The 204,835-nt window shown below is 36.0% G+C and overlaps 1 protein-coding gene, 1 long non-coding RNA gene and 1 pseudogene across 7 annotated transcripts; 2 read left to right on the forward strand and 1 right to left on the reverse strand.

The window, feature by feature from the left end:
* Positions 1-7,038: 7,038 nt before the first annotated feature.
* Positions 7,039-179,365, forward strand: TMEM241 (transmembrane protein 241). Of its 6 annotated transcripts, none has more exons than XM_051970343.1 (15): positions 7,039-7,266; positions 15,269-15,315; positions 18,572-18,649; positions 40,863-40,944; positions 54,207-54,284; positions 56,610-56,635; positions 64,512-64,563; positions 71,662-71,710; positions 72,638-72,683; positions 77,531-77,566; positions 83,967-84,001; positions 90,284-90,353; positions 94,405-94,498; positions 165,001-165,065; positions 176,144-179,365. In XM_051970343.1, the coding sequence occupies exons 1-15, from the start codon at positions 7,195-7,197 to the stop codon at positions 176,202-176,204; spliced, it is 891 nt and encodes a 296-aa protein (XP_051826303.1). In that variant the 5' UTR covers positions 7,039-7,194; the 3' UTR covers positions 176,205-179,365. The 6 variants fall into 6 exon arrangements, with proteins under 6 accessions (XP_051826303.1, XP_051826306.1, XP_051826305.1 ...); XM_051970346.1 differs by lacking the exons at positions 72,638-72,683; positions 77,531-77,566 and adding exons at positions 78,701-78,746; positions 79,829-79,864; XM_051970345.1 differs by lacking the exons at positions 71,662-71,710; positions 72,638-72,683; positions 77,531-77,566 and adding exons at positions 75,427-75,475; positions 78,701-78,746; positions 79,829-79,864.
* On the forward strand, positions 42,502-44,903 carry LOC127543954 (uncharacterized). Its single transcript, XR_007949345.1, has 2 exons — positions 42,502-42,689; positions 44,681-44,903. It is a non-coding gene; the product is annotated as an uncharacterized LOC127543954 (long non-coding RNA).
* On the reverse strand, positions 43,989-44,057 carry LOC127546168 (uncharacterized; annotated as a pseudogene).
* Positions 179,366-204,835: the final 25,470 nt, after the last annotated feature.

Raw genomic sequence — 204,835 nt, forward strand, 5'->3', positions numbered from 1 at the left:
ATTGGGATTAAGTTATTTTCCCAGAGTCACACAGCCAGGAAGTGATAAGTACTCAGGTCCTCCTGACTTCAGGGTTGGTGCTCTATCCAATGCGCCACCTAGCTGCCCTGATTCAAGGCAATTTCAATAAAGTTGGGATGGAAAATGCCAGTCTCAGGGAACCATGGAGGCTGAATATAGATTGAAGCATACTATTTTCACCTTTTGGTTTTATTTTTCTTTGTTATGGTTTTTCCCCCTTCTTTTGGTCTAATTTTTCTTGTATAAGATGACTAATATGGAAATATATTTTAAAGGATAGCACATATTTAACTTATATCAGATTGTTTGCTCTTTTGGGGAGGGGGAGAAGTGAGGGGAGGGAGAAAAATTTGGACCACAAAGTTTTACAAAAATGAGTGTTGAAAATTATCTTTACACGTATTTGGAAAAATAAAATACTATTGAGAAAAAATTATCTTATTTGATTCTCACAAACCTTTGAGGTAAAGGAAATTTTTTGAAGAAAAGTTCATCTAATCATAAAATATTTCATTTTGAGCCTCATAAAAACTCTGAGAGATAGGTGCTATTATCACTCCCATTTTGAAGGTGAAGAAACTGAGGTAAAATGACTTTTTAAGGATCACATAACTGGATTTTAACTTAGATTTTTTTGTAGGAGTTAGGGGCTATTATTATCTCCACTGGCTGCCCCTTGTCCCCTTCTTTATCCTTTTAAAAATACTATTTTTATGTAAAATTTATAATGTGAATACATATAATTTATAAATAACTGTATGTATTTATACATACATACATATTTATACAATTTGCACTATATTTTGATGGGGATACACAATCAAAAAAAGTTTGCAGACCACTATTAGAGAGGCAATAGAGAGCCACTGAAGATTTTTTTTTTAATGAGGGAGTGATAAGCCAGATTTCATAGGTAAAAAAAGATTATTTTGGAACCTTCTAGCCAAGAGTGGTATTGTGATCAATGTCCAGTCATGTTTTGAAGTCAGGACTCTGGGATTATGGGTACTTAGCCCAACACCAGAGGGCAGACTCTTTCCTGTGTGCCTCTCTTAGGTATTCATTTACCTGCTATTCTCTCTGTTACCTATATGAATGTGGTTGCCTTCAAGGTTAGGGCAATCTCATCAATTTATCTGGAGGTACTTACATTCTAATAAAAGAAGAAAACATCTAAAAAAGAGTTTAAAAGGAGTAGGGTGGAGTGATCCACATGAGGAAAAGGCAATACCTTCAGAACAATCTGCCAGGTCACAAGGGATTTTCCAATCAAGAGAAGCTTGTGACCATGAGAGGTTTGTTACTGACAAAAGGCAGTAGACAGAATAATATTAATGATTCTTCAATCTAGTACTGATAATGAAGGCCCTTGGGAAGTATCTAAAAGAGAGCTAGGTGGCCCACTGGATAGAGTCTCCTGGAGTCAGAAAATCTGAGTTCAAATTTGGCCTCAGACACTAGCTGTGCAACATTGGACAAGTAATGACATCTGTCTGCCTCAGTCTGTAAAATGGGAATAATAATAGCACCTATCATGAGGTACTACTTGTAAAACACTTAAGCTTAGTGACTAACACATAGTAAGTACTATATAAATGATATTATTATATTTATTATTACTGGTGTTCCCTTTTTCCCCCACCTAAATGGATTGTAAAAAGCTAAGCTTCATTATTCCAATCAAGCTGAGCCTCAACTTCCTGGACTGTTTCTCACCTATAGTCCAAATGTCCTTCTCATGCTAAGCTAATATTATAATTAACAAAGGACAAAGGGCACAGGTGTGCTAATGTTTAACAACTTGTTCTCAAAAAAAAAAAAAAATAGTTGGATGACATACTATATGTTTAATTGACATTATTAACATAACTCTATTCTCTTCCTCTGATTGGTAAGTTCTTCCATGTTAGGTGTATCTATCCAGTCACCCATCCTCACTTTCAACCAACTCACTCTGAATCAAGGACTATTTCTCTATCTTGTACCACACAAGTTACTTCCCTTACCCTCTTTGGACTCCTTTTTAGATTCTTTCTTTATTAGAATGTAATTCTGAGGTTAGGAATTGTCTTGTTTTTTGCCTGCATTTATATTTCTGGTGTTAGTGTACAGCACCTAGTACAGAGAAAGAGTTTAATAAATGCTTTAACTGAACTAATCTCTCTGTGGTTGAATTCTTGGATGATAAGAGAGAGTCGAACACTTAGCACAGTGCCTAGCACACAGTAGCTGCTCAATAAATATTTACTGTTTGAGAACTATTAATTTGGTTTCCAAGTAGGGGTCTTGAGGGAAAAGCAATATGATAAACCACTGAAATCTATGAGACAAGGAATATAGGGATTTCAGCAACTGCTTCCAAAGCTAATTGCAAGTATTCTGGGAGTCATTAACTAGGGAGTTTGTGGTCTAATCAGGAAAGCTTGCGTGGACAAGTCCCTCTACTTCTGTGCTGCAGCAATAAGCAGTCTACACTCATGTACTGCAGAGCAAGATTGGTAGCTGTTGTTTTCTTGCAAGATGTTCCCTATGCTGGTGAACACTGAGCTCTGCTCCAAACCATTTCCTACCCCGCAAACCTACTGCAAACAAAGCAAAACAAAACAGGTTTTGGCAAAGATTGGATTTGGGAGCTGAGAAAGTGAGGCGTCAAGGATAACACACAGGTTGCAAGCTAGTGCCTAGGAGGATGATGTTGTCTCCCTCTCCTATAATAAGGGAAATTTGGGAGAGGAGGATTTAAGGGGAAAGATAATGAGTACTGTTTGGAACATGTTGAATTTAAGAATTCTATAGGACACCCAGCATAATTATGATGATCAATAAGTAGTTGGAGATGAGGGCCTGGAAGTCAGCAAAGAGATTAAGCAGATTTGAGACTCATCATTATAGGCAAGCTGGTAAGATCACTGAGTGAAATAGCATAAAGGGAGAAGAGAAGAGGGATAAGAATAGATCAGATAGCTTTAGTTTGAGTGGACATGTCCTAGGTGAAGATCCAGCAAAGGAGATTGAGAAGGATCTATCAGACAGGTAAGAGGAAAACCAGGAGAAAGGAAACTTGTATAGAAGAGAGTCAAAGGCAGAGAGAAGGAGAGTAAAGATTGAGGAAAAACCATTAGACTTGCAATGAATTGTTAGAACCTTTGGAGAAAGTGCTTTGGGTGGAATGAGTTTGGAAGCCAGATTGTAAAGTTAAAAGGTTATTGTTCATCCTTTATTCTCAGAGGATCAAAAGTTAAGAAGAGAGTAAAAAGAAAGGAAGAGAAGATAACTGTTGAAGATTGACTTTTCAAGTAACTTAGCCATAAAAAAAGGAGATATTAATAGAGAGCATTGATGGATCAAGTTTTTTTTTTTTTTTTTTTTTTTTTTTTTTTTTTTTTTTTTTTGAGGAGATAACAGGCATGTTTGTAGGTGGTATGGAAGCAAGCATAGAGATTGAAGATAGAAATGAGTATGGGTGATGGAAGAGGCAATCTTCTGGAGAAGAGGAGATAGAATGTCCTAGTGTAGAGGAGTTTGCCTTGGCAAAGAGAAGGGCCATTTCAATATAGGAGATGGGAGTGAAGTTGGAGGTGGTGGCAGAGGGTATTTGGGATACATGAACAGAGGAGGAGGGAAGACAGGGGAGCTCTCTGAATGGCTTGTTTTTCAGTGAAATATGAATCAAGTTCTTATTTGAGAGAATGGTAGAGGGGGAGCTGTGGGAGATTAAAGGGGGAAATAAAGGATTTGGAAGAGTGACTATGGAGAGTAAAATAGAAAGTCAATTAGGGCAGTATTGCTTTATTCCTGTAGGATTTTAATCAAGATTATATAAACATAAATAACACAATTAGAATCCTTTCCCCTTTTTCTGAATTTCCTTATTACTGTTGAGTCATTCCCCCATCCAGGCTCACAAGCTTGATGTCCTCCTCTATCCCTCACTTTCACTCACTCCTAGCCTATCTGTTGTTAGGTTTTGTCATTTCTATCACTAAGATGTTTCTCGGATAAGATCCCCATTCTCAACCCATAGAACAGTAACCATAGTTTAAGAGTTCATCCATTCTAGCTTGGACTCTTACAATAACTTTCTAACATATTTCCTTGCCTAAAGCCTCTCTCCACTTCAATTTATTCCCCATTCAACTCTCAAGAATATTTTTTCCAAAGTGTAGGTCTGACCATGTAATTTTTCCCCATCTCCAATGAGCACTAATGACTCCTTTAGCATAAAGATCAAATAAAATTCATCTTTGACAACCTGGCCCCATTAATCTTTCTAATCTCCCTAACATTACTTCCCTTGCTACACTCTATAATTCAGCTACATTGATATTCAAAGCTTTTTATAACCTGGCTTCTTTAATCTTTCCAGTTCCCTTAACTTTTACTGTACTTATCATATTCCATAATTCAGTTACATTAACTTAGGTGCATGTTTTTGCTGTGGCTGTCCCCTGGATCTACAATGTTCTGCCTTTTCACACATTTTGGTTTTCATGACTTTCTTCAACTCAAATCCTTTTATGTTGGGAGTTCAAATGTTGGCGTTCTTGTTCTCAAAACTCAACGGGTTTAGCTTAGAGCCCTCCAAATATCTCCAAATCCAAAGATTCTGTCCTTTAGCCTCTGCCTCTGCTTTCTTCAGCCTCCAACCAGCACAGAGAAGGAATGAATCTCTTGTCTCCTTCACTTGGGGCTCGACTAGCTGAGTCTTTCAGACCAGCTTGGTCTCAGTGGGGGAAGTGCAGGAGCCCAGCCACCAACTACAGTGGTGTGAGATGAAGATAAATCTGGTTGTCCACTGAACTCTCCACTCGTAGCTTCTTCCTCTGAAAACTCTTCTTCTGCCACCAGCCAGCCAAGTGGAAAATATTCTCCTTGCCTTGGAGAGAGGGCTTCTGGCGTAATTCCGCTGAATTCTCCCAAAGTGCTCTGTGTCTGCACCAGAGTGCTCCTCTCCAATGCAGCTGAACTCTCTTCTGCGACCAGCCAGCCAAGTGGAAAATATATTCTCGAATAGCTCTCTTTTCACTGGCCTTATATCTGAGTCTTCTGAGAGAATGGGATTATGGGTTTTCTCCCTGGTGCTCTCTGGCCCAAAGAGCTTCCAGGGAGGTGTGAACTCACAAAGTTACAAAGTTTACTTTGTGAAGCTGGCATACTTGTGAACTCCGATGAGTAAAGATGCAAACACAAGCATTGTACTAATTAGTTCTACTTAGTACCTTGTTTCAGGTTCTGACCCAAAACATCTTCTTGTAAGATTAGATCAACAATCTATCAACTCTAATGAGTTAGCAGTTTGTAAGGATTCCAACACTTTTACTTATTTATTTTAAAGGAGACCACTATTTGTTGCAAGATTTAATCAATCATACTGAACTTAGAGAACTATTAAGCACCATGCTAAACTGGATAACCATCGTCTCATCAATTCTACATACCTTGTAAGAATCCTTGTTTGAAGTTCTGGCCAATAACAGGGAATGGCTCTAATTATTATAAATTTGATTCAGTTACCTATATAATTTGAGATTTGAGTCCTTTATCAGAGAAACATGCTGTAAAACATTTTTTCCATTTTCCTGTTTTCCTTCTAATTTTGGTTGCATTTAGTTTTGTGTACGTTTTAAAAATTTCATGTAATCAAAACTATTTATTTTACTTCCCATTCTCTCTTACTTTGTTATAAACTCTTCCTTTGGCCAAACATCTGACATATATACACATGCACATTTGTATGTTGCCAAACAGTTGCCAGATTTTGTTTCTCCAAATATCTCTGAATATGTCTACTTAAACAACAACAACAGTCCAGGCTTTCACTACTTCTCATCTGGACTATTGAAGTAATTTTTCACATGGATTTCTTGATGTGTCATTGGCATGTTGAATTTCTAATATGATTTTCTTGACACACCATTGGTATATCGATTTTCACCGTTATTTTCTTGTAATGTCACTGGTGTGTAACTGGCATGTTGAACATTTATAGAACCACCAGTTTCTCTCTGTGTCACTGGAATGTTGAATTTTTGACATGGATTTCTTGTCATGTTATTGATATGTCAGATTTTTGCCATGATTTTCTTGGTGTGTCATTGGCGTGTTAATTTTTCATCATGATTTTCTTGGTGTGTCATTGGCATGTTGAATTTTTGACATATTCTTGGCATATTTAATTTTTCATTGTGCTTTTCTCGGGTGTCATCGAAGTGCTAAATTTTCATCATGGTTTTCTTGGTGTATAATTATTGGCATGTTGAATTTCTCTGGGGTTTTATTGGCATGTTGGATATTGACAAATTTTCTTAACATGTCACCAATGGGCTGAATTGGGCTTTTGAAATTCATTATACCAATGACACATCAAGAAAATCCACGGTGGAAATTCAACACGCCAATGACCAACACTCAGAAAACCTCATAAAAAATTCATCACGCCAAAAACACATCAAGAACACTGTGGTGAAAAATTCAACACGCCAATGACACCACAAGAAAACCATAGTTAAAATTCAATACGCCACTGACACGCCAAGAAAACAACATCAAAAATTCAACACACCAATAGCATGCCAAGAAAACCACATAAAAATTCGACATTAAGAAAATCACGTCAAAAGTTCAATCACCTCAAAAAAATCTCATCAACCATACGCCAATGACGAGCCGAGAAAATCACGGCGAAAAACCAAGCCGCCAGTAACACGCCAAGAAAACCGTTGAACTGAATTAAACTGCAGGGACTTAGTGACAATTACACAAACTGCGGGTTCAGATGGAGAGGATGGGGGTACGATTAGTTCTCTCCCCCGCCCAGCCCCGGTTTTTCTACAGCTCGGGTTAATTTGGCTTCCTCTAGGAGAGCTGAGAAAGTCCTCCCCTTTTCCGGCTCTCGGAGCCCGAGAGTTCCTCAGGTAAGCAACCCAGAGCGCTTTCTGGGCGGCTCCGGAGCCGGTAACTCATTCCCGGACCTCTACGGGGAGGGAGCAGGGCCCCTTTAAGAGGGCAGAGCCCGGGGAGGGCTGTCCCTTTTGCTTATTGGAGCCCCGGCGGAGCAACGTGTGTCTGTCGTGGCAGCTCGTCCGCAGATTTCAGCGCCCTGGCTTTAGCGGAGCCCAGTAGGAAGCGATCCCTGCTCTCTTCCTCGTCAGCGCCGAGAGGATGCTTTGACAGATGCTTACTAAGAGACCATTCCCGGGTCTCACTTTTTGTGCCTTCTACCTGGCCACCTACCTCACGAACAAGGTGAGAGAGAAGGGCGAGGCTGTGGGCGCGGGATGGCACTTGCCGGTGTCGCTTTGGATCCTCGCAGCCCTGCCGGGATTGCTTCTGTTGCCGCTCCCTGGAGAACTGTTATTCTCCTGTTATTTTTAGTTAGAAGGGACAGTTCGCTGATCTCCAAGGTCCTTTCCTGCTCCAAAAATCATGCTTCTGTGATCCTAAGAATTTTTGTTTAAAAATACATTCCTTCGGGTGGCAAGTATTGATCCCTAGAGAAAATAAGGGCGTTTATGTAGTGTAGGTATTACATACCACAATATTTCTGCTGTTCTTATACCCATTGTACAGATTTGGTGATGCTCAAAAAGGTTTAAATGACTTGCCAGGGTCAAGCAACTAATATGATCGGAATTCAAATTCGGGTGTTCCTAATAAGTTTCACCTTCTAGGCACTGTATACACCTAGTGGTCAGGGTTGAGGTGAAAATGAAGAATCCTCTCTTTTTGGAAACGTGACAAAACAGATTAATTACAGGTCGCCCCAAGAGCAGCCTGCCATAGTGAAGAGAGGACTGGACAAATCTAATTTCGAGTTCAAATCCTACCACCTAGCAATGGAACCCTGGCCAAACTACAAATTTTTTTCTGCCTCAGTTTTCTCAACAGTAAAATGAGATCAGATTTGATAATTCCTTTGCTTTCTCCATCTTTTTCTTCCTCAAACTCATCACCTAAGTATGCCACTGAATCCCTTTTGGTAAATTAATCTTTAAGAAGTAATAAAAGTGTATATTGTTTCCATCCCCATTCCTCAAAATAAAAAACAAAAGAGAGACTCGACCTTTATTATATGTCTGCTCTTTAGTAGTCTGGCGCAGCCTATAAATGCTTTCTCAGAATAATATTTTTAAATGCACAAAATGAAACATAGGATATAAAGGAAACCAACCTGATTGAAATACAGGTGCTAGTAATAGCATCTACTTCCTAGGGTTGTGAGTTTCTGTAATGCACTTAATTGCAGTGCCTGCCACATTCAATTGTTGGGATTCTTCATGATCCCTTTTGAGGTTTTCATGCTATGTGGAGTGGTTAAAAAAACATTTCCTTCTCCAGCCTGTATTACAGAGGAGTAAACTGAGGCAAACTGGATTAAATGATTTGCCCAGGATCACACAATTAGGAAGTATCAGAGTCTGGATTTGAACTCGGATCTTCCTGACACAGTTGCTTTATCCATTGGATGGTCTTGCTGCTGTGCTTGCCAAATAGTAAGCACTCTACAAGTTTTGCTGTACAAACATCAAAAAATACAATTTTTTCAAAAGCTTATGGACCCCACATAAGGAATTCTCTTCTAAATAGACTTTTTCAGCTTCGTCTACCCTGTATCGAAGAAAATGTACTTACTCTATGGCAGGGGAATCCCTAATTTCTAACTTATTTTTGGCACCCCACTGCCTCTTCCCTTCTCCAGGTGTTTTAAATTATAAATGATATCAAATTTTACACATGAATTCTGACTTAAAAACAATTAAGTATTGTCACATGGCAAAGTTTGGGACACATTAGGAAATAAGAATAAGGTGTCAGTTGGATAAAGTTTGTAAATTATTATTCTGTACAAGCTTTTAAGGGGCAGATCAAAACTAGGATATTTTTCTTGGCTGCAAGAAGATCGTAGACTACAGGTGGTTTGGGGACAAGTAAAGGGAAAAATTTGTGGTCTTGTGGACACCCAATGAGGAGTCTGCCTTCAGCAAGAATATTTAATAAGATGGCAGCTTGGCGTGGCCTGAAGTTAGGTGGAAAACTAGGGATTAAATATAGCCATCCACTTTTACAAGAGTAACATGTTCCTGGACAGGTTAAGAGGCTTGACTAAAGTTACATAGGCCTTTGGCGGAGATCTAGCTCCTGCTTCTCTCTTTAAATCCAAGACCCTTTTCACTTACACCTGGCTGCCTTGGTCTCTTGGACCCTTTCCCTTTTTTTTGCCCCCTTCTCTCTTCAGATTTCTAGTGTGGACCCTTCTTTCTCCTTTATATATGTTCCTTCTTTATTGTTACTCCTCTGCCCCAATTCTCAGCTCCTTTTAAGTCATTGGTTATTTGCTTTTGTGTTTTATTGGAAAATGGACATCTAAAGATGTCCTTTTCTTATTTTTGGTATGGTCCTAAACATGGTGGCAAGTGTCTCAGTAATTGTTTTTTGAATACACAAATAAGCAAAAATCTCATATTTCCTTACCACAATCCTGTGAGGTAGGTATGACTAATGTTTTATTGCCCCATTTTGAGATAAAGGAAAATAAAAGGAAAAACTTAGATATTAAGTCATTAGTAATTAGCTTTTGAGTTTTATTGGAAAGTAGATATCTAGAGATGTTCTTTTCTTATTTTTGTTATTATTCTAAGCATTGTGGCAAGTGTCTCAGTAAATGTTTATTGAATACACAAGTGAGCAAAAATCTCATATTTCTTATCAGAGTCATTTTGGGATAAAGGAAAATAAAGGAAAAAACTTGAGTGATAAAGTGATTTTCACATATTTACACAGCTGGGAACTCTTTTTTTTTTTTTTTTTTAATAACTTTTTATTGACAGAACCCATGCCAGGGTAATTTTTTACAGCATTATCTACCTTGAACTCACTTCTGTTCCGATTTTTCCCCTCCACCCCCTCTGCCAGATGGCAAGCAGTCCTTTACATGTTAAATAGGATACAGTATATCCTAGATACAATATATGTGTGCAGAACCGAACAGTTTTCTTGTTGCACAGGGAGAATTGGATTCAGAAGGTAGAAATAACCCGGGAAGAAAAACAAAAATGCAAGCAGTTTATATTCATTTCCCAGTGTTCTTTCTTTGGGTGTAGCTGCTTCTGTCCATCCTTGATCAGTTGAAACTGAATTAGCTCTCTTTATTGAAGAGATCCACTTCCATCAGAATACATCCTCAAACAGGATCGTTGTTGAGGTATATAATGATTTCCTGGTTCTGCTCATTTCACTCAGCATCAGTTCATGTAAGTCTTGCCAATCCTCTCTGTATTCATCCTGCTGGTCATTTCTTACAGAACAATAATATTCAGCTTAACTGAAACTAAAATCAGGTTTGCTGTCTCCAAATCTTATGTTCTTTTAAAAAAATTCTAAATGTAAATATAAATTTAAAATATTTCCATATTGATTGCAGAACCTCAAAAAAAGGATTTCCTATGAAATAATGAATCTCATTCTCTTTGTATTTGGAAATGGGATAAACATTTATTAAGGTAAAAAATATATTTCTTGTTATTATCTTCATTTATTTGAGGAAACTGAAGCAGAAAACAGGTTATGACTTATACAAGATCACTCTGTTAGTGAGCACTTGGGGCTAGATTTGAATACAAAGTCAGACAAGGTAGAGTTGAACTCAAATTATCTTGACTTCGGACCTCAAATTCCATCCCACAGTGCTGCCAGATTGCCTCCACTAAGTTAGTTTCTAGCAGACCTTTATACTTTAGTGGAAATCAAAGCCATGGAGTTCTCTTCCAAAAATACTTACATTTTAATTTAAATTTCAGGATATAAAGTTTTGTTTTACATTTGGGGATTTAAGGCATGGTGGTGAGAGAGGTATTTTTTAGATAAAAGAATTTTCCTAGATGACATGTTGGCTCTTCTGGAAAGGCTGATGAAAATTCAACATTTCCATTATAGCGATAGTAGACATTTATGTGGTTTTATACTTTTGGGAGGCTATCACCTTCATAATCTCACTTAATTAAAGGAAATTTGAAGTACAGAATCAAATTGCTTGTCACTCACTATCACTGGACAGGTTAATGGCAGTGACTTCTGATGCCATTAAAATTCTCTTGCCAGATGCAGCTGGCGATGAAGTGATTTAGAGTACTAGACTGGGAATCAAGAAGACCTCAGTTCAGATGTGGCCTCTGTTACTAGTCGTATGTCCATGGGGAAGTCACTTAATCTCTTGTCAGTTTCTTCAGTTATAAAAAGGAGATTATAAAACACTTGCCTCCCATAGTTATAGGAATCAAATGAGATATTTCCTGGAATATAATAAATGCCTATTTCTTTCTTTTCTTTTTTCCTTCCTTTTAGTAGTTCTAATGGATATTCCAACTTAGATATCACTTAGTATGAAATTAAATATTTTTTACTTGTAAGAAATGATATTCTCCACTCTTTTCCTGTTTCTTACTTCTCACAAATTAAAACTATTTTTTTTTTGTTGGAGAAAAATTTGTGTGTGATAAATAATCTTAATGAATAGAAGGATCTTTGCTTATTAAAAAACCCCACTAAATTTTTTTCTCTTAAATAGTCCTAATTCTCATTTCTTAGATGAAAGCTTTGTTCATATTCTCCATCTGAGAGCATTATTTTCAATGACTTTCATTTTATAATTGTAAAAGTATTTTAATAAAATATTTTAATATATTTAGGTTGAGGAGTTATGGAAAGATGTGAATTCAATGGAAATTTCTAAAATAACAAATTAGAGAGATTCCGTTACTTTGCTAGTCAATTGTTCTCTAGATAATTTTCTCTTTTTTTCCTCCTTCCCACCTCAAATGTTATAAATAAAAAAACACAGAACTTTTATGTTTCATGTACAAGTTTAATGATTCTTTAACATGTAAAATAAGGATCTAAAATTATATTGAAAGCTGTAGAAAGGAAAGATTAGCCAACTGTGTCACTTAAAGCAGTATAATGATGAGACTACACTCTATGGGCTAATATGTAAATCAAACCTTTTTGTTTTTTTTTGCTGAGGCAATTGAGGTTAAGTGATTTGCCCAGGGTCACACAGCCAGGAAGTGTTAAGTGTCTTGAGGTCAAATTTGAACTCAAGTCCTCTTGACTTCAGGGCTAGTGCTCTATCCACTGCATCACCTCGCTGCCTCTTAAATCAATCCATTTCTCAGTACCTCAAGGGATGTTGTAAGACTAAATCTGCACAGCTGCAAGTCTGTCTTTGTAGGGAGAGTCCCTCATTCCTTATACCAATCAAAGAAAGAAAAGAACATAAGCATTATTTAGCTTCTTTTTGTTTGTGAAGTCTTTTTCTTTTCTTTTCTTTTTTAAATTATGTTAGACTCTTTGTGACCCCTTTTAGAGTGTTCTTGGCAAAGATACTGGAGTGGTCTGCCATTTTCTTCTCCAACTTATTTTATAGACGAGTGACTTGTCCAAAGTCACACAGTAAGTTTCTGAGGTGGGATTTGAACTTATCAAGATGAGTCTTCTTGCCTCCAGGCCCAGGAGTCTTGTAGCTGCCCCTATATAATTCCTGTTATTATATGCCAGGCACTGTGCTAAACCCTTTTACCAATACTATTTCGTTGACTGGTTGTTGTCCTTTCCTCTCTAAGAGGACCAAAATGACATCACTATGTTAGAGTTGGGATGCGTCTGCAGGTTGGACACAAATAGTCCTATGTTCATGGGACTGTGTATCAAATTTCATTTGATAAATTAGCTACCCTGCCCCCTCCCCCACCACGTACCTTTTATTTCAATACAATATGTACTTGTTCCAGAGTAATAAACACTTCCTTGAAATCTATAACCAATGACACCGGTTAGAGTGATGGATCCTTAGACAGAGAATTCAATAGGCTGTGACTAGCTGTTTCTGTTCACTATAATTCATATCATATTGTCTAAGAATTTCATTTGTACCAATAGTATTTTTTTTAATGAAAAATGGCCCATCCTAATGTTTTTATGACATAGAAAGATTGGAATTTCTGTTTGCTTTTTCCCTATTATATTTCTCTTTTAAACCAGCATTTCTTGTGTCCAGTAGGGTCAATAAAGGGTTTAATTAAAAAAAGGATCAATCACGGGGCACTGATTGGGAGATGTCTGTGGGAAGACCAAATCCTCACTACTCTGTTTAATGCTGAAGCATGGATTACATGGCTAGTACATGGCTAAACCTTGGGGAGAAATTATGGCAAGGAATTAGGGCCAAGACAAAAACCAGGTCTGCCTTTCTCTAGGCCAGCAGTTCTTGATCTAAAGTCTATAAACTTCTTTTTTAAAAAACCTTATTTTTAATACACACTATTTTATGAATTGTGCTGAGAGAGAAAAATCAGAATAAATGAGTAACCATGGGAGAGATTAAAAAAAAATAAAACAGCAGAAAAAAGAAGTGAACATAGCATGGGTTGATTTACATCCAGTCTCCTTGGTTCTTTTTTCTGAATGCAGATGGCATTTTCTGTCCAAAGTCTATTGAGATTCCTTTGGATCACTGAACTATTGAGAAAAATCAAGCCTTTCATAGTTAATCATTGCTTATTCTTGCTGTTGTTGTATACAATGTATTCCTGGTTCTGCTTATTTCACTTAGCATCAGTTCATGTAAATCTTTTCAGGCCTTTCTATAATCAGCTTGTTCATCATTTTTTTTATAGAATAATAATATTCCATTACCTTCATGTACCACAACTTGTTCTATCATTCCCAATTTTTGGGCATCCACTCCTTTTTCAATTCTTTGCTACCACAGAAAGAGCTGCTATAAACATTTTTGCACATATGGGTCCTTTTCCCTTCTTTATGATTTCCTTGGGGTACAATTTATTATTTTTTATTTTTAAAATTTTAATTTTTTTTTAGTTTTTATTTTTAAAATTTTAAAAATAAATTAATTTCAATTTAACTTAATTAATAAATTTTTTAAAAATTAATTTAGAGTAATTTAAATTAAAAAAAATCATTATCTTTTACTTTGTCAACTGCATTTCCAGGTATATCCTTGACTCTTCCCTTTCCCTAAGAATGGTTCCTTTTTACAAAGAATGAAAAGGAGGGGAAAAAAAGCAGTTCATCAAAGCTAAGCAACACCATTAATCAAATGTAGCAGGACATACTCTGTTCTACCCATAGTCTTTCACCTCTATAAAGAAGGGTAAGATGCATTTTTGCATTTTCTCTTCCAGTTGGTTCTTATATTTATGTAGCTGTTACATAGTTATTGTTTTGCTTTGTCCAGAGGTAGGTAGGGGCCACAGTGGACAAACCATGGGCCTGAAGTGAAGAAGACCTGAGTTCAAATGTGACCCTGACACACACTGGCTGTGTGACCCTGGACAAGTCACTTAACCCTGTTTGTCTGTTTCTTCATTTATAAAAGAAACTAGAGGACATTGCAAACTTTCAGTATTTTTGCCAAAAACAAAACAAACAAAAACTCAGATAAAATCAAGAAGAGTTGGACACAACTAAAAAGAGCTCAATAACAGTTTGTGGAGGAAGATCCATTTCCTTGATTTTTACCCTGCTTTTTTCTGGGAGTATTTGAATGTGTCTAAATGAAGGGGACTGATTATTTGAACTTTTGGGTTTTTGTATGAGGTTCAACAATAGGATAGAAATGTTGTAAGAGGAATATGCTATAGAAGATAGAGCTGGACTTTGCAGGAATAAAGACCTGAGTTCAACTTCTACCTCTGACATATACTAACTGGGTTATTTTGGTCAAGCAATTTAGAGGTTCAGTGCTCTAGACAATGCTTTTAAGATTGTAAGTTATAGGGAGGATACCAGCCTATGTTAGTAGAGGAAGTTTCTTTCTTTCTTTTTCTTTTTTAAGTAATAAATTAATTATTAAAACTTTTTATTTACAAAACATATGCATGGATAATTTTTCAGCATTGACCCTTGCAAAGCCTTGTGTTCCAATTTTTCCCTAATCCAATACATGTTCAATATGTTAAAATATATGTTAAATCCAATATATGTATACATATTTATACAATTATCTTGATGCTCAAGAAAAATCAGATCAGAAAGGGAAAAAAAAAACTGAGAAAGAAAAGAAAATGCAAACAAACAACAACAGAGAGCGAAAATGCTATGTTGTGGTGCGGACTCAGTTCCCACAGTCTAGAGGATGTTTCTTCATTAGGGCAGAAATCACAGATCAAAGGATTTCCATATAGCATGTGAGAGGTTTATAATATTTGCGAACTTTGTTTTTGTTTTTCAGTATGTCCTGTCTGTCTTGAAATTCACCTACCCCACCTTATTCCAAGGGTAAGTACCCCTTAAATACATTTGTATGAAACATGTCAGTCAGGTGGCGCCATAGTGCAGTAGAGCATATGGCTTGGAATCAGGAAGACTTTATTTTACTAAATGTAAATCTGGCTTCAGATACTTAATAACAAGTGACCCTGGACAAGTCACTCAACCCTGTTTATCTCAGTTTCCTCATCTGTAAAATTAGTAGAAGTAGGAAATAAAAAGTAGAAGTAGAAACTGAAAAAACATGACCAAAAAAAAAAAAAAAAAGACTCAGTAACAGTAAATTCAATGAATGATGATGATATCTGATGGTGCTACAAGAAAGACTAAAACTGGAGAATAAAACTCATCCCTCAGTTATTCACTGGGCCAGATAAAAAAAGTCATTCAGTTTTCATAATGGACCTTGCCAACACCAAAGATGCTGCCCACAACATTTTTTGGTAAGAATATTCTGTATTTGTGAATAAACTGTGGGACTGAGACGAATGCTACAGATAGCATGTGCTTTGTAAATAGTCATGAGACAAAAACTCAGGTCCATCTTTCTGTGTGAGACCTGATCTCTCTCTCCCCAACAAATACTTCTACTCTACTTCAGTGACTTTATTTTGTGTGGCCATGATATTTCCTCTTTTTAAAAAAAGCCCCTGGGGGCAGGGACTGCTTCATTTTTATTTTTGTCTTCTTAATAAGAGACACAGTGTAATTTAGAGGAGAGAGCTGGTCTTGAAGGTAAGAAGATTTAGATTTAAATCATACCGTTGATATAAAATGACTTGGTGATCCTGGGCAAGTTACCTCAAGTAACTCTCACATTGCAGAGTAAGTTTTTATCTGCCCTCGTCAAGGAGGCTTCTTGCTAGGAGTTAACTTCCCTGGTTAAATCACATTTTCAGTTCATGGGCTATTATATAAATGGCTATTGATTGACATAGGTGTGAGTTATTATTTGTTGATTGGAGGTTAGGTAATTGATATCAGATGGACAAATTAAGCCCAGTGGAAAATGCTAATCTTTAATACTTTTTTCCAATGCAATTCTTGGCATAGTAATAATACTCTAGAATTTTAAGTGGTTCTTAGAACTTAGTGCTAAAATCTTAAGCACTATCCCACTAGGTTCTAGAGGTCATACCCTAAATCTCCAAGTTGCCCTGGAGCTTCTGCATTTAGCCTTGACATTTTATATCAAGTTCTCATTCCAGGAACCTTGGGGAGGATTCTGGGTTCCTCCAGGATTTCCTTGGGTAGCCAGATGTTTGAATGTTGTGTCCCTCAAATTATAGGCTCTGTGAGGACAGAAACTTTCCTTTGCCTCATTTTGTATTCTCAGAGTTTAGAATAGTAGCATGGATAGGAGCTTAATGGGTGTTTATTGATTGATTGAAAAGAATAAGTAAAGAGTTTGCACAATTGAGAATTAAGAATATGGATCCTTCAAAAGAAGTCTAATATTATGGATTTAACAATATTTCAGGAGATCCATGGTTTCATCTTGTAAGTAATCCCTCCACCTATATGTCACTGCATCCTTGTTAATGGGTCTTCACAAGTTATTGTGGTGAATATTTTGAAGACCTTAGAATTTAATTCAATTAGACCTCAGGTGATAAACAGTGCAAAGCTAGGCCCCCATTCAAAGCCTTTTTAATCTGTTCTTCAGATTAATCTTCTGTTCTTCAGAAACCTAAGGGCACTTTCATGCCATAATGAAGCAAAAGAATCACTGATGTAGGACTATCTTATGGAGCTGTAGTCTTATGTAGAATGGAATATTTCTGTGGTGAGGAAGTCATTTAGTTTTTAGGGACCCACAAATCTGTAGGCATATGGCAGTAAAAACAAAACAAAACCCCACAATAATTGACTTTTTAGGTCCCTAGTCCTTAAGTCCAGTATGTAACAATTAGCAATCAGCTAACCAATGCATATTTATTAAGCATTTACTACTTAAGTTATTACAAGGAGAACTATTTATGTTTTTACTAGAGGAGATCCACATTAAATATGATTTGTATTTGAACATAGCCCAGTGACCAAAAATTGTAATGTTCTGTTGAGTTTTGGTGCACAGAACATGATTTACTAAACTTTGAAGCTTTGGCTTTAAACTATTTGCACCAGCTCAGTTTGGAGGAATAAGCAAAAGGCAAAACTCAGATGCCAATTTGTGTCCTTTTTTGCCCTTTTATGTTCCCTGACATTTGCTTTTACTCCTGAAAATTAGCTTGCAGAATGCTGTGGGTTTAGAGATTGTAGAAGGATCTCTTAAATTTTGTTTTGAAATTTGAAAGAATTGGGTTCTTCAAAAGTAGACGTATTCTAAAAACCTGAATATTTTTTATTCCATGTGATGGTTTAAAAAAAAAAAAGGAATATGTTACCTATGCTTATCGAAAAAATCTACTAGGGGAAAACACTCTAATATACTTGGAAAATGTGGCATTAGGAACTTTGTTAAGTTCCAGATATTAAGTAGCGTGTAAAAAATGACTACCATAAATGCAATAGATTTCTAGTCTTGTGCTTGACAGAACTGATGATCATGAAAATTTTCTGTGTGGTGACTTCAAATATAAAATGGGGGCAGAAGAGAATAAGCATTTATTGTCTACTATGTGCCAGGTATTGTGCTAAGTGTTTTCAATAATACTTTGTTATTATTGTTTCCAACAAATAATATCTTACTTAATCCTCACAACAATCTTGTGAGGTAGATGCTAGTATTGTTTTGATTTTATAGTTGAGGAAACTGAGGAAGGGTCAAAATAGCTAGTAAGTGTCTGAGGCCAAATTTGAACTCCTAACTCAGTGTTCTAGCTACAGTACCACCAACAGCCTCTTTTAAAAAACTTAAACTATGCCTAAAATTATGAATTACATAGGAAACTATTCTTTTTCTGGCTATGCATTCCTTTGAAAGAGTCATTGGATTCTTTCAAGGAAGGAAATTCATTTTTGTAAAATAATTCAATGTGTTTGCATTTGATGCTAGTCTGTGAATGTTTTTGGATTGTAGACAGTATGTTTTATAAAATATGCTTAAAATTATAAATTACATAGGAAACTATTCTCTTTTTGGCTGTGCATTCCCTTAAAAGAGGCATTGGACTCTTTCAAGGAAGGAAATTCATATTTGTAAAATAATTCAATGTGTTTGCATTGATACTTGTCTGTAAATGTTCTTGGAGTGTAGTCAGCATGTTTTATAATAGTAATCTTATCCTCTGTGATATTTCTATTGATAACTGTATTATTTCAGGTGGCAGACATTAATTGGTGGACTTTTGCTTCACATTTCTTGGAAGCTGGGATGGGTGGAGATCAACAGCAATTCCAGGTACAGTGAATTCTATCCTTGCATAATTCATAAGTTTTTAATTTTTTTAATTAATTTTTATTTAATAATTACTTTATATTGACACTCGTTTCTGTTCCAATTTTTTTTTTCCCTTCCTCCCTCCACCCCCTCCCCTAGATGGCAAGCAGTCCTTTATATGTTGGATATGTTGCAGTATATCCTAGATACAATATATGTTTGCAGAACTGAACAGTTCTCTTGTTGCATAGGGAGAATTGGATTCAGAAGGTATAAATAACCCGGGAAAAAAACCAAAAATGCAGATAGTTCACATTCGTTTCCCAGTGTTCTTTCTTTGGGTGTAGCTGCTTTTGTCCGTCATTTATCAATTGAAACTCAGGTCTCTTTGTCAAAGGAATCCCCTTCCATCAAAATATGTCCTCATACAATATCGTTGTCGAAGTGTATAATGATCTCCTGGTTCTGCTCATCTCACTTAGCATCAGTTCATGTAAGTCTCGCCAGTCCTCTCTGTATTCATCCTGCTGGTCATTTCTTACAGAACAATAATATTCCATAACATTCATATACCACAATTTACCCAGCCATTCTCCAATTGATGGGCATCCATTCATAAGTTTTTAATTTTTAAAAACATATTTCATTCTTAGATTTTTCATTTGACTTTGATTTTTTAAAAATATAATGGTTTGAGTTTTTTCTGACATATAGGATAACTCATAACTGAAATATGCTGAAGAACAGGACCTCTTAAAGCTTTTTGCCTGAGAAATTTTTAGGTGATTCCAGGTATATAAGTATATGAAATAGATAAACAAATCACACACTTACTGATAATTAATCATAATTTTGGGGTTGTGAATCACAGTTTAAGATGATGTATAACATACTGATGCAATGATTATAACCTGTTTTTAAAACTTATTTGTTAAAATATCTTAGGATTCATAATATTTTTCACTAACTAGAAAATCTCCTTTAAGTTCTTTCACTTTTCCCCATTCTAGCAAAACCCATTCTTTTATTAGTATCCACATAACTAGGGTAAAGCTATGAAAATAATGCCCAGTAACAAAAAATAGTCCTTGTTTTCAAGGACTCACAGTCTAATGGAGAAGATAGCATGCAGAGAAATATAGACAGAATAAACTGGATATAATCTCAGGGGGAAAGCACTAATGTTAAAGAAAATTGATGAACAGAAGTCAAGCACAGGGCTTTCACATGAAGTTATTTGCCCTCTAAAAGAACACTATCATAGCATTACATTTTTACTATTGTCTTTCAGGGAGCTTCATATGTCACAATAAACATTCAGAATTCCTTGGAAAATAAAATCTTGTGGAACAAATTGCTATAGAGAAAACACTTAATTACAGAGAGAAAACTGGTTCCAACCTATAAAAATCAGTGTTAATTCTCCCTAGAAATTTGTGGTCATATCCCAATAGGTTTTAAAGGTGTAATCAAGGAAACTACAGCTAAGTTTGATTCTAAGGTTGATGTTTTTTTATTTTAAAATCAGTTTTCTCTTTTTGAATGGTCCAATTATTAATATGTTGAAAATATGTAAGATTTGCAAATATGAGTCAGCCTCTGGCCACATATAATCCTGATTCCATAAAAGTGACTCTTGTCTGAATCATTTTCCTTTCAGGCTTATTTGCCAAGGCTGTTGGTCATTAGCACCTAATCCTGGATATATCACAGAGCCTTCTGTTTTAGGAAAGATACCGCTGTTTCTTTGGCCACATTTGTTGTTGTTGTTGTATAGCAGCTGCTGTGGTTGCCAAATCCTTGGAGAACTTTTAACGTGATTTTTCTAACATATGTTCAATTCCTTGCAGAAATAGTTATGCACTTTTGAGCTGATCATACTGTGACCTATTGTGACTTAAATGGATGTAGTCAACAATATTTTAAAGTTATAATGATGTTGAGATTTATTTGACAATTTGTCCTGAATGAAAATGGAAGAATTAGTCCTATAGAACCTGTATTCTCAACCCACTTGAAATTTACATATAATTCTTTAAAAATAATTTGCTATAATTACTCAGAACTCAAAAATTGCTTTTAGTCTCTTTCCACTAAAAAAAAAAAGTTTTAGTACTTTTCAACCATTCTAATGAGAAAGAAAATTATTTCAAAGTGAGAGAAATTGTATTGACTTAACACAAATGCTAATAGAGTTGAAGCTGTGATTTTAGCTAAGTTTCTCTTCTCCACTTTGTGAAAGAAGTTTGCCAACTGATCAAACAGAAGCTTCTGTAATTTTCTATCAGGGGACCTTGCTAAAAAACCATCAACATATGTCTTGACTAAAAATCCCAAACTAATAGCTAAAATACTAATAGGCAAGAACAATTAGCCAGTTAGTTAATTGGAGGCCTGCTTATACTCCTAGAATAAAAAGTAATCAGTTGTTTACTTTATAGCTAAAATCTACTTTCCTTAAAAACTATACAATCATCATACAAACAACAGATTTTTATTAGGCATCTACTATGTTCCAGGTACCATGTAATATGTTAGGAATCCAAACTCAAAAATGAAACTTTCTGCATGTAAGAAATTTACATTCTAAGCAAGGAAGTCAACACATAACAAAATGAATTTATGCAAGAGATACAAGATATTTTGAAGGAACAATTAGGACAAAAATATGGAGATTAAATAACAGAGTATATGACAAATAGTCAAAAAGCCAATTTGGTTGGGCTGCACAGTATGCAATGGAAAGTAACTTGTAAATAAGTCTAGAAAATTGTTAAGGTTAGATTATGAAGGGCTTTAAATACCAAATACAGAAGTTTATATTTGATTCTAGAGTTTATTGGGTGCTTATTGAGTGATGTGGTCAGACTTGTAGTTTTATATCTCTTTGACAAACTGTTTGAGGTGTCCACTAGATAATGATGGTGTAAATAAGTTTGAATTTTATTAGTATTTCATAGAAATAATCCTGCCTGTTTTGGTGGCATAGGTCTTATGATTGTGTGATTATCTTTTTTTTAACATTCATTTTTAAACTTTGAATTTCAAATTCACCCTCTCCTTTCGGTTCCTCATTCATTGGGAAGGCAAGCAATTTGATTCTTATTATACATGCAAAATAAAGCAAAACATACTTTGATGTTAGCCATGTTGTAAAAAAGAAAGCCAAAAAAAAAAAAAAAAAAAAAGAAAAAGAAAAAGAAAAGAAAAAATGCTTCAATTTGCACTCGGAGTTCATCTCTCTCTGGAGGTGGATAACTTTTATCCTCATGAATCCTTTGTAATTGTCATGGATCATTGTATTGATCAGAGTAGATAAATCTTTCATAGTTGAACAACGTACCTGTTATAGTGTATATAGTAGTCTCCAGGTTTTAATCAATTCATTTGCATCAGTTCATACAAATCTTCCCGGATTTTGATTATTATTATTAATATTATTAACAAAGGCCAACAGAACAGAGATGCATGAATTTGGTATAAGTTTTTGTGTTGCCCATGTCTTTTGGAGAAATGTTTTAACATAATGTGTCTCATTTGTCATGGGGGACTCATGATGCTTTTGTTGGTCTCTTTATACTAAATAGTGCTACAGTGATTTCCACTCAATCTAGGGGGACAGTATCTGTAACATATCCCCTGATGATTGGGAACAAAATGCAGTTACTCCTTCCATATCACAGGAGTGAGGGAAATGGCACTCCTTGATTTGGAAAATCTGTGTAAAACTTTTTGGCCCTTCCTCTGTACCAGGGAATCTGAATTATTATGGTATTAAAAGATAAAATATGTTGAAATTCTATGATACTATGCATATATTTTGTGCATTTCTGAGTTTCTAAACTTTTACTGCATCATCTGCTAGCCTTTGAGTATAGTTTGTGGCTTCCTCAAAACTCCCCAAAATTCCCATTTAATTTCTTGCCCAGATATATCAAAACAGTTTGGGGAAAATTACAATATGAATATGGAAAAGCTAACTGTACTTCTTCCCCTTCCAGTGTCTGATACCCGGATCTGAGTAAAGACTAGGCTGGGCTCACCTGAGCAAGAGCATCTCCAGTTTTCAACATCTGGGGCCCCAGTGGGAGCTATAGCACCAATGTTGCCCCAGTGGCTCTAGTCTCTGGCTCCTGAATCCATATTCTGACATGACATTTTTACAACTGAGGTCCGGGTACTTTTGTGAAAGGAAAGAAGTTACTGGGATACATATCCTTATCATTTCACCCTCAACCTTTTCACATTATAGGAATTCATGTTTTGTTTTATTTTTTGTTTGTTTTTTTCCTCTTTATTTCTATTTTCCCAAGTGGATTTCCATTACTCTTGTTTTCCTTTACTGATTCCCAAGACCCCATTTTCTCTCCCTTTTCCTTCTTTTCTCTGATATTCCTTCATCACTTTGTTTATTTGTTCAACTTTCCCTTTTGCTCAGCTCTTCCCCATTGTCTAATAAGGGGCCCCCTTCTAGAAGTGGGGAAGGCATTTCCTAAATTCTCCTTATTTTCAGCCATCGTTAGATGTTTCCTGCAATGGAAAAATATGACATCATTCTCCTGCTCAAATCGAAAACTTCAGTCTTCTCCCTATCGTGTCTAGTATAATAACAATTATTATAATACCTGACATACAGTATTGTAAGGGTAATCAAATCCTTTTTATTTCACAAGCTATTTATTTGTTAAAACACAAACTCCTTCATTTAGTATTTAAAGCCTTTAACAACTTTCCTACCTACCTTTCCAGATTTTTTTCATATTACTTCTTTTTTCAAACTCTGTATTCCTGTCACTGCTTCCCAAGTTTGAAATTCCTTCTCTTGTCTCTTGCCTTTTCACAGACTGACCTCCTTCCTTAATTTTCACTCCTCTTGTCTGTAATGCAGAGTATTACTAGTATTCTACTAGGCTAGGGTACTTACTACCCCTATACCATAGGAATTCTTCCCTGTGTCCTTTCTGGTTTGTACTTTCTCCTGTTTCATCTTGTACTTGCTTGGTGGACCTGGTGTACACTATTCCCACCCTATTCCCCTTGACTTTGTGTCGAGAGACTATTTTATGTCTAGGATAATAGCCCCTAGAATTTAGAGGGGCAGCTAGGTAGGACAGTGGATAAAGTGACTGCTGGCCCTGTAGTCAGGAGGATTCATCTCCCTGAGTTGAAATCCAACCTCAGACATTAACTGTATGTTTGGAGCAAGTTACTTAAGCCTGTTTGCCTCAGTTTCTTTGTCTATGAAATGAGTTGGAAAAAGAAATGACAAATCACTCCAATATCTTTACCAATCATTTACCAAATGGGGTCATGAAGAGTCGGATATGACCGAAATGAGTGAATAACAACAAATTCCTATAACTCAGCACTGTATGTAGCAATCAATAAGAGCTCAGATTTATATAGAACTTTATAAAATTTCACAAAGTTTTACATCCATTATCTCAATATTATTATTGCTATTATTGTCCCCATTTTTCATATGAGGAAATGGAATGTGAAAGTGGTTGTTCATAGTCCCTTAGCAAGTAAGTACTGAGGCAGAATTTGAACCCAGGGCCTTCTGACTTCAAGAAAAGCACTCTTTCATTTATACCATTATATGTAGTACTTGCTGAATTGCAGTGGAGGATCCAAAGCATGGTTTTAGCACTTCAGTGGCCTTATCATTAGTGGATTAGGCACAATGTCATTTTATTTATGAGACTATTGGACCTATTATTAGAGTCCATATTCTGAATGACTGTTTTATCTTGTCCCACCTTCTTGTTAGGTGAGAGAAACTTCTATTTTAACCTAAAAAATTTTTTTTCTTCAAGAAACTTTAACAAAACTAATATCAAAAGTCACTCTGTCCTAAGAGTATTACAGATATTATATGTTACTTCATTGATGATATCATTTTTGTGTGTGAGTGTATATATGTATATATAAAAGAACTCTTATTTGCCAATATTCTCTTTATGTTTCTCTTTATATTAATAAAGAGTTGCACCTTCCTTTCTTAATTATTCTGTTTCATCCATTTTAGTAACTAGTGAACTTAGATTTCTTAATATCACATTTTCATTTACCCTTTGGCAGGACTGTTAGGCTCAAGTGATATACATTTTTTATATTTTGGAAACTTTAGAGCTCTATAAAAACACCAGTTACTGTGGATAGAATTTGGAGGGAATGAAGGCAAAGAAGGCTCCTTCAGGATTTCTCCCAGGTATTTGGAAGAAGTTCTTAGGAGCAGAATTCTCCTCTAAGATGGAAATTTTTCTTAGCCCAAGACTAACCAAGCTTCTTTTTTTTTTGGTGCTTAATTGTTATGTCTGTTCCCATCCTCTACCTTGGGTGGATTACAAGATGATTTGGGCTCCGTAGTAATATTTTAACTCTTTTCTAATTTAAGTAGGTTGTTATCAAGGAAATATGGTTCTGAGTGAAGAAAATGAAATGAGGAGCCAAGAAGCAAGAAATGAGAAAAGAAATGAGAAAAGAAATGAGATTGAGGGATAAAATGTGCCAGATATTATTGGGAGACGTAAAAAAGGAGAGGGCTGTTTCCTTTATACAAATTGACCCTGATTGTAGTCTTAGTATAGTCTTGTTATTTTTCTTGTTTAGAAAGAACTGTCAAAATCCACTAGGTGTCAGTAGAATATGAGGAATTTATTAAAATTTCAGACCCCCGAGCCTGGCAAGAAAAGAAGGGATAAATTTCGGCGTGTTTTCAAGGAGCAGATGTTCACTCAATAATGCATGCTCTATTTGAAAAACAAGTGATTTAATTTAATTAGTTCTCATCTCAATTACAACAGTTTTATTATTCATGCCAACTAACTTATTCTAGCTCCCTGGTTTAAAACACACTTGGTTTTCCTGCAGCTCACCTGTAAAAACTTAGAAGGCCACAATGCAAGTATTTGCAGCACTAAAAATGTGTTTATGTGCACATAAATCCAAAGTGGTAATAACGTCCAAACAGTGCCCTATAAGGAACAATTAGGATTTGAGGTAATCAAGAAAGCTATAAAATATGCTAGGGCCCCTTAAACTTTCTGAATCTCTCTTTGGGTCATTTTATAATTAATCTCTTTGGGTCAGCCTGCCTTTGGAGCTTGGGGGCCAGAATCTCCTAGATATTTAACCCTGGGATATTTAACCCAAACTATTCTAGTTTGGATCAGGCAGCAGATATCTTATCTGAGGAAGAAACGAACACTGAGTCTCCCTTGGGTATGAGAGTAGACAGATATTATGTTTTCTTGGAGATAAACATACATTTAAAGGGGATTAAAGTGGAAGATATGAGATTAGTGTATGTGCCTGGCTGTGTCTTGTTCCTGCTAGATGAGACCTCTCTAAATATTTGCTTTATTTCAGATTTGAAAGCAATTGGTAGAGTAATTGAGTAGTTTTTTAAAAAATATATATTGTTTTGGGTATTTTGCATAGTATGCTAAATACCTTGGAGTTGAAGAAATTTGGGTTCAATACTTACCTGTGACCTATAGTGGCGATGTGACTTCAGATAAGTGACTTCTCTGAATAAAAAAAAAATTAAATAAAAAAATAAAAGTAGGGGTAAATTAGCATTGGTAAGCATTTTCTCATCCAGAGCTTCTCTATACTGATCCTGGCCCTATCACTGTCCTTTATATAAATATTAGATAAACCCATACACTAAAGTTTTACTTTCAGGACAACTTTCTATGAATTTCTGAAAAATGGGAATAAAAATAATAAATACTTGCTCTGTCTTTTTCATGTTGGTTATGAGGATAAATCATAAAACAGTATAGCTAAAGCCCATTGAAAACTGTGACATGGTATGTAAACTCTAGTTATTGGGACAGCCAGCTGGTGCAGTGGATAGAGGGCTGGTCCTGGAATTAGGAAAAGTCTCTTCCAGTTCAGATCTGGCCTACCATTTTTTAGCAGGTGATCCTCGGCAAGACACTTAATCCTGCTTGCCTCAGTTTCCTCATCTGTAAAATGAGCTGGAGAAGACAATGGCAAGGCACTTTAGTATCTTTTCCAAGAAAACCTCAGATGGGATCACAAGGAGTCAGATAGGACTGAAGTGACTGAACAAAACAGAAATATTAGAAATTAAAACAGATAAAAAATTTAAAATATTAACTGATGGGGGAGAAGAGGGAGCGAGAAAAATGTAGAACTCAAAATTTTGTAAAAATGAATGCTAAGTTAGGATTCCAACCAACAATCATCTACCAAAGCAAAAGTTAAGTATAAAGTTTCAGGAGAAAAAAATAGATATTCAATGAAATAGAGGACTTTCAAACATTCTTGATGAAAAAACCTGTAAGGAATGACCAGCAGGATGAATACAGAGAGGCTTGGAGAGACCTACATAGACTGATGATAAATGAGATGAGCAGAACCAGGAGATCATTATACACTTCGACAACGATATTGTATGAGGATGTATTTTGATGGAAGTTGAATTCTATGACAAAGAGACCTAACTGAGTTTCAATGGATAAATGATGGACAGAAGCAGCTACACCCAAAGAAGGAACACTGGGAAACAAATGTGAACTATTTGCATTTTTGATTTTCTTCCCGAGTTATTTTTATCTTCTGAATCCAATTCTCCCTGTGCAACAAGAGAACTGTTCGGTTCTGCAAACATGTATTGTATCTAGGATATACTGCAACATATCTTAAATATATAGGACTGCTTGCCATCTTGGGGAGGGGGTGAAGGGAGGGAGGGGAAAAATCGAAACATAAGCGAGTGCAAGGGATAATGTTGTAAAAAATTACCCTGGCATGGATTCTGTCAATATAAAGTTATTATTAAATAAAATAAAATTTAAATTTAAAATAAATAAATAAATACATACATATTGATACACCGAAAAAACCAGAGTTGAATAGAAAATTTGACTTTCAGATACACGGGGCAAAAGAAACATACAAAGAAAAGAGGAATCATAAAGGATTCAGTGAGGTTAAATTGTTTATATATTCCTAAAGGGAAAAATGATATTTTTAACAGCTAAAAACTTTCTTATTAGGGCAATTAGAAGAAGTATATACATAGACAAAAACAGAACTGTGAGTAGAATGTGATGTCATGATTATCTGAAAAAATAAAATTAAGGGATGAGAAGGAAGAATGAACTGAGAGAAGGGAAAGAGGAAAGGTAAAATGGGAAAACTTATCTGATATAAAAGAGGCTTGAAGAGATTTTCCAGTGGAGGAAACAATGGGGTAAAGAGGAGCCCATGAACCTTACTTTAATCAGAATTGGCTCAAAGATGATATAATGTACACACTCAGTTGGGTGTTGATATCTGTTTTACTATAGAGGAAAGTAGGAGGCGAAGGGGATCAGAGAAGAAGTTGGAGAAGTAATAGAAAGGGAGGGAGTTTGGGAGAGGTAAAAGTCAAAAGCAAAACACTTTTGAGAATGAATAAAAGAAGAAGGAACAGGATAAATGGGGAAAATAGGATGGAAGGAAATAACATAGTTAATAATCAATTTTTATAGTGAGTTTCCCTGATACAGACATTTCTCAAAATATAGAAAACGGAATCAGATTTATAAAAACAAGAGCCATTTTTTAATTGATAAATGGTCAGAAGATAAAAACAGGCAGTGTTTAGAGAAAGTAATCAAAGCTATCTGTAATTATATAACAATGCTCTAAATTGCCTTTGATGAGAAAATATAAATTAAAACAAATTTGAGTTATATCTCATACCTGTAAGATTGGCTAATATGACAGAAAAGGAAAATGACAAACATTGTCCTAATATGAATAATTTAGCTATTCTTAGAAATAGAATGATACAGGACAATTCTATAGGACTTATGCTAAAAGGTCCATCTCCCGAAAAGAGAGCTGGTAGAACCTGAATACAGATCAAAGATGTTTTTCTTTGCTTTCTCTATTTTTCTTAGTTTTTTTTTTGTCTGTTCTATTTTTATAGAATGACATGAAAATGTTTTGCATGACTACACATGTATAACTTTATCAAATTGCCTTCTAAATAAGGGAGGTGTGGGGAGAGAAAGAGAGCATTTGAAACTCAAAATTTGAAAAAAGTTAGTTATTTTTATATGTAATTGGGAAAAATATTAAATAAGAAAAAAACAAAAAATGCTAAAATTGTCTTTACAAATAATTGGGAAAATACTACTAAAGATGACTAAAAATAATTCATTTAAAGTAACAATAATAAACTCACTATATGTTAACATAGATGACACATTTTATGAAAAAAACTATTTTACAAAACAAAAAAAATCATTGAGAAGAGTAGCATTGTTTTATGTATTAATAATTGTGATAATAGCTACTATTAATATAGTACTTTAAAGTTTACAAAACACTAAAAACATTATCTCCTTGAATCCTGGACAATTTTCGGAGATAGGTGCTATTATTTCCATTTTACTCATGAGGACACTAAGGCACAAAGAGATTAAGTGATTTACTCAATCACACATCTAATAAGTGTCTGAGGTTAGAATTCAGATCATCCTTATTCCAGAGCCAATATGCTATTTGTTGTGCCACCTTGCTGTCTATTTTAACAAATGTCTTCAGTATCTGGAATAATAGAAGGTAGTTGGATTCTCAAGTTGACTTCTGAATTTAATCTTTTGGGATATAGTGTTTTGGTTGAACTCTATGAAGAAAATCCCGTTTTAACACAGAAATAGCTCCTTTCCTACCTCCCTTCCCTATCTCCTTCCCATTTTTCCCTCCTTCCCCCCTCCCTCTCTTCTCCTCCTTCCTCTCTTTTGTTCTCTTCTTCCTTCCCCCATCCCTTTTTTCTCTCTCCCTCCTTTCTATCCATCCATCTATCCTCTATATATCTTAGATATAAAATTCAACAATATACTTAAGGTAAAGACTTTCCCCCTTTCTCTACAATTTCTTTTATCTTTATTGTTTTTTGCAAAAGCTTTTTTTATTTTATTTAATGAAGTTGTTCATTTTGTTCTTTTATGGTCAACTTTATTTTGTGCTCAATTAAGAATTCTTCTATTCATAGAATTGAAAGATATTTCCATTCTCTAATGACTTTTATATTTTAGTATATTTATTTGGCTCTTATTGTAGCAGATGGGGTTAGATGCTGGTCTGAATCAATTTTTTGCCAAATTGTTTGCTGATTTTCTTTGAAGGTCCTGTTGAATTGGGAAACCTTTCCTCAGTAGTTTGTATTTATGCATTTATAAAACAATGAGCTATTACATTCAGTTTCTTCTGGGTCTTGCTTATTTTATTTTATTTTATTTTTTATTTTTTTTTAACTAGTTTACTTTTCTACTTGTTAAACAATGCAAAGTTTTGGGGCAACTAGGTGGTACAGTAGATAGAGCACCAGCCCTGAAGTCAGAATGACCTGAGTTCAAATGTGGTCTCAGACACTTAACACTTTCCTGGCTGTGTGACCCTGGGAAAATCATTTAACCCAATTGCCTCAAAAAAAAAGTTTTGATTACTGTTTTATATCTGAAAATCTATGCCCTACCCACTGCTTTTTCCCCCCATTATTTTCCTTGAGATTTAAGATCTTTGATTCCTATGATAATTTTTGTTGTTGTTCCTTCCAATAAATATACAAATGACAAGCTGGATTTTATTTGGGGAAAATGTGCATAGAATAGTAGAATTAATGAGATTTGTTAGCAGTAATAAATATTAGTTTTACTAGTTTACCAACTAAATGCTGAAAGGATCCTTGATGACTGGCAGAGGTAATTATAATTTCAAAATATGTATGCAATTATAACAGGATTATCTGTGGGTTAGCCCAACACCTTGTCTATAGTCTTTAACTCCCTAGTAACCAAACTCAGAGTTATATGAAAGACCATTAAATTTTTTTCAAAAATATTTCCACTTCTATAGGAATTACTTTAAAAATTTCTTTTAAACAGCATGAAGAGTGTGTACAAAGTCATACTTTGCTTTTTTCCTTCTGAGTCCCAGAAAAATATGATCATTACTTCAGTAATTTTTGTGAAAACTCACTAACACCATCAGAAGGAAAAGAGGGAGAGAGAGAGAGAGAGAAAGGGAGAGGGAGAAGGAAGAGAGAAAGTAGGGGGAGAGAAGGATTGATTGAGAGACTGTGAGAGATTGAGAGAGGGAGAAAGAGAGAGAGGAAGAAAGAGAAGGAAGGAGGGAGGAAAGGAGAGAAAGAGAGAGATGAGAACACTTTTTATTCTTCCAAATGGTTGGAACCTTCTGGATAATATAAATAGGAAATCACAGCCAGAACCAGTTACATAAAACATTAGGTGTTACCACCTTAAGGTAGGGTTTTTGGTGTTGCCAAGTCTTTGGAGGTTCACTTGCTATTGACAGTGGCAATCTGCCAAGGGGAAATTTTACAGAGGAAAATAAATCTTGCATTTTTTTCCTCAAGATTTTTGGGGTAAGGAAATACAGGGCACCTTTTCAAATAGCAATAATACTAGTGCTTACTGAGTATGAGGAGATAGATTGTGACAGGGTATGTTAAGGATAGACCTTTCTATATCTATTAGGAATACCCAGAAGTAGAGTCATGGATAAAGATTTGGAGCCATAGTTAATGTTTGTAAAAACACTTGCACAGGCCCAACATATCAAGAACGAGCACCTAATTTATACTTAGAAAAAGATGACATTTCTAGATCTTAAATCATCACCATCCTAGGACTTGAGAAATCCAAGAAAATGAAACAAAAATCTATTTATTTTCCCAAGATCTCCCACCTGTTGGCATCGATCCTTAGGTTTTTGTCTCAATTATAAGGGATGGCTCCTTTCTCTCTGTAAAACAGCTATGATTACTTACACATTCAGGTATTGTGGCTTGCCTCCTTAGAGAAAATATAAACAATCCTCTAATAAACAATACTATTTAAAATTTGAATAATACTTGATTTTTCCTCCTAGTGTTTTTCCTGCTGTTCACAGTATCCATGACAGCAGTACTGTCTATTTCAATCTTGGATTTATACGAAAAGGTTTCAGAAGACACTCCTGTCCTGTGCTGACTACAAAATAAGCAGAATTCCATTGAAGATGGAGTATCTCTTTTCTTTATTGATTTTTCTGAGCAGTCTTTGCACCCATGGTGTGGCAGCCAAAGATAATAATCCTCAGCTTAATTACAAATGACTTTTGTTTATCATAGTGCAGGAAATATGTAAGGCTTTTCCCGAATAGTGTTCTAGTTTTCTCCCAGGATATTGTTTATTGCATACCTTCAGAAACGTTGACCCCATCTTTTGTCATTCTGAACTGTCTGTTTTCATACAAGTTCAGAATGAGTCTGTCTTACAGCTTATGATGGAACAGTCCTAGGCTTCTGCCTCCAAAAGAGATCACAAAAGCAGAGAAAGGACTCATAAGTGCAAAAATACTTATGGCAGCTCTTTTTGTGGTGGTAAAGAACTAAACAAAGTAGTTGCCTATCACTAGGGGACAACTGAACACCTTTTATAAATGTAATGCAATATTATTATTATTGATATGTATATATTTTAAGATGAAGAAAAAGTCTCTTTTTTTAAAAAAAAATATTTATTGGAGAGGCAATTAGGGTTAATTGATTTGACACAACTAATAAGTGTCTTAGGCCAAATTTGAACTTGGGGCTTCCTCACTCCAGGGCCAGTTCTCTATCACTGTACCAGTTAGCTGCTCCAGGGGAGTGTTATTGTATCATAGCTTGACGAAGGGAGAGTTTCAGAGAAACCTTAGATGATCTGTATTAACTGAAACAGTGAAATGAGCTGAATCAGGATAACAGTTTATATGATAGCACCAATATTTTAAAGGCAAACGACTGTGAGAGACGTAAGAATTTTGGTCAATAAAATGACCAAATATAATTCCAGAGGATTCAAGATGAATGCTGCTTCTGGGGCAGCTAAGTGGTGTAGTGGATAGAGCACCGGCCCTGAAGTCAGGAGGACCTGAGTTCAAATTTGACCTCAGACATTTACTTCCTAGCTATGTGACCCTGATTGCCTTAGGGAAAAAAAATAAAAATGAGTGCTGCTTCCCACCTTTCAGCAGAATAGTGATGTTCTAGGGGTACATGTCATGTACATACATGGCCATTTTGTGGATTTGTTTTGCATGGCTATTTTTTTTAAAAATTAATTAATTTTAATACACATGTCTTTGTGAATCATGGGAGAGAAAAATCAGAAGAGTAGGGAAAAACCAATGAAGAGGGGAAAAAAAACAGAAAAAAAAATAAATGAACATAGCTTGTGTTGATTTAAACTGAGTCTTCTTAGATCTTTTTTTGGGTGCAGATGGTATTTTCTGTCCAAAGTCTGTTGGGATTGCTTTGGATCACTGAACCACTGAAAAGAACCAAGTTTTTCATAGTTGATCCTTGCACATTCTTGCTGTTATCCACACAATGTATTCCTGGTTCTATTTGTTTCCCTCAGCATCAGTTCATGTAAATCCTTTCAAGTCTTTCTAAAAATTAGCTTGTTCATCATTTTTTATAGAACAATAATATTCCATTATCTTCATGTACCACAACTTGCTCAGTCATTACTCAACTGATAGGCATTTACTCCTTTTCAAATTCTTTGCTATCACAAAAAGGGCTGCTACAAACATTTCTGCACATGTGGGTCCTTTTCCCTCTTTTATGATTTCTTTGGGATACAGGCTCAGTAGAGACACTGCTGGATCAAAGGGTATGTATAGTTTGATAGCCCTTTGGATATAGTTCCATATTGCTCTCCAGAATGGCTGGACCATTTCACAACTCCAACAATGTATTAGTGTCCCAGTTTTCCCACATCTCCTTCAACATTTATAGTTCTTTTTCTGTCACCGTAGCCAATCTGGGAGGTGTGTAATATCTGCCTCCATTTCTTAATTGACAAACTGGGGGAAATAATTTTCTCATGCATGATACTAGGGTTGAGATTACTGATTTATTTATGCCTTTGTTGAGACATTGTTGGTGAGGGGGAAAATTATTTGTTGTTCAGTTGTTTTTCAGTCATGTCCAACTCTTCACAACTCCACTTGGGGTTTTCTTGGCAAAGATAATGAAGCGAATTGCAATTTTCTTCTTCAGCTCATTTTACAAATGAGGAAACTCATCTGTAAACAGGGTTAAGTGACTTGCCAAGGTCACACAGAGAGTAAGCATCTGGGACCAGATTTAAGCTCAAGAAAATAAGTGTTGCTGACTACAGGCCCTGACTCCATTCCCTGTACTACTTAGATGACTAGAGGAATATTATATTTTCTCTAAAATTCATAAGGGAGATACCTCTGATTTTTGGAGGCTACTTGATAACCATCATCCTGAATTATGTTTAGTAGAAGAGAGATTGTGGCTACAAATCCTAAGACTGAAAGAAGTTCTCTTTCAACTACAATTTATATAGAAAACTAACAAATTAAATTTGTAATATTTAGGAACAAACACTTTTGCACAAATGTTAGGTGTAACCATTAGCTTGAACTAGTTTTTTAAAAGGTATATTTAATCCATTTAAGACATGTAGAGTTTGAAGAATACAATACTATTAAAAATGAAAAAAAAATTCTTGGATAATGCAATGGAAGTCGATTAGAAATGGGACTGACAAGTGTATTGAACTGTGTACTGAATTATTGACTATGGACTGAACTGAACATATGGTAGGTTTTTCTTTTTCCTTTTTTATTATGAACACCTTAAATATCAACAAACATGAATATTTCAATAGATAAAGAAAAAACAAAGGGGATTGGATGAGGAAATTCTGTTTTGTTCATTTTTTCCATTACATACATATTTTTGTTGTTGTTATTCAGTCATTTTGGCCATGTCTGATACTCTATGATCTCGATTGGTATTTTCGTAGTGAAGATACTAAAATAGTTTGCCGCTTCCTTCTCTAACTCATTTTACAGATAAAGAGACTGAGGCACACCAGGTTAAAAGTCTCACTCAGGGTCACACAGCTAGTGTCTAAGTTTGGATTTGAACTTGGGAAGATGATTCTTCCTGATTACAGGCAGACACTATATCTATTGAATATTCCAGCTACTCACATAGTGTCTCTACTAGATGTGTATCCCAAAAAGATCATAAAAAAGAAAAAGGACCCACATGTGCAAAAATGTTTGTGGCAGCCCTTTATGTAGTGGCAAGAAACTGGAAACTGAGTGGATGCTCATCAATTGGAGAATGGCTGAATAAGTCATGCTATATGAATGTTATGGAATATTATTGTTCTAAAAGAAATGATTAGAAGGATGATTTTAGAGAGGCCTAGAGAGACTTACATGAACTAATATTAAATGAAGTGAGTATATCCAAGAGATCGTTGTATATGGTAGCAACAAAATTATATGATGATCAACACTGTTGGACTTGACTTTTTTTTTTTTTTTAATAAAACAATGAGGTTATTCAGGCCAGTTCCAATGGTCTTGTGATGGAGAGAGCCATCTGCATCCAGAGAATGTGGATCACAACATAGCGTTTTCACCTTTTGTTGTTGTTGTTTGCTTTCTTTCTTTTTTTTTTTTTTTTTTTTTTTTACCTTTCTCATTTTTTCCCCTTTTTGATCTGATTTTTCTTGTGCAAAATGATAATTGTGGAAATATGTATTAAAAAAGAAATGGAGGCAAAAAGTACTCAGGTGATTTACCTTAACTCTCACAGATTATTATTGTTCTAGAGTATATTTAGTTATTTTTTGTTCATGTCTGAATCTTCATGATCCGTTTTGGGGTTTTCTTGGCAAAAGTACTAGGATGATTTGCCATTTTCTTTTCCAGAAACATTTTACAAGTATGGAAACTGAGGCAAGTAAGGCTCAGTGACTTGCCACAGCTAACAAATCTCCAAGACCCAGATCTTCTTGGCTCCAGGGCCAGGTCTCTATCCTCTCTATAGCATCCAGCTGCTCTGTAGATCTAGAAGTGGAAGGAATTTCAAAGGTCATCTAGTCCAAACCTCTTCCCCCCCTCTTACTGTGGAGGAAATTAAGAATGAAGAAATTAAATGTCTAAAGGCGTGCAGGTAGTAAGTGGCAAAGATAGCCCTTAAATGCATGTCTTCTGACTTCAGAATCAGTATTTTTCTCTTTATACCATTTAGTGACAAAGCCAGGAATAGCATCTGTTTCTCCTGATTCTCAAATATAGGCCTTTTCCAATGAACCACATCACTCCTTGGCTGATCCAGTGTTATTTGCATAGAACTCAATGGCCAAAGTCTGGAGGGTGATTTATTTCTCTGCCTAGGCCATTTTTTTTTTTTTTTTGCTCAGAGATACTTCTTAGCCTGTTGACATTTCAGCATGATACTGTAGAGGCATGAATTTGGATTCAGGAAACTGGCTTCCAATTTGTGGAGGTGGTAGGATATACTTGACCATTTGACCATCTGTTGGGTGAATATCTTCAGCTCTCAAAAATTTAGTTTCATTATCTTTAAAATTAGGAGAATCTAATCTGGGTTGTTTAGTTATTGTTCTTTCCATTTACATTGTTATATAATCATTATATTTTCTGTCCTTTTTGAATTAGTTCATATCAGTATTTTTTTGCTTCTCTGTATTTTTCATACTCATCATTTTTGCAACATATATTCTATTATATTCATTTGCCACAATTTGATAAGCCATTCTTCAATTGATGGGCAACTACTTTCCCCCAGCTTTTTGCCACTATAAAAAAGTATTGCTATAAATAATTTGGTGTACAGGGACTTTTTTTTTGCCATTGACCTCCTTGAAACCTTTGCCTGGCATATTGGCTCTTAAGAAGAGGCGATCTTGGGGGGAGACAGAGCCAAGATAGCAGAGTAGCAGGAAGTGGTACAGCAAGCTCTTTCACAAAAACTCCTCCAAATGGAATCGGAAAACACTCCAGCTAAAATCTTTTTGGGGAGATCCAGCAAGAGCCACAGTGAGTCATTTGTCCAGACTAGCTTAGACAGAGATCTGGGTCATGCTGTGTTTGGAGTGCTCCAGTGCCTGGGAAGAAATTATGAACTAAGGAGAGAGGAGCTCCTAGAACCATACCAGGACATCACCTACTCATTGTGGGACAGGTGACAAGTGGTAGCTTTGTTGTCCCTTTCTCAGTTCTGAGTAACAGATCCAGCGTGGATTGATAACGTACATGTACCAAAGGATGGCATTCCTGGGTAAGGAAGCCCTGGGGAATATGCTGGGAAAGGACGAATTGCAGAAGAAAACAGCTGTATGATTCAAACCCTGAGCCAGGACTAAGTTCCAGCATCTAGTCCTGAGAAGGAGTAACTAGAATAGGAATCTCAGATCAAAGGAGAACCCACAATTCTGTCACTTTGAATGGGCAAAGCTTTTTACTGGTTGATAGAGGCTGTTTACTATCTACTGTTACTCTCTATTGTTGACCAGTGGCAGTCTAATATCATTCAGATCCAAACCTAGGTCAGGGGATTGCTGAGCTCAGAATAGGAAAACAACAAGCCTTATTTGCCAACAGACCACCTTGGGAGCATTGAAAGCTTGCAAATCCCCCAGCTTGTACTGAGATCCTGGAATAACCTAACCCTCAATACACCGAGAAAGCACCAGGGCAAGTTCAGATCTTCCCTCCAGAAGTGCTAATGCAACCTTAACATCAACCCAAGTCAAGAAATCAGCTGGAAGAATGGCAAAAAAAAAAGAGAGAAAGAACCCCACCATGAAAGTTATTTGGGTAGCAGGGATAGTCAAGAAACAAACACAGAAAAGAAAATAAAATATTTAAAGGCAAAATTCAATATAAGGGTGACAGATTTTTTTTCTCAAGTTCATATGAAAAAGGTTTGGGATTTTTAACAGATTTTAAACTCATATGAATGAACCATTGGAACATGGTAGTCTAAGAAGCTTTCTTAGGCTACATTAACTGAAGCATGATATTCAGACTGAGAGTGGAAATAGTTGGGTTTCTGGTACTATGCCATAGATCATTTGTGGGCACTGCATTTTAGGAAAATATCTATAAGCTGGAGTGGGATAATCAAAATGATGAAAGGCTTGAATATTATGCCATAAGAAGGAAATGGAATGTTTAGCCTGGAGGAGGGAAATCATCAACTGCCTTCAAGTATTTGAAGGGCTGTTATATAGAAAAGACTTGATATTTTTTCTGCTCGACCCCAGTGGGTGACACTAGGAGAAAAAGGATGAAAGTTTCAGAGAAGTAAATTAAATATATTGGATGTAAGGGAAACATTTCCCTCCCCATTAGAGCTGTCTCAGTGTAGAGTAGAGTGGGTGGCCTGAGAAAGTAGCAGCTTCCTTTTCATTGAAGAAAGTGTTCAAGTAGAGACCGGATGACCACTTGCTGAGGTTGTTAAAAATAAGTACTTTTTGGATGAAACTTTTGACTTTCAACTCAGAATATCTGCTTCTAAAAAGGACTTTTAAGTTATATTGGGGATAGTCAATTTATGGTTGTCTTTCTGGCAATCCAGGTCCTAGAACTCAGTGTCTGTATAGCCAATGGCACATTCAGAGATAAATAATGTTTCCTCCTTTAGGGAAGTTGTGTGTATCTAATGCAAGGCAACAGATATTTCATCAATTTGACAAAAATCTTTTTGGTTTAAGCCATGATTTTCGTTTTTTAATTTGATTTTGTTTTGTTTCTTTTCTCAAGTTTTTAAAATTGCTTTTTTTGGAGATAGTGTTTTCTTTTCCTTCAATTCTACTGACTTTTCAAAACCTTATTGGTGTCTCTTGGAGTATCTAAGCCAGCAGGAGTTTGCTTTGTTTATTTCACAAAAGAGAATCAAGAACAAATATTTGCGATTTCATTGACCTTACATACCAAGGACCTGTGCCTCCAGCTGTGCCAGTTGTTGTTTTGCCCAAAGCACAGTTTCCTTTCCTAAAGGAGCTGATCCATTCTTGGTGTTGACATCTATGCTGTATCCTTCCTGCCACAACAACACACTTGGCTGTTTGTGTTTCCAACTTGTATCTTATCTGCAGCAACCCATGTCAGCTAGAACCAGACACTTAATGCTGAAGCCTTTTCCTGGAAGAAATTTAGCAACAGGCTGACCCTTCTTGAAACATTAGAGAAAGTTTTGGCCCCAAAGCAGGATTCTCCCCCCCCCCCCCCCCCCACTTGTTTCCTTTTGAGTTTAGATTTTAGACATCTCTTTATTCCAGTGTTTCTAGGAGCCAGGGAATCTCTCACAGATGATTTGTGTTTTAATTTTGCCTTGTAACAGGCGAGGAAATTTCTGCCTTTCAAGGTTCAGCAACTTGAACAAAGGCAGGTATGATCCTGTATGGGGGCGTGAAAGGATGATGTGTCTACACATGCAATCCAGACCTTCATGTTGGGCAATTTCCGATAACTGACACTCAGTGTTTAATTACCTGAAATTAATGCCTTTTTCTGGAATAGCTTCATTTGTTTGCATCGGTTATGAAAATGACTCTAGGAGTTTTAATCACCAGATGGAAACCCATTTGTAAGTGACAGATGATGAGATGTAGCATCAGTAACCTATATCCTGGACTGTTGGGGGACAGAATGAGGGAAAATGCTTTTCTTGTTTGGGATGAAGATTATAGCATGTTACAAGCTGTAAATCACACAGAAAAGGCGTTTCCTAGTAGTGCCATCATTGAATCAAAGAAAATTTCTTCTTAGTCCTTGAAGATTCCTGGAAACTGGGTGTACAGGAAATGTCAGATTAATGGTTTAAGCAGCCATTGTGAGGCTGGAGAGATGACTTTTCATCACTCTTCATTGGGCTTCTGTCCTGTGAGACTACCATTTCTTCTGCTTTGGTTGGGCGAAGCTGTTGGATACATTTGTCAAAAGAAGCTTTCTTGGTCAAACCGAAGGAACAGCACTTGGTCATTAAAAAAAAAAATCATTTGGCACTAGATTATGGCTTTTATTTTTAACCTATTTGAGAGATAAAGAATAGTCCACTTATTTAAAGACATTTTTGCTCCCAGAAAAATCACAGATTTATAGCTGGAAGAGCTCTGAGTCCTTCCATTCATTTTACAGCTAAAAAAAATTGAAGCTTGGGGAATTCAGAGGCTACTGGTATTATTAAGATTCAGAGGTGAGATTGGAGACTACGGTCTCTGATTCCTGAACCACTGAGTGCTCTTTCTATTGTACTACATTGTCTTCCCAAAGTCTGCCTAGAGATAGCTGCGTGATAGAGTGAATTGAACACTTGGCCTGGAGTGAGGAAGACATAGCAGATATTTACTAACTGTGTGAGTCTGGACAAGCAAGTCACTTCCCTTATCTATAGAATGAGGAAAATAATAGTATCCACTTCCTAGAGTTTTTGTGAGTATCAAATGAGATACTATTTGGGAAGAATTTAGTACAGTTTCTGGCACGTAGTAAGTGCTATATGCATGTGTGTTAACTTTTTTTATAAAATATCATACCTATTCCTGGAGCAGATGGTATGGAAAGTGCCCTCACTTAAAATCAAGGAATATGGAATACTGCTTTGTAGGATATAGGTAGGGTCCTGGGAAGCCTGGCATTAGGTTACGGGGAATCATGCTAAGGTTCCCAATACAAAAGAAGCAGAGTTGGAGCAAGGTGGGAGCTCTCCCCTCCCCATTTCATCTAATTCTTGCTATTTTAATTACTTATCTCTACCAACTTAGTGCTAAACTCTTGTTTCTACACTGGACTGCAAGTTTTGCCAGCACCTTTGAAATTCAATACCTTGCATGGAATTTTGCTGCGCCTTCCTCCCAAATTTAACTCTGGTTAACATTCAAAATCTCTTCTTTCTTGTGACTTGGAATACTGTCAGTTTTCATCTCTTATCATTCTCCCCTATGGAAGCAGTGGTGCTAAGAGCATCAGTCAGAAATCTAAAAGAAAATTAAACAGGAGTCTAGTGTAGTTTTCTTTTTCTCTTCTTCTCTCCTTCTTTCCCTCCTTGTCTCTTTTCCTCCTTCCCTCTTTCCCTCCCTTTCTCTTTCCCTCTTTCCCTTCCTCCTTCTTTCCTTCCCTCTCTTCTTTCTTTCCTCCTTCCCCTCCCTTCCTGAAAAGAGTGAGGTAGGTCCTTGCCTGACTTCTTTTTCTTTGGATGCAAAAACACATCTCTCATAACCTGTCAATTACTGTCAAATCATCACTCTTAATTTCTGTGGTCTCTCTCTGCAGGCTCTGCTGGTAATTAGTCATGCCTCTTATGATTGACATGCTTCTTAGTAATGAATTGTGAATTTTTTCCCCCCAGGGCCAAGGTTCTGGCATGGCTTCCTGCTTCAATGCTGTTTGTGGGGATAATCTACGCAGGTTCTAGGGCATTATCTAGATTGGTAAGTAATGAAAAAATAAGACCCATTGGACCAATGTATTATTCTCCCTTAAAAATAACTTGTTTTTTTAAAAACTTTATTTCAAGTGTGTGAGATAATACTCAAATAGTTTTTGTTAATCATGATGTTTCACATGTAGATATAAGTATATATCTAATTTTCTTAGATTATTCCTTTGAGGGCTTTTAGTTTTAGAAGACAATATTTTTGATGTTTTGTAGTTTTGAAACTTAAATTTGGTACATAAAAAGAGAGGTTTAATTCTTTAAAATAACATTAAATAAGATCAGCTAAATTTTTAATTGAATAGCTGTTTCATGGGAAGAAGCTTAGAGTAGGAGGCTATGCCATCATGAATTTGGAGAAGTCATTCTATTTTAGCTTTCTCACATGGAAAATGAAAATGAAAGATTAGGTCATCTTTAAGTTTCCTTCTGATTCTGATTATATACGGTTAAAGTTCCTTTCCAGTGACCATATATATGGTCATTTAAGTGAATAAAATGAATAGACTAATCACTTTTGAATGTACATCTGTGATGCTTGGCTCAAAGTCGTATTTTCTATTATGTGTACTTTTTTTGCATAGTTTGCTAGAGATCCCCATAGTAATGAGTTTTCTACTGGTTTATCTGGTTTTAATAATAATAGTGATAACAATAATAATGTGATAATATCTCATCTAGGAGGTGATCATAGGAGGGTTAGGCATTCCAATAAGTAAATTTTTAGCTATTTAAAGCTTACATATTTTAATTTCCAGGCTTACTATTGAAATAATTTTGAATTTAGAAATCCTACTAAAATAGTACATATTGCTTAGCTCTCTTCAACGAGTCAGAAAATGTAGTGAATAGAGAGCTGGGCTTGAAAGCCAAGAAGACCTGGGATCTGAACTGTGTCTGATGATGAGGATTAGTCAGGATCAGTCCGGTCTTGGGAAAAGAATTTCAGGGAGAAGGGTGGTTCTCAGGCAAGGCAGATTTTACTGCAAGCAGTAATAAGGGCCTAGTCCTTAATGAATCAGCAGCAAGCTAGAGAGAGTCTCATATTTATACACATTTCTGGACCAGGTATTACCAGCTGAATTAGTTCTTATGGGACAGTTTGCCACAAAGAACAAAGAAACAGGTTGCTGTTGCCCATCCAACCCAAAGCAGGAGGCTTGGATTGTGCTATGTGTTTCAAAGATCTCAGTAAACAAGGTCAGTCACATTGCCCTGTGTTGAAAGGCAAAAGTATAAGGCAAGGGCTAAAGCCAATGTCATTATCTGACACATACTGGCTATGTGACCCCCAACTCTTAACCTCTCGGTGTCCTAGGCAACTCTCATAAAGTTTTAAGCTATAGAGAAGATGCTGACTGACATAGGAAGGATTTCCTCATCTGGGAGTTCTCTGTATCAATAAAATTACAGGTCCACTCCCTATCTCTTAAGCAGACAATACTAAACCTAATTTAATCTTTTCTTGATGATGCAGAACCTTCCTTATGAAGTGGTTGTTGCAGTGGTTCTCAAGCTTTTTTCCTCAGTATCTTTATACTATTAAAATTATTGAGGATCTGTCCAAAGAGTTTTTGTTTATGAGGCATGTTTATATATATTTATTATATTTGAAATAAAAACTAATTTTGAATTTGCAGACCCTCTGAAAGGGTTGCAGGATTTTCTGGTTGCAGAATTCATTTGAGAATGAGTTATTGAACCATGTTACATCACTGTGAAGCCCTCTGGAATTATTGGGTAATGTCACTAAATGGCCTCAGGCTGCCATGTTTTATATTAGTAGTTCTTTTTTCTCTTTTCCACCACCCAAACTGAATTCAAGAATAATGAGTGGAGGAAGCCATATGCTTCCCTGTGCTGAGGATTCAGTGGGACCACCCCAGGCTGGGACCCTAAGGCAATGAGGAAGAAATGTGGCTCATGTTTGATATATTTATGGAAGATAATGTAGACAAAATACCTGGTGTGAAGTTTGCAAACCAACTGTATAGAATAATCAACATTTTAAACAATGAGTTGCCTCTTTCTCTTAAGAGAAAAAGAACTTACAAGTTTTGCATGTAGCTAAAGCTCAAACTTCTAATTGGAGAAACTCACAGAGGGATTTAAACTTCCCAGTGTGATGTGCTTTCTCAACTTCAAATTACAAAATTCTTTGTGCACAGATAAGGGACAGAGTATTGTTTAACTTGGGATGTTAATTTTGCAAGAAAATTTGGAGGCTTTAACATTAGTAATATATTTGTCCTGATAGCCATGAGATGAACAGGAAAAAAACAGAGAAAGGGTTAGTGCCACTAAAAAGGTGAGGAACATTTTTCATCAATCTCTACCAAAGAAGATTAAAACTAGAAGTTATAGAGAAGGTGTTAGAGTTTCCTGGAGGAAACTTTGAGGAGTTAAATATGTGTTAGGTGAGGGACTCAAACACAGGGTTTGATTCTTAAGGCCTGTTCTCCAGCCATTATTTTGTACTTGTGACAATAGAAACATATATTGTAAATGTATAGTAAATTTTCTCTCAAATGTTAAAATTTTCCAAAAAGAAAAGTAAAGTGAAGAAATTTGTAAGCATTTAAATTTAATAATATTTAAAAATATATTTTAAAAATTTAAAAATAATTAAACATATTTTATTATTAATTATTATTATAATTATTATATATAATTAAACATAAATTTAAATTAAAAAATATATATCTATATAAATATATAAATAAAAAATTTAAAATATTGAAGGGGAAAAGTACCTGAAGAAATATATGCTTAAAGAGTAGGAAGAAAATGCAAGAAATCATGAGAAATGCCTAAGTGGATAACTGTCAGAAAACCAAAGTATATGCGAGGTATTTAGGAGTTTTCTTAAACACTTAGACATTAGACTATGAAGTACCTACCTAGATAATCTGTCCATGAAGTGAAGATGTTTCTTAGTTTAACATGATAGAAATATGGGTCTTTGGTCATTGTGCTCAGGGCAGCTAAGAGAATATAGGAAACTTCAACTAATTGACTGGCTAAAGGTTAGACACACAGCTTTTCAATTAGCAATAATCGCGCCTCCGATAAACCTCATTGGCTACGATACTGCCACTGCGCAAAGCTAGACACACAGCTTTTAAAAAGCAAGTCAGCTCTGGGGAGAAAGCATTCCATCTCTGTCTGTCATTATCATTATTACTATTATTTATTATTAATTGTCTCCTTTTTTGCCTTTTGGTGAGTACAGCAAGGATACTTCTTTACAAAAGGAAAAATAAAAATTATTACATTATGAAAGGGATGAGAGGAACTGAAGAAAGAGCAGCCAAGAAATTATGGGAAGCGATAATAGCAAAACTCACCAAAATATCAGGGGGGATTTGGAAATGTTAATGTTGTAACCAAAAACAGAATCAATACAGTGCAATACAAAGTGGGCAGTAATATGATCTTGGAGTTATTCACCTGAAGAAAAGACCAGGAAATAATCCATTAGAAAATGATGGTCTTGGAGAATGGATCAGGATCCCCAAACTTCAGATTTGTTGGGACACGGGAAAACATTGACAAAATGATAATTTCATAGTTGAAATGAATTGAGGCAAATTGAGAAATTATTAGCTGCTTTGCTTTAGTCAGAAAGAGAGAGAGCTCCCGCAGAAATCCTCCATCACTACTATAGTATGCCTTTGTGTCAAGTTTGTGATCTGTTTTCTGAACTCTCATTTGTTTCTTTTTTCTATCAGGGTGGTGTATCTGTTCAGATGACAATATTACATCTGTTTTTGCCTCTGTTGATCTTTGCCCATTTGCTGTCCACTGTACTTCTTCCATCTGGTTTCTGGATTTCCTCACATGAATATAACTCCATCTGCTGTTCTATTTTATTCCTCCTTATCTCATTCCATTAAAAAAAAAAAACAACTATCCTATTTCTCTTGAATAAAATGTACCTATTCTGAGTTATAATCTGTTTTCCAATTTATTCATTTTCAAAATCCAGGCTTGTGGTTTAAACTAATTGAGTATTCTGTCAAAAAATGTTTTGTTTTGTTTTGTTTTTTACTTATCTCCTTTGAAGACAGATAAAAAGTAGTGCAGTGAATTGAACTATTTATAAGATGTTCTGTTGGTCTGTTAGAAAAAACAACTAAAAAAGCTAAGCATTGAATAAATAATACAATCTAGATAGTATATTATAGACAATCCTGGGCTTTTAAACACTTGATATACCAGTGACTCATTATGTGTACAGACACATCCCATCCTACCTTATACCTTACTCACACTGACCTTTGACACTGCAGCTTTCATGAAAAAAATGTGGGTTTTGGAGACACTGTGAGAATTTTTAAGTCGAAGCCAGGAGTAAGCTGTTTCTGGGGAAAGCAAATGTGGCATAATGTAGCTGATGTCAGAGCCTAGATTCCCAGGCAAGGCCAGGATGGGGAAGAGCGCGGTCCAAAGTATCTTCTCACAAAGCAACATCTTCCCCGGTAACTACCTGAATTCTTCACTTTTCTCCCTTACTAAATCCAAATTTCTACCTATTAGATATTCTTGTAGTTGATAAGTATCCTCTTTTAAAAATAAAAAATCTTAGCTATAAATCAATTCTAGATATGGGTTTAGGGGATTCCTGATGAGACAATTCCCTCTAATAATGCAAATTGGTGCCCTCTTTGCCACAGTGGTCTTAGAGAAGAGTGAGGACATTGAGAAGTTAAAGGGACTCACCAAACTCACCCAGCAATTACTTACCTAAAGAGAGACTTGAACCAACCTACTACCCTGTCTTATAGATGTTGTCAAGCAAATCAATTCACAGAGCTGTCTTAGTTTAATGTATAAAGGGGCTATCCTGGAGTAACAAATCCTGCTTCTGACATATCCATAACTGGGAAAGTCTTTTACCTTGGTAAAACTCCCCTTCCCCAGTCACCTTTCTAAAACTTTAAATCTCAGAAGGATTCCTTACTTGAAGCAGAAGACCTCTTTGTATCTGTGAAATCATAACTGAGTCCTCCTCGCCCTTAGTTTTTTTTCCCCAAGAGGGAAATAAAATAGATCATTTTGATATGTATAACACTTTAGTGCTTTTCAAATCTTAAAACAACATATATTATTATGATGATATGAAGTCTTATTTACATGTAATTGTCCTGGCCTGACAATGGCTACCTAGTAAACTTTATTACAACAATCTATATGTTCAGAGACTTTTTTCTTCCTTTTTTGATTCTACAATTGTTTTGTGGATGGAGATACCATGGCAGAATGAATTCATGTCAGACTGTTGAGGGAAGAAGTCCCGGGTCCACATTCTGCTTCAGACAGTTCAATGGGCAATCTCATTTGTCGAATGGAGGTAATAATTCCCATTGTGCTTCTCTGCAGTTTTGTTTGGAAGTTCATTTGAGTATGTGTAATAAAGCACTTTGCACATTTTTCAAATGTCAGCAATGATGGTGATGATGGTAAGCAGAATGTTATAGTACTGTAGATTTTCCCAATATTTTAAATGTATTTTTTTCAAAACACTGTGTCATTTAATCCTTGAAACAAGTGATAAGGTTGATCATATTATAAGTATTCTCTTTCCTGATTTGACAGATGATGATTGAAGTGCACAGAAGTACAAAGAAATTAAGCAGCTTATCTAAGGTGACAAATGATTAGCATGGACTAAATCCCAGATCTCCTAACTCTTAGACTCACACTCATTCAGATCTTACTCATTAGAACTGCAAGCAGTCACACAGAATCGGCTCTTTGAGGGTAGCACCCCAAAGAGGCAAAGCTGAGCTATGTCGGTTCAATCTCTTTCTGGACTGTTGTAGTTCACTCTACAGAAAGATACCCTTATTTTTTTCATTGTTTTTTTTTTTTTTTAAACAAACAAAATCGTTGTTTGTTTACTACACAGATACCACAATCTTGCATCTTTTTGGATTTTTCTGATTCTTTTTAAGGCAATTAAAATGAATAGATATCATCAGGCATGGGACTTTAGTTGGCTTGAAAATGGCTGTTCGCATGATTGGTCAGTTCATTCGAGGAATTAGGTAGAGATCATGGAAGAAGTACTCTGTACCTGTGGTGTGTCAGTCTGTGTTTGACAGGTACCCAACAGGATACAGTCATTTCACAATTTACATAATAGTGCTTAAAAATAAATGGTTATTGATAGGGCCTTGAAACATTGCTCTGATATCTTGACACCAGAACAAAAACCCATGGAGCAGAATTGAATTAATAAGTTTACAAGTGCATTTTTTCCAGTGGTATTTACCAACTTTTCTCTCTTTAAAATCCACACCTGACTTACCTGCAACATTAGTTAAAGGAATCATTATTCTAGCGATGTCACTGGTTGTTGGAATGTCTGAGTTTATGGAATAAAGAGAGGAGCGCTAACTTGCTCCTTTGTCTAGACCTCTGGCTCCTGAAGCCAGGTCTGATTCATGCTAATAATTTGTCTCTTTATCCCTGAAGTCCCTCTGCTGCTATAAACCACAGCTGACTGATGCAACAGTTAGGATTGCTGAAGAGAGAAAAGATTTCTCTCCAGGTACTTCTCCCTCACCCTCCTGCACTTAACAGGCTTACAGAGACGAACATCATCCCGAGACAGCTGGCAGGACGTGCAGGAAGCACTACTTTTATGGGGACGGATTTCCCAGAGTTATTGTTTATCCGAATCCAAGTGACATTTTCCAGCAACTTTGAGTCTTCTGATGGTTTTCCTTCAAGGATTTAGCTTGGGGGATCATATTCCTTCTGTGGCTATTCTGAAATTTGAGCAGGTTGATAATAAGAACCCAGACTCCCATTGTATAAGTATCAGGTGATGTCGTTGTAACTTTGGATCTTCACAGCAGAGGACTTTCCTGCTCCAGGAAGATAAGGTCAGGACTTAGCAGGGTATTGCAAGTCTGACTGGAAGGTTGGCTGTTCCACTTATCCTTTGATTTTGCTCTCCTAGCTTCAGAATCTAACTTTCTTCTCTCTCTTCCTTCTCTCTCCTCCTTCTCTTCATTTTTCTTCCCTCTCCCTCCCTCTCCTTTCCTCTTCCCCTATTTCTTTCTCTCCCTCCTTCTCCTCTTTCCCCCCTCCCTCCCTTTTCCCTCTCCGCCTCTTTTCTTCCCATTCTCCCTCTTTTCCCCTCTCCCTCCCTCCCCCTCTCTTTCCTCCCCTTTCCCCCCTCCATCCCTCTTCCCTCTCCCCCTCTTTTCCTTCTACCTCCCTCCTTTCCCTTCTCTTCCTCCCTCCCCCTCTCTTTCCTTCCTTTTCCCCTTTCCCTCCCTCTTCCCTTTCCCCCTCTTTTCCTCCTACCTCCCTCCTTTCCCCTCTCCCTCTCTCTCTCTTTCCTCCCCTTTTCTCCTTCTCTCCCTCCCCTCCTCTCTTTCTTAATTTCTCTCACACTCTCCAGCACCAAACTCATTCAACAAATGAAGCAGGGCGGTGTGTGTGAGAATCCACAGAAAGGATGAAACCCATGTGGAGTTAGTTAACTTAGCTGGGCAAACTGGAGCCTGGCTCCAGGGCACTTAAAAAATGGCTCCTAAAACTAATGCTGCATAATGCAGGTTGGCTCCACTAAGGACAAGTATGTAAATTTTGGTGTCAAATTCTCTTGAATATTATTTTCCATTGTGTTTCTCCTGTGGAGGTGGTGTGGTGCAGGGCTCAAGATACTCATAACAGAAAGTCCTAGTTGAAGTTGTAGGGTGGGGATGGGGGTGGGAGGCTCAGTCAGAGTCCAGATGGGGAATTAAGCCTGTTTTTACATAGTCAGCTAGTCTTTCCTTTTCAGAGAAGTACTCAAGAAAGCAGTTGGCTTTTAAGCTATCTTCTTACATTATATAAAAATGTTGAATATTTAATACAACCCTTATAAAATGATGGCAGTTATTAAAAATAGATTTGTGTTGAATTTTATTAAGGACTAGAAGAAGGAAAAGATAGTTGAGACCAAAGTTACAGAATCTCAGACTTGGAAAGGACCTGAGAAAGCATCTGATCCAACCCATATTTGACTAATAATGGCTTTTGTAACAAAATCCCCAATAACTGGAATGTACAGAGGAGGTGAAATTAGAAGGCCTGATTTTGAAAGTCCTAACTCACAAACTTCCTAAGAATGTGACTTTGGATAAATAAGTTATAGCTCAATGGACCTCAGTTTCTTCATCTGTAAAATGAGGATAATAAAATGGGAATAATTATAAAATTAAAAAATCATGGAAACCAGGAATTAGAGATGATGAAATATGATAGAGATTATTTGGGTAAAAGTCAAAGAAGGCAGAAGCAGAAGTGATTTAGTCATTGGGTTATACTTAATGTTTACTTGGACCGAAAGAGGAAATAGATGAGTTTGGAAAACATTATAGGCTTAGCACCGATATTATAGAGTAGTGATGAGGACTTCAATTATCCGGACATTTGTTAGAACTCTTTCTTCCAAATGTAGAATGACCAGTATCTTCTTTACTTGCTTTGTTGATAATTTTATACTTCAAGGGGGGAAAGATCCAGTAAGAGATAATTTTGATGGGTGTGAAAATGATAGGTACTGTAGGGGTGGTGGTGGGAGTATAGGGGTAGGAGAATGTAACCACTCCATCCTAGAACTTATGATTATAAATCTGCATATAGTCTGATGTGCAGGTTAGATTTGGGGAAAGCAGATTTCGGAGTTCAGAAGAAAGATAGGATCCCATGAAATAAAATGCTTTAGATGAAGTTAGCTAAAGAAGCAGGACACACACACACACACACACACACACACACACACACACACACACACACACAAATGTAAGACCTTTTTTTTCCCCCTTGAAAATATAAAAAGAAACAATTCCATTGAGGAAGGAAAATCAGGTTTGTTTCAAGAGATCAATTTGGATACATGGGAAAGTAATCATATAATTTACATTTGAAAAAGAAATGGACACAAATAGAAATGTCTAGATAATAGACAATGAATATGAATGGTAATGTCATGTAAAAATAATGTCAGGAATGGTAAAACTCAGAATGAGCTAAGACTGGCAAAGGAAGTTAAGGACCACAAAAGGGTGTTTTGGTTTTTTTTAGACAAATTAGAAGGAAGAAGAACATCTAAAAGGACTAGATGTAGGTGGGATTTTTGCTTAGAGTAAATAGAAGGAGAGCTGCTCAGTTAGTTGACTTTTCATTTTTATATTTGGTTATTGAATTTTTTCATTTGTTAGGCATTTATATTTTTTAGCTCACTTTTCCCTACTTCCCACTGAAAAAGGAAAAAAAGGGAAAAAACTCTCCTATAGCAAAAATGTGTAGTCAAGTAAAACTAATTTGGATATTAACATAGTCAAACTGTAAATTTCCTTTGGTATCCTGAGTACCTTACCTCTATGAGGAGATAGGTAGCATTATTCATTATCAGTCCTGTGGAATCATTGCTGTCCATTAAAAGTCTTTCAAAATGGCTCTTTTTTTATAACATTGATATTCTAGTTTAAATTGTTCTGCTTTTGCTTATTTTATTTTGTATCAGTTCATACAAGCCTTTCTATGTTTGTCTGAAAATGTCTTTCTTTTAGCATAACGATATTGTATTATATTCATATGTTAGTCTGTTGAGTATTTCCTACCACCTAGTTTTGAGATCATTGATGAGAGAGAGAAAGATATAGAAAGAGAAACAGAGACAGAGAAAGGAGAGAGGGAAGGGGAGAGGGACAGATGAAGGGAAGGAAGGGAGGGAAAGAAGGGGAGGGAGTGAAGAAATACTCAAATCTCATTGAGATTTGTTGCACTTGTATCTGCTGAGGAGAAGTAACAATCTTTAAATAATGGAACAAAATCGACTAATAGGGAAGTGAAACTCAAGACAGAAAAGGAGAGATAGATAGTAAGCTTCCATTTATAAATGCAGATCCCTTATCCCTAAAAAACTACATCATCAGATTCTGAGATAAGTAGATGTGATTATTTAAGCCACTGTGCATGATATTTGAAAGATCATTGAAAACTGAAGAAAACAGAAAGTTTAGGATTGAAGAAAGGAAAATGTTCTCTCTTTAAAAGTGAGAATGAAATCTGAAAACTGTAGACCAATGAGCTTAAATTTAATTTCTGGGGAAATTCTAGAACAGGACAGTAAAGAGATTGCTGATACAAAGAGCCAGCATAGATTGATCAAGAATAGGTCATACCAGTCTAACCTTTTTTCTTTTTTTGATGGGATTATTAAAGTGGTAGATGAAGGGAATGCTTTGAATATAGTTCACCTAGATTTTAGCAAAACTTTTTTAAAAATAGGTTTCTATCTAGTTTTATAATATTTTTGCTTTAACATCACCTAGATTTCTCCCTGTATAGCCTCCTCTTCCCAGGGCATAGTTCCTATTAACAAAGAAAGTTTTTTTTTTTAAAGAAAAAGAGGAAGATTAAAAAAAATCATTAAACAGATTGATCAATACATTAAAAAAAAACCTTATTCCATGTTCTATATCTGTAGACTGCAAAGGAGTAAAAGTAAGTATCTTCTCATATCTTTTCTTTGGGGCTAACCTTGTTCTTTTCAATTTTGCAGTGTTCATTTTTTTAGTCATATTTTTTTTGTTAAGTGATCCTATAAATACTAAGTATGTATGATGTATTTGATCCTTTTCTTTTTGTCAATAGGATATATATCTAACAGTGACATTTTTGGGTCAAGATACAGACATTTATAATTCCAAGTTAGCAAAGCTTTTGATAAAGTATGTTATACTGTTCCAGTAAAAGATAGGGATCTGTGGATTAGACACCATCCACTACCACCTGCTGAGAAATCAAACAATGATATCAATTATACATGTGAAATCACATAAAACATTTCCATATTAGCCAGATCACAAAATAAAAAGTAAAACAAATAAAGTAAGAAAATGATACTTCAATTTGCATTCAAACTACTTTAATTCTTTCTCTGGATGTAGATAGCATTTTTTGTCCCCAGTCTTTTGGAATCATTTTGGATCATTGATTAGGGTAGCATTGTCTTTCACAGTTGATCAGTTGCAATATTGCTGTTATAATGTGTACAATAATCTCTTGGTTCTTCTCACTTCACCTTGCATCAATTCATAAAGATCTTTCCGTGATTTTCTGAAACTATCCCTCTTGTCATTTCTTATAGCCCTATTGTAATTCATCACAACTACTTACCCCAATTTGTTCAGTTACTAATTCATTGGCATCCTCTCAATCTGTAATATTTTGCCAGCACAAAAATACTTTTGCACATGTAGATTCTTTTCCTTTTTCTTTGATATATTTGGGATACATGCCTAGTGCTTGTATTGCTGGGTAACTCTTTGGGCAGAATCTCAAATTACTCTCTAGAATGATTAGACTAGTTCACAACTCCACCAACAGTTGATTAGTGTAACTATTTCCCCTCATCTCTTTTAGCATTTATTATTTCTGATAGGTGTGAGTTGGTAACTCCCAATTGCTTCAATTTATCCTTCTCTAATTAGTAATGATTTAGAGCATTTTTTCATATAAGTATTAGATATCTTTGATTTCTTTTCTGATTTACAATTTATCAATTGGAGAATGGTTTTTATTTTTTAAAAATTTGACTCAGTTCCACATATATTTGAGGGAAAAAAGCCTTTATCGGGGAAACTTAATGTAAATTTTTAATATCACTTGTTATTGTTTATCTGTCATGTCTTATGACTTATATCACTTTCATCCTTAGGGACTATTCCCAGTTTAAATTTCTGGCAAATAGAAGACACTTAATAAATGTTTATTAATTATTTTATTTGTTCTTATCAGAGTAGCAGAAATAGTATGAGACATCATTTCGATTTGTTTTTAGAAGTAGAACTGGAGGGTGGGAGGAGGCAAGCAAAGTGATGAAATGGATAGAGCACTGGCTTTGGAGTCAGAAGGACCTGAATTCAAATTTCAGTTCAGACACTTGACATTTATTAGAGGTGTGATCCTAGGTAAGTCACCTAACCCCCATTATCTTGGGGGGAAAAAAAGCAGGTCAGGAGACTGACTCTAATCCTTCTATTATCTGTTCATCACCTTCCTTGAGGCAGACTTTCTCTCTTTGATAGGGGACAGGAATGGATTCTTTCTCTATCCCAATGCTGACAAATTATATAACCAGAATTTCTCTTACCTCCCAGCCAAACTGTCTAGTAGATTTCTATCATAAACATTGGGATGAGATCTCTGGTCACATAGCCAGTAAATTGAAGTATAGGAGTATTAGAGTGCTTAAAATTACTGGAAGATATTTAGGAATGTGTTGGGATTCCTAAATTTAGGTTATTCCTTAACCTGGATTGTAGACTGAATACTTTTCTAACATGTTTTCTGTAAGAATTTCATCTGATAAGAGCTAGAATTGTATTTTAACTTTCTTTTTCTTCAAGTGATTTTTCTGTTTAGTGCTACCTTTAATAAGTTGAAATCTTTGACTTGAAACTGTACACACTGTGTAGCTGATTTTGAGATCGATAAACCAAAGAAATAAAGATTTAATTTTATTTATTATTAATCAAAGCTCAGAAGAGAGATATAACACGGGGGACAGAAAGATGTTTTATTGTTAGGAGTTGCATTCTCCCTTTGACAGATACTGACTATGTCACTGGGGGTAAATTAGTTAAATTCTTAGTGTCTCGGGCATAAATTACAAATGAGTTATTGATCTGCTTTGGTGGAGGCAATTTCCATTCTGGAAGTTTCACATACCAATGACATCACAGGTCTGGATAAAAAAAGGGGTGGGTGCTTAATAAGTAAAGTGACTTGCTTAAAGAGTTAGCACTTAAATCTAGGAATTATTCTGACATTGATTCCAGTATCCTTTCCTGCCTGAAATGGTTTAGCAAAATTTACATTAGTGGTAATGGCTACATAGTCTTTATAGGATTTTGAATTTCAGAGTGGCTGGAAATAATAATCTCCACAAATTACTTTAGAAGGAAGAGCAAATGAACTTGGGAGCTTCTGGTGACTTGAATTTACAGAGTAACATAGGACTCCGGTCTTTTCTTTACTAGTTGGTGAGAAAGAAAGCCTCCAATATAAATAAAAGCTTATGATGTCTTGTCATAAACAAGGGTATATGAGTGTTGTGCTAGAAGATCCTCCATTTCTGTTAAACTTACTGACTTTTTCTTAAGAATAAAAATCAAATGCCTTATACTAGGAACATTGCTGGAAAATGTACTGATTTCTGATGGTCACTTTCTTTTTTCCCCCCAGTCCATTCCTGTGTTCTTTACCTTACACAATGCTTCGGAAGTTATTGTCTTTCTGTATCAGAAGTGCATTTCAAAAGAAGTAAGTAATTATGCAAATGGGTTCTGTTTAGACAGAAAAGAGGTTTATAAATGCAATCAAGAATGCAGTTGTAGTCCATGCTTTGTGTTACCTGTCTATAGTCACCAGTTTCAAGGATCAAGTTTTTACTCTTTTGGGAAACGAGAGTTTCATTGGAATGAAATGTTTTATTTACAGAGAGGGTTCGGCTCGGCCCCTCCTCTCCTTCCCACCATTCTTGTTTAGGCTTAGGTTTTTATTCCTTCTTTTTATACATTTAACTTCATTACAAAAGTTCATACTAATTTAAAAGAGAATACGATGTTTATATACGCCTTGTTGTGGGATCAGTCTCTTTACACACGACATAGCTTGAGGACTGAGGTATTGTGATGATCATAGTGTCTCCAGCATGTGTCATTCCTTCATGGCTAGAAGACATGTATTCCTTTTTCCCCCATAGGATTCTGAAGTACAGAATTTAGCTTGAAGGGATTAATTGATCTACTTACCTGCCTAACTTGCTATCTGCACAAAGAGAAGTGGGTAATTAATGTTATTTCTTGCGTAGCAACATAGTTAATTCCTTTGCTCATTCCTTGTTCTATTTCTGAAGTCATTTGATTGAAAGTTTATCTAAAAGCAAAGAGTTCCCTTCTGGAAATTAAAAGAATTTTTAGTCATTGGGTTGATTTTATTGTCTTAAAAGATGAAATTTACCAACTCATGCCCTGAAAAAGCAGACCTATTACCTATAGGTGAATTGTAACTCAGGAATATTTTAAATTCACAGCCAAAATGAACATCAGAGCTCTGCTTCTTTCCCCTTTTAGCCAAACTTTTGTGTTGTTGGGTGTATTTATTGAGATATTGTGGTTCTATTGGTATGTTATACTCAAGGGACAGTTATATAGATAATTATAGAATAACAAATAGCTTTACCTTAATAGCATATATTTTAGATTCCCTCTCCCCATGTGATATAAATTTCTCATTTCCCATTAATAGGTTTGTATCTTTGTCACAAAAACCTGTCCCTGCAATTTGGATATACTGCCACCAGGTGGCAGTGACAAGTAATAATAAGTGTTCTTGGTCTGATCAGCAGACATAGGATCACATTAATGAAGGGAATTCCTTACAATGATAAAATCAAAATTGTTGTTATTGTAGTTGTTTTTTGTTTTAAATGGGATAGTGAAATTTATAAGATTCTCCTTCTATAACCCCACAACAACCATTAAAACCTTTTTTTTAGTTTCATGTGAAATCTTAAGTTAACCATTACAACCAACAAAAGATTCATGTTATATTACTCTAATCAACTAAATTTTTAAAAGATTTTTTTCGATAAAAATAAATTTATTTGGATAGGGAGTTGAACATATTTTAATTTGTTTTCTTACATAAGTGTGTTTGTGTGTTTAGGATTCTGAAATATTGGTTCCATTTTTCATTGTATATCCATTCTCTTTTAGCTATTAAAGGGATCTTTTTAAAACTCAGTTTGTCCACATCATTTCTCCTCCCCTCCTTGCCCCTGTCATTTATTCTGCAGTGGTTTCTTGTTTCCTTCAGGGATCAAATACAAAATCTTATGTTTGGATTTTAAAGACCTTCATAAATTGACCACCTCTTACCTTTCTAGTCTTCTTCTATCTTATTTTCTTCTATACACTTTGATCCAGTGGCACTGGCCTCCTGGCAGTTCTTTGCACAGGACACTCTATCTTGGCTTTCAGCAGTTTCTCTGTCTCCCATTCGTGGAATGCTTGCCTTTTTTATCTCCATCTCCTGGCTTCCTTGTCTTCTTCCAAGTCCCAGCTAAAATCCCACCTTCTACAAGAAGCCTTTTCTGATCATCCTTAAATTCCAGTGCCTTCCCTCTTTTGATTTCTCTGATTTATCCTGTTTATAGGTGGTTTGTACATACTGGTTTACATGTTATTTCTGGGCTCCTTCTGGGCAGGAAATGGAGCTTTCCCCTCTTTCTTTTCTTTGTATTTCCAGCACTCAGCACAGTGCCTGATACTCTTAATTAATAATTAATAGATGCTTGTTGACTGAATGGGTAAGTGCTTTACATGGGTAGAAACAGTGATAGAAATGCTATGTGAGTATCATAATTAATAGTAAAAACAAAACAAATCAGAAAAATCTTGATTTGTAAACACAGAAAGGTTATGTTGACGTGGCTTATCCCCAAACATCTGACTCATTCTTCTGCCCATTCAAAAGCTTCACTAAATTTCATTGTATAATATTATTTCAAACCTCCTTTATTAATGCCTTCTTTCATTACAATTTTGAATTCATTTATTTTGAGTCTTCTCTCTTTTCTTCCAGCTTACATCTCCTGCAAAAATCTGGAGGTAAGTCAAGAAGTTACTGATTCTAAAACTGAACAGTCATGTTAACTTTGATCCAGAATAAATATTTGTATTTGTCACACTAGAACAGAGCAGTTAATGAATTATGGATGCTAGCATTTTATATGTGGAAATCTTATTATCTTTCATACTGTTCATGTAATTTTATCATTTTATTATTTTTTTCTCCAAAGATTTATTAGATAATTCTTCTTGGGAGTGAGATAAAGGGGATACCTGAGTCACATTTTTGCTCTTGTCGAATGGGGGGTAGTAGCTAGGTGTTGCAGTGATAGAGGGAGTCAGGAAGACCCGAGTTCAAATCCAGTCTCAGATACTTATTAGCTATATGACCATGGATAAGTCATTTAACACTGTTTGCCTCAGTTTCCTCATGCGTAAAATGAGCTGGAGAAGGAAATGGCAAACTAATCCAGTATTTTTGCCAAGAAAATCCCATATAGGGCCACAAAAAGTCAGATATGAGGGAACAACAGCAATTGTGGTATAGTGATGTAGAGGTAAAATACAAATAAAAGGAACATCTTTAGAATGTAGTAAAATTTAGTAAAAAAAATTTGGTTAATTACCACTTTGTAAATAACCAGTGTGACCATATGGAAAGAGTGCTGGAAATATAGCCAGGGGACAGGAAACCAGGACACAAGCTAGGAATCTAAACCTTTTGCCTCTGGTTCCTTGTCTCTAAAATAAGAGGTTGGACCAATTGATCCCCAAAGTCCTTTCTGGTTTTGCCATTTTGTTGTTCCAACCCAGGAAGGACTTCATTTAACCAGCTCCCATGCACTTGTTCTTCAATGAACTCTGCAAGGAAACTGAAGTTTTCTTCCAGATTCAGGGATTTAAAATCGGTGGTTTCAGACATTGCATTGCCTACTGTTCCCTAGTCCAGGTCCAGCATGAACCTCTCCTTCTCCCTCCCTCCCCATTGTTACTAAGGCAGGGAGGTATAGAATTCCCAGAATTCCAGGCACACCCTTCTTATTAAAAGAGATTAATAGGAATTACAGAGAGGCGTTAAAGACCTGTAACATCTAATTGTTGCTACGTTCTTCCAGATGTAGTGAAAAGATTTAGCTGAGGACTGCCAAAGAACAATGAGAAGAAAAGTGGGCAGCTGACTAAAGCATTTTATGCCATGTTTGGATGATCCCATGATCATTAGACTGGGCGCTTCTTCTGCTACCGATCAAAACCCTTCCTTGCCTTCTATTCTTATGTCCTTCTCTTCTTTATACTTCCATCGATCTTCTATAGAGGATTCCCCCCATGAGCTACAGGCATTTCTCCCATTCTTTTACTGTATTAAAAGACAGAAATGTAGAAATCAAGTCAGCAATCCAATTTGACCTATCTGCTTCCTTTTCTGGTTATCTTTCCCCTTTCAATCCACCACTCAGACTTCAAAGCAAAGCTTAAAAATATCCATTTAAGATTTTGGTGGAGGAAACATTTTATATGTTGACTTTCATCCATGGGAATTTATCACCTAGGAACAAGGAGGGCATATACTATATTTTATAGAAGTAGTATTTTTTTTGCATATGCACAAAATCAAGTAGCTATTATCATTTTTGTCAATGCTACTATTATTACTAAACTTACTAATAAATTTTCCCCTTTCTATCTAGCCTATACTTAAGTCAATTTTTTCTTCTTTCAACAATTCACATTTTAAATAGTTCTTTAAGGTTTATAAAGCACTTCTTTCCCAACGATGGCAAGTGTCCAAGTATTATTTCCATTTTTCAGATAAGGAAACTGAATCTCTGGGAAATTGTGTTTGGCGTTGGATTCAAAGCCTGTTTTTAGATTTCAAGTCCAATGCTCTAGATTAATGTTTAGCATTTGTAAAGCCTTCCATGACAACTCCGGCCCCATTTGACCTTATTTATTGACTATATTGACTGCCTGACTGTATTATCATACACTTATTGACATATTTTTAATTATTCTCTTGCTCTTTCACATGCATGGCCATTCTAGTACCCTTTAAGAGATGAAGCCCATTCTTTTTTATTTTAAATATATTTCTATATTAGTTACGTTCTGTAATTCAGAAAAATCAGAACAAAAAGGGAAAAACTATGAGAGAAAAAAACAAACAAAAAAAGTGAAAATAACATGCTTTGATCTGTGCAGTCTCCATAGTTCTTTGTAGAAAGCAGATGATATTTTCCATCTTAAGTAAAGACCATTCTTCAAAGCCTGTTTTTTAAGAGAACTGATCTGGAGTCAGTTAAACCCTGGATTCAAATCTAGATTCTAACATTTACTAGTAAGTGTCAGCTCACATGCTGGAAATCAAAGAAAGGATCCCCAAAGATCTCAACAGACTGGAGCAATGGGCCAAACGATTGTGCTGAAATTTAATGCAAGAGGGTGAGAATTCCTACAGTACTGAAAAAGATCCATTGCACAAGCCTCAAGCACTTTTTGTTTGGAAAAAAAATCTAGTGACCACTGATGAGTGCCTTAAACTCTCTGAGCAGGCCCTTCTGTTCCTATTGCAAAGTGAGTAGTGTCGATTTCTAATGAGGATCAAAGGAGATCATATTTAGGGATTGCCTTGACATCCACAAGGGGGTGCTCTTTCTCTTTGAAGGATGATTACTTGAAGGCATCTTGGGGTCATTTGGTCCAACCCCCTCGTTTTACAGATGAGGAAATTGAGACTCCCCCCAAGATTAGTTGCCTAGTCCAGGGTCACACAAATAAAGTCAAAATTCAAACTGAGTTCTTCTGACTCCAAAGCTATCCTTCTTTCCCTCGTTTCCTCCCTAGCCTTGAATTGAGAGCACTCTATTAGGATGGCAACGGTTCTTTGAGATGATAGACTGCTGAGTAGGTCCAGACGGTTCTATATAATTGGGTTTAAAAACAACACTGAAAGTCTTATAGAGATATCACGTCTTTCATCCTATTGTTGTTGTTTAGTTGTTTTAAGTTGTATCCGGTTCTTTGGGACCTCACACCATAAACCTAAGCAAACTTCCTGGTAATTTCTTATTAGGTTTTTGGAGAAGGAAAATTCCTACCTATTTAGATTTAGACTTGAATTATAGGCTTGAATTATAGGTTGAAATTACAATGCTCAAAATTTTTTTTTTAGTAACTCCTGTATTTAGGAGAATTTAGACTATTTTTTTTTTCTTCTTCCAGAATTCAAGATTCTCTATTGTCCCCACTTTGCCATTCCAATCTCATTTCATATTACTCACGTCCAAGAATGCTCTACCGGAAACAAACTGAACTACTTTGTCCCCTAAACCTTCCCATGTTTTCCAAGTGCTTTAATTTGCTTTAAGTGTCATCTCTGTCTTCATCTGAATTCCTGCACATACATTAAGATCCATGTCAGTTATAACCCTTCTCTCTGCTAATCTCTTAAACCTTATCACAGATCTTTCAATGTGCTTATGTATAATCTTTTTATTATAGTTTATGATAAAATGTAATTCTATAACACAACATACATACATGATTCATTACATTATAGTATTAGGTATTATACAACCACGTCTGACTCTTCTCGACAAAGATACTGAAGAGGTTTGCCATTTTCTTCTCCAGCTCATGTTACAGAAAAGGAAACTGAGGCAAATAGAATTAAGCGAGTTTTCTAGGGTCACACAGCTAGTAAGAGTCTGAAACTAGATTTGAACCCAGTTCTTCTGACTCCATGCCTGATGCTGTACCACCTAGCTACCCTGTAGTGTCATAGACTACTGTTCCTAGACTCTAAGTTCCACTAAGTCTTTAGTATTAAACTTCTTATCTTTTCCAAACCTTACTGTGTTCTACATGCAGTTACCATTTTGTTGAGTGAACGAATGTGATCCAGATCTCTGACTTCTGACTGTTTTGACTCAGAGTAATTTACGTTCTATTTACAACGTGTATTTTTGTCAGCTTGGAAGGAATAATGTGTCCTTGGTCCTTTCTGCTTATCAGCGATTTAGATGAAGGCCTAGATGACCTGCTTATCAATTTTTCTTGCCAGTTTTAAAAATCTTTATCACTTTGTTGTTTGACCCAACAGACACTCTCATAGCTGGCACAATCCAACAAAAATGCAGGAATTGCAGGATAAATAAAAGTACATCATAAGCAAGCTGAAGCCCTCATCATGAGACTAAGGGGGAGCTCCTTCCTCTCATAGTGAGGCTGAGAAGAGACTCAGACACAATCCCTTTGACTTGGGATATCTTTTGACCGACAAATCTTATATAATAGGAAATAGTTACTATGGATTCATGGTGCTGAGAGGAACAGGTCAATTAACTCTAAGCCCAAGCTGTACTATAGGACCAAAGCATATTTGGGGAGGAGCATTCACCTAACAAGGAAACATAACATTAGTTGATTGAAAAATTGCTCCTCCCAACTCTCATTCAAAATCTTCAGGAAGCTTAGCCAGGATCTTCAACAGTGCAAGGAAGGCTTTGCTATTTACTGTGCAACCCAGCCCGTGGCTCCTCTAGTTTATGCAGCCAGGTTTTTTGTGTTATTTGTTCAGGGAAAGAAACAACTTGATGTTCCCTGTAGGAGAATGAACAGAAGCTCAAATATGCAGTTAAGAGTGAGTCACCCTCTTGGGCTCCTAAAAGCAGCCTGAGAGATGCCCATTCCCTCTTGGATGCCAGAGCATGAGCAGGACCCCCTCCAGCGGGACAGCTGCCTCATTAGCAGAGTCACAGCTGCTTATCAAATTTGCTGATAACATGAACCTGGAAAAATAGTTTATATGCTGGAAATCAAAGACAGGATCCCCAAGTATCTCAACAGGCTGGAGCAATGGCCCATACCAGAAAACTGAAATTTAATACAAGGAAATATAAATTCCTATAGCATTGAAAAAGATCTACTGCATGAGCATCAAGCACTTTGTATGAAAATAAAAACCCTGGATTTTATTGGATTGCAAATTTGATATATACCAACAACGCAATATAGCAGCTAAAAATTTACTCACCACTATCACATTATAACAGTATTATATTATTATTTTCATATATAACATTATAACAATATCATATATAACATTAAATGGGTCCTAGTGTCCAAAACAAGGTGAAAGTCTTTCTGCCTTCTGCCCTGGTCAGGTCACAATGGGAATGTTGTGTTTAATGCTAAATACAACATTTTAGGTAAAAGACACTGATGGTGTTACTGTGATTGAATGACTTGCCCAGGCTCACACAGTATTTCCTTGGATTTGAACTTCTGTTGTCTTGATTCTTGTTGCACCACCTAGCTGAAATACGTCCAGAGAAGAGCAATCAGGATAGTGAGGAATCTAGAAACTGTGACATATAAAATATCAGTGAAGGAACTGGAACTTAGAAGAGCAGAAATTTGGGGGTGGGACATGGTAGTAGTCTTCATGTGTTTGAAGGGATGTCCTTTGGAAGGTCTCAGTTTTAAAGCTGAAAGAGACCTTCGAAGATATTAAGTCTATTAGAATCTGAGGAAATGGTTGGGACTTACAGAGAGGCAGATTTTACTTGGAACACTTCCTAACAATGAAAGCTATCCAATTCAATTTAAAAAAAAATGTATTGAGTGTGGATAAGCCCTGTGGATACAAGGACAGGGGATACAAAAACTAAAACAGATATCTTGCTCTTGAAGACTTAGACATCTCAGGGGTGGATTCCTCAACACTGGAGGGCCTTCTCATTCAAAGGCTGAATGTTATCCCAGGACCTTCCTTTTCATGTTTAAGGATTTTTGCAATTCTAGATGGTACAGTGAATAAACTTACTTCATCTGAAGTCAGGAAAACCTGAGTTCAAATCCTACCTCAGATATTAACAAGCCATTAGGGGCTAATGCCTCAGTTTACTCAATTATTAAATGGGAATGATAACACCTCTCAGGCCTGTTATGAAGAACAAATTAGATAATATTTGCAAAGCATTTAGCACAGTGCCTGGCACATAGCAGGTGCTGTTATTATTATTATGATGATGTTATATGATAATCTTGGTTATTCTCCTCTGTATCTTCTCTAAACCAAGATTGTATATCAAGAGAGATTTTGGGAAATTAAGGAAGTTTGGATAAAGAAAACATGGAGGAAATGAAATAAGAACCAAAGGGAAGTCAAAATTGAAACAATTTAGATCATTTGTGGAATATCAACTTTCTGTAAAACAAAGAACATTTTCTTTCCAAAATATAAATTGAGAACATTATCATTTTGAGGGGAGATTCTTAATATGCATTCCTTCAGTAACTATAACTAACAATTAACTTAGTCTTTACTGATTTAAAATGACTACACCTTTACAGCTTTTCACTGCTGGTCAAAATCTCCTTTTATAACATGCTTGGGATATTTAATTTGCTTGATTAAATCAGGGTTTGTAGATGTAGTGCAAAAGCCTTTTTCCTGGCTAGTTAGTAGTTCAAAAATTCAGTTACAAGTAAACATTTACAAGACACCTACTTTGTGCACAAACACAGTAGTGTTAGGCTTTTGAAAGTGGGTTTATGAAGTTTAAGGAAGTTGAAGTTACCTGTGATTGTAAAGCTTACAGTCTAGAACAAGCATTTCCCCCACTTTAATATTTTATTTTCCCACCATTTCATGTAAAATAATTTTTAACATTTATTAAAAAAAATTTGAGTTCTAAATTCTCTCTCTCCTTTTCCCTTTCTCTCTCTCTGGTAATAAACAATTTGAAATAGCTTATGAATGTGCAATCACAGAACAAGGGTTCTTAACTCTTTTTTTTTGAATCATGTACCTTTCTGACAGTCTCGTCACAGTAATAGAGACCTCCTCAGAATAATCTTTTTAAAAAATTCATAATTGAGGGAAATGATAATTTTCTTTTAAAAATGTTTTTATTTATTTCATTAAATATTTCTCAATTACATATAAAAACTTTTAACATTCATTTTGAAAAATTTCAAGTTCCCATTTCTCTTCTTCTCATCATGACCTCCCCCACTTCTTGAGAAGGGAAATAATATATCAATTTTACATGTAAAGTTATGTAAAACATATACAGGTAAAGTTATGCAAAATATATTTCCATGTTAGCCATGTTGCAAAAGGAAACACAGACAAAAAAGCCTACAAGAAAAAGAAAGTATGTTTCAGTATGCACTCCAAGTTCATCAGTTCTCTCTCTGGAGATGGCTAGCATTTTTCATCATAGATCCTTTGGAATTGTCTCAGATAACAATCTTGATCAGAGTAGCTAAGTCTTTCATTTGTTAAGCCATTCATCATTACAATATTGCTATTACTGTGTACAATGTTTTCCTGGTTCTGCTCATTTCACTTTGAATCAATTTGTTTAAGTCTTCCCAGTTTTTTCTGAAGTCATCCTCCCTGTTGAAATAATTCTTTTCAATTGGAGATTAGTGTTGGTTTATTTTGTTTTTTTAATCATAGCTCACAAGCCTCCTAAAATCTGGCCATTTATATCCCTGGTTAAAAACCCCTAGTCTAATAAAACAATTATTTAAAATCAGTAAAGGATTGAAAGATATAGCATTTGGTGATGGGTTATGCAAAAAATGCTCTGAAAAAATGAAGACGCAGCCAGCCCCATCTTCTTGGGTTTGTTTGGGTTTGTTTTTTTTTTTTTGGTCTCCAATCATTTGTTTTCCTGAGGATCTGCTAGTAGGCGATAGATCTTTAGGTGTTCAGCTCCCTCTTGTCAAATTTATCATTGCAACTTTCCATCCCCAGACAGAAAAGCTGCCCAAGTAATGTGGATTGAGACCAGAACTTGGAAAGATTGATGAGGGGTGGTCTTTGGTGCCCTCTCCCTCACCATAACTAGGGAGGGTGTGAAATACTTCACCGTGTTTCTAATCATTATCTTTCTCTCCACAGTGCTGTCTTCCTCCTGATAGCTGCTGGAAGTCTTCCCTTTAACGATTTACAAGTAAGTACAGATCTGTCTGTTAGTTTTGTCCTTCCTGTTATTCATGCTCTGAAATATAAATAATAACAATACCTAGTAGTTATACAGTGCTTTTATGTCTGCAGAATGCTTTATTCCTATTAAATAATTTGATCTTCACATCACTCCTATGAGGTACATTCTGTAATTATCCCCATCTTATAGACGAGGAAACTCATCAGAATTGAAGGATCATACCAGCAATGTCTGAAGTTGGATTTGAATTCAGGTCTTTCAGTACACTGTAGCTACCTGCAAGCTCCCTGAACAATATATAGAATTTCACTTTTTACTATATGCTCCATGTATGTAGGGATTATTTCATTCTTTGTATTATATTTACATCCCTGGGAAAAGAAATGGCAAATCACTCCAATCTCTTCACCAAGAAAACCCCAAATGAGGTCATGAAAAGTCAGAAATGACTGAAATGATAAACGACACAAACTTATCTCCAGTGCCTAGCATATTTGGTATAGCAGGCACTTAATTAATGCCAATTAATTGATTGATTATTGATTACTTAGGATGGATTTAGCTTGTAGAGTTTTGACAAATATTGTGGAAACAACAGTAGACTTAGATGGCCTGTTTTTGAGTCCCAGAGATTTTACTTACTAGATACAGGAAATCATTCTTCTCTCTATATTTGAGTTTGCTCATTTGTAAAATGAGAATAATAAAATCGCATTACAATCCTTGTCGGCTTATAATATGGAAAACACTTTGTAAGCCTTCTATACTACATATGTGCTATGTACCTATCAGTTATTATTGTTGCATTAAAAAACATCAGGTTTGCACTTAAAAAAAAACAAAACCTCTAAATGTCTCACATTTTCCCGTCTGTTTCCTGTCTTCTAATGTGGCAATCTGATAACAAGAAGCTTGATTGCTACTTATTGTATTTGTAGGCACTGAGGAAAACAGAGGAGTGAATGAATAAGAAGGTTGTAAATGGAGATCTTGGAGGGACCTTTAACTCTGAGGTTTTTTTCCCTTTCTTTTTACACATGAAAAGATGGAGGCCCAGTGTGCTTAAGCAAAGGCTAAAATTAACATAGGTAGCCAATTCCCCAGCTGGGATTTGGCCATAGGCTTTCTGCTTCCATGTCCAGTGTTGCTTCCTTGGCAGCACAGTGAGTCTTAAAATGAAACGGCCTGAGATTGGATCAGCTGGTTTTCCCCCAACCCCCATCTCCCTCCCAACCATGTATGTGTACTTTGCATGGCTCCAGTGACCTCGGTTGACTTTTGGAAGCATTTTCACTTTATCTGCTACCCTGCTACCCTGACAGAAAAGCTGCCCAAGTAATGTGGATTGAGACCAGAACTTGGAAAGATTGATGAGGGGTGGTCTTTGGTGCACTTCACCTTGTCTCTAATCATTGTCTTTCTCTCCACAGTGCTGTCTTCCTCCTGATAGCTGCTGGAAGTCTTCCCTTTAACGATTTACAAGTAAATACAGATCTGTCTGTTAGTTTTGTCCTTCCTGTTATTCATGCTCTGAAATATAAATAATAACAATACCTAGTAGTTATACAGTGCTTTTATGTCTGCAGAATGCTTTATTCCTATTAAATAATTTGATCTTCACATCACTCCTATGAGGTACATTCTGTAATTATCCCCATCTTATAGACGAGGAAACTCATCAGAATTGAAGGATCATACCAGCAGATGTCTGAAGTTGGATTTGAATTCAGGTCTTTCAGTACACTGTAGCTACCTGCAAGCTCCCTGAACAATATATAGAACTTCACTTTTTACTATATGCTCCATGTATGTAGGGATTATTTCATTCTTTGTATTATATTTACATCCCTGGGAAAAGAAATGGCAAACCACTCCAATCTCTTCACCAAGAAAACCCCAAATGAGGTCATGAAAAGTCAGAAATGACTGAAATGATAAACGACACAAACTTATCTCCAGTGCCTAGCATATTTGGTATAGCAGGCACTTAATTAATGCCAATTAATTGATTGATTATTGATTACTTAGGATGGATTTAGCTTGTAGAGTTTTGACAAATATTGTGGAAACAACAGTAGACTTAGATGGCCTGTTTTTGAGTCCCAGAGATTTTACTTACTAGATACAGGAAATCATTTCTTCTCTCTATATTTGAGTTTGCTCATTTGTAAAATGAGAATAATAAAATCGCATTACAATCCTTGTCGGCTTATAATATGGAAAACACTTTGTAAGCCTTCTATACTACATATGTGCTATGTACCTATCAGTTATTATTGTTGCATTAAAAAACATCAGGTTTGCACTTAAAAAAAAACAAAACCTCTAAACGTCTCACATTTTCCCCTGTCCGTTTCCTGTCTTCTAATGTGGCAATCTGATAACAAGAAGCTTGATTGCTACTTATTGTATTTGTAGGCACTGAGGAAAACAGAGGAGTGAATGAATAAGAAGGTTGTAAATGGAGATCTTGGAGAGACCTTTAACTCTGAGGTTTTTTTCCCTTTCTTTTTACACATGAAAAGATGGAGGCCCAGTGTGCTTAAGCAAAGACTAAAATTAACATAGGTAGCCAATTCCCCAGCTGGGATTTGGCCATAGGCTTTCTGCTTCCATGTCCAGTGTTGCTTCCTTGGCAGCACAGTGAGTCTTAAAATGAAACGGCCTGAGATTGGATCAGCTGGTTTTCCCCCAACCCCCATCTCCCTCCCAACCATGTATGTGTACTTTGCATGGCTCCAGTGACCTCGGTTGACTTTTGGAAGCATTTTCACTTTATCTGCTACCCTGCTACCCTGACAGCAAAAGCAGTGAAGAAACCCAGGAGAGGGGCTCACTTGTTAGATAGAGCTCCGGGTCTGGAGTTAGGGAGTTGTTCAATTGCTCAGCTTTTTGTGACCCCATGGACCATAACTCATCAGTACTGTCCATGGGGGTTTCTTGGCAAAGATACTGGAGTGGTTCGCCATTTTCTTCTCCAACTGTCCTGGGTTACATAGCTGGTAAATATGAGGCCAGAATTGAACTCAGATCTTCCTGACTCCAGATCCAATGCTCTATTCACTGAGCCAGATAGCTGCCTCCAGTTAGGAAATCTGAGTTCAAATCTAGCCTCCAATTTACTAGCTGCATGAACCAGGACAAATCATTTCATCTTTGTTTGCCTTAGTTTCTTTATCTTTAAAATGGGAAACATAATAGCACCCATCTCAAAGGATTGTTTTGAGGATCAAATGAAATTATAATTTACAAAGCACTGGTATATACTTAGTGCTATACAAATGTTAGTCATCATCATCATCATCATCATCATTATTATTATTATTATTATTATTATTATTATTATTATTTGTAGTAGATATAGTGCTGGATCTGGAGCCAGGAAAACTTGAGTTCAAATCTCCCATAAAGAATAAGTCAAGTCACTTAACCATTGTTTGCCTCAGTTTTTTCAACTATAAAATGGGGATGATTGCACCCATCTAGAGTTGTCAGGATTAAAAGAGACCATATTTGTAAAAGGTGTGGTATACAGTAGGCACTACATATGTGCTATTTTTATTAATTACTATATCTCACTGTTGAGTTTTATTTTTGATACTCAGTGGTTTTTGATTGGTTTTGATATATACTGTAGATATAAAATGAAATGGTTCCTCATATATAAGATAGTGTTTGACTTACTGGTTATCCCCAAATCCCCTCTTTGAGCAGTGTTGTGACCACCTTAAAAGTTTGTCTCATGAAGCCTGAGGCAATAATTGTAGGGTGCAGGACTCTGAAGCTGATCTCCTGAGAGAAGAAAGCAGCATATTTCTATCTTTCTCCAAATCCCATATAAAGTAAAAGCCCTAAATCAAACTCTTTTTGAAAACTAGACTATTTCCCCTTTTTCTCTTTCTCATTTTCTCTTCCTGGGGTGGGGAATTCTGTAGGCTCCCTGACTCCTAAGTAGCTCATTAAGCTCACTGCTTAAGTTTGGTCCAAAAAAACATCAAGAAGGCACAAACCTGGGAGGGAGAGCTAATGGATGACAGGAAGAATCCAAAAAGCTTTTGATGGGCTAGAAGACTGGACTGAATCTAAGGAGGGTGCCTTGGGTAGAGTACTGGATCAAAAGTCAGGAAGACATGAGTTCAAATCTGGATGTCTGTGACCCTGGGCAATTCACCTCATCTCTGTTTCTTCAATTTCTTTATCTGTAAAATAGGGATAATAATAGCACCTACCTTCCAGAGTTGCTGGGAGGATCAAATAAGGTAATAATTGTAAAATGCTACATATAGTTCTTGCTACTACATAAAATAGTTATTTTTATTAAATTCAATGGAGATAAATGTAAAATTTTATACTTGGGGTTCAAAAATCCCAACTTCATAGGAGTAACAGAGAGGAGGCCTGGTTGGTAAAGTTGATCTAAAAAAGAAATGAGAATTTCAGTGAAGTATCTGGTCAGTCAGCATGGAATATGGCAAACACAAAAAGCTAATGTGATCTTGGTCTTGAGAGGTAAATCATCCAGAAATAAGAAGTGCTAATCCCTCTGTTCTCTGCCCTGATCAGACCTCTTGGGGATTTTTGTTTTCAGTTATGAGTGTCAGAGTTTAAGATTGTTAAATTAATTTAAGTAAGTTTAAATTAAGATTGGTAAAACAGCAAAGAGTTTGGAGGACAAAGAAGATGGTAAAAGTCTTTGAGCCCATATTACATAAAGATAAATTGAAGAATATTTATCCTGGAGAAGAGAAAAATAGGGAGGTGGGCATGATGCTTATATTCAGATATATTCAGATATTTGAAGAGCTGTCACATAGAAAAATTTCTTTTTGGATTCCAAGGATAAAACCAGAAAAAATTCATAGAAATTACAAATGGATTATTCTAGGTTTAATGTCAGAAAAAAAGTTTCTTGATAATTAGAGCTATCCAAAAATAAAACAGGCTGCAATGGGAAGTGATGAGTTCCCTCTTTTTTTGAGTTTTTTAAGCAGTAGCTGTAGGGCCTCTTCTTAAGTATATTAACATGAGTATTTCCCCAAAATCTATTTTTCCTTGCAAAAGGTGAGATTTTTTTTACTACTAAGATTTTAAGTTTTTAAAAATTAAAAGTATTTTATTTTTTCCAAATACATGCAAAGATACTTCTCAACATTCACTTTTGCAAAAGCTTGTGTTCCAAAATTTTTTCCTTCTATCCACCCTTTCTCCTTTCTTTAGATAGCACGCAGTACAATATAGATTAAACATGTGCAATTCTTCCAAACATTTCTGTATTCATATTGCACAAGAAAAATCAGCTCAAACGGGAAAAAAAACATGAGAAAAAAAGAAAAAAAACAAACAAGAAGAACAAAGGTGAAAATACCAAGTCTCCATAGTTCTCTCTGAATGTGGATGGCTCTTTCCATCAAAAGTCTATTTATCCTCAAAATCTTAATGATTCCCCCAGGTTGAAAATATTTTAGGATGGAAATATGCTTAACATTATCGTACACGTATAACATATTGGCTTGCTTGCTGTCTTGAAGAAGAAGAAGGGATAGGAGGGAGAAAGAAAAATTTGGAACTCGAAATCTTATAAAAATGAATCTTGGGATCAGTAGGATGATTTCAGAAAGTCTCTCCAGGACTTGCATGAACTGATGTCAAGTGAAATGAGTAGAACCAAAAGAACATTGTACATAGCAAGAGCAACAAGATTATGCGATGATCAACTCTGATGGACATGGGTCTTTTCAACAATGAAATGATTCAGGCCATTTCCAATAGTCTTGTAATGGAAAAAGCATTTTATCTTCTTTCTCATTTTTTCTTTTATTTGATCTGATTTTTCTTGTGCAGCAAGGTAATTGTATAAATATGTATGGAAATATTATACATGTTTGGCATATATTGGATTGCTTGCTGTCTAGGGCAGGGGGTGGGAAGAATAGAGGGAGAAACATTTTGGAATACAGGGTTTTCCAAGGGTGAATATTGGAAACTATTTTGCATGTATTTTGAAAATAAATAGCTATTATTAAAAAAAGAATAAAATAAGTTTAAAATGAATGTTGAAAATGATCTTTATATGTAATTGAAAAAAATAAAATACTATTAAGTGAAAAAAAACCCAAATGCATTAGGACAGAGGGGACACTCTGTATAAGATGGACTAGATCAGAGGTAGCAAATATGTGGCCAGGTGGAATCAGATTAAAATGTAATTGGGAAATGTTTAATAAAATAAATATAATACAATATAGAAAATGATAATATGTAGTTTTCTAAGTCAATCTGTAGCTGCTGGTATCCTGATGTCTTGTTTAGCAGATCCTCCATTTCTATTAGAATTTGACACCCTTGAAATAGAAAACGGCTGAAGAAGTCCTGTGCAGCACACATTCTTCTGTGATTCATGGAGAAGTTATGATAGCCTTTCAACCAGCTACTTTGAAAGGCATCTATGTGACTTAGTGATTAGAGTGATGGGACCTGGAATCAGGAAGACCAGAGTTCAAAATCAGCCCCAGACATTTATTTACTAGCTTTTTGACCCCAACTACTTGGTGTCTGTTGGCCTTAGTTTCTATAACTATAAAACAGAAATAATAGCAGCACATACTTCAAAGATAATTATGAGAATCAAATGAGAACATAATGCATTCAAATAAGATAAGTTTTCATGTAAAGAAGGAGAAACTTAGGCAGGGGGGAACTATAGAGATTATATAAAAGAGCATTTTAAAAAAAATTTCCTGGGTATATGGCCCCAAGAGTGACTCATGGGAGCCATCCAACTGCATTTAATACAGTGCCTACTTAGCACCTATTAGGTACCTATTCCATTCCCCCTTCTCTTCAGCTAGGGTTAGAGAGTGACAACTGAAATGTTTAACTTTGAAGTATGTTTTAAAATATAGTGACCGAAAGATTTCCCTTAGGGACCACCCTACAGAAAGTGGAGAGGGTCTCTAAGGATTTATCTGCTCTGGCCGCCTTTACTTCTGGCACATGTCAATTAGTGACTTCTAGTCACCACTGTGCTTGTTGCCTTGGGGCTTCAATATATGGTATATGTTTTTTTCTGCTTAAAATAATTTGTTTATTTGTCATTTGTCACAGTTTGATCCGGTTGGATATTTCTGGGCTGCCATTCACTTGTTGTGTGTAGGTAAGTTTAAAACGCATGCAGGAAAAAATAATGAAAATGTTGATAATAGGAAGGTATTTAAGATTTGGAATAGAAGAGGAAAGAAGGAAGAAAGATCTTTGAGGAAGGAGTCAGATCAGAAAGCAGGACATACCTATTTGTAAGAGGAGCTGTGGACAAAAGAAGGATATCAGACTCCAGATATTGAAGTAGAGTTGTATTGGATCGGACTCCAGACACCAAAATATTGGGTCAAAATTCACTGGTGGTTTTCTGAATTGCTTTGGCTTCTTTGGAATTTTCCCTCAATTATATCAGTCTCGACTGCCTCTTCCTGTCATTCATGGAAAACTTTAATTAAGATATTGTGACTTAAGATTTACTTCCCCAGACCAACTTATGGAATGTTGGCAAGTCTTTCCTTAAAATCCTGGGAATATGCACAGAGGTTTATGTCAAGGTCATTTTCTTTCAATTATCATACCAGAAAATTCCAGAGTGGGTTAAATAAAGGTCTCATTTAATTTTTTTTTGCTTATGTCATGTTTTGAGACCCATTGTATTGTGAGAAAACTTGCTCCTCTGATTTAGCTGTCCTCTGTCCAGAATCTGAATGGTGCTGTATGTTTCTGTTTACCATGGCAAACATGTAAGGGAAGTTCAGCTTTTGTTGGCCATTGTATTAGTGAATGACTAACCTTCCCTGTTTAGTATTCTCTGTGAGTTAGTTTATAAGCTGGAATGAGGTAGCATAGATTGTGACATCTCTTGAAGACCTTGAGAAACAGGATAGGTACCCATCTGTCTGGCCATAGTACATACAGTCCCTTTTAGATCTCATTCTGACCTTGAGAGTCCTTCCAAACCTTTTGCCTATTCCATGACGATGAGCTTAGTTTATTTACCAGAATGAACATGTAGTAGTGGCATGTTTTATTTTATTTACAGGGTCTTACAAAATATTTCACAAGGCCCAAAAATCCAGTGTGTTAAGGTAAATTTTGGAATTTTTTTGTTTTTTATATTTTTTGGGGGGAGGGTAAAGTTGATCTAAAAAAGAAATGAGAATTTCAGTGAAGTATCTGGTCAGTCAGCATGGAATATGGCAAACACAAAAAGCTAATGTGATCTTGGTCTTGAGAGGTAAATCATCCAGAAATAAGAAGTGCTAATCCCTCTGTTCTCTGCCCTGATCAGACCTCTTGGGGATTTTTGTTTTCAGTTATGAGTGTCAGAGTTTAAGATTGTTAAATTAATTTAAGTAAGTTTAAATTAAGATTGGTAAAACAGCAAAGAGTTTGGAGGACAAAGAAGATGGTAAAAGTCTTTGAGCCCATATTACATAAAGATAAATTGAAGAATATTTATCCTGGAGAAGAGAAAAATAAGGAGGTGGGCATGATGCTTATATTCAGATATATTCAGATATTTGAAGAGCTGTCACATAGAAAAATTTCTTTTTGGATTCCAAGGATAAAACCAGAAAAAATTCATAGAAATTACAAATGGATTATTCTAGGTTTAATGTCAGAAAAAAAGTTTCTTGATAATTAGAGCTATCCAAAAGTAAAACAGGCTGCAATGGGAAGTGATGAGTTCCCTCTTTTTTTGAGTTTTTTTAAGCAGTAGCTGTAGGGCCTCTTCTTAAGTATATTAACATGAGTATTTCCCCAAAATCTATTTTTCCTTGCAAAAGGTGAGATTTTTTTTACTACTAAGATTTTAAGTTTTTAAAAATTAAAAGTATTTTATTTTTTTCCAAATACATGCAAAGATACTTCTCAACATTCACTTTTGCAAAAGCTTGTGTTCCAAAATTTTTTCCTTCTATCCACCCTTTCTCCTTTCTTTAGATAGCACGCAGTACAATATAGATTAAACATGTGCAATTCTTCCAAACATTTCTGTATTCATATTGCACAAGAAAAATCAGCTCAAAAGGGAAAAAAACATGAGAAAAAAAGAAAAAAACAAACAAGAAGAACAAAGGTGAAAATACCAAGTCTCCATAGTTCTCTCTGAATGTGGATGGCTCTTTCCATCAAAAGTCTATTTATCCTCAAAATCTTAATGATTCCCCCAGGTTGAAAATATTTTAGGATGGAAATATGCTTAACATTATCGTACACGTATAACATATTGGCTTGCTTGCTGTCTTGAAGAAGAAGAAGGGATAGGAGGGAGAAAGAAAAATTTGGAACTCAAAATCTTATAAAAATGAATCTTGGGATCAGTAGGATGATTTCAGAAAGTCTCTCCAGGACTTGCATGAACTGATGTCAAGTGAAATGAGTAGAACCAAAAGAACATTGTACATAGCAAGAGCAACAAGATTATGCGATGATCAACTCTGATGGACATGGGTCTTTTCAACAATGAAATGATTCAGGCCATTTCCAATAGTCTTGTAATGGAAAAAGCATTTTATCTTCTTTCTCATTTTTTCTTTTATTTGATCTGATTTTTCTTGTGCAGCAAGGTAATTGTATAAATATGTATGGAAATATTATACATGTTTGGCATATATTGGATTGCTTGCTGTCTAGGGCAGGGGGTGGGAAGAATAGAGGGAGAAACATTTTGGAATACAGGGTTTTCCAAGGGTGAATATTGGAAACTATTTTGCATGTATTTTGAAAATAAATAGCTATTATTAAAAAAAGAATAAAATAAGTTTAAAATGAATGTTGAAAATGATCTTTATATGTAATTGAAAAAAATAAAATACTATTAAGTGAAAAAAAACCCAAATGCATTAGGACAGAGGGGACACTCTGTATAAGATGGACTAGATCAGAGGTAGCAAATATGTGGCCAGGTGAATCAGATTAAAATGTAATTGGGAAATGTTTAATAAAATAAATATAATACAATATAGAAAATGATAATATGTAGTTTTCTAAGTCAATCTGTAGCTGCTGGTATCCTGATGTCTTGTTTAGCAGATCCTCCATTTCTATTAGAATTTGACATCCTTGAAATAGAAAACGGCTGAAGAAGTCCTGTGCAGCACACATTCTTCTGTGATTCATGGAGAAGTTATGATAGCCTTTCAACCAGCTACTTTGAAAGGCATCTATGTGACTTAGTGATTAGAGTGATGGGACCTGGAATCAGGAAGACCAGAGTTCAAAATCAGCCCCAGACATTTATTTACTAGCTTTTTGACCCCAACTACTTGGTGTCTGTTGGCCTTAGTTTCTATAACTATAAAACAGAAATAATAGCAGCACATACTTCAAAGATAATTATGAGAATCAAATGAGAACATAATGCATTCAAATAAGATAAGTTTTCATGTAAAGAAGGAGAAACTTAGGCAGGGGGGAACTATAGAGATTATATAAAAGAACATTTTAAAAAAAATTTCCTGGGTATATGGCCCCAAGAGTGACTCATGGGAGCCATCCAACTGCATTTAATACAGTGCCTACTTAGCACCTATTAGGTACCTATTCCATTCCCCCTTCTCTTCAGCTAGGGTTAGAGAGTGACAACTGAAATGTTTAACTTTGAAGTATGTTTTAAAATATAGTGACCGAAAGATTTCCCTTAGGGACCACCCTACAGAAAGTGGAGAGGGTCTCTAAGGATTTATCTGTTCTGGCCGCCCTTACTTCTGGCACATGTCAATTAGTGACTTCTAGTCACCACTGTGCTTGTTGCCTTAGGGCTTCAATATATGGTATATGTTTTTTTCTGCTTAAAATAATTTGTTTATTTGTCATTTGTCACAGTTTGATCCGGTTGGATATTTCTGGGCTGCCATTCACTTGTTGTGTGTAGGTAAGTTTAAAACGCATGCAGGAAAAAATAATGAAAATGTTGATAATAGGAAGGTATTTAAGATTTGGAATAGAAGAGGAAAGAAGGAAGAAAGATCTTTGAGGAAGGAGTCAGATCAGAAAGCAGGACATACCTATTTGTAAGAGGAGCTGTGGACAAAAGAAGGATATCAGACTCCAGATATTGAAGTAGAGTTGTATTGGATCGGACTCCAGACACCAAAATATTGGGTCAAAATTCACTGGTGGTTTTCTGAATTGCTTTGGCTTCTTTGGAATTTTCCCTCAATTATATCAGTCTCGACTGCCTCTTCCTGTCATTCATGGAAAACTTTAATTAAGATATTGTGACTTAAGATTTACTTCCCCAGACCAACTTATGGAATGTTGGCAAGTCTTTCCTTAAAATCCTGGGAATATGCACAGAGGTTTATGTCAAGGTCATTTTCTTTCAATTATCATACCAGAAAATTCCAGAGTGGGTTAAATAAAGGTCTCATTTAATTTTTTTTTGCTTATGTCATGTTTTGAGACACATTGTATTGTGAGAAAACATGCTCCTCTGATTTAGCTGTCCTCTGTCCAGAATCTGAATGGTGCTGTATGTTTCTGTTTACCATGGCAAACATGTAAGGGAAGTTCAGCTTTTGTTGGCCATTGTATTAGTGAATGACTAACCTTCCCTGTTTAGTATTCTCTGTGAGTTAGTTTATAAGCTGGAATGAGGTAGCATAGATTGTGACATCTCTTGAAGACCTTGAGAAACAGGATAGGTACCCATCTGTCTGGCCATAGTACATACAGTCCCTTTTGGATCTCATTCTGACCTTGAAAGTCCTTCCAAACCTTTTGCCTATTCCATGACGATGAGCTTAGTTTATTTACCAGAATGAACATGTAGTAGTGGCATGTTTTATTTTATTTACAGGGTCTTACAAAATATTTCACAAGGCCCAAAAATCCAGTGTGTTAAGGTAAATTTTGGAATTTTTTTGTTTTTTATATTTTTTGGGGGGAGGGTAAAGAAAAAGAATGATTTACTGAAAAAGTTCATTCCAATAACTACAAACCTATAAACCTGAGGACTCAAAGCTCCGCTGCATAGAATTGTGGGAGAGTGACAGATTTAGATACCAAAGGTTATTCTCCTTTTTCTCCTTGCTGTCTGAACACCTATAGTCCTATCACATATCCATTATAATTTTCAGCTGTCAGATGAACTTAACCTCTAGTTTATAGAGGCTGTAATTACTCTCCATGTTTTTTATTTTGAATTCAGCCACAACTAAAAAAGAAACCTCCATCAGCTATATTCGCTGGATCTAATGAAACCTTTAGTATATGTGGTGGGGTTATTCTAACTAGTCACTTTTTTGTCAGTTTAGTTAGATGAGAGAATCGAGTTTTGTTGAGAGGTGCCTTGGATGATTATTCCTGGGTTAATCTAAAGAAACATGCTCCTTCCAGATTTTCTTTTAAATTAACCTCTCCCAGTACAAGATAACGTCTATATCTCAACTGTTGGTGTTCCCACTAGGTTTGCACACTCTCTGGGTCTTATTCCCGGGAGACTACATATACACACAAAACAGTATCTCTTTTATATAATATCCATGGCACCCTCTGTCCTTTCCCCCTTCTTCATGTGAAAGTATATCTGATTTGATTGAAACAAACAAAAAATAGTTGAAAATCCAGGTGAAAGAAAGTGTTACATAATAGAGAGTCAGTCTCAGAGTTAGGATGTTCTTTATCTTGTCACCCACTTCTGAAACATATTGGTTTGGTGATATCAATTAAGTTATTCAGTCTCTCAGTGCTCAGAGAGCATATGGTAATCTGCATTGATGAGCATAGAACTTCTTCACTGGGAATTTACTATACTGATATAAAAAATCCAGGTGCTAGTTTGCATTGAAAGTCCTCTTATTACTCTTATTGCTCATTTATAACAATGTGCTGTTAAATAATGCCTTAGTGGAGAAGTATGGCTATTTTATATTGGCAAACATATTGACCATTATGTTTTCCTTTTTTCTTCCCTTCCAATGTCTAGTGATATTGACCAGCAATATCTAAACTACATATTCAGGTAAAATTACTAACTCTATTATCTTTTTGTAATATTTTCTTTTTATTTTTTTAGCTTTTTATTTCCTTTTTTTTTTTTTTTTTTTTTGGCTGAGGCAATTGGGGTTAAGTGACTTGCCCAGGGTCACACAGCTAAGAAGTGTTAAATGGCTGAGGCCAGATTAGCTTTTTATTTTCAAAATATATGCATAATTTTCAGCATTCACCCTTGCAAAACCTTTTGTTCCAAATTTTTCTCCTTTTCCCCCATCCCCTCTCCTAGACAGTAAGTAATCCAAAATATGTTAAACATATGCAATTCTTCTATACATATTTCCACATTTATTATGCTGTGCAAGAAAAATCCAATCAAAAAGGAAAGAAAATGAGAAAGAAAACAAAAAGCAAGCAAATAACAACAAAAAGATGAAAATACTATGTTGTGATCCACATTCAGTCCTGTTTTCTTTTTCTTCAATTCATTGGTTTCAAAAACATTTTCCAGTCACATTTTGAACAGAATACTCTTTGAGTCACTGTTCTTTTTCACTAGATTAGTTCAAAGAAATTAATCAATTAGGAGCAGGACAGAAATTAAAATTATATAGTAGAATAGATTAACATGTATGGCTTTTTTGTAGATAGAAGATCATGTCTCCCACTGTCCACTGTGGGTGCCAGCATAAGAAGCCAAGTTAACTTGGTTTGGAAATCCAGAAAGGTTTCATTTAATTTTTTTTTGCTTATGTCATGTTTTGAGACACATTGTATTGTGAGAAAACATGCTCCTCTGATTTAGCTGTCCTCTGTCCAGAATCTGAATGGTGCTGTATGTTTCTGTTTACCATGGCAAACATGTAAGGGAAGTTCAGCTTTTGTTGGCCATTGTATTAGTGAATGACTAACCTTCCCTGTTTAGTATTCTCTGTGAGTTAGTTTATAAGCTGGAATGAGGTAGCATAGATTGTGACATCTCTTGAAGACCTTGAGAAACAGGATAGGTACCCATCTGTCTGGCCATAGTACATACAGTCCCTTTTGGATCTCATTCTGACCTTGAAAGTCCTTCCAAACCTTTTGCCTATTCCATGACGATGAGCTTAGTTTATTTACCAGAATGAACATGTAGTAGTGGCGTGTTTTATTTTATTTACAGGGTCTTACAAAATATTTCACAAGACCCAAAAATCCAGTGTGTTAAGGTAAATTTTGGAATTTTTTTGTTTTTTATATTTTTTGGGGGGAGGGTAAAGAAAAAGAATGATTTACTGAAAAAGTTCATTCCAATAACTACAAACCTATAAACCTGAGGACTCAAAGCTCCGCTGCATAGAATTGTGGGAGAGTGACAGATTTAGATACCAAAGGTTATTCTCCTTTTTCTCCTTGCTGTCTGAAAACCTATAGTCCTATCACATATCCATTATAATTTCCAGCTGTCAGATGAACTTAACCTCTAGTTTATAGAGGCTGTAATTACTCTCCATGTTTTTTATTTTGAATTCGGCCACAACTAAAAAAGAAACCTCCATCAGCTATATTCGCTGGATCTAATGAAACCTTTAGTATATGTTGTGGGGTTATTCTAACTAGTCACTTTTTTGTCAGTTTAGTTAGATGAGAGAATCGAGTTTTGTTGAGAGGTGCCTTGGATGATTATTCCTAGATTAATCTAAAGAAACATGCTCCTTCCAGATTTTCTTTTAAATTAACCTCTCCCAGTACAAGATAACGTCTATATCTCAACTGTTGGTGTTCCCACTAGGTTTGCACACTCTCTGGGTCTTATTCCCGGGAGACTACATATACACACAAAACAGTATCTCTTTTATATAATATCCATGGCACCCTCTGTCCTTTCCCCCTTCTTCATGTGAAAGTATATCTGATTTGATTGAAACAAACAAAAAATAGTTGAAAATCCAGGTGAAAGAAAGTGTTACATAATAGAGAGTCAGTCTCAGAGTTAGGATGTTCTTTATCTTGTCACCCACTTCTGAAACATATTGGTTTGGTGATATCAATTAAGTTATTCAGTCTCTCAGTGCTCAGAGAGCATATGGTAATCTGCATTGATGAGCATAGAACTTCTTCACTGGGAATTTACTATACTGATATAAAAAATCCAGGTGCTAGTTTGCATTGAAAGTCCTCTTATTACTCTTGTTGCTCATTTATAACAATGTGCTGTTAAATAATGCCTTAGTGGAGAAGTATGACTATTTTATATTGGCAAACATATTGACCATTATGTTTTCCTTTTTTCTTCTCTTCCAATGTCTAGTGATATTGACCAGCAATATCTAAACTACATATTCAGGTAAAATTACTAACTCCATTATCTTTTTGTAATATTTTCTTTTTATTTTTTTAGCTTTTTATTTCCTTTTTTTTTTTTTTTTTTTTTTTTTGGCTGAGGCAATTGGGGTTGTGACTTGCCCAGGGTCACACAGCTAGGAAGTGTTAAATGGCTGAGGCCAGATTAGCTTTTTATTTTCAAAATATATGCATAATTTTCAGCATTCACCCTTGCAAAACCTTTTGTTCCAAATTTTTCTCCTTTTCCCCCATCCCCTCTCCTAGACAGTAAGTAATCCAAAATATGTTAAACATATGCAATTCTTCTATACATATTTCCACATTTATTATGCTGTGCAAGAAAAATCCAATCAAAAAGGAAAGAAAATGAGAAAGAAAACAAAAAGCAAGCAAATAACAACAAAAAGATGAAAATACTATGTTGTGATCCACATTCAGTCCTGTTTTCTTTTTCTTCAATTCATTGGTTTCAAAAACATTTTCCAGTCACATTTTGAACAGAATACTCTTTGAGTCACTGTTCTTTTTCACAAGATTAGTTCAAAGAAATTAATCAATTAGGAGCAGGACAGAAATTAAAATTATATAGTAGAATAGATTAACATGTATGGCTTTTTTGTAGATAGAAGATCATGTCTCCCACTGTCCACTGTGGGTGCCAGCATAAGAAGCCAAGTTAACTTGGTTTGGGGAAATCCAGAAAGGTTTACAGTCACACTGAGGTAATAACAGAGTCAAGTTGGAGATGAACCTTTTGCCCATTTGATCACTCATTATTTCTGGAGTGAGCAGCCTTGCTTTCTGCATCCAAAGAGAACTGTTTTTCTCATTTTGTGGTAAACTTAATATTCAATTAAATATTTATATTGAAAAATGCATTTTAAACATCAGGCCTTGTTACAAGCATGGATAAGAGCTTCCACTGTACCAAATAGAAGACTTGCATATGGTCCACCTTGATCAGATGTTGTAGTGAAAGCCTTTTCATGGGACTTTTATAAAAACTCAGGATTTTTAATAATTTTGTTTTTAAAATGCTTCCATGACATTGTACCATTTCAGGCAAAACTTCTAGCCAAATCAAACATCAAAGGAATGAGGGATGTGGAAAAGTGAAGATTTAAAGCCTTTTTTTGACCCACAGCTAATTTCCCTGTGCTCTCTTCCCACTTCCTACCCATCCCTTTATTTTATCATGTATATATTTATTGCCTGTGAGCCTGATCCTTGCAGCTTCCTGGCTAAGACTAAGGGGTCAGCCAGCTCAAGCCAAAATCCTATTGCCAAGTCTTTTCTTTCGGCACAAGTGATGAAAATGTATGAATCAATACTAGGGGTACTGCTTGGCTTCTTGCTGGCATTGAAAGCACAGAAGGAATGAGCATCCAGAGTTTTCCATTATGCTTGGATTTATGGGTCATCTGTGCTTCTGCCTTGCCAACTCAAGGCAATTCTTGCCAAGGCAGAGAAGTTGGTTTGAATTCCCAATTTTTTTTTAGCGAGAGACAAGTGGTGAGAAGTTTCTGAAATTTTAGTCCAGTGATGCCCCCCCCCCCTCCCTTTTTGAGGGAATATTTATTCCTTAAATCTTTCTGTTTAATGATTCTGAGCTAGCTGCTAAAGTGAGTGTTGATCAGTTATTAGGGTCATGAAAAAGATGTAGAGAAGATAGAGTGAAGGGAAGAAAGAAGAGTAGAGCGTGCATACAGGAAGAAATTAATATATAACTATGAGAAGGGAGTTGTTTTGGCCTCTCTCCTCCCCCCCCCCCCCTGGATTCACAGTTATGTTATATGGTAGAAATAATATGGGGAAGCAGCATAGAGTAGTGGCCGATGGTCTGGCCTTGGAGCCAGGAAGACCTGACTTTGATTCATATTATCTATATGACTAAGGATAAGTCTTAATGTTTTAGGCAATTCTCTTAGACTATAAGGTATACATTTATATTAATGGAAGGATTTTTATTCTTAGGAGTTTCCCAAATCAGTGAAATCATAGGTCTGTCTCGTACCTAAACCAAAATAAAACAAAATTAAAAAAAAAAAGCTGACCTTGGTTTTAGGAACTTTTAATTAATTGGCAGTTAATAATGAGCATGGGAAATTTTAGTGTTCTGGTTATTTAAAGACTAATACTTAGTCTGGGTTTTTCCAGGATATTCTGGCCTTACTCAGTCTATAACTGTTTTAAATGGGAGAATAATTTTCCAGGGACTCAGAATCAGAGAATTTTAGAATTTAATGACTGTCCAGCCCAAATCCTTTATTTTATAGATGAGTTTCTTTGAAATGGTGGTGTTTTAAAGCCCCAAAGGAAACATAGGAATTTTCTTCTGGGTATGACAAAAAAACTTGGATATATCTTAAGGAAGATTTATTGGGTATTAGCATAAGTTTATTGTTTACTTTGCAGAGAAGAAATGGGTTCCATATTCTGGTGTGTTCTTTTTTTCCAAATTAACACATTATTTAATCCTATCATTCCATGGCTATAGCTGTTGTGTATAATTTCAAATTATAGACTTCAGAGAGATTTCTGCCAAGAATGTACATACCAGCAATGACTAGAATAACCATAAATTTAGTTCTCGTAAAATTCCAGTGGTGGCTAGAGAACTAGCTCTCTCATCAAACTCTTTCTCCTGACTTTGGGCTTCTGGCTCAATAATCCTAGTTTCTAAGGCTACTTACTCCTTAAAGTTTATTTTTTTTCACCTTTCTTGCCTTTTTTTCTCCAACTATCCTACAATGAGAATAATAGCATTATAAATATCCCCATTGACCTTATCTTCTCTGTCTCAAAAGCTGTAAGGCAAAGTTGGGCTGGTATGATGTTGTGTATCCCTCTGTCTCTCCCCTTTAATTTTGCCTTTTCTTCATCTAGTTTGGTAGAAATAGTACTTTCATGTCGCCTCTGCCTCTACCGGGATACCTTAGCCAGATCTGATCCTCTCTTTCCCTGCCCCCACCTCCAAGGAGAGAAATTTTTACTTGGGACTTTTCATACCTTTGGTTCAGTTCAATCCATATTATTGTGGTAGGTGCTGAGAACATGCTGTCCATGTTTTACTTATCCAGTGTTTCAGTTCCTTTGAGTCATGATGGATAATGGCTGCTTCATTTTCTAAAGTAATCTATGCTCATAATTTACCTTTCTGACTAAACATTTTTACATATGAAGGAACACAATTCTATAAGCCAAATAACTACTTATAATGATGAGAATTTCCTCCACCTATTGGTCTTCTGAAGCCAGGACCTAGAACTCAGGCTAGGATGATTAAAAATGCAGTTAATTATAATATGTGGACAGATTTGGTTACTTAACTACTCCATGTAAAATTGTTTCTCTGAAATAGTGTATTCCAAGTTTTAACTAAGGAACTTTAATAGAAACTTTCAGAAAAATAATATAAAAACCAAGTTGTCCAGAATGAAAAAGATTTATGGCATCATGCGTTCATTTTAAAAATTTTCTTTGTACTTGGACTTGTTCATGCTTATTGATGTTGATCAAGTTCATAATTTAAAAAAAAATTGAAACATGACTAACCAGTAAATTGGAGACTGCCTATGTTTAGATTTTTAACAACTGGATTGGACTACCTTGCTTTTTCCAGTTCTATAGTTCAGCAGTAATTGTCATTGTGATGTTGGTCTCTTGGTTACAGCATGTATTGGTGATGGGTTATTTGGGTATTTTATTAAGAGGAACTGAGAAAAAAAAGCACTGAACCCAGCCAGGAAACTTAGGAATAGAGAGTAGAACTCAAGATGTAGGGCCAGTGGTAATTGAATTTGTACATCAAAACAAGATTGTTTAATTTTTTTCATCTCTTTCAGTAAATGGGAAGGAAGATAAAGCATGTTTAGGCAAAGTGATGATATATCAAGGCAAGTTAAAAAGCAGTTAATAAGCTCATACTATGGACTAATCACTGTGCTAAGCTATAGAATGTAATATACGGTTAATAAAAATTTGTTGCCTTGGAGAATTTGCTTTGAGGAAAACTTTGCTGCCTCATAAAATAGGTTAAAGATTTCATTCATTTACTGAATTTATATATAACACTTTGTTGTTTGTATGTTTGTTTTTTTTAGCATGGTTCTGTTGGCCTTTGCATCTCATCCCACAGGTAAAGTTAACACTACAAATTTCTTGATGTACCTTTACGTATTTCTTTATGGATAGATATCCTGCACTGGAGCAGACTTTTGATCCTAAGTCCTGGACTGGAGATTTGGCTCTACCGCTAAATGCCTATGGGATTTGATATGTATCATGGATTTATTGGATCCTCATTTCCTTATCTGTAAAATCCTCAAAGTGTTGGAGTCTATGACTTTTTCTAGCTCTACAGCTGAGCCGTGTTTTTGGTTTCTTGGTTACAGCAAAATATTGGGCTGATGATGGCATTGGGAAATGGCTCAGCAATATGATCCCTTTCCTGGACTTCCCAGAATGCCCACGGTGGTTGAGAACTGGAGTAGCATCGGAGCCAGAAATTACACCGTTATTTGTTGTGACCAGTGCTTTAGAGCTCATTAAGACAATACTCGTTATTTCCTTGGGGGTGATTGCTATGCATTTTCTATTCCTGATGCTGAAATTACAGCTGGGCACGGGGTAGAGAGAGTACCTCACAGCTTGGACACCAGCTTGAATGTGACCACGGCATGCTCCATCCTGCCGACCTGTAGCTGTAGCTCTCACAAAATAAAGGTGATCTCACCCTGCTGATCAGCCTTGGACACAGGCCTGCAGGTGCTCAGTCAACGGCCATGTCTTCAGCGTAATACAGTACGTTGACTGCCAAAAAAAATTCATGTAAATTATTAAATCTAATAACCTTTACTAAAATGATGTACATCTCTACGTCATGATGCTAGTCTGTGCCTTTCTGAGCAATTTTTTTTTTTTTTTCTGGAAGAAGGGATAGCGCTTTACTCTGGGACCCTAACATGTTTGGAGAGCACTATTCTCAAATATCCTCAAGGGTATTTGCAGTTCAGAGATATTTTGACTCCTGCCTTTGAGGTTGATTTGTTTGATGCTTTTGAATGTTTAACTGTAAGAAGAAAGTCAAGGGAGCCATAGGGATCCTAGGTGAAGAGGTTTTTCTAGTGTGAAACTGAGTACAAACCCAGCCAATTCAAAACAATGTGGAACTTCCTGACCCAGGAAAACAGGAAGTGGTTAGATTTTTCTCCATTCTTACTTGCTTATGAAGCCAGCTCTCTGCTGGGTTCTTCACCCCTTCTCAGCCCACCCTCTGGACAGTTTACTGTCCTTGAGTATTTCCTTCCAAGTTCAGCTAAAAGCTAAACTAGTTCATTTTGTAATTTGTTGGCATTTCTAGTAAAAGCATTAGGGCAGGGAGGAATTTTTTATGATTAGGTTTTTTTTTAAAAATCACCTTTGTATTTAATTTATTTACACTGTTTCTGTTCCCTTTTACTATGTATAATCTGAAATGAAAGGAAATTCTCTCCAAAGACATGTGAAATAGGTAAGGCAGGTGGCAGTGCTCCCATTTTATAGATGGGTAAACTTATACAGATGCTAACTTCCAATTTAGGTCATTTATCTTCCTTAAAGACCTTTCACAGAGGGGCAGCTCTGTGGATCTTGGAGTTCAATCATAGATTCATGGAGTTGAAACCACTTCACAGGTCATTTAGTCAACTCACTGGAAGGGGAAGTCATGGTTCAAGAGTCCATGAAAACGGTTATGGAATGAGAGAAAAGTAGAAGCTGCAAATACAGGGATAAGGACACTTCTCAGTCTCTCACATCCTCAGGGGGATCTGATACTGTTTATCTGGGCTTGTGCCTCTGCACCTAAAGTTGGAAAAGTGAATAAAAATCATGGCTGCAGAAGATGTAGCTCTCTGTCCCAGTGGACTTCCAACTCTCCCTTCTCTGATCTAGATGGGAAGAACAGGACACTTTTTTTTAAATAGCCTTTTATTTACAGGTTATATGTATAGGTAACTTTACAGCATTGACAATTGCCAAACCTCTTGTTCCAATTAAAACAGGACACTTAAAAGGGAATCAGAGAAACCATTGTGTAGAAGGTGTATTTATTTAATTAAGGTCTGAAGGAATAATGAAATTTTGAGAAACAAAAATAATAGTATTTATTCCATCATAATTATATTCTAAAACTTATTGAATCATTCCCCAATTTACCGTGTAATGAGAAATGATGAGCTCAATCTTAGAAAAACATGAAAACATTTGCAACAAATAATGAAAGCGAAATGAGCAGAATCAAGAAAACATTGCATATAGTAACAACAATATTGTTTTAAGAATGACTTTGAGTAACTAAATTGTAAATAACCAAATTAAATACAAAGGACACATGAAGAAAGAGGCTATCTGTATTGAGAGAAAGAACTGATAAATAGAAGCATATATAGAATAATTTTACACGTACACACACACATACATACTTGTGTTTAATGGTAGCCCTCTCTTAGGTGGGGAAAGAAGAAAAAAAAGAAAAAAGAAAATTATTATATATGTAAATGTAAGTTGTATATAATAAAATTTCAGTTTTGTGTGCAGTCTTTTTAAAACTTATACTACATTATGGGAATTCTTATTTTATCTTATAACTTAAAAATAAAATAGATTTTTATAAAAAGACAAAGATTGGAGGATAGGAAGTCATTCCAGATAGAAGAATTAGGTTGGGAAAAGGTACAAAACTAGGAAATCATGTTATATCTTTGTCTAAACAATGATTAGACTATATGGGTTATAGTTAATAGTGTTCATCTTGGGAAACAATAAGTGAATGGGATTGGAAGGTGGACCTCATATACTGCAAAGGTCTTGAGTTCTAGGAAAAAATGTGTTTGGATTTAATTTGGTAGCATAATCTGTTGAATAATTTAGATGCAGAGTGGTAATTTAACATGGATATTTAGGATTGATTAGATGGATGGAGAAGTTTAGAAGTAAGAAAGTTTTTGCATTTGCCTAGGAATATAGTTAATAGCAATGAATAGAATTGAGTGGAAATAAGATAGATACCAGAAATCCTCCCAAAAGTCATATGAAACAATTAAATAAAGTGATATTATTCCCATACTAAAAATGAATAAACTTATGCAGAGGCCAGGACTAGCAGTCATATCTTTCAAATGCCCAGTATTCTATTTTTACATAAGGAATTCTTATATTTGTAATGCTAATGTTTTTCCTGTTTTCTTAATTCTAAAAATTATTTCTTGATCATATTTTCATATCATTTCTGTAGTGTCTAAAGGTACTATTTCATGCCATTAGGTATATATCTTTTTTTGGGAGAGGTAATATATGATATTGTTTCTTAAATTAATTTTTATACTTTATTTTTTATTTCATATAACATTTAAAATTTTTAGAACAATTATCATGCCATTTGAGTTTTATCAATTAATTGATTTTTTTCATGTACCTCCATGATGTAATTGAAAAGATTAATAACAGAATATATTAAAATCTAGATAGGGATATTATTATCTACCTATTTGAAGAATTACATCAATTAAAAACTCTATTCTGTTATCTCACAATGAAGTCACTTAAGTTTTCAAAAGCCAGAGAAATATGATCCTGGCTAGTCCTGCTAACCCAGGTGAGCCTTTGCTGATACATGTCCAGCAGTGGACTTTGTATGTTTTTGTCATCCACAGACCTACTGAGATAAGTTCCACAAGGGACATCATTAGAAAGTTGGACAATAGAAGCTATATTTGTTCAGTCTTAACAACTTAAATTGTTAAGTATAAGTAGCTTATGCTACTGAAGTCATAGATCTTATCAATTACAAATCACTTTCATTGATTGGGGAATGAATGGCTAAACAAAATGTCCATGAAAGCTGTGAGAGGCAATGGATATGATGAATACAGAATAACCTGGAAAGACTTACATGAATCAATATGGAATGAAGTAAGGAAAGTGAAGAAAAAGATATATAATGACTATCACAATATAAATACAATGAACAGATACCACAATGTAATCAAAACTAAGTGACCCCATTTGGGGTTTTCTTGGCAAATATATTGGGGTGTTTTGCCATTTCTGCAGCTCATTTTACAGATGAGGTAACTGAGGCAAATAGGGGTAAGTGACTTGCCCAAAGTCCCACAGTTAATAAATATCTGAGGCTGGATTTGAACTCAGGAAGATGAATATTCTTGACTTGAGGCCTAGTAATCTATCCACTGCACTACTTTGCTTCCTCAAGTGAATGTTACAGAATTACAAAGAACAAGAATGGCTCTAAAGAAGAGATAGGAGAAAATATTTTTTTCTTACTCCTTTGCAAAGATGGAAGGTCCTGCCAGTGTGAGACACTGCATTTTTTTTTCTAATTTTTTGTTGACATATTGATTGGTTTTGCTGATTTTCCCTCTACTTTCCCCCCTCTCTTTTCCTATAAAGCATTTTTTTGGTCACAAGGGATGGCTATTTAGAAGAGGAGGGAAGAGAATAGATACAGAAAGAAATTCGGGTAATGGAAAACAAGATATCGATATATTATTATTTGTAAATAAGTCATTTTCCAGAATTAGGATAATTACTAGTATTTTAACTACCTTAAAACTGTCCAAGAACAGGTGTAAGTCCTTGAGAAGGCACCAGTATCAGATGTGTGTAAATGCTCATATCATTAGCCTAGGGAAAAAAAAAAGACAAAAAAAACCCCATTATAGTTGTCTTCAAGTACTTGAAAGGATATCATTTGGAAGAGAGTCTGAATTCATTTGGTCTCAGAGAGCAGAACTGGGACCAATGAGTGGGAGTTGCAAAAAGACAAATTAGGTTTTATATATGGAAATACTAACAATTAGGACTTTCCCAAAGTGTAATGGACTGCCCTTTTGGAATATAAGGGGCTCATCTTCACTATGAATTTTCAGACCAAGGCTGGCTTTGTCACATGTATTGCATGTGTTATAGTAGGGATTCTTTTCTCCAATGTGACTTTTTCTAGATGGCTGCCAATAACTCTCCCAACTCAGAAATTCTGTGGTTCTTTAATCTTAAGAAAATTGCCTTAATTTTTTTTTGTTCTGCTTTCTGAGCCCTAAACATCACTAAGAATATCAATGAACTTAGCTGTGATTTATGCTGTTTTACAGCTACATTTACAGGTTTGATCAGGTTGTTAAAGGATTACTGTGTACACATTACAACAAATATCTAATCCAGATTTATCAGTGGAACACTTGTAAACTTGTGAATTTTACTTAAGAAGCAATACTTTATGATTATTCAGAAAATATATTCATCCATCAGTGAGAGACTCAGATTTTCTGAGGTCTGAAGGTCTGAAGGCAAGACCCTTCAGAGACAGAAAAATTCCAGATTTGGAAGGAAATACTCAGTTCTTTTTCTCTGTACATATTTGGAAGGGCTTAAAACATTTTTTTAAACCTCTTGACTTATTGTCTGTGACCGAGTTCAAATTCCATAGAGGGACACAGCCAATACGTGTGAGTATTTCCTATTCCACTAAGTGGAACTAAAAGAATGAACTTACTTCAGTAGAAATAAATGTAGTCTTTGGACCTTGAAGTAAAATGAACACAACATTGTTTGCCTGTAACTTATTCCTTCTTTGCACTCTTGGTTAAATGTGAAGACTTTGAAGGATGCCTGTGGAATTTATTCCTCACAGAAAAGGCAACTCCATTCACCTCATAAAAGGCTCTTTTGAAAAATGTTCTCTTCTCTCTTCTCCTCTCCTCCTCAGCTCTCTTCTGCTTTCTTTATCTTTCTTCCTCTCTTTCTCTCCCTCCCTCTCTCATTCTCTCTTTCTCTCTCCTCTTCTCTTCTCTCTCTTTGTCCCCTCCCCCCATTTCTGTACTAGGTAAGCATCAATTAAACCAGTAGATATAATTATAATAAACATAATAAAAGGACCAATGACTGGTCAATAGTGTTTTACTGGTAACAGCTTCAGAGCAAGTTTGTTAATTATCTTTTTTTAAATTAATTTATCTAATTAATTTATCTACTGTTATTTATTTGTTCATTCATTCATCTATTTTTCTATTCATTTAATTATATATTTATTCATCTATCCATTTATTTATTCACTCACTCATTCATCTACCTATCTGCCTTGTTCTTTCCCTCCTATCTTCTCTCTCTTTTCTTTCTCCTCCCTGCCTTCTTTCCTTCTTCCTTTCCTTCCTTTCTCCCCTCCTTCCTTCCTTCCTTTCTTTCTTCCCTCCTTTCTTTATTTCTTTCTTCCCTCCTTCCCTCTCTCCCTCCCCCTCTCTCTTTCTTTCTTCCCTCATTCCGTTTCCCTCCTTCCATCCTTCTTTCCCTTTCCCTTCTTTTTTTTTTCCTTCTTGTTTATTTGTTGTCAGTCTTTTACAATTTGCATTGCTTTATTCCTCAGGTGATCTCTTCAAGGCCCTGGAGTTTCCATTCCTATATTTTTACAGATTCCACACCAGCTGCTGTGCCAGGTAATCTTTGGGAAAAGAATCTAACACCCCCCACCCCACCCTGAAAAAATCCTACAACTACTCCTTCTGTAAAAACTAACATTTCAATTGCACTTTAAATTTAGAGAAATACTTTATATCCATTATTTCATTTGAGCCTTATTTTCTAGATGAATAAATGGAATCTTGGAAAAATTAAGTGATTTGCTCATGGACACATAGTTGCTAAGTGTTTGAGTTGGTCTTTGAACCCCTAGACTTCCAGACTCTGATCTAGCACTCTATCCTCCTGTGTTACCTGGAGTTCACAGGTGACTCTGAGTCTCTGTTGGGAAAAGCCCAATTCAGTCTATTAACTTCATGAATTACAGAGGCTGTGTTGAGTATGAGAAAGAAGCATAGATCATTCAGTCATACAACAGGTATTTATGATGTTTCTCCTCTATGATCAGCACTATGCGAGGTGCTTTAAAGGGTTAAAGGTACGGGGAGACAGAAGATGCATCAGATACAATCTTCATTCTTGAGAATTTTACAGTGTGGTGAGTAATACAGAACAATAGATAAACTCCAAAATCATTTATTCTTTAACTTTGGAATGAAGTCAGAGACTATAATTAGTGTATTACAGTTTATAGACCCTTTTTGTTCACTACCCAGCACCCGACCTTGACTCATGGGATCCTAGAATTAGTGAGTTAGAAGTTTACCTAATCCAACTGCTTCATTTTATAGGTGAAAACATTAAGCCCCAGAGAATTGAAAGGGCACATTAAAGTTATCCAACTGGTTAATTACTGGAACCCAAATTTGCTAGGTTCTAGTTTGTTGTTGTTTGATTATACCTAACTCCTTGATCTCATTTGGGGTTTTCTTGGCAAATATACCAGAATGGTTTGCTATTTCCTTCTCCAGCTCATTTTACAGATGAGGAAACTGAGGCAGACAGGATGATGTGACTTGCCCAGGGTCACCCAGCCAGATTTTTATTCAGTCCTTCCATTCTATTTACCGTACCACCTAGCTGCCCCAGCTTATAGTTTACTTTTTAGCTATTAGGTTATAGGATTTAGAACCAGAAGGGACTTGATATATCATAAACCCTCTTGTTGTAAGGAAGAACATATTGATGTCTAGAGTGTTTTTAAGTGGTTTGCCCAAGGTCACATAGTTTGAGATTTGAACCCAAGTTATAGACTTAGAATTGGGGATTTAAGAAATCAGCCTCAAATTACTTCATTTACAGGTGAGGAAACTGAGACCAGAGAGGTTAAGAGATTTGTCCAGATACACTGAGTTTAAATCTTGTTTTTTCTCCAGTGCACCTCTGACTATAAATTGATGTTTTTTACTCCCTAATATACTATATCTTTCCTCTACACTATACTTCCTTCAAAGAATATATGTCTTATTATTGGCAGATTCCTTAGGCTAAAAAAAGGCTCCCATCACTGTAGGTACTCTGGGGGGGAAATCGTGACAAAAAAGTCCCAGTTAATAACGTAATGGGACAACTGAAAGAGTCCCTGAGTATCTGAGAACCAATTGCTAGCCATATGACTTTGGACAAAGTCATTTTTCTTTTCTGAGACTTATTTATATCATCTGTAAAATAAGGAAGTTGCCCTCTAAGGTCAGATGCCCTTTAAGGTATCTTCCCATCTGGGTGATTGCACTTTGTCCTGTTTGTCTCAGTTTCCTCATTTGTAAAATGAGCTGGAGAAGAAAATGGCAACCCACTCCGGTATCTTTGCCAAGAAAGCTCAAGTGGGGTCACAAAGAGTTAGACATGACTGAAATGACTGAAAAAGAACAAGGCCTTTTCTAGATCTAACTTGATAATATCATGAGTTTAAAAATTCATCTTTTTTTAAGCCAATAAGTCATAAATAGCTCCCAGATAAAAATGTCATTCAAGCAAAGACTTAAATGTATCTTGTTGAGGTTCTATTGTGTACTTGAGCCTTTAGCTCACTCTAAAATCCCTAGTTACAGATTTTTAGAAAAACTCATTAGAATATTTCTTCCAGTGCTACCAGCATGGATTATTTCTTATTCAGTTTATTCTTAGCTATGATTATAAAACATAATGCTTTAGTGCCACCCTTGTACATATGATTTTGTTTTCCTGGAGGGATTATTATTTGGCAGAATTACTAACAATACAAAGAAGGGAATGTCAAGTTGATATTTCATTATTTTGAGCAAAGACACAATTTGTAGCCCATTAGTGTTATCTTGCTCTGTGGAATGACATATTTTTTGTTTTGGTTCTCTTTAATCTATTATTCCCCACAACCTTACATGCAAACTAATGTTTTAAATTTTAACAGCAAGGGAAGTTTGTCTTCTTCCTTTACCCCCCTGTAAGAGCATAGTTTTTCTGTATAAAAAAGGATTCCATTATCAGAGCCATGATTATAAGATAAATCCTTGGAGAGGATGCATCCTATATCATTTAGATTCCATCTCAGGTGAATCCCAAAGGAGTTCAGAGAGGGCCCTAGAAATTCCCCTTGCTCTGGTCTTCTCCCATGTTTTAAAATCTCCTACCACTACAAGAGGAAGAAAACTGTAGGGGAAGGGAACGGGTGTTTGTAAAGAATGAATTTGGTATTGATCCATAAAGAATTCAGAAATGTTTCACCCAAGTATGATGGTAACCCGAAGTAGTGAGTGCACCTTCTATAAATGTCTCAGCTTAGTAGGAGCACCTTTAACAGCTTGCTGGTGCAGTGAATAGAGTGCAGGGTCTGAAGCCAGGAAGACCCATCCACCTGAGTTGAAATCTGGCCTCAGATACCTACCAGCTGTGTGATCCTGAGCAAGTCACTTAATTCTGTTTACCTCAGTTTCTCATCTGTAAAATGAGCTGGAGAAGAAACTAGCAAACCATTTTAGTATCCTTGCCAAGAAAACTCCAAATGCGGTCACAGTCAGAAATGAGCCAGTAGTAGCTTAAGCACAGAGATAAGCTTAGTGAGTGTGAATGTGTAATTGAAATAGTTGATATGTCTTTTTTATTGCCCTGATTTAACCATATTTTCCTCTCTTTCTGTCTCTTTTCCCTAAATATTCTAATGTTTTAAAATGTGAGAGGTCAGATAATGCAAAAGGGAAGAGGGGAGAAAGTAATGGAACAGTAAGAGAAGACCCTTAGGAGTTTCTTTTCACTGTATTACAAATGGATATAAACCATGGATTCTCCATTCAGAGGATGGCAGTCATAACCCTGGTCTAGGTGCTGATGACTTCACATTTGGACTATTGCAATAAATTGCTAGGTTGCCTCCCTGATTTATCTTTCCCCATTCCAATCTATCTTATACTCTGCTCTCAGAGTGATCTTCTGAAAGCATGGGTCTGACCATATCACCCTTTATTTATCTCCTTCCTGAAACCTTTTTCAATTTACCAGTTAGTCATGATTTTTTCTTTCCTATAATGAGATTCGTGTGTATTAGTTATTTATGTCAGAGATAACGTGGTATTTTTGGATAAAGAGCAAGCTTCTTCTGAGTCAGGAAGAAGACCTGGGTTCAAATGAAAAATAGTGGCTGGGTGACTTGAGATATCTTGCTTCAGGTAACTTTCTAAAACAAGGTAACAATTTATATTTTCAGTACTTTCTTAGTACAGGGGAAAACTCCCAGATTTGAGAAGCTCAGGTTCTCATCTGAAAAATGAATTCTATTCCAACTTAAATCTTTGTTCCTGTATATTCTCCATAAGAGATTTATTTTTGGATTTTTTGAAGATCCAAACTCCATTTCCATAGTTATCTATGTGTAAGATATCCTGTAAGCTCCAAATCAAGGTCAGACTCTGTTATCTAAATTTCATATTCCTCCAGTGCCTAACAGTGCTTTGCACCATAGTAGTTGCTAAATATTGCTTGAAAAATTGAATCAAATAATTCTAATAATGTTGGAAAACAAAAGTGTAGATGAACATTGTTTCTGTGAAATCATAGCAAATATAAAAGAAATCTAAAAAAAATTGTAAGAGAACTAACTGCCTTAAAAAATCTTGCTGTCATTAATAAAACATTTTTTCTCTTTTCTCCATCCAGTGGATTCTTGGGATTCTTTTTGATGTTAAGTTCAGTGAAGCTAAAAAACAACATGGCTCCAGGACAGCACACAGCCTGGATTTTCTTTGCCAAGGTAAGAGAGAGAGGTTAAGGTGGAAACATATGGTTGATTACTTTGCCTGGTCCATAGCAAGTGCTTATTAATGTTTGTTGCCATTAGCTATCTCAGGTACCTCTGGGTCTTCATGTTGTCCCATTGTCTATCTGATCTTTCTGCCAGTATCTCTTTTATGTCTCTTATTTCTATTATTATGTCTATTATTTTTGCCAAATAATAATGGAGTGGTCTTTGAACCCCTGGTCTTCCAGACTGTGATCCAGCACTCCAACTATGTTACCTGGAGTTCACCAGGTAACTCTGAGTCTCTGATGAAAAAAGCCCATTCAGTCTCTTAATTTCATAAATTGCAGAGGCTTTGTTGGGTATGAGGAAGAAGTATAGAATCATACAACAAGGCATTTCCTCTATTATCAGTTAGGCGCTTTGGGGTTGATGGTAGGGGGAAAAAGGAAAGGTAGGTTTTAGCCAGAATCCCTGAGGGGCTTCCCCTCTCAGGCCAATTTTTTTAGACTAGATAAAAGAGACCATTCTTTGACTCATATCTTACCTAGCTTTAATCACTGAATAGGTATAGCCTCAGTCAAGGTGGGAAAAATCTTAATTTAAAGAGACCAAGATCTCCCACTGTATCCAGTTCCAATTCCAGTCACTCTGATCTGTGTCTATCTATCTAGCCACACCATTGAATCTTTTTCCTCTCTGGAGGAGAAAGGGAGGTTGCTGACCTTGCACAGCCTTTCCTCACTTAAATTCAATTCACTTGCATGTCATAGCATCTTTTCCCTAATGTCTTTGAAAATGAAGGACAGACAACATAAAGAAAATACAATAAATAACATAGACTCAATGACCATGAACCCAATCCAACAATTCTGATTACATAAACTCAAAGATATTCAACCCGTGTCTTATTATCATTACATAAAGAATCCTTATTCCATTCAGGGAGGTAGACCAAAGATAGATATTATTCTTGCCTTCCATATTAGTATTATAAAGGAAGAACTAACCTTATCTGATCTCATTAAGTAGACTCAAAAAGTCTTTGGTAACTGGAGAAGGACAAGGTTATAGAATATTAAAAAAATAGCCTGAATGGGGAATAGATTAGTGATAGGAAGAGACTTAAAAAACTGTTTCTAAAATCCATAGTTAAAGAATCAAGATAAAAAGTAATTTAGGAAGAAAGAAAATTATCACATGTTAGAGCACTGGGTATGGAGTTAGAGGACCCAAACCTGCTCACTTACTTTGTGATCTTGGGTAGATCACTTAATCTCTGGGCTTCAGGCTCCTAATTTTTATAATGAAGGAGTTGGACCAGATAATCTTTGATGCCTCCAAGCTCTAAATCATGTGTTGTCAAGTTGTTTTTAGTCATATCTGACTCCTACTGACCCTATTTAGGGTTTTCTTGGCAAAAATACTGAAGCATTTTGCTGTTTCCTTCTCCAGCTCATTTTTGCAGATGAGGGAGCTGAGGCAAACAGGGATCTGCTCATAGTCACATAGCTAGTGCATGAGGCTGGCTTCCAGATTCCTGTACCATCTAGCTGTCCTAAATCATATACAAAAAGAAAGTACCATATCACACAAAGTGGAGAGAGCATCTTTGGAATTTACTTATTTAGCCCAAGATCATTACATTCTAAATTCCTCCTCCCCAAAAGATTAAGTTATTCCTCTTTTCTTTACATCCTTTGAATAGAAACTCCACAGGGATATTTTTGGTTCAAGTTCTTCACTCATAATGTTATTTTAATGATGTTGTTCCAATGACTACCTAAGGCAGAGTCATAGTAATTAGATCTTATATTTCAGGATTAGGAAGGGCAGTTTTTCTTTTTTCTTTCTTTTTTTTTTTCAAGGCAACATTTTTAGAACTGTCCAAGATTTTCAAACCAAATACTGTTTCATAGATTGGCTATAGAATTAACTTCGGATGTGTGGTGTTCTCCCAAGTAAATTGTTTCTTAGTTTCTTGATGTGCTGGTTGCTTAAATTATTTCTTAGTTATTTACTTTCTTTATTTCTTAGTTTTAATAATCTTTCAAACATAGAGATACATTAATTTGGGGTATATGTTAATATGTATACATCTAATATATATACATATATACATTTATCAGTTGTTAACATAATCACTTTAACATTCAATAGAATATGTTGTTTATAAGTAAGGGTAGTTTTTCTTATACGTTAAGATTTGTCTAGCAAGACAGATATGCTAAGAGTCTTTGTTCTCTTTGTTAAATTCTGGAATGGAGTTACCGAAGGAAGTCTGAGAGTTTCTTCTTCCTTAACTAATTACACCTAGTGTAGATTTTTAATTGGCTTGATGGTTTGAGTTGTGATTTTTCCTGGAAAGAGAGAGTCTAAGCAAATAAACTACTCCCCAGCTTTAGTATTTTATGAATTTGGCTACATCAAAGTGAAGAATTAAGAAGTCTCTTGATGAGGGTGAAAAAGAAAAGTGTCAAAACTGTCTTGAAACTTAACATCAAAAAAACCTAAAATCATAGCAGCTAGTCCCATTACTTTATGGCAAATAGAGGGAGAAGAAATGAAAAGTGTCAGATTTTATATTCTTGGGCCCAAAGATCCTTTTACCTTTAACTTTCCCTACATCAAAATCTTTTCCAATGAGTCTTTGTTTGGTCGTGTCCAAACATGTATGTTAATTTATACCTTGAGTCTTCTTCATCTTTGTTAATGTGGAACATGATTCAAGATTAATTCTCTGGATGCATTACCCTTTATTGATTGTAGTTCTTCTATTTTTGAAATTTGTTTTTCTTTATAATGCTGCTTATTGTGTAAATTATTCTTCTAGTTCTATTTCCCTTCACTCTGTATCAGTTCATCTTAAGTCATTCTGCATCTCAGAATTCATTCTGTATCATTTCTTATGATATAATAATATTTAGTTGTAGCATAATTTGTTTACCCATTCTTCATGGGCACTGATTTTGCTTGTGGTATAGCTGGGTGAAACTGTTGGACAATTTTTCCTCTTAGACACTCTTTCTTCTCTGGGTTGCTATAACAGTGTTCTCTCTTGGATCTTCTACCTTATTTCCTTAATGTGTCTTCATCCATTTCACATCTCCTTTGTATATACCTCAAAGCTCCGTCTTTGACTTTTCTCTATTCTCTCTGTAAACTCCCTCGATATTTAATTAACTTCTATGGATTTAATATAGTGTCTATGTGGATGATCACCAGAGGAATAGATCAAGTCTTACTCTGTCTTCTGAGCTCCAATCCCAGATTATGATCTATATTTTAGACATTTTATTTTCCTTTAGGCATCTTAACTCAGCATGTCAAAACCAGAACTCATTGCCTTTCCCATACCCCATAAAAACTTGCCGTCTTCTAAACATTTCAATTATTGTCAAGGGCACCATTGGCCTTCCAAGCACCCAGATTGGCAACCTTGGAGTCATCCTCAATTCTTCAGTCTAACCCACTTTTTAAAAAACTCTCCCTGTCCATTGGATCTTTTTCTGCTGTTCACAAAAACGTCTGTATTTCCCCCATCCTCAAAAAAGCCTCATTTGATCCTTCCTTTTATTTTGTTATTCTCTGTCTCTTCTGTCCTCTGTCAATAAGCTCCTTAGGTAAGCCCATGTATAATTAATCTACAATACAATTTGTCTACTCCTCTCACTTTTTTCTTAATTCTATATAACATGGCTTCCCATTTCATCATTTAACCCAAAGTGCTCTCTCCAGAAGTACCTGGGATCTCTTAGTTGCCAAATCCAATGGTCTTTTCTCCACTTTAATTCCCTTTGATCTCTCCACAGCCTTTGCCACTGATAATCTCTTCTCTCTAGGTTTTGGGGACATTCCTTTGTCTTGGTTCTATCACTCCTTTGCAGTTTTTGTTTGCTTTTGTCTTAATCCAGATTATATCCACTTACTATGGGTATCCCAGACACTTTTCCTTATGATACTTCACTTGGTAATTTCATTAATTCCCACGGACTTAATTATGTTCTTTTTTCTGATGATTCTCAAATCTTTTTATCTAGTCTTAATTTCTCTGCTGACCTCCAATCTTGCATCTCCTGCTGCTTTTCAGATATCTTATCTGTCTACAGAACATCCAGTTTATCTTAGACTCAATATATCCAAAACTGAATTCCTTATGTTTCTTTTCCAAATTTTCACCCCTTCCAAACTTCCATGTTATTCTTGAGAATACTGCCGTACTCTTTGCACCCAGTTCAAAATCTAAGTGTCATCCCGACTCCTCAATAACACTTGCCTTTCTCTCCCTCCCCTATCCAATCCATTTTCAATACTTATTAATTTCACTTTTGCAATAGGTCTTGAATATGCCCTCTTCTCTCTTCTGATAGTACTACCAGGCCCTAATCATTTCACATTTGAACTGTTGAGATAATTATTGTCTTTTGATTGTTCTGTCTGCCACAGTTCTCTCTCTTATCCAGTCCATCCTTCATTTAATCGCTAAAGTCTTTTTCCTAAAGCACCTCCAATTAAATAAACTCAAGTGGTTCCCTATCACTTTGAGGATCAAATATAGAATTCTCTTTATTTGTTCAAAGCCATTCATAACCAAGGCCCTCCTACTGTTTCTTATCTTATCTCTTACACCCCTCCTCCCATATTCTTTGGTCCAGTGACACTGCCCTTCTTGGATGTCCTTGAACAAGATACTCCATCTCTTAGTTCTGGACATTTTCTCCAGCTGTGTCCCATATCTGTGCCACGGATGTGTGCATCTCTCTGAGCCTCAGGTACTCATCTATGACATAAGGAGATTGAGTTAGAGCCCTGCTCCTTAAACTGTGCTTTGTGATCCCATGAGGGATCCTGTAACTGAATGTGGGGGCTGTGAAATTATGATTTACTATGAGCAAATGTTTGATTCCTATACCTTTTGTATATATCAATATACCTGGAATCACATAAAAATTTCTTGGGCAAAAAAGGATCAAAAGTGAGAAAAGTTTGAGAAGTTCTGAGTTAGATCATCTATGGTCTTTTTCAGATTGAAATTCCATTATCCTGTGACCTATCAGTCCCAGGCTGCACTAGGTTAAAAAAAAATTGTATATAAGTGTATTTAATTATTCTCCAAGAGACTCGATTAGGATGTTTTTGCACCTTCACATTTTCTTGATATCCAACCCTGCAAGTTGATTTCAGGTATAGGCAAATGCCAGCACATGAAATACAATTGTAGTTCTCCTTTATAATGTTATTGTAAAGGCTTTGATTTCCCTCTATTTGTAAGGTTAATCCTAGAGATAGAAAGAAATGAGCGAGGTTTAAGATCAAAATAACAAAATGTATAGAAAAAACACGACAAATGAGGGAAATGTGGTCCAAGTTAGAGGGTTATTATGCTCTGGAGGGGCTCTCCAGCTGATTTAAATTCTCACATGAGCATTTTTCCGGGATTGAGTAGTGCCTCGTGTCATCCCCATAAAGCGTCAGACTGACGAGTTCTCAGCAGCAGTCAGAAAGCAGCAGCAGCTGAGGCCGGACTGTGTTTGTGTTGAGAGGGAGCCAATCTAGGAAAGCGAGCAGTCTTCAGGCAGCAGCCTGGGCCTTGGGGGAGGTTCAGAAAATCAAGAATCTGTTTTCCATTTACTTGCTTTATATCTATGTAACTAAGGAGCAAACGCTGTGCAGGCTGCCATCATCTGTGCCTTGGGAGACAGCAACAGGCCCCAAACCCTAAAGTTTGGGAGCAGTGGGGGCCTTTGGAGACTAATTCTTCCTTTGCAGGTTGCAGAATGTGTTTCTTGGATTGTTTATTGAAGCTTTTTGTTGTTGTTTTTGTTATTGTTGTTTTTGAAGGGGAGAAGGGGTTGTTAGAACTTTACCTGCAATGTTTTATTTAACTCCCAAACCTGTAATGTTTTATTCAACTCCTAATTGGCCTGAAGTTGCTTTTCCACTGAAGGGGATTTTAAGGTTCATTGAATTTGTGATGTTGACAGGGTGTTTGAAATAGTTTATTTCTATGGAGAAACTCCTTCTTTGAGAATCCCTTTGTTCTAAGGTTTTTCTGAAACTATCCCCACTCCCTTAGGAAACAATGGTAGAATTAACTGATGTTCAGTCATGTCTGACTCTTTGTGACCTTATTTGAGGTTTTCTTGGCAAAGATACTGGAGTGGTTTGACATTTCCTTCTTCAGCTCGTTTTACAGATGAAGAAACAGAGGCAAGCGGGGTTAAGTGACTTGCAAATAATAGAATGCAATTTTCCCAAACACAAAATATATAGGCCTGCAACTAAAGGGGAAAGGCAAGAGAATAGCATTTTTATAACACTTATTATATATCAAATAGAATCACAGGCTGTGAGTATTTTTGCCAAGCTTTCCAAATGCTCAGGTACTGAGGGGATCTCAGATGTTTATTAATAACAATAATAGCTAGTATTTATAGGGCACTTTAAAGGTTGCAAGGTACTTTGCAAATATTCTTGCATTTTATAAGATGTGGTACCTATATTGTTGGAAGAAAGCTTAAAAAGGAGGAAAAAACCACATTTTTAAAGTACTTACTATTTGCCAGACACTGTGCTTAGGCACATTATAAATATCATCTCATTTAATTGCCACAATGACCTTAGGAAATAGGTGCCATTATTATCTCCACTTTACTGATGAGGAAACTGAGGCAGCCAGAGGTTAAGTGTAGGAGGACTTGGATTTAGCAGGGGAGTTAGGTGGTACAGTGGATAGAGCCTTGGCTTTGAAGTCAAGAAGACCCGAGTTCAAGTTCAGCCTCAGACACTCACCAACTGTGTGATCTTTGGCAAGTCACTTAATTTCTGTCTCCTTCATTATCCACAGTTGTTTTAGTTTTGTAGAAATCATTGATACTTTATTCTCAAGGAAAAGGTAGTGACTGGAAGTCACTATCTATGTAATATTGGCATGGGTTGCTACTGCTAATGTTTTGTTTTATTTTGTTTTTACTTTATTTTATAAAATTCCAATAGTATTTTTATTTTTGTAATTATATATAGATATTTTTCAACATTCATTTTTGTAAGATTTTGAATTGCAAAATTTTTTCCCTTTCTCCTTTATCTCCCCTTTTCCCAAAATAGCAAGCCATCTGATAATGATATATATATATATATATATACACACACACACACACACACACACATACATATACACACACACACAATCATTTAAAACATATTTCCATATTAGTTGTGTTGTGAAAGAAAAATAAGAAAAGAGAAAAACCACAAGAAAAAAGCAAGCAAACAAAAAAGGTGAAAATAGGATGCTTTTATTTACATTCAGTCTAAATAGTTCTCTTTCTGGAGTATCCACAATTGTTTGTTGTTTTTTTTTTTTAAACAATATTTTATTTTTCCAAATACATGCAAAGGTAGTTTTCAACATTCACGTTTGCGAAATCTTGAGTTCCAAATTATAGTTGTTAAATGGGAATGATAATAGCACCTAACTTTCAGGGTTCTTGTTAAGATTAAATCTGTAAAAAGTAAAATGTACTTAGTATAGCATCGATATGTATAAATGCTATTCTCTTGCCTTTCCTCTTTAGTTACAGGCCTATATATTTTGTGTTTTAGAATATTGTATTCTACTATTTGGAAGTCACTTAACCTTGATTTTCTCTGTTTCCTCATCTATAAAATGAGCTGAAGAAGAAAATGGCAAATTACTCCCAGTATCTTTGCTAAAAAAATCTCAAGGAAGGTCATGAAAAGTCAGACATGACTGAACAACAGTTAATTCTACCATTGTTTCTTAAAGCCGATAGTTTCAGGAAAAACCTTAAAACACCTATATGACGTGATGCAAAGTGAACTGAGAATAACCAGGAGATCATTGTGTACAGTTACATCAATATTGTAATGATAATCAATTATGAAAGTCTTAGCTACTCTGATCACTGCAATAATCCAGACAGTTCTGAAGATCTCATAAAAAATACTGTTCACTTCCAAAACGTGAATTAATGAATCTTGAGTGCAAATTGATGTATAATTTTCTCACTTTATTTTTCTTGCTTTTCATGGTGATATAGCTAATGTGGAAACATATTTTGCATGATTTCACAGGTATAATTTATATTACATTGCTTGTATTATCAATAAGGAGGGGAAGGAGAGAATTTAGAATTAAAAAATTTTTTAAAATGTTAAAAATACTCTTTTAAAAATATCGTATTTCAAGATATCTCCTCTGCCATTTAGTAATAGATCTGCTAGGTCTTATGTAAATCTGATTGTAGATCTTTGGTAATTGAACTGCTGTGAGAGTGATGATGTTCCTAGAACTTATTTAATTTGAGATTTCTTTCAGTAGGTGATCAGTGGATTATTTCTCTTTACTTTGCTTTCTGCACAATTTTCTCTTGAACTGATTTCTTGAAATAGATCTATACAATTTTCACTTGAATTGATTTCTTGAAATAATGTTTCTTTTTTTAAATCATGGTTTTTAGCAAGTGAAGTGATTCTTAAATCATCTCTCCCTGATGTATTTTGTAGATGTTTGTTTTTGATATCAGATATTTTAAATCTTCTTTTATTTTTTTCAATCTTTTGTTTCATTATTTCTTTTTTCTTCATGGGGATATTGATTTCCATTTAGTGTATTCTAATTTTCAAAGATTCTAATTCTTGGATAATTTTTTACCACTTTCTCCTCTAAGCTACTTTTTCTCCTTTCTCATTTCCTCCCAGTTACTTTTATTTAATTTTTTAATCTCTTCATTTCTTCTAAGTATTCAAGTAGTCCTTATGGAGAATCTATTTTTTCCTTTGAGTCCTTGTTTTCAATTGTTACAATTTGTAATAATTTTTGTTACTTGTAGGAGCTTTTTTGATTTATCCATCTTTACATCTTTAAGTTCTGAATTGAAACTTTGTGCCATTGCCAAATCAGGCTCTGTTCTCTGCTCTCAGGTCAGTCCTCTTTGGTCTTACCCTGAGTGTCTTAGAACCTTTCACTTCCCAGGGGGTTAGCCCTTCTAGATCCTTGGGTTGCTGGATCTTTTGGGTCCTGCTTGGTGTTTCAGAACAGAAAGCTAGGTACTTTACAGTTTGTAGACCTGGGCTTTTTGGGATGGAACATTATGGCACCACCTTGATTAACAACTGTGGTTTGCAGCTCCTTCCCTTCCCTTTCTCCTTTGCAATATTCCCAGCCTGAGGTTTTCTGACCTATCCTGGAGCTCTCAGAGCATCCCTCCTTTCTTTCTGACCCTGACACAGAACCTTGCAAGTTACCTTTCTAGTCAAACCAGGATATACTAATGTTGACTTTGCAGAATGGGGGCAAAGAACCCTTGCGTCTTGCCCATGGGTTTAGTCTTTGGATAGTTCTGGGAATGGAAGAAGTCACTTTTTATAGTTCTTCGTTAAATTTATTGATCATTATTTGGTTTGGTATGAGACTTTTTTTTTGTTGGAGTAGGTATGTGTGATCAGGGCAGCCTGCTTCCCCAGCAAGTGACCATTTTGGATGGAATTTTTATTTTGGTCATTGTATCCCAAGCATTGAATACACAGTGCTTGGGTATAAATTAGACATTCTATAGTTATTATCAGGCGAATAAATAAATTCCATGAAGGGGAGACAGCAGGAGCAGATTTTGTTGCTTCAGGGATAATTACAAAATTAGTAATATGAAGGACAATGAAGAAATTGATTTGACTGAAAGGGAGCAGTAGGAACAAAATTGAATGAATAGGGAGGGAACAAATTACAAAAAGCCTTGAAAATTTAGATAACCATTGTAGATCTTGCAGATCTTAAAGTAGAGACTTATATGATGAAAGTGATATATTAGAAAAACCATCTTGTTTTCAGAGGAATTGGAGTTAGTGAAATCAGTTGCTAAGATGTAAGTGAATTGGTGGCAAAGGAAATAGAGGAGAAAATATGAACTGAGAAACATTTTGAATTAAGAAATAATGGGATTTTGTGACGTATTGCATATAGGGAATAAGAGAGGGGTAAGAGTCATAAGTAATACTACTACCTGTAGCCAGGGTACTGTCATTATGGTCTAACACTAAGAGAAAAGGTTTTTGGAGGGGAAAAGATCCTAGTGCTGTAAGGTTTGTCCATGACCCTATTCTATTCAATGTTTTTATCAGCAACTTGGATAAAAACATAGCTCAGATTTCCAGATGCCACAAAGTTGAGAGGGATATATAAGGAAAGTAGTAGATAAAAAAATGGAATCTTAAAAATTTATGACAAATCTATTGCATTATATTAGCTACCATCCTACCCCATAAATTGATAAATCAGCCCTTGGGCCCAGCAAAACTGAGCCCAGCTAAGGCTGGGAGCTGATTGCCAGATATTATTGAATCTTCACAACAACTCTAGGTGGTAGGTGCTATTGTTATCTCCATTTATGGTTGAGGAAATGGAGGCAGATAGAAATAAGTGATTTGCTCCACTCTAGTGCAGTCTTTCATCAATACATTCCTGGACTATTGCTGGCGGGTCTACCTGCTTCAAATTTCTCCCTATTGCCATTCATTCTCCATTCAGCTACTGAAGTGATTTTTCCCAAAGCACAGGTCTGCCCATGTCATCTCCCTACTCAGTAAATCCTAGTGGTTCCCGATTGCTTCCAGGATCAAATACAAAAGGCTTTGCTTGGCATTCAGAGTCCTTCCAGAAAACTTTCCAGTCTTCTTCATTCTCCACGATGTGCCCCCATGCTTTTTGATCCAGTGATATTCCTTGTTTTTCCATGAACAAGTGTTTCTCTCTCTTGGCTCCAGGAATTCTGTGTGTCCCCCATTCCTGGAATGCTCTCCTTCCTCAACTCTACCTACTAACTTCCCCAACTTCCATTAGCTCCAACTAAAATCCCGTCTTTTTCTTTCTTTCTTTCTTTTTTCCCCCTGAGGCAATTGGGGGTTAAGTGACTTGCCCAGGATCACTCAGCTAGGAAGTGTTAAGTGTCTGAGGTCAGATTTGAACTCATGTCCTCCTGACTTCAGGGCTGGTGCTCTATCCACTTTGCCAGCTAGCTGCTTCTGAAATGGCTCAGATTGTGTGTAAGCCTAAAGTGTCGGGGTGTTTGAGAGCAAGTGGATGTCTGCTGTAAGGAATTGATGAGGAAGAGACTGAGAGACGAATAGAAGCATTAGCAAACAGAGTAGGAGGCTTGGTGGTTGTTGAAGAATATGACCATCAGGGGAGGTATCTCTATCATTCTGTGTCTTCATCTGGCTGGAGAGGGTGGGGACAAGGAAAATGCTGGCTTGGAACTTCTTCATCTTTAATAGGCAGACTGAGCTTCCCTCTCTACCCCCTCCCTCCGGAGTTTAGCTTGTTGCCATGGACTTTCTTTCCAAGCCACTAACATCTCTGTTTAGAAGAAAAAAGGTGTCCCAGGGATATGGAAGAGCTCAGGATCTGGCTATCTGTATAGGCTATAGATTAAAATACTAGTTAGCACATAGCTTAATTAGCCCTTTGTGAATTCATTGTGGTCCCTGGAAAATGTACTGCACAGTACATTTAGTCTCATTGCAAAAAAGTGGATCTGTAATTATTTGAGGGATGTTCTTCAAATATGAGGAGGATCATGGGATTGTGCACTAAAAGGGATTCTTCTTCCCTTCTCTCTCCCATGCACTATGATATCGATTACACATGTGAAGACATGTAAAAATATATCCAAATTATCTGTGTTGTTTCTCAGCAGTTTGTATATCAAGTAGAGAGTTCTTTCTTAGGAAGGTTTTTTTTTGGGTTTTTGAACATTGAGCTTGTTACATTATTCTGCTTTGCTTTAAAATCATGGGTTGATGACTTTCATTATTACTTTCTAAGATAATATAAATTGAGGCCTGGAAGTGCTGTTTTTTCTTTGTTACTACATTTTTTCATCATTTCAATAAATCAGTAATCATTAAACATTTATTAATGTTGTAGCTTGTGCCAGGTACCAAACTAAACCTTTAACATTCTCCATCTTTTTTTTCCCTCCAAATGAATTTTGCTATTATTTTGATTGAAAATATTTTGTCTTCTTGATAGAAAAAATTTTTCTACTATGCCCTTTTGTTTTCTATTTAGTAAACAGAAGAGTTAGGATTTGATCTTAAAGCTTACAAATACAGGCTTTTTCTTTTTTTCATCTTGTTGTTTCTAAAGGGAATAGATGTGTTCTGCATTGCTCTAAAGAGAAAGACTAGGAGCAGTGGGTAAAAATTTCAGAGAGGCAAATTTCATTTCGGTGTAAGATAGAACTTAGTATTAGAAATATGTGAAAATGGAATGGACTGCCTTATGTGGTAATGAGTTCTTCATCACTAGAGATGTTCAAATAGAGGCTTGTCAGAGATGTTATAAAAAGTATAAATTTAGAGGAGATGAACTAGATGACCCGATATCATTAATAAGAATAACAATTTTTGTTCATTTATCTATTACTTTTTAAGATTTACAAATAACTTCCCTCAGAGTAACCCTGTATGATAAATAAAACAAGTATTAGTATTTGAAAATGTCTGTAAAACTATTTGATTACATTAAATTTTAAAAAAGTTTTGTATAAATAAAATGAAGGAAAGCAAAAAAGCGGGGGGAGGGGGAATTTTATAGACAGTCTCTTAAAGGTGTCAAATTTCAAAAAAAAAAAATATATATATATATATATATAAGAACTTTGTCAGACTTGTAAGACTATGAGCCATTCCCCAAATGACAATCAGAGGCTATGAAGAAGCAGTTTTTGATTAATAAATAAAAGCTATATATTATCACATGAAAAAATGCTTTAATCATTATTTATTAGAGAAAGGCAAATAAAAACAACTTCGAGTTACCATCTCACACCTTTCAGATTAGTCATTTTCCTCCTCTGTAATTTTAACTAATATTGGAGGGGTTGTGGAAAAATTGGGACATTAATACACTTGGTAGAATTATGAATGGTCCAAATATTTTGGAGAACAATCAGGAATTTTACCAAAGAGTTATAAAACTCAGCAATCTCTCTATTAAATCTGTTTCCCAAGATGATTAGGGAAAAGGGGAAAGAACTGTATGTTCTAAAATATTTATAGCAGCTCTCTTTGTGGTCTCAAAGAGCTAGAAATTAAGGAGATACCTCAATTGGGGAATAGCTAAACAAATTGTGGCATATAATTGTGATGGAATACTACTGTGCTGTAAGATGTGATGAACTTTAGGAAAACTTGAAAAGTCTTGCATGAAGTAATGAAGAGTGAAATAAGCAGAACCCAGAGAATTATGTATACCACAATAGCAATCTTGTTCAAAGAATAACTTTGAATGACTAAATTATTTTGAGTATTATAAATACACAAATCAACAGCAGAGGACTTATGAAGGAAAATGCTATCCATATCCACAGAAATAATTGATAAAAAGAAGTATACAGAGCACAGTTATATAGATATAGAAATATTCATATCTATATGTACACACACACACTATATATATATACACAGCTCTCTCTATATATGTATGCATTTATTATTCATACAACCTACATTATAGGTTAATCTATTGTATCCTCTCCAAGAGAATGAAGATCCTCAAGGGTAGGGATTATTTTGTTTCTGTCTCTGTTTCCCTAGACACATAAATAGGTGTTTAATAAATGGTTTTTAATTGATTCGTAGACAGTAAGTGCCAAATTAACCTGTGAAGGAAATAAAAAATGCAGGTGGACAAAAATAGAGGGATTGGGAATTCTATGTAGTGGTTCATACTCATTTCCCAGAGTTCTTTTGCTGGATGTAGCTGGTTCAATTCATTACTGCTCTTTTGGAACTGATTTAGTTCATCTCATTGTTGAAGAGGGCCACTTCCATCAGAATACATCCTCATACAGTATTGCTGTTGAAGTGTATAATGATCTCCTGGTCCTGCTCATTTCACTCAGCATCAGTTCATGTAAGTCTCTCCAGGCCTTTCTGAAATCATCCTGTTGGTCATTTCTTACAGAACAATAATATTCCATAACATTCATATACCACAATTTATTCAGCCATTCTCCAATTGATGGACATCTACTCAGTTTCCAGTTTCTGGCCACTACAGAGGAGGCTGCCACAAACATTGTTGCACATACAGGCCCCTTTCCCTTCTTTAAGATCTCTTTGGGGTATAAGCCCAGTAGAAACACTGCTGGATCAAAAGGTATGCACAGCATAGTTACAAATCGCTCTCCAGAATGGCTGGATGTATTCACAATTCCACCAACAAAGTATCAGTGTCCCAATTTTCCCACATCCCCGCCAACATTCCGCATTATCTTTCCCTGTCCTTCTAACCAATCTGACAGGTGTGTAGTGGTATCTCAGAGTTGTCTTAATTTGCATTTCTCTGATTAATAATGACTTAGATCATCTTTTCATATGGCTAGAAATAGTTTCAATTTCTTCATCTGAGAATTGCCTGTTCATATCCTTTGACCATTTATCAATTGGAGAATGGCTTGTTTCCTTATAAATTAGAGTCAATTCTCTATATATTTTGGAAATGAGGCCTTTATCAGAACTTTTGACTGTAAAAATGTTTTCCCAGTTTATTGCTTCCCTTCTGATCTTGTCTGCATTAGTTTTGTTTGTACAAAAACTTTTCAATTTGATATAATCAAAGTTTTCTATTTTGTGATCAATAATGATCTCTAGTTCTTCTTTGGTCATAAATTCCTTCCTCTTCCACAGGTCTGAGAGGCAAACTCTCCTATGTTCTAATTTATTTATAATCTCATTCTTTATGTCTAGATCATGAACCCATTTTGACTTTATCTTGGTGTATGTTAACCAGATATCTTTAAGGAATTAAAAACCGAATACTTCTAGTGAATTAGCTTAGCTGTATTTCCATCACATACCTCAGTTGGATTAGACAGTTATTAGAATTTCTTCCAGCTCAAGGATTCATATTCTGATGAGCTTTGGTAATGTTTATTAGACAGGAACTGCTATTTATAGATTCACTGCTATTAGTTCTAGGAGACAGAGAAGCATCATATATTAGTGATCTCTTAGGGGCAGTGTCAGACATATTCAGGATCTATTTAACAATGCTATTGATACTTCAATAAGATGGTTCAGAATAAGCTGTCAGCTTGCCCTACAATGTAACTCCAGTCATATATCCTATATGCTGTTCTAACCAAATCGGTCTAAATTAAAAAAATGTTTACCAGAAAAATATACTTTAATAATATCTTTGCATTTATCCTGCTTCTCCTAATCTTGATAATAATACACCATAATCACAATAATAAGACTAGCTAGTATTTATACAATAATTACTATGTGCTAGATTCTATGCTAAGTGCTTTACAAGAATTATTTAATTTGATCCTCACAATAACCCTGGAAGATAGGTTCTATTAGTTGTATGATAAGTTTTGTAATTGCTGTGTACAGCCAAATCACTAGCCAAAAAGATTATGCAAATTTCCAATGCTACTAACAATATATGACTGTCTACTTCCCTGGAAGCCCATCAGCTCTGAATATTTTGACTTAAATATGACTAATTTGATGGATGGAATACTTCTGTTGTCTTACTTTCTTTGTGTGTGTATGTGTGTGTGTGTGTGTGTGTGTGTGTGTGTGTGTGTGTGTGTGTGTTTTAAAGAGAAATTGAACTTTTTTTCAAAAGATTATTTGCAGTTTACATTTCCTTATTCATATTTTCTCTACTTCCCTCTTAATTATGTTTGGGCTGCCCTTAACTATCTGCAGATCATCTTCTTTGAAAGAAAACTTAAGCAATCAGGAATATCTTCTTTCTCTATCCTCTCATTTCTATGAAGAGTTTAGATTGTGTTTATCATAAGAATGGAGTTGCATTTTCTTCCTTGTTATTCCCTTGACAATGCAACTAACAATTCATTTGGAAAACAGTGGGATCCTTCTTAGATTAGATTTCGTGAGTAATAGAATTAAAATCTAAGTAATTCACAAATTATAGAAGTGAGGAAAGGAACCTGGACTAAAGAAGAAAATATAATCAAGAACCTAAGTTTCTAATTTCTGTTTTTATTTTTCAAAATGGAAACAGACTAGGGACAATCAAAGAAATGCTTGCTTATAGAAATCAAGTTCCATGGCCCAGGAGCTCCGTTTAGTAGCAATTATCTATAGAAAGCTCTTGATTGAACAGTTTTGACTGAATTGCCTGGTGCAGTTAGTCTATTCAGTGATCAGTGCCATGCAACAGTCTTTTTGGTCCCTTTTCTGAGTTGATTGGTTATTTGACTCAATTGACCAAATTGACTGGGTACTTTGACAACTGTAAGAGAGAGGCCAAGTTTAGTGTTTATTATTTTGTATGAAGATGTCATTCAAAGTTCCATTCCATTCGACTCATCAAACACTTATTAAGCATGAACATGTGGAAGACAGTCTACTAGGCTGCATGTGCTCAAGAATGAGCGCTGCAGCACATAGTTTATTTAGTCACACTTTGGCTAATAAAGAAAGCAATTGATGTACTATTCACAATATTTAAAAAACCTGTGTAAAGAGTCTTTGATTCAGAACAGCTGCTGCAAATGGGAAAATATAGGTTTAATGGTTTCCATGGAGATCCCTGGATGGTTGTTATGTGGTTTTCAGCACTAATTATACACTGAGATTGCTGGGAGACCTTAAAGCAATCTCCATAACAACATCTCCCTCTATATTATGACCATCACATTACCCTGCATTCTTATATAGGAATTTTTAAAAAAAGAAACACAGGAAAAAAACAACTCTACCACAAACAAAAAAAAACCAAGCAAAGATTGCTGTTACATAAGAGAATTTTCAAAGCAGTGAAAAATTTAGGGAACATTTGGACAAGATTGGAAAGCTCCTAATTCTACTTTGTTTCTGCTTTTAGTGCTTGGTAGGAGTTTAATGGAAGTAGTTCTGAGTTGTGTCCTTCAGACCCTTATTGTTGTTTAGTTGTTTTCTGTCATGTCCAATTCTTCATAATCCCATTTGGAGTTTTCTTAGCAGAGAACTAAAGTAGTTTGCCATTTTCTTTTCTAGCTCATTTTACAGATGAGGGAACTGAGGCAAACAGGGTTAAATGACTTGCCCAGAGACACATAATTTGTAAGTATTTGAGGCTGGATACGAATTCAGAAAGATAAATCTTCCTGATTCCAGGCCTGGTGCTCTATCCATTTCTCCATCTAGCTCCCCTTCTGAATCACTTCCCATTTTATAAGGATCTAGGGTACAGAGCCAACATGGTGGAGAGGAGACATCTTTTTCTGAGCTTTTCCCATGACCCTCACACTAACAGCAAATCCAGCCTCTGAACTGGCTTTGGACCAACAGAACCCAGAATATTGGGAGTGTAACAAATTATCAGAAGAGGATAATTTCAAAGATCTGTTTCAGTCAGGCATGGAGGGAGGCCAAGTGAAAATGGGCCAAGCAGAGATGCCAAGTGTGGGCAGCGCAAAGGCCCAGTGGGCTCCCCATAAGGGAGAATCTTCAGGGAGGAATCCACAGCACTGTTGGCTACTCTGCCCTGGTTGCAAGTCAGTAGATCAGTGGATTAGCTGTAAGACATCCAACGCAAACACAAAAGGCAAATAGTGAATCCCAAAATACCAGAATTTCAGGGGACCTGGCTATGCCCACACAGCATCAGAAATCATTCAGCACTGACCCAGATCAGCCACTGCTACTTGTAGAGGAAGCTTGGACAATCTTCACCATGTCCTAAAAGCAGATCTCAACTTTTTAAAAAAATGAGCAAAAAAAGCAAAACAAAGTCTGACCATAGATCGTTTTTATGGTGAAAGAGAAGAACAGATTTCATACCCTGAGGTCACTAAAAACATATTATCTCCAGATGAAGACCCAAAGGGTGATATAAATTTGTTCCCATCTCACAAGGCTCTCTTGGAAGAAATTAAAAAGAATCTTAAAAGAAAGTTAGAAGAAAAATGGGGAAAAGAAATGAGAACATTGCAAGAGGATTTAGAAAAGGAAACACAGAAATTATCTGAAGAAAACTCCTTACAAAATAGATTTAGTGAAATGGAAAAATCATATAACTCCTTAGAAAATAGATTTGGCAAAATGGAAAAAGAAAACAACTCCCTAAAAATAGAATTTGTAAAATGAAAAAAGAAGATAACTATTAAAAAAAAAGAATTTGTGAAATGGAAAAAAAATTCAAAAAACAAAACAACTCATTTAAAAATTCAATTAGCCAAATACAAAAAAAACTAAAAAAGGTAACTGAAGAAAATAGTTCACTAAAAATCAGAACTAAACAAATGGAAATGAATGACTCAATGAGACATCAAGAATCAGTCAAGCAAAACCAAAAAAATGAAAAAATAGAAGAAAATGTAAAATACCTACTTGGGAAAACAATTGATGTGGAAAATAGATCTAGGAGAGACAATCTAAAGATTATCAGACTTCCTGAAAACCGTAATGAAAAAAAGAGCCTAGAATTATCTTTTAAGAAATCATCAAAGAAAACTGACCTGGTCCTAAAATCAGAAGGTAAAATAACCATTGAAAGAATTCACCAGTCACCTCCTGAAAGAGACCCCACAATGAAAACTCCAAGGAATATTGTGGCTAAATTTCAGAACTATCAGAACAAGTTAAAAATATTGGAAGCAGTCAGAAAGAAAATTCAAATACCGAGGAGCCACAATCAGGATTAGTCAGGACCTAGCAGCTTCCACCTTAGAAGATTGAAAGATCTGGAATCTGATATTCTGAAAGGCAAAGGAACTTGAAATGCAACCAAGAATCAACTATCCAGTGAAATTGAGCATTTTCTTTCAGGGAAGAAGATGGACATTCAATGATATAGGTGAATTTCATTTATTTCTGATTAACCTCTCCCCTCCCTCCCCAGAGCTGAACAAAAAATTTGACCTCCAAAATAGAACTCAAGAGAAGCATAAAAAGGTACAAAGGAAAGAACTTTCGAGAACTATATCTCTGTTATGGATATACTTAGAATTCAATATAATTTGATTTTACTGTCATGATATAAAAAAGAAACTAGAGGTGGAAAGGGGATTGTCCTGGAAAAAGGGGAAAATGTAGGTAAAATGAAGGAAATTATATCTCATGAAGAGGCAAACAAGATCTAGTAATTGAGGGAATGAAGAGAGGGAGATGAATATTGTGTGAATCCTACTCTCATCAGATTTGGCTCAAAGATAGAATATTAGACATATTGGTTTCACAGAGAAACTTCTCTCATTTTATAAGGAAGTGGGAAGGGAAAGGGAAAAGGAACAGGAGAGACTAATAGAAGGGAAAACAGAAGAAGTAGGGGAAATGTATAAGAAAGGGGGCTATAAAGGGTTAGGACTGCTTGAAAGAAGTGATAGAAGCAAAATGCTGGGGAGGAAGGAAAGGGGGAAAAGAAAAAAAGCATAATTTGGGGTAAATAAGATGGCAGAAAATACAGAATTAGTCATTTTAATTGTGAATGTGAATGGGATGAACTCTCTCATAAAATGGAAGTAGATAGCAGACTGATTAAAAGCCAGAATCCTATAATATGTTGTTTATAAAAAAACACATTTAAAGCAGATTGATACATACAGAGTAAAGGTAAAAGGCTGGAGCAGAATCTATTATGCTTCAGGTGAAGTAAAAAAAGCAGAGGTAGCAATCTTGATCTCAGATCAAGCAACAAGTAAAAATAGATTTAAATAAGAGATAAGGAAGGAAACTATATCTTGCTAAAGGGTACCATAAATAATGAAGTAATATCAATACTAAATATATATATGCATCAAGTAATATAGCATTCAAGTTCCTAGAGGAGAAGTTAAGAGATGTAAGAAGAAATAGACAGCAAAACTATAATAGTGGGAGATCTTGCTCTCTCAGGACTAGATAAATCAAACCACAAAATAAGAAAGAAGTTAAGGAGGTAAATAGAATATTAGAAAAATTAGGTATGATAGCTCTTTGGAGAAAACTGAATGAAGACAGAAAGGAATATACTTTTTTCATGGCAGTTCAAAGAACCTATATAAAAATTGACCATATATTAGGGCATGAAGACTTCAAAATCAAATGCAGAAAGGCAGAAATAATAAATGCATTTTTTTTAGATTGTCGTGCAATACAAATTACATTCAGTAAAAAGCCAAGGGAAAATATTCCAAAAATTAATTGGAATCTAAATAATCTAATCCTAAGGAATGAATGAATGAAATCATAGACACAATCTCAGTAATTTTATCCAAGAGAATGACAACAATGAGACAACACACCAAAATTTATGGGATGCAGTCAAAGTAGTAATGAGGGGAAATTTTATATCTCTAGATGCTTACTTATATAAAATAGAGAAAAAGAAAATCAATGAATTGGGCTTGCAACTAAAAAAGCTAAAAAAAAAATTAATTTAATTAAAAACCCAAAATTAAATACCAAAATTGAAATTCTAAAAATGAAAGGGGAGATTAATAAAATTGAAAGTAAAAAACTATTGAATTAATAAATAAAACTAACAGTTTTATGAAAAACCAACAAAATAAACCTTTAGTTAGTTTGATTAGAAAAAGGAAAGAGGAAAATCAAATTGTTAGTCTCAAAAGTGAAAAGGGATAACTTTCCACTAATGAAGAGGATATTAGAGCAATAATTAGGAGTTATTTTGCCCAACTTTGTCAATAAATTTGATAACCTAAGTGAAATGGAGGTATAGCTACAAAAATATAGATTGCTCAGATTAACAGAAGAGGAAATAAATTATTTAAATAGTTCAATTTTAGAAAAAGAAAAGAACAAGCTATTAATCAACTCCCTAAAAAGAAATCTCATGGATTTACATGTGAAGTTTACCAAGCACTTAAAGAAAAATTAACTCTGATACTATACAAACTATTTGAAAAAAAAAAAAAAAGAGAAAGATGGACTCCTACAAAATTCCTTTTATGACCCAGACTTGGTGCTGATACCTAAATCAGGCAAGATGAAAATATAGAAAGAAAATTATAGACCAATTTCCCTATATTGATGCAAAAATCTTAAATAAAATATTGGCAAAAAGATTACAGAAAGTCATCCCCAGGATAATACACCATGACCAAGTTGGATTTATACCAAGAATGCAAGACTGATTTAATATTAGGAAAACCATTAGTATAATTGACTATGTCAATAACCAAGCTAATAAAAACCTCGATTATCTCAATGGAGGCAGAAAAAGCATTTGATAAAATCCAACATCCATTCCTATTAAGAACACTAGAGAATATAGGAGTAAATGGACTTTTCCTTAAAATGATTAGTAACATCTATTTAAAACCATTAGCAAGCACCATATGTAATGGGGATAAATTGGAACCATTCCCAGTAAGATCAGGGGTAAAAACAAGGTTTACCCACTATCACCATCATTATTCAATATTGTATTAGAAATGTTAGCTTTGGCAATAAGAGTAGAAAAATAGATTAAAGGAATTCGAATAGGTAATGAGGAAACCAAATTATTGCTCTTTGCAGATGATATGATGGTATTCTTGGAGAACCCTCAAGAATCAACTAAAAACCTACTAGAAACATTCCACAACTTTAGCAAAGTTGCAGGATACAAAATAAATCCACAGAAATCATCAGTCTTTTTATATATTACCAACAAAATCCAGCAGCAAGAGATACAAAGAGAAATTCTATTGAAAATAACTGTTGATAATATAAAATATTTGGGAGTCTACCTGCCCAGGCAAAGTCAGGAACTATATGAGCAAAACTACAAAACACTTTCCACACAAATAAAGTCAGATCTAAACAACTGGAAAAATATCAAGTGCTCATGGATAGGCCAAGCAAATATAAGAAAAATGACAATACTGCCTAAAATAATCTACTTTTTTAATGCCATACCAAATTCCCAAGAAATTATTTTACAGATCTAGAAAAAATAATGAAGTTCATCTGGAAGACTTGAAAGTCAAGAATTTTAATGGGATTAATGGGGAAAAAAAGCAAATGAAGGTGGCCTAGCTGTACCAGATCTAAAACTTTATTATAAAGCAGTGGTCATCACAATCATTTGTTACTGGCTAAGAAATAGAGAAATTGATCAGTAAAATAGGACAAAATAGTCAATGACTATAGTAATCTAGTATTTGACAAATCCAAAGGCCCCAGCTTTTGAGATAAGAAGTCACTATTTGATAAAAACAGCTGGGAAAAATGGAAACTAGACATTGACCCACACCTAACACCATATATCAAGATAAGGTCAAAATGGGTTCATGATTTAGACATAAAAAAATGAGATTATAAATAAATTAGAAGAAAGTAGGATAATTTACTTCTCAGACCTGTCAAGGAGGAAGGAATTTGTGACCAAAGAAGAACTAGAGATCATTATTGATCATAAAATAGATAATTTTGATTATATTAAGTTAAAAAGTTTTTGTACAAACAAAACTAATGCAGACAAGATTAGAAGGGAAGCAATTAACCGGGAAATCATTTTTACATATAAGGGTTCTGATAAAGGCCTCATTTCTAAAATACATAGAGAATTGACTGAAATTTACAAGAATTCAAGTCATTCTCCAATTGATAAATGGTCAAAGGATATGAACAATTTTCAGTTGAAGAAATTGAAACCATTTCTAGTCATGTGAAAAGGTGCTCTAAATCACTAGTGATCAGAGAAATGCAAATTAAGATGATGCTGAGAAACTACTACACTACAGATTGGCCAAGATGACAGGAAAAGATAAGGATGAATGTTGGAGGGGATATGGGAAAACTGGGACACTGATCCATTGTTGGTGGAATTGTGAACACATCCAGCCATTCTGGAGAGCAATTTGGAACTATGCACAAAAAGTTATCAAACTGTGCATACCCTTTGATCTAGCAGTGTTATTACTGGGCATATATCCTAAAGAGATCTTAAAGAAGGGAAAGGGACTTATATGTGCCAAAATGTTTGTGTTAGCCCTTTTTGTAGTAACTAGAAACTGGAAAATGAATGGATGCCCATCATTTGGAGAATGGCTGAATAATTGTGGTATATGAATGCTATGGAATATTATTGTTCTGTAAGAAACGATCAGGAGGATGATTTCAAAGACACCTGAAGAGATTTACATGAACTGCTGCTAAGTGAGATTAGTAGAACCAGGAGATCATTGTACACGGCAATGAGAAGACTATATGACGATCAATTCTGATGGACGTGGCTCTCTTCAACAATGAGATGATTCAGGCCAGTTCCAGTTGTTCAGTGATAGAGAGGACTGTGGGAACTGAATGTGGACCACAACATAGCATTTTAATTCTTTTTGTTGTTGTTTGGTTGCATTTTGTTTTATTTTTTTTATTTTTTATTTGATTTGATTTTTCTTTTGTGGCACGATAATTGTATAAATATGTATGCATATATTGAATTTAGCATACATTTCTACCATGTTTAACATATATTGGACTACTTACCATCTAGAGGAGAGGGTGTGGGAAGGGGGGAAAATTGGAACACAAAGTTTTTCAAGGGTCATTGTCAAAGAATAATCTATGCATATGTTTTGAAAAATGAAAAGCTTTAATAAAAAAAAAGACCTATAAACTTGGCCTGAGTAAAGGAATCCCCATAAGAATTAGTGACGTAAAATTTTTTGTCTTGAATTCAGTGTAACATGTATTAAGCATCTAGCATGTACAATATTCTTGTGTTGACCAAGAAATTAAACTGGGAAGAATGTAGGATCATGGAATTTAGAGCCAGCAGTGACACTAAAGATCATTTGGTTTACTGAATTCCCTCATTTACCCAGTGATCTAGAGAAGTAAATACAGTTAAATAGTAAAATCAAAATTCATTTTAGGTCCTTTAACTCCAAAGCCAAGACTTTTTTCACTTTAATTTTCTAGGATACAATATCTCATGTCCAGTCTTTATTTATGAGATGAGTTTTTAAACAAATTGTTAACAAAAGCTCTTGGAATTTAACATGTGGAATGCCAAAATGTCACAAGGTTTATTGATAGAAGTTTTGTTATTTTTGTAGGAGTTAAAAAATAATGCTTTGTGATTTTATTTTAAAAGCAATTAGATCAAGTGATTCTTATGAATAGAATAAAACTAAGATGATATCCTCCATTATCAAGGAGGATATTCTTGAAGAGATCAGGTACAAGAATTCCTTGTAGAAATGAGAAGAAAGACCATCTAGTTGTTCTTATATGTAGTAATACCTGCACCATACTTAAGAATACAATAGGACTTTCTCAATGATATTGGCCTGATAACCCACAAGGAAAATAAAAAATACTCCATGCATTTGGATGATCCACTGAGTTAATTCATCAATATTTGGTGGGCATTAAAGATAGACAGGGATCTAAATATAGGATTGAATAGGAGAAAGAAAGTGGGTTGGATAGCTTTTGGAAAATTGCATTAAATTTTCAATAATTCCGAGCTGTTCTTTGACCAAAAAAACACCCATTTCTTTAGACCCAACATCCAGTGAGACAGTATGTTTCTGTGTAATGGAATAGCCAATCTTTGAAGAATGGGAATTGCAGGTGACTCAGAGACATAAGTAGATACTTTTCAAAAATATTTAATTAGGTAAGAGGTAGGCTGGGGAGTTAGTGATAGTAAGAGATTATAGGCAGCCAGCCAAGTGCTGCCCCAGCACACATGGAATGATCAAAGACCTTGAGAAGGATCTCCATCTAGCATGTTCAGTGAGTATCTTGACGATGGAGTGTGTAGAATCCAGAACATGGGGTTCAGAGCCCCTGAGTTCACGTCTAGCTTCAAAGGTTTCTTAATTGTGTAATCTTAAGCAAGTCACTTAAACTCTGTCCCCTTCAGTTTGCTTATTTGTAAAATGGAGGATAATAATATCACCTACCTCCCAGGGAGCTTGTAGGGATCAAATTTGTGCTATGTGCAGTGCTATGGCACTTTAAAGATGCTTGTCAAAAAGACAAAAGTCTTTATGGAGGATTCATAGGAACACAAGAATGATAATCACATAGGATGAGAGGCGGAAACAGGATTTAGTTAGCACTTTTAAGAGTATCTTCATCAATGAGATTATAGATTCCTTGAAGCATGTTATAAATTTGCATTCAGCATCTGATAACAGGCTACCATATGCATTTCCATAATGGAAAGACACTCAAATATTTTGTTGTATAAATTCTCAATGTATAAATACACCTTAATTTTTTGGCAAAATTCTATAAGAGCTATCCACATCTCAAATATTGCCCACAGCCTGTTTTTGTAAGGTCACAATTAAAAATGGTTTTGACATTTTAAAGCATAATTAAGGTTTTATTGTATTTTAAAATGTCAGAACCATTCTTAGCTCCAGGTATAAAACAGAATTTGGTCTTGAAGGTCATGATTTGCCTAGAACATAAAGATGGTTGAGGAACATTTAGGGAAAATATCAGCACTAACAAAGCTCCAGCATAAGTTTTTGATCATGTCAAACTGACTATTATTTCCTTTTTTGGCAAGGTTATAAATATGACAGACATCATGTCAAAGTAGCAAGAGATCTGACCTTGAAACTAGGAAGATTGTGATATTGAGAAAGTCATTTTTAACATCTAAAATACTTCAGGCAAATCTCTAAGTTTATAAATTTCAGAGAAGGGGCCAATGGTGGTAAAAGGATTTTTAAATTTCTGGTAGTTCCATATATAAATGAAATCACAGGTCTAGTTCCTATTTATAAAACTGGTAAATCAAGGAATTGCTATAGCTTTATATGGGCAACTAGGTGGCACAGTGAATAATTCTGGAGTCAAACTCATTTTTCTGAGTTCAAATCTGACCTTGGATATTTCCTATTTGTATAATCCTGAATAAGCCACTTAAACTCCATTTGCCTCAGTTTTGTCATTTGTAAAATGAACTGGAAAAGGAAATGATAACCATTCTAGTATCCTTGCCAAAAAGACCCTAAATGGAGGTCACAGAGTTGAACATGACTAAAATGACTGAACTATGTTGTTGATAACTTAACCTCTCAGTAGTGTTTTATATTTCTTATTTTTTATTATTCTCATGGAAAATATGTGGGTTCTATAGAATTTAGATAGTAGTTCAGAAAGGCTGATTCAGAAGTAATTGAATTAAAATCCTAGGCCAAGTTTCTCACCAGGGAGCCTTCTTCTTATCTTTCATATTTTATCAATAACTTGGTTAAAGACATTCCTGGCTTCCAGTTTGTAGGTGACACAAATCTTGGAGACCCAGCTAACATATTGGATGACAGAATAAGACTCAAGAAAACCCCAAAACCCTGATAGGCTAAGAAATTGAATTTATTAGGATGGAATTTGACGTGAATAGAGGTAAAGTCTTATACATGGGTTCAAAAAATAACTTTGTAAGTAAAAGTTGGGGAGGTTTGTCTAGATGGCATTTATCTCAAAAAGATATGGAAGTTTTAGTAGATTACAGCTCAGTATGAGTTAAAGATATATTAACAGCAGCAAAAAATATGTATAAATAATCTGGAACTTCACCAAGAGAGGTATAAATCTGTCAATTAGGAGGTCATTGATCCACTGTTCTCTTTCTTAGTCAGGCCATTTCTGAAGTGTTGCATTCAGTTCTGGGGGGAAAAAATCAGTTTAGAGTAGCTCAGTGATGAGCTAGAACAATAGATAAAGAATGGTAAAAGGCTTTGAATCCATTCCTTCTGAACACGGATTGAAGGAATGGCGGATACTGGATGTGGAGAAGAGAATACTCAAGGGGAGTATTACCTGACAAAGTATTTGAAAGATTGTTGTATAGAAGAGTGGATTAGTGAAGCAAATAGTTGGCTCAGTGTAAAGAGCTCCAGCCCTAGAGGCAGGAGAGTCAGTTTGACCTCTGACACCTCAGTTGTTTGACCCTGGACAAGTTCATCTAACTCCAGTTTCCTCAAGTTTAAAAAGGCAGGGGAGGTAAGGAAAAGAGATTCTATTTGTCTTTGGCTCCAGGAAGCAGAATCAGGAACAATGGGTAGAAATTTTTGAAGAGGCAGATTTCAACTTAATGCAAGAAACATAATTTCCCCCCTCCTCCCAGAGAGTATTTTATTTTTCCAAATACATGTATAGCTAGTTTTCAAGATTTATTTTTGTAAAACTTTGTGTTATAAATTTTTCTCTCTGCCTCCCTTACCTCTCCCTTCCCCAAGACAGAAAGCAATCTGATATAGGTTAAATATGTGCAATCCTAAGAAATATAATTTCTAACAATTGCAGCAACTTCAAAATGGAATCAGCTGCCTTAATAGGTTAATGAGTTCTTACTGGAGGTCTTCAAACAGAGAATAGACGGCCATTGTCTGAGGGATTTAGGGATTCTTTTTTTTTTTTTTTTTTGGTATGAAATTTAGGCCTGAAATTATTTCCAAAACATATAAAATCCCTTCTATGTTTGTCTTTATTTAATTAATCCAGAATGCAATTAAACTCATCATTTTGTGCCCTTAAAAGCTTGCTGGGGCAGACTTGGGCATTTTCTTTTAGTTTTTGTCTGCCCTTTTTTGGAGGGTGGGGTCATTATCACCCATACCTCCTTTCAGACTCCAATTATCTGTTTATTATTTTATACCTTAACTTCTCCCTTCCTGCTTATTTCTGACCTTTTTCCCTAAATTTTCTTTTTTTCCCCTTTTCTTTCCTTTGTTTTCTAATTTGTCAGACATTCCCTTTGCCAGGCATAGATTATGGAATTTCATGTGGGCAGAATAGCAAGAAAAACATTGGTTTGGTTGAATTGTAGCGTATATGGCTTTACCTCCACAATACTGACTATTTAAAGACTGAGCCAAAGGAGAGGTCTGTATTTGTGTAATTTGGGAGGACTCACTTTCCCCCTTGAGACGAGGAAGTACTTGATTATTAAGGCTGGCAGTAAATGAAATCTGTCTGCATCTAGACAGCTTCAGTTTACTTTTCTTGCCCTCCCCTAGAATCTGGGGTCCTTCCTGTGAGATGGGAGACTGATGAGTGTATTTGAATTCTGTAAAGGATGCAGTAAAGGAATAGAAAGGGGAATTCCAGTAGCTCCCTGCCTGAGAGATCAAAACAAGACTACAAGCTTTGTTGTGGTGGATGATTTAGGAAGATTTGAGAGAGCCAAATCAGATAAGCACAAGGGGATGACCTAAGAGCTGAGAGAGAGTGAGATCTAGTTCTGAGTATATTATTATGCAGGACCAAGACCAATATCTTCCCATATGGGGATGAATATATATATATTCGCTATTCTTCCTCAGATTATTGGATCATAGGATTTGTTTATTTCTTTTGATTATGTCCCAGTACCATAATATGCTTCCTAGAGAACCAAAGTCCTCCCCTCTGCTTTCCTCATCACCAGTCTACCCTTCCTCCTCAGTGTTTCATGTCCCCCAGATCTCCTCCTGACCTTTTAAATCAAAATTAATCCCTTCTATGTCCTACCCTTTAAGCTTCACTTTCTTTCTTGTGGAACATAGGATATAGAGTTAGAAGAAATCTTAGGGATTATCTGGTTTGATGCTCTTGTTTTGCAGATGAGGAAAGTCTGTAGCACATAGTTATGATTTTAGATGAACATATGTGTATGCATATACATGTGTATATTTATGTATATTACACATATATGTGTTGTGTGTGTATGTGTATACACACATATAATTAAATAGAGACTCCAAAAAGATTCCATGCTTTTTTGGTGGAACAAGAAACTGAAGAAAGAAACTTTCTTTGTGATCTACTTGAAATTATAGGAAAATTGTAGAAAATTGGGGCATTTAGGAGACCTAAAGGAACTCTGAGTATAAATTCAAGTATAATTTTTTTCACTTTGTTTTTCTAAAATTTTTTTTTTTTTTTGCAATATGGCCAAAATGGAAATATACTTTGGTTGATTTTACATGTATAACTGATTTCATATTGCTTGCCTGCTGAATGATTAGAGGAAGGGCTAGAGGAAGAAAAAGAATTTGGAACTCAAAAAAAAAAAATCTGGAGGAGATACCACCATGTAACTAACCATGTGTCTAGTAGGAAGTACTCAGTTCCCCATAGGCAGAAAACATGGAAATGGTAGGGAAAGTCTTCTATATGTTTCTTCATGTACTCCAGCTATTGTTTGCTATAAAATAAAGCCACCCTATGAACCTGTGTCACTGAGTGGCATGGGACAGTTAGTTTAGATGATTGCCTTGTTATTGTTTTTCATTCATTTCAGTCGTGTGTGACTCTTCATGACTCCATTTGGAGTTTTCTTGGCAGAGATATTGGGGTATTTTGCTGTTTTCTTCTCCAGCTCATTTTACAGATGAGGAAACTGAGACAAAGAGGGTTAAATGATCTGTCCAGGGTCACATAGGTACTAAGTGTGGGAAGCCAGATTTGAACTCAGAAAAATGAGTCTTCCTAACTCCAGGCCCAATGTCCTATTCACCAATCCAGAAATTGTAACTTAGACTTCTGGATCAATAATTCATTCTCATGGCTGTCTCTTAAGGAGATATGGTAAAGAATCAATCAGTTAATCTATTATTTTAAATTATATATGTATATATAAATATATAAAAGTATTTCTATTTATACTTTATTTTATATTTTACTTCATATTTTATACTATTCATATGTTATAATTATATTAATATATTAAAATATATCATATGCATTATATAATAATTCAATATAATTATGTTATAATTTATATAAATAAATTTATACATTTATATAATACATAGTTACATGATAAATTACATAATAAAATGTATATTTAAATAGAAATAAATATATTACATACAATCTATTATATATTATTATTTATATATTATACATCAACATATAATTATAAAATTATATATTTATTAAGCTCCTGTATGTATATATTAGGCAGGGAGTTAGGTTCTGTAGATATGAAGACAAAAATGAAACATTTCTTTGAGGAGTTTACAATCTTTTGGAATAAGTCACATATACATATTTTTATTTTTTTTATTAAAGCTTTTTAGTTTTTAAAAGATATGAGTGGATAATTTTTCAACTTTAATCCTTGTGGAACCTTATGTTCCAATTTCTCCCTCTTTCCCTCTCTCCTCTCTCCTAGATAGCAAGTAATCCAATATATGTTAAGCATGGTAAAAATATAATAGTACATATTTTAAAAAATATATAATATGCAAATTTAGCTATATTTATAAATATATAACTGATATATATTCATTAATATAATTTTAAAGATGATTAGAGAGAAAAAAAGAACCTATATATTCCAAAAATATTTATAGCATTTCTCTTTGTGGTAGCAAAAAACTGGCAATTACAAGGATGCCCCAGTTGTGGTTTATGATTGAGGTAGAATACTATTGCACAACAAGAAATGATGAACTCAGTGATTTTAGAAAAACATAGAAAGACTTGCATGAAATAATGAAGAGAAAAATCAGCAGAACCAAGAGAACATTGTATTTAGTAACAGCAATATTGTTTTAAGAATGACTTTGATATGGAAATATGTTTAAAAGGATTGCACATGTTTAATCTATTTTGACATGACTCAATAGGGAGAGATTGACTGGAGGCCAGATGGATTTTTTAAAACAGTAAATTTCCAAATACTCAACTCAGTCATCTGTTTCAATACACTAAGTACCTACACTGAGTCTCTGAGTGCCATCTAAAATTTTCTGTAGCATGGGATGGAAAAATGTGAAATTCAGGAATTGGGGCAACATGGTGGTGAATGGCAGTGTATATGGGGCATCTCTTTCTTTCACTCCCTAGCCAGCATTCACCTTCTTAGTGGAAGCCAAAATGCAAATCTTATTTCAGAAAAGCTGCTCTTCCTTCCTCAGAATAATGGAGGTTGTATTTACTGCAAATTGTTTCTCTTGAAGTCTACCTTTGGATCTCTTTGTTTTACCCAATCTACTCCATGTTCCAAAGCTCCCTTGAATGTGTATCTTAAGCTTTTCTTATCTTGTTACATTTCTTTCTCATCTTCAGTTGACTAGTATTTTTTTTTAAGTTAAACCATTTGAAACTGTCGTATAATATAACTTACATTAAAAGAGTACTTTTTCAAAAGTACTCAAAAGGTTTTTCTTTTTTAAATCTAATTATGAAAGTTTCTCGGCGAAACATTTTTCTTTTTCATTCTTTGAATGGTTTCATAGTAATGACTGTTTTTTTTCATGGAAAATTAAACCCTCAAAGAAGCATGATTTTCCTTACATAATGGTTTTCCTTTAGCCAAACAATAATAAGAGTATGCCAATTTCTTTTCCATTACATCATTGGTGAAATAGCAGAAGAATGAAGGGGGGATCTGGAGAGATTTTTCTTTTATAGTTGAATCAGTATGGAAACAGGTCAGTAGAGAAGTTAGTTATCTGGAAACTGTTTGTTTATGAACAAGGTTTTCCCAGAGGATGTGTAAAAAAGAGAAATAAATTTTTGGATTGTTTTAGAATATGTCAAACATTCATATCCTAATAAATGTTTGTTGAATTGAAGTTAAAGTATTAGAGGAAGAAGTGATATTGATGGAAATTTTGCTATTTTTGGAAAAGCTTATTATTATTTTTTGCATTGGATTATGCACTCATTTTTGGTGCTATTTTTAGGGCCATTGACTAGCCCATAAAGTATGATAACTATTCCATGTTTCACAACTTTGGAACTTGAGTAAATTAGTTTCAGCTTATAACCCAAATTTGAAGTTCATAATTCTTATTCATTTTGTTGCTTTGGATTTTTCTCCCCAAGATTTTCTCATCAAAAAGGCAATAAATGCTAGCATGTTCTAGACCATTTTGAATCATGAGATTAATTTAGAAAAAAGAATTTGCAAAGAATTCTATTACCCTGGGGGCCTCCTCTATGGAGTAAATGAATGTGTATTTAAGGCCGCAGAACTTATTTTCTAAAATGTTTCAGGATAATAACTTATTATTATGTAGTATTTTATGATTTATAAGACATTTCCCCCCTACAGGTAGTTAATGAATGTGTTACTATCTTCATTTTTAATAGGTGAGAAATTTGAGGTTCAGAGAGGTTGTAATTTGTGGTCACTATGGTAGACTGGCAGCTAGTGTTCCAGCCAGATTCTCATAACTGCAAGCTGTTTTACTTACTGTACTCTATTGCCTCATGAAAATACCCTACCTTTGAAGGAATATAGATATTTATGTGTAATTTATGTTGTATCCCTAGGTCACACAGGCAGTGAAAGGCAGAGCTGGGATTCAGACTAATCCATCTTTCTTTTCATTATATCATACTCCCTTCCATATGAGTGTCCATTGAGGAAACTGGCAGTTTTCACTTTAGAATGATGGAGAGTTGGGGAGGGAGAAAGCTATTCCAGCTGTCTTCAATTATGTAAAAGTCTGTCATGGGAAGCAGGGATTCTGTTCGCCCTCAGAGGGCAGAATGAGGAGTAGTGGGTAAAAGAAAGAAAGAGAAAACTTTAGGTTTATGTCAGCAGAATAACTGACTCCCAATTAGAGCTGTCCCAAAGTGTAATGGGCAGCCTGGAAAGGTATGGGTTCCTCTCCACTGCAGATGGATTCAAGGATATCCCAGACTATTACTTATTGTGTGTTTTCCCAGGGATGCTTTCCTAGGATAAAAGTTGGGTTTAAGAGTACTTCAGGATTGATTGCTGGTCCCCTCTAATAGTGTGATTCTGTGTGTGTATATAAATGTAAACTAATTTTAGGGAAGGGCATTATTAGCTGGGAGAATCATAAAAGACCTCAGGGAGGAGATGGCAATTGAAATGAGCCTTAATGAGTGATAGGAATCTTAAAGTACAAGCAAAAGATTTTGCCAAGCATGGGAGACTATCTTTATGAAGACATGGAGATGAATAATATTCTTTGCAAATGTTTCCTAAATTAATTTCATGTTCTTAATGATTCAGAATGTTACCAGCAGCTTTTAAGTGTGAGGAACAGCAAGAGGGCCAATTTTGCTTGATTGTTAGATGTGGAAAAGGGAATTAAATATAATAAGGCTGGAAAGGTAAGTTGAATTTAGTTCTGAAAAGCTTAGCATGCCAATTAGAGAATTCTGTATTTTATCATATAGGCAAAAGGGAAACATTGGAGCTTTTGAGGGCAAGGTAATATCCCAACATTGGGCTTTAGGAAAACAGGGGTTCAAACTATGGCCTGCAGGCCAGATGGGGCAGCTGAGGATGATTATCCCCCTCACCCAGGGCTATGAAGTTTCTTTATTTAAAGGCCCCCAAAAAAGGTTTTGTTTTTACTATAGTCCGGTCCTCCAACAGTCTGAGGGACAGTGAACTCGCCCCCTATTTAAAAAGTTTGAGGACCCCTGATACTTAGACAGCTGCATATAGGGTAGGTTAGAGATGAAAGAGAATGGAACTCATAGGTCTTTACAATCGTGTAGGAGAGAGATAATGGGGGTTTGAATTAGGGCAGTCTCTGTGTGAACAAAGAGAAATTAGATGTAATACATGTTATATAGGTAGAATTGATAAGATCCTTTAACTAATTAGATATAGGTTTAAGGGAGGGTGAAGAGAAAAGGATGTTTCTAAGATGGTGAATATAAAAGCATGTACCCTCCCCAGAAATAAGAAAATGAGGAAAAGGAGAGGGTTTGGTGGAAAGAAAATTAAGCTCTATTTTGGACATTTGAAGTTTGAGATACTTGTGGGATACCTAGTTGGAAGTATCCACTAGTCAATTGGTGATTAGAGTATAGCAGAGGTAGGAATGTGGGTTAATTACATCTGAGAATCATGTACAATTGAGGTGGCAATTGAGCCCATTGGAACTTATGAGAGCTTTTTCAAAGAAGTTATTTAAAGATAAGAGGGGAAAGCCCAGGACAGACCTTGGAGGGATTTTACATTTACGAGCTGGGACATGGGACAATCTGGCACTTGTGATGAAGAAGGAGTCATTAGAGAGATAGGAAGAAAACTAAAAACTGAGAGAGGAAAGACTGTCTCCCTCTCCTGATATTAATCAATCACGGGCTATGTAGGAGTGAACTGTCTTTAATCCTTATTTCCTGTCTTATTCACATCTCAATCCGCACCCTCCATACCTCTTCCTCTTCCAAAATGGACAAATTTTCCCTCATCTGGGTCCTTTTTCTCTATCAGTAAGGCTGCCTTGAGACCCGACTTTCCCTTGGACATTACAGCTACCTTGTAATACTCATCATTCTGTGTAGTCAGCCATGACAGCTACTGAGAAAAAGCCATCAGATCTGACAATGAAGAGATCATTAGTATCTCTGGAGACAGTGGTTGCATTTGACCAATGTGGTCAAAAGCCAGAAAGACCTAAGGGATAGATAGGAAAGAAAATGGAGGGAAGGAGCCTTTCTGAGGAGTTTGGCAGTGGATTTTATTGAATGTATTTTTCTCTTTTACTTGTCTTGCTTCTGTGTGGTCTTCTCCTGCTGAGACTATACTTTTCTGGGGGCTACATGTAATCTTCCATCTTTCTCTTATAGAACGTACTAATGTTTGCCCACTACTTCTCCTTTACATCATAGAAGAAAGAGAGGAGATATAAATAAGCTTAATTAATTCTCTCAACCACCTGACAGATTAGGGTTGTTTGTTTTTTATTTCAATGAATAGGTTATAGAGGAAGCAATTTTCCAACATAAAGCTAAAATTCTGAAGAAAAGGTGGAATTAAAATTCAGTTTCTATGCTCCACTAGCCTTACTTATTATTATCTATAATGAATGTGGCTGTTGTCCAGGCTATGATGTATAAACTATAGATTTATTCCTTCAGTAGCTCTATCCAGAACAGACCCAAATTGGAAGGAAAATGATTGGATGGTTGCACACTTCTTTAAATAATCTTAGCTTCAAGTGAAATGAGCAGAACCAGGAGATCATTGTACATGGCAACAAAATTATACAATGATCAATTCTGATGGACATAGCTCTTTCCAACAATGAGATGTTCCAATAATCTTATGATGAAAAGAGCCATCTATACCCAGAGAGAAGATTATGGGAACTGAGTATGGATCATAATATAGCATTTTACTCTTTTTGTTGTGATTTGCTTGAATTTTATTTTCTTTCTCATTTTTTTGATCTGATTTTTCTTATGCAGCACAATAATTGTATAAATATGTATGTCTATTTTGGATTTAATATATATTTTTACTATGTTCAATATGTATTAGATTACATGCCATTTAGGGGAAGGGGAAAAATTAGAACACAAGGATTTTCAAGGATCAATGTTGAAAAAATTATCCTTGCATATGTTTTGAAAAGAAAAAAAACTTTAATAAAAAAAACCTTAGCTTCTTCCTGAAACAGGCTTATCTTTAAAATTTTTTTTTTATTTTCAAATTATATGCATAGTTTTCAGTATTTATCTTTGCAAAATCTTTTCTAAATTTTTTTTCTCCCTTCCCTCCACCTCCTCTCCTAGATGGCAAGTAATCTAATATATGTTAAAACATGTGTAATTCTTCTATATATATTTCTATAATTGTCATGATGGACAAGAAAACTCAGATCAAAAAGAAAAAAATGAGAAAGAAAACAAAACTCAAGCAAACAACAAGAAAAATGTGAAAATATTATGTTGTAATCTACATTCAGTCCCCACAGTACTTTCTCTAGATGCAGATGGCTCTCTCCTCAGAAGTCCATTGGAATTAGGCCTATTTAAAAAAAAAAAAATTTATCCTGTGATGTCACATGGCTGAGAGTCCATGGAATAGATACTATAATCTATAGAAGATAGAAGTTAATGATCATTTCAGTAGAAAGACACACTATTAGTAAAAGTATACTCTACCACCCTCCCAGACCTGAGGAAGCAGCATTAAAATGGTGTTTTTAAGGAATTAGGAAAAAAAAGTACATCAGCCATATAGTAAAAGCAAGAGACAATGAGTATAGAGTCCATGTGCTTCCTTTGCCAAGTAAGTTTTCCAATGCCAAGAAAGTTTGAGAAAGGCACCTAAAATATGGATGAATACCCTCCTGATTGATCTATGATAGAACTGGGTCAAAAATGGGAAGATCTGGATGAGTTGTAATTTCTGACCCTGGAGGGAAAATCTAAATTCATGAGATCACAGATACAAAGAAATATTCTTTTCCCTTTCAAAATTTTGAAACATAATATTTTTCCAATTTTAATATTTTCCCCGATTATACATAAAAATAATTAAAAAAATTTTTTTTACAGTTTTGAGTTCCATAATTTCTTCTACTCTTCCTTCACTTCCCCATCACTGAAGCACTGATTCAGATTATACATGTGCAATCAAAGCACAGTGTTTTTTGTTTTTTGTTTTTCTCATGGTTAAATGAGACTTGGACTATACTGGTCTTCTGCCTTATTTTCCTGCCTTCAAATTTTTCCCCACTGCTGTTCATCCCCTGCTCAGCTTCCAGAATGATCTTTTTAAAATTTCTGACCATATATCATTTTTGCTTACACTCACCCAGTAAACTTGATTGGCTCCCTGTTACCTCCAGGATCAAAGATAAAACCTTTTTGGCTCTTAGAGCCCTTCATAACGTGACCTTTTCCTACTTTTCCAATCTTCTTACAAATTACTGTCCTTCACATCCTCTGCATCCTGCCTAACTGTGAACCCACTTCTTTCTGTTTCTGTTTTCACTGGTTCCCCCACCCAGTGTAGCCCCTTTCCCCCCTCTTCTCCACTTTCTAGCTTCCTGTAAGTCTCACTTCATGTATTATCTGTCATTCTTATCTTCACAAAGCCTTTCCCAGCCCTTCTGAATCTTTATGACTTACCTCCAAGACAACTCCCAATTTATCCTATATATATTTTGCTTGAACATAATTGTTTGCTTGTTGACTGTGAGTTTCTTGAGAGCAGGGACTATTTTTAACCTTTTTATACTGCCAATATTTATCACAGTTTAGTACATTGTAGTCAATTTTGTTATTGTCGTTCAGTTATTTTTCAGTTGTGTTTGATTCTTTGTGAGCCCATTTGAATTTTTCTTGGCAAAAATACAAAAAAAAAAAATACCAGAGTGATAATTTTCCATTTCCTTCTCTAGCTAATTTTACAGATAAGGACATTGAGGCAAATGGGGTTAAGTAACTTGTTCAAGGTCAAACAACTAATAAGTGTCTGTTAGATGTGAATTCATGAAGATAGTTTTCCTGCTTCCAGGCCCAGAAATGTATCCTCTGTGCCACTTAGCTGCCTATAGCAGATATTTAATAAACATTACTTGTCTTAATTTGACACATAAAAGCACTTTGCAAATTTGAGTGTTATGTAAACAGCATTTATTATTATTATTTTTTCCAATGAAAAAGAAGGATTAGGAGGATATTTGTTTAGGAGAATCGAAAGAAAAGATAATTATTTTCCCAGGACTTTTTCCTAACTAGTAAGAATGAATGAATAAATCAAAGTGAATATTATATATTTATTATGTGATAAGCATTGTGCTAAGTAACAGGGATACACATACAAAAGTGAAATAGTCTCTGCTCTCAAAGAGCTTACATTCTTTAAAAAACATTTTCTAAAAATAAAAAATGCATGATTATTGTTATCTTTAATTTTGTATCACTTCTCCCTGTTTACATCATCACCACCCTAAACTTCCTCAGTAGGAACAGCTGCCATAATAGGACAAGGACAACAAATTTGCCTAGCCAGTACAGCACCCCCTGTAAGGCTTCTTGGAATCTGAGAATTACTCTTTATCTGCCATCTACTACCTATCTAGAGCAACTGGGTTGGTTCAGTGGATAGAGTGCCAGACCTGAAGTCAGGAAGATTGATCAAATCTGACTTCATGCACTTACTAGCTGTTTCCTCATCTGTAAAATGAACTGGAAAAGTAAATGGGAAACTACTCCAGTATCTTTGCCAGGAAGGTCTCAAGTGGGATGATGAAGAGTCAGCCTGGACTAAACAACAACACGATTTTATTTAACTTTAATAATTTCCCACTCTTTTTCTCTCTCCCTGTTCCTATCTATGTTCATCAACCATGAACTATGTAGGAGCAAGCTAGCTTTCCATCCTTCTCACCCCCATCCTGTGCATCCCTTCCACTTCTAAAATGAGCAAACTTTCCTTCATCTGGGACTTCTTTCATCTTCTACCCATCAGCTAGACCTCTGAGAGATCTGATGCCCCCATCAACAGAAATCCCCAACTTTTCTCACACTCATAATGCACTGGTCCAGGACTGTGATACTCAATGCCCCTTGCTCCTTACTGCCTCTCCCAGATTTCCCATTTGCTGCCATCCCTCAGTCACTTCTTCTTTCTTGAGGTTCACTCAATTCAAATTTTCCACCATCCCCCAACTCATCTCCCTTCTTTCTCAAAGACAGTTCAGCACCTTGTTCACCCATCTTCTCCTTCCCTCCCCTATACCGGTAGGACTTCTGGACCTTTTCAAATCCTTGCAATTAAACTGCTTTTATGAGTTGTTTCCCTCAATTTGAGTGTGAGCTCCTTGATCTAGGCAGCTAGGTGACATAGTAATGGGTGCATGGGACCTGACCTGAGTTCACATCCTGCCTCAGACATTTCAGAATTGTGTGTGATCTTGGGCAAGTTATTTGGGGATAATAATATCTGGATCAATTTCAATTTCCTCAGCTGTAAAAAAGGGATAATAATATCTGGATCAATTTCATTTTCCTCATCTGTTAAAGGGAAATAATAATAATACCAGAGGGTTATTTTGAGGATTGAGATAACATATATAAAATGTTTTGTTAACTTTATGTATTATGTAAATTCTAGGTTAGTATCGTTAAAGTCAGTGACCGATAATATTTAGCAGAGAATTTGGCACATATTTTCAGTCATGTCTGACTCTTTGTGACCCCATTTGGAGTTTTCTCAGCAAAGAAACTGGAGTGGTTTGCCATTTCCTTCTCCAGCTTATTTTACAGGTGAGAAACTGAGGCAAACAGGCTTAAGTGACTTGTCCAGGATCACACAGCTAGTAAGTCTCTGAAACTAGATTTTGAATGTGAACCCTCATGACTACAAGATTGACACTCTATCTACTAAACTAATGAACAACTTACATGTAGTAAGTGCTAAATAAATGTTTTTTACATTCATTCATTCTATCTGACTCTCTCTCTATTCATCTAATTAGCATCTACTATTAGGATTTCGTCATTTTTCAAGTGGATTTTTTGCAATAGCCTAATTGATCACCCTGCTTCAAGTCTTTACCCATGCAAGTCCTAAACAATTATGCTGACGTGATTTTTCTTAAGTGTAGATCCATTTGCTTACCATCTAGGGAAGGGGATGGGGGGGGGAGAGGAGGGGAAAATCTAAAACACAAGGCTAAGCAAAGGTCAATATTGAAAAATGATCCGTGCATATGTTTTGAAAATAAAAAGCTTTTAAAAAATGTGTAGATCCATGTTACTCCTCTACTCAGTCAACCTCAGTGCTCCCCTTTTTTGTCTCTGGGTTAAAATGACAACTCCTCTATTTATCAAAGGTACTTTATGGTTCAGTCCCAATCTGTCTTTGCTGAACACTTATTTTCTTCCTGCCATCTTCAGTCCCACAGATCTCACACATAAACTCCATCTCCTATCTTCATATCTATGAACAATTGACTAAATACATTCCCCCTCATTTCTGCCTCATAGAATCCCAATTCTTTTTTTCAGACAAGATTCAAGTACCACCTTGAAGCCTGTCCTGATCTACCCTCCCTCAAATGCTAGTGACAAACTAACAAAGATATCTTAAAAAGTCTGATTTGGGTGTTCAGTATTCAATACCTATGTTATACCTCTGCAAAGAAGTAGGCGGGAATAATGTTGAAGTAGAGGATCTTCCTATTTCTTCAGTGAGGCCCAAGTTGATGTTTATAATTTCATAGCATTTCATTTATATTGTTACAAACATTGTTTCTGATTTTATTTATTTTATTTTGGACCAATTCATGAGTCATTTTCTGTATTCCTCATATTTATAATTTCTTGGGACACAGTAATATTTTGGTACATTCAATCCTCACAATTTTCTAAGCCATTTTCTAGTTAGTGGGTATGCAATGCTTTGCTACCACAAAATGTTCTTTGATAATATTTTGATTTACTTTGAGCCTTTCTTTTTGTTACTAATATCCTGGGAGTATATGCTCAGCAATGGAATCTCTGGGCCAAAGAGTACAGACATTATAATTAATTATTTGCATAATTTAAAATTATTTTCCAAAATGATTGGACCAATTCAATTGGATCAACAATAGATTGCTATTCTTTCTACAATCACTCCAACATTGACTTTATCAGCTTTTTTTCTCATCTTTGCCAATTTTCTAGATGAGATGAAAATTTAGAGTTGTTTTAATTTGCATTTCTTTTTTTAATCAACAGTTGGGAGCATTATCACTTTCAGATTTATTTTTACTTCCCTTCCATCTACTTTCCATATAACTGATAATGGTTTTCTATTCTTTTGAGAATTATTAGTTTATGTCATTTGACCACTTAACTATTGGGGAATGGCTTTTGGGTTTTATATGCATTATTGCTATTGTTTATATATCTTGAATATCAGACATTTGTTGGAGATATTTGACACAAGAAATGTTTTCCCAAGTTAATTGCTTCTTTTTTTTATTGTTGATGCAATTTTCTTTGTGCAAAAGCTTTCCAGTTTTCAATTTAAATTTCAGTTCATCAAAAATTTCTATTTTATCTTTTATAACCATCTCTATTATTTGTTTTGATTAAAAATTCACTCCCTATCTATAGCTGTGAAAGATATAATATTCTTCTAATGTTTTATGTAATCAGCTTTAATATTCAAGTCACATATCCATTTTGCATTCATTATGGTAAATGGTATAAAATGTGGGTCTAATCTTAATTTTGTCCGATTGCTTTCTAATTTTCTGAACTCTTTCTTGTCAAAAGGTTCTTTTCTACTTAATTTATGTTTCCAGGTTTACTGAATGTTGTTTTCTTTCTACATTATTCCTTCTTTCTGTTCCATTGATCACTTTTCTATTATTTGATCAGTATCAAATGATTTTTATAGTTGAAAATCACTAACAGTTAATATTGGATAACACTTTATAAGACTTAAATTAGGGAGCTGTATTCTAGACACAAGCCTGCTGACAGGAATTCCAGGAATTGTTCTCATATTTCTATCCTTTAGCACAGTGTCTAGCACTTAGGGAGAGATTGTGATTTAAGTGGTGTAGGGAACTCCCAGGTGAAGAAATTATAAAGCCAGTAACACTGAGAAATGTTCTGCCATGCTGTGCTTAATTTTGCTTGTTCATAGATTGATGTGATTATATAATCTCATGTTCTTTTTATTGTTTCTTCATTAGTCCTCTTTCCCCAGTTAGATAGTGAAGATGTCAGGAGCAAAGATCTCATTATGTCTGATCCTTCCCTTTCTCCTCTTCTCCCATTCCCTGGTCCCTAGTACAGAGCTCATATAACATATGCTCAATCAATACTTCTTGATTTGACATTGCCTGTTATGAGTCTATATTTTTCATTATTTAACCACTATACAGAATTTAACAGTGATAAGTAGATTCCCAGTGCCAAGTAAAGTTTCCCCCATCTTTTTAGGGTTGGTCTACCAATTAATACATCATTATTAATACTTCAGGACATAAGTGCTTAATAAATGATGATTGATTGACTAATAAAATAAGATTTCCCTGCTTGTTAGAGGGAGAAAAATTATGTTGGATAAAAATTTCACTGGAGGTCAGTGATAAAGAAATAAGGAGCAAAGCCAGTTTGCTTTATATGGGCAGACTTTTAAATATGACCTTGACTTCATTTTTTTCATCCACACTAGACTTAAGGGATTTTCCTAGGGTATTCCCTAGTTAATGTTTAAAAATTGTATCCTCTTGCATTTGACAATTCCACTCCTCATATGGTACCAGCACATTTTTTTTCTATTTCAGTAGAAGAGTTTTTATTTCTATTGGAAAGCTACCCAACAACAGAGAATTTCATTTTTGTTTTTGTATCTTGAGCATCTAGTGAAATGTCTGGTATAGAGGAAGCCCTTGAAAAATGTTTGTTGAATTGAACTTATGTCAACCACTGAAATAATCAAAAAAGTAAATGTCACAGAAGAAATTCTCTTTCCCTCTTTCTACACATTAGAAGGAAGAAAAACAAAACTCATTACAAATATGTAGTCATAAAATTTCTACATTAATCATGTTTCTCCTTTCCCCTTCAAAAAAAAGAAGAAAAAGAAGAAAAAAAAAAACATGCTTCAATCTTCATTCTAAACACATATCTACTTTCCCTATTTGGAAATGAATAAGATGTTTTATCATAAGTACTTTAGAATTATAGTTAGTTATTATGTTGATCAGATTTCCTAAGTCTTTCAAAGTTAATTATCTTTGCAATATTATTATTGTAGTATAAATTATTCTTCTGGTTTGGCCACTTCATTAGTTTATATAAATCTTCCCATCTTCTTTTTTGAAATCATCTTCTTCATCATTTCTTATGATAAAATAATATTCCATTACATTTATTTATATATACCATAATTCATTCTGTCATTCTCTTATTGATGAACATTCACTCATTTTCCATTTCTTTGTCATCATAAAAAGAGCTGCTATGAGTATTTTTGTACATATGGGTCCTTTTCTTCTTTCTTTGAATTCTTTGGAATACAGACCTCACAGTGATATCACTGGATGAAATAATTCATATAGTTTAGCTCTTTGGGCATAGTTCCAAATTGCTTTTTAGAATTTTTGTACCAGTTCAAAGTTCCCAACAGTGAGTGCATTAAAATATTGGTTTCCTCACAACCCTGTCAGCATTTGTCATTTTCCTTTTTTTTTTTAAATCAACTTTGCCAATCTGATAGATATGGCATAGTTCCTCAAAGCTGTTTTAATTTGCATATCTAATCCATAATTATGTGTGACTTTTTTTCATATGATTATGGCTGGCTTTGATTTCTTCTTTTGAAAACTGTCTGTTCATATCCTTTGACCATTTATCATTTGGGGAATAACTTTTATAATAAATTGGACTCAGTTCTCTATATCTTAGAAATAAAACCTTTATCAATGAAACTTGCTGCAAAAATGTTGCTTTTTTCCAATATCCTACTGCTCTTCTAATTTTAGTTGCATTGATTTTATTTGTGCAAAAACTTTTTAATTTTATATGATCAAAATTATTTGTTTTACCTCTTGTGAACTTTTCTACTCCTATTTGGTCACACACTTTTCCCATTCATAGATTTTACAGATAATTTCTTGCATGCTCCTAATTTTACTCATACTATCATTCTTTAAATCATATGCCTATTTGGAACTTATTTTGATATGTGGTATAAGAATCTGGTCTATACCTACTTTCTACCAGGTTATATTTCCAGTTATCTTAAAAATTTTTGCTGGATAGTAAGTTCTTACCCCTACTAGTAGCTGGCATAATTGGGTTTATCAAATGTTAAGTGACTATGGTCATTTGCTTCTGTTATTGTGTGCTAATCTGTTATACTTATCAACTTGCTATTTCTAACCCAGTACCAAATTGTTTTGATGATTACAACATTGTACCATAGTTTGAGATCTGGTACTGCTAGATCCCGTTCTTTCCCAGTTTTTTTCATTGATTTCCTTGATATTCTTGATCTTTTGTTCCTTCAGATAAATTTTGTTTTAATTTTTTCTAGCTCTATAAAGTAGACCTTTGGTAGTGTGATTGGTATGGCATTGAATAAGTGAATTAATTTAGGTAGTATTGTCACTTTTATTATTTTGGCTGGGTCTATCCATCAGCAATTAATATTTCTCCAATTGTTTTTGTGTTATCCAACTTTTCAAGTTTTCTTGACCAAAATGCTAGAGTGCTTTGCCATTTCCTTCTCCAGCTCATTTTATGGATAAGGAAACATAGTCAAATAGGGTTAAATGACTTTCCCAGGGTTGACTCCAGGCCTAATACTCTATACAACCATGTCACCTAACTACTTTCTCCTGTAATTTAAGTCTGCCCTTATTTACATATTTACATAGATTTTTTTGGAATTGTGTTCATAGAGTTCCTGTATATATATCTTGGCAGGTAGAGGTTGGGGAGAGGGACCCCAAAAGAATAGTATCTCAAGATGTCTCAGAAGAATTTGCAGGCTTGAACCCATCTCCTAGTCAAGGGGCAAAGTGTTTATTTCACTGATATCAACAGGCTAGATTTCATAAGGGAGTTTAGCAAGGAAATAAGGGGGATAGATTTATACAAAGTTGGATCAGAAGTTCATGTTACTTATTTGCTAATTTTATGGTTTACAAGTAGGTTTGAGGGGTGGTCTCTTCTAGGAACTTGATCATTTCTGACCAACAGATTATATTTGCTAATTTTATGGATTCACTATTATCTCATGAATTTGGTCATTACTGAGCAACAGATTATATTTGACAGTCAGTAATGTCTCCACAATTGTTGACTCTTAGATCAAAAGGCTTCAGGATTTCCTAGGCCAGAGGACTTTTTACAAGCATACTTTCCTAGGCCAGAGACTCTTACAATTATTGACAGACGAGCACTCTCAGGTCAAAGGGTTTCAGAGTTATTGATGCCTTCCCTACATCATATTGTCTATAGTTATTTTCAATGTAATTTTTCTAACTCTTCTTCTGGATTGTGTTGGTGATATACAGAAATGCTAATGGTTTTTATGAGTTTATTTTATGTCCTGGAACTTTGGTGACATTGTTAATAGTTTCAGTTAGTTTTAAAAAGTCAGCAAAGTGAAGGAGATAAATTAAAACCTTCAAATCATCAGCATTTTGGCATATTACCAACAAAATCCAGTAGGAAGAGATAGAAAGACAAATTCCATTTAAAACAACTTCTTTCTTCCCTCTTCCTCCCTCCCCCCCCCCACTTTCCCCACCCTGCTTGTTTCTGCAGGGACTTAACTTTAACAGGCACAAGTGGTACTTGGGGTTTAAAACATTATTTTCAGCTTTGCAAAACAGAGGGCTTTACTTAATCACTTTATCCAGTGCCTTTAAAAATTTTTCAGTCTGCTCTTCAAAAACAGTTTGCCAGCAGTTGTTTCAACAATGGAAAGAGTGATCTGCTCAGAAAACCAAGGAAAGTCCGTCAGCCCTAAGGGGTAAATTCATTCCTGGCTTTCCATTCTTTTTAGCCAGTGTTGTGCCTGGCTGCAGCTGGGCTTGACCCCTTCAGGGATCTGGACTCCGGTCCGAAAGCTAGTTCAGATCTCCTTTATTGTATTTTCATGGAGGTGGGATTGTTTATGTGCCTTCTGGATTCCTGTGACAGCAATACCCAGGTAGTACAGTTCAGTGAAAAGAATGGTATTTGGAGACAGAAAACCTGAGTTCAAATCCAGACTGCCACATGCTACCTATGTGACCGTGGGCATGACATTTAAATTACACAATTTAAATGTCAATTTTCTTAACTGTGAAAGGAAGGGGGTGGACTAGATGACCTGGAAGGACCCTTTCATCTCTAAATCTAGGATAATATCCTTAAAGAAAGTCGGGGTTCTTCTCTCTATTGTGTTGTTTAAAAAAAATAAAAATCACTGGTTGTAGCTTGTGCCGGTATATTTCATAGAGACACACCATTAAACCTCAGGTGGGTGCTGAAACTGTCAGAGCAGGACCTCCTGGCACTAAGCTCTGGTAAAAGAAAGGGAGGTATATGTTTGGGCAATTATCTTCATTCAATAGCTACAACGTGCTGCATATTTTTGCCATTTTCTTTGTTATTACAGACTGTCTGATGTTTTTGTTTGGGAAAGTGAAGAGGGAATGAAATGGTTCTTTGATAGCCAAAAGACAATAATTATTTGACCTGTCAACTATCATAGCTTGGGAAATTTTCTAAATATTTGGTTTGATACCTAGATAAAGAAAATGATTGGAAAGTTGTTTTTCCTTACCCTCTTGCAGTAACTTAGTCCACCTTCTTCCTGGACAGGTGAATAATGTGCCACATGAGGGTCCCTATGTTGAGAAGGTAGAGTACTATGTGGAGACTAGTGGCAATCTGTGACTGGTTCTGAGGAGTATTCTGCTTTATATTCTTACAGTTATTCCCAGGCTTGATTTGCTTCTCTCATAGTTCACTAGCTTTTCTTTCTTACAGTAGAAGTGTTAGCAATCTATCCACACCTTGTTGCCATATTGTTTATTTCTTCTCCTGGTGTTTATTGATATGGAGGAAACAAGGCATATGGTGCTGGTCCTAAATGTATATTTTAAAATTAAATTTTATAGATATTTTTAATTGTCAAGCATTCACTTTTTCTCCTTCCTACTTTTCCCTCCCATTCTCCCAGTTGAAAAATAAAAAAAAAGAAAAATAACTGCTATGTACTGTCAAGCAAAATACATTTTCCTACTAGCAATGTCCAAAATGTATCTTGTTCTGCATGTTTTGTGTCATCTTTTTGTCAGAGGGTAGGGAACCTTTTTTGTCCTTGGTCCTCTGTAATCATAGGCCCCTCATTGTACTGATCAGGATTCTTGTCTGTTATAATTGTTTGTTCTAAAATTGTTAAAAGTAAGAGTTCTTTTGGTTCTGCACACATCACTGTATGTCAATTTATTATAAAAGAATCTCATAATTTCTGATTGATAATAATGATAATGATAAATTATAATAATAGCATTTATATAATACCTACCATGTACCAGTTACTATGCTCAGCACTTTCCAAGCATTATCTCATATGATTTTGCAACAATCCTGGATTCCATTTTATAGATGAAGAAACTAAAAACAAACAGAACTTAAATAGTATCTCATGCTGGATTTGAACGCAGGTCTGCTAAGATTTTATTTGCTTGGCCACCTGGCTATCTTATAACACAGTAAGTCATACATATATTTTCAGAGGTAAAGGAATTGTGTCAGGCAGCAATTATGTAAAATGGCAAAAGATGATGGGGCATGTTGTATTGCTTTTAGTTTGAGTGTCATAGGCTACAAATTCCAGCTGTTGGCAATATGTTTCTCCATCATCTTTTCTAAGCTCTTCCCATTGAATGTTGTAAAACTAATCCTAATAGTTTTTAGATCTCTGCACAGGAGGCACAATCATTACCAATGCATCCTGAATTAATTCTGAGGTTTGTATGGTTCTGTAAAAGCTCTAATGGTCTGTAAGGGGCACTGTAAACAATGACCCAACTGCCTTTGCCCTTCAGTTAGGATTCAGGTCATCTGGTTATCAGTCCCTCCCTGTTGTGTCAGTAGAGAGGTCAATCAATCAACATATATTTATTAATCACCTTCTTTGTGCCAGGCTCTGTCCTAAGCACTGGGAATATAAAAAAAGGAAAAAAAAAACCAGTTCTTTCCTCAAGGATCTTACAAACTAATGGGAGTGATAACAAGTAAACAAACTATATACAGGAGAAGTAGAAATAATTAACATAGGGAAAGCACTAGAATTATTAAGAGGAGTTAGGAAAGGTTTCCTATCGAAGATGAGATTTTAATTGGACACTCACCTCTGCCAGGACAGAGGCCTATGTTCTGATTTCACTCTAGAATAGGGTTTCTTAACTTGGGGTCTGTGGGCGTGGCTTTTCAAAATATCTTTATGGCTACATTTTGTTATAATTACTTTCCTGTGTTATCCTGTGTATTTTATTTTATGCATTCTGGGATTTAAAAACATGATTCACCAGATTGTCAGGTGGGTCATAGGGCCCAAGAAGGTTAAATAAAAACACCCAAATAACCCTAATCTAGAAATCTGCTTGTTTTTCCACAATCTAGTCTTTCACTTCCTTCTCCCACCCACCTAAGTTCTTCTTTCCTTCCTTTGAGCTATAATTATGCCTTTGCATAAAAGATTATTTCTTCAATAAATAGTTTAATCTGATTAGTAAAAATTCTCTACTAAGAAGTGGCAACTGCCTAATTGTTCAGGTAGTATAAACAAAAACTTAAGGTTTTCTTCTTCATTTTAGAATAACTTGGATCTCTGATCAAAAGAAGCAGAGGGGAAGTGGGTTTGAGTCCCTGAGATAGTCCATACCAGGAAGTACTGAAATTCTTACTTGACACTGTAATGGACCAAGTCAGCTTTTCATTTGGTCAGCTGAATCCTCATTAGCTCTCCTGAGCCCTCTTGCTAGTGGAATAAGAAGTTTCTTTCTTCTTCACAAAGAAAATCTAGTTCATAAAGTGGGAGGTTTTCTCCTCCACTCTTCATTTTTGAAAGTCTTCCTGTCAAGAACCATCCAGGTGTCTAGCCTAGTTCTTAGGAAAAAATCTTCAGGAAGGTAGCTCCAAGGCCTGCTAGAGAATGCTATCCTAGAAGAAGAATAAAGTTCTCAGCAGACACACGGGTTTGCTATACTCAGTGATGGTGATTCTGCCTTGTCACATTATAGTAGTCAGAAGCTTGTTGGAATTTCAGTAATCTTTTACATAATGCTCCTTTTTTTGGCATTAGATTCTCTCATTATTTTTTTTAAAATGTTGTTAAGTCATTTTTCAGTCATGTCTGACTTCCTATGAGTCCATTTGGGATTTTCTTGGCAAAAATACTGGACTAGTTTGTCATTTCCTGCTGTTCATTTTACAGATGAGGAAACTGAGGCAAACAGGGTTAAGTGATTTGCCCAGGTCACCTAGCTTGTAAGTGTCTGAGGCCAGATTTGAACTTATGAAGAGATTCTTTGACTCCAGGCTTAGTACTGTATCCACTAGAAAATAGAGCAATATAAAAAAATGCCCAGAAAATTGAGACCATTGGAAACTAATGAGAAACAGATGAAAGCAAGGGGAAAAAAGTTGGTATGAGAGCTAGATGTTCAGCCTACTCTCTGGGCAGCCTAGAGTCATTTAGTCTGGATGTGCTTCTGGAACACTGAAGGCTAAATAACCAGAACAGCTGAATTTTAAGTTGAGCCAAGATATGAGACAAGGTATAGGGGTGGGGTACAGAAATGGGAAGTATCATGGTTAATCTGAGTTTTTGGGTTAGGTTTTGAATTTTCCATTTGGTATTTAACTATAGGGTGTGTTCATCATTGTGAAAAAAAAAAAAAAACAACCTTCAGTCAACATCTTATTTAACTTGACTTTAATATTGTCCAATAACACTTTTAGGAATCCTAAAACTCCTTTAGAGACCATCTTGTCTAAACCTCTCATTTTTTGCCCAATTGTGGAAAGTAGAACTGCAAGGGATCTTGGAGTTTTACTAAGACTCTTTGTTTTATAGACAGGAATCTCAGACTCAGAGGAACCAGATAAACAACTATCCCATGGTCATACAGTTCTTCAGTACTCCTTCGACTATACTATGGCCCAGAGAACTTAAATATTTAAGGATATTGAGCTGATGGTGTCAAAGCCACTTGGATCAATATTCTTAAAAAAAGAAAAAAACATTCTAGTTGCCTTTTGTTTTTTACATGTTATTTTCCTGAACTCTTCACTCCCTAACAAACTTTCTCTTGTGCCAGAGAAAAATAGCTGAGCAATACTAACTAGCAAAGTGATAAAGATATTATCTTTAATTATTAAAGTTTTTATTATTAAATAATGTAATATATAAAATTATAAAAATATTAAAATAAAGATGTTAAAAGTGCTCTTCCATAGTCTCCCAACTCTTTATCATGAAGAGGGTGGGTGTAGTTTTTAAAAAATCCATATGTCCAGAACCAGGCTAGGTCATTGCCGTTCATCTGAGTTCAGCTGCCACAAAGTGATGATTTTGTTTATTCTGCACTAAGCTGCTGCTTCTTAGCCCGAGGCATCCAGTCCCCAGGTGATATAATCTGTAAAACTTTGACATTGAACAGCTGCCCAGTCCAGTGGTTCTTTGGGTATTATAATGCCTATAGAAGATATGCCAGAGTCATTAAGTGGTGGATTCCCAGGGCCGCAGGTTTCCCAATAGTCGGTGGAACTTGGCAGATGTTGTGACTTTTTCTCCCCACCCGACTGCCCAGTAGTTTGTTTTCAGCAGCTGCATTTGCCCTCTCTTCCAGTTCCCCGCCTCTCAGGCCAGATGCAGCCATTGACTTTGTGGTATATTCAGAAATACTCCATACTGAATTTCAAGGCAAGGCCCCGAATGCCATCTAACAGCTGCTGCACAGCTCTAGTGTTCACATTCCGGGACTTTAGATGGTCAGTCATCTGGGTGAGGTTCCAGCAGCCCGGCTGCCGGGCAGACCGAGGTCTGGAAAACCTTGGGCCGATGTGCCGACCAGACTAAGGGCAGATTATCAATGGCTGCCTCTCAAGTGGGATAAGAGCAGGAGAAATAATCTATGCCGTCTTTGTAGAGTATCTCCACTTTTTAAGTCTCCCAGATGACCTGAACAATACATACATACGTGTGTGTGTATAATACCTGAATAAAATTTAAATCCTGAAATACCGACTTCAACAGTGAAGACATTTCTAGAATGACTTAATTTATTATGGCCTGGCTCCTGGACCCCCATGGCTAAACTGACCTTATGTGAATGACTCTTAGATCCAGACTGTGTCCTTGCTTTTGCTGATGAATTAGGGTTTGTTTAGCCTTTTGCTTTTTTCTACTTTATTATTCTTCCTTTGATTATGCCCTTAGGGAAATCAGTGTAATGGCAGTCTGGTGATTGATTGCCTTCTTAAACCCTATGGTATTTGGTATTTCTTTGTGGATAGGGTTGGGGAGAGAGGGTGCTGAATTAAAATAGGTTTTCTAAACAATACACAAATACAGTGGACTTGAACAAACCAGTCCTGTTTCTCCTAGCTTTGGTTGTGTAAGCCAATGGGCTTTGCATAAATTCAGCATGATGTGCCCTAATACTGGGTTTTTTAACAACAGCCATAGCCCAAGCTTTCTGGTTTCTTCAAAAAATAGAGTGTAGTCTCTCTGAAGAGCAAGCTCACTCTGAATCTCCTCCATTTTAATTTTCTTTTACAAGGAGAGCCAATCCAGTATATGAAGCGTCTCAGATCATTGGAGTTGGAAGGGGCCTTATCTAATTAGATGATCTAATTTAATTCATTTAAGAGAAGAAAATATGGAGCCAAAAAAACTTGCTAGGGAGAAGTACCTTCCTTATGGCAGAGGAGGTGCCAAATTCATTAAGTCTGTGTTTTCCCAGGTCAGCAGGTACAGAGTCAGGGGTCTATGGGGAAGGAAGGTGCCATACAGTTAGGCAGATTTGCTTGATTTCTCAGTTTTACTTGTTTTTCTAATAGCCAGTAGTTGATCCAGAATCCAGCTCTGTAGCTTGCTGACCTTCCTATTCTATTTCCTTTCTGCCCTAGATTCCTCTTTTTGGTTTCTATGAACATGTTCCTTATGCTGGGATGTGGTGAGGCGGGGAGCAGCCGAGTTTTCCCTTAACTCCAACTCTGGCCAAACATGAGTGGGCCTAGGGTTCTAGCTTGAAACATGGCCGCTGCTTTCTGCCATGATTTTTTTTCTTTCTCTTTGTGAAACTTCCCAAGCCTCTTTCCCCTCCTTTTTACAGTGGAAGCTTTGTCTTGGGATAGAATTGTTTAAACCTGGTTTGTGAAATATGTGAAAAGATAGAGTCATGGGTAGCCTTGTTGCCCTGTAGGGCTCATTTCTGCACAAGAACTGAGAATTTTATGGTTTGTATGAAGCTTTCAAGTGGAAACTTGACGGGAGGGGAAGCTCTTGCAAAGGCATATTCTCTTTTTCTCCTCCTTCCTCAGCCCAAGCCAAATGGGAGTTGATCGACTGGCCTGATGACTCCAATACGCAGCTTCGCTCTTGATGAGCTGAGTTCCTTCAGGGATAGTCACTGTTGGGGGAAGTAGGCAGATCAAAGATGACAATTAGCTGGTTTTTGAGTTTTTTTTCTCCAAATGGATACTCAATTTCCTACCTTTTAATAGAGGAAGGAAGCATCTGGGTCTATCAAAACCTGTCTGTAAATCTGCTCTTTCAATCTCAGGATTGCTGACTCTAACAATAGGATGTGCTGAAATTATTACTCCTTCAAAGGGAGTTTAAAAAAAGTCCTCAGGGGCTTTGGGTAAGTATAATTAAGGCATATTCATTTAAAACTTTTTGATGCTTAAATTTGTCTCCTTTCCAAATATAGCTTCCGACTATTAAATATTCTCTTTAAATGAATCAGGATTCTCCTATTTGACATGCTGAAAGCATGGTCTTCTAGGACCATACCATTAACCTTCGTGTTTAGACTATGAGATCTTAATTTGGTTTTAAATAAAATTGATTTGTGAAGCATGCCTTGTAAAATGGAATGAAAAGCCAGTTGTGGAATTTACCAAGTTTTAAACTGAAATAATTTGTAATAGACTGGTAAGAAGCCTTCATTCCTAATTTTTCCCTTTTCCATATGAAGCTTTCACATGGGAAAAAAAAGGAAAACCAGAGCTATATCACAGTACAGTCAAATTCTTTAGCCAACTCCTTCTTCACTCTGGGATGGTGATATACTTTCATATGATAGATTGCTTTCCTCATCCTTAAAAAAAGTCTTTTTTTGGTCACGGAATGACCTCAAGCTATTGTCCTGTAAGCCTCCTCCTTTTCATAGCTAGAAAAAAGCCGTGTATACTAGTTGCAATCTACTCCTTCTCCTCCCACTCATTTCTCAACCTTTTCAATCTGGCTTCTGACCTCATTAGTCAACTGAAACTAATCTTTTCAAAATCACCAATGATTTCTTAATTGCCAAGTCCAGCGGCCTTTTCTCAGTCCTCAATCTTTTTTATGTCTGAACCTTTGACCTTACTGACGGCCCATTTCTCCTGCATATTCTCTCCTCTCCAAGTTTTCATGAAACTCTTCTCTCCTAGTTCAAGTCTGCTTTTCCTGACCTAGAATTCTTTCACAGATTCAGTTACTGGGTCACCTCACTCTTCTCACTGGATTGATCAAAATGCTTTCTCCTCTCCTGTCTCATCTTCTCCTGTCCTGTTTTCTCTTTTTCTCTCTTCCTTTCATCTCTTCTTTCCTCAAACCATTTTTCATTGGGATCTCATCAACTCCGATGGGTTCAGTGATTGAACTGCATCACTATGCAGATGACATCTAGATCCACATATCTGAGCTTTATATCTCTACTGAATGCTGTTCTTTAGTGGCCTATTGGAACCTCCTCCAAATAGAACTGGTTATTTTCCCTTCAAACCCACTTTTTTTTCCCCTACTTTCTTTTGAGGATACCATCATCTTTCCAGCCCATCTAGATACAGAGCCTTAGAGTTATTTTCATCTCTTCTTTCTTCCTCATTTCCAACCAGATTTTTAAATGGTCAATTCTACCTTCAAAATACTGTTCACATCATTTCCCTTTTCTTGGTTGTATCACTGGGATCCTAGATAAGGCCCTCATCTCATCTGCCTATGACATATCCTGCATTTTTATTTAACAGTGTGAAATCATTTGATTAATACAATGGCTAGTTATAAGCAAGAAATTCAGAGAGTAAAGGTAACAACCATGGGAACATGGAATTAATTGGTTAACTATCATTAATTAAGGGCTTACTATGTGCCAGGATTACATTAAGCACATGAAGTGCAGATTATTGTAGTGATTTCCTAATTGGTCTTTCTACCTCTAGTCTCTCTCCTCTTCAGTTTGTTCTCCACACAATTGCCAAAATGCACAGGTCTGACCATGTCACTCTCTTGCTCAGAATGCTAAGTTGGCTCCATTTGGCTGTTAGGATACATTATTCTACTTCACATACATCATGTTCCAGCCAAACTTTCCTTCTTGCTATTCCTTGTACACAATGTTTCATCTCCTGTCCCCATGTCTTTACTGTCTCCTATACCTGGAATATACTTCTTCCTTACATCTGTCTCTTAAAACCTTTAGCTCCCTTAAAATTTCAGTTCAAGAACCATCTCCACTATGAGACCTTAATTGATTTTCCCAGCTCCTAGTGCTCCACACCCCAAAAGATCTTGTATTTTCTGTGTGTATATTTTGTATTTACTTGCATGTATCTAGAACTCATTAAGGGCAGAGATTCTTTGATTTTTATATTTGTCATCCTGGCAACCAGTATATAGTAGATGCTTCATAGATAGGTGCTTATTTTATTAATTTTATTCTTAACTCATTTAAACACATAGTTTTAAAAAGGAATTTTTATATAAAAGTGTCTTTCCAGAAATGACTCCAGCATTAGAAGAACAAGTTTATTAAATAAAATTAAACATGGAAAGTTGAAAAGGTGAAAGAGTGTTGGAGTAAGAAAGAAAAAGGCTGTTTCTGGCTCTATTACTAAAACATGTTCTTGGGCTAAGTAAGGCATTGAACCTTTCCATAAATAGGAATTGGATATTTTCACAAAATCTTTTTGCAACATTATTACATAAACATTAGCGTAGAAGAAATTAAAATCTTGCCTCATTCCTCTTTCTCTCTATTTATTCATGTAGTGTTGTACTAAGGTTATTTGAATCTACTATTAAGCGCTTGACACTTGAATCTGTGGTGAATGTGGTAGAACTAAAAATAAAGAGGAGAACAAGAATCAGGTTGTGATTCAAAGACTCTGTGTTCTACAACTTCAAAAGATAATAGTAAAGATAGGACCTTTTGGAAAACAAGCGTAACAGTCCAGAATACAGCTAGCAGAGAGGGGAAATAATTTGGCCAGAGTCACACATTTAGCGAGAAGAAGCCCTTTTCAGCCAGTACATTTAAAAGGCCACAAACTCAGGAACAAGAGTTATGTGTCTTGTGTAAGAAATAACTGCTATTATAAACCAGACTGTTTTAAGGACAATCTTCAGCCACATGAAAAGAACTATTTACTCAGAGGTGGTGGTTGCTGTTTGTCCTTTGTTCTTGAAAAGGATCATGACATCATAGGGGATGCAGTAACGTGAAAATGAGTTGGATTTGAGGGAGGGAGGGCCGTGCAAGGTCACCTGCCTCAGTTTCCCCTCCAGAGCCATCTAGGTCCAGTGGCCAGATAGAAATCAGGATGACTGGATATAGCCCATATTCTCAGAAATAAGTTGCACCATATATAGCTGATAAGACACAAGACTGATGGCCTTTAAGCACCTCTTCCATCAAATTTTATGAAAGTGATATTAGGAATAAAAATTTCAGTGATGAGCAACTCCATTGATCACTCAATCTCAGGGACTTCCAAGACCATCTGATCCAATATTGACTCAAAGTAGAATCATCTTTAAACCATCCTCAGCAAGTCATCCAAGCTTCACTTGGAGACCTCAAGTGAGGGGAAGCTCATTATTGCCTTAAACAGGGCATTTCCTTCTAGACAGCTAAAATTCCTTGGATGTTTTTTCTTACATAGAGCCTAAACCTCTCTCCCTGTAACTTTCGCCCATTCCACCCACTTCTGCTCTTTAAGAACAAAAAGAAAAAGTTTCTTGCATGGAATGAATGGCCCCTAAGATACTTAGATTTAGGCTTAGAGTAGGTGAGGTTATTAAATCCAAATGTTTTATTTTATAGAGAGGAAGCCTGAGGTCAAGAGAGATTAAATGTCTTTCAAAGCTAATAAAGGAAATAAATGACAGGGAGGATGTGAACCCGGCTATTGTGTCTCCCATAAATCTTTTCTAGACTAAGCATCCCTGATTATTTTATTTTTTTATTTTTGGAATAAAACAAACAATTTTATAATATGGTACAATAAAAAAGATTTTACATGAAACTAGATCTACTATATACAACCTGTTATTCCTTTCAAATATACAACAAAATTATCATGTATTTTTTTTCCTTCCCTACCCCTCCCTCATTCCAGAGATAGCTAACATTAGACACAAATGTGTGTATATATATTTATACACACATGAAATTATTCTATGCATATTTTTGTTTATCAATTCTTTCTCTGAATTCAAATGTCTTTTCATATAATTATTTTTGATATTTATAATAGTTAATATAATTTGTTTATTTATCTTATAACCTATGACTTCAAAGTATTTCAGTATCTTTGGTACTCTCCTCTGGATTCTTTCTAGCTTATGGGTGTCCTTCCTAAAATTTTATACCCAGAACTGAATGTGGTACTTCAAATGTGTTATGTCTGTAAATAGAATTCAGTGGAATTAATCTCCTCGTGGATCTGAACACTATATCTCTTCTAATATACCTTAAGAGCACAGAAAATTTCCAATAGAAAACAAGAGAAATAGAGTTGTCTGAAACCTGAGAAATAGTTCATTTGGCTTAGACTCCCTTTGTGGTCTCAAGCCACAACATAATTACTCTTCATATCTTGGATAGTCATCAGATAAAAGGCTGTTGAATCTCTTTCAATACAATATATGCTTATATTGCTTTTTAATTTCCAGCTTTTTCTAATTAGACTTTACAACCTTAAATTCATATAGCATGTATCAATTTGGGTTTTTCCTGAGCAGTATTTAAATAAAGTTGAGCTACAACATATCCTATTTCTTTATTATATGAATTTGGCTATAAGGCAGGAATAATCACATCCCTTGAAATATGACAATCTCTTCCTATGAAAGCCTATAGCTATGTGTAATTGACCTATGAGGTATAGAGTTACTTATGTCCTAGTAGGTCTTAGTCTATGAAATCAATATAATCAAGTGTCCCTATGGTATGTATGCATTTTTCTATTGGCCCTTTATTTTGAATTAATATTATAATTGATGTGGAGGACTCAAATAAATGACTGATCACATCTGGAGCAATTATGTCTTAGAAGTAAGTAATTCATGCATCTAGATTAGTGATCTCCAAACTTTTTTGATCACCCTTAATAGTAAAACAATTTTAAACATGCATTTTTGATATGATTATATATGTATGTATGTATAGAGCTATGTATGTAAATTATATACCATTACACTAATAATTATGTACATTATAAAATTTTTGTATGAAAATACACACAATTAGAACAGAATGAGATGGACGAAATAATATTTGATCTTAGGATTTGTTGAGTAGGGGAGTGATACTGACAGACTTGCATTTCAGGGAAATTGTTTTGGCAGATGTGGATGGATGGTAGTGGAGGATGACTATAACGTGGGGAGAAACTTGAGGCAGCAATATAAGTTAGAAGGCTATTGCTCTAGTCCAGAGGGGATAAGAGCCTGCATTATGGTGGTGGCTATATTTGCATTAAGAAAGAGACAAATGGGAGGAGCAAGATAGAATCACTGAAGTCTGGCAGTTGATTTGTTATGTGGATGACACTGAGAGTATGAAAACCTGGGTTACTGGAAGGGAAGCTGGGGAGATGGATGAGTTTTGGGGGAAAGATAATGTAAATCATATCTGTAATCTTGATTGTAATCCATCTATGCCTTCTCTCACTGTGTGATTTCCCAAAAAGAAAATAGCAAATAAGTTTACTTCTCTGAGTTTTATTTTACTCTTTTGTAAAGTAAGGATGTTATTACTTGGCATTACCTTCTCCAAAGTGCTGCTGCAAAGTAAAATGAGCAGAACCATGAAGAAATTGTACACAGTTAATAGCAACATTGTACAGTGATTAACTATGAATGTTTTAACTATTCTCAGGATACAATGATCTAAGACAATTCTGAAAGACTCATGGTGGAAAATGCCATATACAGAAAAAGAACTGATAGAATCTGAATGCAGACTGAAACATACTGCTTTTACTTTATTTATCTTTTTTATGTTTTTTTAAATTCTGGGCTGTACTTTCTTTCATAACATGACTAGTATGGAAAATTGTTTTTTTATGATTGCACATGTATAATCTATATTGAATTGCTTACCATCTTAGAGAGGGGGGAAATTAAGGAGAGAAAGGAAATTTGGAACTCAAAAATTTTGAAAATGAATGTTAAAATTTATTTTTACATGTAATTGGAAAATATAAAATACTGTTTAGAAAAAAAGAAAAATCACATTCCTCCTCATAGTTATCCCTTATAAGATTAAAAAAAAAGATTTTAAAAAACCCAGTAAAGCTAACCAATTTGTCTGCTGTTCCTGATGGTATAGTCAGTGTTCCCTACCTCTACAATAAGAGGGTTCTCCCGACTCACTCAGGAATCTTCAGGAAGGCATTTTTCATAGCTCCATTGCTTTAGCTCGTTTGATATCAAATGCTCTAATAGGCAGCTTTGGATAAAGACGGTTGCATTTAGAGAATTAAAACAATGACTTTTCTCACCTCTAAGTTTCTACTGAAATAATTCACTACAAACTTTTAGATCCTTTTCCAGATCTGTTTTTTTCTCCTTTCCTGTAATTTGACAGAAGCCTAAAGAATTATGGCTACCTTCAATCTGTTTGCCAGCATAAAACACCATCATTCTTTCCTTCAATTGGGAAAAACACTTCTCGGTGTTTACCCAACCAGATCCAAGCTTTCCTCCCTCTTTTCTCTAATTCAGTCTTTGCTATTTTTCTTCTTGAATAATAGTGATGGCAGTAGCAGTAGCAAAAACCTGGGCATAGCCCATAAAGTTTATAAAGCACATGATAGAGTATCATTTGGTTATGGTTAGAACACCTGGGTGAGGTAGGTGGTATAAGAGTGATGGCAGCAGCAGGAGCAAAAACAGACATAAACCATATGATAGAAGCACATGATAGAATCTCATTTGATTATGCTTAGAACACCTGGGTGAGGTAAGTGAAATAAGAGTCAGCTCCATTTTCATAGCTGAGACATGAAGGATGAGATGTTTAGTGACCTGCCATAGATACTAAAAACAGGAAGCAGAATTCAAACCCACTTTTTCTGATTTATGGTATAGTGCTTTCTCATCTACATTAACTTTTGAGAACTATTTGCAAAAAGATCTGAGCTATCATGAGTAATACTAATAATAGACTTATGGAGATATCAAATTGTGCCTTAGCAACATTCACACATAGGATCATCCAGCTTCTTAGCTACAGTCTCAATCAATGAACAAATATTGATTTAGCTTTTTCAATATAGATTTGTTTTTTGCTTATGAGTAGATTTTTGAAGGGGACTGAAATTTCAAAATGCAAACTTATGAGAATATCATTTTAAAAACTACAAACTGACTGTTTTAAAAACATATTTTTAAAAGTGCAAAATTGCTTTGCAACAAATGTAGTTTATTATCCGGACTTTCTTATATTGACATTAGTTTATTGATTCCTGAAGAAAAATAGCAGGGAGTCTGCTTGATAGTTGACTCCTTAGAGAATAAAAATCTTCTGCCCTGGTAGATATTCAAGAGCAGTCGGGAAGATATAGAAGCAGTATCTTGCTTTAGGCCAGGTCTCTAGAGCAGTGAGCCTGAAGGAAGAAGCTTTAGAAATGGATGAAGAAATTCATATGACTTAGGTAGGTCCAAAAATGGAAATCAGTGGCAAACCACATGTCCAGATCTAACCCTAAGTATTAAGTATTACATGTCACTAAATTTAATTGAGAATTGAAAGATTGAAGGCAAAAGGAAAAGGGCATGGCTGAGAATGAGATGGATAGATAATGTCATGGAAACAACGAACATGACATAAGTGAAATGAACAGAACCAGGAGATCATTGTACATGGTAACAACAAAATTATATGATGATCAACTGTGATGGACTTGGCTCTTGTCAACAGGGGGGTGATTCAGGCCAATTTCAATAGATTTGGGATGGAGTATCCATCTGCATCCAGAAAGAGGATTATGGGAACTGAATATGGATCACAACATAATATTTTCACCTTTGTTATTGTGTTTGCTTGCTTTTATTGGCTCATTTTTTTTCTTTTTTGATCTAATTTTTCTTATGCAGCATGATAAATGTGAAAATATATTTAGAAGAATTGCACATGTTTAACCTATTGTAGATTACTTGCTCTCTGGGGAGGGGGAGATAGAGCAAGAAGGAGAAAAATATGGAACACAAGGTTTAGCAAGGGTGAATGTTAAAAAATATCCTTGCATATATTTAAAAAATAAAAAGCTATTATAAAAATAAAAATATAAAACAAAAAACATATACACATAAGAAAATACAAAAAAAGAGAGAAAGAAATATGCTGTAGTTCCCTTGGATACTCTCTCGCAAGAGAACAACTCTAGGATAAGTTATTTAAATTTGAAGGATTATTTAGGTTTTTGGAGACAGCAAGGCTCACTGGAAGAGAAGATTGCTCAACTCTCTAGCAACAAAGAGTGCTTCCTCCTCAGCAGCAGAACCTTCAACCCAGAGAAGTATGTTAACTCTGGGAGACTGTTTTACAGGATCCTGGGAAGGTAGAGCTTACAGGAGAGGGAAGAATATTTCTTTCTCTTGACTGTTTATAGACTTGGCCACAAATCCTTAAATAAAACCTATCCTGCCTTTTTTTTGGGGGGGTGAGAGAAATTTTCTTTACTCTCTTTGTGATCATGAGGAAGAGACTCTGAACTTTCTCAATTGTAATAAGAAAGGGCCAGACTAGATGCCAGCTCTAATTTTTAGGCTACTTCCTAAGGATGCCACAAAAGTCACTTTGAACCAATCACTTTTGTCTCAGAAATAAATTTCCCATAAAAGAAAATCTAATTCTCCCAAACACCTGATGCAAAGTCTTCTCCCTCCCCTTCTCCCTTAAAAAAAGGAATTTGTCTTGGGACTGGATGAATATTTTAAAAAAAACAAAATCTGATCTACTTTACACACCCAAATCTGTTCAAATAACATCGAGGTTGTGACATCTGTTGACAAAGGCAGGAAGTTCAAAGCAGCATGGCTGACACATTGTGTTGAGTTCTGATATTTTTGGCAGCTTCCAGCCTGTAGCTGGGGAGGCCTGTGTTGTTCAGATGCTGTGGGAGAGTATTCCTGAAAATGGCCATCTAGGGCACTGGGCAGGGAACACTGGACAAAAAGGCACTAGACTGACTGTCAGAAGACTTGTTGATGCTCTGTGATTGAATATGAAATTGGGAAATATCAAGCATGGCAATGGCGAATCATAAAATATTGTTAACACTTCAGCTTGGTCAACTTGCTCATTTTCATAGGCTAGTGCCATTGCCATGGGAACAGGTCTCTCCCAGCCCAATGTGCTTCCCTAGGACCGCATTGGGGCCCTTTCCAGCTCCGGCCTTATTTACTGCCCAGGCCACAGCCCACATTGCCATGACTATGTTGCTTCCTCTAGGAAAAAAGAAGAGGAATATTTGCTGCCGGAGTTGGGAAAAACTCCCATGAGCAGGCTCAGCAGACTCTTGGATTTCCCTCCAGGCTCCCTCCTCTCCCACAGATCTTCAGGCTGCTAGTCTAATGTAACTTCCCAGTTGCAGCTGATGGAATCTTAACCAGCAGGAAATAAAATCCCAGAAACAAAAGCATATTTCCCTAAGTAAATAGCCGAAGTCATAACAAAGCTGGTTCATTGGGACACAAGCAAAATTGAGCTCTTTCCATTGTGAGACACTTCAAACAGTGGTCTGAGTGCTGTGGGATTTGTAGGGCTCATGAGCATGATCATGGGCATAGAACTTTTTGTACACTCCCCATTCTTAATCCAAATGGAAGTTTTAAGCTTCAACTAGATTTCCTCTTATTATTTTATTACCCATTGCCCAAAGACCTAAAAAGAATAAGAACAAGCTGCAATATTTAATCAAACTAGACAGGAGGTTTCTTAAGGGCAAATCGTATATAAAACTATTTATTTGATGTATTTATTTAACACAGATAATTTTAAAATGCAATTTAATTTTTTTAATTGACAGAAATATATTTTCTCTTCCTCCATATGTGTGTACCTATATTTATTTATGTTTTTTTCCCAATAGAATGTAAAGAACTGTTGTTCTCTTTTTTGTATCTCTTTTACTACAGAGTAAGCACTTAATAAATGCTTATTGATTTAATGATATCATTCTATGCTCTATGCAGGAATTTGGGGCTTGATATTATATAGTTTTTTTATTTTTATAATAAAATTCAAGAATATATAGGATCCCTTCCATAATGCATCTAGGTGTTGCATTAAGATCATAGGATCCTATATAGGATTAGATTAGACCTAGAACCAGGAAGATATCAGTTAAAATATACCCTCAAACACTTATTAGCTATGTGACCTAGAAAAATCACTTAGTCTTTACCTCAGTTTTCCCATCTATAAAATGGGGAACATAATAGCATCTACTTCCCAGGGTTGTAGTGAGGATCAAATGAAATAATATTTAAACCTTAAATGTGAACCTTAAAGTACTATATAAATGGTATTCTTCTTCCTCTTCTTCTTTTCCTTCTCCTTCTCTTAAACATTATTTTCAGGAGTGATTACCAAATCATAGTCTTTGTAGCTGTGCTTGTTTTCTTGTTCTTCCTTTTTCAGTCATGTTTGATCCTTCTTGACCCCATTTGGGGTTTTCTTGGCAAAGATACTGGAATGATTTGCCATTTCCTTTTCCAGCTCATTTTACAGATGAGGAAACCAAGGCAAATGAGGTAAAGTGATTTGCCCAGGCTCACACAGCTAGTAAGTGTCTGAGGCTAGATTTGAACTCAGATCTTCTTGACTTCAGGCCTGGTGCCTACCCACTGTGCCACCCAGTTTTCTCACCTCATAGTTTATTATTCAATTTTTCTGTGTTAGCTTGTCCTGTAATGTAATTTATCCATGATGTGACCATGTGAAAGGGACTCAACCTCTCAAAGATCTCAATTTCTTATTTGTGAAATGAGAAACTTGACTTGGATGTTCCTTGAAATGTTTTCCACCTTTCTTTTTATTAAAAATGGTGGGGAAAAGGCGGGGACTCACCCGAGCACTTTCAAATTCCTCTCCAAACACCTGGAATATGTAGTTTTGGCTCTGGTGTGCAGCTAAACTAGGCTATAGAGTTTTATTTAAGTTGCTGGAGCTCTAGCTCATCAGTATCTGGACCTAGATCTTTGAATTGATCAGGACTTAAAGACACAAGGCTTATGACAGGAAAAGTATCCCAACTACCTTTCTCCTCTGTGCTTCTCTCCCTTCAACAAGCCATACCATATCTTGCAACTCTGCTCACAACTATGGGCCCGTCTTGGGTGTAGATAGCCAGCCAACAAGTAGCAGATGCAAGCCAATAATCATTTATTAGATACGCATTATGCATCAGGCACTGTATTATATAATGAAGCACAGGGAATAAAAGAAAAGCAAAAACTTGGTTGTTGCCTACACATTCTAATGAAGGAGGTGACATGCAATCAATTGTGTAATTACAAGATATATACAGTGTAAAGTAAATGGAAGGCAATTGTAGAGGAACAATTCTGGCAATGGGGTGGATGGAGAAAGGCCCGAGTCCAAGGTGATTGGATCTTACAGTTTAGAGACAGAAGAAGATGTAAGAAGCCTGCAGCTTGTGAAGGGCTTTAAAAACCAGACAGAGGGTTTTATATTTGATAGCAGAGATAGATTAATTTTCTGAGCACTAACCAGTCCGAATTAGCCTTCAATAGCTGATTGAGCAGGGAAGTTTATTCTATTTTCAGGGACTGAGAACCAATGCCATGGTGATGAATATTTTGTGTAGGAGGCTTCATGAGCTTTTATCTAGGAAACTAAAAAAAAAGGCTTTGAGGGAGGGAGAATGGGGATTTGGTAATGTTTCCACACATTCCCTTGCCTTTTCCTCTTAGGACCTGGACTGTGTCTGATTTAGGTTATCATGCTTTGAGATCTCATGTGCTATCTGGTCCCTAATGATTGAAGACATTGCTATTTCTAGTTTTTGCTTTATTTTCAATCAGTCAATCTACAAGCATTTATTATTATTGTTTAATATTTTTCAGTCATGTCTGACTCTTTGCGACCCCATTTGGGTTTTTTTGGCAAAGACACTCGAATGGTTGTTATTTCTTCTTTGGCTTATTTTGGGAAATTGAGAAAACTGAGGCAAACAGGATTAAGTGACTTGCCTAGGGTCACACAGCTAGTGAAGTGTCTGAGACTGTATTTGAACTCAGGAATTTTCTGCCTCTAGGCCTGATATTCCATCCACTGCACCACCTGTTGCATTTATTAAGCCATATTATGTACTAGATTCTGGAGATACAACCACAATAAATGCAATAATCTATTTATAAGGAGCTTACATTCTAGGGGAGGGAAGATGAAGTGTGTGTGTGTATTATAGAATAAAAGTAAATAAATGCAGATAAATACAAAATGGTTAAATACAAGGTTGTTTGGGAGGAAGGTTAGTAGCAGGAGAGGCGATCACATGGAAGGCTGTATTTGAGCTCCATCCTGAAGGAAGAGAAGGATTCTGAATTTGAGGTGAGGAGGGAGTACTTTGTAGGAATAAGTGACAATTATCACAAAAGACATGAAGATGGGAGATGATGGGGTGTTAGATGTGAAGAAAAGAGAGAAAGCTACTTTTAGAATTGTTGGAATTGGGGTTTCTCCTTATTTTCAGATAGCACTTTGAGGAATTGTTATATGGTTAATTTAAATATAAGAAGAAATGCCAATAGAGATGGTAGCCTGCTTATGGATTTGGGGAATGGGCCACTTCTAAATGGCACAGATCAGATTGCCTCTCAGTGTAATACAAGAATGGTTGATCTAATGGTTGGAAAGCATTTTGCTGGCCTGCACAAAATTATTTAGCCATATAGTTCATTTGGGTGATCTGAGTTTAGCTTACCTGTCCACTTTAATCTGGTTAGTCAAATAATCTGAACCATTTGAAAATATGCACACTTTTTTATTGTCCCTAAAATTTTCCCTGAATAAAGGCCCATCTTTTAAACATTTTATTTGATATTTTAATTTTCCCCAGTTATATGTAAAACAATTTTTACATTTGTCTTTAAAATTTTGCGTGCCAATTCTCTTCCTTCCTCTCCACCTCTTCCCCCATTGAGAAAGCACATGTGAGGTTATTTTTATTTTTTAAAATTCTCAATAGTATTTTATTTTTTCAAATATGTGTAAAGATAGTTTTCAACATTCATTTTTGTAAGACTTTGTGTTCTAAATTTTCCTTCCTCTCCCCCCTACCTCTCCCCTCCCTAAGACAGCAAGTAATCTGATAGAGGTTAAATAGCGTGTGTAAAGTTATGCAAATCATTTTCATACAAGTCATGTTGTGAAAGAAAACATATAATTCCCCTCAAAAATAAAGTAAAAAATTTATGTTTCATTCTGTATTCAGACACAATCACTTTTTTTCTGTAGGGTTAGACAGCATTTTTCATCGTTAAGTCTTCCAGAGTAATCTTGTATCGTTTTGCTGAGAATAATAAAGTCATTCACAGCTGATCATCTTACAACATTATTACTTTGTACACAATACATTTCACTTTGCTTAGTTCATGGAGGATTTTCCAGGATTTTCTGAGAGCATCCTGTTTATTATTTCTTATAGAACAATAATATTCCATTATATTCACATATCACAATCTATTCAGCCACTCCCTAATTAATTGGACATCCCCTCAATTTCTAATTCTTTAAGGCCCATCTTTTTAACTCTATTATTCTTCCAGTGACACATCTGTGATATCTCAAGTACTTAGTAACAGTGCCTCTAATATAATAGATATATAATAATATATAATATATAAAATAATAGATATAATAATATAATAGATAAATAATAATAGAATAAACATAATAATATAAATAATACAGTAGATATATAATAAAATAAAAATAAATATAATATAAATAATATATAATAAAATATATAATACCATAATGAATGTTTATTGCCTTGATGAAATACTGTAGTTTATTAATGGTTGATAATAATAATAAGGATGATGATGGATTTGAGCAAGCATTTTATATAGTTCTTTAATGTTTTCAAAGCACTTTTTTATGTTAACTTATTTTATCCTCAACATCCTCTAAGGTCAATACTGGTATCATTTCTATTTTATATATGAGGAAAGAGAGACCAAATGATCTCCCCAGGATCACACAGTTAATAAGTGCTTGAAGCAGGTTCCAACTCAGGTCTTCCTGATTCCAAATCCCATGCCTTATTTGCTGTGTAAAAGTTGGGGAGATGGGAAGAGTTATCAATGTAAGAATAGCAAGATAGCTAATGAATAGCTTGTGTGCAACCCATGTGAAGAGAATCTGGGGTTGACCCTTAGCCCTGAAGGACCTCTGTGGTAGACTTGGGGAGGGAGTGGTCAAGCATGGTATTACTAAGGATTGCCAGATGCAAATGGGTTATGATCTGGATGTGAAAGGACTACCAATATTGATGAGTTCACAGTCCCACTGAAATATTAAAAATAAAAATAATAACGTGCACTATACTTGCTGGCAAATACACTATTGATCTATAAACAGAATTAAGAGTCCTTTCCTTGACTATGTTTCCCCAGCTCTTGTCCATAGGACAAAGACTACATAGAAACCAACCTTGCCATGGATACTCTTGAGTCACTCATGTTGTCTCTGCTTCCCATAGTGGGACTTTTAAACGAAAACTGAGATCTGCCCTTACATTTCATATTTCCTAGTGTTCCAAACAGAGTTGAGCCCTTTTTATAAGTCTCATGGGGTTTTGATGATCATAAACCTTAATTAATCATGATTAGCTCTCTAAGATAGCTTGTAGGAATAATACCAATTATAAACTACTTTGCCCTTGGTCACCAAGGTCCCTTACACAATGTAATTACCTAATCAAAAAGACCATAGACAATGGTAAAATTGGACATGATTGTGTTTCCCGGAGATTGGGGGTGGGAGAGGTATTGTGTTAGACGAGAAGGATTTTTTATATTAAAGCTTTTTCTTTTCTTTTTTTTTTCTTTCCAATGCACCACTTTATTTTATTATTATTATTATTTTTTGGAGATTATTGTCTGTTAATTTATTGCAAAAGAAATGTATTCTGATTTAACTGCTTCTTCTTGAACTCTGGGGTTATGAGCAGAGTTATGGGAAAGATAATTTGTCATTTATTTTTTTTTAAAGCAAACCACTGTAAAGCTTTTTATTTTCAAAACATATGCAAGGATAATTTTTCAACATTAACCCTTGCAAAACTCCATGTTCCACTTTTTCCCCACTTTCCCCCAACCCCCTCCTCTAGATAGCCAGTAATCCAATATATGTTAAACATGGTAAAAATATATGTTAAATCCAATATATACATACATATTTATACTATTATTTAGCTGCACAAGATAAATCAGATCAGAAAGGAAAAAAAATGAGAAAGAAAATAAAATGCAAGCAAACAACAACAAAAAGGGTGAAAATGCTATGTTGTGATCCATATTCAGTTCCCACAGCCCTCTCTCTGGATATAGATGGCTCCCTTCATCACAAATTTTTTTTTTTTTTAGGTACAATCCAGTTTTCCATTAATTACAGCAGTTTCTTGCTTTATCCTTCCTACTCTGTCTTGACTACAGCCATTCACCTTGAGTGGGTTTTTTTGTGGTGGGGGGGAAGGTTGACAGTAGGTACCAAATTTCCCTTTTTCCCCCAATCTAGCCATCCTTCCAGCTCCTCTCTCCTCTTTGTTTTTGGATCAGAGTAATTAAATCCTGCTTCTTTTCATGAAGTCATGGGGCTCCAAAAAAGGAAAGCTGCTTCATAATCCATTGAGAATATAGCCAACTCGTTCTCCATGTTAATGTGTGCATGACTAATTGAAATCCACAGATAATGGGAAGAAAGGGAGTCGTCTACTCTCAGCTAATAGCTTCAACTTTATCCCCCCCACTAAGCTTCTGAATGTCTTACCATCCTTGCCAACATTTGGTCACTGTAACTTATTTATGGCAAATTCTCCAGTGGTTTTATGAACTAGTCCTGATACATCTGGAGACTAGGTACCAGGAGAGATGGAGAGAAGTAGAAATTGCAACAGTAGCCAGGAGCCTGGTTCATCCACAAACTGGTTCATCAGTTCTTGGATAACAGAAAATTAAACTTATTCTCCCAATACTATATGCTGATATTTCACCTTTAGGAAAACTTGTCTTTCTGTCCCTTTTTCATATCTGTTTGTGTGATAATAAATGTAAAAACCTGAGAAGAGCACTCACTCCAGTTATGGATAATGGGATTTAGAACTGGAATGAATTTTAGAATTATGTAGTCTGAGTTCTTAACTTTATTATTATAATATTTTAATCATGGCAGTCTGTTGAAGCCTTTGGGCTTCTTCTCAGAATCATATTATTTACTTATTTGTTTATGAAATTCAGTTTTATTTTTAGATATGCATTTTCTCTCACCCATCTCCTGCCACTGAGCAATAGAAATATATTTTTAAATACAAGTACAATATAAATAAAAATATTTAAATTAAATAAAAATAGTATAATTAAATATAATAAAACTAGATTTACCATGGAAACCCAGTTTTAGTGAAATAGAGTTATCAAAATACTCTTAAAGAAAAACAAGTTAAAAACCCGTGGTGTAGCCCAACCCCCTCTTTCTACTGATGAAAACACTGAGACTCAGAGAGACTCAGAGAAATTAAATGGCTCGCCTAACATTACATAGATAGTAGCTAAGCAGGATTCAAACCCAAAGTTCCTTGACCCCAATTCCACTGCCCTTTCTGGTATATTCTTCTGCTTCACTCTACAAAGGAAAGGTGAAAACCCAAGTTAATATAAATAACTGTTTATTGCATAAAATTCCAACAGATATGGTCAGCATTTTAGTGATCTGAATATAAAACAGATTATATTTTTCCTGTTTTAATTTTACAGTAGTAATTATGGTATATTGGATTCTTTCTCTTGGTCAGTCACTAATTCAATTCTAGGGGTATTTTAAGTGTCAACTATACATAGTACACCAGCTTTAATAGAGCCATGATTCTAGGAAGGGACTTTTATTTAAAATGCTTATTTTCATCTTGACTTACTTGTTTAGAATTAATCTCTAGTACACAGTAACTTTAATAGGTTTTAAGAGCTTGAAATTGAAATCTTTTGAGACATGCTATATGACTAATATGATGTAGACATCAGGCGGGAAGAATATAGGAGAAGCAAAGCTGGTTAAGAGCTTCCTTTCCTTCTCAGGAAACAAGGCATCAACATAAAATGTTCAATAATAATAACGATGATAATTGATCAAGTGCTAAATTGGACACCTTAGCCAGTTAGCAAATCCTTTTTCTTTATCCTTAGAAAAGTCTTACATTCATCCTTTACTTTCCATTATGCCTCCACCTGGAGACATATTGATCCAAGTGGAGTCTCTTTGCCAACAACCATAAGGTAATTTCCTGCTTATTAAGGAGTTGTTCTTCAGCCATTTCAGTCATTGTCCAATCCTTCCGGACCCCATTTGGGGTTTTCTTGGCAGAGATACGTGGCAAGAGATACACTTGGCAGAGAGTGGTTTGCTTTTTCCTTTTCCAGATCATTTTACAGATAAAGAAACTGAGGCACAGGGTTAGGTGATGTGACCAGAATCACACAGCTAGTAAGTGCCTGAAGCTAGATTTGAAATGATGTCTTTCTGACTCCAGACCTGGTGCTTTTTCTACTCTTGCCATTTGGCTGCCCAATAAAGAAGTAGAGAAACACTTTTTTTTTTCCTTTCCTGTCTTCTGGAACATTGCATACTTGGTCACTTGGTGAGTTAATATACTTTGCTCAGTGTACCTAATTCCTTGGAACACTGGAGGACAAGAGAATGTTATGGGCAGTGAGAGATGAACCGATACCTTTATAAAATGTAATTCAGAGTGACTAGTCTAGATGTGAAGAAGCTTTGTTGGGCCTTTTAAAATAACAGTCTTGGAGATGAATTCTATTTAAGTTAGGCACTTTAAAATAATATGAGCTCTTTTAATAAAGTCCTTGCTAGAGACACGTGTGATGTGGGCAGTTGTGAGTAGTGATCACATACTCCCTTTTAGGAAGGAGGAACTAACTAGTAGGAGCCCACATCTAAATGCCATTAAAAGACTTATAAGTGTTAAGGGATATATTTAAAAAAAAACAAAGTACCTTCTTCCACTTCTGGAGTAGGGTATGCTTCTGTCATATTATGTAGCTCTAACTTATTTAGATACTGGTTAAGAATCCAACTGGAGTGCTTTCTAGGAGAGTGTTTTTGTTTGTTTTTGAAGAAAGGAATTTTTTTGTTATGTTGTTTGTCTTTCTTGGAAGGTATAAATAAATGCATCCAGTCATTGTAAGCAAATCCTGAACAGAATAAATAATAGTTTTTTTTTCTAAAGTTTAGAAGCAAAAAACCTGATCTTATTCAAAGTCTTTTGTGATCCTTGTATTATCCTGAACCACTTAACAAGGGGTATTTTCAGCACCTAATGTTCTGCCAGCAATCAGTAAATGTAAATATTCTGTGCATAGAACAATGATTGAGAAGCAACATTAAATGCACAATTATGACCTGAATCATTAGTAAGGCCAAAGGCCCAGGAAGGAGGTGGAAGAGGGGCAGGGAACGAGGAGAGAAGGAAGGATGCTGGGATGCCACACAGAATTAAAGTGAATCTATGAGAAAGGGCATGCCAGATGTCACTTAGACCTTTTGTTAAAATTGTTTCTACAGGTTATGACAGCTGGCTTTTCAATATTGCTGTTTGACACAGTCCTGGACATTGCTATGGTGGCTTGGTAAGTATTTTGTTTAAGGATGGGAATCAGCTGTTTGTTTGGTGAGCACCATTATTTAGGGATAAAGTGGCCATTGGTGGTTTGGTAAGTATTTTGTACGAGCTTAGGAACTGGACACTTGGTAAATTCAGTGATAGGAGATGACCATTGGGCATTTGGATTTCTTGCTGTAATTCATGGTAGAGAATGAGTGCCACAAAATCACCTAATTCTGCCATTTCTTGCCCCTGAAACCTTGGGTTTCTCTGAACCTCAGTTTCTTCATCTATTAAGAGAAGGCACAAAATCCTGCACCAGACCATCCACAGAATTTTAATGTACTCTGGAGAGTATGCTGACCACTGCTGTCAAGGTCCCATTAAGCCTGACTGCCAGAGCCATGCAATCCCCAAAAAAGAAAGTTTAGAAGGTATAGTCAAGGAGAGTAGTTGTTACAGTCCTTATCATGCAGTGTTGTCATTTCAGCATGTTCTTTGCCTAAATTATCAATTTATAAAATATCCCAGTGCATGAGGCTTTTCCCAGGGATCAGACACACACAAAAGGTCCCTAATACCAAGGTCTGCTATAAAGTACTATCTTTCTATGTTCTTTTGATTTCCCGATTGATCCCCTATAATGTAGATCTGCCTCTATAGTCTGATGGCAAATCCTGAGCACTGCCCGGAGACCCGAGCTCTTCTGCTTTTGTCTGCTACCTAAAAGCATCCTGGGGGAGGAGAGGGAAGGAGACTTTTATGCCTTCCTTAATTGGGATCATTGGAAACAGCTGTGGCAACTGCCATGTATTTCTCATTGTGGTCACAAGTATAATAATAAACATACCCTGCCAATTATTTTACAGTTTACAAAGTACTTTCACATCCATTATCTCGGATGATCTTCACAACAACTCTGTGAGGTGGGCAGGCTGGGTTTTATTATTCTTGTGTTGTAGTTGAGAAAACAAAGTCCCCAAGCGATGGAGTCCTTTGTTCTCCGAGAGGACCATGAATGGGGCGGGGAGATGCTCTGACGTGCAAGTGAATTGGATTTAAGTGAGGGAGGGCTGGGCAAAGTCACCAGTCACACTGTCTCATCTAGAACATCTGGGTCCAGTGGCAGGATACAGAGCAGGCCCTGGGTGAAATGGGAGACCTTGGCCTTTTTTAATTAAGGTCTGAATTTGACCGAGGCAACTGCCCATTCAGTGATTAAGGATAGGTAAGAAACGAGGCAGAAAATGGCCTTTTTTTCCCTAGTTAAAAAAATCTAATCTGAGAGGGGAAGACCCTTAGTTTCTGGCCAAAACAGAAACATTCTGATGAAATTATATATTTCTTGTGCTTTTTCTCATTCTTGCTATGGGACATCCTCCCCTCCCCCAGCTCCATTTGTGGATTGATTTGGATGAACTCAATCTCTGGAGCAGGAAATTTTGAGAAGCTGCACTTATTTATGATTGACATAGTTACAGAGAAAGAATAGCCCTTGGAAGGCTGTAATAGTGAACACTTTGTATCCACTGGCAGTGACCAGCTATTGTTATTGCCTGATGACTTTTCTTGCAGTTTTAGAGGACTAGGGAGGGCAGTACAGAGAGATTAATGAAATAGATAAAATTGTTCTTTGGTTCTCCTAGTCACCATTGAGAGATTGTGTCATATACTATATCCAGAGTCAGAGGACTTGGGCATGAATCTTGCCTCTGATACTTTTTAATCTCAGTTACCTCATCTATAAAATGAGGGGAGAACAACTTATATTTTAACATCATCATTGCAAAAACAAACTTTGAAGGACTTAAGAACTCTAATCAATACAATGATCAACTGTGATCCCCAAACCAATAACAAAGGATGTAGCCCATTTCTTGACAGAAGAATGATGGGTTAAATATTCAGAATGAGAGAAATATATTTTTTTATCATGGCTAATATGGTGATTTATTTTGCTTGAATAAGTATTTTTGTTACAGTTTTTGTTTGACTTTCTCTGTTTCCAGTGAGGAAAGGGTGGTGTGAGGAAGAGAAAATAAGTACTTGTTAACTTTTTAAAAATTAATTAGAAATTTAACTATAACAAAGCAAATAAATAAATAAATAAAATGGGGCTTTGAATGAAATAGTTTCTCTGGCCTTACTCTAAACCTGTGAGACTAAGATCTTTTAGTAGCTAGCTTAGAAGTGAAAACAATGTGTATGCTGCTAGTCACAAATATTTTATTGGCTCTGTTTGATCAGATCCATATGGTCACATCCTAGCCACCAAAATTAAACCCATAAGGAAAAATAACATGAAGAGATTGCAAGCGGCCCTGGCTAAAGAAGACCACCATTAGCCACATGCCCAATAGCATAGTCCCAGCCCTAAGTGTCATTCCACCTCCAGGAAGGTGTCTGAGCTATGTTAAAGCCCTTTTCACCCACCTCTGATGAGTTAATCCATTGTATCTGACTATAGAATGTAGCATACTGAAGGGGAACATTTAACTGGATTGGAGTTGTTGGGATTGATTCAAACAAGACACCAAAAACTCATTTTGGATTTAAAACTTTGCATGTCTGTCTAGGGGCCCTTTTCTGTTTTGGTGTGAATGGTTTATTTGGCAGATTTATACTTCAAAATTAAAGGAAAGAAAAAATTCCAGTTAAGAATTGAGTTCAAAATTGGGATTTTTCTTAATTTTTCATGTTTTCAGCAATTATTATCAAAAATTTGTTTCAGTCATGTCCTATTCTTTATGATCCCATTTTGAGTTTTTTTGGCAGAGATCCTAGAGTGGTTTGACATTTTCTTCTTGAGCTCATTTTACAGATGAGGAAACTGAGGCAAACAGAGTTAGGTGACTTGCCCAGGGCCACACAGCTAGTGTCTGAGGCCGGATTTAAGCTCACATATCTAAGTCTTCCTGACTCAGAACCAGCATTCTATCTAATTTATTGCCTAATTGCCTCTCAAGAATTATAACATATAGGATTAGGAGAAGGGGTTAGGAGGATTTCAAAAGAATAGCTTCGGTTAGGATAAGATATTGTTTTTTATTTTTTATCTTTTGAATGAACAATAACTATTAGTATATTTGTTTGAGATCTGTCTTCTCTCTTGGCCTTTTTTCTTTTAAAAAAAATTAAATTAGTTTAATTTAAATTTTTTTTCTCAGTAGTATTTTATTTTTCCACATACATGCAAAGATAGTTTTCAACATTCACTCTTACAAAATCTTGTGTTCCAAATTTTTCTCCCTCCTCCCCACTTCAGAAAGCAAGTAATCCAATATCAATTAAACATGTACAATTCTAAATATATTTCCACTTTTGTCACATTGCACAAGAAAAATCAGAATAAAAGGGGGAAAATGAAAAAGAAAAAGAAATAAGCAAACAAAAAACAACCACAATGGTAAAAATACAATGCTTTGATCTGCATTAAGTCTCCATAATTCTCTCTCTGGATAAAGATACCACTTTCCATCACAAATCTATTAGAATTGTCTTGAATCACGTCATTATTAAAAAGAGCCAAGTCCATCACTGTTATTCTTCAGGTAATCTTCTTGTTGCTGTGTAGTGATCTCCTACTTCTGCTCATTTCACTCAGCATTAGTTCCTGTAAGTCTCTCCAATCCTCTCTGTATTCATCCTGCTGGTCATTTCTTACAGAACAATAATATTCCATAACATTCATGTACCATAACTTATTCAGCCATTCTCCAATTGATGGGCATCCACTCAGTTTCCAGTTTCTAGCCACTACAAAAAGGGCTGCCACAAACATTTTTGTACATACGGGTCCTTTTTCCTTTTTTATGATTTCTTTGGGATACAGATCTAAGAGAGACACTGCTAGATATAAGGGTATGCACAGTTTTACAGCCTTTTGGACATAGTTCCAAACTGCTCTCCAGAATGGTTGGATCAATTCACTACTCCACCAACAATGTATTAGTGTCCCTGTTTCCCCCACATTCCCTCCAACATTTATCATTATCTTTTCCAGTTATCCTCGCCAATCTGCTAGGTGTGAAGTGGCACTTTAGAATTGTCTTAATTTACATTCTCTTATCAATAATGAATTAAAGCATTTTTTCACATGACTAGAAATGGCTTTAATTTCTTCATCTGAAAATTGTCTATTCATATCCTTTGATACTTATCAACTGGGGAATGGCTTTATTGTTATAAATTTGGGTCAATTCTCTATATATTTTAGAAATGAGACCTTTAAAAGATAGTTTTCAATATTCATTTTTGTAAGGCTTTGTGTTGCAAATTTTTCTCCCTTCTTCCCCCTCTCTCTTGCAAGCAATCTGATAGACAGCAAACAATCTGACAGAAGTTAAATATGTGCAGTTCTTTTAAACACATTTCCCTAATTGTCATGTTGTGCTAGAAAAATCATACCAAAAGGAAAAACAAACCATGAGAAAGAAAAAGCAAACAAACAAAAATGGTGAAAATACTATGCTTTGATTCACATTCAATCTCCATAGTTCTCTTTGATTATGAATGGCATTTTCCATCTGTTGTAATTATAATATTCTTTTTTAGAATGAGCAGTGTTCCGCTCCTACCCAGAACCAAAAAGATATCATGATGATGATGATAGTAAAACTATTGCCAGATGTATGATGTCCGAAAGTTTTAGAAACACATAAACAAACTGGTATATTCTATAAACTTAACCTTTAAAAAAAATTAAATGGGGAATAGGGAGAGTTCCAGACTATGATTTCATATGATTTAGGGAACTTCCAGGGAAGAATGTACCAATGTAGACTGGAAGCTGTTTGTAGCTTATAGTTAGAGAAAGTTGCTGTTTGTCCTTTGTTCTCTAACAGGACTAAGATATAAAAAGGTGATATTTTGATTTGCAATTGAACTGGATTTGAGTGAGGGCCAGCTGTGCAAAGTCACCAGCCTTTTTCTCTTCTCTGGAGACATCTAGGTCCAATGACCAGATATAGATCAATATGACTAGAGATGGTCCTGGATGCAGTGGGGGATCTTGGTCTTTTTTAAGCTAAGGTCTTTAACAGGTCTCAGTTTCACTGAGACAATGGCCCTTTTAGTGATTAAGGGTAGGTAAAAAAAATGAGGCCTCTCAATTTAAAAAAAAAGGAAAGGAAAGAAAGAAAGAAAGAAAGAAAGAAAGAGAGACAGAAAGAGAGAAAGAGAGAGAAGAAGAGAGAGAGAAGAAGAAAATCAAGAAAAAGATAGAAATCAATGCGAGGTTTCTCACATTGGGGTTTCTTTGGGGTTTCTGACCAAAACAGAAACAATTGCTCTTGACAATTTATATAGAATTATATGAAGGACTAAAATATTCAGTGAATTTCTCAGGATCAAGCAGCTACTATGTATTAGACTTCAGACTTGACTCCAAGCTTTGCCCTGCATTCATAATTACAAAGCTGAAATAAAATATTTTGCAAATTTTAGAATACAATATGATTAATGTTTATTATTACCCATTTAATGTATAATTATTTATTAATGTTATTATTATACATATTATATGCTTGCTTTTATGACTAATTCTGATAATTTATATGATTTTTCAGAGTAAGTCATAGCATTCATAGAACTTGTTGGGGGGGGGAAGAGTCATAAAAACCTGCTATTTAATTTGATCTATTATAGCCTCCCAAATAATATGGCATCTTTTATTTGTACATTCTCCTTAGTAATATGTTAGGTACAAAAGTAAAACAAGAGTTTGTTAGGATTTCTTTTAACATCAGAAGGAAGAGGCTTTGTAGTTTTAGCTTAAGTATTGGGGAGGAGACAGCCTTCACATTTGGGTCTTTGAAGAAGGAAATGGATGTCAGCTGTTAGTTCTTGTGAAACAATCATGCCCTCAGTGCCAAATGCAAGGACAATTTTTGTCTTTTGGGGGACCTGGAGGTGAAGAAATTTTACTGGGAGTTTCTTCTTGGTGCTTATAGAGCTGAGAAAGGAGTTTCAGAAGCTATGGAGCCTCTCCCCACCCTGCTTGTGGGTAAGATGAAACTTAAACCATCCAGAGACTCAGAAGAATCTATTTTCCTTTTTCAAAATTTCTAGAAAAAGAGTTCTAGAAAAAGGCAGTGAATAGAGGCCAATTTCTGTTCTGAAAAGGAAGGAACAAGAAGAAAAGAAAACATTTTCCTCATACCACATAGGGAGTAACTCTTAAGTAATGGTTTTGAAATATGTCATCAGCTGAGTGGAAGCTCTTGGGGGGATGGTTCACAAACTCCTCCATCTTGCAAGTATTCAGGTCAATAAGATGTATCTGGATGATTTCACAGTAAAAAAATAGGGGCTTTGAGGAACAAAACTGTTCCATTCCTCACACTGAGGCTGAATCAGGTGGATAAGAAGGGAGGATTAGATTGTGCGTTTTTTTTTTTTTTGTTTTTTTTTTTTGCATTAGCAAGCACTTTTTTTTTTTTTTTTTAAAGAATGGTTATTGATCTCTCATTCAAACAAGTGTTTTTTATGGCATTGCATTGTGGAGACTCTTAAAAAAAAATGAAAGGCAGTGTCCCTACCCTCAAGGAACTTAACAGGCTGATAGGTGATTCACTTAACATGCAAAAAAATGACTGCACAAGCATGATAATTGTAGCAATATGTATAGAAGAACTGGACGTGTTTAACATATATTGAGTTACTTGCCATCTAGGAGAGGAGGGTAAAGGGAAAAGGGGGAAAATTTGGAACACAAGGTTTTGTAAGGGTCAATATTAAAAAATTATCCTTGCATATGTTTTGAAAATAAAAGCTTTAATAAAATAAAAAAGTGCACAATTCAGAGGCAAATGAGTTACAGAGAAGTCCTGTGGGTGTGTAGAAGAGGTAGAAACTACTTTGGTGTATATATGTGTTTTTGTGTATATGTTCGTATATGCATATGTGTATATATGTATGTGCATATGCATACACACATATATTTATGCTGTCTATATCTTACAGATATAGGATCCTGGGTGCTCTAAATAAAGCATAGGATTCATATAAACAGAAAGGAAAAAATTGAGGAATCAGCTATTCAGTGGTCTTGCTGAGTTTAAAGCACTTGGAGACTGTATTGGAAGACAAAATATCTTTCTCCTACCCAGCTAGAAGGTACCCCCTTAAGGAGTGTCACAAATTGGGGGCAAGTTGAAATCTAGCTGCCAAAAATTTAAGAGAAGGAAAATGACTCTGTTTCTGGGTCTGTTTTTGAGATTCTCCAAATTACTATCATTCCAAGCTTGACAGATTGTAAATTGTTACAGAGTCACTTTAGTATAATGAAATTTCATCGAGGTCCTGTGTGATCTTTCAGCATATAACAATTTGAGGTTGATCTGAATGATAAGTTGGAATGGGAGTACTGACTAGTAGCCTAGTGTTGAGATTGGATAGTAAGAGCAGCAGTCAAAACAATCACATATAACTTTTTCATATTTTAAAACCTGTGTATTTTGTTGCTTATACTCAGCAAAATGGAAAGCAGAGCCTGTTGTGTGGTACGTGTACCCAGAATAAGGCAATAGAACATGTGTGATCACTGCAGAAAGAACCTTGGCTTGGAATTTCCTGATTTTTTTGGAGAACCCTAGAGTTTAAGGGGGGCATGTTTTCAGCCTCAAAGAATTTTTCCAACCACAGAAAGACCCACCATGTGAGAGATTGTCAGAATATGCTTTAGATTTTGTTACTATCTTTTGTACAGAGACATTTTCTCATTGTACATATACAACTGCTTTAGTCATCTACTGAGGTAGTTGTCAGTCTAGTAGAAATAGGTCAAGAACCCCAGCAGGACCCAGACATCACCTTGCAGTTTAGAATGGTCAGTGAAGAAAATACTACTTAAAATAAAGGCAAGGATCTCGTTTCATGTTTATTCACTTATGAGGATTTGGATCAGGAATTTTAAAAATACTTTTGCCCAGCTTTAGTAAAAAAAATAATATACTTACAGTCAATATTGATCAATTTCTAAAATAACAACAATTAAAATAAAAATAGTAATAAAAATTTAGAATGATTAGCTTTGGGCCTTTGATTAAAAAGATTAGGTAATCTAAAGGAAGAAAATTCAATTTTCAACCTTAATTGTAATTAATACACTACAAATTTATAAGATTTTGCTTACATAAAGGGTTTGTGTTTGGAGTGTTAATCCATTATAATCCAGAATTATACAGAAGACCTTGACTGTGAATATTGTTGTTTCTGTTTCTGACTCTACTACTGAGTCTCAAGTCTAGAGCAAAGACTACAGAGAAAGAGCCTGGTTTATCACAATGATAAAGTACCCACAGCGGGAAGTAGCAGGAGGAAACTGAGTGCCTGATGGAAGAGAGAAAGAAGTACTGAAAGACAGGAGAAGTAGATGGGGACAGGGCAGTGGAAGGAGGAGGACACTTTACCTGTTTCACAACCTGCCCTGTTTATAGATTTACTCAAAAGGGTCTCAGACTATAAATGCAATCAGTGAACTCAACAGTAGAAATTTATTCCTTAGTTATTGATGTTTGTCCATTTCAGGAATGGTGAGGATTACAAGATTTGCAAACAGTTCCATAAAACTCAGACTTTAATGGTCCTTATGCTATTAAAATTCAACCCCTTGCCCCTGACATTTGTTTCTGTTTCAGCATTTACCAGATTTGTTCTGGTTTTTCATAAGCCAATGGAGCAAAATGCAAGACTATTTACACTTTAGTTTGTAACTAGAAAGGGCAAAGGGCTAGTCTTTTGTCCTGTACTTTTCTCTAGTAATTTGGAAGACTAGACGCTTAATGTACCATGTAAAAATTTGCAAAAATAAAATATTTCAAGAGTAAAAGCCATCTTCCCCCCGTGACCTCAGCTCACTGTGATCCTCCATATTTGCCCCACTTGTGTAGAAAAGGAGGACATTGCCTTTGGGGTCATACAGCTTTTGGGGCAATCCAATTAAGTAAGGTCCTCAACCCTTAAATGGATCTGTAAGCTTATTGATTTTGAAGCTCCTTCCAGTGATGCAGATTTTAACCCATCCATGCTTGCTCAGCCTGTGAGACTCTGACAGTATCTTCTGACAAATTCCTTATAAGAGGTATCCTGGATACTAATAAATGTTATTCAACCATTCAGTCATTTCCAACTCTGTGTGACTCCATGGACCTTGTATACTGGGATCTTATATCCTCTTTATCTTTAAAATTTTTTTAATAGTATTTTATTTTTCCAAATACACACAAAGATCATTTTTCAACATTTACCTTTGCAAAACCTTGTGTTTCAATTTTTTTTGTCCTTTCCCTTTTCTCCCCTCCCCAAGACAGCAAGTAATCTGATAGAGGTTAAACATGTGCAATTCTTCTAAACATATTTCCACATTTATCATGCTGCACAAGAAAAATCAGATCAAAAGGAAAAAAAAGAGAAACAAAAAACAAGCAAACAACAATAACAACAAAGGTGAAAATTCTATGCTTTGTTCCATATTCAGTCTCCATAGTTCTCCCTCTGGATGTGGATGGCTCTTTCCATCCAAGTCTATTAGAATTGCCTTCAATCACTTGCATTGTTGAAAAGAGCTAAGTCCATCAAAGTTGATCATCACATCATCTTGTTGCCATGTACAATGTTCTCTTAGTTCTGGCTCATTTCACTCAGCATCAGTTCATGTAAGTCTCTCCAAGCTTCTCTGTATTCATCCTGCTGGTCATTTCTTACAGAACAATAATATTCCATTACATTCATATACCACAATTTATTCAGCCATTCCCCAATTGATGGGCATCCACTCAGTTTTCAGTTTCTTGCCACTTTAACTAAGGGCTGCTACAAACATTTTGCACATATGGGTCCCTTTCCTGCCTTTATAATCTCTTAAAGATACAGATGCAATAGAAATATTGCTGGATCTAAGGGTATGCATAGTTTGATAGGCCTTTGAGCATAGTTCCAAATTGCTCTCCAAATGGGTGAATCAGTTCACAATTCCATCAACAATGCATTAGTGTCCCAGTTTTCCTACATCCTCTCCAACATTTATCATTGTCTTTTCTTGTTATCTTAACCAATCTGAGAGTTATGAATGTCCTATCTTTTGAATTTTATACAAACTCATGTTCATTGTTCTCATGACACTATCCATCTTACGCTCTGCCATCCTCTTTTTCTTTTGCCTTTAATCTTTCCTAACATCCAAATCTTTCCCATCTTTTCATTACATGGCCAAAGTACTTAAGCTTCTGTTTCAGTATTTGACTTTCCAGTGAATAATCTAAATTAATTTCTTTAAGTATAGACAGATCAAATCTTCTTGCTGTCCAAGGGAATCTCAAAAGTCTTCTCCAGTTTGAAAGCACTGATTCTGGGATACTCAACTTTCATTTTAGTTCAGCTTAACCCCACACATTACTGGTAGAAAAACCATGGGTTTGGCTGATTTTGGAGAGAGCCAGCCTCTATTCTGGAACTCCATAATGGGATGTTACAAGGGTGTTTGCTAATTTCCCCAGGGGTAATGCTCCAAAAGTTGGTAATTTAGTTGTTTGTTTTTCTCTCTAGAGCTGAGGATGGAGTGAGGGGAGTCTGGAGAGGGGAAAGAAGGATAAAGGGCTGAATGGATGAAGAGAGGAGCCAGGGCTGGGATGTTGACTATGGAGACTGGCACTTCTCCTTTCTTCATCAAAAGGGACAATTAGTTAATGTATGAGTGTGGAGCGAGATTGGATCTGGGAAGGACAGAAATAGGGAATAGGCACTTGAAGCAGGAGAAGGAAAAAGGGAGAGAAATGTCCAGCACCAGCAGTGGAGAAGAGAAGAGAATTCCTGTCTGGGACCATCCATATATAAGAAATAGGTTTAGAGTAAACAAAGATTGTTCCTATTCTTCCCACCCTCAATATGTCAATTCCTGCACAGACTGGGTAACTTTTGTTCGTGGTGGTGAAAAATCTTGTAAGTCTCAGAGCATCATGGACTGAGACCAGTTGGGTAGGCAGAACTAATGGAAAAGGTAGCAAGGGATCACTGGCTTTAAGTGGATAAAGGCCAGGGGTCTCCTGTTGTGGACAGGCCGTGCAAAGCAGGTTAAAAAGCTAACCTTTTTACAATTGTTTGCAGCCTTCTACTGGGTGGACTTGGAGAAGCCTTGCTGGTTTACTCAGAAAGGACGAGCACATAGAGAAAAGAAGGAACATAAAATGCACCAGACCGGCAAAAGGAGAAAGCAAGACTTCTGTGTGGATAGAAAAGATAACATGAAAAAAGCCAGAATATTGGGAACCAATGTCAGGGCCTCTTTCTCAGGAGAGGGGCCAACGATGTTCCTACGGATGATGGAGGGGGTAACGCACTTGATGTTATCATTAGCACTGCCTTGAAGAACTCTGTATTAGGGCTAGGAGTGGCTGCCCATCAACACCAATTTATTAGAGGCACAAATGGCCATTTAGTGGAGGGAGGAGAAGTGAAATCTTCCCTGGTATTTCCCCAGACCTTTCTGGAAGCATAGGATTCATTTTTTATTACATTGATTCATTTTATACTAAATACCCATTCCTGAGTCTCCCATTTCCCAGCCTCCAACACTACCTCACATTGCATGGCAGAGGGCTCTGCTCATGCTCTCTTCTGGGAGTCCCATTCTCTAGATTGTCCTTTCTGGGCTGGCAAAGAATTGCAGGATTCTCACCCATATGCAGCATCTGGAGCTAATTCCTTGGGAAGGAGTTGATTGTGACAAACTGAATGGCTGTTCTGGGCCATGCTAGAAATCAGCAAGACAGCTCAGCTCCTCTGTTATGAGCTCGAAAACATAGCTCTTTGTTATTGTTATTGCTTTCCTTTCCTTCTCACATTTCAGATTTCTCTGAACTCTCATCAAGTCTATGTTGCATTTATTTGTTTTCTTTATTTCTGCACATTGTTCCATCTCCTGCAAGTGGAAAACTTAAGTTAATGCTAAATTATCACCAAAGGGAGCTAGTGTCATAAGCACTGATGGATGTCCTGGATATCCTGGACATAAAAGATACCTCCCCCCCTTCCCTGCCCCAAACAACAACAAAAGCCCAAACAACTTACATTCCCCAAAGCCTTCAAATGAGTTAATTCCATGGCATCAGAGAAAAAGTGAATCATTTAACAAGAAAACAAGTTGTTTTTTTTTTCATGCTAGATCAAGAATTAGATTGGAAATGTTATACTCTTATAGGAATGGATTTTCATAAGATGAGAACTGAATTTGGGATCCACAAGGAAGGTGTTGAGGAAATCTAGATTTGACTTAAAAAAATTTTCTATTTACTATTGTTCTTGTGAAGATAATATTACTAGTCCCTTAATTTACAAAGCTTTGATGTTTATAGGGAAACTAGCTCCTGGAAGATTATATTAATTATCAAGTCACAGGAGCCAGGGGCTGGAAGCTCAGCCTAAGCATGTGCTGCCCCATTCTAAAGAAGCCCTATGTTTTCATGGAAGGTATTGGATGAATAATGTTTCCTTGTTTCTGAATTAGCATCCCACTCACCCATCTGCTCTGTCACTGTTCTCCCCACTGGCCCCTTCTCCTTATTTGGGACAGGAGCAGCTCTAGACTCATGGCCACCTCCCTGGAGAAATCAATTCATTTAGCTTTGGAACTACTCTGGGGCCAATTCATTCTAACTGCTGAGTAAATGCAGTTTATTCAGCCCAACATGGGGGTGTACCTGACTGCTGAAGGACTCCACTGGACATCCCTTGATGCTCTCTATCTCTTGGGTTTAATACTGTCCCCTGGCCACTGTTCTGTATGTGTAACCTGCCCCACTCCAGACCCTTTGGCCCCAATAAAATGTTAGCTCCTTGAAAGCAAATAATATCTCACTTTTTATAATTATATATGTCCCTTTTGCCTAGGACAGTGCTTAACACTATTAATTGCTTTTCAAAAAATGCCTTTTAATTCATTTATTTAAAGAAAAGGGAAGAAGAAAGGCAGGAAGATCCATTTTACCTCTAAGTTTATGAACCTAAAATTTTCAGATGAATTCTGCGATGGACAGTGATGATCAAGATATTTGAAACTTTAAAAGATTCTTTTTAAAGTACCAAGTTTGTACCTGGAATCGATTTCCATGTATTTTCCTCAATCCTTTTAATAATTTAATATTTAAAAATTTTTTCCAAAATGTTGTTTGCATTATAATGATATTTATATATAAATAAACTATATTTATCCTGCTGTTATGTTTCAATTGGTTTCTTCAACCTTAGATGTATGTCCCCTCTCCACCAACTTGATATGCATCAATGGAAGAGTTCACTATTTTGACCTTCCCCAACTCAGATTGGGGGTTCTATTGTTTTTCACTGGCAAAAAGTGTGATTTGTCAAAATGGCCAGTTTTTTCTTCCCCTTCAAGTATTGTTTAAGTATTCAGAGATTCAAAAGGCTGGGTAGTACCATAAAATGGTGTTATTTAACCCATCCCATTGTCTCTAATCAGTACTAATCTCAAAGGATCCCAGTAATAAATTTCATTTTTCTTAAAGATCCCCAGGAAAAGGGTCTGCAAGCCACTCTTGTTTTTTTAAAAATGTTCAATAGTATTTTATTTTTCTAAATACATGTAAAGATAGTTTTCAACATTCATTTTTGTAAGACTTTATTTCCAATTTTTTCTCCTTCCCTCCTCTTCCCTAAGACAGCAAGTAATCTGATATAGGTTAAATATGTGCAATTTTTAAAAACACATTTCTGTATCTGTCATGTTATACAAGAAAAATAAGACCAAAAGGGGGGGAAAAAAACATGAGAAAAAAACAGACAAACAGACAAAAAATGTGAAAATATTATTGCAAACCACTTTTGTCAATGACATTTCAGGGTCTCCTTTGATCCAAAAGCCCTGAGTTAAAATACTAGCTAGCTCTAATATTTCCTAAGTATGTGACCTTTAGTCTCAGTATCTTTATCCGTAGAATGAGGAGATTAAACTCGATGACTTAAAGCCTGTTCTAATTCTGAGTTTATGAACCTAAAATTCTCAGGTGAGTTCTGAGATGGATGGCTTAAAGAAGCCACTGCTGCTTTATGGCCTTACTCCTTTGTTTCAGCTTTAATCGTTTCTCTGGATGTTTTTCACTCTTTAACTAATACTGTGAGTTCAAGAATTGGATCAGAATGCAGAAGTGAGTCAAGATATTGCCTGAGATGTATGCTCTGTTGACAGACTCATTTGGGTGAATCCTTTTGTTGCTGATATTTCAATTATATTTATACCTCTTGACACTATGTCCGATGTAATTTTCACTTTTATTAATCCAAATAAAGAAAATTCTTTCTTTAACAAACAAATCCTATCTGTCTAATATTGGGCTATCGGTATAAAGACACAAATCACATTTTCCCCCAATCTGATTATCTTCATCCCTGCTGTTCCCTCCAACACTGCATGGTATTGAGTCTATATTAGCTGGGAAGTGGAAAAAAGAGATGTGGTTGTATTTTACATTTATATCCCTATACACACACACACAAACAGAAACAGAAGCCCTCAAGCCTCAACTTGGCTGTTTTACCTGATGTAACTGGGCCTGGGGTGGGGATGGAGGGCAGAAGAAGAAGCATCTCTCAGGACTCTTCCCACTATAATCCTCTAGCATGTTAATGGAAGTGACAAGAGACAGCTTTAGTTAGATGGTCACAGAAATTGCTGACTATGAGAGAATTCAGAAATGGAAATATAGGTAATGGGTAAATAGTCTCTCTGCTTCTCACAAAAAAGGGATGTATTTTCTTATTCCATTTAAGGGGAAATGGTAGACTGGGTTCCTAAAGACCAAAATAATATTCATGTCTTAGTCTTTCACCCCCCAATTACTTTCACTCAACCAACATGACCAGATTTCCCAGTCATGCTTCATAATTTCTGATTTCTCAGGCATCATAGTTTCTCCCACCTGTTTTCCCCTCACTGCTATCAGCTCTAAAAGTAACAAAACAGAAAATGATGTAAAAACACTAGCCATAGCTTCTTTGTCTATCGAACCTCACTTGTAAGGATCGGAGACATTCAGATACCAAAGAAACATGTAAGAAAAAGAGCATCATAGTGGTCCATCAATTAGTGCACCAGATAAGTGAAGAATTTTCCTTTAATTGTATTTTATTTTTCCAAATCCATGCAAAGATAGTTTTCATCATTCACCTTTGTAAAATCTTGTGTTCCAAAATGTTCTGTCTCTTTCCTTCTGTCTCTTCTTGTCAAGACAGCAAGCAATTCCATATAGGTGAAACATGTGCAATTCTTCTAAACATACTTTAATATTCATCACACTTAAAAGGGAAAAAACATGAAAAATAAACAAAAAAATTAAGCAAAAAACAATAGTAAAAGGTGAAAATACTATGCTTGGTGAACTATACTAAATGAAATGAGTAGAACCAGGAGATCATTGTACATGGCAACAATGATCAATTCTGATGGACGTGGCTTTCTTCAACAATGAGGTGATTCAGGCCAGTTCCATTAATTTTGTGATGAAGAGAGTCATCTACACCCAAAGACAGAGAAAGAGGACTGTGAGAACTTGAGGGTGGATCACAACATAGCATTTTCATTCTTTTTGTTATTTGCTTGCATTTCATTTTCTTTCTCATTTTTTTCCTTTTTGATTTGATATTTCTTGTGCAGCAAGATAATTGTATAAATATACATGCCTATATTGAATTAACATATATTTTTTACCATGTTTAACATATATTGGATTTCTTGCCATCCAGGGGAGGAAGTAGGGGGAAGGGTGTGGGAAATTGGAACACAACATTTTGCAAGGATCAATGTTGAAAAATTATCCATGCATATGGTTTTGTTTTATTGCAGAGGAGTTAATTTTATTTTTTTTAATTCAAAGCCTTTTATTTTCAAAACATATGAATGCATAATTTTCAACATTGACCCTTGCATAGCCTTGTGTTTCAGATTTTTCCCTCCTTCCCCCCACTCCCTCCCCTAGATGGCAAACAATCCAATATATGTTATACATGTTAAAATAAATGTTAAATCCAATATATGTAAACATATTCATACAATTCTCTTGCTGCACAAGAAAAATCAGATTAAAAAGGAAAGAAAATGAGTAAGAAAACAAAGAATGCAAGCAAACAACAACAAAAAGAGTGAGAATGTTATGTATGATCCACACTCAGTTTCTATAGTCCTCTCTCTGTGGGTGTAGATTCTCTTTGTCACAAGATCATTAGAACATCGACTTATTGTTGAAGAGAGCCACATCCATCAGAATTGATCATCATTAGTCTTCTTGTTGCTGTGTGCAATGATCTTCTGGTCCTGCTCATTTCACTCAGCATCAGTTCATGTCAGTCTCTCCAGGCCTTTCTGAAATCTTCCTGCTGTTCATTTCTTACAGAACAATAATATTCCATAACTTATTCAGCCATTCTCCAAATTATGGGCATCCACTCAATGTCCAATTTCTTGCCACTATGAAAAGGGCCCGTGCATATGTTTTGAAAATAAAAAGCTTTAATTAAAAAAAATACTCTGCTTCGATCTGATTTGTGGCTGGCTCTCTCCATCCAAAGTCTATTGGAATTGTCTTGAATCACTGCATTGTTAAAAAGAGCCAAATCCATCACATAATCTTACTACTGGTTCTCTTGGTTCTGCTCACTTCACTCAGCATCAGCTCACATAAAAACATTTTCCTTTATTTGATCTTCCAACTAACTTAAGGAAGTATGAATGTCACTATTTCCCTACAGAGATGTGAACAGAGAATTTTTAAAAAAATGCACACTCTATGGCAACAACACACATGGTGGAAAGAGCACTGGATGTGGAAGACTTGATATCAAGTTTCCTTTCTAGCACTTACCAGGCCTGTGTCTGTAGGTAAGTCAGAGAGGAAACCAACTTCTCTAAGCTCCAGTTTTCTCGGTTGTAAGATGAGAACAGCGATACTTTAACTTTGTAAATCATAGAGGGCCATATAAATATTTATGGAAATGGAATTTGTTGAAACATTTCATAGTAAGATTTTTCTTTTTTGCTTTTTCAACATCAGTCCTGTGGTAACATTGAATAAAGCTTAGAAGTGGGCAGAAATGTGAATGGATATCAAAGTCTTATATCCTCAAGTCATTTTTGTTCTTTTTCCATCTTCCTCCCCCCTCTTCCTTTTCTCCTGTCTTCTTTTTCATCACCATCATCTCTACTGGCCTTTATTTTTCTTCTTACAACCATGCAAGGCCCTATCCAAACACATCTCCTTCTCCCCCCGTCCCCCCCAAAATGAACAAACCTTTCCTAATCATCTTGCGAATTCTTCAACATATCCTCCTTCCTGTCTTAACTCTTCAAAAGAATCACCTACCTTCACACCCTATTCTTGTAGTCTGGCTTTTGTACCCGCCACTCAGTTGAAACTCATCCCAAAGTAACCACTGGCTTTTCATTTTGAGACATCCAATAACCTTTTCTCAGTCCTTGATCTCTAACATTTCAGTAGCCTTTGCTATTGTTGACTTAGCCCTCCCTGTCCCATTGGCTTCTGACACACTGCTGTCTTCTGCTTCTCCTACTTACCTGGTCATTTCTTTTCTGTGTCTCCTGGATACATCTTCCTTTTCAGGGTTGCTCATCCTCCTTTGGTATCCACCTGTCACCCAACTCTCAACCGCGGCTTCAAGAAAGTGTGCAGTAACTGCACCCCGGTAAAACCATCTTGGCAGATGGGTTAAACCAGGTTGAGGGTATCTAACCAACAAACCTCAATCTATTGATGTGCTAGGGTGGGGCTTATGAAACTTTTTCTACTTGTGACCTCTTTTCACCTGAGAATTTTTTATGTGACCCCAAGTATATAGATATGTAAAATAAATATACAAATCACATACCTTTGGCTGTTTTCTTTTTTTATACTTCCTTTTTTTCTCCTTAAAAATTCTAAACTCATGCATGTCTTGAGTTATTATTTATATCCAAAGAACTTCTAATTGGTCCATCCTCAAACTTTCCTAATTTCAGTGCTTCATTTCCACGTGTCTACTCAATATCATTTGGATGTTTTATTGGCTCCTTAAACTCAATTTGTCAAAAAAAAAATGAAACTATCAGCCTGGATCTCCAGTTGATTCCTCCTTAGTTTTACTTGAAAGCACTATCATTTTCAGTCTCCCAAGCTTGACACTTCAGAGTCATTTGTATTCTTTCTCTTTTGAACTATGTACTTTGTTAATTGCCAAGATTTTCTGGTTCTACCTTCACAGTATTTCTCCAATCTATCACTTATCACTTTAGTTTTGTCTTTGTCACCTCTTTAATTAACTTTCCTAAATGTTCTTCCTGTCTCTTTTTTCTCTTCAATCTATCTTTCACAGAATGGATAAAATTGTTATTCTCATAGTCAAGTCTGACTACATCACTTTCCTGCTCAAAACATCTCAGTGGTTCCTTATTACATATAGAATAAAATACAAAATTTCTTAGCCTGGCATTTAAATATAACTACATTCTGATTCCACTTATGTTTCCAGACTTATTCTTACCTTACTTTACCTTACTTCCCTTCATGTACTCTATATTCTAGCCAAACTGGATTTCTTGTTTTTTTGCCCTTTCCGGCCATCAGGTTATGCTCCATACCCAGAACACGTCTCCTCATATTCATTTATCAAAACCTCCCTTCAAATCTTGTTCAGCTACAACTTCTGCAAGAGGTTTTCCTTAATGCCTCCAGCTTAAAGACCTTTCCTCAAGCTTTCTTAGATCACTATGTGTGGCTCTCAGCTCCCTGGTAGCACACTTTTGGGGTTATACCTATTGGTCACTCCCCTGTCCTTTCCTGAATGGATCTGAAGAAGCCATGGATTGATAGAGAGTGTCATAGTACAGTAAAACATCATTACTCTGTAGACAGAAGTTCAAACTGTCCTATGCAGATAGGACTTTGGGCAAATCACTTAGATAAAACTTAGTTTCCTCATCCTTAAAATAAGATAGTTATAATAGATAGTTGGAAATCCCTTCTTCCTCTAGATCTATTATCTTCTGACCTGTTTTTTATCTTTGTAATCTTCAATAGCTTGGTAAAGTGCTATGTATATGTGTGTATGTGTTTGTATATATAAACACTTTATATATAGTATATGTATAAAGAGAAAGAGAAAAAAGAGGAAGAGAAAAAGAAAAAGAGAGGAAAAGGAAGAGGCATGAAAGAGAAACAGAGGGGGAGGGAGGGAGAGAGAGAGAGAGAGAGAGAGAGAGAGAGAGAGAGAGAGAGAGAGAGAGAGAGAGAGAGAGAGAGAGAGAGAGAGAGAGAGAAAGAGAAAGAGAGAGAGAGAGAGGAGAGAGAGAGAGAGAGGAAGGAAGGAAGGAAGGAGGGAGGGAGGGAAGGAGAGAAGGAGGGAGGGAGGGAAGGAAGGAAGGAAGGAAGGAAGGGGAGGGGGAGAGACAGAGAAGGGACTTAAATGTTTGTTGAATTAAATGTCTTTTAAAGTCATTTAGAGGCAGCTAGTCCAGTTAAGGGGATAGAGTATTGGGCCTGGAATCAGGAAGACCGAGTTCAAATTTGTTCCCAGACAATTTCTAGCTGTGTGATCTTTTACAAGTCACTTCACCTCTGTATTGTAAATTCCCTAATGCAATTCCCTGTATTGTAAAATGGGGATAATTCTAGTACCTACGTCCCAGGATTATGGTGAGGATCAAATGAGATGATTTTGTAAAAAGAACATCGCACAGTGCCTGGCATGTAGTAGGTGCTATGTAAATGCTAATGATTATTTAATCATCAAGTGGTTTTAATAATTCATAACATTACTAAATTAAGTGATCTGTTTCTCTTCATTCCAGAAAAAAGCCAGCATAAAACAAGGTAAGTACGGCTGCTCAATTTGCCCAGTAACTTGGAACATCATTCCCTATCCCTACCAGCAGAACTCGAGCTCTGCGAGGGAATTCCTCTAATAAGAGGAAGAGACAGGGTCAAGTACATTGGTTCTGAATCCTAGAGTTCTCTTCTAGTTGGTAGGATAAAGGCAAGTGCAAGAGAGAGAGAGTTTCTCCTCAGAGTCCAGGGACCTAGGCAGACTTTCAGGGGGACCCTAGTATCTTTTTTTTTTAAATAGCTTTTTATTTACAAAATACATGCATGGGTAATTTTACAGCATTGACAATTGCCAAACCTTTTGTTCCAATTTTTCCCCTCCTTCCCCCACCCCCTCCCCCAGATGGCAGATTGACCAATACATACTAAATATGTTAAAGTATAAATTAAACACAATATAAATATACATGCCCTAACAGTTATTTTGCTATACAAAGAGAATCGGACTTTGAAATATTGTACAATTAGCCTGTGAAGGAAATAAAAAATGCAGGTGGACAAAAATATAGGGAGTGGGAATTCTATGTAATGGTTCTTGGTCATCTCCCAGAGTTCTTTCACTGGGCGTAGCTGGTTCAATTCATTACTGCTCTATTGGAACTTATTTGATTCATCTCATTGCTGAAGAGGGCCACGTCCATCAGAATTGATCATCATATAGTATTGTTGTATATTATGATCTCCTGGTCCTGCTCATTTCACTCAGCATCAGTTCATGTAAGTCTCTCCAGGCCTTTCTGAAATCCTCCTGCAGGGGACCCTAGTATCTTTCAGGTACCCAAGTCCTTGAGAGGTACACGGTGCCCACAGGTACCACCGCCCTGGGTCCAGGGTGTCCGGCAGGGCCCAGCAGCTACTTGTCCTTCTGGCTTTGTCACTGACTCAGGTACGAGTCTCTGAGTTTTACTTTCCTCCTCCATAAAAGACTCAGAGTAGCTCCTCCAAGGAGTCGTGAGACCATAGCTTTAGGAACGTTGCGAGGAAAGCGTTTTGTAAACCTTAAGAGCATCATAAAAGCGTAGGTTATTATTGATCATTGGCCTTGACTGGCAGGTATCTCAGGTCTCCGAGCCCAACCCCCTCCTTGTATAGTGGAGGAAACCAAGAAGTGAAATGTTTGCCTAGAGTCCCAGCTGTGGACAAGAATAGAAGAGAGATTTGAACATGAAGTTTTCTGATCCAAAATCCACTGCTTCTTCAAAGGCGGGTTTTGTTTCTTTTTTGAAGAGATAAAGCTAGGAAGGTAGAAGCTTAGAATTTGTATAAACTGGGACAATCGCGACCTTGGATTCCTTGATACAGGGACTAGGAGTTTTGCCTTTCTTTGTATCCTTAGTCCTTCCTTAGCATGGTGCTGGCACATAGGAAGGGCTTAATAAATACTTGTTAACTGACCAACTGACCTCTGGCACTCTCCCCCTCTGGGCTTTGGAATGGCTTGGAACCAAAGTCCCCAGGGCCCCGCTGGGAGGATGAATCACCGGAGCAGGACCTGCCCTCAGCCAGGGGCCGCACCAGCTCCCCGCTGGCCCCGGGCAGCGGCCCAGGGGGAAACGCTAATCCCAGCGGGGACCTTGGCACGGCACCCTGGCTGAGGAAGCCTGAAACGCTTGGGCTGGCCTCTCCTCCCAGCTGAAACCAGAGAGCCTTTTCTCCTGCGGGGGCTGACGTTCCAGGGTCTGCCCGTGCCGGTCCTGTCCTCAGGAAAACGAACAATGACACACACCTGTAGTCCTCTCAGGTGAAGATGCAGGTAGTGTGCTCAAGAATCCTCTCCCATTTCTCACTTCCTCTGTTTCAGCTTCTTTAAAAAAACTCATTTAAGCAGCCATTAGGGTCAAAATGTTCACTTGAGTCATCTATGTACCTTTCTCTCCACCTGTCCAGGCCAATAGGCCAGCAAAAGTCCAGGAGGGGACCAGAATCCTCACACACCTAACTCTGAATTAGGAAGAAGGCCAATATAATCGGATTTACTTTTTAGAAGGAAATCCTGAGTCAGGGAGAAACTTCATTCTCTAACAATCACTGATCCCTCTACATCCCACAATCCCCTAAATGAATGGTTTTCAACTTGCAGCCCAATTAACTAATTCATTGATTTTTTTGATTGATTAATTTTTTTGCTGAGGCAATTAAGGTTAAGTGACTTGCCCAGAGTCACACAGCTAGAAGTGTTAAGTGTCTGAGATCACATTTGAATTCAGGTCCTCCTGACTTCAGGGCTGGTGTTCTATCCACCCCTTAGCTGTCCTCCCCTCATTAATTTATTTTAAACAAATACTTTGATAGCTATTTCAATACAATTGGTTTCCTTTGCAATCCTTTATTTTATTTAATGCTTTTAAAAACACTGAGAAGGGATCCAAAGGCTTCTCCAGTCAGCCAGAGGGGTCTGTGACATAGAAGAAATTAAGACCCTCCTGTCCTAGAGGGAGAAGATTTGGAATTCAGAATTCTAAAACAAAATTTTTTAACGCTAAAAACAAAAGTGTTTATGTGTGTAGAAGTGGACTATTCTAAAAAAAAATTAAAGCTAAAAACAAACATGTGTGTGTATGTGTGTAGAGGTGGACTATTCTAACAAATTTTTTTTAAAAGCTAAAAACAAATGTGTGTGTGAGTGTAGAAATGGAATATTCTAAAAAAAATTTTAAAGTTAAAAAATTGTGTAAATGTGTTCTATATGTGTGTAGAGATGGAGTATTCTAAAAAAAATTTAAAAGTAAGAATAAACGTGTGTGTGTGTGTGTGTGTGTGTGTGTGTGTGTGTAGGTGGACTACTAGATAACTTCTAAGGTCCCCTCTAGTTCGAATATTCTCCAATTTCTTTTTTTTTATTATAGCTTTCTATTTACAAGATATATGCATGAATAATTTATCAGAGTCCAATTTCTTCTTAATCATGTTCTAGGACCCCACAATGGAACATTCCTTCCATTTCCTGCCTGTCTTCTTTCAAGACTCAGCTGAAATCCCACCTTATTTTATATAAGAAGCTTTGCCTGGTCCCTTTTCTATTCAATGAAACACATTTCCTTCATTTTGAGATTACTTTCCATCTATCCTGTATATAAGGGGTGACTAGGTGGTGCAGTGGATAAAGTGCTTGGCCTGGAGTCAGAAAAACTCCTATTCCTGAGTTCAAATCTGTCCTCAGACAATTTAAGCTGTGTGACCCCGGTTAAGTCACTTAACCCTGTTATCTCCATTTCCTCATCTGTAAAATGAGCTAGAGAAGGACATGGCAAACCCCTCCAGTATTTTTTGCCAAGAAAATCCCCAAGGGAGTCACAAAAAGTCACACGTGGCAGAAATGACTCAATAACTGTGGCTACATCTTTCATGTCCATTGCTCCTTCTATATTGTCCGCCCACCAGAACATGAGCTCTCCCAGATAAGGTATTGTATTTGGGTACTTAATGAATCTCTTTGTACTTCCAGGACTTAGCACAGGGCCTTGGGGGCCCAGTGTCCCAATTGCAGACCAGTTGCCAGCGTCAGGACTCAGAGCACAGCAGCCCTTGCTCCTGCAGACCACCAGTCTGGCACTTGCAGCCATGATGTGGGGGGCAACCTCTGAGGAGACAGAGGTGGGCACCTTTCCCCCCTGCCCTCCCTTTTCAGCATCCCTGGCTACTGAATACCTAGAGAAAAAAGTTCTCAACACCAAAGCCTTAGACAGTATCAAATGCTTCAACTTCAAAAAGGGATATGGTTCTGTCAGTGAAAATGACACCGAAAAGGACCCCTGGATCTCTCCATTTGGTTTGCCTTCTTATTAGAATGTGAGTTCTTTGAGAGCTGGGACTGTCTTGGGTTTTCTGTTTGTGTCCGCAGTGGTTGGTGGATAACAAATAAATGCTATTTCTTCATTCTTTCAAGCTGGGCCGGGAAGAGGGGAAGTCTGTCATGACAGAGGGGAAGGAAGAGCAGGAGGGTGTATCCAGAGCTAGGCCCAGAGCTGGGTGGAAAAGAGCTGACTCCGGGTCAGAGGCAAGGTCAGGTCTTTTCAGAAATGACATGGTGCTCCAGTGGAGACTAAGTACTTTAAGACTATATTTAAAAGTATTCAATTTATAATAAACTGAGTTATATATTTACAAACACTTCTAAGAAAGATCCATAGGCTTCTCTAGTCAGTTAGAGAGGTCTGACATAGAAGAAATTAAGAACCCACTCCCAGAGAGAGAAGATTTAGAATACAAAATTCTAAAAGTAAATAAGCAAAGCTAAGAACAAATAATAATTTTTTAGAATTATCAGGGTTATCAAGGTCAGTTGCTGTCCATTTTCTCAGTTTGGGACCAGGAGAATTAATAATAAAGTGTTGGCCTAGGGTCCTGACAACAAAACTGAAAGAAAAAAAAAGCCTCAAAATGAGGGCACTTCAAAAAGAAATTCCTGCCTTTAACTTTGGAATATCAGTGCTTGGGGTAGATGAATATAGAATCATGGAATGTCAGAGCAAAAAAGTGTCTTAGAGGCTATCTAGTTAAAACCTCTTATTTTTTCAGAGAAGGAAACTCAGGCACAAAGAAGCAAAGAGAGTACTCCTGACCACCCTGTTGGAGAGGGTCTAGAAGAACTCAGACTGATTCTCTCATCTGTTTTGGTACATTCCCTCCCTGGCTCACATCTGGCCACTGGACAGATGGCTCCGGAGGGGAAAGTGAGGCAGGTGACCTTGCCCAGCCGTCCCCACTTAAATCCAATTCACTTGCATGTCACAGTCCCTTTCCTGATATCATGGAAGGGAAAACAACAATAACTCATTTCAATGCCTTTGAAATTTGATTCCAGTCAACTCAGAGGGCGAACCCTTTGTCCTGCCACTGCTTTCTGGATGCAGTACCTGCAGACCAAAGCCCAGAATTTGTGACCTTCTGCTTCTGTCCAGCAGTCACCAGGGAGCAGACAAGAGGCAAATGAGGTCCCCTGCTTTCAGAGAGAAAAAAGTTTGGCTAGCGCTGTGGTTGGCCGGGCTGTGTTTGCCAGCAGGGGAACAATTAAGTTCTATATTCCAAATAACTTCAAGTGAACACATGTGGGACATGGCTATTAATAGCAGACACAGGGAGCAATGAAATAGAGATGTAATATACTGGGCCTTTGGAATCCCTTGCCTGAAGCATTCCCTTCCATCTCTGGACCACTCCCAGGCCTCCACCCGCTCTATTGTTCTTCCCACCCCGCTCATCCCTCCATCTCAGGCCTCCACTTTGGGGAGCATTTCATTTTTTAAAATCTGAAAACACGCTCACACACCATTTGGAGACTAAACTTAGTTACACTTTCTTTGACTCATCCGGTGGGATGAGCAGACTGAGCGTCATTTGTCCTGCCAAGTCCTTAGTGGGGAGGATGCTAGGCAGCTGTAGTCACAATAGTGTTTTCTTTCAATTTTTTTGTCCCTTTCTGATTTTGCAGTTTAGTCCCCCCAAGCAGTGGTTCTAAAGTCTGCAGAAAGTTGCAAGCAGATGCCCTATTTTATCTTATTTCATGTGTACAGTTATCCCTTCCACACGGAGGGACAGAATCACCTCAATCTGGAAAATCTGTGTAAAATTTTTTGATCCTCCTAATAGAGAAAAAGTCTGATTTTTTTTGTTTTTCCTTTATATAAAGAGAAAATATGTTGATATTATGTAATATATATATTTTATGTATTTCTGAGTTTCTAAACTTTTTCTGCTTCCTGAGTCATTTGAGGCTTCTGCAAAACTTCTCCAAAATTCTCATTTAATTTCTTATGCCGACCTGCCACATATCAATACTACAATGGGGAAAGTTGAGATGTAAAAAGATATAGCCTCAATGAAATTGTAAGTTCTCAGAGGTCAAGGACCATATATAGCCTCCTTTCTCCATTTCTAATTGCACCAAACATAGTTCTAAGCACATAGCAAGTTCTGTTTCATTGACTGACTCTATTTGCACCAGGTGAAGGGGAGAAGACTTGTTTTCATCAGTTGGTACTCCCTGTGATGAGAGTTGATTGCTGTTACCTAGGAGAAGATTGAAATAATTCTGAATACAAAAACAGGACTAGGGTTATATTAGTTCCTTCCCACAAGGGAATTTCTCCTCCATTCACATCTCTTTAATATGTAACCTTTTCTTCAAACTTAGCCTATAAATTCCATGATAATAGAGACTGAATCTTACTAAGTTTTGTTCCTAGCCTGGTATAGACCTTGGCAAAAGATAGATGCTTCATTGATATGCTGAATTAAATTAAATGCTCTTGTATGAGATTATCCTAATTTTCATTTTTCTTGAGTTCAGCATCACCCTGAGTGATCTTTGCAGACTGGAAACGAGGAAGCTAAGGAGTCAGGAGTCTTACCTTATTATCAATAATCAGAAAGCTAAGACTTAGGGATGAATTGTACAGCCCTCACAAGAGATTACTGAAGTCCTAAGAATAGTATCCCACTTAGGTTGGTTTTCAAATGGTTTATTGAAACTTCCTTTCTTTTCTTTTAAAATAACATTTTCAAAATATATGCAAAGATAGTTTTCAACATTCACCCTTGCTAAACTTTGTATTCCAAAATTTTCTCCCTCCCTTCCCTCCCCTAGACAGCAAGTAATCCAATATATGTTAAATATGTATAGTTCTTCTATACACATTTCTACTTTTACCATGCTGCACAAGAAAAATCAGATCAAAAGAGGGAAAATGAGAAAGAAAACAAAAAGCAAGCAAACAACAACAAAAAGGTGAAAATACTATATTGTAATCCACCTTTAGTCCCCATAATGCTCTCTGTGGATGCAGATGGTTGTCTCCATCACAAATCTATTGGAATTGTCCTGAATCATCTCATTGTTGAGAAGAGCCATGTTCACCAGAATTGATCATTGTATAATCTTATTGTTGCCATATACAATGATCTCCTGGTTCTGCTCACTTAACTCAGCATCAGTTCATGCAAGTCTCTTTAGGCCTTTCTGAAATCATCCTGCTGATCATGAAACTTTCAAAGAGAACTCTCTTTTAAGTAGAAGTCCTTTCAATTGATCAAAAGATGTGGGTCATCAATTATTGTTTTTAATTGATCAAACATTTATTAGGTACTTATTAAGGGGCAGGCGTTATGCCATTCAAATAGAAATAGGAATGAAGTTTGGGTTGGACAGAAATATGGATGATGAATGTAAAGTCATATTACTTAAAAACAACAAAGCAAATAGCTTGACTTATAATGACAGGAAGACCTGAGTTCAAATTCTACATCTAACATATAACTGTCAGTGCGACTGTAGGCAAGTCATTTAAGTTTTTGAGGCCTCAGGAAATTCTTGGAAGACTAAGTCATAGAGAAGATACAGATCTTAATTACTGGAAGGAATTCTCTTCACCAATGAAATCACAAATCCAAAAAAAAGGTACTAGAACTTAAACTTAAAATACTTAAATGAGTATTGTCCATTTCAAATCATTTTGGAAGGCTACGTGTTTAATCCAATAAAATTGCTATTGCTTCAATAAATACCTCCCTTGCAGTTGCCTCCATGTTCTGAATAATCTCTTCGCTCTTAGAAATGTTGCTCCTTGAATATGGTTTTGACTTTTGGAAATGACCAGAAGTCCTTTGGGACTAAGTCAAATGAACCAGTTAGCTAATTCAGCTGAGTACTGCCATGTTTGTTTAAAAATGATTGCAACTATATGGCTATGAAACTAATTGTCATGTGTGGCTCATAAATTGGCTCTGAAGGCAATCACCAAAGGCAAGTCTGGAAACCAATTGTACCTGATCCACCAAATATGCATAAAAGGCTTGCTATATACAACGTTTATTAATTGGTAGAGACAAGATAGGATCCCTGTCATTGAGGAACTTGAAGCTAATATAGGAGGCAAGACCATAATTATAACCCGCAGAAGTACCGTGATTGCTCTGAGGAAGAATTTCTGCTGCAAGGAATTGAGGAAAAGACATTACAGTCATATCTAAGATGAGCTGGACACAAAGAGTTTCAATAGATGGAGAGAGGTGTGTTAGATATTACCTTAAGCAGTTGGGATATAGAGACATAAATGAAAGTCCCTGTCTTCAAAGAATGGATTTGTGTGTGTACTGGGATGGTAATGTATGTAGCACCTACGGTGTTAGGATGGAGCTATATGTAGCTCCTACAGTGTTAGAAACCAATGGTACTTCAGGGCTTTGGGATACAGGACAAAATGGAGGAAGCTATCAAAAATAGTAATATGAGGTTTTGAACTTGGATGACTGATGGTGGCAAGATAAACAAAAATAAGGAAGTTGGGAAGTGGAGCAAATTTTGGGAAGAGAAGAGAACATGAAAAGGAAACATGAAAACTGCCTTCCAATATTTAGAGGATTGTTGCATGTAGCTGCACAGTACCTAAAAGAAGAAGTTTCCAGGGAGACATTTTTGGCTCCATAGGATGAATGTTTAACACTTTGAGCTGTACCTGATGATAGCGCATACTTGTAACACCCTGGAAGGTTGACAAAGGATTTTCCTTATTACTTGGTGAGAAAGTAGTACCATTATTACTGGTCTTATTTTACAAATGAAATTCAGAGAGGTTAAGTTATTTGTTCATGTTCAGAACTAGCACTTTAATGCTGGTATTCTGTCTTCAGAACTTTCTTCTATATCATGATACCATTAATGCAATGAGTTGTAAATCAATAAACATTTATTAAGAATATATTGTGGAGATGGCTAGACAGACCAGCTTATTCAGTTCAAAAAACATTATTAAGCACCTGCTATGTGTCTTGGCCTGGAAGATCTGAATTCAAATATGGCCTCAGGTGTGATGCTGAGCAAGTCACTTAGCCTCTATTTGCTCCAGTTTATCTGTAAAATAGGAATAGTTACAGCACCTACCTGACAGGGTTGTTGTAAGACTCAAATGAAATAATTATAAGATACTTAGCACAGTGCCTGGTATATATAAGCACCATATAAATGCTGGCTATTGTTATTATTAATTATTATGTGCTAGGTACTGTCCTAGGTGCTGAGGATGCAAAAGAAAAATCAGTCTTTGCCCTCAAAGAGTTCTATTGGGGGATACAATATCTAATAGCATAGTGAAAATTGTTGAAGTGTCCAAGTGTTCGGGCAGAATTATTATTTGAGATTTTGTAGACCGAATTCTTGAATTTGGTGGGAAAGTGAACAAGATCAAAACTTCTAAAACTGTGGGTCACGACCCCACAAGAGTCTTGTAACTTATAAGCCCCAGTAAATGTTTAATTTGCATATCTATTTCTAAATACATAGGATTGAGTAAAAATTTCTTGGGTGAAAAGGGGTTCTGAGTGGAAAAAAATTTAAGAAGTCCTGGAGATGACTTCTTAGGAAAATCCTTCTAATTTCAACATTCAAAGTAGGCGATGGAAGTACCCAGCCCTGACAGTCAGAGTCTTTAGGTTTTAGTCTCAGATGTGTCACTGACTTAATATGTGATTTTGGTTAAATTAATTCCCTTCTTTGTGCCTCAGTTTCTCAATCTATACAATGAGCAATGATCTACATAATTTACAAAATGTAGATCTACACAATCTGTACAATAAATTTAATGATCTCTATGATTTTCTCCAGCTCTGACATTCCATCTGCTTCTTGATATGTCCTCATGGGCTCTCTCTTTCTTCTTGTTGTTGAGTTCAGCTCTTTGTAAGCCCTTTTGGAATTTCCTTGGCAAAGATACTGGAGTAATTTGTCATTTCCTTCTCCATCTCATATTACAAATGAGGAAACTGAGTCAAAGGGAGTTAAGTTACTTGTTCAGAGTAACACAGTTTGTAGAAGTCTGAAGGTAGATTTGAACTCATGAAGATGAGTCTTCCCCACTCTTCCAACTCTTCCTCTTAGCTTGCCTTTCTCTGACTAGTTTTCAGAATTCTGTGACCATTTCTTGTCTTGAGTTTTGAGGGGGTCCCAGCAGGCAAGTTTCTGGAGCCAACTTTGACCATCTCATGGAAGCCAATTGTTAAATTTTTAGTGTGTATACTGTTACACCTCAGAAATTAGCAAATGGTTCAATTCAGGTCTTGCTTTATTGTTTTGTTGATTACTAAACTTCAGAAAGTGATGGTGAAATTCTTAATTATTGAGATTAAACTTAGAAGTATGTCACAAACATGGTTTCCCCCAGAGAGCTGTTTGCTAGACAGTTACCAGCATATTCTTATAACTCAGAGACCAATAATAAGCAAAGACAACAACCCCAGTTATCATTCCCAAACTGAGATTTTGTCTTAATAAGAATTCAGAAAGGAATTGCTTTAATACTTAAAAGGCTGTTTAAATAAAGGCACATTCCTTTTCTCCTCTACCTCCTCAGTGGATTCTGTCTCTGTCTGCCTCCCTTCCTTTAATGCTCAGAAACTGGGAAAATAATCTGATTTATGATTCTGTCATGAACTTACTTCCTGATAATCATGTTCTTTATCTTGGAAAAAAATTAATAATAGCCTACTATACAAAAAGGCCCTTTAGAGAAGGGGCTTCATGAAGTTAGCATGTTTCCCAACATGGGAACTTTAAAAGCCACTATAAGAATATGGATTTCTCCCCTTCTTCCCATCCCCCGTTTTCCCTTTGTTGGTGACTATAAGGAATAGTCCTGAGACCTACCAGAGAACAAGAGGAGATACCACACCCCGTTTTATCTCAACAGTCTAGAAATTGGTCTGGGTTCATCTGGGGCCAAAAGCAGAGGAACCAAAGTTGTGTTTTTTCCCCTAACTTGGGCTCCAATTTGGAAATCTTATCAAGACAGACCAGCAGCATAAGCACATTTTTATAACTTCCTACAGAGGCTGGTGTCAGGCATTCTCCAGATAAGGTTTGGAGGCAGTGTGTCAGCAGCAACTCCCTCTTTCCCAGGCGGTTTGTCAAAACAAACTGGCTGCAGAGTGGGCTGAAGGATGATGAGCGTTTCTCGTGCTGTCAGGAGAAAGGTGAGAACTTTCGGCCACTCAGCCTCATACTGCATCCCTTACCTAGAAATCATTCCCCAAGTCTCCGGATGTGGAATTTCTTTAAGGGAGAGAGATCTAAGGGCTACGTTGTTGCTCCCTTTATTCAACCCAACAAATGTTAAACACCCACTACATTCAAGGTCTTTTCAGGAGTCTTTAAACAGGGTAAAACAAGGTAAGGATAGAGAGATGGGTAAGAAACAGTCCATACCATCAAAGTGTACGGATATATAAAAACAATAAGAAAAGAATATGTGCATGGGAGGTTTAATTAAAATTCTTGAGGTCCTTGGGGGCTGTACATAGGGAACCACAAGGCTAGAAATCCTACCTCTTAGGTGCTACAGGGGAGAGAGCTCTGAGCCTAGAGTCATTAAGACCTGATCTGGCCCCAGACACTTATTAGCTGTGTGACCCTGGGAAAGTCACATAACTATGTTTACCTTAGTTTTCTCATCTGTAAAAAGGGGGCCCTGAAGAAGGGCAAATTACTTTAGTATCTTTGCCAAGAAAATCTCAAATTGGGTCACAAAGAGTTGGATATGATTGAACAACAACAATCAATCCTTTCACGATAGACAAATGATTATTTTTTTTATCATAACTTTTTATTTATAATTTATATGCATGGGTAATTTTACAGCATTGACAATTGCCAAATCTTTTGTTCCAATTTTTTCCCCTCAAATGATTATTTTTTTGGGGAGAAAAAGGACTATGGATGGGTCAGTAAAGATAGGAGTAATAAAGTGGATATATTAGATAAAGTGAAGACAAGAATAAACAGCTAGTATAAGTTGTAGGAGGAGTCAGGTGGTGCAGTAGATTGAGTGCTTGGCCTGGAGTCAGGAGAACCTGAGTTCAAATCCAGACTTAGATACTTCCTAGCTATGTAATCCTGGCAAGTTATTTCAGCTCTGTTTGCCTCAGTTTCCTCAATTGTAAAAGACGGCCCTGGAGAAAGAAATGGCAAACTCCTCCAGCATCTTTGCCAAGAAAATCCCCCAAAATGGGGTCGCAAAGTGTCAGAGATGGCAAAATGAAAACAATAGTGTAAGGTATACGCTGTTTATTTTAAAAGTGGATGTTCATATAGTGTCTAAATGTGGCTAGATTAAGAAGTAGAGGTAGAGATAATCCACCCCTTTCCAAGAAAGATTTCATTTCAGACTTGAAAGGAGCAGAAGAAGAAGCATGAAGGTGACCTTTCCAATTTCTGAGAAAGGGTACCAGAAGAGAATGACAAATTCTGTACTTTCTTCTACCATAATTCTGAGCTAAAGGCACAATTTCTACATTTTGAACCACTTTCTTAGTTGCTATCTCTTGAAGGAGAAAGGATAATCCAACCTTCTCTGACTTCTTTCCATCAAATCCCAGTTACCTAAAAGACTATCCCAAATAATGAATAGTGAGTAAACACATTTCATCTATGCAAACAGCAAATAGAAATTAGAAAAGTTCTATAGATGAGAGTGTATCAGACAATACACAAGAGTAAATGAGCTCTTAAACAAGAGTAAGCTGAGATCTCACTCAAGCAAGAGAGAGGCTCCCATCTCAAGGACTGAGTCTCTGGGGAAGTAAGCTATAAATGAGGAATGTGTTGAAACACAGGCTTCTGCTATTTGTTTGCTGCTTCCAAAGTCTTTCCTCTAAAGAGACACTCTGAAGCTGTACTTGTCTCTCTCAAAGCAGGGATGGAGAATGATTGTTTTCTCCAAAGCTCTTGGGCCAATGCCAATCTTTGGGTTGGCGTGCAGGGTTAAGTCATCATTCTTTCCATCATTTGGGAGAGTTTTATTCAAACTGGGTTTTTCTCCGTTCTTGAAACTCCAGGTTATACTTGCATTTATATAGCATTTTAAGGTGTGTGAAATGCTTTGCATGTATTTTATACCTTTTGATACTCTCAATAACCTTGTGAGGTAGATAGTATTATTCTTATTTTTTTAAATGATGATATTGAGTCAAACAGATATTGCCCAGGGGCAAGAATGTGTGATAGAATTTGAACTCAAATCTCTGTCTCAAGTCTCAAGTCCATCATTCTGTACCAGATAGTGCCATTTATATTATGGAAAAAGTAAAATTTGATCTTGGTCTTAAAGAAGGGGAAAACTTTCAATAGAAGAGAAGATGGACAGGGTTTCCAGTGGTAGAGATTAAGTTAACAAAGTAAAGATAGATGGGTGGTTGAGAGGAAATGGGGATACAAAGATTTAGACCCATTCTAAGGAAACTTCCAAAGAATCCTGACCCAAAGTAGAGGAGCCATCTCACTGTTTGAGGTCAGATGCATTTGGACTATGGAAGGCGAAGAAAAGTGGGTACATGCTATGTCATGACATAGACAGAAAATAAGCAAAAGACAACATATTTCCATAATCTCTTCCTCAGTTTCCCTCTTATAGAAAATGGGAAGGTAATGTTAAGAGTGGAAGATCACAATTCATCTGATTCTCCCCAAAACTAGCTCTGAGCACAAAAGAATTCGATTAAATTATACAGAAATGATTGAATGCCTATTGTGTGAAGAATAGGCTGGAGGAAATACAATATTTATATGAGAACTGGATCTCAGGCTATGATCTTACCTCATGAGCCTTATAGTCTTGTAAGCTGATATAACAGAATATACATAAACTACTTGAAAGCAGAATCCACTCATTTATCTATCTATCTATCTATCTATGTATCTATCTATCTATCTTTGTCTTTATATTCCTGATGTCTAGTATACGGTATTTGATATATATTGATTGATTAATAATAGGTGTGATTGAAGCAATAGCCCAAACTGAGCTATATCCATATGTTAGGCTAATTTTTCCTTAAAAAGGAATTGAAGCCATCCTTAAGACTTGATTGTCTTAGGTTTAAACTATAAATATCACTTGCTGGTTTCTGAAACAGTCAGGAGAAGGTCTGAGTGCTTAGCTGGTAGACTATAATAGTGAGCCCAAAGGCATATAAACCTTATTAACTAAATCAGCTAGAGGAATCTTAAATCTTAAATATCTGTGTCTAATATTCTTGTCTCTATGTGGCTAAATAAGTTTTCTTTTGTTAATTGTCAAATGACAAACAAAAATCTCACTTCATTCCGATATTGAAAATAAATTATCATGGGATTGACTTGAGTTAATTCCCGGCCATAACATAGTGGGATTTGCTCTGTATCACTAGAATACACAAAAACAAATGGCAAATACATTTCTTAGGAGAAGTAGTGTGGCTTAGTAGCATCCTGGTTTGAATCCAAGAAGCTCTGAGCCCAAATCCTAACCCTGACGTACACAATTGTGACTGAGTAATTCAGTTGCTTTCTTCTTGTCTGAGCAGTCTCTAAACCTCTTAATTATAGACAAGCTGCCCATCCACATTAGCAGAAGAAGATTCTGCATTGAAAATTCCTTGTAAGTAGAAACAAAATTGTAAAAGTCCAGAAGAGAACCAATGCACAAATAATTCACTACAAAGGAGCAAAACAAAGTGCTTTGTGAAGTTGGAGAGGGGACCAAAGAAGGCTGTTAGGTTACACCCAACAGTCAGCTTTGATTAGACTTCTCCCTACTAGTTGAGTGATCTTGTTTAAATAATTTAACCTCTTTTAGCCTCAGTTTTTGAATCTATAAAATGGGGATAATAATATCTCCCTCACAGTGGGGAGGATCAAATTTCATAACATGTGTAAAAAGTTTTACAAACCTTAAAATGTTACATAAGTGTTACTTATTATTGATATTATTATTATTAATAGTATTACTATCTCCTTACTATATCTGGAAATTCATGTGCTCTTACTCTTTTTCTTCACTACAGCAGCTGTCCTAGGTCTCAGTGAGAATGGGGCTCTGTTGTTCAGTTGTATCTAGTTCTTCATGACCCCAATTGGAGTTTTCTTTTCTTTTTTTTTTTAATTCTTTAAATAACTTTTTATTGACAGCCAATTGGAGTTTTCTTGGCAAAGATACTGGAGTGGTTGGCTATTTCCTCCTCCAACCCATTTTACAGATGAGGAAACTGAGACAAACAGTGTTAGGTGACTTGCCAGGGTCATACAGCTAGCAAAGGTCTTCCTGATTCCAGACCTTGAGCTCTATCCACTGTGCCCCACTCCTGGGGGTTCTGAAGGAGCAAAACTACTCCTTAGAGACAATGATTTTGTTCTCCTCTTCTTCTGGGCCTCCTGCATTTTTCATCTAAATCCTTCCAACTTCCTGTCCATGGTGGAAATCATGGTGGCCTGAATGGCATCCAATTTTCCATTGTCGTCTGCAGAGAGCTTCTGGAGGGAATTAGACAAGCTGAAGGGAGGCTGGGCTGCTAGAAATTCAGAAGCTCCCAGGACCAAGAAGCCAGACTCCTCCTTAAACCCCAGCTCCATTTAGGGGGCTTGGAGGAAAAAAGGCTGGAAAGAAATTATACAGAAACTCAGCCACCGAGTCAGTGGGATCCTGAGGGAAGTGTCCCATCCAGCTGAATCTAGCTCACCTGGGCTACTGACCAACACACCATATCTAGTCACTTACCTGGTCTATACATTTGCTTGCCAATCTGTACAATGGAGATGTCCATACCCAGCTTAGAAGGATGAAGCAAGAGACTAGATAGGAGAATACTTTGGAAAAGGAAATGTTATCTGAGAATGAGGCATTTTGGACCATATGTATTCCATGGAAAGCAGCACCCAACAGATGAAGATCTCAATGGATGTCAGGAAGATTGGAATAAAGCTCACAGGTAATAGGACAGAGGGAGAGACAGAGACAGAGAGAAAAAGAAAGAGACAGAGAGCAGAGACAGAGACACACAGAGAGATAGAGACAGAAAGAAACAGAGAGAAAGAGATAGAGAGAGAAAGAGACAGAAAGAGACAGAGACAGAGAGAAACAGAGAGACACATAGAGGGAGAGAGAGAGAGAGAGAGAGAGAGAGAGAGAGAGAGAGAGAGAGAGAGAGAGAGAGAGAAAGAGAGACAGAGACAGAGACAGAGACAGAGAAAGACAGACAGACAGACATACCCAGAGTGACAGAGAGAATAGGAAGCATGGTATAGATTAAAGACCACTGAATTTGGCCAGCTCTGGCACTTTTTGTATGTGTGGCCCTGGCCAACATCTACAATAAGGTGATTATATTAAATGACCTCCAAGATATCTTCTAGCTTTAAATCTATGATTCTAATTCAGTGCTTGCTCTTGCTCTTTTCTTCTGGTTACAGATCATAGGATTTTACATCTAAATCTGAGGCTTGTGACACTTTTGCTGTTGCCCTACCAAGGCATCCAGCACATTTCCCTTTGGATTCTAAGGTAGCTGGAAGCCCTTCTTGTGTAACTGAATAAATACAATTTCCCAATCATCCAGGTAGTTAAGAAGGAAAGTTCCCAGAAGTTAAACTTGTTTCTCTGTGTTCCCAGTAGGAGAGCTCTGTTGATTAGATGGGAAAGGGAAGAAGAAAAGGTGACAATTCACAGACCAGAAGATATATTCATCTCTGTGTCCCATCTAGGATAGTAAAAGTCCCTATTTACCCTGTGCCTCCACTCCCACCATTGTCCAACATAGAGAAACACAACACAAATATACATGCACACAGAGTCAATGAGAATGGCAAGGCTGTGGGGCTAGTTCACAGGACCAGGAATCCACAGCCTTTTATATGCCCATTTAAATTCTCTCTTTTCCATACTCAAGGACAGTGGACACTTTGTTTCATAGACTTTCCTTCCTCTCTCCTTTCCTTCCTTCCTTCCTCTCTCTTTTCCTTCCTTCCTTCCTTTTTCCTTTCCTTCCTCCTTCCCCCCTTTTCTTCCTCCCCCCCTCCTTCCCTCCCTTCCTTCCTCCCTCCCTTTCTCTTTCCCTCCTTTCCTTCCTTCCTTCCTTCCTTCCTTCCTTCCTTCCTTCCTTCCTTCCTTCCTTCCTTCCTTCCTTCCTTCCTTCCTTCCTTCTTTCCTTTATAAAGAATGATTATTTATTCTGCTGACCTTTTCCATGGCATCAGTGGTATCAGAGCAGCCATAAAGCTAAATGCTAAATTGTGCTGAAGTGCTGAATTGTAGTCATAAGTCTCTGTTAAAACATTCCCCATCCCTACTCTTTCTCCTACAACCCCCACATCTCTGGCTATTCACTTTTTATAGAGAAGGCCGCTTCAAGCTGCTACCTGCTTTTGAAAAATAGCTCTGCCATTTTATCCTGGATGTGCACAAAAGGAGAGTGAAAAAGAACTTGGACCACTTGAGATTTGCTTTTGACTTGGCAGACAAAAATGGAAATTATTTTTATGAAAAAGAGCTACTACCTTAGGGGGAGAAAATAAGCTGCTCTTAAAATAGTATTTGGGTTCTACCAGCTCCTTTCAAATCTCCCCCTAGAGAAATTTTCTTTTCTTTCTTTTCTTCTTCTTTGAAGCCATGATTTAAAACAGAATGGGAACAACAAGGGCTTCTGGGAGAAAATGACATTCAATTCTTCCATTGGACAATTTAGTTTTTCGTATTGGTCATGATTTCTATTTCTGATTCTTCCTACACAGGGACCATTGTAGGGGGAAAAATCCCAGGTAAATGCAAAAGGGACAGTAATCAATCCACAAGCATTTATTATTAATGATAAAGTAGCTCATATTTATATTTATTTGATTATTTTTATACTATATATGATATTTATATTTGTTATATTTATATAGTATGCTAAGACTTTCAAAACACTTAGCTTAAAATATTTTATTGTATCTTCACACCAAAACCCTGTGAAGTAAGTGCTATTATTACTTCCATTTTATAAATGAAGAAATTCAGGTTCAGGGATATTAAGTGGCTTTTTGCAGGTTTCCAGAGCTCATAGGCACCCAGGATAGGATGCATACCCAGGTATTTCCAACGTTACATTCAGCACTGTATCCCATTCCACAACAATGCTTTGATTTATTAAGAACCATAGCAGGCTCTGGGGAAGGCACTAGGTTGAAATCAGAGTCCCTGCCATCGTTGATCTTGTAGGTCGGGGAAGGAGCAAGGGAGAAGGAATGACAGACATTTAGCTTTAATTCATAATATCATATGATAAATGTATTAGGGAGCTCAAAAAAGCGGTGAATTTGTTGCTAATGAGAGGGACTGAGGAAGACTTTGCAGAGGAGATGGTACATGAGTTTGACTTTATAGGATGGATGGTAAGAATTCAAGTGAAGAGAAGAAAAATGATATAGGAAACAGTATGAGCAAAGTCCCTGAGGCTGAAGAATGCAGAGTCTGTGAGTGACAGAACACTGTAGTAGTTATCCATTGGAGCTAGGAAGACCTGGATTCAAATCCCACTTCTCACCTGGTTCCCCCTCCCAATGAAATCCCAGTTCCAATCTGTTCCTATCTCCTATAATGTATACGGAGGGACTAGCATACATTGGTGGGGATAAGTGGTTTTGTGCAGGGCTTTGAAGATCAGGAAGAAGAATATTCAGCAAAAGCAAATGCTCCTACAATTAATTTTAGCAGAATAATGATAGGACTATGATTACACAGTAGGAATCTTTTCTTTCTCAGCTTCCCTCAGAGGGGCAGGCACTTTCAGGGCAAAGTGGGTGCTCTTAGATCTCTCACTCCATTGTCCATTTCAGCCAAATGACTTTTATTGAAACATGGAACTTTTTTGCCCTCTCTTCTGCTTTTCTCATGTGTTTATGAGTCTGTCTTTCCTATTTAGTGCCAGAACATTTGGGAAACATAGCCAACCTGAAATTCTTGGCACATTCTCTTAGGAGTTAGGAGGATCCTTATAAATGGGGAAGGGATGCTTCCAAATAGAATATAACATTCAAATGATTTATTTGGATTTTGGGGAATGATAAATATTAGATAATAAATAATAATCACGTATATATGGTATAATTATTAGATAATTAGTATTAAATGATAAGTATTAGATAAAATTAAATTTAAAAATAAATTAAAATGTAAAAATTTGAGGCCAAGTTGGCTTTTTAATTATATTTTACTCAGGTGAATAGTAAACTGAGAATACACTAATGATGACAAGTGGTCTAGAAACATCCTAGGTAAAGTTAACATGGGATTTAATAATAATAAATAATTTTTAAAAATAAAAATAATAAGTAAATGAAAATGAATACATAGAAATAAAATTTTATAAGTTTATAATTTATTTTTATATCTATATATGTATATAATTAAATTTATAAAATAAATAATAAATAAAAGGAGAATCTACATGTAGAGGAGGGGAAACTATCTATTCAAAAGCTGGTGTTTGATTTTTATGCTTTTCCAGTCTGGGATTTCAGAAAATGAAAACATAGCTTCATACTCAGTTGTAACTGTGGGATTTATTGATAGTATTTGTGGAATAAACATGCACAAAAAGGATATAGACAAGGAGACATAATCCACTTAATTCCTGCCACAAAGATCTGTATATTGATTCTGGTCTTGAGAAATGAAGCAGCATTGAAATAGTCCCGGGCAACTGGTTGGTCCTGTCCAGACCTATAGACTAATTCTGGGCAGTCTTCAGTGATTCTGGGTAACAGTGCTTTATATTTGGAGGTTAAAGGAGGAAGGATCTTTTGACAAATGCACTGGTCTAATAGATTTTTTTAAATCATTGTTTTATTCCATAGTGCTCTTAGGATCTGATAAATATGGGCAGATCAAAAAGTTTTATAATTCTATCTTCTTGTTTTAACTAGGTAGAAATCAACAGTGTCTGGAAAATGGGCAAAATTGTCCTTGTTTTTATATTATTCAACTTCATGTTGCAATTAGTCCACAATCAAAGAATGTTTATATCCTCCAAAACACTTGGTGCAAAATATACTAAATAATGTTTGTTTTAATCAATCTACCACCCATCCATCCATTCTTCAATCAATAAACAAGCATTTTATTTTACCAAGGCACTTTTT

Source organism: Antechinus flavipes, chromosome 1 (assembly GCF_016432865.1).
Source record: "Antechinus flavipes isolate AdamAnt ecotype Samford, QLD, Australia chromosome 1, AdamAnt_v2, whole genome shotgun sequence".
NCBI classification, from domain to species: Eukaryota; Metazoa; Chordata; class Mammalia; order Dasyuromorphia; family Dasyuridae; genus Antechinus; species Antechinus flavipes.

What these genes read in the sequence shown, in the direction of transcription:
- TMEM241 (XM_051970343.1), top strand. Translation starts at nt 7,195, where the DNA reads ATGCTTACTAAGAGACCATTCCCGGGTCTCACTTTTTGTGCCTTCTAC. An exon ending in CATTCACTTGTTGTGTGTAG is followed by an intron (nt 71,711 to 72,637) that starts GTAAGTTTAAAA and finishes TTTTATTTACAG; the next exon opens with GGTCTTACAAAATATTTCAC. An exon ending in GACATTGCTATGGTGGCTTG is followed by an intron (nt 165,066 to 176,143) that starts GTAAGTATTTTG and finishes AATTGTTTGCAG; the next exon opens with CCTTCTACTGGGTGGACTTG.